At 45.5% G+C, this 257,897-nt stretch overlaps 2 protein-coding genes, 1 long non-coding RNA gene and 1 pseudogene across 9 annotated transcripts; 3 read left to right on the plus strand and 1 right to left on the minus strand.

The window, feature by feature from the left end:
* The first annotated feature begins 2,053 nt into the window (after positions 1-2,053).
* Dip2b (disco interacting protein 2 homolog B) lies at positions 2,054-193,577 on the plus strand. Of its 2 annotated transcripts, XM_075960651.1 has the most exons (38): positions 2,054-2,295; positions 70,000-70,071; positions 89,933-90,058; positions 99,794-99,919; positions 111,627-111,839; positions 113,659-113,805; positions 114,536-114,655; positions 117,444-117,641; positions 118,910-119,001; positions 120,845-120,955; positions 124,562-124,685; positions 125,544-125,653; positions 128,063-128,165; positions 129,707-129,771; positions 132,481-132,574; positions 132,952-133,071; positions 134,388-134,502; positions 135,231-135,370; positions 136,544-136,680; positions 145,448-145,528; positions 148,716-148,843; positions 150,499-150,613; positions 155,286-155,487; positions 161,908-162,017; positions 162,140-162,220; positions 162,652-162,775; positions 167,491-167,612; positions 169,839-169,950; positions 172,976-173,085; positions 173,505-173,635; positions 175,530-175,698; positions 176,419-176,589; positions 177,407-177,468; positions 178,956-179,013; positions 182,156-182,230; positions 183,503-183,680; positions 186,211-186,334; positions 189,320-193,577. In XM_075960651.1, exons 1-38 carry the CDS (start codon positions 2,196-2,198, stop codon positions 189,570-189,572), a joined length of 4,719 nt encoding a protein of 1,572 aa, XP_075816766.1. In that variant the 5' UTR covers positions 2,054-2,195; the 3' UTR covers positions 189,573-193,577. The 2 variants fall into 2 exon arrangements, with proteins under 2 accessions (XP_075816766.1, XP_075816767.1); XM_075960652.1 differs by lacking the exon at positions 111,627-111,839.
* Positions 47,980-50,925, minus strand: LOC142844758 (uncharacterized). The gene is made up of 3 exons (XR_012909770.1): positions 50,816-50,925; positions 48,747-48,930; positions 47,980-48,057 (listed from the first exon to the last, which is right to left on the minus strand). It is a non-coding gene; the product is annotated as an uncharacterized LOC142844758 (long non-coding RNA).
* A 6,957-nt stretch (positions 193,578-200,534) lies between the features above and the next one.
* Atf1 (activating transcription factor 1) lies at positions 200,535-234,300 on the plus strand. 6 transcript variants are annotated; one of them, XM_075960656.1, is made up of 8 exons: positions 200,535-200,820; positions 209,704-209,802; positions 213,767-213,886; positions 217,983-218,083; positions 227,209-227,339; positions 228,921-229,100; positions 229,180-229,339; positions 232,973-234,300. In XM_075960656.1, exons 3-8 carry the CDS (start codon positions 213,869-213,871, stop codon positions 233,115-233,117), a joined length of 735 nt encoding a protein of 244 aa, XP_075816771.1. In that variant the 5' UTR covers positions 200,535-200,820; positions 209,704-209,802; positions 213,767-213,868; the 3' UTR covers positions 233,118-234,300. The 6 variants fall into 6 exon arrangements, with proteins under 6 accessions (XP_075816771.1, XP_075816768.1, XP_075816773.1 ...); XM_075960653.1 differs by lacking the exon at positions 213,767-213,886; XM_075960655.1 differs by lacking the exons at positions 200,535-200,820; positions 213,767-213,886 and adding an exon at positions 200,987-201,224.
* LOC142844759 (ribosomal protein uL24-like pseudogene) lies at positions 222,580-224,994 on the plus strand (annotated as a pseudogene).
* Positions 234,301-257,897: the final 23,597 nt, after the last annotated feature.

The following is a 257,897-nucleotide window of genomic DNA, read 5'->3' on the forward strand; positions in this document are numbered from 1 at the left end:
ACACATAGGGAAATGATCTACAACTCTGAGATGCTATCTTACCCCTATCAAAAACACTGATGTCAGCTAATGCTGGAGAGGATGTGGAGTAAGGGCAACACTCTTGCATTGCTGGTGGGAGTGCAAACTGATACAGCCACTGTGGAAATCAGTATGGCGATTTCTCAGAAAATTAGGAATCAGTCAACCTTAAGACCCAGCAATACCATTTTTGGGCATATACCCAAAGGAGGCACACTCATACCACAAGGGCATGTACTCAACTATGTTCATAGCAGCATTATTCGTAATAACCAGAACCTGGAAACAACCTAGATGCCTCTCGACTGAAGAATGGATAAGGAGAATGTGGCACATTTACACAATGGAGTATTACTCAGCAGTAAAAAAAAAAAATGGCATCTTGAAATTTGCAGGACAAAACTAGAAAAAAAAACCCCATCATGAGTGAGGTAACCCAGATCCAGAAAGACAAATATAGTATGTACTCACTCATAAGTGGATATCAGACATAAAGCAAAGGTTAACCAGCCTTTCCACAACCCCAGAGAAACTAGAACCCTGTTCCAGAAACAGAAGCTGATGCCGAGACCCACCACTACCCACTGGGCAGAGCTCCCGGGGGACAATCGAAGGAGTGATAATATGAACAAAGGGGCGAAGACCATGATGGGGAAACCCACAGATCCAGCTGACCTGAGCTTCTGGGAGCTCACTGAGTCTGCAGTGACAACCGGACAACCTGCGCAGGACTGAACTAGGCCCCCTGAGTGCAGGTGACCCTGGTGTGGTGTGGGCAGTGTGTGGAGCCACTGGCAGTGGGACCAGGATCGAATCCAAATGCATGAACTGATTTTGTGGAGCCCGTTCTCTATGGAGAGATACCTTACTCAGCCTAAGTCGTGGGTGGGGATGGTGGGGGTGGGGAAGGCCTTGATCCTGCCTCAAGAAGATGATGGGACAGACTGAGTTGATTTCTCAGGGGAGGCCTTACCCCCTCTGAGGAGTGGATGAGGGGTGGGGTGGGGGGAAGAAGGGGGAACAAGAAGAAAAGAGGGACGGGGAACTGGGATTGGTATGTAATAAATAAATAATAATAAAATGAAAAGTTATTTTGGTGGGTGGTGGTGCTGGCATGCTTTGAGACCCAGCACTCACTGGGAGGTAGAAGCCAGTGGATCTCTGAGTTCGAGGCCAGCCTTGTCTACAAAATGAGTTCCAGGACACGGAGAAGCTGGGTCTCGAAAAACCAAACCAACCAACCAAAGAAGCAAATAAATAGAATTTTGTTTGTATGCGAATGTGGGGGTGTCTGCAGAGGTCACAGAAGGCTTCAGGTCCTGGAGCACGGGTGCTGAGAACTGGGCTTCAGTCCTTACCAAAAGCAGTTAGTGGTCTTAAGAACGGAACCATGCCTTCACTCCCCCTCCACTGCTAACTAAGGTTTTTTGTTTTTATTTTTTATAATTCTTTATGAATCAAGACAAGATGTAGCACATTCTACTGTAATCCTTTTTTCTCGTGTTTTGAGACAGGTCTCAGGTAACCCAGGCTGGCTCCCACTGAGGAAAGAAAATGACCTTGAATTCCAGACCCTCTGGTTTCCACCTTCGGAGTGCTGGGATTACATGCAGGAGACACTTAGCTTTCTCCTGTCTTAAAGCTTGTAACTGAAAAAGAAAAAAAAAGGGGGGGGCGGGTTTGCCAGGTGGAATTCAGTAACTGGTGGACATGGCATGGCCTGTTGCAGGTCCTCTTAGAGAGGTGGCCATTAGGCAAAGTGGGGGAAAGGACAGGACAGAGGCATGCTCTAAGGGATGAAAGGGGCTGGAAGAAGTAGGGCAAAAGCCTCGGAGGAAATTCTTTGCTTTAGAGTTTGGAACGTAAGTGCTGTGTGTCTCCTGTAGATTCCCCTGGCAGAGCCGAGACGACTCCATTCTGCGCTCCCGAAGCCAGGCGGCAGAGGGCGCCGTAGCCACGCCCGTCCTGCGCCTCCGGGGCGGGGCGTCCTCGGGGCGGGGGCGGGGCCGCGCGCTCACGTGACCCCAGCTCATGGCGGCGGCGGCGGCAGCAGCGGCAGCGCCGGCGGCTCTCAGCGGCTGGAGCCGGATCCTGTAACCGGGGTGTGGGCCCGCGTCAGTCCGTCCCTCCTTCGGCCCCCTCTCGTCTTCCGGAGTGTGGCTGGCGGAGCCGCTATGGCGGAGCGAGGCCTGGAGCCGTCGCCGGCCGCGGTGGCCGCGCTGCCCCCCGAGGTGCGGGCGCAGCTGGCTGAGCTGGAGCTGGAGCTGTCGGAGGGTAGGCGCGCGGCGGCCCGGGCGGGCGGGCGGCGGCCTGCGGGGAGGTTGGGCCGGGTGCTCGCCGCTCCCCACCCGCGAAGCGTGGCTGCGCTTTCATTGTTGTCCCTGGGGGCCCCAGCAGGACTTGGAGACTGGTCAGCTCGAGACAAAGCTGCGCCCTCCGGCTGACACCTTGCCCCTCTGCCCTGCCTTTCTCCTGAAGGGCCGCACGCCTGCACCCATCTCCTGCCTTTGGAAAGAGACCCAGGGCAACGCCACAGCTCCATCTCTTCCTGCTTCTCTAACAATGCGAGGTGCCTCACCAGTGACAGGCGTGAGAAAGGAGCGGGGGAGCCATTGAGGGTCCGAGGTTAGAGGCAGTGGCGCTAACCCAGAGAGACACCCGATGCTGCTGCTTTTAGACGGCTCCTCTCATGGGGGACAGCGGGGCTTTTTCTTGGCACCTGTATTCAGGCTGGGTTTCCGCATCTGATCATCTTTTGGAGTCTTTGAAGAGGTGGCTACCGGTTACGTGCAAATCCTGGCCAGCACCCTCTTTCTTTTGACAATGGATTAGTACAGGGAGGGTTGGGTTTATTTAGATAATTTCAAACATGGACTATATCTAGACACTGTTACTAGAAAAGTCACTTGGACAACAATGAGAAGCGCAATGCCGGCTGTGGGCATGTGATCAGGGAATGCGCCTTTGCCACCAGCTCTCTCTCTGTAAAGTTCCTGTTTTTATCGCAGGCGGCCTCTGAACAAAAGCAGCATTTTCTCCGCGCTGGGTGTCAGTACTTTGCTGATGTCTCCAGAGTTACATATTGTTGAATTCCTTGCCAAAGGCCTTCATTATTTTTCAAGTGCATTAGAAACTGTTGATGGGGTAGGGAGGAAAGAATGTGACCAAGTTCCCAGGAGAGTTCCAGTTCTGACTTTTGTTAACTTACCATGGCTTTTTAAAGGGCTTTTCCCCTTAAAAGTCACTTACAGTGAAAAACCAGGATGAATTTGAGTGTTACAAATCTTAAGCAATTGAAGGAAATAATTAATTTTAATAACACTTTAAGGCTTTCCCAATGTATAGGGTGGTGTGTTTTCACCTGCATGTAATTACCAACATATTATTTTTCAATTAATCAGTTGGGATGTGCTTAGGAAGATAGGAATCCTTTGGGCTGGTTGCCCGGTGATACCTTTGGTCAAAATATTCACCAGGTAAAAAAAAAAAAATCAGTTGAAGTAGTTTCTTAAAATATGTTTCCCTTAAGATTTTCCTTTGCCTTGTCATCCTTGTGTGAAAGTGTTGTCATTAAGTCTGATTAACTCCATTCAAATCTTTTTAAACAGTTACTATTATTTTTTTTTAAATAACAAATCAGCTGTGGCTTTCCTTAGCCAGAAAGGGAGGTTTGGCTGGATGTTTGCGTGAGAGGGAGATTAAAAATAGGTTCTGATTGCTTTCATCGGGAAAGGGAAGTCCCGGGCTCTCCTCTGGATGTGATCTGCTCTGCGTGACTGTTTACAACTCAGGGTGTTTCTAGACATCTGTGGAGAGAGCTGTTCTGAGGACCTATTTCGAGGATCTGCCGCTGATTAGCTCACCCTGCTCTCGGAGAAAGGTGTGAAAGTCTTAGAAACTGGAGACAGCAGCCTTTAGACATCTGAAGGTCAAGTGAATGGGTTATTTTCCCAGGCAGAATGTTTTGATTGGCACATGGCTTAGTTTAAATTTATTTCTTAAGGATTTGTACTGCATTAGCCTGCATTTTAGTCTTCGTACTCCAGAAGGAGATAACAGTTGAGAAACCTTGAGCCTGCAATGTCAGCGGATTGGCCATCTGTCTGTCTTGCTTCAAGTACACAGATGGTTGGTGCTATTTGGAGTTCAAGTGAAGTTAAAATAAGCCAGGGGTTCCCAAATCTTTGGTGGTGTTTGTGATATCAGCAAGGGTCCCCAAATCTGTGGTGGTGTTTGTGACATCAGCAGTATATTTTGACCTAGCCTTTTCAAAAAAATTTTTTCTCTATAATTACTGTTCTGACAAAAAAACTTTGCTTTTTTTTTTCTTTTAAAGACCTCTGTGTTTGTCACAACTTGCTGACATTGGCAGATTTGGTCTTTCCTTGTTTTTTTTTTTTCTTAGTTTTAGGCTATAGTTGGTCCTAAAGGTAGGAGAATCTGAGCAAACTACTGGCAGAGAATTTTCTTTGTGCGTGTATCAGTGTGTGTCCGTGTGTGTTGTGCTGCAGGCTTTGATCACACATCGGGTGAGATGTAGGTCGGTGCCTCCTTTGGACCATTTGCCGCAGAGCCAGTGCAGAGCCGTGGGATGGGTCAGCTTCTCCAGCCGCTCACCAGGGACTGCTTTTGCACTAACAGCCTGGGACTGTCTGGAGAACCATTTAGAAACTGAATTTATAAGTGAGCTTGATAGATGAGTTGGATATGGCTCTTAGCATAGTTCCTATTTCTATCTTTTCTCGGGATCTGCTTGCATCCTCCCTTGACAGTAAGCTCTGTTGGACTTCACCCCTTTGGTGGAATGGGCTTGATGAGCATTGTCTGTTTAAATCTGACCTAGTGTCTGTTGTGTGATGCTTTTCCTATGCACTGTCATCTGAACATCACTAACCTTCTCGATGGGGTAGAACAGGTATATTTACCCCCTCCTTGGTTTAACAGCAGGGAAAATTTGGACTCAGAAAGGTTAAAGGATTTTGTTTAACACTGCCCATTGAGTGGGCACCATTATCTCAAGCCGTGATATTATTATGGAATCTGGACGATTGCAGTATCTGAGTGGTGATTGCTCAGATTTCCCCCTAGGAAACACTGCATTCAGTGTTTATGCCACAGTTCTGCATAGCCTTGTCGGTTCTTAGATTCACGGTGTCTGCCTGCTGCTCAGCTGCCTTCCCTGTGCAGAGGATACAGAGGTGAACAGGATGCTGTGCCAGCCTGCTAGGGGACATCTCTAAAAAAGTCAACAAAACGTCACACAAGACCATGATAGAGCCATGCGCAGGGGCTGCCTTCTAAGAAAGAGGAAGCTTTCCCGTTGTGAAAAGCATCAGAGAGCTGTAAGTACAAGTTGTGTAGTTGGTAGCAAAGGCTGTGATTTGGCATGCGCACAGCACTGGGTGTTAGGCCAGCGCTGGTGGTGCAGGCTGGAGGGTGAGCAAGTCTTTCCGTGTCTGAGAACAGCCCAGAGATGGTGGCGGCTGGAAAGGTATTTAAGATAAAACAACACTTACCGGAAGGGAGCCTCCCTTTTCTTGTTTGGACACTTCTGGGCATGAACAGCATCACACCCCCTGTCCCTACATGTTTCATTCCCTGTCTCTGAGTCCTGAAAGTGGCACAGAGTCCACCTTGGAGGCGGAGACATAGAGGGCACCTTCTTAGGAGTTGTAGGAGGGTTGAAAAGAAAGGGGAAATATGGGCAGACTGAATTTTAATCTCAGAAATGAGCAGGTCAACTTTCATCAGCAGAAAATTTGTAAAGCCTTTCAGTTTACCTGCAGCAGGGACTCACTTCCCTCCAGATGTGTCACGAATTCATGGAGTTGTAGGCTATATACCCCACCCCCCCAGGCAACTGAAATACCTGATGTCAAGAGTTCAAGTCTGGAGTATAGATTATTTTTATTTATATTGCTGCATGCTAAAGAAGCATTCTACCACTGATTTCTACCCTCGCTCAGTCCTATAGACTTATTAAATTACATTAATTATTAATTACACACTATGTATGCACATGAGCTCATGTGTGTGTCTGTGTGTGCTCATGTGCGTGTTCGCACACACGTGTCATGGTGCGTGATGGAAATCAGGAGAACAGTGGGATCAGTTTTTTCCCTCCCACCATCCAGGTCTTGAATGGTGTACTAAGGTTGTTAGGTTTGTTGGCTGGTGCCTTTTTGCTGAACCATTGGGCCAGCCCCAGATCCATGTGTTTAAAATGTCTGATTTTCTTTATTGGAGTATTGAGGATTGAGTCAGGGCCTTACACATGCTAGGTGAGCGTCTACCATCACCCCCATGAGTGCTCTGCCATGGGGCTGTGTCACCATCACCCCGGTGAGCAGAGCACTCTCCTGCAAGGCTGTGTAGATTTTACTTATTTTTTCCCCTTCATTGCAAAGAGAGTCTAGGCTGGTTTAGAAGCCACTATGCCTGGCCCCCATAGATTGATTTGTTTTTGAGACAGGGTCTCTCTGTGTAGCTCTGGCTGCCCTGTAATTTACTGTATAGATCAGGCAGGCTGGCCTCAAACTCAGAGATCCTCTTTCTCTGCCTGCCAAGTCCTGGGATTAAATCTGCACCACCATACCTGAATCGTTTATTTATTTAAATAATTTAAAAGAATTTTCCCCAGGGTTTGTACGGTCATTATTGTAATTCTCCATTGCTCTCTTATGCCAAAATATGGAATAATGCCCCTTCTTGCCTGTTTATATTTTGTCAGTCACATGTTTTCTGACTAATTAAACTGCTTTTCATTTAATATAAACTGTAGAAGCCAGAGTTGTAAGGAAGTTTAATATGGGCTGGTATAATATGGCATGTAGGGGCAGTTAACACGTGTATGCTCAGTGACTTGGCTGTTCTTGTGAACAGGGTCCTTGTGAAGTGATGCATGAGGTCACTTGGTGGAGGTTTTTTTAATTTTATTTTTTTATTTTTCGAGACAGGGTTTCTCTGTAGCTTTTGGTTCCTGTCGTGGAACTAACTCTTGTAGACCAGGCTGGCCTCGAACTCACAGAGATCCGCCTGCCTCTGCCTCCCGAGTGCTGGTATTAAAGGCATGCGCCACCACCGCCCGGCTATTGGTGGAGGTTTTTTAAGCAAGGTTTCACTCTACTGTCATTTCTCTTGACAGCCTAGATCCTTGCTCTAACACACGCTGGTTCCTGCGGAAGGCTGGAGCAGAAAAGCTTTCGGTTTGTTTTCACTCATCGTCTGCCATATGCGTGATGAGAATGTACCTGAGCCTGAAGGATCAGGCACTTGGCTTGAGCATGAGTGTGGTTCTGAGATTCAGGCCTCTGTAGCCTTGGAGGGCTGGTGTGGGTGGCTCAGCCGTCCAGTAGGATGGACCTAAGCTCCCCTTGTGCCCAGTGAGCACTTCTTTTGCTTTTTCCTCCAACTGTTTTCTGGTATCTTTTCCTTTGAATTGACCTGCAGCCAGCCTTGTTGAAATCTAGCCCAGGCCCGCTGGCCTCTCTTTAGAATGACCTTTGGTCTTTTCAGAAGCTAGAGCTTTAGTTTGAAGTCTTTGCTAAGTCCAGGGTTTCGATGTTTATTTATAAGTTTGCATTATAAGTTTGCTGAAGGAACAGATAAGCTTGCATGTTGCTTACCTTGGGGTCAGTGCTAATGCTTCTGAACACATCAGTAACTCATTTTGTTGTTGTTGATTGCTGGTGGGAAGTTTCACGTGTTGATGGTAAATTAAGTGCAGTGTAGTGTGGATGCACTTCTGTGAACTGAAGGGTTTGTTTGTTTGTTTGTTTGTTTTGAGATAGGGTCTCACTATGTAGCTCTGGCTATCCTGAAACTCGCCATTGTAGACCAGGCTGGCTTCAAACTCAAAGAGATCTACCAGCCTCTGCCTCCCAAGTGTGGACTTGTTTTTTGTTTGTTTGTTTTTGCTGTTTTGCTATTTATGTGATGCCTGCATGTATGGCTGTACACCAGTGAAGTCAGAGGGCTTTGGGTGCCCTGGAACTGGAGTCAGGATGGTTGTAAGCCACCGTGTGTGTGCTGGGAATTAAACCCAGGTCCTCTGCAAGAACAGACAGGGCTCTTACTCCTGAACCATCTCTTCAGTTCCCTTTCTCTTAGTCCCTTTCCCTCATTTTCCAGAAGAAGAACCATGTCCTCCCTGTTCTGAAGTGCACACCCCTACTGTGTTCTCAGTCCCATCTACCCACCTGTCCTCCTCTGTGGGAGCTTGGGACCTGCCTTAAGTTTCTCTTCATTCCTAATCTTTTTACCTTTGTCTTTTCACTCAGCTTCTCATGTAACTTCTTGACTCTTGGTCTCTTCTCTTCAGCATTTATAGTTGTTCCAGTTTTTTTCTGGGGAAGATGGGAGAAAACACAACAAACACTTCTCAGAGTGGCTGCTTGCTGTCATGTGTCTAGAGTGGAGGAGATACCGACTGTGCCCCCCCCCCCCCCCCCCCCCCCCCCCCCCCCCCCCCCGGTTTCTCTGTAGCTTTGGAGCCTGTCCTGTGATGTGGGAGTGTCATATATCAATCTGTTGATTTCATTGGCTAAGCAATAAAGAAACTGCTAGGCCCATTGGATAGGCCCACCCTTAGGTGGGTGGAGTAAACAGAACAGAACGCTGGGAGGAAGAGGAAGTGAGGTCAGACTCGACAGCTCTCCTCTCCGGAGCAGACACCTCAGAGAGAGACGCCATGCTACCTGCTCCAGGGAAGACGCACGCTATGAAGCTCCGACCCAGGATGGACTTAGGCTAGAATCTTCCCGGTAAGTGCACCTAGGGGCGCTACACAGATGATTAGAAATGGGCTAGTCCAGGTGGGAGAGTTAGCCTAGAAGATGCTAGGTAGAAATGGGTCAAGCAGTGTTTAAAAGAATACAGTATCTGTGTAATTATTTCGGGGCATAAGCTAGCCGGGCAGGGCAGGTGGCTTGGGTGTTTGGGGACGCAGCCCCACCGCTCCCCATATTACTACAGTCCTGGAACTAGCTTTTGTAGACCAGGCTGACCTCAAACTCACAGAGATCCACCTGCCTCAGCCTCCCGAGTGCTGGGATTAAAGGTGTGCGCCACCACCCCCTGGCCCAACTGTGTCTCTTATTTTGCCTTTGCTTACTGCTCAGTCCACCACCAAAACAGCTGTTTCCATGACTGCTAGTTGCCTCGATTCAGACTGGGTACCTCTGGGTACTGCTGTAGTGCTGGGCACAGCCCTTTGCTGTTTTATTTTTTTAACCGTTTTCAGACAGGTCTCTGTAGTCCAGGGTAACTTTGAGTTTGTGGTAATCTTTTTGCTTTGGCCTCCTGAATGCTGGAATTACAAGTGTGAACACCATACCTGGCTCTGTGGATCATGGTCTCCACAATATTTTCTCTCTTCTTAATTTGATTCCTTGTAGTTTCCAGGCTGTTCTCATGCTTTGTCCCGGCTTCTCACTCCATCTTGCTTCTGATGCAGGTGTCTTCAGTAGCTTGTCATTATTCGTCATCTTACTTACACATAACGTACAGAGCAGTCTCACACATGCCCAGGGCGTCAGATGTCAGTGGCCCTCAGTTGACTCCCAGGTCTAGCACTGAGATCCTTTGCTGTGTGCACACCTCTGGTATCCCTCTGGACCACTTAGTAAACCCAAAGCTTCTTCTTGTCCCAGCTCCTCTACAGCTAGTTCTCTGTCCAAAGATGGCCATTGTTTCAGAGTGCCTGCTTTCTGTCTGTGGTGCTCAGTTTCATTGTCAGCGCTGTCTTAGTTAGGGTCCACTGCTGGGAAGGAAAATGGCCACGGCAACTCTAATAAAGGAAAACATTTCATTGAGGTGGCGGCTTCCGGTTCAGAGGTCCAGTCCATTGTCATCATGGCAGGGGCTTGGAGATGTGCAGGAGACATGGTGTGGAACAGGAACTGAGAGTCCTACACCTTGCAGGCAACAAGAAGTTGAACAAGTGTCACACAGAGGGAGAGACTTCAAAGCCCGCTCCCACAGTGACTATTTCCTCCAACAAGGCCACACTTGCTTCAACAAGGCCACACCTCCTAAGAGTGTCACTCCCTATGAGCTTATGGGGGCCAATAATATGCAAACTACAACCTGACTGGACCAAGAAACATCAGTGAATTACTGAGATGGACCTTTGGATGTATCGTCAAAGGCTTCTCCAGAGAGGGTTAGCTGAGGGGAAAGTAGGAAGATCGCTTTTAGTGTGGGTAGCCCATTACAGTCTGGAGTCCTGGACTGGATAAGAAAGGAAAGAAAGAAAACAGACACAAGTTCACACATCTTTCTGTGCTGTCTAGACTGCCAAGGCGTGAACCAGCGGTCGTCTGCCACCATATGCATGCCACGCCATGATGGACTGTGTACCCTAACTGTGAGCCGAATGAACCCTTCCTTTAAGGATTTAAATACCTCTGTCAGGTAGTCTGTCATAGCAACAAGACAGCAACCAATACATCATCTAAGACTTTCCGATGCTATAACAGAATTCTGTAGACTGGGTGATAGGTATATAATAGAAATTGATTGTTTACCATTTATAAGTTAAGAAGCCGGAGTTCGAGGTAGCCAGCACATTCTTTCTTGTGTGGGAAATGGTGCCATTGGGGCTCAGTGGAGTTTGGGCAGGTGACTATGGAGGAAGAGACTAGATTGTGACTCAGAATTGTGACAACATTTGTGACTAGAGTCCAGGACCCACAGTGTGTCTCTGTATGCAGGATGGCTGAAGGCTGATGGGGGTTGGGGCTGCCTTGTGGACCATGTATTCCCAGCTGGATGCAGGTGGTCATGACTTCTAATGGGGGTCTGTGTTGATGTCCTGCAGATATTCAGTTCTGTAGGATAAAATGGTTCATCTTGGAATGTTGATCTAATTAAAGTTTGGTAGAATATATTACTGTTTTAATAAAGATAAAAAAGATAAGGGCTGGGGCATGGCTCAGGAGTTTAGCATCAAACATGAGAACTGGCATTTGCACCCTAGAGAGCCTGGTAAGTACTGGGTGGATGTGGCAGCCCAGTCCAACCTCAGAAAGCAAAGCTGGGGATCCCCAGACCAAGTTGGCTAGGGAGACTAGCCACAACATCATTGAGCTCTGGGTTTGATTGAAAGACTCTGCCTCATTGAATAAAGGTGGAAGAGCCAACCAACTGAGGATGATTCCCAGCATCAGGTGTACCCACATGCATCTGCAGCTCTACACATGTGTGCCAACATGTGCATATCACACACACACAGTTGGAAGAAGGAAAAAGAAACTCTAAGAAAATGAATTCTTAATGTTTAAAGTTTGTAATGAATCCAGTTTGCTTTAGTGGCTGGCCACTTCATGAGTCCTGTGTCAGTCAGTCCCGTGTTCCTTTCTTAGGAAAGAATTGAAAAACTAAGTGCTGTCCTCAGACAGGATGGTTTTCGGCTCCTATGTCACGTGATAAAGGGCACCATTCACATAGGATACAGTTTGTAGTGGCCCTAACTGGTGAGGACTGAGACCAGAGAGCAAGGGCAGGAGGCTCCCCTAGAGGCTGCTAGAGCCACTTCCCCCACAGTGAGGTTAGGGCGTGGAGTGGAGACCTGTAATTAAGGAGGCAGAATTGTTGACTGGAGAAGCAGTCGGGCTGCAGACAGGAGATTTGGCAGAGGAATCTAGCGGACTACTATGCTCTGGGGCTTCAAGAGAGAGCTGGCCTGGCTGGTCCTGTTCCTAACTTAAGGAGGAGCCTCGCTCTGGGGAGAGGGGAGATAGAGCCAGGTTCACTGAAGGTGAGGACACAGAGCTGAAGGTCTGTAGCAGCCGGAGTTTCTGACCTGCAGGTGCGCTCAGGGTTCCTCAGTCTGCCCCTCTGTGATGGGTGTGATGGAGGTTGTCCTAGGAGAGTTTGCGCAGCAGGAAGAAAACAGCTCTGGGAAGTACCAACATTTGGAGCTGCAGAAGAGGAACCTGGAGAAGAAGGTGGCTGTGAGAGAAAGGGCAACGCAGTGGGGATTCCCTTAAGAGTCCAGTTGCTGAGGCCGCTTGACTGAGGTAGATTCATAAGATGCCACTGAACTTACAGGCGAAGGAGCCACTAGTGGTGGCTTTTGCCTGAGCTTCTTTTGTTGGTGGTGGTTGTGTTTCTTTTTTGGGAAGTGGTCTCACTACATAGCCCTGGTTGGACTGGTACTCCTGCTGTGATCTAAGCTGGCTCAAACTCAAGGCGGTCTTCATGCTGGAACTGCAGGCAGTTTTGGTGTCCCTGGGGACAGGGATTGTGTGTGGAGACTACAGCATGTTGCGTTACTCTCGGTGAAGCATGTAAAACCGAGAGAAGTGGAAGTGAGGCCGGCAGGAGCACAGCCTGGCTGTGAGGAGATGAAGTAGTAGGTTCTTCCTTGTCTGTCCCCACTAGAAAGAATGTTGCAGGACCCTTGTCCACCCCACAGGAACAGAGGAGCTTCTGGTGTGGTAGGCACTGTCACGTTTCTGCTGGCCAAACAGGAGAGACTTGAGCATGTTAGATTTGGAGTAGAGGGGCTGGGGGAGTTGGAACATGGTCCTTTTGAGTCAGCAAAGTGGAGTGACTGCATCAGGGAAAGAGGAAAGGGCAGATAGTTACAAGTGGTAGAGGAGGAAGTTGAGAGGCCTCTCTTTGATGGCCTTGTGATTACTCTGTCAGTCAGAAATAAAGAGCAAAGAGTGAGTATATATTTTTGGGAAAAGCTTTGTGAAGACAGAAAAAAGAAGAAAAAAAAAAGCCAGGTGGTGGTGGTGTTCGCTTTTAATCCCAGCACTTGGGAGGCAGAGGTAGGCGGGTCTCTGAGTTTGAGGCCAGCCTGGTCTACAGAGCTAGTTCTAGTACAGGCACCGTAGCTACACAGAGAAACTCTGTCTTTAAAAACCAGAAAACTACAATAACAACAACAAAACAACCCAGACAGCAACAAACAAACCAACTAAAATCAGAAACAAGCCAGCCCTTCTAAAATGACTGCACCAGGAGGCACGCATAGGTGATGATCTGCTACGTAAGGGCAGCCGAGGCCAGGCTGTGCCAGACAGGCTGAGTAAGAGCAGGTGAGACAAGAAGCCGTGTGTAGTCTCAGACTGCAGGTCGGGTGTGGCTGAGCACGGAGGATTAGCACACCTGTGTGCATGCTGGCTCATTGTGCCACACAAGCAGTGGAGACCATCCTTGGTGTCTTGGGAAGTTGGGGGAAAGTGGAGTACAGTGGTTCGCTGTCCCTCCTTGAGAAAACCAAAAGAAACCTGAGCTCTGAGTGCAACGGTAGCGTCTTGGTCCTCATCAGGCTCTTTCCTGTGATTTGTTTCTGATTCATTCAGCAGGAAACGACTTCCCCAACTGTAGCAAACCTGTTTCTCAGATAATGTAGAAGTAAAGGTGACAGTGAGAAGGAGGATGTGTGCTGTCATGGCTAGTCACAGGAGACGTGACTGTATTGGTCTATCAGGTTTATCTAGAGGTAGGGAATAGTACACTGCTTTTGCTTACAGTGCCTTTTTCTTTTTTGAGACAGGGTTTCTCTGTGGCTTTGGAGCCTGTCCTGGAACTCACTCAGTAGACCAGGCTGGCCTTGAACTCACAGAGATCCGCCTGCCTCTGCCTCCTGAGTACTGGGATGCCTCTGCCTCCTGAGTACTGGAATTAAAGGTGTGCGCCACCACTGCCTGGCCAATGCTCTATTTCAGTTAGTCAAGTTTAAGACTGCTTATTTCTCAGGATCTTTCTGGAAGGGAAAAGAATAGGAAGGACGAAGTTACAGCGTTTTAGACTTGGATTGGAGTGAAATAACCCAACCAAGCTCTTTGGTTTTTCTTTTGCTCTCAGTGAATAGGCTTCTGAGAGTGAGCTCTACAAGCAGGAAAGGTGGCTGAGCTGAACTCTTCTCATTTGCTAGGCCGTGTTCCCTGAGAAGGAGGGCGTCTTCCAGAAAGGACAGGCTCTGTGGGTCATTGGCTGACGGTAGCTCCAGATTCTTCACACCATGTTTAATTCTCTGTAGGGGAAAGCACCTGCTCCTTTTCAGAGATGGAAGGACATTTCCTTCAGATAGAAGTGCAATCAGAAGTGACTAAGGCATCGTGACTGGAACTTGGCATCATCGTAACTGGTTCTATGGGTGGTAGAAAACCATCTCCGCCTTCCTAGAATCTCAGTCTTCGCTGTTAGTTAAGCAGTACCACAGTTGACCACTCATTTTGCAGAAGAAAAATGACTTCATCACTTTGAGAAAACCTTGGGCTACAGATGATGTGTTCACTTGCCATTGGAAAGCTGAGGACCCATTTCCCATTTTACTGAGATTTATAAAAACATCTTTCAATAATTTTGAATCTGGACTGAGAGATGGTTCAGTGGTTAAGAGTACTGGCTGCTGATCTCATTCCCAGCACCCACACAAGGGCTCACAGCCATTTTAACTCCCATTTCCAGGTGATCTGACCTTGTCTTTTAGCTTCCACAGATGCTAAGAACATAATATGGTCCACAGACACATGTGCAGACAAAGCATCCATATGCAAAAAAAAAAAAGCCTTTTTTTTTCTTTTTAGAAAAAGAACTTGGAACCAGGCCTGGTGATTCACACCTTTAATCCTAGTACTTGGAAGCAGAGGCAGGTGGATCTCTGTGAGTTCTATGACAGTCAAGGCTACACAGAGACACTGTCTTAAAAAAAAAAAACCAAAAAATAACTTTGAATCTGTATGTGGTCATCCCTAGCTGTAGTTCCAGCTACTTAGGAGGCTGAGGATCATTTGTGCTCAGGAGTTTGAAGCCAGACTGGCAATTTAGTTTTTTTTTTTTTTAAGCCCTGACTGGCCTGGAATTCACTGTGTAGACCAGTTTTTTTTTAATAGGTTTTTTGTTTGTTTTTGTGTCCCCCCTCCTTCCCCCGAGACAGGGTTTCTCTGTGGCTTTGGAACCTGTCCTGGAACTCATTCTGTAGACCAGGCTGGCCTCAAACTCACAGAGATCCACCTGTCTCTGCCTCCCGAGTGCTGGGATTAAAGGTGTGCACCACCGCTGCCCAGTGGCCAGTTTTTTTTTTTAAGATTTATTTATTCTTTTTTTTTTTTTTTTTTTTGGCTTTTCGAGACAGGGTTTCTCTGCGGCTTTGGAGCCTGTCCTGGAACTAGCTCTGTAGATCAGGCTGGTCTCGAACTCACAGAGATCCGCCTGCCTCTGCCTCCCGAGTGCTGGGATTAAAGGCATGTACCACCACCGTCCGGCTAAGATTTATTTATTCTTATTTATGTGTTTGTGTGTATATGTGTACCACAGATACAACCATGGAGCCAGAGAGTGTTGGACCTTCTGGAGCTGGAGTTGCAGACAGTTGTGAGCCGCCTGATGTGAGAGCTCTGGAAGAACAGCTTGTGCTGCTAACCACTGAGCCATCTCTCCAGCTCCACCCCTCTGTTTTTTCCCTTTGTCTTTTTGAGGGGTCTCAGTATCCTCCCAGCACTGGGATGCAGGTGGCCTGGGAGCCTGTCACCTCCTGCCTGTGCTGTCCTGTGTGATTGTTCTGCCATCAGAGGAAGCAATGTTCATGTTTATTTTGTTTGTTAATTAGTCCTAATGCTACATGTGCAAATTATGCCTAAATATTTAGACCCCACAGCTTTTGTAGCGTCATTATTAAGTAAATATTGCTTTTGGAACCTAGAACTATTGTTGGGGTCATAGGAAAAGGAGTACAATCTCTTATCATCCAGTCCTCTGCACTCAGTGAGAATAGCTCTGACTCAAGGTCCGCTAACTCTTCTTACCCCACTGATGATGTTTCTTACAGCTAAATTTTCTTCTCCTTCTCCTTCTCCTTCTCCTTCTCCTTCTCCTTCTCCTTCTTCTTCTTCTTCTTCTTTGTGGAAATGATTCTGGGCAGTGACATCAAGTGTTCATCAAGCACAGCATATGGGAGGGCAGAAGCAGGCAGATCTCGGCGTTTAAGGCCATTCCAGTCTACCTAGTGAGTAGGGCCGCAGAGTGGGACTGGCTCAAGCAGCCACTGCCACTAAAACCCCAAACTGGGAATGAAGATAACATGAAGAACATACATGCTAAACTATAAAGTCCTTACCTTTCAAAAATTCTTTCTCCCCCCTCTTTAAAACAATTATTTTTATTTAATTTAAGCTTATGTGAATGAGTGTTTTGCCTGCATATTTGTGTACCACATACAGTGCTGGTGCTGAGGGAAGCCAGAAGAAGGCATTGGATTCCCTAGAACTGGGCTTACTGGTGGCTATGAGCCTTTGTGTGGGTGCTGGGAATCAAGCGTGGGTCCTTTGGAAGGGCAATAGCGACAATCCAGCCCCATCTGCCTTCCATATGGCCTCACTATGTGTTGTAGGAGCTGTGGGCCTGCTTTTCGTCCCGCCCGGCTCCCGTATGGCTAGCTTTACACCAGAAATAACAACACACAAACTGTATTCTTTTAAACACTGCTTGGCCCATTAACTCTAGCCCTTACAGGCTAATTCTCCTATCCCCATCAACCCATCTCTAATAATCTGTGTAGCATCAGTCTTACTGGGAAAGATTCAGCATGTCTGACCTGGCGGCTTGCTTCATTGTGGGCATCTGCCCGGGAGAGGGAGCATGGCCTCTGAGCTCACTTCCTCTTCCTCCCAGCAATTCTGTTCTGTTTACTCCTCCCACCTATGTTTTAACCTATAAGGGCCAAGCAGTTTCTTTATTATAATTAACCAATGACCTTCCTCCATCAACTATGTAGCTAAGGCTGCCATTAACTCTTGATTCTCTTACTTCAGTCTCTCCAATCTTGGGGTTACAAGTGGGTGTTTATTACCGCTGGTTTCTCTCTTTAGCACTGTGTTTGCTTCATTTTACTTTATACCAGGTGGGTGACAGACTGTAGTCCTTAACAAAGTTGACAATTGACTTAGCCCAGAAAGTCTTTTTCTCTCTCTCTCTGTCTGTCTGTCTGTCTGTCTGTCTGTCTGTCTGTCTGTCTGTCTGTCTGTCTTTCTTTCTTTCTTTCTTTCTTTCTTTCTTTCTTTCTTTCTTTCTTTCTTTCTTTCTTTCTTTCTTTCTTTCTTTCTTTCTTTCTGAGACAGGGTTTCTTTGTGTAGTCCTGGCTGTCCTGATACTCAGGCTGGCCTCGAACTCAGAAATTCATCTGCCTCTGCCTTTCTGCGTGCTGGGATTAAAGGTGTGTGTACCACTGCCTGCCTAATCAGAAAGTCTTTAATATGTCTATTTTTAGTGCTTCTCTTGGGTTGGGAATAAAAGTTCAGTAGCTACACATGCACAGAGTCCTGGGTTTGATTCTGAGTTTTCCAAAACAAAATAAACCAGAAACCTGTTTTGTTTTTTTTTAAAGATTTTTTTAATTTATTATGTATATAGGTTTCTTCCTTTGTGTATCCTGCAGTACAGAAGAGGACACCAGATCTCATTACAGATGGTTGTGAGCCACCATGTGGTTGCTGGGAATTGAACTCAGGACCTCTGGAAGAGCAGCCAGTGCTCTATTTCTCTGAGCCATCTCTCCAGCCCCCCAGAAACTTGTTTATTTTATCAATTTTTCTCCAATACAGATGTAAATTAGAAACAAAAATTATTATAAGGACCCACACTGGAGGAGCTGAAGCAGCAGAGGTGTTTTTAGACAGGGTCTCACTGGCCCTACGATGATGGCCTTGAAGTTGTGATCCTCCTGCCTCTGATTCCTGCAAACTGGGGTTACAGGTGTGAGCCACCATGGTTACCTCAAAGTAGCAGGTTTTTTTTTTTGTTTTGTTTTTCTTTTTTCTTTCTTTCTTTTTTTTTTATTTTACTGCATTATCATCACCAGAGTCCCTTTCTCCCACTGGTCCTGCTGTGGGGTTGAGGAAGCCCTGCTTCCCCCGTGTCCTAATCCCCTAATCTGCTCTCTTGCCTGGGGGGGGGGGACAGCACTAGACAATGCAGCTTTTGCCTCTGGGATTTTCTGGAGCCTGAGAGCCTTCAAGACCCAGGCCCTTGTAGTCAGGCCACAGCAGAGGACTGGCCTCTCTCCTCAGCAAGTCTCCTGCTCCTGATTTTATCAGCATTCTTCCTAGCTCTCTGAGCATGCCTAGTTAGAAGTTTTTAAAGATTTCTTCTAATTTCTGAAGGGCAGGGTTTTGACAGCCCATCTTGGTTTGTTGCTTCTTCACAGACCATATAAAATGTGGTTTTTCCAGGTCAGTGTGACTTCCCTGTGAACGTTTGTAGCTTGTGTGATTTTCTTCCGGAATTGAGTCGATTTTCCTAGATATTTACAGTATTATTGTGCAGTATTATATAGAACATAGATAATGTGTGTTCACAGTTTGAGAAGGTGTACACTAGACACTTCTATACATGTAATTTAGTTTTAGTATTGAAACTTTAAAATACCTTTTAGGGCCCATAGGCTTGTTTTTCTCCTTACACTCTGCATAGCCATCAACCTGATTTTTTTTTTTTTTTGAGGCAAAGTATCTCTGGATAGCCCTGTCTGTCCTTGAACTCCCTGTGTAGACCAGGCTGATCTCAGACTCACAGAGCTCTGCCTGCTTCTGCTTTCCCAGTGCTGAAATTAATGATGTGTACCACCATACCTGGCTCCTTAGAATTTATTTCTGGGTTTTCTGTTACTTTAAATATTACAACTGTGGGTTCTCTTATATATTTCCTTCATAGTTAAAAGTGTTCATCTACACTGTTAGTCTTGGATTTTTCCACATGTGTTGTACATAGCAGAAAATGTGAGCAAAATTTTTGGATAGGAAGTTGTAAATGATTTAAAATTATGGCATTTTTTTAATTTTTCCATAGTCCCTTAAATATACTGTTTTTTATTCTCAGATTTTTAAAAAATTGCTTAGCTGGGTAGTTGTGGCTCATGCCTTTAATCCCAGCACTTGGGAAGCAGAGGCAGGTGGATCTCTGTGAGTTCAAGGCCAGCTTGGTCTACAGAGCAAGTTTCAGCATTGTCGGGACTGTTATACAGAGAAACCCTGTCTTGAAAATTCCTTAACACTTACTCTCTTCCTTGAAGACTATAAAAAAATAAGGGACCAGAGGATTTTGAGTTAGGTACTAAAAATCATGCAGCTTTTGTTTGCTAGCTGTAATTTAGGCAAACGTGATGCTTTTGCAGAGACATTTCGGAGGTCATCTGCGTCACATGTCTGTTTCAGGTGCTTCTCTTCGGACTGGAATGGTGTGTTGCTGTGAGTTTCATAACTTTTATAATTTCTTCTTTCTATTTACCTCATCATTTTCTATCAGTAACTCAAGTTTTTTGTTTGCACTGTGTTGCAGGATATTTGTGTATGTGAAGATGTGTCTATGTTTTGTCTCACCTACCTAAGGCACCTGTTTTATTTAATAAAGAGCTGAATGGCCAATAGTTAGGCAGGACTTCCAGGCAGAGTGGGGAATTCAGGATGAATCTAGGTGTGCAAGAGGCACCAGCTTGACAGGGAACAAATCACACATACAAAATGGAAGAGTGGTTGCAAAAGCCACGTGGCAGAATGTAGATTAATAGAAATAGGCTAATTTAAGTTTTAAGAGCTAGTTGGAAAAAAGCCTGAGCTAAAGGCAAAGCTTTCATAATTAATAAGAAGTCTCCATGTCATTTGGGGGCTGACATCCCACAGGAAAGTTCAACTATAGTTGGCGCCCAGTGGGGGGTGCCAGATGAAGTATTTACTTATATTTTTCTGTTATTAAATAAAACTCAGAGTCAGACATCAGGGTAAGAACCTGATTGCTCAGAGAAGTGGCAGAGAAGCTACTTTCTCAATCAGAAAGGGCTTGTGAATCTTTCTAAGCCCCTTCCTGCTACTTCCTCTGTCTGTCTGTATTCTGGGTCCTCCAAAACCTTTATGACCAATTCTGGTCAGCTGGTCACTAACTCTGCCCTCTGATTCAAGATAAACTTTATTGACAGTCTCGGCATGTCTCTGCGAACAAATATTCCACAGCAGCACCGGAAAAACAAAAGTAAAAAACATCATAAAGCATTCAGAAGTGAAAAATTTAAATGAGAGGTGGTAGTGTGGCCCTTAATCCTAGCTCTGGGTATGGATGGGTCAGAAACAGGTAGATCTCTGTGATTTCCAGGCCAACCTGGTCTCAAAAAACAAAACAAAACAAAACAAAACAGCCTTAGGAGATCTCCTGAAGAGTAGTAAAGCACCCAGATTTTAAGTGTGTTCTGTTTGAGTGCTGAACGTTTGTCTCCAGGCTGAAGCACGCTCTACCTTTTTTTCCTTCCTGTTGGTGTTTGGGATTGACCCCAGGACGTTAGATACAGTAGACAGTGCTTTGCCATTTAGTTATGGCCACCCCTTACTAGGGCTAAACTACACACTATGCTTGGGATAATAGTTTTCTTATATCGTTCTGGGTTAAAGGTAGTGGCAGAGAGAGGCGTCTGTCAACATGGTGTGGCTTAGAAAAATTGTACTCAGTTTTGATCAGTGATGACAGGGCTGATAAACTATGGCACTCAGAGAAATCCATCAGAAATACCTTTAATAAGGAGTACCATGGCTGTGCTTAAGGTGTCTGCCAACAAGCCTGCAGACCTGGGTTCCTTCTCTTCAGGACCTGTGTGGTGGAGGGAGCAAACTGATTTCTGCAAGTTGTCCTCTGACCTACACAGACCAACTATGACAGTTACACTCTTCCTCCCCCAATCACACTCTCACAATCATGAATAAAATTTTAAAAGTTAACTGTTTCTAAGCTACAGGGAGCAGTTTGATTGGGTTGTCTCGAATGGTGTACACCCTCTGATAACTGTCACCTGCTGGCTTCTGGAATGTTCCTGAAACGTAATTGTAGGTGTGCATTCAATTAGACATGAGATAAGAATGGGTTGGAGATTTTCTGATGATCGCTGCAGCAGTTACATTTTGAGAGTGGAACTTGCTTGAACACGAGAGACAGTACGTAGTTTTCCACGGCTGGGCTTATGAAAGAGCCTAAGCCTTGGGTTTGGAGGGATCCCAGGTGTCCTCCGCACTTGCACCGTCTCCTTGCAGCAACATGTACTGTGAAATGTGAAAACAGTCTGGCCACGGTGCCAGGCTAGTTCAGGAAAGTCAAGTTTCAGAGTTAGGGTGGATGAAGAAAGTCTCATGGTAATAACTCAGTCTTAGAATGGCTCAAGAGATTAGAAAGTAGAGATTGAGATTGAGGTAGTAAAATTCTTAGTGCCCACAGTGATTTCTAAACTGTGAGCATTTCACTTCTGTGAAATGTTTTGTGTTTTACCAAACAAATGCCTGCTTCCGTGCCCTGCCATGGAAAAGCTTATGAGGAGCTAGATTTTAGTCCTGACAGATAGAGAAATATTTGTAAGTGTGTCATAGAGAATGTCAGCTTTCTCTCATTTGGTATGGAGTAAGAGATTAAAATGGAGACAAACTGACCAAATACCATGTCTAGTCTTTATTATTTTTAAAACTGAATTAATAAGTAAAGGGATCCTAATGTGCCTGGTTAGAATTAGAATCAAGGTCTCGTAGCAAGTGATATAGAGGTTTTGATTCGGATTTAAATCTGCATTATTAAAATAGAAGAACTCATATCCTTGAAGTTTAAGAGAGCTTTTACCCTACAAACTGGTGATGATGGCTTATGAATTCTCCATGCTGGGGGGAGAAGTCACCAACAGCTTCTGTTTGGGGAATAGAGAACTACAAATCCAGTTTGAGAGGGTTTAACTCTGTCATGGCTTACAGTGGCATCCCTGTGGACTGGACCACCCTCAGAAATCTCTAAGTCTAAAGGGTGTGTGACTGCAGACGGTCTCACACCTTTCTAGGTCTGGGACTTTCTGGAACCTGACTCCTCCTCTTGAATTTGTGACTCACAAAAGAAAGTGTCATACATATGCAGTGAGCCCAAGCTGGAACCTCATAAGACCCTGACTAGGCGCTGTGTTTATCTTGGGACTTCTTCCTCTTTTTTTTTCTTTTTTCTTTTTATATTTTGAGACAGTGTTTCTCTGTAGCTTTGGAGCCTATCCTGGAACTAGCTCTTGTAGACCAGGCTGGCCTCAAACTCACAGAGTTCCGCCTGCCTCTCCCTCCTGAGGGCTGGGATTAAAGGTGTGTACCACCACTGCTCGGCTTTATCTTGGACTTGTAACATGCTCCCCAGATCTTTTTGATATGTGTTAATGTGTATTTCGGTACTAGCTTTTCCTGTCTCCGTTTTTCCTTCTAAGAGGAAAACACAATTCTTTAGTTGCTACTGTCACACCTCCCTCTGTTTTATGCAGACCTGTCTACGTATAGTGTTAGTTACGCTCGTTCCTTGTGATGTGAGGTGTGCGAGGAGGGACGCAGACAGGAGAACGGGTGACTGACTCAGATGCGCGATCCATGACACTTGGGCAGCAACCACACCTAGAAACCTTGACAATAACAGAGCCTGTGTTTGATACACCTCACTTGTTAGGTCCTGTCTGGATTTTACCATGCTGTACATGTGTTGTTCATCAGCAAAACTGAACAGGTGCTAGAACATTCCAAAGCTTTAATCAGACCCATGACGACACTCTTCTGGCTTTGGCCTTACAAAGGAAAAGAACCACAATAGCCAGAACAAATTTTTGGTTGTTTCTTGTGGGGTGGTTGTGGTGAAGTGGTTTAGGGCTCTCGCCTCCATTAAGGTAGATTGTAATGGGTAAGTTAAGGTGAAGGCAGTCTCCCAGAGTCTTCCCCTCCTGTTAATGCCACCTGCTTAATGATAAAGAGGAAGAATATGCTCATCCAGGTAGTTATTAATTCCAGTTCCCAGCTGTAAACATGAATCCTGTACGTTCTTCTCCGTTACTTCTCCACTTAGGTATTTACTTAGAGACATCAATAGAAACGGGTGAGTTCTTGGCCTTGCTAGGAGCAGGTGTGAAAATGCAGTGTAGATACGAGTGGTGGTGCCTGCCTCTAATCATAGCGCTGGGCAGATTCTGCCTCAACAAGTCAACCAGCCAACAAGAACACAGCCAGACAACCAAGAAAAAAAGAGCCACACAGAATTCAGCGTTGTTTGTTCATTATTCATTTTTTTGAGACAGGGTCTTATAGCCATGACTAGACTGGAACTGGAGTTTTAGCGATTATAAGCCCCTAATGTGAGTGGGACCTGAACCCAGATCCTCTGAAAGAGCAGCCAGGCCTCTTAATCACTAAGCCACCTCCCTAGTACTCAGAATAGTTTTTCAAAGTTCATAAAACCGAGCTCTATAGTTCAGTGAATTTACATGGCAGTTTTACAAAAGGACTGTGCCTGTGAACCTACTGCAGTGGTCTTGAAGGAAAACAGTGGCTAGGAATGTGGCTTAGTATGTAGAGTGTCTGTCTGTCCCGCAGGAAACCTAAGATCCCCAACACCCATAAAACTGCCTGTGTTAGTTAGTGTACACCTGGGGCTGGAAACAGGAAGACCAGAAGTTCAAGGTCATCCTCTGTTACGAGTGAGTTGTAGGCCGGACTGGGTCACAAAACTAAATCCACAGCAAAAGAAGGAAAACACCTTCATTATCAAGAACTGTCCCCGGTAGCGGTAGCGTTTCCCCAGCATAGGTACAGACTTCTGGGAACACCGCCAGGTTTTGTCCCCTTTTGCATTTACTTCAGTGATATCTTAGGAATGTTTCCTTTTGTTCTGGCTTCCCTTGCAGGAGTTTGTTCTGTTTCATGTGAGTTTCAGGAGTGCTTTCTTTTTCATTGTACACAATACTAGATTTATAGCTGTGGTAATTCATTTGTTTTGTTGTTGATGGACAAGTAGATTCGTTTATAATTTTGATAGTGAATGTTCTTATCTTTCTTGGTGCCCATATGTTGGTTATAGTCAGTAGTAGAGCTGCTTGGCACAGGGTAGAATTTTTGTTGTTGTTGTTTGGTTTTGTTTTTTGAGACAGGGTTTCTCTGTGTAACAAGTTCCTTGCTGTCCTGGAACTTGCTTTGTAGACCAGGCTGACCTCTGCCTCCTGAGTGCTGGGATTAAAGGTGTGTGCCACCACTGCTTTGCTTTAATTTTATCTTTCAGTCCCTTTTTTTTTAATTTTTGAATATTTCATTCATTCATTCATTCATTCATTCATTCATTCATTTTTGGTTTTCGAGGCAGGGTTTCTCTGTGTAGCCCTAGCTGTCCTGGAACTTGCTTTCATTTCTCTTAGATAAGTATGTGTAGGTGGGCAGGGGTTGGTGTGATGGTTTGTAGATGAGGCTGGCCTCGAACTTAGGTAGATTCACCTGGCTCTGCGACACCAAACCTGGCCTTTTAAAAAATTTTTTTATTGATTTTTATTGAGCTCTACATTTTTCTCTGCTCCTCTCCCTTCCACTCTCCTCCCCTTCAACCCTCTCCCAAGGTCCCCATGCACCCAATTTGCTCAGGAGATCTTGTCTTTTTCTACTTCCCATGTACATTAGAACCTGACATGTTTGAAGTGCTTGTGTAAAATGGACATCCTAATCTAAACATCTAAGCTCTGAAAGCTAAGACAGCTAATCGTGGTGAGTGCTGACAGTGTCCACAGACGGAGAGTCCTCACCTGGCTCAGCGCAGTAGACCACACGAGAGCATGGTGCTGCCTTCCGTCTTTATGTGCAGGGCGTAGGTAAAGCAGTAATGTAAGGTTAGGTGTTTGGTGTGTCTGGTCGCACTGTGAAACTCCGAGACCATGTTAATAAAATTCACCTTGGACGGGGCATTGCCAGCGAGAAGTTGTCAGGCACACGAAGGAGTAAGGAGAATCTTAGTAATTCATGGTCTTTGGTTTGGGACTTAGATAAAAACAACAGTCACGCTTGTGTCTCAGCCTAAGACACCAGTATGCACTCGGCATCCTCAGGGTTAGACTGCAGAGCTCGGTCAGCAGTTTCCTCAGCACATGCTGGTCTTCCTTGCTGGGCTAGGGAGGACGGTCAGAAGAAACATCAGCCCAAACGCAGTGCCAGTGCTGGGAGCCTGGAACCTATCTGAGCCTCCTGGCAGCGTACACAGTGGGAAACGGTGGCTAGGCGGCACCGGCGTTGTTGGCAGCAGAGAATTTCTTTCTAGTCTTTTGTAGTTGCTGACATGAGATGCCAGCATAATGTAACTTATTACAGATTTTGTGACAGACACTGACCAGAAGTGAAAGCAGCAGCAGAGCTCAGCTGCCCTCTGTGACAGAGCTGGGGAAAGCACTGAGGCCTGTTCAAAGCACAGCCCTTTCACTTTGGACTTCGGAAGAAAGTGAGGTAGCTGACGTTAATGACTGGTACTTTGGTCAGTAATAGAGTTCAATTCAAATGTATATTATTTGAGTACCCATTAATAGGTTAGATGACTTGTTGGGTGTGGTCTAGCCTACAGTACGGGGATGAATTAGACGGCACCCTCACTGTCTACTTAGAAGTGTGACACAAAAGACACAATAGCAGCAGCCTGCAGTCTTTCTGAAGATGTCCCCAAGGAAGTGAAGGGGACAGAGGAGCTCCAGGTGAGAGCTGGAGGGAGAAGCTGGCCATGGTGTAAGTGTCATAAATTTCATTTCTCTTAGATAAGTATGTGTAGGTGGGCAGGGGTTGGTGTGATGTGCAGTATTGGAGTACCCGTGTATTTGCTCCATATGTGTGGGTGGCATCTTGGTTTAAGTACTAGGATAGCAAAGAAAATAAAGAGCTCACATTTTTTTTGTGAGCTTATTTATGTGGCTGCTCGTGCTTGGTTAGAAGTACGTGTGCTCCCTAATGTCGAAGAACATAGAACAGCGGACTGATCTTTTTCCCCAGATGAACTGGAGCAGTGTCTTGCTCAAGTACCAGGTTTTGTCTTTGAGAGAAAATTTTTGGTTTAATCAAGGCCTGAAGATCTTAGGGAAAGCAAAGGGAGAGTTTGACAAAGCATGGACTTCTGGCTTTAGATCTGAATTTCCGATCAGCTAGGTAGAGGGAGTGGCTGCAGGTGTACCTCAAGTGTCCTGTGTTCAGCCAGGTGGAATGGGACCCTTTAGTCCCAGCACTCAGAAGGCAGAGGCAGGCAGATATCTGTGAGTTCACGGCCGGCCTAGTCTACAAGAGCTCGTTCCAGGACAGGGCTTTTATACAGAGGAACCAGGTCTGGACACCCCCCCCCCCCCCCCCCCCCGCCACACACACACAAAAGTTCTACAGCAGTCACCGAGAACCATCAAGACTGTTATTATCTATTTTTCAGGATGAATTTGAACATTCAATCCTGCTGCCTCCACCTCCCAGTGCTGGGATTATAGGCATGTGCCATATGGCCAGATTTATCAAACTTTTTCTTTGGCCATGCATGGTGGCACACGCCTTTAATCCCAGCCAGCATTTGGGAGGCAGAGGCAGGTGGCTCTCTCTAAACTGGAGGCCTGTCTGATCTACAGAGTGAGTTCTAGGACAGCCAGGGATGTGTGTAGAGAGACCCCATCTCAAAATAAATACGTAAATAATAAAAAAGTAAAAAACAACAAAGAATTTTTGATCAAAAATAAATAGAAACTTTTATATTTATTTTTATAAATATAAAGTGATATTAATAAGGTTTCTACTTTGTCCTAGCTGTTGGGAAGACAAGTTTTAGTCCCAGGTTCAGTTCAGACTGATTTTTTTTTTTTTTTTTTTTGCTTTTTCGAGACAGGGTTTCTCTGTGGTTTTGGAGCCTGTCCTGGAACTAGTTCTTGTAGACCAGGCTGGTCTCGAACTCACAGAGATCCGCCTGCCTCTGCCTCCAGACTGATTATTTTGTGGGAAAAGAGGTGATGAGGTGACTTGTGCAGTAGTCATAATAATGTACTTTTAGTTTTCTAAACTTGCCAGGATGTCCCCTGTTTGTCAGGAGTAGCCATATGCCACTAAGCCTGAGCCTCCATCCGTCTATTTATCTAGCTGTCTCTTAATTTTTTTTCTTTATGGACAAGGTCTTATTGTGTAATCTAGGCCAGCCTTAAGCTTACCTCTGTCTTTGGAGTGCTTCAAGACCAGTGATTTTAAACAGTGCACACGCCAAAATCTTATCGTTTTAAAGCATGTATTCAGAGAGATGGGCCAGCAGTCAAGAGCACTGACTATGCTTCCAGAGGACCTGGGTTTGAGTCTTCACAGCTCTATGGTAGTTCACAACTATCTGTTCCAGGTTAGGCGCCCTCTTACAGTCTTTTTGGGTGCCAAGCACACACATGGCACACAGCACGCAAAGCACCCATACACAGAAAGTAAGAATTGTAAGAAGTGTGTATTTCAGTGACCCTCAGTCCGTGCAGTACTGTGCGGCTGCTGTCTAGTTTCACATCTCCCATTTGGGTCTGATAGAAGATAGCAAGCCATATGTGTACTTATACACAAAGATACAGTATTTCAGTGTCTTTGTTTGATATAAACCCGCGCCTGGTTTCATTGTCTTAAACCCTTACTGAAAATCAAGGGCAAGAAAGATGGTAGCACATAAAGGCTCTAGTCCAGACCTGATGACCCAAGTGGCCTCTGCGCTTGGGCGAGACTCAAAGGACAACTTTGTGCAGGGTTAGGTTCTAAGGATTGAACTGAGGTTGGCAAGCAGGCATCTTCATGCAGCAAGCAGCTTCACCTGCTGGGTCTGTGAGTTCAAACCCTATTCGTTCTCAGCTGCATAGTACCGAGGGGAGGGGAGGCAGGACCAAGGCAGAGTCGGCAGTCTTGTAGAAGGGAGCAGCGGGCTGCGTTCCTGCTGCCCTGCTCCTGCATGGATAGCTTATGCCCTGAAATAACCATACACAAATTGTATTCTTTTAAACACTGCTTGGCCCATTAATTTTAGCCTCTTATTGGCTAATTCTCACATCTTGTTTTAACCCATATTTAGTAATCTGTGTAGCACCATGAGGTGGTGTCTTACCGGGTAGGATCTTAACCTGTATCCATCTCGGAGAGGAGAGCTATGGTGTCTGATTGACTCAGCTTTCTTTCTCCCAGAAAGAAATTCTGTTCTGTCTACTCCGCCTACCTAATTTTTTGTCCTATCAAAAGCCAAGGCAGTTTCTTTATTAACCAATGAAAATAACACATAGACAGATGACCCTCCTCCATCACAGTCTTCACACTCTGAGCACCTGTTCGCAGTGCCTTTCCACAGAGCTAGCAAGCAGTCCCTGGAGTAAAGCAAAGCCACACCACTCTGGGGACATCAGGATGATGCGTGGCTAAGGGACAAGCCTGGCACTGACCTCAACCAATGAAGTTTTTAAATAGAATTTCAATTCGTTATAATGACTTGTGTTTTCAATGTTACATATACAAGTATGAGTTAAGTAGATTTCAGAATCTCTTTGTGCTTTAAAATATACCTACAGGATAGTCTTACAGATTTTTTTTTGTTGTTTTGAGAAGGGTCTTACTACATAGCTCAAGCTGGCCTTGAACTCTTTCCTCAGTCTCTTGAGTGCTGGGATTGTGAATTTAAGCCATTGCTCCCTGCACTTCCGTGTTTACTCCTGATAATGTGCCTCAGAGCTTACATGGAAGTGCATTTCCTGTGTAGTGCAGATACAGGGCCCCTGTGGCTATTTGTTCTCAAACTTGAGTACTTTAAGTCTTGGAATGATTTGCATTGTGGTCTTATGTCTCAAGTTTGATATACTGGGAACTTGGAGATTGGAGACAGTGAAACAAAAGGAAATAAATGAGATGTTTCCCTGAGGTTATAGCTGGTTTATGTGTAGATAATTTAAAAACACATTGTTTAAACAACAATTGAAAAATATGCTGTCCTTGCCAGGTGTGGAGGCTGAGGCCAAAGGATTGTGAGTTCTAGGCCAGCCTGAGCTACATAGTAGTGTGAGACCCTCTCTCAAACCAATAAGACAAAACCCACCAAAATCTATAGTATTTTATTAAATGAAAGGCTATATGACATGTGCAACAGAATTTCTTTTCTCTCTCTCTCTCTCTCTCTTTCTTTTTTTCCCAGACAGGGTTTCTCTGTGTAGCCCTGGCTGTCCTGGAACTCACTCAGGAGACCAGGCTGGTTTGACAAACACATTTATCTTAGTGCTGATTTCCTCAAGAATGAAATTAGAGGAGCAGAGTAATAAGTTCCCTTCTTACTCTATGTCCTCCCCCAAAGTGATAACTGGAGGTGATATGTATTTTGTATCTGCATTTATGGGATTCCTTCTCAAATAGAGCAGACTCAAGGAAAAACAAACAGAGCAGGAAGGGACCTCCTTTAAAAATGCACATGTGTCTTGTGTGTCTGAATTTATTTGCAGTTTATACAATTCCACCCTGCAGGTCAGTGCACTCACAGTAAAGCTACAGAGTGCATTTTATTGGCAGGCTTTTTCTCTACCTCTGGGGCTAGCCTAGGGCTTGAACCCAAAGCCTCGGGTCTGGTAGGCTCTACCCTGAACTGCAGCTTCGTTTGTATTGGCTTTCATTTTAAAATTCAAGACAAAAGATGGGATTTTCTTCTCTCCCATGTCCCAGGGTGCAATCATTCGCTAAGAACTGAAGTTCTTTAAGAAACTACAGGGTTTAGCCCATGTGAACTTTCCATGTACGGCAGCGCGTGTGAGCTTTCTGTGGTACAGGTTGCAGCTTGTTCGTGTCTCTTAGTAAAAGTTTAAATTTCATGGTAATTAGCTAAATTGCATGATCATTGAAACTAAAAATAGAAAGTATTTCAGACCAGTGAAGCTCTGAATACAGCTGCTTCGGGTTTAGACTGTAAATTGGAATTGCCTTCATTGAACAAGTCAGGGATGAGAGTGCAGGCTGATTTAGAAAATAGTCTGCTGGGGTCTCTGAGCTTTGGGTTAACTGGGGTGTTGGCAGCCCATTGAAACTCCTTTATAACTGTCCCTTATCAATATGCAGCTCGTGTCTCAGGGCTCTGAAGGATGTGTGTCTAAATACAGTGACTGTGCAGTGCTGGACACGGAACTAGGTCTCACCTATGCTAGGCAAGTGCTCTCCCTCAGGCGTACACTTCCTATACTGCAGAGTACACCTCCTGTACCACAGGGTACACCTCCTGTACCACAGGGTACACCTCCTGACCACAGGGTACACCTCCTTTACCACAGGGTACACCTCCTGACCACAGGGTACACCTCCTTTACCACAGGGTACACCTCCAGTACCACAGGGTACACCTCCTGTTCCCTAGGCATCCACCTCCTGTATCACAGAGTACACCTCCTGTATCACAAGGTACACCTCCTGTACCACAGGCATATACCTCCTGTTCCACAGGGTACACCTCCTTTACCACAGGGTACACCTCCTTTACCACAGGGTACACCTCCAGTACCACAGGGTACACCTCCTGTTCCACAGGGTACACCTCCTGTTCCACAGGGTACACCTCCTGTTCCACAGGCGTACACCTCCTTTACCACAGGGTACACCTCCAGTACCACAGGGTACACCTCCAGTACCACAGGGTACACCTCCTGTTCCACAGGGTACACCTCCTGTTCCACAGGCGTACACTTCCAGCCTTTGAGTAATGTTTATACTTGATTTTCGTCAAGGCTGAGAAGCATTTTGAGTAATTTTAAAGGACTGACTTGTTCCTTTTTTTAGATAGTGGTCAGTGATACAGTGTTGGATTTTCTAGAAACTTCCCAGTTTGCAAGTTACATTGGCCTTATGTCTTTCTTTCTTTAGCTGGTGGATAGCTGCCATTTTGTTTTGTATTTCTTGCTCAGTGAAACAGAATGAGGAGGGCCAGTGAAATGGATTCTAAAACCCCCTTGTGCTCTCTTGTTTTAAGTTAAGGTTTATAATAGCATGCAAACTCTAGGATGTTCTTTAATTTGCTCTGTAGCTGCTGGTCTTGACTGCTGCTGTTTCTCTGCCTCTGCCTGGATTACAGGTGTATGCCATACCTGGCTCCCAGATGATGATGATGATTTCTTCTTCTCCTCATCCTCCTCTTCCTCCTTCTCCTTCTTCTCCTTTTCCTTTTTGAGATAGGCTGATTTCTGAACTCTGCAGCTGAGGTGGGCCTTGAACTCTGGTTCTCTTGTCTCTTGAGTGCTGGGGTTGTACAGATTAATGCTACCATTGCTGGCAAAGAAGGAGCCTGCTTTCAGTTCAGCCCTTAGTAAAGTTTATTGGGTTATTTTTGTGAATTGAAGATTCCTGCTGTTGTGTTTTTTTTTTTAGTTTTAATTTTTGTTTGCTTTTATTTATTTTCAAAGGACAGGGTTTTACTGTGTAGCCCTGACCATCCTGGACTCACTTTGTAGACCAGGCTGGCCTTGAACTGGGTGTTGGGATCAAAGCTACCACACCCAGCTAGTTTTATTTATTTTTACTATTTGTGCAATTTATCCATCCATCTATCTGTCTATCTATCTGTCTGTCTGACTGTCTACCTATCAGCAAGGTCTCACAATGGTCTGAAATTTGGAGAGATCCACCTGTCTCTGTCTCCTAAATGCAGGGATTAAAGGCGTGTACTACCCTGGGCATTGCTGCTGATTTCTTGAACAGTTTCCTCATTATTTTTTTTTCCACTTATCTTCATGCAACTAGTACATTTTCAAGTGCATTGAAAAATTCAGCTGCTTAGAATCTAATTATGAATATTCATGAAAAACCCAACGTAAAAGAATGAAGCTGTCATTTATAGCCGTTACTTCTCTTGTAGCTACATAAAAGTTTCTCCTATAATGAGGCCCCTGGAGGATCATTGGGAACCTAACAGGCTTGCTGTTGTTTTGCATTTGAGACAGAATCTTATATAACCCAGCCTGACCTGGAGACCGTCCTGTTGCCAGAAGGAAACGTGAGCCCCTGACCCTCCCAAGTCCTGGGGTTATGGTGTGTGCTACCACGACTAGTCCCTGACAGGCTCTTCTGGACCTTATTGTTCATTTTTAGCTTATTGAAAATTATTAAAGCCAGGTGTCTGTGCATACCTGCAACCTTAGAATTTGAAAGACCGAGGCAGGAGGATTATGAGGTTGAGGGCGGCTTAGGTTTATAAAGTGAGACCCCATCTCAATAAGGGAAGGAGAAAGTAGGAAGGGGTTAGGAAGTGAATAGGCTTGCTAGAGCCAGATCACCAACCAACTTACTGCAGCGAGAGCCCTCTGTCAGTTAGCTCATGGTCACCATTCTCCACAGACAGTGCTCTGTGGGCTGGCCTCAAACTCAGAGATCCGCCTGCCTCTGCCTCCTGAGTACTGGGATTAAAGGTGTGCGCCACCGCCACCCAGCTCTATTTCTGTTATTAATTCTCCTCTTGCTTTTTTTAAAAAAGGTGTGGAAATAAATTCTTTAAATTCTTAGACTTTTATCAAATTTCTTTTTATTTTTTCACCTTTTAAAAGCTTGAGCTTTATTTTGGAGATGATGATTTGTATTCTGTTAATTTCAAACTTTTCAAGTAAGTGGAGGAATGTAGTAGAGTTGGTGTGTTCACGGAGTCGAGCAGACAGCAGGAGCATCGCATGTAAGGACACCCAGTCTATGAGCCATCCCTCCTGACCTCTCCCCAAGCTTCTGGCAGCACTCAGTTCCTTTTTGTTCCCTATGGCTTTGCTGTGTGGCTTCTTTGTGTATATGGGGCCACACAGTGACATGCATGCCTCTGTTTAGGGGACCAAACAGTGATATGTATGCTTCTGGTCGGGGTCCTTTCGTCTTCTCCTTTCTCTTAAGCTGTCCCAGGAACTTAATCAGAACTAAGCAATCATGTAAGAACTCTCTTATTGTTGAGTAGCACAGTACTGAAGATGGAGACTTCCCAGGTGACTGGTACGGTGCATTTTAAGCACCAAATTAGAGTGATGGTTGGTGCAAGTTTTTCTGAATTACATGGCCCATCGCTCTAGTGGTCTCCTAGGATTTATGATGAGTGGTGATAGCTGTGTACTCTGCTCCTGTGGAGGAATTGTGCACTAGCGGAAGACTAAACACAGGCGAGAGCAGCGTTTCTGTTCACCCAGTACTGCAGGGCTTCAGGGGCTGATGGTGTCTGAGGTCAGTTCTGCTTCAAATTAGAGTCTGATTTAAAAACTTCTTCTTATACATAGCATAACACACACAACATGTGTTCATTGTAGAAAAGGTAAGATTCGTAACTAAGTCAAAGCAAGATGACAAGCTGTCCACGTACCAAGATAGCTGTCCTTAGTGTCCCCCCTCGTTTTCCCTGGCGACTGTCAGTGAGCTAGCTCCTCAGTAGCTGTAGCTGTGACTAGAGCCCCAGGTCACTGTATTGCTGTATGTTTTTGAATCCTTTTTTATTTTTATTTTATTTTTAAGTGAAACATGGTTTCACTGGCTGGCTCAAACTCACGATTCTCCTGTCTCAGCCTTCTGTCCTCCAAAGCCATCTGGTTTCTTTCCTCAGTTCTCCTGTAGCCCTTCCCACAGCCCCTGTGCTGTCGTCAGCGTTGGGCAGCAGGGCACTTGTCTCCCTCCTGTGGAGACGGCACCTGACACGAGTTCCACGTCATTGTAGTTCGCTCACTGGGAGCCAAGTTCTGCCTTCTTTACTCTCGACAGCACCCAGTGCTCTCTGACTTGCTGAGCCTTCTTTCTACCCCAGCATCCTTAAGTTTGTTATGGGCTCACTTGTCTCATTCCTCTATTTATCTCTGTCTATCATATATCTATTATTCATCCATCCATCTGTCTCATACAAAAGTAGGGCCTTTCAGCCAGGCATAGTGGAGCATTCCTTTAATCCCAGCACTGGAGGCAGACAGACAAAGGCAGGCAGATCTCTGTGAGTTTGAGGCTAGCCTGGTCTACATAGAGACTTCCAGGACAGCTAGGGCTACAAAGAGAGATCTGTCTCAAAATAAAATAAAATAGGGCCTTCCTGTTTGGCTCAGGTTGCCCTTGAACGCACACTCCTCTTAACTTTAACCCTTAAAGTGCTGGGTCCAGCTTTAGGGCACCACACAGCTTCCTGGCTTCACTCAGTCTCAGCCACTGTCTTTGATGATGCCTCTCCCTTATCTCTTCCTGGAATTTCTTTCAGTCTAGTAGGTCCTGACTCCATTCTGAGTTAATTTTTATGCGGTGCACATTCTTCATATGGATATATCTAATTTTCCCAGCACTGTTGGTCAAAGACCATCTATTAAATGATTGTGAGATTTTTCACGAGCATTTAAAAAACTCATTTAAATGTGTAATTACTTGATTAAGCCTTTCTGCCCCTATACTGAAGTACTATGAGAAGGAATTGTGTTTGCTTTGCACACTCCTGTCTGCAGTCCCTCAAGCAAGGCCTGGCCCTTTGCAGCCTCACGTCCTTGTCATTTACTGCGGAAGTTCACGGCAATTCTGAATGTCACAGAGGCATTCTGTGCCTTGTCTGTCTGAGAACTGTTGCAGGGTGAGGTTGGTAGGCTGAACTAAAGAGTGTACTAGGTGGTTTGTTATTCCCATAACCAATATACAATGTCTCCATCAAAGAGGACTTGTGGCTCATTGCTGTATTATTTTTTTCAACTCATTGTTTTAATTAAAGTTTTATTTATTTTTCGTTTTTCGAGATAGTGTTTCTCAGTGTAGCTTTGGAGCCTGTCCTAGAACTCTCTCTGTACGCCAGGCTGGCCTTGAACTCACAGAGATCCACTTGTCTCTGCCTCCTGAGTGCTGGGATTAAAGGTGGCTTGATTTTATTTTATAAAATAAAATTTTGTGAACATATACTTAAACAGTTCAGTTCTGTAGGATAAACACAAACAGTTCTCCTCCTCAGCTCTTCGCTGGCCTCCTGCTCCGGAGGTTAGGGTTCCACTTTTCCGTCTGCTCCTTTGGGCTTTACCTTCACACCTTTAGATGGATGTGTGTGTTCGGGGTTTTCAGTTCTTTTACATTGTCCGTTCGCCTTCCTCTCCATAGAGTTGTAATTTTTGCTAAATGCTGGATTGATAGTCACTGTTTATATTATGATTGTAAATGCTGTTTACAACTAAGTTTTGTGGTGTACCATCATTTTTTTCTCTTCCCTTAAATGTGTTTTCTGGGAATTGTTAGATTTTTTTTTTTTTTTTTTTTTTTTTTGTTTTTCGTTTTTCGAGACAGGGTTTCTCTGTGGCTTTGGAGCCTGTCCTGGAACTAGCTCTGTAGACCAGGCTGGCCTCGAACTCCCAGAGATCCGCGCCTGCCTCTGCCTCCTGAGTGCTGGGATTAAAGGTGTGCACCACCACTGCCCGGCTTTCTAGATTTTATTTTCTTTATTGCTCGTTGATGTGGATCCAGACTTTTGCAGTTGTATGTTTCTTCCTGTGTGACCATCATACCATGGCTTTGTTCAATTTTAACTTACTTTTTCTCGATTTTTTTGAGACAGGGTTTCTATGTAGCTCTGGCTGTCCTGAAACTCACTTTGTAGACCAGGCTGACCTCAAACTCATAGGGATCTAACTGCCTCCCCAGTGCTGGGATTAAAGGCGTGTGGCACCGCCTCTACCGCCGGGCCTATCCTAGAGTCTTATATGGCTGATCACTGGGTGAATGGCACAACAGAATAAATCACATTTCTCTGGTTTTCTAGAGATTTCCTCTGTGAGTTTCCTTGATTACTTCAGCTTGGTGCATCTCTGAAAGAGATCTGTGTGAGTGTTGTGTTTCTAGTATACAGTCCCCTATTCCAGAAACTTTCTGTTTGTCCTCTGGAGACCAGTTCTTCTCTCTTCTGCCAGAGTAGAGAGGGCAGAACCATTATTTTGACTGCATGGAGGAGAGGGGAGGATCTGAAGTCTGGCTTTTCTTAGACTGAGAGTCTACCCATTGCAGTCACATTTGCTGAGGGATCTGGCCTCCCATTCCCGTGGGTTTTTGTAGTGTGGATCACTCTTGGCCACTTTAGAATTGGCTTCCTTGGGTCGTCTGGGAGACGTTTATCTCGTAATTCCCTGCTTCGCACATTTTAGAATTGCACAGCTGCGTGGTCTGAGAAGGAGCAGGCTGGGTACTTACTCTGCCTAGAAACTCCCAGCCACCTTATCTCCACTCTTCCTCTCGGGCTGGTCTTCTGGTCACCTGTTATCCAATGTCGCCCCTGGCTTCTGACTTTTACCCTCATTTGTTCCAGCCCCAGTCCTGTTCAGTACCTGCATTTTTTCCAGCTCACTGGGCCTTTCAGTGGTTTGTCACTCTTTATCCCCACTTGTCTGGAGCCTCCTGTTCTTGTCTTGGAGTCTAGACCCATCAGATAGTCTTCTCGTTGGTGTATTGTTGGTTTGCCTGGTTGTCTATGCTTCTTTGCTTCCCCAAATACGAAGCGCACTGCACTCACCGGAGGGCAGGTTCTAGCTGTGTTTGGTCAGCTGCTCAGGAGTCCTCGGAAGGAAGTGTGGGGCTGACAGAGCGCTGTGACTGCTGTGACAGCTGTGCTGTGCTGCACCGCCTCACCCCCTGCCTTTACGAACTACTCTTCAGGTGACACGCCATTTTCTTCACAGGGTTTTACCACTATGAGAACGAGTATTTATTTGCTTTTTAAAAGTAAAATAAACGTTGTGAGTAGAATAGCCCTTTTATTTAGAATTAGGCTGAGGTGGGAAGGGTCTAAATGATACATGTTGTTAAGCTTTCTTAATGGCTGAGATTTGGTTCTTCGTCTGTCTCGTGGGGCCAGTAATCTCTTCCTACTTTATAGGACCGCAGAAGCAAAGGCAAGAGATTAAGGGAAAGCATTTGGGAAGCTAAGGAATTACCTGTCATCTGTGTGCCATTTGCTTCTGCAGATGTCCCGGCTGAGGTGTGGGGCTATGGTCCTGACTGATAGCAGAGTCAGCAAGATGAAAATCCCCCACCCCTTGCATATCGGATGAATTTTTTTTCTTTTTTTCGAGACAGGGTTTCTCTGTGGTTTTGGAGCCTGTCCTGGAACTCTAGCTCTTGTAGACCAGGCTGGTCTTGAACTCACAGAGATCCACCTGCCTCTGCCTCCCGAGTGCTGGGATTAAAGGCGTGCACCACCACCGCCTGGCATATCGGATGATTTTTATTCTTGGGTAGTCACCATCCCTGCTCTGCCCCCTAGACCTGGCGTACCTGAAGCATTGACCTTGATGTTTGCATAACTGGGGCTTCCTAGATCCAGGGCATCTGCCAGGAGGGTGTGATTCATGGTTGATACCTGCTAAACTGTGGCTAGCTAGCAGGTTGCCTGAGGGAGGTAGTTCCTATAGTTCTGAGGGAATTCATGGTGGGCAAAAGTAGAGTGGAGAAAAGACTCTTAGATCCTCTCCCTTCCTTCACTTAGCCAAGAAAACATCTTTCCTCTAGGTTAGCAGGAAATTGCAGATTGATATTTTCATATTATCTTTCGTCCTTCTCCCTCCCTCTCTTCCCCACTGCTGTGATCTTGTGAGCCTCCGCCTTAGGCTCCTAAATGCTGGAATACTATGCCAGTCCAGATTTATTTATGCGTATTTATTTATTGACAAGGTCTCACTGTGTAGCCCTGGCTACTTGCTACATAGACCAGGCTGGTCTTTAACTCACAGTGATCTTCCTCCCTGTGCCTTACGCCTGCTACAGCTAGTATATTGTGTATATATGTAGTACACCGCCAGATTCAGTATTACGACTACTACTATATTTTCTTCTTTCTTAGATTATTATTTTTATTTTATTTTATGTGTATGGATGTTTTGCCTATGTATATCTGCACATCACATGTATGTAAGTAGCCATGGAGCCCAGAAGAGGACATCAGATACCTTTGAACTGGAATTTCGGGCAACTGCCATGTGGGATGCTGGGAATCAAACTCAGGTCCTCCAGAAGAGAAGCCACTAAAGCTATCTCTTCAGCTCCAGATTTACTTTTTAGAAAGGCAGAAAAGAAGAGTGTGTCTAGAATGGGGTGCAGCAGGCTTAGGAGAGGGCATGAGTAAGTTTGGTCAAGGTCTTCAGGCCTGTGTATAATTCTTCCCACTCCTAGCATTGTATGACAGGGTTGATATAGTTTACTGGACAGTAAATGGGGCGATCAGATGTCCTCCCTCACCTTTGCTCAAGGGACACATTTCATATTATTCTCCCATGAGTAAATAATCACATTCTTAAAAACTGTAATTTGGAAGTTAATCTTCATAGAAATGAATGTGATACTATTAAATTTAAAAGATTAAAGGTAATAATTTAGACTAATGATTTAGTCTTTTTTTTAGAAATCTTTTTTTTAGGATCTAGAGAAATGATGTAATGGCCAAGAGCATGTATTATTCTCGTAGAGAACCTGAGTCCCATTCCCAGCACCACATCGGTGGCTCACAACCACCTAATTCCCAGCACCATAGCGGGCGACTAGCAGTCTCCAATTCTAGGAGGTCCAGCACCGTCTTTGAGCCTCTGTGGGTACCCGAGATGTACATGGTACATAGATATGCATGCCGGCAACACACTCATATATATATACGCATATATATGTATATATATTATTTTGCACTTCTGCATAACCTCTGCAGCTTTTAGTGCAGAGGATTGACTCTAGGTTCTGACAATGCCCCTGAGGTGCATGTTTGACTATGTAGAGCCCCTCAGTGAGGTCCACGTTAGCATGTGGGGTTCTGATGGCAGTCCTCCTCCCGCCTTTGCTGGACTTACTGTGAGCATGCGTAGTCTGATGATAGTCCAGGTCTTGGCACTTTGTTGTTCTTCTTTGGAACAGTTCTGCATGTGTGAGCTTGAGGACCATGTGGAGATTGGCCTGGGTTGGTGTTCTTGTTCACATCTTGAGGTTCAGAGTCCCACGACTAACTCAGACCTAAGCCATGAGTGGAGAAATGACAGGAAGAGTGATTACCTTGTGTTTGTGGCTTGCGTGAGTTTTTCTCAGGCTTCTGGCCAGGATGAGGTCATTTCAGCAGTTTTAGTTTGTGTCCACTATGCTATTTTGTGAATTGGGGCACAAGGACGAGGCCATTCTTGGGTGAAAGCCAGGAACTGAAGGAGTTTTGTTTTGTAACGCAGCAGCCGCAGGAAGTGCACAGCACTGTGAGCCCCAGTTCACACTCCTGCTTGCCTTGCTATTTTTCTTATTTCTCTAAGAAAACCTGATGGTTGTGTTTAATTCAGAACTTTTGTGGCAGTCAGAGGCAAGAGAGATGATTATGGGCCTCTTTTTGTCTTGCTTAATACCAGAAATAGATTTTTCTATTTGTTTTGTTTTTTGCCTATAGAACTTTGATAAAATATTAATTCTAGGGCCAACAGGATGGCTCAATGGGTAAAAGTCCTTGTTAGAAAAACCCAATGGCCTGAGTTCAATCTCTGGAACCCACTGTGGAAGGAGAGAGCTGAGTCCTCAGAGTTGTTTTGTCTACCACATACATGCCATAGTATGTATTCTTACATACATGCATATATGCACACATACACACACACAACTATATTGTGTACATAATAATAAAAAAAAGATTCCTTCTAAATATCAGGGAATTAAGCCTTGGAGAATGACCTCCACACACACTTGCTTTTTGTGTCCATTTCTCCTGTAAGAGAATTCCCATCCCTCCTGTGATCAGGGCACCGCAGTGTGCAACAGTGGGCACATGGTCAGTGTGGTGGTGGACCCAGTAGCAGTTGGGTAGTATCACTTTGCCCTCAGTTGCATAATACTGTCTCTTAAGTGTAATTTGTTAATTTTAGGGTCAATAAAGTATCATAACAGAGAAACTAGTTAATGGCTAGGTAATTAGTAGGGTTAGAAACTAGTTAATGGCTAGAGTAGTTAGTAGGGTTATAAAATTGTTAATTAATATGGGATGCCCTTCTGTATGCTGTAAATATGTCTTGGTTAATAAAGAAGCTGATTTGGCCAATAGCCAGACAGAATAGAGCCAGGCAGAAAAGCTAGGCAGAGATAAAGGGAGAAAGAAGGTGGAGTTGTGGGACACCAGTAGCCACTGGAGAAGCAAGATGTGAGGTAACAAGCCACGAGCCTTGTGTAAAATATAGAATAATAGAAATGGGATAGTTTAAGTTGTAAGAGCTAGTTAATAATAAGCCTGAGCTAATAGGCCAAACAGTTGTAATTAATATTAAGCCTCAGAGTAGTTATTTGGGAACTGGCAGTGGGAGAGACACCTCCAGTTACAGTTAATGGCTGGAAAAAGTTAGTAGGGTTAGAAACTTGTTAATGCATGAGGTAGTTAGTAAGGTTAGAAACTAGCTAATGGTTAGGGTAGTTAGTTAGTAGGTTAAAAGCTAGTTAATGACCGAGGAAGTTAGTAGGGTTAGAAACTAGTTAATGGCTGAGGTATTTAGTAGTGTTAGAAACTGGTTAATGGCTAGAGTAGTTAGTAGGATTTGAGGGTTAGGCTAGGCATGAACCTTTCTAAAGATTCTAAGGTGCTTCGCTGCAATGTGATAAGTAACTTTCTCCATGGAAAGCCAAGGCTTAGTCCTCCCCTATCAGCCTACCTGACTTTTGCGATGAAAGGGAATGTTGGTGTGAATACCCTAAAGGTGGCATCCCTTCCAGTTATTTCAGGGATGTTGGCTGGGGTGAGGCGTTTCAGCACCTTCCTATGTGGCAGTTGGAGATTGTCCAGACCTACTGTTGGCCATTTACCAAGTTGAGTGGAGCTTTTTGTTCGTTTGTTTTTTTAAATAAAACATGCTCTATTTTAGATAAACTATTATTTTTAGGAACTATGTAAGTTCCTAAAACTGCACTTGAACTTCTTTTTCATTTCAGATCACTTCCTGACTATGCCTTCTTTGTGGGCAGGGGCTAGGTCACGGATGTTTTGCTACAACTCATTGTCTATTTAAGCTATCAACAAAAGTTTGGTTGAGAAAGTAAAACCAACACTTCTAATAAATAATCTTTTATCAAAAAAATGCTACTCTTAAACCTAGTGGTGATGGTGCATGCCTTTAATCCCAGCACTCAAGAGGCAGAAGCAGGAGATTCTCTGTCTCTTGTCTCTCTCTGACTCTCTCTGTCTCTCTCTCTCTCTGATTTTCTGAGATGGGCTTTCTCTATGTAGCCTTGGCTGTCCTGGAACTCTCTCTGTAGACCAGGCTGGCCTCAAACTCACAGAGAATCTCCTGCTTCTGCCTCTTGAGTGCTGGGATTAAAGGCATGCACCATCACCACTAGGTTTAAGAGTAGCATTTTTTTGATAAAAGATTATTTATTAGAAGTGTTGGTTTTACTTTCTCAACCAAACTTTTGTTGATAGCTTAAATAGACAATGAGTTGTAGCAAAACATCCGTGACCTAGCCCCTGCCCACAAAGAAGGCATAGTCAGGAAGTGATCTGAAATGAAAAAGAAGTTCAAGTGCAGTTGTGTGTGCTGAGGTAAGTGATAATAGGGCTGTCAAATTCAGTGACTGTGTGGGGAGGGAACAGGGAAGGGCGGGCTGCTGGCTCAGGCCCTACAGAGGGTTTGTTGTTGTTGGCAGCTTCTTGAACAATTGGTTGGTGGTAGGCAGGAGTCAAAACTGTGACCTTCAAAACCTAGGCCATTTCATTGTTTGTGTGGCTTTAACAGATATCCAGGATTTGGAATTGATTTAAAACTACATCTTTGTTTGTGTTTCAGCTTTTAGTTTTAGTGTTCCTGTAGGAAAACCCTTTATGGGTGCAGCTGTGAGCAGCCGTGAGGGTGCTGGTCCAGACGGTCCTGACAGTGCAGCTCTGGTGACACCGTCTCTGGGTCACTCCTTTGTCTTCAACACTGAGCAGCTTTTATTTGTTCTGCAAGTGGAAACCAAGACCCCGTTCCTGATTCGGATGTTTTGTCATCTTCATGTAGCTTCTCTTTCTCTAAGCTGAGGTGTCCATTTCATGCTGATGTAAAGAAATTGTTGGACCCAGCACTCAGGAGGCAGAGGCACGTAATCTCAGAGTTCGAGGCCAGCCTGGTCTACAGAGTGAGTTCCAGGACAGCCAGGGCTATGCTGAGAAAACGTCTTAAAAAACAAAAAACAAAACAACAACAAAAAAGAAAACGAACAAAAACCCAAGCAAAGACAAAAATGGCCATAGCCTTTTCTTAAACTTCACTGGATTTATACTCCTCCTTTAAAGGACAGTGTTTGAGTCAGTGACAGGGCTCACCAGGTGACAGCGCTTATCCTGAGGCTTATCCTTGGAGCCCACAATGGAAAAGAGAGGTCTTTTGACCTCTACATATGATCTTGCTTGCTCTTTCTCTCTCATTCTCACATTCTCTTTCTCATACACTAATAAACAAAAATTTGAAAATTGTGTTTGTACAAAGCTGATTTTGTTTTTTTGCGTTTACATTGTGAAGTTAAAATCTGTTTCCTAGAAAAATCCTTTGCAAGAGGAACTGAAAGCATTGCCTAGGGTGGGGGTAGAAGTTGCTAATCTGTGACTCTGAACTCAGGCTGTGTGGGAACAGTTTTGTAACATTTGACTCAAGCAAACATTTCCTGAGGGCTGCAGGCAAGGGACGCCTAGTTGATGTGATGGGTCAGGTTGAGCAGGAGAAGGCTGTGTCTAGAAGACACTGACGGGGCACTGTGCTGACTCTTGTGAATCACCTCCCTTCCATCCCATCTTGGCCACTTTCCAGATAATGAGAGAGTTCTAATATGTCATTCTTGTAAGATGAAGAGCCTATTAAATTCGTTTACTTAAAATATTGCTTTCAGATTCTCCATTATGGTAATGAAATTGAGAGTAACAGCAAACATGTTGCTGTCTTGATGCTTGTTTCCATAACTGAACATTCCCAGAGTGCTCGCTTTTCATGGTGCACAGTGATCTGGCCCCTCTCCTGCTGTGAGTCTTCCCGAGCAGCTCAGTGGTCCCGCCCTTGTGCTGTGAATCTTCACGAAGAGTATTAAATAAGATCCAAGCAGCTCCAGGAGGCGGCTGAGAGCTTGAGAATGTGCCCAGCACAGCATCTTGGCCAGGAGGCATGTTAAACAAAGGATGCTCTTTGGCATTCAGAAACTGATAGGCATGTGCCATTCTGCATATGAGTGCTCATAAAAAATGCTGCTTAGAGTCTTGTGTGCTGTCATTCAGGCTGAATTAAATAGTTAATATCCTTGTAGGTAGTGCAAACTGTTGGCACATTACCCCAATGAAGCAGATCTCAGCTGCTCACCCAGACACTGCCACCCTCTGTCCCCTTAAGCAGGTAATTGCTGGAATGCTCATTCAGAGCTCTGTGCTGAATGGTTTAGGGAGTGAAGCGATCACTAAAAATCAGTCCTGTCGATTGCTTTAGCCTATCACCCACAACTCAGTGTTGGGACACTCCATGTGCACTTCATGTTAGGGGATGTAGCAGAGATGTGCTGGAGGCCTAGACCAGGGGTTCTCGACCTGTGGGTCATGACCCTTTTGGGGTCAAACAACTTTTTCACAGGGGTCCCCTAAGACCATCAGAAAACACATATATTTACATTATGACTCATAATGGTAGCAAAATTACAGTTATGAAGTAGCAATGAAAATAATTTTATGGTTGGGTCACCACAGCATGAGGAACTGTATTAAAGGGTCACAGCATTAGGAAGGGTGAGAACCACTGCTCTAGACTGTGCTGCTAGAGACTGGGAGTAGCACCAGTTGCTCAAGGAGCTGTTCAGGGAAGTCTTATTTTCTCAGTGGAAACTCACACTTGTCACAGAGGAGACAGACAGAGTTAGACGGGAGATGTTTTCGAAATTTTCTTTCTCCAGAATGTGAACTTTCCCTTCCTCAGGTTAAGGATGGCAAAGTCTAATTATGGAGACAGCATGAAGGTATCTTACATGAAGGCAGAGGATTCATTCTTCCAATAAAATGGCTTCTCAAGTACTTTCAAAGCAACTAAAGATAAATATTTACGGATTATATTTCAGTAACTGGAGGGCATTTTGAAGATGTATTTTTCTTCTGACTAAATGTGTTTTCTTTTGACTATGTTTTTCTTGTGTTTAATGATCATAAGAATTCTTGGAACTCTTTCCCCAAATCTTACAATCTGAAAGTGGATGCAGCATGCAAAATTAATTTCAGTATGGAATCTTGACACTCCTTGCCAGTTTCATTTTATAAACAAATACGAAGGGCGACATTCTCTCTCAACATACCTTAGGAATGTTCATCTGTCAGGGTCGAGTCATGTCAACGTCGAGTGATACTTGTCCAAGACATTTCTCGTGGGGTTGATGAGCCCTTGGGTGTTATTGACCAAGTTCCTAAGTACGGAATGGACCTGTGCCAGGTCCTTCCCTGCTCCTCCAGCTCCTTCAGTCCTCTCAGCCTGGACTTGCTGGGGCCTGTGGTGGTGACTGTGCTCACAGGTCATAATGCCTGGCTCCTTTGCATGTTTTTTCTCCTACTCCTCTTCAATATTGTTATTACAATACTACTTCTAGTAATAATGGTCATGGTAAAGGAAGCCATTCAGTGTTACAGTTTGGCTTCCTAACTGAACAATTTGATTGGTGGAGATGTAAGCTGTTTAAATCCCCAACCTATCTCCAGCACATGGCTCACACACATGAGGTAGGAACAGCTCTTTTTTTATCCCCCCATGTTGCCAGCCAGATCAGCCACTTCCCTGTCTAGGGCAAGGCCACTGACTCTTCAAAGAAATGCTGGAGATGTTACCACTTGGCAAGCCTGGATTCACAGCAGAGGGAGACTTTAGAAACCAATGAGGAATGGACGTTCTCTCTTTGAAGTGCTTCCCTTTGCCGTGCATGGTTTTTATGAGGGTGGGCTGGTCCTGAGGTAGGAAACGGCAGTGTGAGTAGGCCAAGGAGCCAACCGTGTTTGTGGGAAGAACCTTATTTGGGCTTTTGGAAATTCATAGCAAGCATCTGTTTACGGGAATGATGGAAATTGTTAGTCCTTCAGTAGTTTTCTCTGACCTATTTCTTTCTCTCTCTCTCTCTTTTCTGTTTTTGGGTCTCTTTGAGACAGGGTTTCTTTGTGTAGCCCTGGCTGTCCTGCAACTCACCCTGTAGACTAGGCTGCCATCGAATTCAGAGTGCTGGGATTAAAGTCATGCTACCACCACTGCCTGGCTTCTCTGCCCTCTCAAACACGTGACTTAGTGTTTCTTTCTGAATAATGAGGCAAGGTTTATAATTGTTTTCTTCTGTTCGCTAAATTTTAAAATTACTCCCCCCCCCCCGTCCTCCTTCCCTCCATTTCTGTTCTCTCTCTCTCTCTCTCTCTCTCTCTCTCTCTCTCTCTCTCTCTCTCTCTCCCTCCCCCCTCCCTTCCCCCCCCTTAAGTTTTTTTTTTTTGGTTTTTTGAGACAGGGTTTCTCAGTAGTTTTTTGGTTCCTGTCCTGGAACTAGCTCTTGTAGACCAGGCTGGTCTCGAACTCACAGAGATCCGCCTGCCTCTGCCTCCCGAGTGCTGGGATTAAAGGCGGGCGCCACCACCGCCCGGCTCCCCCTTAAGTTTTTTGAGACAGAGTTTTTCTGTGTAACTTTAGTGCCTGTCCTGGAACTAGTTCTTGTAGACCAGGTTGTCCTCGAACTCAGAGATACGCCCGCCTCTGCCTCCCGAGTGCTGGGATTAAAGGTGTGCGCCACCACTACTGCCCAGCCCCCCATCTTCTCTTCTTAAAACAGGATCTCATTATGTAGCCCAGGCTGCCTTCAAAATTACAACCTCCCAAGTGCAGGATTGCAGACATTCGCCACTGTTCATGGCTGGGAAGACGGGATCTTGCTATATAGTTCAGGCTGGCTTTGAACTTGATTCTCCTGCTTCATCCTCTTTTCTCAAGTGTGAAATTACAAGTGTGTACAACCTGCCTGATTCTTCCTCTTTTTGGTTTTTCAAGGCAAGGCTTCTCTATGTAGCCCTGGCTGTCCCGTAACTTGCTTTTAGACCTGAGAACCTTTACCTATGGAGCGCTGGGATTAAAGGTGTGTGCCACCACCGTATGGCTTTTCCTCTTTTTAAGGCTTTCTTCACAAACTCTCTTGATCCATCTTTCCTTCATTCAATCCATCTGTCCTTCCTTCTATCTGTCTATTCTCCCTCCCTCCCTCCCTCCCTCCCTTCCTCCCTCCTTCCCTCTCTCTCTTCTTCCCTTCCTTCTTCCCTTCAATCCTTCCTCCTTCCCTCCCTCCATTCCACAGGATCTCACAAAACTGAGACTCAGCTAGCCTTGAACTCCCTACGTAGCCAAGGCTGGCCTTGAATTCCTGATTTTTTTATTACTGACTTCTGAATGTTAGGATTATAGGCTTGTGCTACCACATACAGCTTTAATGTCTGCTTTATTTTAAGAAAAATAGCTATTTGGAAAGCACTGAATTTATTGACTTATACATATTCTCCAAATTTAGAACGTTTCTTTAAACAGTATCAAAATCATGGGGACTGGAGATAGTTGTCAGCAAAGTGCTTTCTGCGCAATGAATGAGTTCTGACTTTAGATTTAGATTGTGTGAGATGCCAGCATGGCACACTTGGGGCCCAGATAGGCGGATCCTGAAGCTTCCTGACTGTTGCTTTTTGACTGGTATCAAAAGCCAAGTGGATGGCTTCAGCTCAGTCTCTGGCCCCCACACTGTTATGTAACACCTATGTACCCCAACCCCCTCCCCAACTATCAGGAGTTTGTTATGCTTAGCTTTTCAAAAATTGTGGGTTTTGCTTGAATCACTTTGAGTTCATGGACTACAAGGGTCACTTGGTTTATTTTGGAGAAAATAGCTTTCAGATAGGCATTTCTTCCCAGTGTTTTGAGAGTGGAGTCAGAGAAGAAAAGCAGCTGACTCAGCTCCTCACTGGACTGTACATGTGTTTGCCTTGAGCTATAACAAGTATGACAGTTGTTTCAAGTAGTCTTTCATATAGTCAACAAGGCAAGTAATGCCTTCCTGTCTTGATTAAAGTGCCTTTTACTTTGAAGACCCTCACTTAGTGCTGGAGGCTGGGGTGGCAGAGAGGTGGGCGTATCATTTTAGGGGACTGTGGAGGACTTGTTTTTCTCCTGTTTCTTCCTCTGCCCTCTGCCTTCCACTCTTTGCCTTTGCTGCTGCCCTGTAGGCTGCTGGTCGTAGTTGAATGCCACTCTGGTCAGACCCCCACTCCACTCCACTCATCAGACAGGCACCAGGCAAATGCTGGGACTATCCTAGGGCACAGAGAGAAAAACCGGTCCTGAGCCTCACCTCAGCCTTCAGGGGCAAAGGCAGCAGGGAAGGGCCACAAACCTGCTAACCGCGTTCGTTGGCTTGCTGATGTGTTCATCCAAAGAGAGCTCACATCACACAGAGGAGTCCACAGTGAGGCTTTAGGCTGTGAGTCATGTGTGATCCCAAGGTGGGAGCGACTCAGGCTACCTAGGGCCTCCAGAGCTCTCGGCTACAAAGGCTGTTTGCGCTCACCATCCCAGGAAAAGGCCATGGCAAGACTTCACGTCTACTTTTGTGACTGAAGCCTGTTCCCTTTAGTTTTTAACACAGATGTCTAACAGTGCCCTTGTGATTTTGTTATCTCCAAAGGTAGTTTCATTTCCTGTGTCTCCTCTCCCAGTCTCCTACAGTGTTGCTTACATTTGTGTTTAGCATGGTTCCTTTAGTCTGTCAGGTGTTCTGTGCTGGGCCGGTTCTTTCCCGGGAGCTACAGACATTGCTTTTATAAAAGGCGAGTGTCTGGCATCTAGGGATCTTGATTTCATTTTAACAAAGTCACTAATTGTGTTGTTATCTTAAGATGTGAGAGGGGTAGCCTGTAGTACACAAGGTAGCTCCCATCAACAAAACTGTCATACAGGCCTAAATGCCAGCCTCAAAAAAACCCAGTTTTATTTTAGTCCTCTCATAATCTGTTAGAGATTATGTATTTATTTAGAGGCTGGGACTCATCCGTAGATCAGACTCCACCCACCTCTGCCTCCCATATGCTGGGATCCAGGTACATGTCACCACACCTTGCTGTTAGCCCTTTAAAAACATTTTTTTTAATTAAAATTTTGATTGGGGCTGGAGAAATGGCAGTTCTGAGCAGTTGCTGTTCTTCCAGAGTACCTGGGTTCAATTCCCAGCATCCACATGGTGTCTCACAGCCATCCATAACTCAAGTTCCAGGGAGTCCCATGCCTTCTTCTGGCTTCCGTGGGCACCAGGCATATATACGGACAAATATGTACATAAAATAAAAATAACTTTAAAGGTTTTATTTTTACTTTTTAAAAAATCTATAATTGTCTTATTTTGGAGAAAGTGTTTTTAATTATGTTCAGTAGGAGTTGATTTTAGAGTGATAGGTTCCTCTTAGGAATGGAGGCTCGTATTTGTGCCTTAGGTCATCCTGGGTTATTAGTTTCTAAATCTAAGAACCACAGTATCTGATGATGTAAAAATACAGGTCCCAACTGAGTCTTAAAGTACTTCTCTAGGAATGCCTTTAAACTAGCCGGCTGCATCCCTGGAAGTGCTAGGAGTTCATGAGCTAAACGTCGGATATGCTCTGAAGACTCATTGTGTGAGAAGAAAATGCTCTTTGTTGCACTCAGAAATAACGTACACCCCTGGGACAACCAGTCCTGCCAGTAAAACCAGTCAGACCACCTGGGCTGAACCAGCTGGACTTTGAGGGCCAATGGAACCTGGCTCTCTGGTCCCTGTGCTGTGCAGTTCTTCTGGTTAGCCACCAGCTGCAGTAGGGAGGGTAGAAGGGAGCGTGGGAGGGATGAGGACGCGGTCAGTGGATCTGTGCCTACTACCACTCTTACGCCCAGGAGGGAATTACTCAGTGCTGACTTTCCCTCCCAAGCATCTGCTGCAGCCCACACTCACCACAGAGCTAAGCATCCTGCTGTAAATTCACCTGCCCAAGGCGGCAAGGCTAGGTGCTCCATTCTTCCCGTCAAGGGCGGTCCTGTGCTGTCTGCGTTGTCTTCTGGTTGGCAGAGAGGAAGGTGAATATGGGCGAGCTGTTTTGTTGCAGGGGTTCATGAGCTGTGAAGTTGTAGAACTCTATCTAGGATGGAAAGAAAGATAGAAATCTTTTATTTGCCATTTTTCTTTATAACTGAAATGTCACCTCTCTTAATGCTAATTAGGGCAGGGCTTAGTGGAGACAGGAGAGCCTCCCCAGTTAGAAAGGAGTGCCCCCTCCTTTTAGGTCCTTTGTGACTTAGATGCTATGATTGACCACAGTGGATCCGGAAGGAGGAAAGAAGGGTGTAGTGGCATTTCATTTTAATAAATGAAGCCTGCCTGAAGATCTGAGAGTAAAACAGCCCCACTGGTCAGCCTTGCAGACCAGGTAATGGTAACATACACCTTTAATCCCGGTGACCACAATGACATGCACCTTTAATCCCAGTAGCCACACTAGTTGCCATAGAAACCGGGCGGTGCATGCCTTTAATCACGGTGGTGCACACCTTTAGTCCCAAACCTAGAGAGGATTATAAAATGGGAGGAAACAGCTCTCAACACACAGTCAGGATCACCATTTCCGACTGAGGTCGAGGTAAGAGCCAGTGGCTGGCTGCTTTGCTTTTCAGATCTTCAGGTTGAATTCCAATTTCTCTCTCTGAGTTTTTTTATTAATCGTGCTTCAGAAGGGCACTCAGTTTTGAAGTGAAGTGGATTTTTTTTGGTAGCAGCTTTTCCCTTGAGTTGCTGTTAAGAATGCAAGGTAGAATTTATGAAACTATAGTATCTTATAAGAAGCAGAAAGGTAAATACTGGCTCCATTTTAGCCTTCTCGATTACTATTGTCTATCACTATATTCTGGACATTTTCAAATATAGAGAAAGTAGAGTACCAAGACTCCATGTACCCATCGCTCAGTGGTGATAATTACAAACATACACAGGACCAATGTAGCTTTATCTATTCCGTACCCACTTACCCATGTAATGTCATCTCTAGTAATTTTAAATATTTTTAAAATTTATTTTAATTTTATATATATGTTTGGGTGCCTACATACATATGTATACATATATACATACATGAAGTGCCTATAGTGGACAGGAAAGGGCATTAGATCCCCTGGAACTAAGTTACAAGTAGTTGTGAACGGTCAGATGTGGGTGCTAGGAACCAGCCTGAGTACTCTTAATCCTTAACCATTGAATCAGTAAAACGTAGGCATCTGTGTATTATTTCCCTCAGAAATAGAGAAAGTTTGTGGTTACATTTCTTCCCTCACATCCCCCTACCTAGTTTGTTGTCCATTTTAAAGGGTGACTGATAATCAGGCAGAAGAACCTGAGGATGTGTACTCCATTTGGGAGAGGGGATGTTTACTTGATTTGATTTCCAGGGAAGATGTTAAAAGGCATAATTACTGGACCTCGGGAGATTGTTCAGTGGACAAAGTGCTGGTGGTGCACTGTAAGGACCTGTGCTTGGATCCCCAGCACACAGATAAAAATTCAGGCACAGCAGCCCTTCTGTAACAGTGACCAGAGAGAGAGATGGGATTCCCGGGGCAAGCTCCAGGTTCAAGAGACCCTGCCTCAGTATATAACGTGACCAAGGAAAACTCCTCGTGTCAATCTATGGCTTCATTGCACATGTGCACACACGTTCTCATACCTGTGTCCACACAGATGAATAACCACATACATGTATATACATCCTAAATGCATGAAACACACAAAAATCTAATTCTTGGTATGAATCTGTCTAATAAAACTGAAGCGAAGACTATACACAAAGTTCTTTCTAGAATTCTGTGTAGTTGTAACTAGAATCGTGCCTTTAGAGCCAGGGTGATGCCCATCTGAGAACAGTGTCAGACCTGCTTCCTTCTCTTCTTCTCCCGGTAGCTAAGCCTCATGCTTATGAAAAATTAGCAGGCAGTCCCAAACATTGTTGGCTACTTCCCACCATGGTATCACGTTACCCTTGGCAGCCAGGCCACTGTCAGTCCCCCCTCATCCTGGTGGCTGGTTATAGTGTAGGAGGAGTGCTTGTCTCCCTACACCATGCCTCAGCTCCTCCACCTCCTTCACAGGATTCTGCTGTCTCTTTGTCCCTCTTCTGTTTCCTGTGTCTGCTGGCTCTTCCTGTCTGTGGGTGGAGTCTATTGCTATGTTCTGGGGCACTCTTTAACAGGAAGTGATCCTTGTGCAGTCACCTCTTCCTATAGTTATGGCCCACTCCCTTCTTCTCTTCACAAGAAAACCAATCTTCCCAGAGACTGGTCTGTTCTGGTCTTGGACTGTGCTAGGCAGGAGCTTGGTCTCCTAGCCAAGCATGGCTGGCTGGCTCTGCGGCTGAGCTGTGCCCCCGCTTGCACTTCCCTTTTTTGTTTTCTTCCATTGCTGTGTTAAGCCACTTGATGGTACCATTCGGTTCTCACTGCTTCACAGAGCTGATGTGATGAAATCCTGCGTCGTCTTTCTGTCTTAGAGAGCCTTCCTCGTTCTCTTGACTGTCCCTTGTTGCCTGTCTGGGGCTAGAGTGACTCTACCCTTTCCTCTCTCGGTTTCTTCTCTTTCTAGATCCTGTGGCTTTCACATGGTCTTTATGTTGTTGACTTTTAAGCTCATACCCGTAGTTGAAGCCAGTCGTGTGAGCTCTGTGTGGATGACAGTGGCCTATGGTCCTGACTTCCTGGGTGCATAGGAGGGTTGGGGCTCTCCCCAGTTCGTTTTCACTTCAGTAAACAGACCCTAATGCATACAGTTGGTGAAGTCAGAACCTTAGGTTGCCTTCCACCTGTCGCCGTTTCTGCAGTACTTGAGCACACCTGTGGTTCTCTCTGTGCCTCTCACATCCTCTTCCACCACTGACCATTGCTCCTCAGCTGGAAATTAGAATTTCGGAATTGGTCTCCTGCTTCCATTTTTGTCTCTTGTACACCGTTTTCCCAGGAGGCAGAGTGCTCTGTTACATCCTTTAACCGTTGGAGCTGCTTGCTTAGTCTTTCATGACTGTTTGATGTAGAATCAACTGCTTGCTCTCTCAGGGCTCTGCTCGATTTGCTTCATCTCTTCCACACTTCCTGTCCCTCACTGTGCTGGCCTCTAACCGGCCCTTCACACCAGCGCCTTTCATGTCCTAGAGCCTCAGGACTTGGGCTTCTGTGCACTCTTCTGTTCCTGGCCTCTGTCTGTATTCTTGAGGATGCAGCTTCAATGTTGCCTCTCCCCTTTTTGTTTTTTGTTTTATCAAGACTGTTCATCTGTGTAGTCTTGGCTGTCCTGGAACTCTCTGTAAATCTGGCCTCAAACTCACGGACATCCTTCTGCCTCTGCCTCCCAAGTGCTGCGATTAAATGTTTGGCTACCATGCCTATCTGGGAAGCAATCTTACCCTCTCATGTGGCTGATGTTTAGGCCAGATTTAGAATTTAGCAGACCTTTCCTTAGTTTTAGAAAGTAAAGCCCCAGCCGAGCGGTGGTGGCACACACTTTTAATCCCAGCACTCGGGAGGCAGGGACAGGCAGATCTCTGTGAGTTCGAGGCCAGCCTGCTCTACAGAGCTAGTTCTAGGACAGGCTTAAAAAGCTACAAAGAAACCCAGTCTTGAAAAAAAGGAAAGAAAAGAAAAAAAGTGAAGAAAGTGAAGTCTAGAGTAGAATGGTGCGTGTCTTGTAAAGATGTAGACGAGCAGGGCAGACTCAGTATCTAATGCTGAATAATGGGGAGAGCTCAGCATTGTCAGGCTCGGAGAGTCATAAACATGTTTACAAATGTGTTTTTTAAGTGTGAGTCAATTCAGAAATGCAGTTTGGCTCCTGACAAAATGAACTTCCCTAGCTTTGTTACACATCAGCTTAGATATGCTCTAGTTCCCTTTCTGTTGCTGCTGTGAGATATGTGACAAGCAACTGAAGGGAAAGTCAAGACCATGGCAGCCGAGGTCACCGACCACACTGCACCTGCCTAGGGAAGCAGAGAGCAGTGAATGTTCTTGCTTAGCTCCCTCCTTATATTCCTCAGGACTGAAGCCCGGGGAATGGGGCTACCCACCTTGATTTGAAGCTAGTCAGGATTAGCCCTCACAGGCATGTACACACATGTACACATGCACACACATACACAAAGTAGGTGATCTTCATATTTTGTTAGTTAAATTGCCTCTGTAGGTTCCACAGAGAACAGAGAGGACTAGACAGGATTTGTAACTCTGCCTTTGATGAGAGAAGACAGACTCTGATGCTGTCTGTCAGTGCATATGTGACTGATGGCTTCTCTGGCCCTGTCTGTGCTGGTGAATCTGTTTAGAATGGGTGAGTTAACTGGTTTTATGTCCTGAACACTTCTGGGACATCAAGGTTATACCCAGTATGGTTGTTGGAGAGACTACATCTGTGAACAGCTGGTCACGTACATTTTTATTCACTCATTTATGTGTTTATTCATTATTTTGAGGGTCTCACTATGTAGCTCTAATTGACTTGGGGCTCATTCTACAGACCAGGCTGGCCTTGAACTCACAGAGATCTGCCTCTGCCTCCCGAGTGCTACCACTCCCAGCCTACTGATGTAGTTTTCGAATTAAGCTAGCTTTTCACTAACTACATTGGTGGTTAAAAACACACCCATTGTCCGGGCGGTGGTGGCACAGGCCTTTAATCACAACACTTAGAGGCAGAGGCAGGTGAATCCCTGAGTTCGAGGCCAGCCTGGTCTACAAAGTGTCAGCCAGGACTGTCACACACAGAAACCCTGTCTCAAAAAACCAAACAAAACCAAGACAAATAAACAAGCAAACAAAAAACCCACCAATTTCTTCTTCTTGTTGTGAGTCCTGTTTATTTCTTCTAGCTACACTTGAAGCGTACTTTCTGTCTCCAAGCCCCGAGTGTTGGTGTGGGAACAAGAGCACTGCCACCTCCACTTAATGAGTTTGCTTCACTTACAGATGCCTTTGAGTTTAAGCGAAGACATTTGAAAGTTGATGTCTGATATTCAAGTGTTTAGACTCTTTTGTCAGCATTATGGCACTTCATGTAAATGATTCTTGATTTATCCATTGTGCGTATAATTAGAATGTGTGGGCAGCACTCCAGTGTTCTGATTAGCAAGGGAAAAGGTTAAGAATGAGCCCCTGATGTAATAGAGGCAGGTGGTGGTGTGTGTAGCTTCTCATATGTGCTGCATCTTGTCATTCCAGTGGACCAGAGGGTGGGATGGAGCTGTCTGTCTGCATCTGAGGGAGCTTCAGGGCAGAGTATTGGGAGAGATGAACGCATAGCAGGACAACACAGGCCTGCATGTGTGTAATGAGAACTGACTCTAATTTTGTCTAAACAACGAATGTTTTAATATTTGAGCTCTTTTATAATTATCTTTTAAATCTGTGTTACAGAAAAATGAATTGTCGTAGGAAAATGTGGGAAACTGAATGTTAGGTCTCAAAGAAACCCACGACAATCTCATTCATACCTGTGGCTCCTCCCAGCACTCCTCACCTCTCCCCTCCCAGGGGCTGGGCTTCCCTTTCCCCAGCCTGATCCCTATAAAACTCAGCCATTTTGCCTTGGTCTCTTGGCTGGGAGGTCCCCTCTTGATCCTTTGCTGTCCCTTCCTCTCTCTCCTCTTATAGTCTGCCTCCTGTTCAGCCGGGACTCTCCCTCTGCCCGTTCTCGCATCTACAGCGAGAGTCCTCCCCATCCTTTAGGAGCAGTCATGTCCTCCCCTTGTATCTTGTTTTCTCGTTCACTGAACAGTAATGTCCTTTGGATAGTTTTAGCCAATGACTTAATTGTTTTTGGTATTTCAGCTTCCTTTTGTTCTGATTTGTTTTAGTTTTTGAGTCATGCTATGGCCCCATCTCAGGGAGCCCAGCCTGTTCTTGAATACACCACTCTACTACCTTCACCTCGCTGTCGCTTAGTTTTTCTGCTTCTTCGCATTGGGCAGGTGTGTTCTTCTGTGTCCCAGTGGATGGCATGGAGTGAGTGTTCTTCCAGGAAATGGCTTCACTCAAGCGATTTCTCATGAGCTTTCCTTTCCCTCCTTCTCCTTCTGCCTTTCCCATTTCCACGACCTTGAACGTGCTGGATGAGCTGCTCTGCCACTGCCACTGAGCTACCTGCTCCCCAGCTTCTTCTATGTCCAGGTGTGTACATAACTATAAACCCGGAGGCTGAAGTGGAACTGTGAGTTGAAGGTCAGTCTGACTGTGGAAAGACTGCTTCAAATAACATCTACAAAACAATCAAACAAACAGAAAACCAAACCTAAACACATATAAACATTTTAAAGATCCTTGGGCAGTACCCAGTTGCTTGACCTGAGGGCACGTTCTGATTTTATTTCTTGGTCATTTCACTAGATGTCCAATAGAGTATGGGATATAACTACCTCTTTCCCTCTCAGAGGTGGAGCTGCTGGACGTATTTGTTAGTAAGACAGTAATGGTCAGTACCATCTCTCCATGTCTCTGTGATGCAGGAGCTTTGAGAGTACAGACTTCTGTAGTCTGTCTGTGACCACTGTCCTGGAAGGAGAGTTCGCATCCATCCCTTGCTGCTTCCACTCAGCCGAGCTGAGCAGCAAAAGGAGACCCTAACTCAGATGTCTGGGAGTCTGGGAAGTGCTGTTTTCATGATGGCTAGGAATGAACATTTATGCATTTAGGGTATTAGGCAAGTACATTCAGGAATCATGTATTTGAATAAATGTACCTCTGTCCCTCACTTTTATAAATAAAGTTAAAATCAGGCACCTTTTGATGTCTCAAATGATTTTCAGAACCAGCCCTTGGCTCCTTCAGTGAGTAGCAGATGAAGAGAAAATATTTTCTGCAAATTTAGTGTTTAATTATTAACATTATTGATTGACTCTAGAATTAGTTGGCTTCTAGTCTTCACAGAAATGTCATTTTTATAGTGTGTATGATTGTGGATTAAATAGCATTTTACAAATGAGAAAAATACGCTACCCTTGCCATGTAGCACTGTGGGGTTACTGTGTGGAAGCTGCAGGTTGTAACAGGCCTTACAAGAGGCGGGAGGCTGGGCTCTGCCAACCTGGCCAAGGCTAGCCTCCTCTTGCTTGGGAGTTCAGAGGACATTCTTCTCCCTCATCCAGATAACCATTTTAATTGATTAGTTCATACACAGATGACCGTTTTTAGAAATATTTTTGTGTAACGTGGGCGCTCCTATTTATCATTTGTTTATCTGAAAATTGTTTTTTAAAGACAAGAACTGTTTGGGAGCAGCTGGCATTTACCTGGCATTTCCGGATTTGATTATGTTTCTCAATTTACTGATTTGCATAGCCAATTCTTCTTTTTGACGGTTTTGCCCAGTAAACTGTTCCCAAGATATCTGTATGGCTAATGCCTTCAGATTTTGTATCTTATTCTCAAAAGAGTTCTCATTGCCTTCTGTGCTCCAGCACGGCTCCTCCTCAGTGCTCCAGCTCTGCTTCCCCTGGCTCTAGCCTGGCTCTCTGATGCCCCACCCCCCTAGTTTTCCAGCACTCCTCACCTTCCGTTCTACACAGTTCACCGATTGCACCTCTCGTTCTTTGTCCATCTTTTCCCTGAAATGTTTCTGCAGGAATGAAGTATTTTATGATTTTTATCATATTTTGGCCAGTTAAGTGACTGCTTCTCCCCTTTAACTTACTCTTGGTGACCTTCCCAGTGTTCATCCTCTATCTTGATGCCCCGTTGCATTTATGTCTACTCTAGGCTCTCCGGCTGGTGTCCCTTCTCTGAAGATCCCAGTCTGTGTGCACCCCTGTGCTCCTGCTCTAGTATGCTGTAGATGTCACTGTCTTCTGGTACAGTTCAGCTTCTGATCCTTAACCAGAGAGCAAAAGTCCTCTCTCTTGGCTGCATCACAAAGGGGAGATTGGAATTGTGGGAATTCCTGTTGTCAGCCCTGCTTCAGTCACGTGGTTGAACTTCCCAGCTGCTGTGTTAGTGTGCCGAGGGAGCCCTCGCAGGTTCTCCTTATGAGTCGAGTCTGTTAGTGGAAAGAAGTGGGGTACAAACCCATCAGTGCTTGTGTACTCCCAACATGCACTGCAACATGATGCAGCCCTGAAGACACTGAGAACAGAGCTGGTAGAGAGGGTGGCCAAGGTTGGGTTGATCACTCTTTTTTACATGTTAACTCACTTAATCATGTGTTAGCAGTCTGTGAGACAGGGAAAGGTTTTCTTTCCAGAAACAGAAGCACAGCTCAGGGCTGGAGATATCAGCCAGTGTTAGAACATTCGCCTAGAGTGCAAGGCCCCGATTCACTCGCTGGTACCACAGGGAAGGAAAAAACGTTGTTAAAGTAGCTGCTAGAGAGACAGCTAGTGAGTGATCTGTGAGCATCAGAACCTGGATCATCTCAGTCCCGAGCAGTGGTACCAGCCTCTTATCTACCCAGAGAGGCTGAGCAGGACTACCAGGAGTCCAAGGCCAGCTTGAGTACATGAAACCTGTCTCAGAGTTAAAAGGAGAAAACCCTAATCTCTGCATTTCGTAAAACCAGTCTTTTTGACAAGCACTCTCTGATTATAAGCCATAAACTCAGTAGGGTCTTTTTTTTTTTTTTTGGTTTTTCAAGACAGGGTTTCTCTGTGGCTTTGGAGCCTGTCCTGGAACTAGCTCTGTAGACCAGGCTGGTCTCGAACTCACAGAGATCCGCCTGCCTCTGCCTCCCGAGTGCTGGGATTAAAGGTGTGCGCCACCAAGTAGGGTCTTTTTTTAAGCTTTTAAAATTTTCTGTGTTTGAGAGTTTTGTCTGTGTGCCGTTGCATGTGGTACCCAAGAAGCCCAGAAGAGGGCGCTGGGTCCCTAGAACTCAAGTTAGAAGGTTGTTAGCTCCCAGGAATCGAACCCAGGTCCTCGGCAAGAGTAGACAGGCTTTTAACCACTGAGCCAGCTGTCTAGCCCTACCTTAGTAGTTTTAAGAACTTTCAGCCAAGAGCAGGGTGGTTAGTGAAAACGTCTTGTGTTGACAGTGTGACCAAGCATAAGCCTCTACTAGCAGAGTTGATTTGGCTCAAATTTGGGGGGTTTCCTGGAATTACCAATTGTCTGGTATGGTATGACAGGCTCTTAATCTGAACATGGGAAAAGCATGGCACCTTGCTTATTTTCAGGTACACCCTCCAGTGTGTAACAGATCAGAAGTTAGGAACTGTGTCACCTCTCTGTTTTTACTACAGTTTATTTTGATGATATTTTGAGGCAGGAACAGCATATCGTGTGCTTGCTGGTTTTACTTTAATAGTGAAAATAACAAATGCAGTTTAGAAAAGCCATTTTGATGGGCTGTGAGGTGGCTCAGCAGGTGCCTCGCAAGCCTGACAACCTGAGTTTGAGTCCTGGAACCCAAATAAAGGTGGAGGGAGCAAACCATCCACACAAAATTGCTTTCCCTCCTCTACGTGCCTGCTGTGGCCCATGTGCTTGTCAGCCTCTCTAGAATAGCATCGGTCTGAAATTAGCAACATACTTTATTGATCCACTAACTCAAAGGCTCTTTTGAAAATCTTTACTATATGGGGCTGGAGAGATGCCTCAAAGGTTAAGAACACTGATTGTTCTTCCAGAGGTCCTGAGTTCAAGTCCCAGCAACCACATGGTGGCTCACAACCATCTGTAATGAAATCTGGTGCCCTCTTCTGGCCTGCAGGCATACATGCAGACAGAACACTGCAAACAAAAATAAATAAATAAATAAATCTTAAAAAAAAAAGAAAATCTTTACTATATACCTTATCTATCTATCTATCTATCTATCTATCTATCTATCTATCTATCTATCTATCTATCTATCTATCTATCTATCTATCTGTTGGGAGTGTGTTTGTGTTTGCATGCATGCATGTGTTGTGGGATCCTGTGGAAGGTCTCTCCACCATGTAGATTCCAAAGGTTGAATCCAGGTCAACCGCTTGGCAACAAGTCCTTTACCTTCTGACCGTTTCACTGGTCCTCGCTCAAAACTCAGAGTTAGGCGTGTGTTGTGTGTCCCCCCCCTCCATGCTCTGGTTACAAGTAAGTAAACCATATTTACCTTGTGAAATTTCAGAAATTTCATGATTCCACTTCTTTTTAAGTGATTTATTTTTTATGTGTACAGTGTTCTGTCTGCACATATGTCTGCAGGCCAGAAGAGGGCACCAAATCTCATTACAGGTGGTTGTGTGATGTGGGATTTCCCTATGTATGCTGTGATTACCTTTTAATGAATAAAGAACTGCTTTGAGCCTATAGAAGAGGGGGTGGGGCAGAGCAGAGCTAGGCAGGGAGGACCAGACTGAATGCTGAGAGAAAGGAGGGCAGAGTCAGGGAGAAGCCATGGGGCCGCCTCCAGAGTCAAACATGCTGAAACTTTGCCGGTAAGCCACTGCCATGTGGTGATACACAGATTAATAGAAATGGGTTAAATTAGTATGTGAGAGTTAGCCAATAAGAATCTGGAACTAATGGGCCAAGTTGTGATTTAATTAATACAGTTTCTGTGTGATTATTTCAAGTCTAAGCTAGCCAGGCAGCCGGGAACCAACAAGCGGCCTCCCACTACAGTTGTGAGCCACCATGTGGTTCTGGGAATTGAATTCAGAACCCCTGGAATAGCAGCCAGTGCTCTCAGCCTCTGAGCCATTTCTCCAGCCCTCATGATTCCATTTGTATGCACTGATTAGCTGTGAAGATTGTTAGAGGTGTGTCTTAAATAGTAGTTAAAATGTCCTTTAAGTGTTTTAGTAACAGTTTGTGGCTCTGCTGGTGACACCCTGTGGCAACAGTTACTTGCCATTGACTGAGAATCATCTTAGTTCTAAGCAGTTACTGGATTATGGGTGTGATGCGTGTGACAGCCAACAGGCACTTAAGATAGTCTGAACTAGTGGAGTGTCCTTCATGAGGTGCCAGGTGCTAGGTCTCGACTGTCTTTTTCCTTCCCAGTCCTTGTATCTGGCTCACAACGGCAGTCCAAGGTGGCTGATCACCACGGTTCTCTTTCAGCCACCCGCAAGAAGGAGGGGGGTGGAGGACACGGCCTTTCTATTTGGGCCCAGTACCTGAAAGATGGACCCTCTTTAGTGGTACTTAAATCGCCCCTCAGTAAGTAGCTGAAAGGCATGTGGCTGCTAGCACCATGTTAAGTTCCATGATGCTGCCTTTGCTATGGTTAGGGTTGGATTTGTTCCTGATCATACATCTCCAAGCCCCAAGGATGTATAGTACAGGCATCACACCCCACTGGGAGCATTTCCTGAGTTAACTTCCTTCGCCCTTAGAATAGGAGGCTGATGGCTAGGAGTCTGTGAGGGCCTCTCCATGTATTAACTCTTTTCATAGTGCGTGGATTCTCTTAATACATCTTGCAGTTGAGAAAACTGGATCTCAGAAAGGCTGAGACACACACAAGGCATGGGATGTGTGTGCACCTGCACTCCTGTTTCTCATGTACACACGCACACACAATTCAGAATCAATCAAAATGTCCCACTTGTTGTTCTCTCCGTCTTAACGGAGTCTTAGTGTAGACCCCGAAGGCAGCCACGGCGGCTCTCCTACAGGCCGTGTGCGGGTGACAGGTGATCTCCATTACCTGTGCTACTCCCCACACCTGGCCTTTGTCACTGGTTAGAGGAGGAGGTGTCGTTAATGTTCCTCAGTGTTCTGCCTTTTAAAAGTCTGACAAACACAGAGAAGTACATTTGTTTCATACAGTGGGAGAAAAAGACTGTGGCTTCTCAAAGTGACCGGCCCAAGGCTGCCAGCTCCCTTAGGATATTTCCACACCAGTAAGGACTCACATATACCACCAACACAGCAGAGGCTGGGAGGCCCTTGAACTAACCATTGAACCATCTAGTTCATTGCAGACTCTACCGGAGTCTCAGTTCTTAGCACACCTCATCCAATGTGTAATTACACGATTAATTATAGTATTTCTTGGATGTCTCTATTCTGGAAGAGAGTAAGCTTCGTGAGTGTGACTAAATTCTGGGGCAATGTCCCCAGCTAAAGTAATACCTGGCACTTATGAAGTTCCTAGTGTTTGCAGCCTGCATCATCAGCCAGCATCTCCACCTCTGTATCATAGTGCTTTCCAGTTAGATATGCCCTGGTCCGTCTTTACAGACCCCCACCCCTCCTCCAGCCTGTAGACTCCTCACTCCTGTGGAGACATGCTCACCCTTCCTTCTGAGCAGCCTGCCTCTCCCTCCCCTAAACTGTTAACCGAGCCACTGGCAATTGAGCTGCCAATGGCTTTTCAGGGCTTGCTTTACATTTGTGGCTGTGGCTGTCGTTCTTTCTCTTCTCCTTTCCTTCCTGTCTGTCCTGGATTCCCTGCTTCTTGGTGCCATCTTTCCCACTCTGTCTGTTCCCCAAATGTCAGTTTCTCCCAGGATTTCTTCCCTTCCTCTCTCCTCACACAGAATTCTTTGTGGGTGATATCATTCTCATCACCACTTCAGCTGCCACCTCCTACGCTGATGGTTGCCGAAGTCTGTAGCTTCACGCTGGCTCTGTCTGCTGCCCACTGGATATCCTCTTTTGCTTTTGACTTGATACATGCTACATGCAAGCAATGCCAGACAGTGATCATGAACAGGAGCTCATGTGATCTTCCTCCCTACCAACGAGGAAACTGAGGCCAGAAAGTAGCGTAGGATCAAAGAACGAGTATATATCAAAATGAATGAAAAACTTAGACTCCTGATGCCTGGAACCCCAGACTACAAATCCCTGCCAAACACTGAGATGTGTGTCCTGTGCCATTGGCAAGCCTTCCCCACCCCGAGACAGCCCTTGTCTCAGCTCTCACTTGTGCTGACTCTGTGTGTGTGTGTGTGTGTGTGTGTGTGCGCGCGCACACACGTACACGGTGCTCTCTCTGCTCAGTAGTGCCTTCCCTTTCTCTGCACCTTGGTCTACAGAGAGTATGAATTGGCTGCCACCAAAATTCCTCAGCTCTTTACCAAAGCTCCTCCTATTTTTCTGAACTTCCAGAGGACATGCTAGTTTCATCTAGCCTGTTGATGAAGCATGCCTGACTCATGCATTGCTTAATGTGGCTTTGTTGGTTAGTTCAGGTCTTTAAAAAATTATCCAGTGGGTGAAGAATAAAAGCGGAGCACTCGGCTACACTTGTGGGTCCCTGCTGGAAATAGTTTCCACCGTTGTGAGCAAATTAAAGATGACAGTCTGAGCGATGAAGCAGCCATAGAGAAAATGACCCTTTATCTTGACATTCTGGCGCTGGGCATCATCCCTGCTCTGAGCATTTAGTCCTCTGTCCATGCACGATGGCACCGTCTCCACTCGTGTGTGTGCTGACTGGTCTCCTTCACTTCCTTCCGTGAGAAGCTGCTTTTCCTCTCCTGTCTGCCACATCTAAAGCTACTAGATTTTGTTGACTTTGCTGACCAGAGTTCAGCACCTCACAGAGACCCCAGTGCCCTCTTTCCTCTTCTGATGTTATAATTTTAAAGCTTTTTACTGTTGTCCTTGGGGGATGGGGTGTGCCAACAGCAGTGCTTGGTGGTCAGTTGGGGTCCGTTCTCTCCTTCCACACCGGAGTGCAGGCTTGGAGCTCAGGGTGCTTGTGCACGAGGCACTTCTGCCTGCTGAGCCATCTCACCAGCTCCTCTTCTTTTCAAAAGATGGAGCCAGAGAATTGTGCGGAACTGTAAAGCAGGTGTCTGGAAAGAGCCAATCAACCTAGAACTTTCTAAATGAACCTGTTAAATATAAAGGTACATTAGGACCTGTGGGTTGGGTAGGGATGGGGTGTGTCAGCTAAACCTAGTTGAGTGTATGCTTAAGCGCCAGGGTTTATTTTTTATTTTTATTTTTTTGCTTTGGAGCCTATCCTGGAATTAGCTCTTGTAGACCAGGCTGGCCTCGAACTCACAAAGATCTGCCTGCCTCTGCCTCTCGAGTGCTGGGATTAAAGGCGTGCGCCACCACCGCCTAGCCTTTTTATTCATTCTTTTGAAGTCCCACCAGAAGCATCCTGGAAGGAGGTAACCAGCTTGCTCTGTAGCTTCAGTAGCAAGAATCAGTCTAAACCAGGCTCTGCTTCTCTGTGGCTTGTGCTTTCTCCAGTGCCCACGTCTGTGGGAAACTCGCCGTTTCTTGACTCCTCCTGCTTCTTTTTAACATTCAGCCATTTGTAGAACCCAGCTCTTTGCAGGCAGCTTTTCTAAGTGAATAAAGGAACATTCCCTTTGCACCAGTGAGATTAATTTGGCCAGCTGCATAATGATGGGGCCACACTTAAGAGTTCAGCTTCTTAGTGTCTTCAGTGTTTCACTTTGTTGCTTTTTATTTGTTTGAACTTGTATGATGTCTTTAGTAAAATACCATTTGTAAGAAGTCATATATTTGACCTAGAAAGCTGAGTGGTGTAAGCAGAGCAAGCCCATGATTGGAGTTTTCGGAGTGTGCAGTCGGGGTTAAACATTCTCACACAGAAGTGGCAGTCGCTGTTCTCAGAGGCCCCTACTGAGGATGGAAAGTTGAACGTCCTAATTTCTTTCAAAAATTGCTTTGCGAAATTAACAAGGTTGATTTTTTTAAAAAAAAAATTAGTTACCATGAGTTGTAAGGACATCTATCAATGTTGCACAGAGAAACCCTTTCTCAACAAAACAAAACAAAAAACAAGCAAAACTCAAAAATCCCAAACTGATTTTAAAACTATCAGGTATGTGAAGATTCTCATTTTCTAACTTGTGTTGTTTTAAGACAGTGTCTCACTCTGGCTAAGGCTGGCCTGGAATTCACTATAAATTGTAATAGCTTAACAGAACTTCATTTCTTTTTTAACTATTAAAACTTTGCCTTTTCAATACAAAATTTATTTCACCTATATGTAGAAAGAAACACAAAGAGTGTTAGAAATAAGTCATTAATTTCAAGGTTTTAAAAAAATTTTGTGTGTGTGTGGACACAGCCATGCCTGGCCTGCTGAGCCACCACTGTGCTGGCCCAAAACAGTGTATTTAGTTATTGGAATCTTCGTAGACACTTAAGTTATATGTGCCAAGAAAGAGCAGGGAAAGGCTGTTCGTTTGAGGGATAAGGCCAGACTTGTTTCGTGTTCTTGTGAAGCTGTCTCAGGAAAGAGCATGTTTGAAGCCGTATGGCTGCTGTATGTAATATACTGAACATCTGTTTTCTTTTTAGGGCTAGTGAGATGGATGTGTGGTAAAGGTGACTGCCACATGCTTGAGGACCCAAGTTTGATTCCCAGAAGGAGAGAACTGTCCCCAGTCTTGATGTACTTGCCATGGTGCACACACTTCCCCTTTAAGCTCTTACATGTGTGCATGTCGCGTACAAGCACACACACACTAAATGCATGTAAAAAGAATTTCTTAAGTACTACGTAGCTTTTGTGCCCTTTCAGGTCAGCTTTCTAGATGGGCTCGTTGACACTCTCAGCTGTGTGCCTTTCTCTTCCTCTCTGTGGGTCTGTGGACATTTCTTGTGTCTGAGTTGTTACAGCTTTTGTTGTACTACCTTCCCTGTGACGGGTTGAATAAGTGGGTGACAGGCATCAATTTGAAGACAGTGGGGACCCTTTATAACTTTTCTTTTTTAGATTTGGCAGTAAGTAGACATGAAACTCACACAGGCTGAGTTTTGCCCCAGCTACTGAACTTGTAGTAGCTGCTGCCATCTTTGCCACCACCTCTAGCAATTTTTTATTTTTATATTTTAATGGTTTATTTTTATCTTGTGCGCATTTCGTGTCTTGCCTGCACATGTATCTGTGTGAGGGTGTAGACCCAACTTAAGAGCAGCGTCAGTTGCGTCTTCTCTACCATGCTGAAGCAGAATTTTGAAGGTGACTAGACAGATTCAAGTTTCACGGGTCCCACCCTGCTCCTGGCTGGCTGGTTGTTTTTATGACTATGTACTCCGTCCACAGCCAGCTGCTGCAGACCTTTGGACAGGTGTTCTCCGATAGCATATGTGTGGGTGGAAACACATTCTCTTACTGGTAGGGAAAATCAATCCCCGTATTTAGTTCTCAAAAAACTGAACGCTGAAGAGACGGCTCAGTGAGAAAAGGTGCTTGCCTCCAAGCCTGCTGGCCTGAGCTCGGTCCCTGGCGCCCACTTGAGGGTGGAGAACTGACTCCCAACCACCTTTCCCCCTCCCACTGGGGAGGGCAGGAAGAGGATTAAAAATAAAACAAATCTTTAATAAAAACCCAGATGACCAGGGGCTGGGATTGTAGGCCAATGGTAGAGTGCTTGTATAGCTTGCATGAAGTCCTTCCTTCATTTCCAGCAGCACCAGCTTCCTCCGTAAGGAAGTAAACAGATGGGGTCAAGTCTGGAAAGCTTTGCCCTAGTGAAGCGAAACCTGCTCACCTTCAGGGCTGAGGATGACTTCTGAGTTCTGAGTCCTGGTGGCTGTGACGCAGACAGGGAACGGCAGACATGATGGAGCAGCGCGTGCATCTGTGTCTGCATGACTTCCTCTGGCTTTGAGGCTCTGGGGTGTGCTTCTGTTCCTTCCTCTCCAGGTCCTGCAAGCGCTCTTCTGGACACTTTTATTGTTTGCTTTTTTGAGACAAGATTTCACTTGGATGGACCAGGCTGACCTCAAACTCACAGACCTCCGCCTGCTTCTGCCTCCCTGTGCTGGGATTACAGCCATGGTCGCCATGCCCTGCCCTTTGTTCTGATCACGCTTAAGGTCTGCTGTCAAATACCAGTAACCTTCCTTAGGGTCCTTTCCCGAGGCCTGTCAGCTCCTGCTGAAGTAAAGACTTTCTTCCATTCCAGTTTTCACCCAGCTACACCTGTCTCATTGATTTACTGTTCCTTACTGCTTCCATTTTACCAATTGTCCAGTCTCCCCTTCGACAAGTGTGTATTGTACCAGGATGTGGGCGGGCCACTGAGTTGAACAAGACAGTCCCTGCCCTCAAGTGCACAGTGTAGTCGGGAGCCAGAGGTGTAAACAGATGATTAAAATACCACGGAGTGTGCTCAGAGTTACGGGAGAGGAGCCCTAGGAGGAATGGCAAACAGTGGAGAAGACACGTCTTGGAGGAGCCCATGGTAGAGAACTTTACTGTCAGAAAGAGATTTTTAGGAGCCCACATCCGAGTCTCCACATTCCTGTGGCTCTCGTTTCTTCCTGGTCTCCTTAATGTCTGTGCTCAGTTCTGAATCTAACCCAGCTAATTGGCATGGCAGAGTTAGACTCTCTTAATTGACTCTCTTGAGAACCTGAGACATACTGACAATGAGTGATGGAAACCGTGCGCACCGAAGAAAGCCCTTGAGAGGCCTTTCACTAGCAGTATTGGCCCTAGGGAGGAGTTTGTGAGTGGGCAGGAGCTGAGTGCTCTGTCCTTTACAGTGGAAATCAGCTTTCTGTTTGCAGTGAAGGTTCCCTGTGCAGTAGAGTCCTCTTCCTCTGTTCATTGTGCATATTCTTGGAGATTACCCGAATTCTTGAATTGACCTATGGGAAGAGTTTTGATTTTTACTATTTTATTAGAGAAGGGTTAGAGAAGCAGATGAATCTTGTGATTTAGTTTGTACAGTATGTAATCCAAATGAAAATTTAAAATTTCCTGAAATAGTGGGAAACTAAACTGATGCATTAGTCAAGGCAGAGAACTAGCTATCGTGAATGAGGTTCTGGGGTCCAGCGCAGCTCTGCAAAGATGAAGAGATAAATACAGAAGAAAAAGTCACATTTTAAATGCACTGTACAAAGTGTGGTACATCTTGTTCTTTCCCCATTATTTAATTTGGATGTCTTATGCTAGCAAATATACATGTATGATTATTCCTTTTAGTAATGTGAGTGTGTATGTGTGGGCTCACATGCGCATGTCAGAGAGCAACTTGTGGGTGTTTGTTCTCTCCTCCCTGTGAGTAGCAGGGATTGAACTGGGGTCATCCAGTTTGGCAGCAAGTGCTTTCATCCATGGAGCCATCTCACTAGTCCTCACTCTGTCTTCAAAAATATAAATAGGGGGCTGGAGAGATGGCTCAGAGGTTAAGAGCATTGCCTGCTCTTCCAAAGGTCCTGAGTTCAATTCCCAGCAACCACATGGTGCCTCACAACCATCTGTAATGGGGTCTGGTGCCCTCTTCTGGCCTGCAGGCATACACACAGACAGAATATTGTATACATAATAAATAAATAAATAAATATTTAAAAAAAAAACAAAAATATAAATAAAGCCAGGCGGTGGTGGCGCACGCCTTTAATCCCAGCACTTGGGAGGCAGAGGCAGGCGGATCTCTGGGAGTTCGAGGCCAGCCTGGTCTAACTAAGTTCCAGGACAGGAACCAAAAAATAGCTACGGAAAAACCCTGTCTCTAAAGTCCAATATATATAAATGCCGGGTAGTGGTGGTGCAGGACTTTAATCCCAGCACTAGGGAGGCAGAGACAGGAGGAGCTCTGTGAGTTTAAGGCCAGTCTGGTCTACAGAGTGAGTTCTAGGACAGACTCCAAGGATACAGAGAAACCCTGTCTTGAAAAACCAAATATATATAGACTTGTAAAAAAGTTATGTGTATGCGTGTCTGTGTGATATGCACACATGTGCACACATACCCATAGAGGCCAGAAGTGTAGGATTCCCCTGGAGTTGGAGTTACATGTATGTGGGTTTTGAGAACTCTACAATTATCTACAGGAATAGAGAACTTAACCATTGAGCCATCTTTCCAGCCTCCCTCATTCTTTCTTAATGGAAAAAAAAGTTTTGTTTGTTTTTGAGATAGGAACTTAATGTGTTGCCCTTGCCAGCTTAGAACTTAGCCCTGGCTGGCTTTGACCTTGCAGGAATCCTTTCCCTCTGCCTCCCAAGTGCTTAGATAATAGGTGTGCATCGCTCTATCTGGCTTATTGGGAAAAATAAGATAGTATAAATCAAGCCTATTTTGTCAAAATCAAACTTGGTCAGAGTGAGTGAATGAAGTAAAGCTTCTCCTTAGGTCCGCTCTGTAAGAGGAACTCACTTGGTTCCTGATCTTCTAGATTTACATGTCTCTGTGTGCAGATGTGCCTAGGTCTGTGTTTTATAAGACTAGGTCACATGTTCCCGCTGTTCTGCTCTTGCTGTTTGCATGGAACAAATTTTAGACATTGTTCTTTCCCACTGTGTTTAGAATACCTATGTCTTCCCTAGATCAGGGCCTTTTAGCCTCAGCGTTGTTGCTATTTGTGCTAGATGGTCTGTGTTGTGTGGCGTCCTGTTCATTGCAGAGTGTACACACACACACACACACACACACACACACACACACACACACACACACACACAGACTTTGTGCTCACAACCTCTCATTCTCCATCTGAGACAAAAATGTTCCTAGACATTTGCCACACGCCCCCACTCCACTTCAGGACCTCACTGTTGCTAACTTAAAGTCACTGGTAAGCACCTGGCTTCTTTCCAGGATTCTCATCCCAATAATGGGGCATTCTTTTACTGTTTTTTTGTTTGTACACATATAAATACAGTATTGTAAATATTCTCACCACAAGAATGGGGCATTCTTTCACTGTTTTTTGTTTGTACACATATAAATACAATATTGTAAATATAATATTGGGTACATTCATAGAAGTGAAGTTGTTAAATCAGAATTTTTATAGAAGTTGTTAGATAACTTAGATAATGTAACTTATTTTTATCAGTATCCTGATGATTCCAAATTCATATGGTTTTGAGTTCTAGGTCTATATGCCCCCCACTGTTGATGGGGCATCTCCATGTGTTCCACAGATCCATACACAGTTCATCTCTTGTGTCTTTATCCCATCAGTAACATAGCTCATCTATTTCCCTATCAGCAGGTAGCACTATCTTTCATCTCAAGCCATGACCAGTCAAGGAGTCTAACCCAGTCTTCCTCCTCTCTCTTGGTTCATGCTCACAGTCTCTTTCGTTCATTTTTTCTTTTCCTACTTGTGTCTCTGCAGCAGGCTGGTACATCAAGACTGCCTGTCCTTGCTGTCTGTCTTCACTGTGCTTCCTGCAGTCTGCATTTGTCTGGTATGGTAGGCTGAAGCTAGCCAGCTGCAGCAGACATGTATCACCCTGGATTTCAGCTTTCTATTGTCAGATTCTCCCCTAGCTGTTGGCGTATAAATAGTAAATGTTACCAACGTGAGTGCTTAGAGTCAGGTATGGTGGTGCAGTCTCAGCACTTGGGCTGAGACTGGAAGATTGTGACTTTGTAACTAACCCATGTTATCTAGCAAGCTTCTGTCTCAAAATTACACATGCAGGGGTTAGAGAGATTGCTTTGTGGTTAGGAGTACTTGCTATGTAACATGAGGACTGGGGTTCAGATCCTGGTACCCATTCCTGTGAATGCCCAGAACCTTTGGGATCCGACAGCCTCCTGCCTTCTACACACACACACACACACACACACACACACACACACACTATCTTTTATGCTACTTAAAACCTTTTTCTGTTTTTATGCATTGAGTTTTATATAAAACTTTATTTTTCTCTGCTTAAAAAATTTCATTATTTATTTATTTTTTAGAAAAATGCTCTTGTGCTGTGTGTATTTCACTACCTGCGTTTCTTGCCACAGCTCTGAAGCATTTTTCTTCTCTTGAAGGCCTTTTGGGCCTGTGAGGTTCCTCTTCTCCTACTCAGCCTGCTCACTGCCCGTCCACCTGCTTCTTGGCGTGCGGGCAGCTCAGTGGATTGTCTGTGTGTGCACTTCACTTTGTTGTGAGGAACAGCCGTGTATATGAACGATACAGGCCAGTGAATCAAGGAGAGGATGTGGCAGCTCCAGCCTCAGGTTCCGACCTGGGTGTTAGCAAAAGGGCCTTGGAAAGTCGCTTTCACAGATCAGGTATCGCGTGCCATTCCGTTTTTGGAGCATCTTAAATACCAAGGAGGTGAGGATGCTGAGGGATGCCAAGGAGTCTCTGTTGCTGTATGTAGCGAGTTTCTGTGCAAGGCTGATGAGGGACAAGTCTGTGGGAAACCACACTTTACAAAGTCTTGTCAAAGAACCAATTTAAATACTCTATTCTATATGTGGTACTTCTGTAACACTGTAATTATTATTTTTTTTACAGTGATTAACCACAAAATAAGGATAATGCATAACCTATTTCTGTTTCTTGCTATTTTAGGGGACATCACACAGAAAGGATATGAAAAGAAGAGGTCCAAACTTCTGTCTCCTTACAGCCCACAGACCCAAGGTATGGGGTGAGAAATCTTTAAGTGTTCTTACACTAAAGAGATACTGTCTTAGCAGACCTGTCATTCGTTTGTCCCGCCTCCGCCTTCTCTTAAGGGAAGAGAAACAGGCAAGATAAGAGGAAAAGAGTCTCAGCTGGGCATTTTTTTAAAATAAAAACTATTTATTTATTTATTGTGTATACGGTGTTCTGACTGCAGGCTAGAAGAGGGCACCAGATTTCGTTATGGATGGTTGTGAGTTACCATGTGGTGGCTGGGAACCGAACTCAGGACCTCTGGAAGATCAGGCAGTGCTCTTAACCACTGAGCCATCTCTCCAGCCCCTATGCTGGGCATTTTAAAGATACCTGAGGTCACTACATAATTTACTTAGAGCTTGGGTAGTAGTGTGTGAAAGATGGAAAATTTCAGGCTGTGGAGAACCGCATTTTATATATATGCAACTTGAGCATATGACAATTTTAGCAGTGATAGAGAGAAAGAAGGAGAGCAAGGAGGGAGAGAAGACAGATGCCTGTTATAGGGTGTGCCGATGCTGGGAGGCAGGAAGATGTAGAGTCAGGACCCCCAAATGCCTGAGAGTCAATCTACATCCTAGATACTACTTCTGTGAAGAAATTGCCAAGTTTCTTATATGTGTGGAAGTCCAGAGTGCCCTTTGTGCTTAGCTCCAGTTGCTCTTCCCTGCCTCCGAGGTGTGGGACATACGACTGTATATGGTGGCCAGAGAACAGTTGTGGGAGTTGGTGCCCTCCGTCCTGAGGACTGAACTCGGGTTTTCAGTTTTGGTGGCAAGTACTTTCGCTTGGGGAGCCATCATGCCAGCCCACTATAGGGTTATAATTTTATTTTTAAAAATGATTTACTTACATTTAGTTATTTTATGTATATGAATGTTTTCATGCCTGAGTGTATGTGTACCATCAAGTGTGCCTGGTGCCCACAGAAATCAGAAGAGGACTTCAGATCCCCGAGTTACAAACCCTTGTGAACCGCCATATAGGTGCTGGAAATCATACCCAGGTCCTCTGTAGGTGCACAAGATCAACATGATCTCTTAGCCCCAGAGCCTCCAGCCCCAAGAGGTTTTTATTTTTTTTTAAGACAAGGTTTCATTAAGTAGCCTTGGCTGGCCTGAACTCAATGTGTAGGCCAGCAGTCTGGCCGCCTAGAGACCTGCTGTCTCTGCCTCCTAAGTGCTAGGACTAAAGGTGTGTACCGCCACACCCAGCTTAAAGTCACTTGTACTCTGGCATTTCTTTTGATAGCTATGTGCCGCTTTAATCATAACTTACTAAAAAACATTTTTATTTTTAGTTTCCCTTTATAATCAAAATTGGTTTCTGTAAGTTTGTTCTTTGTAAAGCTAATGGCTCAGTTATAAATGCCATGAAGTTTTGTATCTCCCATGGTTGTCAACTAAATGTAGTATATGGTTAGAGTCTGTGAATATTTGTTGAATGAATAATAAACAAGGATTTCCTTCATTGTCCCACAGTATCTGCAGGGGGCTGGCTCTAGGATCCCATTAGTTACTAAAATCTGCATATGCTAAGGTTCTCCTGGACAATGGCATATTCTGTTTGTGTTTGGCTGTAATCTGTGCTCATCTTGCCGTGTTTTAAATCATTTCTCGCTCACTTCTGATGCCGACCATGATGTGAATGCTGGCTAAATCGCTGCTGCACTGTGTTGCTTAGACAGCGATGGCAGGAGGGAAAAGTCTGCACGGACAGCCTCTTCCCCAAAATATTTGCAGTCCAAGGCTAGTTGACTTCATGGATGTGGAATGTACAGACACAGAGGCCGATGGTCCCTTCCTATAAACCTCTAGTCAATTTTAAAATACTTTATGAACATATGGGCATGGAAATAAATTGAGAGAAGAGAGGTGGAAATCAATCAGTGACAGCTAAGGAAAAGTCGGTGTTTGCTACGGCGTCTGATGAGTGGAAGGTGGAAGTGTTATGTGACTGCTGCTTAGCCGAGAACCTCGCCTATCCTCGGAAAGCCCAGAGACATGGAAAGAGAGGCTGGGGAACGGCTCAGTGGACAGAGTGCTCGGCGTGCAGGCTTGAGAGCAGGGGTCTAGATTCCTTCACATTCACTGTAAACCAGCAACACAGGGGATCCTGAGTCACAGTGTGAAACCAGTATATGAATTCACAGTGAGAACTCTGTAGTGCCCTATGGGCAGACCTCTGTGCAGAGCCCAATCCTAAGTAGGTGATTACTTGGTGAGTTTTTTATCTGCAGTACACCGGGAGTGTGCACACATCTTTCAGAGACTTGCCCTTACAGATGGCCTCCATTCCCTTACACCTCTGTTAGCTTCCTGACAAGAGATTTCTGTTTCCTACGTCTGGCCCACCCATTCTTAGTCCTCCATTTTGCCTAACAAGGCTATCTGTCCAGGTAGAAGGGCTGTGCTTTGGATTCCAAATATTCCTTCCTCCCTTTCTGAAGCTGGGGGAGTGTGTGTCCTTGTCACCTTGGATAAGGCATTGTGACTGGTGCACACGGAGTCCACACAGTGGGGGAGAGATGGCTCAGCAGTTAAGTGGAGGCTCTTCCACAGGACTCAGGTTCAATTCCCAGCACCCACGTGACCATTAACAGTGGTCTGTGACTCCACTTCCAGGGGATCCAACACTCTTCTGGCCTCTGAATGAACATGGTATGCAAACATACAAGCAGGCCAAAGACCTCTACACACACACACACAAACACACACACACAAAATAATTTATTTGTTTTTTTTTTTAATTGGTTTTTCGAGACAGGGTTTCTCTGTGGCTTTGGAGCCTGTCCTGGAACTAGCTCTGTAGACCAGGCTGGTCTCGAACTCACAGAGATCCGCCTGCCTCTGCCTCCCGAGTGCTGGGATTAAAGGCGTGCGCCACCACCGCCCGGCCACACAAAATAATTTAAAGAAGAGACATCAAAAGGCAGTAATACTGAGGAAAATGGGCCTGCTTGCTTCTTCCTACCACCATGTGGAGCAGTTTTGACTGTCAGTAATAAAATTCTGCTCCTGCTGAAACCAGCAGCTGAGCTTCTCTTGTGCCTCTGCCGGCAAGGCCCTTCCAGCCAGTTCTTGTGTTTCTTCCTTTGCTGTAGCCACGCCCCCTCCATCCTCTGGCTAACTGCTCAGACTGTTTCTGCTCACCCCTCAGCCCACTCCAGCACCTGAAGCTGGCACCACTAGATTCGTTAGTGTTCACACTTGCCTCACAGTCACTCTTTTTTTGGGGGGGGGAAGGGCAGGATTTTTCTGTGTAGCCCTGGCTGTCCTAGAATTTGCTCTGTAGACCAGGCTGGCCTCAAACTTAGAAAGATCTACCTGCCTCTAGAGTGCTGGAATTAAAGGTGTACTCTGAGTCACTTCTGAATTCTTCTTATTGACACAGTCTAGAATCACCTGGGATTATCTAGATCAGGCTGGCCCGTGGGCATGTCATATCTGTGGTGGATTGATTATTTAAGCATATTAATTTCTTGTTCCTCATATTGTTTTTGGTTTTGTTCGTTTGGATTTTGTTTTGTTTTCTTTTCTCCCTTTTGAGACGAGATCTCTCTGTGTAGCTGGCTGTCCTGGAATTTGATATGTAGACTGAGCTGGCTTTAAACTCACATGATGCCTCTGCCTCCCATGTGCTGGGATTCAAGTTGTACACCATCACACCTGGGAAATGTTGGAATTTTTACAACAAGGCTCACGCTTTTTAACTTCTCACAGTCTCTTGGTTATAGGCACATTGATTGCAGGCCCAGTCTGGATTCTGATTTACTAAGTTTAGGGTGGAACCTGAAAACGTGCATTTCTGTTAGATTTCCAGATACTACTTAGGGTGCTGGTCTGCTGACCAGATTTTCAGAACTAATGGACTGTCTCTCCAGATTATTTGAGCCAAACCTGTGGCTTTATCATTTGAATATTGGCAACTCACAAATGTGAGTCTACAAGCCAGATCCTTTCTAGAGCCCCATCCATAGATCCACTGTGTGCTCTGCTCTTTTTTGAGACTGAGTCTCACTATGTAGACCAGGCCAGCCTCAAACTCGTAGAGATCCACCTGCCTCTGCCTTCTTATATAATCCATTGAAAGTCACTTCTATTTCAACCTTTTCAAACTAATTATATTGATGACTTTCGAGTGCTGCCCTTGCTATATCTCCAATCTGACCTCTACACCACGTGTGCACACGTATACACACACACACATACACAATTTTGTTAATGTGATAGAGAGATCATCTTACATCAGGCTGGCCTGTGGGCGTGTCTGGGGATTATCTTGTTGTGTCATTTGATGTGGGAGGAGCCAGCTCACTGTGAGTGACACCATTCTTTGGGTTTGGGTCCTGGATTATATAGAAAACTTGAGCTAAGTATTAGGGGCATTTATGCATTCATTCTCTCTATGCTCTTAACTTTGGACATTGATTAGCTATTTTAAGTTCCTGCCTTCATTTCCCCACAGTGATGACTGTACCCTGGACTTGTAAGTTTACTTACAAGTTTTTACTGTTTTCCTCTGAGTTTGTCAGGGTGTTATGTCACAGGACAGAAAATGAATCTAGGTCCCCCTTCCCTCAAGTCCCAGCTACAGCAGAGTTCAACAGATTACCCTTAGCAGCTTTGTCTACGGTTATCAGGATGGCTCAGGAGTAGAGGACTCGCCCTCAAGGCAGCCAGTCTGAGCCTGAGTCCTGGGCCCACGTGCTGGAGAACTGACTGGTTCTGACCATGTCCTTGGTTCTAGGTTTCTCTTTAAGCCCATTTTGGTAGACTCAATTTTTCAAGGAAACTACTTGTGTTGTAAGTTTTCTGATTTATTGCGCTATTTACTGCGTTCTTGGGTGTCTCCAATTGTCTGTATTGTTGCCTCTTTGGAGACTATGCTTTACTTTCTGATTTATTGTTTTCAGGTTCTTTTTGTAATTTTTTGTTTGTGTTAAGTTGGTTCATGAACTTTTACAGAATTTCCTTGATTGTTCACCTAGATTGTCTGCCTTCTTTCCTAAGAGAAGTGGTTCTTAGTGTCACTGTGCTCAGAGAACATGCCTGTACAAGGGAAGCTGTTAAGACGTGCCTAGCCCTTAGTTGGTCTCTGAAGCTCATCTGTTAGTGTTCCGTGTGTGACGGTCCCTTGGTCAGGCTATGGCATTGTGTGCAGGGCTTTCAGCTCTCACTCACGTTGGTAGAAAGCGTGTCTCACAGAGTCTGCAGGGAAGCCCTTTGCTGTCCTCCCCTCAGGCTCTGACCTTACAGTTTTAAAGGCTGTTACTGTCTTCTGAGGCTAGGAGGCCGCTCCTGTTAGAGCACTTGCCTACCTCAGCAAGACCTGACTTGGGGAGTTAAATTTATATATTTATAAATATATAATATATATTATATATATAAACATAATTTTTAAGTATCGGAACTTTCCTCATATAAGAACTTTAGAATACTTTAATGTTGGTTACTACCAATTTCCTTGTTACATTTTAGTATTTGCCTGCCTCTCTGTTTTATGGACTTACTAATTATTTATTCTCCGTTCCTTTCGATACTTACTCCTCTCAAGTCGTCTTTCTTCCTATGAGCACAGTTAGTATTAGGTACTTTAATGAGGATATTGCTAGTAAATTCTCTCAATTTCTTTTGATCTTCCTTTTGTTGTTAACTCTTTCTCAGAAGGAATAGCTTGAGGGTTGGACAGACTGTATACAGTACTGTATATTCTATATCATAAGAAGACATTACCTCTTTGTGTATTATACCCCATAGAGCTGTAGATTTTGAAAACGACATTTAGCTCTATTTTTTAAAAGTGACACTAGAATGTGTCCACTTCTTCCAGACTTTTTATTGCCTTCTTTTTATTCACCCCTAGAATGATGTTGATGCTGCTTTTCTTGTTGCTGTTAAATTTATTTTATTCTATGTTTATGTGAGTTTTGCCTGTGTTTATATGTTTGTGCATCTTGTGTGTGCAGTGTCATATATGCAGAGGGCATCACATCCCCCTCGAAGTTGAGTTACAGATGGTTGTGAGCTGCCATGTTTGTGCAGGGAATCAAACCTACCACAAATGCTTTGTTTTTTTTTTTTTTTGAGGCAGGGTTTCTCTGTGGCTTTGGAGCCTGTCCTGGAACTAGCTCTGTAGACCAGGCTGGTCTCGAACTCACAGAGATCCGCCTGCCTCTGACTCCCTAGTGCTGGGATTAAAGGCATGCGCCACCATCGCCCGGCCCACAAATGCTCTTAACCGTTGAGCCATCTCCGTGCCCAGAGACTTGTTATAAAGGTGGCTGCTTCAGTACAAGTGCCTTTTATAATAGGAAGTTAGCACTGCGGCATGGTATTGTTAGAACTTACGTGCCTGTGCTCACTATCTGAGTTCAGTTCCCAGGCTCTCAGCCATCCTTCTGCACACTTCACCAGCAAGTTACACCCAGCCATTGTGTGTGTGTGTGTTTGTGTGTGTGTGATATGTGTACATATATGTGATCTTTTCTCAAATGCTACATGATCTTTAAAATTGGAAAATTCAATATATAGCAGGTCACAGAAGACTGAAGAACATGTTTAGAAGATAAGTCATGGAAATCAAGTGCTGACAGTTTGGGTTAATATTAAGCTTGATTTTAATTCAGTAGCATCTTGGGAATTAGTTTGTACAGTCACCATGTGGCAAGAAGGTGACCTGTCCAAATTATCCTGGCAAATCATTTTTGAGTCCCCAACAACACACTAACTGCTATTCCTTATAACAAACCCAACCGCCGGGCGATGGTGGCGCACGCCTTTAATCCCAGCACTCGGGAGGCAGAGGTAGGCGGATCTCTGTGAGTTCGAGACCAGCCTGGTCTACAGAGCTAGTTCCAGGACAGGCTCCAAAGCCACAGAGAAACCCTGTCTCAAAAAACCAAAAAAAAAAAACAACAACAACAACAACAACAACAACAACAAAAAACCCAACCTCTACCTGATATTTAGGTGTCATACTGTCTTCGAGCCAGGTCCATCTTTATGAAGATACAGTCTCATCCAAAGCCCTGAACACTTTGACTTTGAGCAGCAGGAGAAATGTGGACATGGCCCCTGGCTCTCAGCTCCTACCTGGATGGAGCCATACGCTCTAGCCACCAGTGCCTACTCCAGTGGCCTACAGAACACCTCGCCGTGCTCAGAGCTTCCAAAGTCCAGAGCACAGCTCCTGGGGTGCCTCGGTTAACACTTCCAGGAGGGCCAGGAGCCTAGCTCTCCTTCTGGTGTGAACTGGAGAACTGACTTCAAACCGTGTGTGTGTGTGTGTGTGTGTGTGCGCGTGCGTGTGTTCTGACTCCTGAATCATTCTCTCTTTGCCAAGAGTGACTGACTGTCTTTGGAGTGACAAGACAATGAAAGGTTTTGTGTGGGATGCTTCACTCTGCTGACCTATGGTCTAATCTTTGAGTTGAGGGATTTTTCCATACAAGTATCTATAGTCCAGACAGCTTTAAGAGGAGAGCATTTGTTGCAGCTACACAGGCAGTCCTGGCAAACAGCAGTGCATATTTACTGCGTAATGACAGTGCCCTGGGTGCTGTTGGGGCCCCAAGGCGGCAGTGCTGGACAAGGCCAGCATGCCCTCCCTGTCTTTGTGAGTCTCTTGCTGCTCTTAGAGCCCACTGGCTTGCTCTGACAGAGGCTCACTCTACACAGGAGTTCTAGACAGTCTGTTGGCCTTGTCTGAATTGTATTCCTCTAGACTTAATATACTGTTACTACGTGTATGAGAGTGGGTGCGTGTGCCTCGGCATACATGTAGAGGTCAGAGGACAACTTCATGGAGTTCTCATCTCCTTCCACCTTTATGTGGGTTTCAAGGCCCAAACCCAGGTCACCAGGTTAATACAGTAGATAGACACCTTTACCACGGAGCCATCTCACCAGCCCCGTGAGCTACATTTTGAGAACATTCTCTGCACTGTGTGTCTGATTGAACTGCTGGGCTCTTAAGGTCTCTCAGAAACACTTTTGAAACTGCTTATCTCTCTCGAGTCCCCCCCCCCCCCCCCTTATTTATGGTAATGCTAAGGGTGAAACCAAAGTCATGGGACATGCCATGCAGGTGCCCTCTACTGAGATACTACCCATCAAGTTTTATTTTATTTATTTTTTATTTTTTTAAATATTTTTTTTTTATTTATTATGTATACAATATTGTCTGTGTGTATGCCTGCGGGCCAGAAGAGGGCACCAGACCCCATTACAGATGGTTGTGAGCCACCATGTGGTTGCTGGGAATTGAACTCAGGACCTTTGGAAGAGCAGGCAATGCTCTTAACCTCTGAGCCATCTCTCCAGCCCCAAGTTTTATTTTTAAATGGAATTAATTCATATGTTTTAAATAATCGATATTAAGCCGGGCGGTGGTGGCGCACGCCTTTAATCCCAGCACTCGGGAGGCAGAGGCAGGCGGATCTCTGTGAGTTCGAGACCAGCCTGGTCTACAGAGCTAGTTCCAGGACAGGTTCCAAAGCCACAGAGAAACCCTGTCTCGAAAAACCAAAAAAAAAAAAAAAAAAAAAAATGATTAAATAATCGATATTACACGCCTCCAGCAACAAAGATGCCCTGCCTCTCCTTCTATAGGGACCAGTGTCTTCCAGACTTTTATTGTTTTAACAGTTACTCTGTATTCTAAATAGTATTCTTTTTTTTTAAACTTTCCCTCAGCTTTAATCAGCTTGAGGATTATTTATTCATTTCCTTCTATAAAAGATTAGTTTCAGCCTGGTAATACAAACCTGGAGTCCCAGATACCTACTCAGCAGGCAGAGGCAGGAGGGCTACAAGTTCAAAGCCAATGTGGGCAGTTTACCAAGATCCTGTTTTAAAATAGTGTTAAAAAGAAAGAAAGAGAGCTAGAGATACAGCTCAGTAACAGCAAAGCTGAGGTCAGTCTCCAGTGCTAGAGAAACAAAGATCAGTGTCTGTCACCTCTCCTCCTGACCACAGGCATACCACACCCCTCCACTTCCCTTTCCCCTCCCCTTTCCCCTTTTCCTTTCCTTCACAGTTCACACCTCCCAACTCATACCCTATGCTATGCTTAGTATTAAGGAAGGGAATGTGTGCGCGCACGTGTGTGTATACATGTGCGTATGTCTTTCTGTTGGTTAGCGAGGTGTTTGTAATTATGGAACCAGCACAGCTAAACCATGTGGTTTACTGTGATTACATGCCCTTTCTTACACAGCTTTTGCTTTCGCTCAGGTCAGTACGTCAGTTCTGTCTGTATTTTTGTAGTCAGCTCTTGTCTGCTCTCTTTCTGTGACCTCCCTGTCCACTGAACTAAGTTGATCCCTTGTCCTGTAATAGGCATTTTGGAAGGAGGAGGCATAAATGGGAGTGTTCATTCTGCCATATTGAGTCTGAATTCTTCATTCCAAAATTTTCTTTCTTTCTTTTTAAAAATATATTTAATTTTTAATTTTTATTATTTATGCATTTTTCTGTATGTATATTGTGTGTCCAAGAGGGTGTGTGTGAGAAAAAAGTATCAGAGGAGGGTGTCAGGCCCCCTAGAACTGGAGTCACAGGCAGTAGTGAAACACTGGACATGGGTGTTGGGAACCAAACTTGGGTTAGACAGAGGTCCAGTGCAGCGCCTGTGCTCTTAACCTCTGAGCCACTCCAGCCTTTCACCCAATACTTCTGTTAGGATTGTTGCGGATTTTCACAAAGATTTTCACTTGTTTCCGAAGATCTCTTTGAAAGATCTGGGGCTGTTCTGGCGCATGCCAGTAATCTCGGCATGTGAGGTAGGGACAGGTGAAGCCGGAGTCTGAGGTGGTCTGAGTATGAGGTCCTTACAGCAGAAGACAGACAACGCACATAGTCTCCTCTCTTGGCTCCTCAACTGAGCTGTTCACTACCAAGCTGACAACCTCCCTCAACTCATTGCTGTTTAAAATTGCTCCTGAGACCAAGTCTAGTCTGGTGAAATAGTCCTGTAATTCCCTCTTGAGAACTTGAGGCAGGTATAACCTCCCTGGGCTATAGAGTGAGTTCAAGAACAGTCTGGGCAACTTAGGCAACTTTGCCTTGAAATAAAAGGCTGCTGGGGTGTGGTCTAGTAGTGGAGTGCTTTCTTCTTGTGTGGGGCTGGGCTTCAGTTCCCAGCACTGTCAAAGGCAGTGAATTAATTAGAACTGTGTTTGCAGTGTGACTGTGGTTCCCCTAGGTCCCAGACCCGTGTTTGTGTCACCACAGCTGCTTTTGATGGCTTTGTTCAAGAGGATCCTGTCTGCTGTGTTGATGCTGGTTTGTATTTGCTTTCTCTTTACTGATTTCTTCTCCCGTCAGCTCCATTTCATTGTGTCTGTGTCCCAGTCAGGATGGGAGTTCTTCCTTCCTTCCTTCCTTCCTTCCTTCCTTCCTTCCTTCCTTCCTTCCTTCCTTCCTTCCTTCCTTCCTTCCCTCCCTCCCTCCCTCCCTCCCTCCCTCCCTCCCTCCCTCCTTCCTTCCTTCCTTCCTTCCAACGTTTTACTAGATAGCCCTGGCTGTCTTAGAACTTACTATGTAGACCAGGCTGACTCACATTGTACACATTCCTTGGCCTGTAGATCACACACACACACACACACACACACACACACACACACACACACACACACACACACACCACACTGCCTTCTTAGGGAAAAGACATACTTGTTTGTGAATGTGGTTGTGTGGTGACCCAGGAATAAGCTACAGTGAACAGAGTTCCCTTGTCAAGCTCAGGTGGGTGCTGTTGTTCTGTCGGGGTTCAGTTGCTCCCGAACACCCCGTTCACAAGCAGCTGTACTGCAGTGCTTGCTTTACAGGCCTTTCCTCAAAGATCTTCTACATTGGGTCTTGCCTCAAGGCTGTGCAAGTGTTTATGGACTGTTATGGAGACAAAGGAGAAGTTCCAGGTTAGCCCCTACCGCCCCGACTGCCAAGAGTCAGGACTACTATTTTCCCCAACAGCTTCCTGTAAGAATATGAAAACAGAATCACAGTTCATTTTTCATAAAACATTTAACTTTGTGGACATTGGTAGACAGTATTGCTTTGGGGGTGTATGTAAAATACATACCCACACACACACATCTACCCTTCCCACCCACACAGATACATGTACATGCCTGTGAGTGGATGCCTACATAAGAAGATCAAAGAACAGCCTTGGGTGTCACCTTCCACCTCCAGACAGCACCTCCCATTGTTGTCATTTGCCACAGCTTACACTAAGCTAGTTGGCCCACAGGTTCTAAGGATTTCTTTCCCCAGTGCCTGCCACTGCCCATCTCTCTGTGGGAGTGCACTGGGGTCACAGACGGGAGCGTCACCCACTGAAGCGCCGTTATCTCCATTAAGTAGGAGTTCTAGTCATAACCTTTAATCTGTGTCCTAAGCTTTAAATTGATATCTTCATTTTTTTCTCCCAACCACCAGCTATTGTTGGTAGATGTGAAGAGACCAGCAAATTTGTTTTAAACAAATTGTTAGGAACCTTGCTATAAAAGACCAAAGACAGTTACTTTATGCACTGTGTGAATTTTCTTAGTGGGTGCTAGAGAAACTCAGAGGCTGCTGGGATGCAGTCACCGCCCAGGAGCAGTGTTTTGGAGTGTGAGGAAGTAGGCTTGCGAATGAATGCCTGAGAGGTGGGAGCTACCTGCTGTGGAATCATTCTGTCCTGTGTCTTGTTTTGACTTACAAGCCCCTTTGCAGGTAAGGCCTCCTGCATAGTGGAGACACTGCAGCTTCAGATCCCAGCCTGGGCCTGTGCTCTTTGTGAGGGCGTGGGTAGGATGGGAGTTGCCATGACTGGGCACACATCATTGTATCTGCCCCATATATCTTATCAGAAGGAAGTCTAGTCCCTTCCTCTCAGGGCTTCTTTTTCCTTCTGAATTGTCCAAGAGCCCCAGGGACTTAGGCGGCAGTAGAAGTGGTCCAGCCTCTACATCTGAAAGTGAAGAGCCTCACTGGGTGCTACTGAAAGCCAGTCTCACTGTGGCCTGTGATGCCAAGCTGCTTCTCATCTGCCCTCTGATGCATCCTGAAGGTGGTGCCCATTCTTCTTGACTCATGGTGGAGTTCCCGGAAGTGTTCCCTTAGTCTCTGGCACAGCCACTTTCCTAGTGTCCTGTGGCCCAGAAAATCTGTGGGTCAGGATCAGTTCAGGCACTTAACTCTCGGTAGATCAGGACTGCTGACCCTCTTCTTGCCCAGAATCCACTCACTTCCTGTGCTTGGAACCCACCACTCACAGGCCTTTCTCCAGATGTGAGGCTCTCAGTAAGCCCCGGTGCCTTAGCACCTCAGCATATGCCCTGAAGGACTTGGGCACCTTCATCCATCTTGAGCAGGGCAAGAAAGAGACCAGTGACCCTTCATAAGGGCTTGGGTGACAGCTGGTCATTCAGTAGGCAGCTCTGTGACGGACCTCCTGATTTGTTAATAGCATCTGCCAGGTGCCGTTCCTTTGGAGATAAAGTGGTGTGTGCTAAGGAGCCTGTGATGCCTGTACTTGGAAGGCTGAGGCAGGAGGATCCTGAGTTGGAGGCCTGTGTGTGATCAAGGCTAACCTGCTCTGTGTATAGCCTTTTGATCCTGTCTCATTACAGAGAAAAAGGAGGGAGTGAGAAGGAAAGAAAAGGAAGCTGAAGAGCTGCCCGCTGTCAGCCAGCCCACTGGACTTGGATGACTGAGCCCACTTTTCTTTCCCAGCGTCATCTTGTTTCCTGTGCCATGCTGGGTTTGCTCCACCAGTCTTCTTGTCTGTTTCAGGGCCCCCTCCCTGGGCTGCTGCAAACATCACACTGTGGGAAGAAGGTGGCTTTCCCTTCTCTGCACCCAGCCAGGTCCTGCAACAGTGTCCCGTTTTAATTGTCATTCGTCTTTCCTGAAGCTCATAGAAGTTTAATTCCCCATTATGTGGGTCCAGAGGTCTTTGTTCTTTTCCTTTTAGCACATACCACGGTGTGAAAGCTTGAGGTGGGGTTGGCAGGGGTGGGTAAGGGGAGACAGGAGCCGGAACGCATCGTGTACGTGTGTGAAGTTAGTAAGTGTGCCAGGTTAACCCATGCGCATTAGCTGTGGCTCCTGGATGCCAGCACCACAAGACTGGAGCACAGTCACTCTGGCCACCTTGCAAAGCAAGTGTTTGTCCCTTGGTTCCTCTCAGAACTGTCTGTGTCTACTCCCAGAACTGTGACTAGTTCTGAAACCATAGCAGAGCCAAAGGGTAAGAACCAAACTGCCTTTCCCAAGTTTTTCTGGGTGGGAAAGCTGTGTGCTGTTTTCTACTAGTAAATGCCGTTCCTTTCTGAGCTCTCCTTGCCACTGTGTTCAGACAGCAGACAGATAGAAGACACAGCACCTTTCTGAAAGAGTGGTACATTATATGCATGCTGATTGTCTAAAAGGAATACTTCGAAGAACTTGTTTTAAAAACAAAACAAAAAAACACATGTAACTAAACCTACCATCACCATTTAAATTTAATGGTGACCCCTAGTGGCTACTCCGCATAACTGAAGCGTCACAGTGTTCACAGTGAAGCTACATTTTGTTCCAGCATTTCTATAGACTTTGATTTTTATAAATACCTTTGTTTTCTATAAACTAAACAGTGAAAGGGTAAAGAATTCTCATGTATATCATTTGTGCTTCATCCAGTATACAGGGGACTTTTAAGTCCCATCTAATTCTTAATATATAAAGTGATTTTTTTTTTGGACTGAAGGGCCTGAAGTTTTTCCTTTTAACTTATAGATTATCTGATTATGTTGCGACATGTAATGAATTCTGCCTTTGCTTTTTCTTTACCATGGCAGTAAAATTACACACTTATCCCAAACATGGAAACTTGTATCTCCCCACGTCATTTCTGAGATCTGATTAGACAGGAGATGGTTCACCTTTGGTCAGCATCTTGCCTGCACATTCGAGGCTTCAGAGTGTTAGCTTATGCTCTCTGCCCTCCTGTGCAGTGTTAGCTTATGCTCTCTGTCCTCCTGTGCAGTGTTAGCTTATGCTCTCTGTCCTCCTGTGCAGTGTTAGCTTATGCTCTCTGCCCTCCCTGTGCAGTGTTAGCTTATGCTCTCTGTCCTCCTGTGCAGTGTTAGCTTATGCTCTCTGTCCTCCTGTGCAGTGTTAGCTTATGCTCTCTGTCCTCCTGTGCAGTGTTAGCTTATGCTCTCTGCCCTCCCTGTGCAGTGTTAGCTTATGCTCTCTGTCCTCCTGTGCAGTGTTAGCTTATGCTCTCTGTCCTCCTGTGCAGTGTTAGCTTATGCTCTCTGTCCTCCATGTGCAGTGTTAGCTTATGCTCTCTGTCCTCCTGTGCAGTGTTAGCTTATGCTCTCTGTCCTCCTGTGCAGTGTTAGCTTATGCTCTCTGCCCTCCTGTGCAGTGTTAGTGCAGTGTTAGCTTATGCTCTCTGTCCTCCATGTGCAGTGTTAGCTTATGCTCTCTGTCCTCCCTGTGCAGTGTTAGTGCAGTGTTAGCTTATGCTCTCTGTCCTCCTGTGCAGTGTTAGCTTATGCTCTCTGCCCTCCTGTGCAGTGTTAGTGCAGTGTTAGCTTATGCTCTCTGCCCTCCTGTGCAGTGTTAGCTTATGCTCTCTGCCCTCCTGTGCAGTGTTAGCTTATGCTCTCTGCCCTCCTGTGCAGTGTTAGCTTATGCTCTCTGTCTTCCCTGTGCAGTGTTAGCTTATGCTCTCTGCCCTCCTGTGCAGTGTTAGCTTATGCTCTCTGTCTTCCCTGTGCAGTGTTAGCTTATGCTCTCTGCCCTCCTGTGCAGTGTTAGCTTATGCTCTCTGCCCTCCTGTGCAGTGTTAGCTTATGCTTTCTGCCCTCCCTGTGCAGTGTTAGCTTATGCTCTCTGCCCTCCTGTGCAGTGTTAGCTTATGCTCTCTGTCTTCCCTGTGCAGTGTTAGCTTATGCTCTCTGTCCTCCTGTGCAGTGTTAGCTTATGCTCTCTGTCCTCCTGTGCAGTGTTAGCTTATGCTCTCTGCCCTCCTGTGCAGTGTTAGCTTATGCTCTCTGTCCTCCTGTGCAGTGTTAGCTTATGCTCTCTGCCCTCCCTGTGCAGTGTTAGCTTATGCTCTCTGCCCTCCTGTGCAGTGTTAGCTTATGCTCTCTGCCCTCCCTGTGCAGTGTTAGCTTATGCTCTCTGTCCTCCTGTGCAGTATTAGCTTATGCTCTCTGTCCTCCCTGTGCAGTGTTAGCTTATGCTCTCTGCCCTCCCTGTGCAGTGTTAGTGCAGTGTTAGCTTATGCTCTCTGCCCTCCCTGTGCAGTGTTAGTGCAGTGTTAGCTTATGCTCTCTGTCCTCCTGTGCAGTGTTAGCTTATGCTCTCTGCCCTCCTGTGCAGTGTTAGCTTATGCTCTCTGCCCTCCCTGTGCAGTGTTAGTGCAGTGTTAGCTTATGCTCTCTGCCCTCCCGTTCCCTCAGACCCCTCCATCCTTGATATGGCCAGTGGCGTATAGTTCCAGTTTCATTCATAAACCAGTGCACCTGCAAGTGACTTGCACTGACCCCCAGCATCCCTGTAACCTCCCCGGATACTGTTGTGCCCTCTCACTCCCAAGGACACACTGATCTGTTAGTTCCTATAGCGAAAGAGCAATAACTCAGCTTAGTGCTGGAGAATTTTGCTCCAAGAGTCACTTTTTATCCAGGAGCATGAAACTGAATATTGTTTGATTTTGATAGGTCATAAATTTTTATTTTAAGAGAATCAATATAACTTTTATCTTCTTCCTTACACTTAGGTAATCCCTAAATGTTCTATAATGAACATCTGATTTTATGTTCAGCAAAAGTGCTTTATCTATACATAGTTTTGTACAGCTCTCCGCAGCCAGCCTGTCTCAAAGCAGTATCTAGAAATAAAAGTTGATAAAAAACAAACAAACAAACAAACAAACAAACAAAAGTTCATAGTGAGTGATGTTTCCATTTCATCAAGATGAGCTGCCAAACTTTTATATTCCTCTGGTGGACTTGGTGCTTCCAGGGAGTCTGCTTGGCTCTATTTTCATTTTACAATTTCTTTTTATATTTATTTGTTCGTTCGTTCATTTATTCATTCATTCAATGTATGCTCGTGTCTTGTTCGTGTCCGTCCGCGTTCCTGACTGTCTGCACCCTGGAGTATGTGGAGGTCAGAGGACAACATGCAGGGGTCAGTTCTTTCTCCGCCATGTGGGTCTTGGGGATTGAGCTCTAGTCATGCAGTTGTGAGGCTTGATGGCAGCACCGTTGGCCATGGAACTTTCTTGCTCGCTTTGTTTGTTGTCTTTGAGACAGTCTCACAGTGTAGCCCAGGGTGACCTCAAACTGACAGCAGTCCCCCTGCCTCAGACTCCTGAGTGCCGAAATGATGGACTTGGGTCAACATACCTGGCTTCTGTTCCCCCTTTTACTACAGCCTTTTGTCAGGTTGAAGCAGGTGTGTTACACATTTGAGCCAAGTTTGTTCTACCATAAATCCATGTTTCTATGGCATGATGTGTTGGGCATACTTATTGAAATTGTAAATAAAACTTTTAGCTTTATTTCTGACAAATTATAACAAAATAATTGCCATGGTTTTAGAGCCCAGAGAAAATGGGTTGGCTTAGATGAATGGTTCTTGAGGGGACAGAGACAAACGTCACAGTCCCATTACTTGGTTGCTTGGTAGAGATCTGTGTGGGCTTTGTTTTCAGTGTCCGTTGGGCTGTGCTCTTGGCTGTGTGTCAACTGGCCCCATTTCGTTGGAAGACTTGCTCTATGTTGTGTGCCCTTGATTGACCATGATAACCTGTAGCTCATGCTGAGTGGAAATGTGTGCTCTCTCCAGGTTCTTCCTAGATGCATGCCTGGCATTTCTCCGTGGCAGATTTATTTATTTATTTTAAAGAGGACACCAGATTTCATTATAGATGGTTGTGAGCCACCAGCCATGTGGTTGCTGGGAATTGAACTCAGAACCTTTGGAAGAACAGCCAGTGTTCTTAACCTCTGAGCTACCTCTCCTGCCCCCAGATTTTATTCTTTAGCTTACATTATCTTTCTCTATAATTGGCTACATTGAAAAACATAAAGCAGAGCCGGGCAGTGGTGGCACAAGTCTTTAATCCCCGCATTTGGGAGTCAGAGGCAAGCAGATCTCTGTGAGTTCGAGGCCAGCCTGGTCTACAAGAGCTAGCTCCAGCGCAGGCTCCAAAATTATAGAGAAACCCTGTCTCAAAAAACAAAAAAAAGAAAAAGGAAAAATATAAAGCAGAAACATGTCCGAGAAAGACAGTAAAAATACTTAAATCTTTGTGCCTCCCCTTGTAAGTAAGAATTTACATTCATTCTTTTTAACATTTGAATTATTAACAATACAGTTTGGAAACATTATGTGTCTTAGAGTGATTTATGCTGTTTGTTTAATTAGTAAAATAACCAGTGGTAGATAATAACAATTGTAGTTGTATATGGCCCCTGTTACAATAAATAAATAAATACATATCCTACTTCAACAAACAAACAAAAAAGTCCCTCAAACCAATAGGATCATGTTTTGAGGATCAGTGTGCCACCTCAGACCATTTTCCCTGTGCATATTTACAAAGTAGCTCATGTGTGCTAATGTGATTTCCTTCCTGCCTATATCATCTGACTGTAGAAGTAAAAATAGCTCCTTTCTATTTTTTGTTCTCTATTTAAAGTTGGTTGGACTGTATTTCAAGTACTTTCTCTAACAAGTGGCTTTTTGCAGAATCTTTTCCATGGTGGGCAGTAAGGAGTGTAGCGGTTGTGGGGTTTTTGTTGGGGCAGGAGCAGGTGTGTGTGTGGATGCTTTTCCCTCTTTACCTAGCTGCTGACTCTGAATCCCAAAGCATAGATGCTCCTAGCCTAGGTAGTTAAGCCTTCTTAAAAGTTCTGGGATGTTTTCTGTAGTCTCTTTTTAGAGCCTTTTGTTTGAGAACCAGCAGCGGTAGACCAGCCAGGGTCTGTGCTCTGGCTCTACAACTTCCAGCAGCTAACCCATGTCTGCCCTCCCTGTTAAAGGGAATGGCGGGAGGACCGGCTTTGCAGGCTTACCGTGCAGAATGAAAAATAAGATGAGACTACTTCCAGGCACAAGCAAATATTTAAATGTTGGTTTAGTTATTGTAGCTTGGGTTGGTAGAGGCTTTCTACGAAGGACCAGATGGTATTTCAGGCTTTATAGACCCGACCCCGGAGTGTCTGTCAGAGCTACTCAGTTCTGCTTGGACAGCATGGACACGGCCACAGACACTATGGGACTGCTCCTGGCTGTGTCCCAATAAGTGTATTTGTGGAAACAGACTGTCAGTCAGCATGGTGCACTCAGGAGGACCAGGAGTTCAAGGCCAGCTTCACCTGCATAGCAGGTTCCCACCTGGCCAGGAAGACATGATACCCTGCCTCACAAAGCAAAAGAAAAGAAAAATCAGTGTACCTTGGTTTGGTGGTGCACACTTTTAATCTCAGCACTGACAAGACTGAGACAAGCTTCCAGGTTCTAGGTGAGCCTGAGATACATAAAGACCCTGTTTCAAAATGAAACAAACATCCAGGAGATGGGCCATAATAGGTCAGGAACTCTAGTCTGTTGACTGTTGGTTTTTTTTTTTTGTTTTTTGAGGCAGGGTTTCTCTGTGGTTTTCGAGCCTGTCCTGGAACTAGCTCTTGTAGACCAGGCTGGTCTCGAACTCACAGAGATCCGCCTGCCTCTGCCTCCCGAGTGCTGGGATTAAAGGCGTGCGCCACCACCGCCCAGCGACTGTTGTTCAAGACTAATAAAAGTAACATATGAAGAAGATAATGAGAATATGAGAATCCTGTGCAGCTCTTATTTGAAGTGGGCTGTTGAGAATTTGGGTTCACTTAAACACTAGTTTACAGACTCAGACATTACAAAGGCTGTGTCTGCATGAGATGTTAAAGGGAGTGGAAAGGCAGCTGGGTGTTAGGAAGGGAGATCAGAGCGAGCCAGAGCGGGACTGCAGCACACCTGACCCGGATTGACGGTTGTCTTGTCTTCCCTGCTCAGTGCTGTCTAATGTAGTACTCACATTGTATCCGACAGGGCAGGTTTAAGACCTCCGCCTGTGTCAGTTAATGAGCTTTGGGTGAGAATTCCAGCAACAGGAACCAGGAAAGAGCATCGCTAGATCTATGGTGCACACAGACAGAGAGCATCCTAAAACGTATCCCTCCTTGTTCTCTCAAGTACAGTCAGTGTACTAAAAGATAATCTAGACGTGGGGGTGTGGCTCAGTGGTGGAACCGTACCTGGCTCTTGTGAGGCCCAAGTTTGATCAGCACTGTAAAAATCTCAAACCAAGTGGCAGAACCACGACCTTATTGGAAGTTTTATTTCGCCATCTTAATGGGCCAGTCTCTAGGATGACTTTTACACAACATTTATTGTCTAGCTATTTCTTTCCTATCAGACATTGATGGTTATAGCTGTGAGGGAATTTTTTAGCTTGAGGCTTTTTTAAAAAAAAAAAGATTTATTTATTATGTATACAGCATTCTGCCTGTAGGCCAGAAGAGAGCACCAGATTTCATCATAGATGGTTGTGAGCCACCATGTGGTTGCTGGGAATTGAACTTGGGACCTCTGGAAGAGCAGACAGTGCTCTTAACCTCTGAGCCATCTCTTTAGCCCTAGCTTGAGGCTTTCATATTGAATTTATGTGCTTACCTTAACCTTTAGCCCTTTACTATGAAGGGATAACTACCTTCAGCTGTGACAGGAATGAGTGTCATGCTTAGAACACAACCACCCACCCACTGGTGCTGTTGGATAACCATCTTCCAAACTTTCTTTCTTAGAAACTGATTCAACAGGACAAAAAGACAGAAACCAGACTCCTGCTCCCACTCCGGCTCAGACTTCTGCTCCTTCCAAATATCACCGATCTCGATCTGGAGGGGCCAGAGATGAGCGATACCGATCAGGTGAGAAGGAATTGCAGACGTTTTTCTGCCTGAAGTGTGAACTGTGTTCTGAGCAGTGTGAACTGTGTGTCCCGGGAAGTGTGAGCTGTGTGTCCTAGGTAGTGTGAGCTGTGTGTCCTGGGAAGTGTGAGCTGTGTGTCCCGGGAAGTGTGAGCTGTGTGTCCTGGGTAGTGTGAGCTGTGTGTCCTGGGTAGTGTGAGCTGTGTGTCCTGGGAAGTGTGAGCTGTGTGTCCTAGGTAGTGTGAGCTGTGTCCTGAGCACCCCTCATGGTTGGTGTGCTGCTTTCCCTTGAGCCAGGAGGTACGTACTGAGTATTAGCTGTAGATACTCAAGTTTCTGACCAGACAGCAGCAAATAAGACCATTCTACCCTCTAGAAATTTCAGTTTCAGAAAAGGAGCAAGACAAGCGCAACAAACATCATTGTGAATAAATAAGTAAAAGGAAGGTAGGGGTTAGGTCACGTGTGAGGCGGCAGCTCCTGTGCTTGCAGAGTTGTAACTAGCCCATGGCTCACAGACCTAGACACACAGTGAACTTCCCATAGCGAGCGCATCCGTTTGGTGATGTCCTCTAACCCAGAAGGCCCTGCTGGCAAAGGGAAGGGCATCGCGCTGTACTTGGCAGTGGAACAAATCCTAGAGCAGGTCTTTCTGATACCATGGAGCATATGTGTAGCATATCCTATGATTTAAGTAACAGAACTAGGCTGAAGAACTTAATAGGAATATTATTTTACTTCCTCTAGACTTTGTCCCCCTCTTACCAGCTAAAGGTACCATGACCCTTTCTCGAATTGAAAATATCCTCTCAGAAACATCATTTAAAAGGACATGGTTACAGAGCTGACCAATCCATTCTGAGTGGGTATTACTAGACACATTTTCACATACAGATGATGAAGGGTGAGAGATATTCAGTCACCGCCACAGTCATGCAGCATACCAGTTTCCCCTGGAATCCACCTTGTCCTGAGGGATCAGGTAGGTAGTAGATAGAAGCATGGCTGCCAGACAAGAACCAGATAGTAGGTCCAAAACTAGTTCATTTAGCCAGAACTTCAGGCTGAATTCAGGGCTGGCAGGGAGTGAAGACAGGCTAGGGAAGGTTAGAGGCCAAATCTTGAACATTCTCAAGTGCTAAGTGTTTTAGCAGAGTGGAAATCGATTGAGATTTCCATTTGTTCTAGTAGCTCATTCCAGTGCGCACTGCTCTCGATGTACACTGCTGTACTCCAGTGGGCACTGCTCGCTGTACACTGCTGTATTCCAGTGCACACTGCTCGCTGTACACTGCTGTACTCCAGTGGGCACTGCTTGCTGTACACTGCTGTATTCCAGTGCACACTGCTCGCTGTACACTGCTGTATTCCAGTGCACACTGCTCGCTGTACACTGCTGTATTCCAGTGCACACTGCTCGCTGTACACTGTTGTATTCCAGTGCACACTGCTCACTATATACTGCTGTATTTCAGTGCACAGTGCTCGCTGTACACTGCTGTATTCCAGTGCACACTGCTCACTGTACACTGCTCTCCTCCAGTATGTGCTGCTCGCTGTACACTGCTGTATTCCAGTGCACACTGCTCGCTGTACACTGCTGTATTCCAGTGCACACTGCTCGCTGTACGCTGCTGTACTCCAGTGCACACTGCTCGCTGTACACTGCTGTATTCCAGTGCACACTGCTCGCTATACACTGCTGTATTCCAGTGCACACTGCTCGCTGTACACTGCTGTATTCCAGTGCACACTGCTCGCTGTACACTGCTGTATTCCAGTGCACACTGCTCGCTGTACACTGCTGTATTCCAGTGCACACTGCTCGCTGTACACTGCTGTATTCCAGTGCACACTGCTCGCTGTACGCTGCTGTATTCCAGTGCACACTGCTCGCTATACACTGCTGTATTCCAGTGCACACTGCTCGCTGTACACTGCTGTATTCCAGTGCGCACTGCTCGCTGTACATTGTTGTGTTCCAGTGCTAAAGAGGTACTTTGAGGAAACAAAGAAAGTAAAGTAGGATTGCTTGTTTTGCTATTGGGTTGTGACCTGGGCTGCCCTTAGATGTATGAGTCCCCCTTCCTCAGCTTCCCAAATGCTTAGATTACAGGTGTGCACTGCCACTCCCAGCTAAAAGCAGCTGCGGTTAAAGGTGGGTCAGAGGGAGGTAAAAGGTGGAAGCAGCAGAGCATATCCAGACTTCCTGGTTGTTGCCAAGCATCCAGCCTGGTTTCCTAGGTACTGCTATCACCTTTAGAGGCCAACTCAGTCAGCAGTGTGCTCTAAGCAGAGCAGAAGGGGTTGGGCACTTAGAATTCTCATTTCTAGACTTCTGGGAGATTTTGTTTTCTCTCCTGGTTTATCTTTCTTTCTTGACATGTTCATTAATGGATTATGATAAAAGACCTAGTTTAAGGGACAGTGTGTCCAAAATAATTGTAGATCAAAAAGTCTTTATGAGCTCACTGGATGATGTGAAGTTTGTGACTCTCTCTTGCAGAAACACAGTCACTATCTCCAGCCCCTGCCATTTAAAACCATTTCTTTTAGAATTCCCCAACTGATAGAAAATGTAGTCTGTGAAGCGGGTATTTGGAAAACGCAAGGGCAGTGATGAGGAGTCAGTGAGTGGTCAGGCTGGTCTTCGTCTCACTGGGGTTTTGTGAGAGAGGAAGCTAGCAGGAGATAGGCTGGGCAGGAGCAATGGGGAGGAAGGAAAGGTGGTTCCCAAACATCACTTCTGTGGCTCAGTGGCAAAGAGCACTTGCCACTCTGACAGAGAACCTAGTTTGGTTCTCGGCACTCACATCGAGTGGCTCGCAACAGCCTGTAAGTCCAGCACCAGCGGATCTGACCCATTTACTGGCCTCCAAGGGCACACACACACATGTATGCAAACACACAACACATAAACACAATAAAAATAATATGTATTAATCTCTGAAGGGCTAGAGAGAAGGCTCAGTGGTTAAGAGCACTGGCTGCTCTTCCAAAGGACCCGATTTCAATCCCCAGCACCCACACGGCAGCTCACAACCATCAGTAGCTCCAGTTTCAAGGGATCCAATGCCCTCATTTGGCCTCTAATGGTGCACACATGAATGTGGTAAAGCACCCATACACATAAAATGAATAATAATAAAACTTTTTTGAAAAGTGCTTCCCTAACATTAAAAAGAAATCTCCAAAAGTATGACAAGCTGTGAGAGTTGCAGCATTGTCATATGCGGAACATAAAAAGGCAGGGAAGCATAGATTATAGACCAACATGGTAGCTTTCGGTATACTGGGACCTGTTCAGCTGAATAGCCATGGGAACTCTCAGCACACTGGAGAATGGAATGCTCTCAGAATTCTGGCATTCCTGAAACCAAAAGCAACTGTGTCTCGTGTCATGAGGTGGGCTGTACAGCATGCCACACGCAAAATAGCTCAAGAGCTTAAGGAATGATTTGTAAAGTTTGTGCTTCAGAGTGAAGAAGTGGGTGCACAGAAAGGCCTGGTAATCTAATGCTGGTGAGTGTGGCTTGAAATGTCCTTACTTGGCACAGGTTTATTGGCACCTGTCGTATTTCAAACAGTCATAATCAACTCTAAATAACCTTTGTGCTTAATGTTTAAGATATAATTGTAAGAGCTGTTTTCGGAGATTATTTATTTCATGTGTGTGGGTGTTTTGCCCGCATGTCTACATGTATGTCTGTGCATTGTGTGTGGCTACTGTGCATGGAGATCAGAAGAAAGTTGGATCCCCTGAACTGGAGTTACAGACTTGTGAGTTGGCACGTGGATGCTGGGAATGGAACCTGGGTCCCCTGCAAAAGCAATGTCTCTCCAGCCCCTGCTCTTAGGAGTTTAGATCCTGTGTCCTGTTCTTGGTGTGCTTTGCCAGAGGACCGTCAACACGCTGCTGCAGCAGTGCCTCTTCCTCCTGACTACTTGTGTGGTTTATTCCTAAGTGCAGCAAACACAGTTAATGCTTACAGTGCAAAGGAAATCCATCTTAGAATGCCTTAGATGTTGATCTTTGGAGAAATTAGCCACCCCAAATAAAACAATAAAATGAGAAAGGACATTCAGGGTGTGTTAGCATCACCCTGTTAAGCTGAAAAATGATACTCAGCTTCGATGGCTTCTGGGAGAGAAATCCATAGTCAGCTTTGTCCAGGGAATGAACTGCAGAAGTGATTTCCTTATAAGAGATCAAGATGAATCCTGTGCCGTTGAACCCGTCGCATTCTGTTAGGAGGGCTGCTGTGTTCTGACCAGTAGGAATCTTGGCTGGAGTAACTGGGTCTGTTCCCTTTGACACCAATGTCTGGGCCAGCATTTTCATGTAGGGACAGTTGGGTGGCCCGGTGTTCTTGGACCTGATGCTGTGACTTCTACTGTGTGGTTCTTAGTCATACAGATGGTGTGAGCCTCCCATCATCAGCGGGATGATGCCTGACTTTGGCAGCTTTGCCTCACATTCCTATCACAGGTAAAAATACCTAGGGAGGTAAAGAACCAAGTGAGAGCACTGGCTTTGCTACTGTTCTGTCATTGAGAAACACCTTATTTCATTGGAACTGCGTACTTACTTTCCAAGGCAGTGATGAATCATATTTCTTCTAATATAAGGACCCTTTTAAAAATATTTTAATTTGGGGGCTGGAGAGTCAATGGTTAAGAGCACTGACTGCTTTTCTAGAGGTCCTGAGTTCAATTCCCAGTAATCACATGGTGGCTCACAACCATCTATAGTGAGATCTGGTGCCCTCTTCTGGCCTAAAGGTGTACATGCAGATAGAGCACTCAATACATAAATAAATAAAATGTAAAAAAATGCTTTAATTTGTCTCTTTTGTAAGATAGTGTGAAAATTTCAATAAGATATGGAATTCTTGATTTGAGTGGACTTAGGGAACACTAAAATAATATGAAATAAATATACATGCTACATAAAAGTATCCTATTTCAGAACCCAAAGTAAGTAAGTTGGTATTATGCTTTTAAAAGTAATAGCCTAAACTGGACTTGGTAGGTAGTATACTCCATAATCCTAGTATGGAGGAGACTGAGCATTAGTTAGTGCTCATAGGTATAGAAATTTGAGACAAAAATGTACCCTACTATTGAGCTGGTGTTTCTTGCAACATTCTTAATTAGTGCTTTATGTGTTTAGATTGTTTTTGTAATATATGATTACTTCTTTGTTTCTTTTGGTGATTCTAGGGATTGAAGTAGGATTGGACTAGAGACCTCACACATCCCAGACAAGTGCTTGGCCATTGAGCAATTCCCTCTGCTCAGTTTTCTTATTGTTGACAAAATGATCCATAAAACCTCTGAGTGGTATAATTGTAACAGGACAGCAAGCTCAGCTGTGACAGTCATGTCTTACCATGGGTCCTCACCATCAGTGTGGCTTCTTCTGAGTTGATGCTGTGGAAATGCAGCATGCCTCCCTCTTTCATCTAGAGGAGAGCTTCTCTATCTTTGTCCAAATCTGTTCTGTTTGCGTAAAGTGACTGACACAGGGGCTCCAGGTCATGTCTTTCTGTATTAATACCCCTGAGTTCAGCCAGGAGCGATGGAACTCTCCTGGCAGCACTTTCTGTGGTCTGAGCACAGCATGACATCCTGGGGAAGCATAGATGGAAACACAAGAGTCCTTCACACAGTCCAGGGTACAAAGGCAGCATCTGAAAGAAGCGGGAGGTGCCTGTTGCTGAGGCAGGCTTCATGCTGATGCTGTCCAAGCCATTCTGAAGGATAAATATCCGTTTACTCTGTGCAAAAGAAAATGACAGATAATGTGAAAAATGTAAAAGCAGATAATGTGAAATACAGGACTGAAATTCTATCTCCTGCCCCTCTTAGTACATAGAGCTGGTGTTTGCAAAGGGTTTGCAGGCCCAGAGAATTTACTTTTGAGATTTATTTGGGAATGCAAAGAATGGCTTAGAAAACACAGAAAAATGTGAGAAATAGGTAGATATTAGCTATGTGATAATAATTATAGTAGTTTGTATGGCACACATGCCTGTTGGCAGACTATTACAATAAGACAGCAAGTTCAGCTCTCCACCATTGTGCTTCTGAGAGTCTTTTTTGTGTGCTGTGCAGCTGGTGTTGCAGCTCACCAGGACACGCAGGTTCTGTTGAAATACTGGCGTTCACACAGCTGGGAGATAGCCTGGAGCATACGCTACCTCCCACTTCACCTCTCTGGATTAGAGATTTGAACCATAGAAGGGTACACATACCAAAGGAAACCAGCCAACACTTTTATCACTTGGACTTTATATATAGAAAGACTTTCTGATGCAATAAAAGGCACATAAGGTTTTTTTTTTGTGTGGTGGTAGGAAAGCAGTATAAATTTGCCTCTTGGCAATTTGTATCTCATATCCCTAATATATGAAAAAAAATAGGGAAAATAAAACTGGAAGTTGGTGGGGAAGATGAACAAATGACTTGAAGGTTTATTTTACCTCAGTGGGTTAAAGGCACTTGCTGCCCAGCCTGATGGCTTGAGTTCACTTCCTGAGACTCACATGGTGGAAAGAATGGACAGGTTCTGATCTCTACATGATTACTTAGAGAAGAAAACATTTGACAGGACTTGCAGTTTCGGGGGATGAGTTCCCCACCCCCATGGCGTTGGAGCAGAAGTTGAGGGCTCACATCTTGAGGTAAAACCCCAAGACAGAGAGCTAACTGGGAATGGCATGGGCTTTTGAAACATGAATAAAGCTGTGCTCAGCAGGCGTGCAGCCTGAGAACTGGCCTGAACAGATTTGATTACAGTGCTTTCTTCACATAAACGCTCCCAGTCTAAAGACCAGACAACTAGAAACAGGTACTGAACTCAAGTTAGTAGATTTGTTACAATTGATATAACAATTTTGAAGTAGCTGTTTATGTAGCATAATATAGATTCAGTGAGTGAATAAAATATTGGGGACATTGTTAAAAGGAAGTTACAAATGGAAAGGGGGACATTAGAAGGAATTTTTTGGGCTGAATGAAATCAAAGTATCAGGGACTCATTTTTAATGCACATATAGATAGAAATAGATATGTGCACAGATACTTGTGTTTGTGTTCCGTCGACCCTGAAAGGCCCAGTAATACCAAGAGCCGCTAGTTCAGGATCCTGGTTCCTGAAGGCTGCATATCTGCCATTGACAGGAGCTCCTGAGAGAGCTGTGCAGGACCAGGCCTGGACAGGGAAGGTACTAGGTGACACACTGTGTCAGGAAACCATAACTACCAAAATGAAAAGTATCCAAGAGCCAGGATGCCAGTAATTTGCCAACAAACGCTGACACCAGGAGAGTCCCAGAGTAGATGGGGAACCAGTGAATGTGTTGATTCCCTAAGTAATAAATATCTCACCCAGGGTCATGCATGATGCAGTTAAGACTCATCAGTGGTCAGGCCTTAATCCCAGCACTTGCGAGGCAGAGACAGGTGGATTTTTGTTCAAGGTCAGCTTGGTCTGCAGAGCAAGTAGAGTGTGTGTCGGGGAAGAAACAAACAGACAAAAAACAAAGAAGACGAACCACGTGGATTAATTTAACAGACAACATTTAACTGAATATTCGAAGGTACTGTCACCAATAATAGACAGGTATATCTTGATACCATGTTTTTAGAATGGCGCATTCTTTGTGGTGTCCCTGTAGAGTATATACCTGGATCTAATAAGAACATATCAAAGCCGCAAACATTGGGGACGTTTTATACAAATAGGCTGTGCGACACTGTTGTGACAGACAGGAAGACTAAGACACTGTCCCAGACTATCAGAGGCTAAAGGATCAGGATACCCAAAAGGAATATGTGTCTAGATCAGGAAAAGCTGGTGAGAAACTACGGCATTATTGGGACAGCTAGGTTGTGAGTCAGACAGCAGGATGGGCGCATCAATGTTAAAGTTACAGATTTTAAAAAACAAAACAAAAAAACCAAGGTCTCACTGTGTAGCCCTGCCTGACTTCTAGTTTACTTCTAATTTAAGATCCATTTGCTGCTGCCTCCTGAGTGCTGGAATTTAAAGGTTTCCTAGAGCACACCTGGCTACACGTCCAGATTTTGATAACTGAACAGTGGCTATGTAAGAGAAAAATTATTATTCTAAGGAAGTATTAATAAGAAGTGGATATTCGTTGATTTCACCCCTTTGCTTGGAGCTAATGCTAAGGAGATAATTAGATGTGTTCTAAAGCGAAATGTTGAATTATTCTTATTGTGGACAGTAGTAAGAAAAATAGAAACAACCTAATATTTGATATTAAAGGGTTGCCGAAGTTGTAACCTGTTAACTCCGCGAAGTGCTGTGGAGCCCTTTAAAGTCAGGATGCAGAGCCGTTTATTTGTGTCAGTCAGGGCTGTTTTGGTTGCAGGAGCAGCTGCCAACTCAGGTTCCCTTAAGTAGCTGGTACAGGTCACAGAAGGAAATGGCTGAGAAACCCCTAGGAAGGGAGTGAATTCTAGGGATCTGACTTGAAGTTCAGACTCCCCTTTCTGGGTCATTGTCCTTAGCTCCCATCAGCCCTGGGACCTACACTTTCTGACTCTGAGTTAGATTTCCTCAGACATGGATATGACTGGACGAGCTCATCTGAGGTCACACTTAAGAGCAGAGAAGCTGGGCAATGGTGGTGCATGCACCCTTTAATCCAAGCACTTAAGAGTCAGAGGCAGGTAGATCTCTGTGAGATCAAGGCCAGCCTGGTCTACAGGAACTGGTTCCAGGACAGGCTCCAAAGCTACAGAGAAACCCTGTCTCAAAACAACAACAAAAAATGACAGAGAAGCGAGAGGATGTGTGTGGAGCCATTCCTGGGCAGGAGAAACTGTCAAGTGGGGAAACCTTGGATTTGCTCCACCTCAGCAGGATCTGTAAGAGCATCTTTATTTCCCTTCAGTCCTGTGTGTGTGAGGGGGCCGTATACATGTTTGTATACACATGTTTGTGTTGGTGTGAGTGGGTGTGTGCTTGTGTGTGTGTACGTATGCAGGCCAGAGGTCCAAGTTCAATGCCTTGTAAAGAGGCTCGTTTACAAAGCAGTGACAGAATGCATCATGCTGTGTGCAGAACAATCGGGTTTTTTTTGTTGTTGCTTTTTATTTATTTATATATTTACTTATTTATTTTGTAGTGGGGTGAAGAAGCCAGAATTCTGTTTGGAATATGCTAATTTTGAGGTTCCTACGACAAGTGCAAGAGGCCAGAGCCATGTGCAGGCTGCAAAATGAGTAACATGTGCCCTTGTGACCTTTAGACCAGAATCATCCCTTCTGTGCCTGTGGCATAGACCTGAGGGAGTTCTTTTTGACAGCTAAGAGTACCCTAGGCTACTTTTGTTGGAAGTGCTCTAATTCAAAATTTTCCTTGTAGAACACTAATTATTTCCTTAGAATTAACTCCAGTCCACGTAGAGGCTGGACTCCCTCTGGGCACAGGTGCTTGCTGGACTCATGCCCCCTCTAGTCAGCCCTTTGCTGCTTCCAAAGTTGTGCACTCAGTCTTCACTGTGCTCTATGAAATTGCCCTTGACTCCTTTTGTTTCTAGCTTTGATTTTTTATCTTAATTGATCTGAATCAAAAGATAAATAAAACCACCTAAACCTCCCCCTTGGCATTTTTAACAATCTAAATACCGGTCAATAGTTCATTCCTCAGATGTTATCATCCAGCACAAGTGCAAATAAATCCATATGTTATCTTTTCAGATATCCACACAGAAGCGGTTCAGGCTGCTCTGGCAAAGCACAAAGAACAAAAAATGGCTTTGCCCATGCCCACCAAAAGGCGGTCCACATTTGTCCAGTCTCCTGCGGATGCTTGCACTCCTCCCGGTAGGTTTATCGGAACCTTTCTCTGACAGTTACTCTCTGGATGTTTGGACATGTACCTTTTTCTCTCTGAGGTGGACCTGGAGCTCAGCACACATCATCCCGTGAACCTGTGCAGTGCTCTCTGTTGCCACTTTCTGCACAGCACAGCTTCCTTCTGAATCCCAGCGTTGACTGGCCTGCGACGCCCACACTCATGTCACCAGCAGCACGGGCCAGGCCCTTCTGTGAGGACGATATGGCTGCTTTGTGTCACAGATATTAACCCATCCTCAGTTGATGCTTCATCTTAGTTCAACAGCCAACATAGGAGTAGACGTGGAATAGAGTTTTGTTTCACTAAAAATTTTAGGAGGTCATTAATACAAATTTGAAATAGATCTGAAAAAAATAAATATCCTTTAATATGTTTGTATCTTTAAAGTTTTCCTTTTTAACAGTGAGGTCTTTTTCCATTGTGAATTTAGGAGTTAGAACTTTAGATCCTAGGACCAACTAGACAGTTCTCAAATTTCTTTCCTGTTCAGAATGTTTCATCAAATTTATGAAAACCTTATTTTTTCTTAGATCAAATACCAGATAATATTCTTTAATGATTTGTTTATTTTATGTATATTAGTGTTTTGCTTACATGTATGTATGCACACTGTGTATGTGCCTTGTGCTCTTGGAGGCCAGAAGAAGGTAACAGGTACCCTAGAACCAGAGTCACAAACTGTTGCAGGTGCTGGGAACTAAACCTGGGTCCTGTAAGAGCAGCAAGTGCTCTTAGCCCTCCCCTCAACACCATGGATTTGGATAGCCTCCCTGAAGGGCTGCACTGTGTGGTTGGTTTCTCGTTCACAGCTGCCACGCTGAGCTATGCTTATGGATTCAGGCTCACGTCAACAGTTTTCTCCTAGGTTTTGACTAATTTCTCAGAGCACTTGGGTTTGCTGTGGGCTCATTAGCTGTGTGTGCTTTTTTTCCCTTCACATTTGTGGTGTCAATATGTTTGAAAGAGAAATAGCTCTGTGGCTTCAAGTGTTTCTCAAAATGTAACTGTAACACAGGATGCCTCAGCAGACTAACACAGTGCGGCACTTTGTGTCCATTGTGGTGCACACTTCAGACCCACGCATTCGGAATCTTGGATGGGTTCCCTTCCACGTTTGTATGGTGTTCAAGTTGGGTCCTCGGGCACAAAGGGGGCTCTCAGTCTCGAAGCCATCCATGTTGGCAGATCCCCTGCAGCATGGCTGAAGGTTCAGTTTCAGTAAATGGCAAAGGGTGGGGAACAACACAACATACACTTGTTAGAAGCAGCCCTCTCCTGGCCCCGTCAAGGCGGTGTGGGTCCAGAGTAAATGGCTACTCTCATGGCTGTGGGTTAAAAGTGAGAGTGCCCCACAGGATCAGGGAGGGCCTTTTATCAACCCTTTCTTAAGCATCACTGCCAGAAGGGAGCTCAGTGGCCCTCGAAAGAAGTCACAGCTGTCCACTGCTGAATGGAACCATAGTCCTTCGCCATCGGCCCACTGCAAGCCTCTGAACTCTAAACATGCATTCTCTCTCTCTGTGGAACCTTCAAGATGAAGCATAATGTTCTTGACCACGTTACACATGTTAATAATTTCATAACAACGACATGGTTCTCTCTCCTAAGGCCCAAAATCAGCAGAGGGGGTGAATAGGCTTTTTCTCCATTTACCTTCTGTTCTAGAGGTTTCTGAGTAGGAATTGAAACACTTCCATATGCTATTAGGGACATCTATGTTGCAAGTAGGAAATTTTTCCCAAGAGGAGATGTTGAGGCTCCTCTCGAGCAGCCTCACACAGCCCCGGGAGGTAGACCCTGGTGTTTTCATCCAGCGATTCTGCACATACTAAGTACAAGTACTCTGCTCCAGAGAGGGCAGGCAGGAGGCCGTGTCATTAGGAATCTGCCAGCATCTTTCATGTTAGCAGTGGAGTTTGCCATTCTTGCTGGGTGGTGGTAGTCCAGGCCCAGCACTTGGCGGGGGTCAGGGGCAGGTTAATCTCTGAGTTCGAGACCAGCTTGCTACAGGGAAAGTTCCAGGATGGCCAGGGTTACCAGAGAAACCCTGTCTCAAAAAACAAAACTAAAGAGCATCGGCTAATCTTGCCATGTTGCAGTTTAAGACACTGACAGCGTGTCCCAGGACCTGTGACCTCTAATTCAGATATCAGTTTTATATGACTTATCTACTTTTGCTAGCCCCAAGTACCCAAGTTAAGAGGCTGTATTCTAGGAGTGGGAAGGAGGAAGAGAGATTACAGGATTGCTCATCATCACTCAGTGTTTTTGAAATCAGCTTCTGGCCAGTTATAATAAAAATGATCAAAAGGTGGGCAGCTGGAGAGATGGCTCCGTGGAGTTTGGATCATCCAGCCCCGTCATATCCACCCCAGCAGTGCATGGGGAGGATGCAGGTGGTTACTGGAGTTCACTGACCAGCCGGTCAGCTAGCTGAAACAGCCCTGCCTGAAAAATGCTGTGGAAATGTATTGAGGAAGACTTCTGGTGTCGGCCTCTGGCCTCCCAGGCTCACCCTGCAAGGGCACCACTCCACGTACACCCCACCTCATGCACACACACAAAAAACCAATTTACCCCACAGTGTGCCACATGAGCCCGTTTCACAATAGTTTGGCCTTTGCTCTTTGTACACTGAGCTGTCACTGCACACTCAGGTTTGAAGGTTCTTCCTCTTCATGAGCTGTGTTGTGTGGATCTCACTCTGGGACACTGACCACTCTGCTGCTTTCCCTTTGGGAGGTGTCCAGCCGCCTGGATTCCCAACCTGATGAAAATTAGAGCTACCTGATCCAGAGGGCTTAAGGAGGAAACCTGAGATTTTTATTTCTCTTACGGCAGCATTTAGTTCGGAAGCAGTGGTAAATGGTGTGGGAAATGATCTGTCTTCTTTCATGAATAGCTCTCAGGTAAAGATGTCAGCCAGCATACACTAACCTGCCGTGGGTTTGAAAGTCTAGGTTCTCTAAGTGTGTCATGAATCCTAGTTTGAATGCTGTGCCCTTCCCCATCTTTTAGGCTGCTTGAGTTACTATTGCCCAGTTCTCTTACGTGCTGAAATCATTTACTGATGTCATGCAGCAATGGCCTCAGCTTTCTCTGTGGAGGTTCTTGGTGTAGCACCATTGCCCACTCATATAGGAAAGCAATGCCAGCCACAGTAATTTATTTACTCGTTCCTGCTTCTGAGCTTTTTCTGTGGCGGTGGGAGCTTATTGTTTGCTCCTGCAAGAGTGGCCAGGTGACCAGATAAACTCCAGCACCGTGACCCCAGGACTGGCTCTAGTGGAGGCATGTTTTGTGTAGATGTGTGGGGTCTGAATAGGGTCTTGCTTGGCAGTGATAATTATCTCGGGGTGGAAGACAAGGGTAATTTCCTCTCCCTAGTTCTGTTTTCAAGCCTTTACACACTGTTAGTCTCTCTCCCTATATGTCTGTATATTGAAATGATGTCTTGGAACACATTTGGGATATTGTTAGTTTTCCATCTACCTCAAGGATGCTTTATAGAATTATTTTTTCTTATACTGTGCCAAGAACTTTCACATGACAAAGACTGCCCTGCCCGACTTGTGTTTCTCCTAAGTAAGTAGGAAGAGCAGATGTTCTATAGCCATGTGACAACCAACGTTCACAGTCGCTGAGTGACTTGCTCATTGTAAAATAGTAGCGATCAGACTCAGTTTAGTTCCTGAGTGTCACAGGTAGGAAATCCCTTTACTTAACAGCTGCCCACGTATGCACAGTACTAGAATAGTATACATTAAATAGCCATTGCCTCTGGAGAGCTACAGACCAAAATACCTTCCAGTCAGTTAAATGTTACTTGAAAGGGAATACAGAGGCTGGGGATGAGGCTCAGCATACAGGAAGTCCTGGGTTCAATCCCTAGAACCACACGACAGGTTTGGTAGCACAAACCTATAATCCCATATGCAGAAGGTGCAAGGTCCTCTTTAGTTACATTCTAAGTCAGCTTGGGGTACATAGACCCTACCCGCACCCCAAATGAAAAAGATTGGTGAAAAAGAGAAGTCTTAAAGACTACCAGCTTGCAGAATTGCCCAAGGATTATAACTAACTTAAAACCACGCAGTTAACAGTGGTTAGACTCCAGCCCAGTGCTGGGTCTGGCTTGTTTGGCAGCGTCCTTTCATTGTCCACAGGCGGTAAGCTGTAGTCACATGTGCTTGAGGAGCTCCTTTAGGAGCATTTGGTGTTTCTTAGGCCAACGTGGAATACAAAACCACCATGCCATCAGGTTACATGTGTGTTCTTCAATAGCTTTTTGTAAAATTATGATTTGCTAATGAAAGCAATCTCATACTTAGTGCTATTTATACATTTCATGTACTGTTCAGAGGGAAGTAGAGATAGAGGGCATGCGGGCACAGGACTGAACTAGGAAAATTAACTTAGGGGCTGGAGAGATGGCTCAGTAGTTAAGAGCACTGACTGCTCTTCCAGAGGACCTGAATTCAAGTTCTAGCACCCGCATGGCAGCTCACAACTGTCTAAGATCTGACATCCTCATGAGGACATACATGTAGCAAAACACCAATGCAAATAAAATAAAAATAAATTTTTAAAAAAAGAAAGAAAAAAGGAAAATGAACTTATCCATAGATGGTGTCAAGGTCGATTGTCTTTGGGAGCTGGTAAAGAAGAGACACTTGAGGAGACACGAGCTGACTTCATATGCAGTTTGTACAAGGCCCTGGTTTTGGTCCCTGGAGCCCTTCCCACATAGAAGAATAAAAAGGAAGCAACAAGTAGGTTGAAGACGTCTAAGATCTGATTGTTGTGTCATAACTAGAGCCAAGTGCAGAACAGTTGATTAGTTCACTAGTTAGTATGGGCACACTCACGCACGTACGCGCGTGTGTGCGTGTGTGTATGTTCCTTCACACCTTCTACCATGTGGGCTCGGGGTTGAATTTGAGTTGTCAGGCTTGGTGACAAGCACCCTTACCCATTAAGTCATATAGCAGTTCCCAGAGTGAACTGATTCAAAAGGTCATTCCTTAAGCTACTTAACATATTTGCCTCTTCTTCTGGATTGTTTTGTGTTGAATATCTGCTTTCCTGAAAACTCAGAGCACTAAGGGTTGTTAGATATTCAATCTAGTATTCAAATGGGCTGTAACCTGGGTGTCACAATGCAGGCCTGTAATTCCAGCACCTGGGAAGTAGAGGTGTGGGGATCAGAGGAGTTCAAGGTCTTTCTGATTTACTTAGCCAGTTAAGGCCAGTCTGGCCTGCATGAGTCCCTGTCTCAAAGAACCAAAACAAAACAACATAAATGGTATCTTGTCTCCCAGGATATATATAGCATTTGTTTTCTAAGCAGACTTTCAATAGATGTGGGAAGTTCCCAGAAAAACTCTTTAGTGATGTGTGTGTGTGTGGGGGGGAGTTCGAGGCCAGCCTGTGCTGCAACGTGAGTTCCAGGACAGTTAGGACTTCATAGAGAAACCCTGTCTTGAAAAATAAAAAATAATAAAATTAAAAATTAAGCCGGGTGGTGGTGGCGCACGCCTTTAATCCCAGCACTCGGGAGGCAGAGGCAGGCGGATCTCTGGGAGTTCGAGGCTAGCCTGGTCTACAAGAGCTAGTTCCAGGACAGGAACCAAAGCTACAGAGAAACCCTGTCTTGAAAAACCAAAATAAATAAATAAATAAATAAATAAATAAATAAATAAATAAATAAATAAATAAATAAATTCTCTTGTAGTTTTCGGTCTCTCTAAGAGCTGCATAGCGAATGAATGTCCACGCTTATGGGCTTAGTGTTAGTTTAAATAGTTCAGAAATTGTAACCTAAAATAGACTCAGCCCCTATCTTCAGAACGAATCTTTTTTAAAAAAATAAAAATTGCATTTATTTGTTGATTTGTGTGTGGAAGGTATGTGTTGAGGTCTGAGAACAGCCTGCAGGAGCCAGTTCTCTCCTTGCTCCATGTGAGTCCAGGGAGTCAAACACTCAGCTTGTCTGGTGAGCAGCAAGCACCTTGAAACTCTGAGCTCTCTGGATGCCCAGAACTAACCAGCCTTTCCTATGCTGTACACTGCCTCCTCCTAGACCCCCTTCTTATTCTGTAAAGATTCGTCTTCTCAAGTTTTAAATCTCCCCTTGCCTATGTAAAGCCATCTCTCCTCAAAGTATTCTTGTACGTGCTGAAGTTGCCGGTCATCCAGGCAGGAGAAACGACTTTTCTGTGTGGCAGAGCCCCATCCACTTTCTCCTCCGCCAGATCAAGCCTTAACTGTTCCATTGGCAAGTTTGTTCCTCTGTTCTCGGAAGCACTTGCTCTTCCATGCCCAGTTGAGGTGACGTGTTATTCTGAGTGGTTGTAGGGTTGTGGGTGTCACCTGTAGCCTCGGGGGATTGTTACTCTCTTGTCTAAGCCAGTGTCTAGACCTAAGCTTGGCATATTGCTGAATGGCAGAATGTGTTTTCCTTTGTTTTTCTTTTTTTAAAAAGATTTTTTATTTTGTGCACCTGAAGGTTTTACCTGTATGTATATGTATACACCATGTGATCTTCTGGAACTGGAGTTACAGACAGTTGTGAGCTGCCATGTGGGTGCTGGGAACTGAACCAGGGTCCTCTGGAAGAGCAGCCAGTGCTCTCAACTGCCGAGCCATCTCCAGCTCTGATAGTAACTATTCTCCAGGAACTGGTCAGCTCATATTGCTGTTCCTCAGTGTGTGTCGTTGACTTTCAGGTGTCAGGTGCTTTAGGTGTCATTGTCATCTTTATAAGTCTTTTAAAATTAGTTTTTTTTAACCAGGTGGTGGTGTACACCTTTAATCTCAGCATTCAGGAGGCAGAGACAGGCAGATCTCTGTGAGTTTGAGGCCAGCCTGGTCTACAAGAGCTAGTTCCAGGACAACCAGGGCTACAACAGAGAAACCCTGTCTTGAAAAAACAAACCAAACCCCAAAAAACCCAAATAGAGCAGTGGTTCTCAACTTTCTCAATGCTGCAACTATTTAATACAGTTCTTTATGTCGTGGTGACCCCCAACCATAAAATCCTCTTGTTGCTACTTCATAACTATAATTTTGCTAACTGTTATGAATCATAATTGAGTCTGATATTCACTACTGGGGTTGTGACCCCATGTGAAAACCACTGAAATAAATGATAGGCTTCTGGTGAACAGTATCAAATGGTGCTGTGTTAAATCACAGCACAAAGAGAAAGCCAGGCTTTAAAGATTGTTTTCTGGCCTGGGGGTATAATTTAGCAGTAGTGTATTGGCCTAGCATGAATGAAGTCTTAGGTTCAGCCCCTAGAACCAAACAACAGCAGCAAAACGTTTTGAGCTCTAGGTAGTAACTCATGACTGTAATCCCAGCGCTCATGAGGCAAAATGGCTGATTGTTACGAGTTAAAGGCCAAGCTTTCCAGGACTACAAAACAAGACCCTGTCTCAAAAACCTCAGTCAAACAAAATGGTTTTAGCAGATAACCACAGTACGCCAAGCCTGACGACCTGAATTCCATACCCAGGACCCATAGCGGAAAGAGAGGACTAACTCCTGCACATTGTTCTCCATGGTACACTCTCCAACAAATACATACATTTTACAAAAACTTCCCCAACCCCCCCCCCCTTTTTTTTAAATCTTGCCAGTTTTTTTTTTTTTTACAAATATTCCTGGTAGACATTTTTTTTAACACTACAAAATAATAATATTTAAAAGAGCCCTTTCTCTTCCTCTCTTTTTTGTGAAGTTGTAGGCTCAGGCAAGTGAGGAGGCCACTGCCTATGGACCCACCCCCAAGAGACAGGCTTGGGGAGACTCTAGTACAGATCCAGCTGCAGCTGCATAGCAAAGCTTGGCTCAAAAAGGAGAAAAGAAAGAAAGTGCAGCTGTCCCAGAGCAGCACTAAGCATTGCACATCCCTGGGAGTTAATTCCCCGTGCACGTAACCTGCAGCAGCCACGCCCTTGGGTGCTGTGACCCTCAGAGCAGAAGGTTTTCTTTTTTTCTACCAACCCTCAGGGGTCTGTTCTCTTGGCTCTCATTTATTAGTTTTATTTTATGTGTATAGGTGTTTTGTCTGCATGTATATCTATGCATTCACAGAAGCCAGAGAAGGGCACTAAAGTCCCGGGAATGGGAGTTACCAGCATTTGTGAGCTACCAGATTGGTACTGGGATCAAACTGGTTCCGCTGGAGGAGTTGAGAACAAGTGCTCTTGACTGCTGAGCCCTTTCTCTGTTCCCTGCTTTCATCCTAAAGGAACAGGTTGTTTAAGTTATTCTGTCTTTAAAAAGAAAAGATTTATTTTTTTACCTTGGGTATGCTGTTGTGTTGAATGCCCAGGGGTCAGATAGTGCGGTCTCCCTTGGAGTTGGAGCTGCAGGTGTTTGTAACCCACTTGACAAGGCTGCTGTGATCTGAGCTCAGGTCCTCTGACACAGAAGTAAGTGCTCTTGACTGAGCCGTGTCTTAGTGCCTCATTTAAACTGTTACTAAGGGAAAATATCAGACACTGTGGCAGAGCAGAGACAAAGACACCTTTTCATCAGTCCTCTAGGGCCTGAGAGGGCCGTGTGCTGGCCCACAGTGGCCTCAGGTAGGCATATTTCCTCTCATGTCCTTAGGCTCCCTGGTTGTGCCCTCACCTCTTTCGGTTTCTTTGTGTGCTTCAGCTGGGTTCTGTTGTGTTAATTTCTTCAAATATGCTTGTTTTCTGTACCTACTGTCCTTTCTCACTTGCTGTACCTGATGTTATTGCTGTGCCTCTCTGCCAATCCCTGCTTCCCCTGCAGGGCAAAGGAGTATGAGCTCCACAAGGCTCCAAGCCCTCCTCACCCAGCATCTCATTCTCCCTCACAGGTACAGTGCTCATGAAGCAAGATTAATAAAAACTTAGAGACAGAAATTGGGGTTCAACCTGAAGGTCAGAAAAGCAAAACAGCCAGCCACTGACTCTTACCTGATCTCAGTCCGAAATGGCAATTCTGTCTCCAGGAATCTCAGAATGAGACTGTAACTGAGAGCTGCCTCCTCCCGTTTTCTAGTGTCTTTAAAGGCATGTAGTGGCCGGTTTTTATGGCAACTAGTGTGGCTCCTGGGATTAAAGGTGTGTGTTACCACTGCCTGGTCTGTAAGGCTGACCAGTGGGGCTGCTTTACTCTCTGATCTTCAGGCAGTCTTTGTTTGTTTGTTTGTTTTTTCGAGACAAGATTTCTCTGTAGCTTTGGAGCCTGTCCTGGAACTAGCTCTTGTAGACCAGCCTGGCCTCGAACTCACAGAGATCCACCTGTCTCTGTCTCCTAAGTGCTGGGATTAAAGGCGTGCGCCACTACTGCCCAGCCAGTCTCTTTATTAAAATACAAAAGAAACTCCACCACATGCTTAGGCATATTTATTTGTTGAATGGGTGAGGCTTCACAATGAATCATTTAACCTCGAGTTACAAGTAAACTTGTGAGTCCTCAGAGTTCACATGGAAGACAGACCCCAAAGCCATCCACATTTTGCCCTAGCCTAAGCTGTTCCATAGCTAATAGCCATTAAACACCCTGAGGAGGGCTGACAGGCACAGCAGGTAATTGAATTGAAACACTACACCTAATTACATAATTGATCAAATACAGAAACATAATGCAGTCAGTTTTCCACAAATCCAATAATGAAAATATGGGTTTTACTACCAATAAAAATTGATTGATTCTGGTTTTTGACTTACACAAATTAAAACGGCACAGTAGGGGCAGCTTATAAATCCAGAGGCCTTTGTGGGATTCTGAGATGTTACCCCAAAACGCTAAATTCTCATGGTGAGGGTCACAAGTCTCACTGCCTCCCTGCCCCCCCACTTTCTGCTTGTTTACAGAATGTTTTCCTTTCAAGATAGAGTTGAAATTTTCAAGTATTTTCTAGAAATTATGAGGAACTGCTTTTGTTAAGCACCATTGTCCTTGTGTTTTCCTTTGACACCCTGTTATATTGTGTACCTTTTCCCTGCAGGGAGCCCTTGCTGTATCACTGAATTCTCTGGGGTCTCCATCTGTCTGTCCCCCCATGTCTCCATCTTCTACCTCCTTATAACCCACTCCACTTAACACTGAGGCACTCAAAATCCAGTCCTGGGCCAGTACCATACCGTAGGTCCTATCTCACAGGCATTCATATGTCTCAGCATCCCTAGGACCTGACATAGATTTCAGCATAGAGTACATTAAAACCATTACAGTTCTTGGACTGTGCGTCTCCTTTAATGTGAGGTAATGCATCGCTGGTAGTCTCAACAAGAAGCAAAGGTAGTGGCCATTGCTTTATTTGGGCTCTCTGGTTTATAGATTAGGTTTCTGAATTCTGGATTACCATGGTTTGGTTTGGTTTTCTTTTTTTTTTTAAGCTGAAATTCCCATTGTGGAGTGTTAGTTGTTTTTTTGTTGTTGTTGTTGTTGTTTTGTTTTTTTTTTTTTCCTACCCTCTTGTTTATTTCTCTGGCTCTTTGAATCACTGCATGTCCTGGACCCACTGATTCATCTGAATTAGACAAAAAATTTCTGCAGAACTGAGCGTAACACTTTTTTATTAAAAAAAAACAAAACAAAACAAAAATGACTGGGCAGTGGTGGTGCCTTTAATCCCAGCACTGGAGAAGCAGAGGTAGGTGGATCTCTGAGTTTGAGGTCAGCTTGGTCTACAGAGTGAGAAACCTGTCTCAAACCCCAAAAAAACTGAATGATACTGGGGCTCTGCTAGTTAGCTCATACAGCATGTGTGGGTTCCATTGTTAGTCCTGCAAAAACAAGAGCAAAGTGAAGGAGTCCATTCAACCCACAGGTCACTAATTAGAGCCACCCAGTGTCATTTAGAAGTTTTCCCTGGGTCTGCACTTTGAGTTTTTAGCAAACTGTTCTAATTTAGGCCTGCTTCCTGAAGTTAGAACCCAGCTCAGTCAAGGGAATTCTCATGGCTCTGTTATGTTTGAAAACCTCACCTAACCCTGTGACCAGCCAGCTTGTCCAGTAGAGCAGGCAGTGCCTCCAGGCTAAGACAGTTTCTTGCCCCCACTTGAGATCTCATCCCCCTGCTCTCTTCCTACTTTTCAGCAGAAGTAGTATCCATGTCTCCTATAGCCCTCTCCTTTTATTTTATTTAATTAATTAATTTATTTATTTATTTGGATTTTCGAGACAGGGTTTCTCTGTAGCTTTTGGTTCCTGTCCTGGAACTAGCTCTTGTAGACCAGGCTGGCCTCGAACTCACAGAGATCCGCCTGCCCCTGCCTCCCGAGTGCTGGGATTAAAGGCGTGCGCCACTAGCCCTCTCCTTTTAAGCAGAGACAGATACCCAGAAAAACCCATGTGACCACCCCTTATAAGGTCTCTAATGAGTGAGCAAACCAGAAGAATGTAAACACTGATTAAATTATTAAAATTACTTAAATTATCAAATTAATTAAATTATTAAATTTTTTTTTAAAGTTTCCCGTGGTCTTCCGAGGTCAGCATTCTGTTTTGTGAGTTGTGTCCCCTAGATCTCTCTTCCACATCTAAGAAATGTCACCTGATCATCTAACTTGAGAATGCTGGTGTTTTACTGGTGTCAACATCGGTTGTGCAGTCAATGAACAAGAACTGAACAGTCTGTGCTCAAGGCAGGATCGAGACCTCTTTTTCTCTAATTCCACACAGACACGTCTTCGGCCTCTGAGGATGAGGGCTCTCTGAGACGCCAGGCTGCGCTCTCTGCTGCCCTGCAACAAAGCTTGCAGAATGCCGAGTCCTGGATCAACCGCTCAGTGCAGGGATCGTCCACCTCTTCATCCGCATCTTCTACGCTGTCCCACGGAGAGGTCAAAGGAACCAGTGGGTCTCTAGCTGATGTATTTGCCAATACCCGAATAGGTAGGAGTTGATCTACCCAAGAAGCCCACGCAATGTTTCATATGGCACCCCAGTATCCTGGAAACAGTTTATGATTGTGTTAGGTTTTCAATGTGGCCTGAAATATATGATCACAGAAAACAGTTGATGAGGCAGAGAAAGAAGCACCAGCTATATATTGTTGTAGGGGTAATAGGTATCATCAACATTATTGATACAAATATTGCTCACCTGAAGCCATATCTATTTCTGTAAGCAATACTGAAACTGCAAAATATAACCCCAGTCTTAGTATGGGTTTATGCCAGAGCTGCTAAACCTCAGAGTTCTCAGAAATATCATCTATATTCCATAAAACATAGCATATTTAATCTGAGTAAATTCACACTAAGCCATTGTCGGCAAGGCCTTTTGTCTCTGGCTAAAGACTGGGTTTATGTTGCTCGCTGCGGTGATGTTGCTGCATGAGACGTGCGCAGGCTGCGGGGAGGTGTCTAGCTGTTGCTTGGCTCTGCTTTATGTATCTGTGATTTTGTCCCCACCAGGTCTCTGCTCTACTTCTTGGCAGTACCAGTTGCACTGTCGTGGCCTAATGCTCGTCTGCGGTCGTACTCCTTTGCCTGGACGACCCGTCACTTTCCATTGTCCACTTGTCGTCTCAGTGACCGTCCTGTGTCACTTTAGATAATATTCCAATTTGATTTTTGAAAAGGCTGGATATTCATAGATTAAGATTATACTTTTTAATGATGATAGTTACCTTGTGGATATGATTGCCACATTAAAAAGCCACACGTCACTGTTGTGACCCGCCCTGCACTCCTTGCTCCCCTCTGTATCCCTGAGCCTCCCAGTGCAGCCACACACAGATAGGCATTTCCCCACTACCCTGCCACAGGCAGCAAGCAGCTTTGATTATTTTATGTCCTATGGTTGTGTCCTCTAATTTCTTTCTTCAGAAGATGTTGTCTAGTTTTTGTGGGGGGTTAGCTTCATTCAGTAGCTTTTTCCCAGCCCACAGCACTCCTGTTCTCACCCCAGCTCACTTTCCACGGACACTGAGCCAGATCGTGTGCACCTGTAGTCCCAGCACTTGGAAAGCAGAGGCAGCGGGTCAGCTGACCTGGCTAAGGAGACCCTGTCTCAAAAAATTCAAAAGAACTTTTCCATGAAGTATCATATGTGGGGAACCTTGCTGGATAGTGGATCCAGCTTAACTCTGGGCTGTCTCATCAAAATTAGAAGTAGGCTATCTCGTTTTCCTTCCTTTGAGAATATGGGTCTCTGACCCACTCTCGTTTGGTAAAACTGGAAACATCCCAGATAAAACATGGCATACAGAAGTGTTCAAGGACCTAGAGAACTAATAGAATGGGACCTTACTCACTTTGATTCCGTTTTTGAGTGACTTTTACAAACATTGAATTCCTGTTATCCACTCTGTAAGGAAATAATGTTTTTGAGAAACATTGGCTATGTGATTTGATCTAATGACCAAATCTACTCAGATCTTGAGAATTATGTTTTAGAAAGCTGATATGCTCTGGTTTACCTTCATTTTCCTCCAGTAAGTCCTAGTAGACTTTGATGGAAATGTTTGTTTTAGGCGGGTGAGATAGCTTAGCCGGCAGAAGCACTCAGGCAACTCAGGACTCGTTCATCCTTGGGACCTCCAATGGAAGGAGAGAACTAGCTCACAGTACATGATAATAATAATAATAAGTAAATACGAGAATAAATATTTTTTAAAGTTTGTTTTAAAAGAGCTAAAACAAAAGATTTAGAGTGTTATTTTTACTGTTAATACCATATGATTCTAAATTTTGTCTTTTCCCTTCAGAGAATGTCTCAGCTCCTCCTGATGTCACTGCAACTACCTCTTCCTCTTCCTCACTTCGCCCAGCAAACATTGACCTGCCACCTTCTGGCATAGTTAAAGGCATGCACAAAGGATCCAACAGATCCAGCCTTATGGACACGGCTGATGGTATGGAGTCCCTTGGTAGGGTTAGGGAGTATACGTTCAACTGGGAAAATGCAGCTTGTGGCCAGCAGCTCTTCTCAGCTGCACCAGCTGCAGAGACACCTGCTGCCGCCTCACTCGTCATCACCATGCGCAGTCCCTCTTGTCGCTGTCCGTGCTGGTGTTTGTAGAAAGCACCGTGAGTTGAGTGTGGAAGAAAAACAAATGCTATACGAGGAACAGAAGCCTGGGGAGGCCTTTAGCTGCACACTCAGCGCTGGGTTTGTCTCCTGTTGTTAGAAAGTTTGTCAAGTGTATATTTGGTCCTTTTTGAATAGAATAAGATGGCAAAGGCCAAACAAGCATAGCTGGAAGTAAAATTTGGATCAAGCAGTGGTGGCGCACGCCTTTAATCCTAGTACTCGCGAGACAGAGGCAGGTGGATCTCTGAGTTTGAGGCCAGCCTGGTCTACAGAGTGAGTTCTACGACAGCTAGGCCTACACAGAGAAACCTTGTCTTGAAGGAACAAAAAAAAGAAAATGATCTGGGAGGAAGGAGGAAAGGAAATAAGGGTAAGAAAGAGAAATCACAGTTTCAATAAATAAGGCATTTAAATCCTTAAAAGTCTCATTGGTAATAAAAAGCTTAATAGGTAAGTTTTTTAAAGAGAAGAATGAGGTAATTGAGGTAATAAAATGTATTATTGAGCTCAATGAATTTTAACTGAATTTACCATTGCTTTTCCCCTTACAGGTGTTCCTGTCAGTAGCAGAGTATCCACGAAAATCCAGCAGCTTCTCAGCACACTGAAACGACCCAAAAGACCCCCCTTAAAGGAATTTTTTGTGGATGACTCTGAAGAAATTGTGGAAGGTAATAGTGAACGTGCCAGAAGCACACACTTACGGCTGAACGTGGCATGGTTCTTACTCAAGGAGTTCACGCGGCTGCGGTGTTTCCCTCAGGATCATTTGTGTTAGGTCTCGGAGAAGGGATGGGGACAAGGAGGACCGGGAGCTAAGAGCTATCCTCGTTAGTGTGGTCTTTGTACTCAGTCATTGAGTCAGAAGGCGCATGGTGTGTGTGCCTGTGAGAGAGAGCGAGCAAGCATGTGTGGAGACCAGAGCACCACTTCCGAAAGCTGCTTCTCTCCCATCATGCAGGTTCTGGGCCAGCAGGTTTGATGGCAAACACCTTTATTTGCTGAACCCTCTCACTCACCTAGAAGAAATACATGATTTCTATAATTATTTGTAATTTGTATTTTTTGAGCGTGTCAATAACAAATCCAGCCTCAAAGGTTTGGTTTCTTTCTTGTAATACAGATGGGCCTTTTATTGACTCTGCCAGTCAGTGCACACACATTCACTTTCCAGAAGACAGAGTGGTAGATAGTAAAGACATTTAAAGACATGAAAATGCACATCCTTCCTTCATGCTGATTGTGAGTTCTAAAATGAGTCAGTGTAGAAACAGGTTAGCCAGGATGTTCATGTTAGAGAAGATGCGAGAGGTAAGAAGTTAGTCCTGTGTGTGTGGTTGTGCAATAATTAAAAACCATTCACTGGTGAAATCATGATATCCTGGATTTCATAAGAGAACTTGAGAAGGGAGAGGGTGTGAGTGTGGGTGAAGAGCAGCCATTCTGTGTGATAGAAGCTCATGGCAGACTCACAAAGAGTGGAGGGGACCAAGGAGACTGCACACAGGGAGAGAGACTGACGGACTCTCCTGCATAAAGAACTATCAGGAAGCCCTGTCAGTTTGTTTGCTTGTCCTGAGACTAGAAGTAATCTACAATCGTATCAGAATAGTAATGGGATGTGGCATATTGGAGACTAGTTCTGATCTTTGCCGGCTTCTAACAGTGTTTTACTAATTATAAATAGATTTCTTTGACTAATGGTTGTTTTTGGAAAAGGAAAACACCTGTATCTTTTGGAAGCATGAAGAAGTGTGCACGCAGCTCTAGTGGAAAACTCTACCTCCCAGATGCACAGTCTCTGTAGAGATGAAGTGGCTTATAACAGTTACTCCTCGGTATTCCTGTTAAATTTAGATTAAATATAAGGGTCTTAATGGTCTGAAAATATTATGCAAAATAAGGGGTGAAATGAGTATTTTATTAGGAGAAGAATGAATTCAGAGAAATGGATGCAAATAGGGAACATTACACTATGTAAATAAGCCAGACTCAGAAACGTGCAGACAGCATGTCTTTTCCCTGCAGAATCTAGATGTGTGTGTGTGCAGGTCCTGAAAAGGGGGCACTGCGAAAGGGGAGAAGGGAGTCTTAGCAGAGGTGGGGCTAAGAGAGAAATGGAATTCACATGAAGTCTGCTTGGGAAGAGGGAGGCTAGCAGGAGCGGGTAGGAGAGGTGGGATGGGGATGAGCAAGAATGAAATGTAATGATACAGATGTATAAAATGCTGTTTGGAAGCCCCCTGCTTTATGTGCTAACTCTAAAAAAAGAATGAGTCAAACACATCCATCATAATAGTGAATTACAAAGAACAGTTTTTTCTTATTATTATTTTTAGTTGTCTATACTGATTGATTTTGTATGGATAGGTGTTTTCCCTGCATGTGTGTATGTGTACTACCTTCATGCTTGCTGACCGAAGAGGCTAGAATAGGGTATCAGATCTCCTGGAGCTGGAAATACAGACAGCTATAAGCTGTCATGTGGGTGCTGGGAATTGAACCTGGGTCCTCTGGAAGGGAGACCAGTGCTCTTAACCACTGAGCCATCTCTTCAGCCCATATATAGCTGCAGTATGCACTAGGGCGTGCACACAGCAAAACCAGGCTAACATGGGCAGTGGGTGACTGCACACTCAGAGTACAGGAGAGAGAACGTCACCAGCTGTTGAGTCACATCGGAGCTGTCTGTGTGCCCCTATGCACTCTGTAGCTGAAAGTGCAGTGTTTGTTTTCTCTAAGTGTTTTGTTGAGACAAGAGTCTTGGCAGTATTCCTTGGCAAGCCTTAAATTTGATCTTGTTCTTGCTTTAGCCTCCTGAACTTTGAGACTATGGGGATGGGCTCCCATACCCAGCTTGTTCACATTTCCAGTTTACTATAGTCTGTGCACTTGGTTGGTACACAGTAATTACTTGAGTATTTAGCCTATATGTAAATTATCTTTTCTTCTATGAGAATATAGAGTTTAAGACTGAGCACAGTGGGAGATAGAGGTGGGTGGCTCTCTATGAGGTCAAGGTCAGCCTGGTCTATATATCAAGTTCAAAGCCAACCAAGCCTAGATAGGGAGACCCTGTCTTAAAAACAAAAGCAAACAACCAAAACCAACAATAAACAAAAGAAATGTAGGATTTGAATAATTATTTGAATAATACTTGTTCACTGTAGAAAAACCTACAGTGTATATTTTGAGTATAAACAGTCTCTCTGATTCCTGGTGTAGGTGTTCCTCTCTGTGCACTCAACTGACACCGTTAAGCAGCCCTTGCATTTGGGGCACTGTAAGCTGTGATGGGAGTAAGCCATCCCTTCCCTGGAAGCTGTGACTCCTTGGGAGGATGATGGAAGCCCTAAGGCCTCACTGCGAGAATGAGCCAGAGAGAGACAGAGGAAAATGTGTTCTAGTTGGAGTTAGAAACACGTGAACTTATTTCATCTTCTTGCCTGTTTGCTGCAGTACCTCGGCCAGATCCCAACCAACCAAAGCCTGAGGGCCGACAAATGATGCCAGTGAAGGGAGAGCCCCTTGGAGTCATCTGTAACTGGCCCCCTGCTCTGGAGTCTGCCCTGCAGCGCTGGGGCTCCACCCAAGCCAAGTGCCCCTGCCTGACTGGGCTGGACATGTCTGGGAAACCAGTATATACGCTCACATACGGTGGGTCCCCACTGCGCTAAGATTTCTCAAGGACTCTGGGCAGCGCTTCTTTGGGTAGTTCTTGGTTGCATGTGTCTCTGTTATTTCATTAGACCCTGTGTTCCAAGTGGAGCTATTGCCAAACACTTTCATTTGCTAAAGTGATGTGGGTAAGCAGCTAGGTTTAAGGACAGCAAAAGAAGATTCGTTTTTGTTTTTACATTAGAAGATTTGTTTTTGTTTTGTTTTATGTGTCTGAGACAAAGTTCATGTAGCCCGGGATGGCCTTGACTCTTAGTTCTCCTAGTCTCCTGATTTCTGAGTTGCAGGCATAAATCGTGGCACTGACTAGCCCCCCCTCCAACGTTCATCTGACACTATGAGTACAGCCATATGGCTACTAGAACCAGCTTCTCTTTTGATCTTAGTTCTCTAAGACAAAATTTCACTATGTAACCCAGTCTGGCCTTGAAGCAGAAGAAATCTTCCTGCCTCAGCCTCTGCAGGGTAGCATTATTGTTATGAACCCACACTCAGCTTACTCCATTTATAGTATTTTTTTTAATCATTTGAGTTAAACCTTCCAGAAAACCCTAGGACATAGCCAACTGTCTTTTAGTCTTGTGTTGTAAAACAGACAAACAAGGGCGGTGGTGGTGGCTCACGCCTTTAATCCCAGCACTCAGGAGGCAGAGGCAGGCAGATCTCTGGGAGTTCGAGGCCAGCCTGGTCTACAAGGGCTAGTTCCAGGACAGGCTCCAAAGCCACAGAGAAACCCTGTCTCGAAAAACCAAAAAAAAAAAAAAAAAAAAAAAAAAAAAGAAAATAAAAAAACCAGACAAACAAAAAATGTTGTCCCCTCTTTAAAGGTATTAAGTATGCTCTTGTTACATTATTTTAAAAAAAATTGAAATGAGCCATATATCAGTGGCACTCACCTTAATCCCAGTACTTGGGAGGCAGAAGTGGACAGATGTCTGTGGGCTTGAAGCCAGCCTGGTCTACGTAGCAAGTCCCAGGATAGTAAGACCCTGTCTCAAAAAGAAAAAGAGAAAATCAAATGACAGGAAAGAACTTAAACTCTTAAGTAAGGCAGGGTGTGCTTCATTTGTCCTGGGCAAGAGTGACTCTTTAGAGTGCCCGAGAGGCTGCTTGAGGGGAGACTTCTGTGTTGGGGAGGGTGGTACCAGCTCATCGCAGCCGCTGGTGACTGTCAGCATGCTAAACCCAGTGCTCTCTGGCTGAAATAGGCCTATAATCTCTTCTGTCTGATTGTTTTCTTTTTTCAGGGAAGTTGTGGAGCAGAAGTTTAAAGTTGGCTTACACGCTGCTTAATAAACTGGGGACCAAAAATGAGCCTGTGTTAAAGCCTGGAGACAGGGTAACTTATTTTGTTTGTTAGAAAGGTGGTATTTGTTTCTGATACATGCCCCGGGCTTTGTTGTACAATGATAAGACTTACATTATTCCTTTTTAAAATGCTTACTTGTTTTATGTGTATGGGTGTGTGGCCTGTATGTGTGTCTATGTATACCACGTGTCTGGTGCCTAAGGACATCAGATTCCTAGAACTGGAGCTGTGAAGTGGTTGTGAGCTCCCACTGGAAAGGCCCCTGGTCCCTGTAAGACCAGCCAGTGCATTTCCATCAATCTGAGACTGTCGGCCTTGCTCAGCAAGCACTTCTTCTCACTGAGCCATCTCACTGACCCTAGTTTTCTTTTTAGTAGACTAATAAGCAGACTTTCTTAATGTAACCTTTTTAAGAAAATATTTTTTACATTTATGTGTGTGTGTCTGTGTGTGAACATGAGTGTTCTTGTGGAGGTCAGAGGACAGTTTATGGGAGCTGACTCTCTCCACCACATAAGTCCTTGGAGGATTAAACTCAGGTCATCAGACTTGGTAGCAAGCACTCTCAGGCTATCTCATGGATCCTCAGTAACTATTTAAAAATGCTTTTATAATGTCCCAGAAATCCTTAAAGTATGGCTTTACATGTACAGACAGATACTGAGGACTTCCCGTGAGTCACTGAACCTAAGCAGGCGATGCTGTGCCTACCCAAGTGTCAAGAAGGCCATTTCGTTCTGTGGAATTATTTTTAGACCTCTAGGACAGTTTAAAGGTTTAGATTGACCTCAGCTTTGGAGTGAGTTTAAGCAGTTTGATTGCAAATTGAGAAGAAACAGGAACACAGTGATTAAGGGGCTGGAGGAGTGGCTCATGGGATGAAGGGCTTGCTGTAGAAGCCTCGCGTCTGTGTCCCATCTCTGGAACTCACAGACCTGACAGTTGTCCCCTAAGCACACACACTATGGCACGCACCCGGCACCCACACGCATATTTTATCCAAACAGTAATAATAAATAAAAGAAACTTAAAAGAATCTAGTGATATGGTCAGATTTCAAACGTGAATCTGTGAATATTCCAGCCAGAGAACAAGAGCGACAGTGTAGCAAGATGAGTGGTTTTGCATCCTTGAGTAAAGTTACTCCTGTGACTTAGCAGAAGCAATCACAGGCTTGCACACTTAGGGCTTTCAGTGTTCTCCTGGCTTACCTCTTGCTAATGAGCCAACTGTACTTGCACTTGTTCATATGTTACCAGATGCCTTCATGCTGGACCACTTGCATGTTGAGTGACTAGGGACTGGTGCGGTGAAATGGTTAAGAACAGGCCTGTGTGGTCCCAGTGTGGTGACTGAGCTGATTAACACTTGTAGGCGCCCCCTGAGACATACACAGCTCTAAATTACATTGTTCTGTCGTGAGATGTCCACCACATTTATGCTATTAACCCTGCACTAAGGTAAATTGCGTTAAGCTTCCTAAGTAATTAACATACTAGACAAGCTGTCTGCTACTGAATCATAAATAAGATTAAATTAAACATTTTACAATAATGATAATGAATTGCATTTTTATGTCTCAAAATGTGTATGTTTTAGGTTTTAGCTTTGCTTTTTGGTGTTCCTAGGAATGTAAATGGGGTCTTATATGAGGCAAATACTCTCTGAGGAACCTCTACCCCAGAATCTATGGTATAACCATGGGGATGATGGTACCCCTACCAGATGTTTTTGTCCTTCAAAGTCACTTAATTTCCTTCAGAATGAGTAACTGTTAAATTGTTTGACTTATTGTGTCCATGGAAAATGTTCTATGTGTATAGAGTTAATCAGTCTGCGCTCCACTGTTGTTTAATGTCTTTGGGAATTTTAGGTTGCCTTGGTTTACCCCAACAATGATCCAGTCATGTTTATGGTGGCTTTTTATGGATGTCTTCTGGCAGAAGTGATTCCAGTACCTATAGAAGTACCACTGACCAGAAAGGTAACATCTCTGTGCTAAAATGTCTTTCACTGTGATACAGTAGGCACTGGACTGACTCAGTGACACTAGAAGCAATGTAATCGTTAGGCATAGTGGCCTCTGCTGTTAATCCCAGCACTTGAGAAGCAGAGGCAGGTGAATTTCTTGTGAGTTTGAGGCCAGCCTGGTCTATATAGTGAGTTCTAGGACAACTATAAAGAGATACTGTCAAGAAAGAAAGAAGGAAGGAAGGAAAGAAAGAAAGTCATGGGAGACATATTTGAGTGTGCAGTGGTTGCCATTCATAGAGTACCATTCCTTCAGACTTACTTCATCAAGTGGAGGAGGCCAGGGAGGTGATGATGCAGTGGAGGAGGCGAGGGAAGTCATGATTCAGTGGAGGAGGCCAGGTTGGTGATGATGCAGTGGAGGAGGCCAGGGAGGTCATGATGCAGTGGAGGAGGCGAGGGAGGTCATGATGCAGTGGAGGAGGTGAGGTAGGTCATGATGCAGTGGAGGAGGCGAGGGAGGTGATGATGCAGTGGAGGAGACCAGGGAGGTCATGATGCAGTGGAGGAGGCCAGGGAGGTGATGATGCAGTGGAGGAGACCAGGGAGGTGATGATGCAGTGGAGGAGGTGAGGGAGGTCATAATGCAGTGGAGGAGGCGAGGGAGGTCATGATTCAGTGGAGGAGACCAGGGAGGTGATGATGCAGTGGAGGAGACCAAGGAGGTGATGATGCAGTGGAGGAGGCCAGGGAGGTGATGATGCAGTGGAGGAGGCCAGGGAGGTCATGATGCAGTGGAGGAGGTGAGGGAGGTGATGATGCAGTGGAGGAGGTGAGGGAGGTGATGATGCAGTGGAGGAGGCGAGGGAGGTCATGATGCAGTGGAGGAGGCGAGGGAGGTCATGATGCAGTGGAGGAGGCGAGGGAGGTCATGATGCAGTGGAGGAGGCCAGGGAGGTCATGATGCGGTGGAGGAGGTGACTGCTCCACAATGGAGATTGTGTTCAGACCATGTCAGCCCTGATAGTAAAGATGACAGGGCAGATTTCCATTCTAGTTTGAATGGTTTCTCCCTGAGCTTTTCACACTGGCCATTTCATGCTGTTTATTTCTGAGAATTGATGTTAGAGACTAATATAGTAGAGAATGTTGATTCATAATAAAGAGCTTTTTAAGTAATAATAAACAGATTGGTGACATTGCTAAAGTTTTAGTTGATGGATAAATCATAAGGCTCCCCTTAAGCTGACAGTCCTTGTGCGTTTCCCTAGTGATACTTCGAAGACGGCAGGTAAGTACTTTAGACTTTGCCTTTGGTTGCTTTTGCTGCTATTTAAGGTTAAAATCTATTTCCTCTAAAGTAGAAGAATAAAGGAAGATAAGATTTGGTGTAATTGAATGGAAATATGGGCTTTGATATCTGTGTTATTTATGTTGTTCTGGCCTGGGTAGCTGCTACTCTTGATTTGGGGATAGGGCTGGGAGTAGAAAACTGTTAGAATTTGTTCCACTGGCCTCAAGAGTCACAGAAGGTTACACTGGCTTAGGGTGCATACTTTGTAATGTCAAGTTGAAACAGTGTTTGGTTGTACTTAGGGAACAACCACAGAAATTGTTTGAACCATGTTTTCTCGAGCTGTGACATTTGAAAGCTGTCTGGGCTCCATGGCACAGTGGGTAGTGATGGGTGTCTCTGGGTGCCATTGCCAAGCGTGGTGTACTCACGCTCAAACTCACACCCTCACTGTGCTCACTCACGCTCACGCTCACACCCTCACTGTGCTCACTCACGCTCACGCTCACACCCTCACTGTGCTCACTCACGCTCAAACTCACACCCTCACTGTGCTCACTCACGCTCACGCTCACACCCTCACTGTGCTCACTCACGCTCAAACTCACACCCTCACTGTGCTCACTCACGCTCACGCTCACACCCTCACTGTGCTCACTCACGCTCACGCTCACACCCTCACTGTGCTCGCTCACGCTCACGCCCTCACTGTGCTCGCTCACGCTCACACCCTCACTGTGCTCGCTCACGCTCACACCCTCACAGTGCTCGCTCACGCTCACGCTCACACCCTCACTGTGCTCGCTCACGCTCACACCCTCACTGTGCTCGCTCACGCTCACACCCTCACTGTGCTCGATCACGCTCACGCTCTAACTGTGCTCGCTCACGCTCACACCCTCACTGTGCTCGCTCACGCTCACACCCTCACTGTGCTCACTCACACTCACGCTCACACCCTCACTGTGCTCGCTCACGCTCACACCCTCACTGTGCTCACTCACGCTCACACCCTCACAGTGTTCACTCACACTCACGCTCACACTCTCACTGTGCTCGCTCACGCTCACGCCCTCACTGTGCTCACTCACGCTCACGCTCACACCCTCACTGTGCTCACTCACACACACGCTCACACCCTCACTGTGCTCGCTCACGCTCACGCCCTCACTGTGCTCGCTCACGCTCACACCCTCACTGTGCTCACTCACGCTCACACCCTCACAGTGCTCGCTCACACTCACGCTCACGCCCTCACTGTGCTCACTCACACTCACGCTCACACCCTCACTGTGCTCACTCACACTCACGCTCACACCCTCACAGTGCTCACTCACACTCACGCTCACACCCTCACTGTGCTCACTCACACTCACGCTCACGCCCTCACTGTGCTCACTCACACTCACGCTCACACCCTCACTGTGCTCGCTCACGCTCACGCTCACGCCCTCACTGTGCTCGCTCACGCTCACGCTCACACCCTCACTGTGCTCGCTCACGCTCACACCCTCACTGTGCTCACTCACACTCACGCTCACACCCTCACAGTGCTCACTCACACTCACGCTCACACCCTCACTGTGCTCGCTCACGCTCACGCCCTCACTGTGCTCACTCACGCTCACGCTCACGCCCTCACTGTGCTCACTCACACTCACGCTCACACCCTCACTGTGCTCGCTCACGCTCACGCCCTCACTGTGCTCGCTCACGCTCACACCCTCACTGTGCTCGCTCACGCTCACGCTCACACCCTCACTGTGCTCACTCACACTCACGCTCACACCTTCACTGTGCTCACTCACGCTCACGCCCTCACTGTGCTCACTCACGCTCACGCTCACACCCTCACTGTGCTCGCTCACGTTCACACCCTCACTGTGCTCACTCACGCTCACACCCTCACTGTGCTCGCTCACGCCCACGCCCTCACTGTGCTCACTCACGCTCACACCCTCACTGTGCTCGCTCACGCTCACACCCTCACTGTGCTCGCTCACGCTCACACCCTCACTGTGCTCGCTCACGCTCACGCCCTCACTGTGCTCGCTCACGCTCACGCTCACACTGTGCTCGCTCATGCTCACGCCCTCACTGTGCTCGCTCATGCTCACGCCCTCACTGTGCTCGCTCACGCTCACGCCCTCACTGTGCTCGCTCATGCTCACGCCCTCACTGTGCTCACTCACGCTCACGCTCACGCCCTCACTGTGCTCACTCACGCTCAAACTCACACCCTCACTGTGCTCGCTCACGCTCACACCCTCACTGTGCTCGCTCACACTCACACACTCACTGTGCTCATTATTTTTTTCTCCACAGGATGCTGGAGGTCAGCAGATTGGCTTCTTGCTAGGGAGCTGTGGGATTGCCTTAGCTCTCACCAGTGAAATTTGTCTGAAGGGCCTGCCAAAAACCCAGAATGGAGAAATTGTACAGTTTAAAGGTGAGTAATATTCATCCCCAAATTACCCATTGAAAGTCAGGTCTGGGGGCTGGAGAGATGGCTCAGAGGTTAAGAGCATTGCCTGCTCTTCCAAAGGTTCTGAGTTCAATTCTCAGCAACCACATGGTGGCTCACAACCATCTGTAATGGGGTCTGGTGCCCTCTTCTGGACTGCAGACATACAGACAAACAGAATATTGCATACATAGTAAATAAATATTAAAAAAAAAAAAAGAAACTCAGGTCTGAGTCTTTTAGATTTTTGTTTGATTTTTGCTTTTTTCAAGACAGATTTTCTCTGTGTAGCTCAAGCTGTCCTCGAACCCACAGAGATACAAGCTGCCTCTGCTGCCTGAGTCCTGGCTAGTTAGAATTTTAGTAGAGTAACAACTAAGGACTTCATGTGTATGTTTTTTGTTTGTTTGTTTTTTATTCTTAGTCACGAGATCGGTATAGTAATTATCCCTATTTTTCATGTAGGAAATTGAGAAACAGAATCCTTAAATTCCAGCTAATACAGGCAGAGCGGTGATTTGAACCCAATGTGTCAGGTTCTGTAGTCACACTCCTAACCTGTGTACGTTAAGGCTGGGGGATGGTGGGACACACGGCTCTGCAGGCTCCCCTGACGGATGAGTCTCCCGTTGTGGAGGAGTCCAGCCCGCATTTCTCATATGGACAAATGCTCTTTTGAAAGAAGTTATAATTAGCGACTTTTCACGAAACCTAGTAAAATTTAAGTATTTTATTGATGATGAAATGATCTTAATATGCTCATTTGACATTTAAGATGACTAGTTCAGTGTGAAGTCCTTCACTGGTGGCTTAAGCAGTTCAATTTTCACTCTGGGTTGACAGGTTGGCCTCGGCTCAAGTGGGTTGTAACAGATTCCAAGTATCTTTCAAAGCCTCCCAAAGACTGGCAGCCCCACATCTCACCCGCTGGTACAGAACCAGCATACATCGAGGTAAGTCTGGAGACAGTGTGTGTTTCTTGGCTTTTTTTTTTACGCTTTAGATGCATGTTAGTGACTGCTAAGAGGTAATTTTTTTGTAATAACAAGGATAGGTAAAACTTGAAGTAGCTTTGGCCACGAAAGAAGAGGGTGGGCATACTGCTGACGCAAAGACAGAGAGTGGGGCCTGTTTGAAGCCATCCCCTCCTGGGAACTGCTGCTGGGGCTGGCCCTTATCATGCAGCCCTCCTCAGCACCCTGGCCTCAGGGGAAATGTCCTTGCTCTGTACTGCGAGGCCCTGCTCCTTGAATCCCCTTGCTTGAGAGCCTCACGTTACCCACAGGTTCTCTACTGAGGGGGGAACTTTTAAAGGGCTGTTAGTAGGCGAGAAATAAGATTGACTTTATTGTGTAAAAAGATTTGTTTAGGCCAGCTGGGTGCTCAGCAGGCCCGCACTCACCACTCAAGCTTGACAGGTTTGACCACAAAACCTCACACAAAGGTGGAAGGAGAGAACCAGCTCCACTGCCTCCACACATGTGCTATGGCATGTGCACCATACATGCAAATAATAATGAAGTTTTTGAAAAGATTTATCTAGATTGGCTGGGCTAGAAAGGGAACACTGGGTTTTAGGGTTGGGTTTGTTGGGTGTTTTTGTTTGTTTGTTTGTTTGGTTTTGTTTTTTTCCCCTAAATTTTATACGTATGAGTGTTTTGCCTGTGTATCCATGAGTGGACCATGTACATGCAGTTCCCATAGAGGCCAGAAGATGGCATTAGCTCTCCTAGAACCGAAGTTCTAGACAGTTGTGAGCTGCTATGTGAGTACTGAGAACTGAACTGAGTCCTCTGAAAGAGCAGCCAGTGCTCTTAGCTTCTGATCTATCTCTCCAGCCCTAGCCTGCATTTTTTTTTTTTTGGTTTTTTCGAGACAGGGTTTCTCTGTGGCTTTGGAGCCTGTCCTGGAACTAGCTCTGTAGACCAGGCTGGTCTCGAACTCACAGAGATCCGCCTGCCTCTGCCTCCCTAGTGCTGGGATTAAAGGCGTGAGCCACCATCGCCCGGCCCCTAGCCTGCATTTAAAAAAAGCTTTTGAGCTGGAGAGGTGGCACTGGCTGCTCTTCCAGAGGAAGAGTTCAATTCCCAGCATTCACATGACAGTTTACAGTTGGAACACCAGCTCTAGGGGATCTGGCACCCTCACACAGACATACAGTCAGGCAAAACACCAGTGCAAAGAAAATAAAAATAAGTATTTTTTTTTTAAAGTTACTGAAGTGAGCCAAAGCTCGTAGAGATGGCTAAGAGAAGTGGATAGGGTTGAGAGACAGTAGGGAGTAGAGCCAGCCAGAGTGGTGACTGGTTCTGAAGGGAGAAAACGCATCTGAATGGATGGCAGAATCCTTCAGTTAAATAGAAAATATAGAAAGAGTCAGGCAGTATGTGGTACCCACCTTTAATCTCAGCACTCAGGAGGAAGAGGAAAGTAGATCTCTGTGAGTTCAAGGCTAGCCTGGCCACATAGTGAATTCCAGGACAACCTGGTCTACCTAGTGAGTTCCAGAACAGCCGGGACTTCGTAGTGAGACCATGCCTCAGAAAAACAAGAAAACATGGAGAGAGTTCTCATGGATGGAGGTGGGGATGGGACGGAAACTTGGTAGCATGCTTTCCCGTGACAAGCGGGATCCTGTGAGTCTAGGCCTCTGAAGGAGAGGCTAGTGGACACAGAGCCAGCAGTCAAGCAAAGATACCACACCCTGATGGCATAGGGTAGGAAGGAGGGGGATTCTCAGGTGTGCCAGCATTTAAGGCATAGTCAGAGATAGATCAATGAGAGGGAGAAACCAGGAGACACAAAAGCTAAACAAGGAACTCAGATGGGCAGAGATCTGTTGGGTAAATTGTGGAAAATATCTTTGATCTGACACAGAGGAAGGCTGCACCCTGGATGAAACACTGATGATAAATGCGAAGACACCGCCTGCAGGAGTGGATGGGGCCCTGCTACCAGCTGAGGCCCTGCTGCTTCTTGCCTTTAGTGTTTCTGTGGTATTAGGGAATCAAACCAGTGTCTCACACAGCTCGGCAAGCATTCTACCATTGAGCAGCTACTGAGGAATGGCTATATTTGGCATTTTGCTTCTGTTCATACAGCTCAAATCTCTTGGCATTAGTCTTTTTGGTGACCACATCACGTCAACGAGCGACTAAACTTTGAGGTCATTTTGCACATGCTCCAGTTGGGCTTCATTGTCATCCGGGCTGGGCTCTGTTTGACTAGAGTTCTGGATCCAACTGCAAATAATAAATAAAAAATGGTTTATCTGGGTTTAGGTTTGGGCTCTGAATTTTGTCATTTATAATAACCCATCTTATTGTGCTTCTTAAAGTTTTGTTTTTGTTTTATTTTTCTAGTATAAAACAAGCAAAGAAGGGAGTGTAATGGGAGTCACAGTGTCCCGACTTGCAATGCTGTCCCACTGCCAAGCTCTGTCACAGGCCTGCAATTATTCTGAAGGTCAGACCTCATCCCGTGACTGCTCTCATTGTTAACTTCAGATACTTGTGGCTATGAGCGCCCACTTGGTGATTGGACTCCATTTAATGACCAAATTCAGAGGGAAACGTTCCAGGGCACATTCTTGGCTTGCTTTTGCCTTCTTTTTCTTTTAAAAAAAAAAATCCTGTAATTTAAATAAACTTCTAGACAAACCAGGTATGTAAAATCTGATTTCTAGAGTACAGAGATAGAAAACTGTATTTTTAGGCTGCGGGGGGGGGGGGGGGGGAGTGGGTCTCAGGTGTCTCCATCTTCCCATGGAAAACTTCCAACTAAGTAGGAGCTATGCTGCTCCAAAGGTTCAGATTAAAACAGAAAGCACTATGAGGCAGGTACTGTGGCCCACAGCTGTAGTGCTGGCGTACTAACACAGTGAGGAGCAGGGTCACTTTGAGGCCAGCCTGGAATACATAGCTACAATATGAGATGAGAACCTCTCTCAAAAAAATAAACAGAAACAAAAATGCACGGACACAAATTTAAATCTTTTGCTTATAGAAATATATATTGCATAATTACAGTTCAGACTGGCCTCCACCTTAAGCTCCTTTGTGCCAAAATCCCAGGTATGGCCTCCAGACCTGACTAAAGTTTTACTTCCCAGTGTTCCATTTTCTTTGCTTTCAGAGAAACATGTTTGTCTGATTTTAAATACAGGCATAGGCATGTGTGAGAACAATCATAGGATTTAATACGTGCACAGGCATATGTGAGAACAATCATAGGATTTAATACGTGCACAGGCATGTGTGAGAACAATCATATGCCACAACTGTGTCCTGTTAAGTTCCAGGGCTTCATTCAAAGATTCTGACCTAGGGAGCTGAAACTCAAGCTCCTGAATATATTAGAAACATAGAGAAATCTGTCATTGAGTGAAAACAATTAGATGCAGGCTTATGTATGCCTGTTTTATCTTGTTGATAATCTGTCTATAGATATACCTAGAAAGGGGCATCTGTATACACAGGGTTTTATGTAGAATAATATTTCATGCTTTTCAAAGAAATATAATTTTTACATATATTTGTGAAAATTCCAGAGTTTCTTTTTTTAAAAAGACTTATTTATTAATTATATATACAGGATTCTTCCTACATGTTGCCAGAAGAGGTAACCAGATCTCATTACTGATGGTTGTGAGCCACCATGTGGTTGCTGGGAATTGAACTCAGAACCTCTGGAAGAGCAGGCAGTGCTCTTCACCTCTGAGCCATCTCTCCAGCCCTAGAGTTTCTAAAACAAATAGATGTTCCTTATTTTACTAAGAAAAAACTTTTAAATAATACCTCTAAATACTACCCAGTTTCTACCTTAGTGTTCCTGCAGTGACCATATCCCTGTCACTCTCCTCCAGACAATTTGTAGGGGTCTCAGTGACTAGAGACTCTGATCCCCTAGTGCTTTTCCAGAAGCACAAAATGCTTGGTAGGGGCATGAATGCGACTGTCACTTTCTGCTTACCATGACCTCTTCCTGTTTCCCTCCATCTTTTCTAGGAGAAGCTGTAGTAAATGTTTTAGACTTTAAGAAGGATGCTGGACTGTGGCATGGCATGTTTGCGGTAAGCTGTTAGAGTTGGTGCCTTTGTATAAGATATGTCTGAGGCTGGGGCTTTGTAACAAGTGTATCTCTTGGGACTTGCAACTGGAGCTCTCAAAATAACATTTTTTAGAGGACACACAAACATGAGGACCTGAGTTTAGATCCTCAGGATCCATAGAAAGCCAGATGCAATAGTGCACATCTGTAATTCCAGTGTGAGATTGGAGGCAGAGACAAGAGAATCCCCTAAAGCTGTGCCCAGCTACCTTGGTGTAGCAGCAATGAACTGTGAGCCGTCTCTGCCTTGGGCTGCAGAGATGGCTCAGTGTTAAAACTCTTACTGCTTTTGCAGAAGATCCGAGTTCAGTTTCTAGTGCCTATGTCAGGTACATTACAGCTACCTGTAATTTCAGAGAAGGAGGGGAGGACAGTAAATTAATTTAAGTAAAAGAGGCCCTGTCTTAAAGCAGGATGCAAGGACCAACACCCAAGGTTGTCATCTGACCTTTACACTCACACCATGGCACCATGGTCCACAGTCATACATGAACATTCAGGGACACACATCATGTATACATACAGTAAGAAAAAGACAAAACTACATGCTTGGAGCACAGAATAGAGTAACAAGGAAAAGAGGACTTCCTGTAGTAGGATGGGGAGCACAAGGAAGAGGACTTCCTGTAATAGGATGGGGAGCACAAGGAAGAGGACTTCCTGTAATAGGATGGGGAGCACAAGCAAGAGGACTTCCTGTAGTAGGATGGGGAGCACAAGGAAGAGGACTTCCTGTAATAGGATGGGGAGCACAAGGAAGAGGACTTCCTGTAATAGGATGGGGAGCACAAGCAAGAGGACTTCCTGTAGTAGGATGGGGAGCACAAGCAAGAGGACTTCCTGTAGTAGGATGGGGAGCACAAGCAAGAGGACTTCCTATAATAGGATGGGGAGCACAAGCAAGAGGACTTCCTGTAGTAGGATGGGGAGCTTGCCGTGGGTACCAGAGAAGGGTGACTTCTCACTCATCCAGTCACCTGGGAATTTCTATGAGAGATGACAGCCAAGTTGGACTTTAGAAATAACTAAGTTTATCTAGGTAGAGATTTTTGGTGGGCAGAGTTGGAAAGGGTTTGTTTCTTTGGGAAAACTATGTATAACCTGAAGTTAAGTGGAAAGAAAACATATGGGATCATGAAGTTGGAAAGGCCTTTAGAGAGCTAAGCATCCAGTCCAGGATCTAGAGAGATGGCTCAGCGCTTCTAGGAGCACTTGCTGTCTTCAGGGAACCCGAATTCTATTCCCAGCACCCATAGCAGGCAGCTCATGAACACCTAGGGATCACACACACACACATACACACATGCACACACACATGCACACTCTCCCCTCTGTCTCTCTCTGTCTTTCTCAGCAAAAAAATTAATAAAGGAGAGGGCATCTAGTCCCAGCTCACCAGGGAAATCCTTCCACCCAGGACCACTCCACCCCCATTTTGGAAGAGCTGTATCTCTTGCAAATCTATTTCCTTTATTTAAAACCAGAAGTTAATGAATGAACGCTGTGTGAGGAGGGTCTTCCAGGATGGACAGAACATTTTCCCTGAAGCTCACTTAGCACCAGCACTAGGACTTGATGGCGCGGGGATGGTACCTTGTATATAAGGCCCTGTAAATGGTGAGGAGTGTAGCCAATCTCAGGTTTAATTGGGGATTGTGGCTGATATTTAAAATTCTAGTACTTAGGAGTCTGAGGCAGAAGAATCACCATGAGTTCAAGGCTAGCTTGACACACACACACATGCTAGCTTGAATATCAAATTCCAAACGAGGTAGGATGATCTCTCTCTCTCTCTCTCTCTCTCTCTCTCTCTCTCTCTCTCTCTCTCTCTCTCTCTCTCTCTCTCTCACACACACACACACACACACACACACACACACACACACCAATAGAATCACCACAGGCTTGATTACTTTGTCTCACTAGGTCTCTGGGGATTGCACATCCTTGATAGGGATGGCAGAAGGGACACCAAGCTGCCTGACCCTCAGTTCTCTCAGCTGTATTATCTTTACAAACACTTACCCTAGGGAACGGGAAAATGAGTCTTTTCCTTTGTGGTGCTGTCCCATTTCCATTCCTTTCCCCTCAGCCTGTAGTGTGTGGCAAGCAGGAGCACCATGGAGCACTGGGGAGGCTGGGAACAGTTTAGTATACCTACTGACTCTGTAAAAGCAGCAACTCGGTGACTCAGCAGGGCTTCTCTTCTCTATCTACCCTAAAGAAACAGCCGTGTGCGTGCCAGGGGATGTGAGGGCGGATGCATTGCTTCCACACTTGCTATGACAAAGGGGACTAGAGCCCTCTGATTCTAAGGTGCCTAGATTTATCTATGAAACAGTCAAAGTGAAAAGCAGCAAGTGGGAGGTACATGTATACTGTGGTGGCTTTCATTTAAAGACTCCGTGTTTCTAAAGTCACATATATATGTATGTGCGTGGACAAAGGGCCGGAGGGATAGATATTCATTGCTGTGATGCCTGGGAGAGAGGAGCAAACCAGGGTTCGAGCAGCTCTCAGAGGTGCTGCAGTGCTCCTGCTAGAACTCCAGTATTTTTCGAAAGGGTGGGCTTGAGTAATGCCTGTAACATCGTTAGAAGAGTGTCAGCACCACTCTAAGGTGCTAACTGCATGCTGTATTGACTGCTTTGTATGTTTCTTTGCTTTTCAGAATGTCATGAATAAGATGCATACAATTAGCGTACCCTACTCTGTTATGAAGACCTGTCCTCTCTCGTGGGTCCAGAGAGTCCATGCCCACAAAGGTAATCACACACATCGACATGCTAGTTATGAGCCTGGTGCGGTGTGCCCTGGAGAGAACAGTCTGGCTGTGGTGGCTTCCCACAGTCTGGAGTTATAATGTGGGTATGCTGTCTGTGTTAGCTCACTTTGCTCTTCCTTACAAACTGGACTCTGGAATTTGAGCTGTTGTTAGCTCCACTGAATGCTGTGTTGTCAGAATTCCTGTGACTATGACCTGTGAACTGAATAGGGTCACACAGGCTTTCTTAAACTTTTAAAATTGTTCTTCAAGTGAGAACTTTTACAAACTAAGTAAAAATATTGTTATTGTAATACATTGAATCTGGACCCAAATTTAGCATGTGTGTGTCATGACTCTTTCCCTTTGCACTTGTAGCCAAAGTAGCTCTTGTGAAGTGTCGAGACTTACACTGGGCCATGATGGCACACCGGGACCAAAGGGACGTAAGCCTGAGTTCTCTGAGGATGCTGATTGTCACTGACGGCGCCAATCCCTGTGAGTGCGGGGTAGCGATCCCAGAACATCTGACAGCTCCCAACATCTATACTGAGGGTCACTTATGAGCCGTGCTTATCCGTTTCAAGGGTCTGACTCGGTGTTGTGGTGTTTGTATCTGCGCATCTGTTACCATGACTCAAGTTTGAAAACACCTGTTAGCCTAAGAGAAACCACACGCTGACTCTTTGTCACTCTTGATCGTCTCCAGTGTCCCTCACTTCAGACTCTCATGAATTTCCTCCCTCTAGAACAAAACAAAACAAAAAACAACAACAAAAAAACTGATTTAAAAAATTTGTGTGTGTGTGTGTCTGTATGAGTATATGTGTGCAGGTTCCCCAAGTGCCCAGAAGAGGGTGTCCGGCCCTCTGGAACTATGAACTGCCTGGCATTGGGGCTGGCAGCAGAACTTGGGTCCTGTGGAGGAGCAGCAGGCTATCCTCAGCTGCTCTCACTCTGCAGTGTCTCCACCCCCATTCTGTCTGTAGCTTGGCCTGCTCTGCACACTTGGTGTGAAGCTGCCTTGTGTTTAGTAATAGGCTTCTCTCGGCTGGCATGTTTTCTTCTCTGTAGCCTTTTCGTTGGCATGTTGGAGTCCATCACAGATACGTCACATTTGTTCATCCGGTCACCTCTTGATGGACGTAAAGGCTCCAGGAAACCATGCCTTGCTCATTTAAATCCTCCATGTGAGACTCTTGAGTGAAAGGAGAGGTTTGGATGTAACTTAATATGTATCTTATGAACTTGGTGTGAATTCTTCCAAGCAGCAAATAGAGGGAATTTGTGAAGAAACTTCTAGAGATCTTACTGTGCTGTCTGCTTTTCTGGGTGAGCACAACAGTGCTGGTCCTTCACTCTGGGGACTCAGTGAAGCATTGGCAGCTGTGCTCTGTTTCTTATGTGAACTTCCTCATCATCCTGCCTTAGTACACACATGGAGAACTTAGGAAGGGTCAGAGACCATCACTGAGAGCAGGTGGGACTGCCATGGCCGCGCTGCCATGGCTACGGTAGATACTTCAGGGGCTGCTCGAGTCCCACCTGGCTACATATTGCCTGCATTGTTGTCTCTGAACTTGCTCTGTCTCCTTGGCAGGTGTAGCCTTTCCAGATTGTAACTGTAAGTACTGTCAGGATCTTTCATGGGTCGGATGAGCACGTGTGCAGCCCTCACAGGCACAGTAAACTGTGCACGGAATGACTGGTGTACAGTGGAAGTTCTGACAGACAACTATGTCACACACACCCATTAGTTCCCAGTGAGGAAATGCTCGTTTCAGCTTTCAAGTTGATCTGTTCCCACTCCTTAGGGTCTGTGTCGTCCTGTGATGCTTTCCTGAGTCTATTCCAAAGCCACGGACTGAAGCCTGAAGCCATCTGTCCATGTGCCACGTCTGCTGAGGCCATGACTGTAGCCATCCGCAGGTACTGCTTAGGATGCCAGATTCTCTTGGTGGCTGTCACAGCCTGGATGAGATATGTGGGGTTTTTTCCCAGTGATGAGAATAGAATTTTAAGTGATTATCTGCTTCATAAACCTAAAAGTTAGGGCTGGAGATGGCTTAGCAGTCAAGAGTACTGGCTGCTCTTCTAGAAGACCCAGCACCCACATGGCAGCTCACAACTGTCTGTAACTCCAGTTCCAGGGCTTCGGACAGACTCACACAGACTTACATACAGGCAAAACACCAATGCACATAAAATAAAAAATAAATTATTTTTAAAAATGCTAAAAGTAAAATTTACCTAGTAAAGTCATTTCAGGCATCTCATTATTTTTCTTCTTGTCAGAGTATACCTTGAAACTGAAATTGAACTTTTAATTATTCTTATTTTGTGAGTTATTTTTCTATGTTGCTTACACCTCAGAATCCTTTGCATCTTAAATTAGAAGTAGGCTGTTCTTTTTGTTTTCTGTTTTTCTTTTATTATATACATATGTGTATATGTATATATGTATATATATATAATTTATTTTTATTTTATGTGCATTGATGTTTTGCCTGCATATATGTCTGTGTGAGGGTATCAGATACCCTGGAATTGAAGTTACAGACAAGTGTGAGCTTGTAGGTGCTGGGAATTGAACCCAGGTCTTCTGTATTTGTATAGATCTGGTTTGATGGTTTGTTTTTTGTTTTTTCACATTTTAGGCCTGGGATTCCAGGGGCTCCCTTACCAGGAAGAGCCATTCTCTCAATGAATGGATTGAGCTATGGGGTAATACGGGTCAATACTGAAGATAAAAATTCAGCTCTGACAGTCCAGGATGTGGGACACGTGATGCCTGGAGGTGAGTTGTGAGGCTGTCATTGGGATTTCATGAGACATAGTGGTGCTGCACTAGAAAGGTAGCTGGTGGTGGATTTCCCTCCAGGCATGCCCAGAGCCCCGGCTTCCATCCCTAGTACCTCGTAAAGAGGGAAATGCTAGAGGAGGTGTAACATGAAGGGCCTGCTTTTTGGGGTTTATGTCTTGCCCAGTTCCCACAGCCAGTAAGTCCCAAAGAAAACACACAGAGGTTCTGCATTAGTTATAACTGATTGACCCATTAGCTCAGGCTTCTTATTAGCTCTTGTAGCTTATATTAACCCATTATTCTTATCTATGTTAGCCACATGGCTCAGTACCTTTTTCAGCGGGCAGATCATATCCTGCTTCTTCGGTGCTCTAGGCAGGACTGGGGAGGAAAGGGCTTCCTCCTTCTCAGCATTCTACTGTTTTTATTGCCCAACTTTTACTTCCTGTCTGGGTGTCCCTCCTATACTTCCTGCCTGGCCAATCAGCATTTATTTAAAACATGATTGACAGAATACAGACAATTCTCCAGCACCAGGAGGAACAGAAGACTGGTAAACCAGAGGGTTAAACTCAGACATCCAGTTTCACTGCTTAGTCACATCATTCTGTGAGTCACTCCAGTGACGAGTGGGTGTCGTCATGCTGGCCCTGTGCTTGCTGTATGAGGTCAGAATCTCAAAGGCACGTGTAATTACACTCTTTACGTGGGTGCCAGCCATTGTTTTCACTGGAGTTACCAATCCAGGAAGACAGAGAGTGCTGCTCTCGTGGGTGCTGTCCTGACCCTGCAGAAGGCCAGCACCCGCTTCATCGGGAGGCTGATACAGTCCTTCCTCGGTGCACCCATGTCTAAGAGCTGTAGGTGCCGAGTAAACTTCGCAGGTTCACAGCTCTCTGTTCTGTTGGCTGTTCTTTTGTTAGTTTTTGTTTTTGGTTTTTCAAGACAGGGTTTCTCTGTAGCTTTGGAGCCTGTCCTGGAACTCTCTCTGTAGAACACGCTGGCTCATGCTCACAGAAATCCACCTGCCTCTGCCTCCCGAGTGCTGGGGTTACAGCTGTTGGCTGTTCTTAATGCTACTTCAATAAGTGTGCAGCTCTCTGGGTTTGTAAGCGAGGTTGTTGCTTTGCAGTTTTCTAGACTGTCTTGTTGTTTTCTGTGCACTAGGCATGATGTGCATTGTGAAACCGGACGGACCTCCTCAGCTCTGCAAGACAGATGAAATCGGAGAGATCTGTGTTAGCTCCAGGACTGGAGGGATGACATACTTTGGACTTGCTGGTGTGACCAAAAATACATTTGAGGTACATGATGTTATTTCTCAGGGACATGTTGGGTGAAGTCATATGTTATATGGAGACCTACTGGCTTCACATCACAGCACAGCGTAGTGGTTGAGCTCAGGGCTTCAGGAGCCCGGTGCCTAGCATCAGATTCTACTCCTACACTCACTGGCTGCTGTGGGAGCCGCTTTGCCTTACTGAACGCCCAGTTCCTTTATCTTAAGATGTGAGTGGTAGGCAGACATGGTGGCCAGTGCTTGCAGTCACAGCACTTGGGAGCCTGGGGGCGGGGGACTACACCTGGGCTGCAAAACAGGACCTTGTCTCCAGAAACGCAGAAGCAGAACAAAAAGTGAATGGTAACAGTGCCTATCTTACCTCGTGGGCTGTTTTGAACACTAAGTCAATTAATGTTTCCTCATGGACTCGGTCAGCCTCTGGCATAGGACGTGGTGTGGAATCTGTTGAATATTAAAGGAATGAGGCCTCATGAAGGTTTACTCCAGCAGATTTGCCACTGGTAGAGCTTTCTGGGTTGAAGATTTTGACTTTGAGAGCCCTGTGCTTGCTGCGTTAGATCGCCGATAAAGGCGTGGGACTGGGAGATGCACAGTGCTTGCTGTGTGAGCATGAAAGCCCGAGTTGAAATTCCCCAGAGCTAGGTGTGCATCACAGCTGCCCTGGGCCCAGGCAAACCACTCAGCCGCACTAACGGACTTGGCAGGCTCTGCATTCAGCAGACAGTGCACCTCAGTGAAGAAGACCCCAGCATCAGATTTGAGCTTCGCACATGTGCGTTCTCGTGCACACACACACATGTACACGTATAAAAAGACTCAACCTGTTGTAGGGATCAGATTCCTCCTCATGCAAGTACTCACTGACTCCTCTCTCTACCTGTTCTGTTCTGGGTGCTGGGGACACCTGGATCAGGGCACGTGGAGCTTCTGGTAAAGCTGTCGTTCTAGAGGAGGCCACATTTTCTAAGAAGACAATGCATGGCCTTCCTGTAGGCATTCTCCTTGCAAAGCTGAATTGTAATGAGAAGTTGCCCTGCTGAGCCTGCACATTGGAATAGGTGGTTAACTGTCTGGGTTACCTTTTAGGGGCCAGAGAAATTTTGTTGATAGATTATGACTCCCTTACACTACTTGATGGGACTAGCAAGAATGCTGCTGACTTTCAGCGCTGTGAATTGGTTTTTCTGCAACAGCTTCACTCAGGTTTCTCAAGAAGATAGGACAGTGTAGAGTAAGTCTACAAACATCGGAAGCTACATTTCAAGCACTGTTTGGAAATGCGATTGTACAGTAGCTGTCTCTGGTGACAGCATGGCTTCTGTGTGACAGTGCATCTATGTTATCTGTCATGTGCTCCTGGAAGGGGACTAAGAACAGGGATGAAGCAGCATGGTATGAACCTGTCCTGTCATCAGCACCATCGCGTCAGTGCCCTCAGTGCTGTTCCCATTCACTGCGGGAGTGGAACATACAGGTGCCCAGGGTGTGCTCAACACCAGGCTCTCGGTTGCCATGCGGCTGTGTTTCAGTCTGTGCACATTTTGTTGTCCTACGTCTGTCCCTCTGCCCATGGACAGTCAGCACAAGTCCTTGTGCACGCTAAGCATACACTCCACTACCGAGCCGCCTTCTCGGTCCTTATTTTTCCTTCTTTAAAATTTGTTTTTAGACAGTATCTCCCCTGCAGCCCAGATTAGCCCCAAATTCTTTGTAATTCTTCTGCCGCAGCCTTCTGAGTTGCTGGGATTATAGGGGTGAACCACCATACCCAGTTTCTGTTTCTAAAGAGATTTTTAAATATTTGTTTGTTTATTGTGTGTCTGTCTGTGTGCGTGCATGAGCACATGCGTGTGGAGGTCAGAGAACAGCTTGCAGGAGTTTATTCTTTTCTACCATGTTGTTTCTGGTGATTAAACTCAGGTCATTAGACGTGGTAGCAAGTGCTACAACCCCTGAATCCCTTGGTGGGCCCCAACTTGTTTTTAAGTACTTGAAATATATATATCCAGTGCTTGTCATTGAGTCTTTCTTACTGAAAATAAGGTTCTCACTGTTGGAGACTGTCTCACTGAGTAGTCTGACTAGCCTCAGGTTTATCATCCTCATTCCTCAGTCTCTTGAGAAGCTGGCGTTATAGGCACACACCACTGCACCTAGCTTCAAGCGGAATTGTATTATCACGTGTGTATATGATAGGAAGGAAGAGAAATGAGTATGAGAGAGAGGAAAGGTGGGGAAGGGGAGGGGATAAGAGATTGTTACAGCTGCAAGTATGTAGAGGTCAGAGGACAACTTGGGAATCAGTTCTCCCCTTCCACTTGGTTTTTAATTAAAAAAATTATTTATATGTATAGGCAGTTTGCCTGCATGTATGTCCATGTACCAAGTACATGCCTGGTGCCCTTGGAGGCCAGACGAGAGAGTTGGAACCCCAGGATTGGAGTTAGAGATTATTGTGAGCCACCTTGTAGGTGCTGGGAATCAAACCAGGTCCTCTGGAAGATGAACCGGTGCTCTTAACCATTGAGCCATCTCTCCAGACCCTGTTCCCACTTGGTTTAGCAGGGCCTCTCTTGTTCTGCTGCAATGTGTATTTCAGGCTAGTTGGCCGTGTGGACTGTGTGGTCCCGTCTCTATTTCCTAGCAGCAGTGCTGGGAGTATAGATGTGTGAGGCTGTGTCTAGCTTGTTATCTAGGGTCCAGAGATGACTCAGGTCCTCAGGCTTGCAGGGCAAGCTCTTTCGCCTACTGAGCTATCTGCAGGCCTTCAAGCAGTATTTGCAGATAATGGCGGGAGCTGCATGCTTTCTTGGTGGTGCTTGCAGTAGTGGCCAAGCGCAGTAATGCTGAGCTGCATCCCCAGCCCACGGGAGCATTTCTGATCTCCAGTATACACAGTTAGAGCAAAGTGGAATGGATCCTCACCTAAGAAGGGAGAAACAGCCAGGCAGTGGTGGCCCACGCCATTAATCCCAGCACTTGGAAGACAGAAGCAGGAGAATCTGTGAGTTTGAGGTCAGCCTGGTCTATAGAGTGAGTTCCAGGACAGCCAGGGCTGCACAGAGAAACTGTTTTGACGAAAATAAAGAGGGGGAGGAGTAGCCAGGTGAGATGGCTCAGCAAATCTCTGTGAGTATGAAGTCAGCCTGGTCTACAGAGTGAGTTCTAGGACAGCCAGGGCTGCACAGAGAAGCCCGGTGGTGGTGGTGGTGGTGGTGGTGGTGGTGGTGGTGGTGGTGGTGGTGGGAGCTGGAGATGGCTTGGTGGTTAAGAACACTGCTGCATTTGCAGAGGGCCTGAGGTCCAGGAGATTTTGTACTCTCTTGACTTCTGTGGTGTGGTGCACGTAGTGCATGCCAATACACAATACCTAAGACGTCAAATAAAAATAAAATTAAAAAATTAAAAACAAAATAGCTACTGAGAGAAAAGAGGAAAAACAGCTATAAACAGCTATACAGACCCCAGTAAGTGAACACATGAATAAATGATTGAAGCACGCTATCAGGGATGTAGTTAAGTGGGAGAGTATGTATGTGCCCTGGGTTTTGTGCAAGACCCTGGGCTCCATCCCCACACCATAACACCCGAGGGAAAAAGTGAACAAGAACAGCTGGAGAGAGACCTCTAGCGTGCATGGAAACAAAGTTCCCATCACTGCTCTGGGTTACCTGTTTGATTTTAAACAAACTTAAGTCTGTCCCTCACCTTCTCATATGTAAAATGGATATAATCCCATTTTGAGGACTTGACATTATGACTAACTGTAAAGCAAATTAACCGGTTAACAAATATTAACTCTTGTTACAAATATCTTAAAAATTAAAGGAAGGAGGCTGGCAAGAAAGCTTAGCTGGTAAAGACGCTCACTGCTCAGTCAGACAATTTGCTGACCTGAGTTCAGCCTCAGGTACACATGGTACAAGAGGAGAATTGACTTCTGCATGCTGTCCTCTGGTCTCTATATGAGCACTGTGACACACAGACACACACACACACACACACACTAAGATAGATAGATAGATAGATAGATAGATAGATAGATAGATAGATAGATAGATAGGTAGGTAGGTAGGTAGGTAGGTAGGTAGATAGATAGATAGATAGATAGATAGATAGATAGATAGATAGATAGAGTGAGTGAGTGTAAAAATATAAAGGGAGGTAGGAATGGAGAAATGAGTTAAGTTTCAGGCTGTTCTTCCAGAGGACTCAGGTTCAGTTCCTACCACCCACATGGCAACTCCCAACCATCTAAAACTCTGGTTCCAGGAGATCCTGTGCCCTCTTCTGGCTTCTAAGTGCACCAGGTATGCATATTGTGCGCAGACATACATATAGGCAAAACACCTGTACACATAAATTTTTTTTAAAAAAAAATTAAAAGTTAAAGGGAGGAAAAAAATCAAGTAGGAGTAAAGAAACTCAAGAGACACATGTGAACCAGCTCTTTCCTATGCATGCTCATAAATGCACACACAGGTGGACAGTAAATAGCCATCACTAATAAAGAAAAACAGTCCCCCCCTTTCCCCCCCCTTTTTCAAGACAAGGTTTCCCTGTGTAGCTTTTAAGCCTTTCTTGGAACTTGCTCTTGTAGACCAAGCTGGCCTCAAATCTACAGAGATCCACCTGCCTCTGCCATCTGAGTGCTGGGTGCACCACCACCGCCTGGCAGGAAAAATAGTTTTTGTTTTTTTAAAGAGAACAAACTATCTTTTTTTCATTATGCATACAGGAAAAGTAGTTTTAATCATAATGGAATGTCTGCCCCCTCCATGAGATTAATTTAACATAGTGTTAGCTGTAACATGGGGAAAATGGACATTCAGTGTGACAGACGTTCTGTGTGACATTGGTGGAGTTGGTGTTGAAATAGCAGTTGTGTGGGAAACTATTACAGTTGAAGACTCATAGCTTTTACACAAATTATGTAAATATATATGATAGTATTCATCAAAGCTGTTTGACTTAATAAGCTATCAGATCACTTGTGCAGACCACACCCTAATCAGTGTGTCCTTCACCTGTGCATGTACTGCACCCAAACCAGTGTGTCCTTAAAACTGGCCCTGGGCGGGCTGGAGAGGTAACTCATGGGTTAAGAACACTGGCTGCTCTTCCAGAGGTTCTAAGTTCAATTCCCAACAACCACATGGTGGCTCACAACCATCTGTAATGAAATCTGGTGCCCTCTTCTAGCCTGCAGGCATACATGCAGACAGAACACTGTATACATAATAAATTAATAAGTAAAAAGGTAAATAAATTAACAAGTAAATCTTTTTTTTTAAAAAAAAGATAGTCATTAAAAAAAAAAACTGGCCCTGGGACCTGGGCAGAGGTTGGCGTATATCTTTAAATCTTTAATCCCAGCACTCAGGAGGCAGAGGTAGTTAGATCTTTGTGAATTTGAGGTCAGCCTGGTCTAGAGAACAAGGTCTAGGACAACCAAGGACTGTACACAGAAACCTGTCTTGCAAAATAAAAATTAATTATTAATTAAAATTAACTGGCCCTGTGTCAGGCACTGTACATGTTTCTCTAAATCTGTGTGTACTACTTTTATCTTTACACAAGCTCAGAGGAGGATCTGAGAGCATTCTTTTCTAGCTGAGAAGAACGTGAGGCTCAGTGCTATCACGACTTGACCAAAGTCTACTTTACCAGTAAACTGACTCCCAAAGATTTGCTGTCTTATCCCTATGAAATGCTCTATTATACAACTGTCCTACACCATGGGCTAGATGAGTTACTACCAGATGGGAATATTTATCTCAGGTATATTGTGATAGTTCTGTTAGACACACACACACATCCTTTTTATTTTTTAATAGTTTTTTTTATTTGTGTATATGTTATATGTCTTTCTGTGTGTACATACCCATGTCTTTGTGTTGACTGAGGTTTTTGTCTCGCCCGGTCCCGCAGCTGTTTAGTCTCAAAGAAACACATAGAGGCCAACATTAATTATAAACCGGTTGGCCTATTAGCTCAGGCTTCTTATTAACTAATTCTTACATCTTACATTAACCCATAATTTTGTCTGTGTTAGCCATGGTGGCTTGGTATCTTTTATCAGTGAAGCATTCTCATCTTGCTTCCTCCTCATCTGGGTGACGACTGCAAACTGAGCCTTCCCTCTTCCCAGAATTCTCCTGTTCTCATTGCCCCACCTATACTTCCTGCCTGGCTACGGGCCAGTCCGCATTTTATTAAAATACAAGTAACATCTTTACAGGGTACAAGACCATTTTCCCACAGCAATTCTTTCCCTCCCTCCATTTTTTTAAACAAGAACTCTGAATCTGATCTCCCTTGTTTAACTTTCTTCCTGACCATTATCCATAACAACTTGTAACCAACACTCTAAACAAAGAAAAACATCCATAATCCATTTTTTTTGGTAATGTGGACATAATTTCTAGGCTACTTCCTACTGACCGGAGCGCTGATAATCTATGGGCACCTAAAAATATTTAGAATTATGATCAAGTCTCGACTGGAATACTCTGTGAGGCTTTATCATCTCAGCCAGCAGTCTTGAATCTGTTCTAGATGTAGAACTCAGACATCTGGGCCATCCACTCCTACCAGAGATTTTTTCAGGGGGATTCTTCCTTGATCAAACCTGATTTTTCTTAACCCACAGTCTCTTATTTCCTGTGGAAACAAAAGCAAAACCTCTTCTCTAAAGTAACATATCTTTTGATTTCAGTTTTTAAGTCGAGGTATTTTCAAAGTACCTATCTTGGATTAATCCAGCAGCATTTATAATCAAATATCTTTTAGCAGCTGTTGTTTCTTCCTTAGTCATCAAACCATTCAAAAACAACACAATAACATACAGTATCCAGACTCTGTGTATTTTCCATCTTTATGTGGCTTCATTTTTATTTTATTTATTTATTTCATTTTTTTTTTGAGGTCTCTCTGTATATCTTTGTCTGTCCTGGCACTCACTCTGTAGACCAGGTTGTCCTTGAACTGTTGGGATTAAAGGTGTGTGCCACACCCAACTACTCTCTTTCTTTTTTTAAAAGACTTTATCCTTTTTCTTTTTTCTTCCAAGCTTACATATATTTTTAAACACACTGTAAACAATTTAAATTTTTTTATTTTGAATCTATCTTTACTATATATCTCTCTTTTTCTGACCACATGAGTCTTTAATTTGCTAAGCAATATGGCTAAAATTAAAGCCGTGGCTTAATCCACCCCATTCCTTAGCTTTCTGAGAGTCTGGCATCATGACGGAGGTACTGGCCAGAGCCATGTTTATTGCCACAATTCTGTGGAGTTTCAATGTCCCTGCCACCACCAAGAAGTATGCTGTTGGCTACTCATAAACACTATGTGTTTGGCGGCAGGGCCTCTTAAAAGATTTGCAAGGTTTTTGCAGCTAAAGTTGAGTCAGGAAGCCTCACTTAAATGAGACATACTTGCCTATAGCAAACAGAGCCCACACGAGTAAATGCTGCTACCAAGAAGCTGTGCTTATCTCTGTTCTTTTGTGCCTAGAATTACTTCCCAAGCTCTCTCAGGTTTTAAGTGGATTCAGTTGTCCACGTTAGCGCCATTTGTTGACTGAGGTTTCTGTTCCACCAGGTCCCACAGGCGTTCAGTCCCAGAGAAACACATCATCTACTGGTTGGCCTGTTAGCTCAGGATTTCTTATTAACTAATTCTTATATCTTACATTAACCAATAATTCTTGTCTGTGTTAGCCATGTGGCTTGGTACCTTTTATGGGTGAGGTATTCTCATCTTGCTTTCTCCTCATCTGGGTGACGACTGGAGACTCAGCCTTTTGTCTTCCCAGAATTCTCCTGTTCTCGTTGTCCCTCCTATACTTCCTGCCTAGCTACTGGCTAATCTGCATTTTATTAAAATACAAGTAACAGATCTTTTCAGGGTGCAAGATCTTTGTCCCATAGCATGTGTGTGTGTGTTCACGTGCTCTGTATATGCGTGTACATGTGAAACAGTTCACATGGGGTGTCCTCCATTGGCCATACTTTACCTTGTTTATGTTTGTTTGTCATTTAGGTTTTAGTAGCTGACCAGGAAACCTCTAGCTTCTGCAGTTTACACCTTCCCCCAACTTTCTCCACAGGCGCTGAGATCAGAACTGTGGTCCTCATGTTTGTTCAGCGTGTACTTTACCCACTGAACTGTCTCCCCAACCCTGCAGCCCCTGTTTTGACATATTTGGTTGTTATGTCAATCTGTGTATCTTGTGTGCTCGTGAGGTGACACATTTGTTAAGGTATTTCACATACAGCCTGATGTGTTATGCCCACAGTTCACTCCCCACAGTTATCCTCTGCCACACATGTGTGCAGTGGCACGTGGGTATGAGCACAGACATAAAAAATAATAAGGTAGTAAAACATGCATGTACATGTATCTTTTTATAAGTACAGGGGAGAATAACAAACATTGAAATGGTTGAGAGTCCTGGATTTGTTGCAGAATTTGGCTTCTAATAAGCATGGTGTACACACACACACACACACACTAGGGATGTTCTTTGTTTGTTTTTAGAGATGGGGGGTCTTATTATGCAGCCTTGGTAGCCTGAAGATTGCTCACTGAGACCCATCCGTCTGTCTCCGGGTGCAGGGTTACTAAAGGCGTGCACTGACCATGCCCTGCTCAGTTAGCATGTGTTACTTGCAGCTTTTCTTTTGTAAGACTTTTTTAAAAATCCGGTGAATTTTCAGAAAAACTAACCAAGCTTTTCACCCTTTCCTTTTGTCTTTTAGGTGATTCCTGTGGCCTCTTCAGGCTCTCCTGTGGGAGATGTGCCCTTCATCCGGTCGGGACTGCTCGGCTTCGTAGGACCGGTAGGTAACGGTTTCCTGTTGACTTTGCTACATACGATCTAAACATTTGAACCTTAATTCACAGAACTGCACAAGTCTGTGTAACTGAAGGTGCCACAGTGCCTCTTCTAAGTCACAAGTCTGTGTAACTGAAGGTGCCACAGTGCCTCTTCTAAGCAGTCACAAGTCTGTGTAACTGAAGGTGCCTCAGTGCCTCTTCTAAGCAGTCACAAGTCTGTGTAACTGAAGGTGCCTCAGTACCTCTTCTAAGCAGTCACAAGTCTGTGTAACTGAAGGTGCCTCAGTACCTCTTCTAAGCAGTCACAAGTCTGTGTAACTGAAGGTGCCTCAGTACCTCTTCTAAGTCACAAGTCTGTGTAACTGAAGGTGCCTCAGTACCTCTTCTAAGTCACAAGTCTGTGTAACTGAAGGTGCCTCAGTACCTCTTCTAAGTCACAAGTCTGTGTAACTGAAGGTGCCACAGTGCCTCTTCTAAGCAGTCACAGTCGTCCCTCTCCTCTCTTCAGCCAATCTTGCTCCATGGTCCCGGCTGGCTTGCAGAGACCCTGCCTCCGCCACCACACCAGGCACTTGACTTCTATTTAGATGATTGCTTAAGGCTGTCATAGAAACTGGACAGTGTCCACTTTTTGTCCCAGCACTCGGGAGGAGAGGCAGGAGGGTCTCTGAGCTTGAGTCCAGCCTGGTCTACAGAGTGGGTTCCAGGACAGCTAGGGCTACATAAGAAACCATGTCTTGAAAAACCAGAGAGAGAGAGAGAGAGAGAGAGAGAGAGAGAGAGAGACAGACAGACAGACAGACAGAGAGAGACAGAGAGAGAGAGAGACAGAGAGAGAGAGAGAGAGAGAGAGAGAGAGAGAGAGAGAGAGAGAGATATGAATAATTTGTTACTTGGTAAATGGTATTTACAGGTACTGGATCTAGAGCTGACTAGGACCCGAAGTCTTTCTCAAAGGGTACATGATGAGCCCAAGGAATTCACGAGGATGGCAGAGGGCCAGACCACGGGAAGTGATGGGTGGTCACTATCTTATAAACTCATCTGTTGGTGTCTCCCTCCTACCCGCTTTCCTGCTCAACTGTTCAACTCCTCTGAGACTGTGTAGAATTGACTTTTGCTTCTCTTTCCACCTGGGATTTGGGTGCCAAGAGTCACCCTCTTAGACACTGTATACACCGAGTGTAACCTCAGCTGTCCTGACCTCCAGCCAGCACCAGAATAGTCTCAGATGCCCAGCTCTTCAGCTTGCGACACTGCTGGGGTCTGGGACGGAGCTTCAGCCATCTCTGAAATAGACAGACTGTAGTCCTGCTCTCTAGGATGACCCCCTAAACCCTGACCTAGCTGCCAGAAAGCTGTGCCAGCTGAACAACCTCACTGGAAAAGATTTGGAGAAACAGGCATCTCTATTTTAAGATTGTTTTTATTATTTAATTGTACATGTGTGTACTTGCATAGAGGAGTTTAATGCCTTGGAGTTGGAGTTACAGAACTTGTGAGCCACATGACATGGATGCTGGAAACCACACTCAGCTCCTTCATAAGGCCAGTGTATTCCTAACCACCAGCCTAATCTCTAGCCCCTCTTCTCTGACTGACACCAGCTCTTAACACAGTTGGAAGTGACTGGCTCCCCACTGGCATTGTAGGTGGACCAAAGTTTCATATGCATAGAGATTCTGCCTTTCTGTTGTAGCCCAGTCACTCTAGGCCACTGCACTGTGCTTAGAAAGTTAATGAGTGACATCCACATGGAGATAATACTGGCTCATTGAGTACATGTCAATAGTCCAAGCCTTCAGACTAACTAGGAGGGAGGCCATGGAATGTTCCCACAGTAATTGCTGCTCTGTTGTCCTGGGAAGAAGACCTGCAGCAGTCTTGGGCCTTTTTCTCCATCTACTCCTGCTCTTGCCTGATGGAAACAGTGGCACCCTTCCATGCTCGACGCAACTTTTTACAGATTAAAATTGCTTGACTTCCCTCTAATTCCAGTAGTCAGTGAACATGAACTAACCCATATACCCATGGCTAGAAAAGTAAATGACACGTGGTTGTAGTTTCTTCCCTGTGAAATTCCCCTCTAAGAATATAAATGAGTTCATCACAGACTGTAAGACCTCAGTGCGTACTAACTAGTGGCTCAGCTAAACCTGATGACTTGAGTTCAATCCCTAGGATATTGACAGAAGTTTCTGTCCCTCCAGGTCCCACAGCCATTTGGTCCCATATAAACACACAGAGATCTACATTAATCATAAACTAGTTGGCCTAGTAGCTCAGGCTTCTTATTAATTAATTCTTACATCTTACATTAACCCATTATTCTTGTCTGTGTCAGCCACATGGCTTGGTACCTTTCATCAGCAAGGCATTCTCATCTTGCTTCCTCTGTGTCTGGGTGACAACTGCAGACTGAGCTTTCCTCTTCCCAGAGTTCTCCTGTTCTCATTGCCCGACCTCTACTTCCTGTCTGGCTACTGGCCAATCAGCATTTTATTAAACAAGTATAAGAAACATATCTTTACAGGTTAAATCCATTGTCCCACATCAAGGACACACATGGTGGAGGAGAGACCTGGTGCCTTTGAGTTGTCTTCTGACTCCATGAGCATGCCTGTGCCCACTCACACATGCACACACAAGAGAAATGGTGTGACTTTTAAACAGACTTCATTGACTCAAAAATGCCACTTCCTCACTGATTCCAGAGGGTTTCTTTTAAAAAAATCCAATTGAGGTGAATTTAATCCACATTCAATTCCACATACCTTTAATCCCAGCATTCAGATGGCAGAGGTAGGCAGATCTCAGTGAGTTTGAGGCCAGCCTGATCCATCTAGTGATTTACAGGACAGCCATGACTACACAGTGAGACCCTGTCTTGGGGGAATATAAATAAATGAATAAGGATTTGCTGAAGGAGGCAGAGGTAGGAGGATCACGAGTTCAAGGCCACAGTCTGGGTTACACATTTTATATATATCATGACATTGTTTTCTTTGATGTAAACACACAGGGTTTTTTTGTAGTGTTGGGGATTGAACTGTGTACATGCCTTACAGGTATTTTTCTTAGCCGTGTTTTTTTTTTTTTTTAATGAGATTTACTTCAAAGCTGGAAATGTAAAGTGTCTTACCCATTAACCATGGAAATGAGAGTAAACAAATCGTTGTTAACTTTCAGGGTAGCTTGGTGTTTGTGGTTGGGAAGATGGATGGATTGCTCATGGTTAGTGGTCGGAGACACAACGCTGACGACATTGTTGCTACGGGACTGGCTGTCGAGTCCATCAAGACCGTCTATCGAGGGAGGTAGGTGCTGCATGAGACGACGTCATCACTTTGGGGTCGTCTGCAGTGCTTTCTCTAGACGCTTCTTCCAGTTTCTTAGGTTGGCTTGGGTTCAAACGACAGAAGCCTGGCTTTCAGTATCTGGCCTACAGTGTTTGGCTCTTTGAGTGACTGAGAAGAATAAATGTGTATCAGAGTCTGTTTCTCTCTGAGTTCTGAAGATACAGGAGAATTGAAGAAGAAACATTGCCCCTCCCATACTCTGTAGAAATGCAGGCCTAAGAATTCTTCCTCTCACTTCTTACCCAATTGCTGTATTGTCCATGTGCAGATTGACATGTCAGCTTAGTGTTGAGAATCCAGGTTCTGTGGACAAGGCCAGGCCTTTCCTTCTGCTTACTAATGCAAGAAGAGGTATTCCAGCAGTTCAGTCTCCTCCAGGGGTCTGGTAGGGTTATTTTTGTTTTGTTTTTGCACAAGAACATTTTGATAAACATGTATGATGTGCTTGGAGCATGTGTCTCCTTATCCCTCCTTTCCTGACCTGAGTTGCATAAGAAGTAAGAAAATATGAAGAAATCACAAAGAACCAGTTCCTGAATTATGTGGTTTTCTGTAACTGTGTGGCTCTTAGGAATGGAGGAGCTCCTGGGCCCTAGACCCACTGTGTGTGGTTACAGTTGTATCCTTGGGCACAACACAGTGGCAGGCAGGTAGTTAATATCCCTATCCCATAACTGCTGTGAAGGGAGGGCGGGACTCAGGCTGGCAAGCAGCGTCTTTGCTCCCCAGTCCTTTCCCAGCCTTCCTGTATTCACTCAGCAAACACTCCCTGGCGGCAGCTATACGCTGCTTTTCTGGGTGCTCTGACAGGGAAGGAAACAGGTTATGTGTGTACCCTCATATTCTCATGACAAACACAGGAGCCAGGCAAATGGCCACATAGACGGCACCGAGAGGGTCATGAGTGCTGTGGGGTGACCACTTGCAGTGGCCTGGGGACGCCTCACTAGTAAGGGGACATTTGAGCGCAGACCTCCCCTAGATCCGACTCCATCCACCCCCTCTTGGCCTCAGTCTTCCTCACTCCCTTGCCCATGTCTGACTTCCGCTCCACTCTCTGCTTCACCACTCTGCTCCAGGCACACTGGCCTTCTTGCTGTTCCTCAAACCTGCCAAGCTCGTCCCTACCTCAGAACCTTTCCGCTTTCCGTTCCTTCTGCCCGGAATCCTCTTCCTCCAGATCTCCGCGTGGCTCGCGTCCTCACCTCATTCAGGTCTCTGCTCCAGTGTCCCCTCCCCAGGGAGGCGCTCCCCCAAGCATCCATATCCCACTCTGCTGAGCACCCCACTCCACTGGCCCTGCCCCAGGTGCTTCCTGGTGCACATCACAACATGGCTTCATTATCTGTGTGTCGATTGGTTCTGTCTGTGACACGTGAGCATCACAAAGACAGGAACTGTGTCTTCTTTACCATTCTGTGGGGCTTAATTCGTGTTGTCTTCATTTTTGTTTCAAGTGAACCATTCGACCCTGGTTTGGTGATGATGGCACCTTTCTCTCTACTGCTCATGTGTGGGTGGTATGTCGGGACGGCTCCTCTTCACTTCCAACTCAGGAAAGCAAACAGGATGGTTTTGAAGGGAGACTGATGTGTCTGATCTGTCTCTCTTAGAATTGCTGTGTTTTCTGTGTCTGTATTTTATGACGAGCGCATTGTGGTGGTGGCAGAGCAAAGGCCCGATGCGTCTGAGGAAGACAGCTTCCAGTGGATGAGCCGTGTGCTGCAGGTGAGTACCGGGTCTGTGCCGGGTCACAGGTGGCTGTGACTGCCGCCTACCAGATATTCTGTCTTTCAAAATTATGTTTGAGGGCTAGAGAGATGGCTCAGTCGATAACAGTTGCTTTTCCAGAGGACCTGAGTTCAAATCCCAGCACCCATACAATGATTTACTGGGTAGTAGTGGCACACACCTTTAATCCCAGCACTGGGGAGGCAGAGGCAGGCAGATCTCTGTGAGTTCGAGACCAGTCTTATGTACACAGTAAGTTCCAGGACAGCCAGTGCTACACAGAGAAACCCCGTCTCAACAAAACAAAAAAAAAAAAAAACCAGAATAAAACAAAAAGACCAAAAATAAAAGTTGTGTTTCAGATTTTGATGTGCAGGCAGTGAAATGTGTTCATACCCACTCTCCTTCCTGCCTCTCCCACTTTCTCCGTATCTCCCAAACACCTTATTTCTTTCATGCCCGCGTGTTTACTACCCATGAGGCTTTTGGCTGCCCTCTGTGGCATGCATCTCTGAAAGTAATCGTTGTAAGTAGGTAACCTCAGTCTTGCCATACCATGTGTGTAGAGGGTTCGAGCACATGTAAGTGAGAGAGCTTTTCTGTGGAGTTGGCGGAGGTGGGTAGATGGACCAGTGTTGTGCCTGTCTTGCGAGGCTCCCAAACAAGACCACCACAGAGCTGGTATCCGAGGTAGGGGTTTACTGAATACAAGCTCAAGCCAGGACTTTCATCCCGCACTCAGAGTGGAGGAAAATGGCCCTGAGCCTCTGGGTTTGTTTTTGTTTGTTTGTTTGTTTGTTTTTTCAAGACAGGGTTTTGCAGCTTTGGAGCCTGTCCTGGAACCAGTAGACCAGGCTGACCTCAAACTCACAGAGATCCATCCACCTGTCTCTGCCTCCCTAGTGCTGGGATTAAAGGCGTGCACACCACTACCCAGCTGGGTTTGGGGGTTTTTAAAGGGAAAAACTGCAAGCAGGGTAGCCCAGCCTTGGCAGTTCAGGATTGGTAAGGGTATGCAATGAACCTTTGAGTTTATTGGCTGGGGTCTTGGGGAATTTCAAACAATGGTTATCAACAAAATTACAAGGACATCTATAGCCTGGCGAGTGTTGTTTACCCAAATTTCTTGCTGGCTATCTTACCCAGGTGGGGTCGCCCTGACCAGGGTCCTGGCAGTTAGTAGCCTTTTTTTGGAATGTTTATGCCTTTGTTGGAGCTGAGTTCTTCCCCTGGTTAGGTCCTGAGTTCTTCCTCAAAATGGAGTTTGTTCTGCTCCTTCACCTTGAGGGTAGGAAGAAGACTTGTGCTCAGTGTTGAGAACGTGTTTTTAGTGGAAACTGGCTATGAGAGTGTAAGGAGCCAAGTCTCCATCTGTTGGCACCGTGGGTGGAGGTTGGTGACTTCAGAACTCGTCCCCTGACCTGTAGAGATGGAGCAGGGTCTCTCTTTCAGGATGAGTGGATTGAGTGAGGTCACCAATGGAAGTGCCTGGTCTGCCCTCACTAGACAGTGGTGATCTTATTAATATAAAATGCTGATAATATTACCCACTGTGAGTCCCATGCAGGCTGAGACTTCTCTGTCTTTTTTGTTCTCCACTCAGCCCCCGGAGCTTGAGGGCGATGCTAGCATGCAGCATAGTACCATTCAAAAGTATTTGTTGCCTAAATGTACAGTCCAGAGCAAGCTGGCCCGCCCTCCCAGTGAACTCTGATGTGCTGGACGTGTTTCCAGGGCTGTGACTTCTCTGCCTAGGGCGCTTAGCCTTCTGAACAGTCCCTTAATAACATAGAAATGATGCAGACACAAAATGAGAATGAGCACCGGACAATTTCATATTTCTTTCTCTTCTCAGAATACATTATTCTGAATTATTAGCTAGTCTACAGGCAGGCTGTTTGTAGTACAGAAATGAAAAGAACTGCTGGGTACGGCGCACGCCTTTAATCTCAGCACTCAGGAAGCAGAGGCAAGCAGATCTCTCTGAGTTCAAGGCCAGCCTGGTCTACAAAGTTCCAGAACAGCCAGGGCTGTTAAAACAGGGAAACCCTGTCTCAAAAAACAGAAGACAACAAAACAGAAAGAAAGGAACTAGGTATGGTATACATGTCTTTATCCCAGCACTCTGGAGGCAGAGACAGGTGGAGCTCTGAGAGCTGAGTTCCAGGACAGCAAGGGCTACATAAAGAGACCCTGTCTCAAAAACAAGCAAACAAATCAGAGGACATAATCTGAGTATAAACCAGGCTAAAATACTGTGAAGACTGTAGGATTGGGCTGATACCTGGTTATCTGAAAGGTGGTGGCAGACATGCAAAGATTGATTTTAGTCAGGTGTGACAGTATGTCCTGTAACCCAGCACTTGGAAGGTGAGGTGAGAATTTAGAGTTTAAATCCACATTAAACACTGTCACCAAGGAACAATAGTAAGGCCTAGAGAGAGATCTTATGGGGTCTTCCAGAGGACCTGGGTTGGAGTCTGAGCCCCCAGGCTAACAACCATCTGTGACTCCGGTGCGGCCATGGGCACCATTCATACACGTGGTACACAGGCATAGATATAGGCAAACATTCACATACATAAAATAAAGAATTAATTAAATGAAAAAGAGTGAGAAGGGCTCTGCTGGTAAAGGCAGTTGCAGTGCAAGCCTGATGACCTCAGGTCAGTCCTGGGGACCCATTTAAAGGGGGGAAGAGAAAATGGACTCCTCTAAGCTGCCCTCTGCCCTCCTCAGAAACGCTGCGCTGCGTCATTCTCATGTGCATGCACACACACACACACACACTATCACAGCGGCACCACCATACCCATCCACACACACACACTATCACAGCGGCACCACCATACCCATCCACACACACACACACACACACCATCACAGCGGCACCACCACACCCATCCACACACACACCATCACAGCGGCACCACCATACCCATCCACACACACACACACACACACCATCACAGCGGCACCACCATACCCATCCACACACACACCATCACAGCGGCACCACCATACCCATCCACACACACCATCACAGCGGCACCACCACACCCATCCACACACACCATCACAGCGGCACCACCATACCCATCCACACACACCATCACAGCGGCACCACCATACCCATCCACACACACCATCACAGCGGCACCACCATACCCATCCACACACACACACCATCACAGCGGCACCACCATACCCATCCACACACACACCATCACAGCGGCACCACCATACCCATCTACACACACACACCATCACAGCGGCACCACCATACCCATCCACACACACACACACACACACCATCACAGCGGCACCACCACACCCATCCACACACACCATCACAGCGGCACCACCATACCCATCCACACACACCATCACAGCGGCACCACCATACCCATCTACACACACACACCATCACAGCGGCACCACCATACCCATCCACACACACACACACACACACACCATCACAGCGGCACCACCACACCCATCCACACACACCATCACAGCGGCACCACCATACCCATCCACACACACCATCACAGCGGCACCACCATACCCATCCACACACACCATCACAGCGGCACCACCATACCCATCTACACACACACACCATCACAGCGGCACCACCATACCCATCCACACACACACACACACACCATCACAGCGGCACCACCACACCCATCCACACACACCATCACAGCGGCACCACCATACCCATCCACACACACCATCACAGCGGCACCACCATACCCATCCACACACACACACACACACCATCACAGCGGCACCACCATACCCATCCACACACACACACACACACCATCACAGCGGCACCACCATACCCATCCACACACACACACACACCATCACAGCGGCACCACCATACCCATCCACACACACACACACCATCACAGTGGCACCACCATACCCATCCACACACACCATCACAGCGGCACCACCATACCCATCCACACACACCATCACAGCGGCACCACCATACCCATCCACACACACACACACACACACCATCACAGCGGCACCACCACACCCATCTACACAGGAGATTTTTTTCTAATCCTGTAACTTTATTTGATATTCATTGAGTTAGTTCTCATCCCAGGTCACTGTAGAGGTTTTAATGTGGTCGTAGGACACAAGTTGCTGACATAAAGAGCTTGTCTGGTGAGTCCTCATCCTCATTTTGTTTTTCTGGACAAACATACGGGATACAGTGTGGACCATTTTTTATTCTTCGAGACCAGATGAGCCTGGTGTCAGTGTGCACCCCTGAAGTTCCCTTTGCTTCATCGCACATTTCTGGATTTCTTGGAGGGCCTGAGGGGCATGTTTCTTGAAGCCCTACCGTGGGTGTGCTCATGAATGTTGATGGTGTGTTCTCGGGTTACCTCTTTGTTGATGGAAGAATGGCCCATTTTCTTGCTGCCCTCCTGCCAGACCCAAGTTGGAAAGGAAGGGCTCGAAGGATTATAGGAAGGAAAACCAGATCACAGGGAGGTGGAGAGTGGAGGTGTAAACAGGCATATTTGGGGACTTAGTGATCTACCAGACTCCCGTCCTGCCGAAAAATTATGGGCTCTGTCAGGATATATCAGATGTTCTCAAAGTAATCTCCCTGTTTTTCTTTGTGTTTTCCCAGGCAATTGATAGCATCCATCAAGTAGGCGTTTACTGCCTTGCTCTGGTGCCTGCCAACACATTACCAAAAACTCCACTAGGAGGAATCCATATATCTCAGACAAAACAGCTCTTTCTGGAGGGATCTCTGCACCCGTGTAATATCCTCATGTGTCCACATACATGTGTGACGAACTTGCCCAAACCCCGACAAAAGCAGCCAGGTAATAATCTAGCTTCTAGCTGTGACATTACGATGCAGCTTTTTGAAGGCAGACTCTTTCAGCGCGTGGTGCATCGGTTTAGGCTCTATGCAGAGATAACAAGAACAGCATACGCTGCCCAGCAGCCAGGAAGACGGCTGCCTGTGGGAACGCTGCCCTGGCTGAATGTTTCTCCTCTTCTGAGTTTGCCACGATGGTCAGCATCCCCCTAGGAGAAAGGGGTAAAACGCGTCCTCTGGTGACAAGAGCAGCTGGTTTTCCATGGGTGCTCACTAAATGCCATGCACTGGCTATGCATGTTACGTGTGTGATCCTGAGTGTGAGCCGTGTGCTCACTCTCAGTATCATTGTATCATACTGGCCTTCTGCGGGAATCTCATGCCTAGACCTACTCCTTCTCTCATAGCTGCTGAGGTGTGGTGTAGGCCTGTCTTACCTTTGGGGAATAGGCATCTTCTGAGTAATAACCAGAACATAAACAGCATGCTTTGTGTTGGCCATTTTCAAGGTACAAACCAAAAGAATATGAATTGCCACATGGAAAAGAGAAGAAACACAAATCAGTTTCACCTTCTTGCCTCATTTCTCAGCAGACAAATGTCACGGGGCTGGGTGGAAAGCTAAGGTACTGATGTGACCCATTGATAGGCAGTCCTCTTTAAACATATGTCAAATTGAGTTGATGTCCTGTCTCAAAAAATTAAGAAGTTATGGCGTGGTGGCATACACCAAGACAGTGGGATCTCTGAGTTCAAAACCAGTCTGGTCTACATAGTAAGTTCCAGGCCATCCAGGGCTACACAGTGAGGCCTTGTCTCAATGAAAGAGATGAGGAGGGGACTTAAAACTGGCATGGCTTTGCTGGATGTGCTGACACCTTTTAGCTTCCTGTCTGCTTAGAAACATCAAAGCCCAAACCAGGCCTCTCCAGTGCCCCCTCCACCCCCGGCCCATACCCTGCATGGTGAGTAGAGGAAAAGCAGACAGTGGGAGGACTGGAAAGGAAGGTGTGGCATTTGAGTCTATTTTATGAGGTGGCCGTTACTGACAGGGGAGCAGCAGGTGTGGTGATGAGGTATGGGATGCTTGCATGACCCTGCACTGCTCTAAAGTGGAGAAGTTGGTCACCATGCTCGCTGTGGTCCACCGTCCCAAAGTCCTATCCCACCCTTGGCCAGACCGTTAGAACTACCCTATCTTAGTGACAGTGGGCTCTGCTAGTGGAAATGAAGGGGTTAGGAGGCTAGCATTCTAGTTCTTGTGTTTGTTCATTGGTCTTATGTTGGTTGGGACTACTGTTGTAATACGAGAAAGTCTGGATCAAGAAGGTTGTGTGGTTAATTAAGAAATGTAATAGGAGCTGGAGAGATGCCTGAATGCTAAGAGTCTTTGCTGCTTCTCTAGAGGATCTGTGTCCAGATTGGAGCGTCCGTACAGGCAACTCACAACTGCCTGTAACTCCAGCCTCTAGGATTAGACACCGTCTTCTGGCCTCTATTAGGTACCCACACATATGACACATGTGTGCACTCACACACATAAAAATGAAACAACAGAAATGGAGTATCTTGACACACATTTCCTGCGTAGGCATATAGTAACCACATAAAATGTACCTCCTGCAGCAGTGTGGCTTACTGGCAGAGTGTGTTCAACATGTGCAAGCTCCTGGATTCGATTCCCAGCACTGAAGAAACACAGACCTGTGCAATCCCTTCTTCATCTTAAATCTTATTGCTTTATTATGAATAGAATCCTATTTTAAGTAGCAGTATAAGATGATTTATTTATTTGTTTGTTTGTTTATTTATTTTTGAGATAGAATTTAGATGTGGTAGGCCTTAAATTCACGGTCATTATGCCTCAGCCTCCCAAGTGCTGGATTACATGTATGCTCACCCTGATAAACATATGATTTTTTAATGAAAACAATCGCCGGGCGGTGGTGGCGCACGCCTTTAATCCCAGCACTCGGGAGGCAGAGGCAGGCGGATCTCTGTGAGTTCGAGACCAGCCTGGTCTACAAGAGCTGGTTCCAGGACAGGCTCCAAAAACCACAGAGAAACCCTGTCTCGAAAAACCAAAAAAAAAAAAAAAAAAAAAAAAAGAAAACAATCATGTTTGAGTAGATGCTTTTAAAATGTTCTTAGAGGTACAGTAGACTTTAAATTTTTCTTTTTTTCTTTTTTTTTTTTGGTTTTTTTTTATATGTTTTGAGACAGGGTTTCTCTGTGTAGTAGCCTGAAGTCCCAGCAACCTTGCCTCAACCTCCTTACTACTGGATTTGCTAGTATAAGCCACATGCCCAGTATGGGCAGTACTTTCCACAGGAAACATGACTGAAACGGGATGTCCAGCCAACCCACACAAATGTGGTTAGGGTGTCTATTTCTGTCACCACCTCCTACTGTTTCTTGTCTAGAGCAAGTCAGACCATGTCCAACAAGTCAGTGTAGCCAAGTAGCGTCCAGCGTGAGTGCAGCTAAGAAAAGAAGGAAGGTTCTGACAGAAACAACTGTGGCCATGAGTCTCCTTAGCAGCCTGCCTGACCTCTAGCAGTGTTCTGCATCCTGACCAGCAGAGAGGAGAAAGCTGTAGAGAGAATTCCTTCTCCAAACAGATCTCACAGAAGTCAGAATTCAGGGGTGACCTTTTCTCCCTTGTCTCAAACTAAAGAATATAGTCTGTTTCAGGGTGTGTACAGACAATCTGGGTTATCAGCAACTCTGAGGTCAAGACCAACGTGGTCTACTGAGAGTTCTGGGTTGTCATTGTAAGAACTTGTTTAGGAAAAAGAAGAAGCAGAAAAGAAAACTGTGTTGTGTTATGGGGGGGGGGGGGGATAGTAGGTAAAGTACGGTGTTGGCCTCAGGGAACTTTGAAAGCTTTGTGGGAAAGGTGAGGGAATGTTCCAGGTGGGGCAGTGTGCAGTGTCCTGGGAACTGCCTCCTGCTTCTCCATTTTCACTCTGACCCGTGTGCTCAAGAACTGCACCTAGAAGACCCTTGTTCATGTGCTGCTGCTGTGAAGAGACACGTGACTACGGCAGCTCTTATAAAGGGAAACCTTTAATTGGGCTCACTTACAGTTCAGAGATTTAGTGCATTATCATTATGGCAGGAAACATGGTGACATGTGACAGACATGGTGCTGGAGAAGGAGCTGAGAGTTCTACATCTTGATCTCAGGCAACAGGAAGTGAACTATGTACCACACTGGGTGTAGCTTGAGCAAATGAGACCTCAAACCCACCCCCACAGTGACACACCTCTTCAACAAAGTCACACCTCCTGATAGTGACACTCCCTATGGGCTAAGCATTCAAACACTTGAGTCTGTGTGTCCAAACCTATTCATACCACCACAGTCTTATACCACAGTCTTTCAGGTGTTACTACTTAGTGTCCACTTTTTTTTTTCTTTTGGTTTTACGAGACAGGGTTTCTCTGTAGCTTTGGAGCCTGTCCTGGAACTAGCTCTTGTAGACCAGGCTGGCCTCGAACTCACAGAGATCCTCCTGCCTCTGTCTCCCGAGTGCTGGGATTAAAGGTGTGCGCCACCATCGCCCGGCCTAGTGTCGACTTTTTAAATGTCACTCCTGGGGCTGGAGAGGCACTGAGAGGCTGAGGGCAGTTTGTGCTCTTACAGAGAACCCGAGTTCAAATCTCTGCGCCCACATTGGGTAGCTCACAACTACCTAGTTCCAGGGGATCTGATCTCCTCTTCTGGCTTCTGCAAACGTGTACACACATATACATACACATAAATAATAAAATAAATCTTTAGAAACAGAAACAGCAGTTTTGTTTATTTCACACTGTAAAGATAGTTCAGATCATTTTCACAGGTATATGCTGGGTCCTTAATATGGAAAGGACTGTTTGGAGAGTGGCGTATCTCATTTATTATGCAATTTCATAAGAAAGGATGGTGTCTCAAGATTATTTTGAACACTTTGCAGGCAAGCTGTTCTCCCATCAGAGTGTGGAAACAATCTCCCATCCTCAACTTTTTTATCTTTTATGGCAAACAGTTTAAAATTGCATTTTGTGTGTGTGTGTGTGTGTGTGTGTGTGTGTGTGTGTGTGTGTGTGTGTGTATCAAAGGACAATTTGTGAATTTGTGCAAGTAAATTTTTTCTTTCATTAATCCTTTTTTTTTTTTTTTTTAAATGTGTAGCCCAGGCTGGCCTCGAACTCGTGATCCTCCTGCCTCTGCCTCCTTCAGCAAATCCTACCGGTGTGCGCCACCACAACCGGCTCATTAATCCTTAAGCTGCTGAAAAATAAATTTTCCCTTCAACCATGTTGATCCTGGAGATTAAACTTAGATCATTAGGCTTATTGAATCTTCTTGCTGGTCCCTTTTCTTTGCTTTTCTTTTCTTTTCCTTTTCTTCTCCTCTCCTCTCCCTTCTCCTCCCTTCCCCTCCCCTCCCTCTCTCTCTCTCAGGTTTTTTGAGACGCGGTTTCTCTGTAGCTTTGAGGCCTGTCCTGGAACTAGATCTTGTAGACCAGGCTGGCCTCAAACTCACAGAGATCCACCTGCCTCTGCCTCCTGAGTACTGGGATTAAAGGCGTGCACCACCACCGCCCAGCTTTATTTTTATTTGTTTGTTTGTTTATTTATTTATTTATTATGTATTCAGTGTTCTGCCATTATAGATGGTTGTGACCACTTGTGGTTGCTGGGAATTGAACTCAGGACCTTTGGAAGAGCAGACAAAGCTCTTAACCACTGAGCCATCTCCAGCCCCTTATTTTTTTTAATTCATTTTGAAGTAATTGTAGACTTATAAAAAATTGTCTACTACTATGAAGTTATGGCATATTCTTTATTCAGTTTCCCTAAATATTCACACACACATATACTTTTTTTTTGAGTTCTCACTGTATAGCATACAAGTGCTGAGAATAAAAGACATTGCATATTAAGCATCATTATTCAGAACCTAATGGCAATGATGGTTTTGTGGTTTGTTCTCCATTGACTCTAGATTGCAAACATCATGACCTTTTACCTGTACTGTTTGAACACTTTTACCAAAGAAGCACAGAACTTTCTCTACTTGTTTTATTATAACAGATTTTTCATTTAAGTAGTGTGTAAACGTAGATGAGGCTGGCTGCTTGTTTGTTTTCCAATCACTCAGACCCGAATAATCACGCAGAAATTATTATATTAATTACTACACTGTTTGGTCTGTTAGCTCAGGCTTCTTGTTAACTGACATATCTCAAACCCATTTCTATTAATCTGTGTGTCGCCATGAGGCTGTGGCTTATCGGGTAAGGTTCTATTCTGGCATCTTTCTCCTTTGGCAGCTACATGGTGCCACTGACTCTGCCTACTCTCTATATTTTTCCAGCCTGGCTATATTCTGTCCTGCCATAGGCCGAAGCAGCTACTTTATTAAGCAATGTTAATAAAAGGCACTCATAGCATAAAAGGGGAATCCCACATCATGTCAAGGTTATGTGTTGCATTTGGCTGTCTTATTTTATCTTTAATACATAGACTGTTTTGGGTGTGCTGGTGCCAGTGACAGGAAGCTAAGAGATGTCTGTGAGTTTGAAGCTTGTGATTTGGATTTCCTCATTTACTTTTTTTTTTTTTTTTTTTTTTGGTTTTTCGAGACAGGGTTTCTCTGTGGCTTTGGAGCCTGTCCTGGAACTAGCTCTGTAGACCAGGCTGGTCTCGAACTCACAGAGATCCGCCTGCCTCTGCCTCCCGAGTGCTGGGATTAAAGGCGTGCGCCACCATCGCCCGGCTCCTCATTTACTTTTAATAAAAAACTTCTCATTTCCTCTTTTAAAAAATTATATATGCATGTGTGTGTATGTAGAGTATGTGCACATGCATGCACTATGGCACACATGTGGAAGTCAAAGGACATATGGTTCTAGAGATGGAACTGCTATCAGACCTGGTGGCAAACACCTTTACCCACTAAGCCATCTCACTGGCCTAGCACTACTCAGATTTCTAATGATCTCGGGCCACATCCTGATAGGTGATCAGTTTCTTGCAGACCAGATATCAGTTACTGTAAGCACTCTTTTTTAGGGTTGTGGTGGTCATAGCAAATAAAGCTGTTTGTAGGAACCGGTAGAACTGTGGACTCTGGAGTACAATTGTCCCCATAGAACCAAGCTCAGTGGCCACCTGTGCCCCTTGTTCCCTCACCCTGAGTCTCCTGTGTCTGTTCTGTTTGTCTCCAGCACTTCCCAGCTTTGTTCACAGCATGTATACCTTTTGGTTGCCTTTGCACTGGAATACAGGCTCTTCGTCCCATGTCTGAAAGACCACATAATCCCTGACATTGCTGAATGAACTTCTGAACCAGTTTGGGCCAGTGCAAAAACGCTTGGAAGTGTGTAACTTGAGTCTTCACAGGCTTGGTGTCTGCTTCTGTTCACAGGTGTCGGCCCTGCTTCTGTGATGGTTGGGAATCTGGTTGCAGGTAAACGCATAGCACAAGCTGCAGGAAGGGACCTGGGGCAAATTGAAGAGAATGATCTTGTGAGGAAGGTAAGTTCCAGACATGCCAAGTGTCTGCCAGTGAGCTCAGGATAGAGTGCAGATCTGGGTTCATTCCATGAGTCTTTGAGACTTGCTGACCTCAAGTCCTTCTCTCTGCTTTGTGATTTTAGCACCAGTTCCTGGCAGAGATTTTGCAGTGGCGAGCCCAGGCAACTCCTGACCATGTACTCTTCATGCTGCTAAATGCCAAGGTATTGCACTTGCAGGACTGGGGAGAGTTTGCATAGCATGGACAAGGCCCTGGGTTCAGTGATGATGCATGCCTATAATCCCAGCACTGGAGTTAAACTCATCATCCTCAAACTACGTATATAGGTTACAAGAGACACTGTCTCAACGCAAGCAAACACATGAATAAGAAAGTAAGAAAACATTAAGAAAGAAAGACTCTAAGTATGTTTGGTTTAAGTCAATGCTAACATACCCTAAGTACCTGGAACACTGGGAGAGAAAAAGAAATCCATACCTGTCTTTAGTTACCAGGGAGTTTTCTCAAGAGAATCCTTGGCCTGAGGTGATGTTCCAGAGGCCAAGCCTGTGGAGTGTGATGTCTGCTTGACTGTGCTTGTTTGTGCTTGTTTCTCTCTGAATGTCAGCCCACTCATCCTTCTTCTCTTGAAAGGGAACTACTGTGTGCACAGCCAGCTGCCTTCAGCTTCATAAGCGAGCTGAGAGGATTGCATCAGTACTTGGTGACAAGGGACATCTAAATGCAGGGGACAATGTGGTATTGCTCTACCCACCTGGTAAGTGTTGGACTGGTAAACTGGACTCTGCACTGTTCTGAGGTGACACATACCAGGAGAGGAGAGGATGGGAACTCGGGGCCACTCTCTGCTACCACAGAGGCCTGGTGCTTTGCACCACCACAGCTCTGCGTGTGCACTTGTTAGAACTGAGCAGTGAGACGGCTCGGCTGAGAATGTCTAGTTTGCAGTCCCTCTGTTTCCATCAGTGCCTGCTTCATACAAGGTCCTCAGGCCACATGTGGTAGCACACTGCTGTGATTCCAGGCCTCAGGCAGTAGCAGGGGAATTAGTTACATAACAAGTTATAGACATATCTAGCCTGAGGTGTTTAACAAGACTTACAAGTAGCCAACATTGTCCTAGCCCTCAGGAGGCTGAAGTAGGTAGACCTCTGTGAGTTTATATGATAAGTTCCAGGCCAGCCAGAGCTACGTGGTGAGACCTGTCTCAAAACAAACAACAAATAGCCAGGCAAGGAAGCACACACCTAATAATCCCACCCTTGGGAAGTAGAGGTGAAAGGATAAGGTTCATGGCCAGCCTCAGCTACACAGCAAGGAGAAAGCTCAGTAGGTTAAGTGATTGCTACAAAAGCATAAGGGCCTGGGTTTAGAGCCCCAGCATCCATATCCAAAGCCAGGCTTGGGTCATTGAAGGAGCTCGGTGGGTAAAAGTGCTTGTCATGCCTGATGACCTGATGTTGATCCCAGGAACTCAAGGTAGTAAGAGAGAACCAATTCCCAAAGTTGGCCTCTGACCTCCACATGTACACATACATATCACACATACACATACACTAAATAAGTAAGTTTATATTAAAAAAAAATCTGGCATGGGGGTATGCACCAGCAGTCCTAACCTTGCAGAGGTAGAGACAGGTGGGTCCCTCAAGCTCCGTGACCATCTCATCTAGGCAAATTGTGAGTTCCAGGTCCAGTGAAAGAACTTATCTCAAAATATAAGGTAAAGAAGCCAGAGAGATGGATCATCAGTTGAGTTCTTGCTACTTTTCCAGGGGACCAGAGTCAGTTCCCAACTTAGTGCCTCACAACCACCTGTAATTCCAGGTTCGGTGCTCTGTTCTGGCTTCTGCAGACATCCACACACATAGGTACCTGCTTAGACACAGACACTCACATGCACAGGTACATGCTTAAACACAGACACACACATGCACAGGTACATGCTTAGACACAGATACTCACATACACAGGTACATGCTTAGACACACACATGCACAGGTACATGCTTAGACACAGACATCCACATACACAGGTACATGCTTAGACACAAACACACGTGCACAGGTACATGCTTAGACACAGACACACATGCACAAGTACATGCTTAGACATAGACACTCACATACACAGGCACATGCTTAGACACAGACACACACGCACAAGTACATGCTTAGACACAGACATACACAAGCTTAGACACAGACATACACATACACAGGCACATGCTTAGACACAGACACACACGCACAAGTACATGCTTAGACACAGACATCCACATATACAGGTACATGCTTAGATACAGACACACACATGCACAAGTACATGCTTAGACACAGACACACATCTTGTGAATAATCATTTTGTACAATGTGAAGATGTGTCTTTTCCAAGACACCTTCTAATTGGTTTAATAAATAGCCGAATTGTTGGATGGTAGTGGTACACTCCTTTAATCTCAGCACTCAGGAGGCAGAGGCAGGTGGATCTCTGTGAGTTCGAGGTCAGCCTGGTCTACAAGAACTAGTTCCAGGACAGGCTACAAAGCTACAGAGAAACCCTGTCTCGAAAAATTAAAAAAGAAAGAAGAAATAGCTGAATGGCTGATAGCTAGACAGAAGAGAATAGGCGGGACTTGTGGGCAGAGAGAGGAAGAGAAGGTGAATTGAAGTGTGGGAGAGACACGAGAACCCAGAGTGGAAAGTAAAAGTCACGAGCCACATGGCAGCACGTAGATTAGTAGAAATTGGTTAATTTAAGTTATAAGAGCTAGTTAGAAACAAGCCTAAGCTAAGGCTGAGTTTTCATAATTAATAATAAGTCTCTGGGTCATGATTTGGGGGCTGGCAGTCCAAGAAAGCCTGCTACATATGGTGCAAAATGGAATGCCAGATGTTGTGATTCTTTTTATTGTTTTATTAAAAAATAAAACTTGGGGGTGAATATTAGGGACTAAACGAGAGATCTACGGAACAACTGAAGCACTATTTTCCTCCTCTCCGCTTCCCACTCCTATTCCTCCCCTTGTGCCCTTCTATCTCCCTCTGAGTCTTCCAGGAAACTCTTTGGTCCATCTCAGCCAGCTGAATGTGGACTCCGCTCTCTGAACCGAGGTCGGACTCTATTGGTCATCTCGGAGCATTCAACACAAACAGCTCTCCCCAACACACATGCACACACAAAAGCTTTTTTTTTTATATATATATATTTATTTATTTATTTATTATGTATACAATATTCTGTATGTATGTATGTATGTGTGCAGGCCAGAAGAGGGCACCAGACCTCATTCCAGATGGTCGTGAGCCACCATGTGGTTGCTGGGAATTGAACTCAGGACCTTTGGAAGAGCAGGCAATGCTCTTAACCACTGAGCCATCTCACCAGCCCACACACAAAAGCAATGCTCTTAACCACTGAGCCATCTCACCAGCCCACACACAAAAGTTTTGAAAAGGTAGAGCACAATGGAGGAGGACAGCCATCTCCAGTCTCTGACCTCTCCCTGCGTGTGCACATACTAGTGTCAGCCCAGGACAGAGGTGTGCATAGCATGCGCTCTTGCCCGCTGAGCCGTCTCACTAGCCCAAATAGTCAGAATCCTAAGGGAAAAAAATTTTGGGGAGGGGTGGGGTATGTTCACAGACTGGGGTTCTCTCTGTAGCTCTGGAGTCTCCTGGAACTGTAGACCATGCTGGCCTTGAACTCACAGAGATCCGCCTTTCTCTAACTCCTGACTGCTGAGAAAGGCTCCACCACTGCCGGGCTCTAAGTGAAATATTTGAATTGAAAGATTAACACAAGAAAAACAAAGATATTTGCATTCCCCTTCTGTGTCCCTTCTGTCCCCTCACCTAGGCTTCATCGGGACTCTGTTCCCAGTGCTCCATTTCACCGTGTCCTGGTCTTTTCTCCCTCTCCTCCACTTTTTCTGTTCTTTCTACGCTGTTCATTTGTGTGAACACTAATAAGAATGCCTAGAAGACCGTCTGCTCTAGGAGGGATGTGTCCTGTGTGTTTGCATGAAGTTCTCTTCCATCCATCTGTCCTTAACGAGGTGGCAGGTCCCCAGCACTTCCTGAGGCCCCCAGGCTGCAGGCGGTGGTGGCGCACGCCTTTAAGCCCAGCACTCAGGAGGCAGAGGCAGGCGGATCTCTGGGAGTTCAAGGCCAGCCAGGTCTACAAGAGCTAGTTCCAGGACAGGCTCCAAAGCTACAGAGAAACCCTGTCTCGAAAAAATTAAAAAAACAAAAAAGGCCTTCCAGTTGCTTTTCTTGCAACAGCCTTTGTGCAAGGAAAGCTTGACAGTTCCTCCCTGTCCTTATTTCCTTAGTTAAAATCCTTGATTTCTGCAGCCATTTTTCCCAAGTAATAGAAAATAAACATCTTCTAAGAGCTCACGTCTCACCTTGAGGATGTACTCAGAGGCATGACACTTGTTAGCCCTGTCACAGCTCTGGGTTCCATTGCTGGACCACCCAAATATATTTGTGTGTGTGTGTGTGTGTGTATATATATATATATATATATATATATATATATATATATATATATATATATATATATATATATATATATTCCTTCCTTGTTTCCTGGGCCTCTTTATATAGTTTAAATTGTTTCCTATGCTTCCTTCTTTATTTATTTATTTATTGTTGTGTTGTTGTTGTTTTAAAGATAATCAGATTGGCCTTTAACTATCACTATGTAGTCCAGGCTGATCTTGAACCCTTGGCAATATGCCTGCCTCAACCTCTCAAATACCAAGTGTGAGCCACCATGCCAGACTTTTTAGTCAGCAAGAGACCTTGTCACACAGGAATAACATGGTGACTTCCAGTGGCCTCTGCAAGTGCACACATACAGAGGGCAAATGTAGATGTGTTCTCTGGTCCCCAATCTTTCTCACTGCTTTTTTTGTTTGTTTGAATTTTTTTTCAAGACAGGTTTCTCTGTAGCTTTGGAGCCTGTCCTGGAACTCACTCTGTAGACCAGGCTGGCTTTGAACTCACAGAGATCTACCTGCCTCTATCTCCAGGAGTGCTGGCATTAAAAGTGTGCGCCACCATTGCCCAGCAATGCCGACTTACTATTTTTCTTAATTATTGGAATTTATTCTGTCAGGGTTTTGTTTGAATTGTGGTCAAATAATGCACATGAGCCAGGTATGGTGATGCTCGCCTGTAATTTCAGTGTTTGAGAGACTGTGTCAACACCAAATGAAGCTGAGTAGCGGTGGCCTTTAATCCCACTAGTTGTGAGGCAGAGGCAGGCGGATCTACAGAGAGAGTTCTAGAACATTCAGGACTGTTATACAAAGAAACCCTGTCTTGAAAAAACAAAAACAAAACAAACTCAACACCAGATGAAGAACTAGCTCTCACACCTGTCACATGACTGGAGACTCTGGATTCAGTTTCTTGCGGTAGCAGTGGCTAAATGATTCCCCTGACAGTGCCCCCTGTCTTGCAGGCATCGAGTTAATAGCTGCATTCTATGGCTGCCTGTACGCGGGGTGTGTACCTGTGACTGTGCGCCCCCCCCATGCTCAGAACCTCACCGCCACATTGCCCACGGTGCGCATGATCGTTGACGTAAGTTCCTTCTGTTTCTGTGTCTGCCCCATTTCATAGAGTCACTTTCAGACAGCTAAGAACCCCGGTAACTTCCTGCTATGTAGTGCCAAGTTGTCACATTTTTCTCCTAAGAAGTCTCCCAGCTTGGTGTGGTGTGGTGTGGTGTGTGTCTGTGGTCCCAGCACTCAGGAGGTAGATGTACAAATGAGAGTTGTAGGCTAACCTGGGCTTTGTAGAGAGTCTATGTCCAAAACAAAGAAATAAACAGGCAAACAAAACCAGACTAACAGCTGTTCCCTTTTCTGGCCAAAGTGGCGATGATCGTTCAGTGAATGGGAGAGCGATGGGCGAGGGTTGGGATGGTGCCTGTCGGTAGAGTAGAGCAGGGCTGAGTGATTTCCCATAAAGCTCGCCCTCCTCCCTTCTCAAAACAAGGGATGATCTGGCTGACTTGTTTTTACTGCACAAGAACCAGTGTAATTTTGCATGTCAAGTCCTCCCAGTCAGGTCACTTTGGGTTAATTTTGTATATTTAGCCTTAAAAGGTACGTCGGGGGAAGGGCTCCCTGGGCTCCACCCCAGCTGAGAAGTTGACAGCTGCTAGAGGAATGGAAGTTGCTTTTCCTTAGGGGTGTGGCCACTGATAGGTTCCCCCGTCCCAGTGCTTTTCCTTAGGAGTGTGGCCACTGATAGGTTCCCGCGTCCCAGTGCTTTTCCTTGTTTTTTTGTTTTTCGAGACAGGGTTTCTCTGTGGCTTTGGAGCCTGTCCTGGAACTAGCTTTGTAGACCAGGCTGGTCTCGAACTCACAGAGATCCGCCTGCCTCTGCCTCCCAAGTGCTGGGATTAAAGGCGTGCGCCACCACCGCCCGGCTCCCAGTGCTTTTCCTTAGGAGTGTGGCCACTGATAGGTTCCCGCATCCCAGTGGTTTTCCTTAGGAGTGTGGCCACTGATAGGTTCCCGCGTCCCAGTGGTTTTCCTTAGGGGTGTGGCCACTGATAGGTTCCCGCGTCCCAGCGCTTTTCCTTAGGAGTGTGGCCACTGATAGGTTCCCCTGTCCCAGGGGTTTTCCTTAGGGGTGTGGCCACTGATAGGTTCCTGCGTCCCAGGGGTTTTCCTTAGGGGTGTGGCCACTGGTAGGTTCCCGCGTCCCGTGCTGTGTGCAGAAGGGCAGCGCTAGCTGGACCCAGTAGCTTAGAAGGAAGTTAATCAGCCGGGCGCTGGTGGCGCACGCCTTTAATCCCAGCACTCGGGAGGCAGAGGAAGGCGGGTCTCTGTGAGATCAAGGCCAGCTACAAGAGCTAATTGCAGGACAGGCTCCAAAGCTGTAGAGAAACCCTGTCTTGGGGGGGGGGGATAATTAATTAATGAGAAATTATAGAAAGGGCATGAAACTGGGAGGGAGATTAGATACAGGGAATATGGAGTTTCAAGAAAAAAAATAAAGATGGAACTTTTAAAAAGCTGTGCAGGGCCAGGATATGGCTCAGTGGTTGAGAGCTTGTTAAGCCTTAGCAACACCAGAACAAACAATGCCCTGAATTTTGTCCTAGGGTTGATAGAAAGTTTTACAATATATGAGAATTGAAATTGAATAAATCTCTATTGTGTCATATTCTGAGACCTTTAACAGAAGGCAGCCTGGGCCAGCGCACTGACTGGCATTTGTTTCTCCAAGAGCTGCTGCTGTGTCAGCAGCTTCAGCCACAGCATAGAGCCACGCTCATCACAGATGATTTCATTACATTTTAATTCAGCAAAAATGTCCTTGTTAGCTCATACAGAGAGGCCCGGGGAAGCGCTGGGAGTTTCTTTCTGCTGACGCACTTTGTGGGTGAAAGTAGGTCGTTTTGCTCTTCCTGCATAGCTGAACAGAGCCCGTTTGTCTGGGCACTTCAGTCTGGATCCATGGCCAGATTGGTGTGCACCGTAGGTCTAGATGGCACACACCAGTTCCGGGGGTGCCCACTATCTCCTCCCATTCCCTAAGCACTACAGAGTCCATGTCTTGGTTTATTAGGTCTTTACGAAGATTAGGATTGCAGCGTCCTTCCTGAGAGTATGGCCAGTGTAGGCAGCAGCCCCTGTTAAAAATGCCTGGGAGAATTAAGCATGCCACATTTTCAGAAATAAAAACACAAGAGGAAAAGAATGAAACAACCCTGGCTGATATGGTGAGCAAGCCACTTCCAGCAGCGGCCAGCGCTAAGCCTTCTGGTATTTACTGCTGTCGCTTTGTTTCTAGGTCAGCAAAGCAGCGTGTATTCTCACCACTCAGACTCTGATGAGGTTGCTGAAGTCTCGAGAGGCAGCCGCAGCTGTGGATGTGAAAACCTGGCCAACTATCATTGACACAGGTGAAAGGAGTTGTCCAGAGCTGCTACCATTCACTACCAGAGGTTTCCTAGAATCTCACACGTTTGCACAGCTTTGGTGTTGTGACACCTTCATTGTCTGCTCACGGAGCAAAGCCAGATACCCCGTGTGTACTACCAACATGGTGGACACCACGTAAAGCCACGTCCAAGAACCAGCCCATCATATGCTAAGTGCTCGCCAAACAAAGTATCTTGTTGGATGTGATTGCTATGTCTATAATCTCAGGACTCTACAGACTGAGGCAGGGGGATTATTAATTCAAGCCCAGGCCTTGCCACAGCATAAGACCCTGTCTCGGGGTGGGTAGGGGGAAGGCAAATGGTGTTTCGGCATTGCATTGGCACCCTCCGAAGGTATCTGTATCTGGTTATATTTTCTCTCCAGATACATGAGACGGGCTGGAGAGGTAGTTCAGTTGGTAGTTGTGGAAGAGTGATGAGCTCCCTTTGATGTCCAGGAACCACATAAACAGCTGGGCACAGAGGTCTGGAGACAGGACCCTAGAGCTTGCTGGCCAGTCTAGCCTAAGTGGGAAGCCCCAGGTCCTAGTGAGAGAGAGAGAGAGAGACCCTGTCTCAGAAAAACAAGGGAGAGGACTCCTGAGAAATGACACCCAAGGTTGACCTCTGGCCTCCAGTGGCACATAGACAGACAGACAGACAGACAGACAGACAGACACACACACACACACACACACACACTATTAAGACAGTCTGACCCTTGACTTGTAGATGTGTTGTAATTTAAACAAGGGACTAGAAGTTAGAAGACCTGGGCTCTATCTTGAGCTTCATAAATTGCTATGTAACCCCATTCTAAAATACTGTTGCTGTACCCCAAAATATCAAATTATCCAATGTGTTATGATATGAAAACCAGAATGTTAGCCAGGCATTGGTGGCACATGCCTTTAATCCCAGCACTCGGGAGGCAGTGGCAGGCAGATCTCTGTGAGTTCAAGGCCAGCCTGGTCTACAAGAACTAGTTCCAGGACAACCAGGACTATTACACACAGAGACTTTATTTAATTGGGCAGTGGTGGCAGATGCCTTTAATCCAAGCACTTGGGAGGTGGAGACAGGAGGATTTCTGTGAGTTTGAGGCCAACAAGTGAGTTCCAGGACAGCCAGGGCTGTTATACAGAGAAACTCTGTCTTGAAAAATGGGGGAAAAAAAGATTGTACATGAATTTTAGTGATATTCAATCAGATTCAGATATGGGAATAGCTGGAGGACTGGTGGAACAGGAAGAGTGGGGATTCTACACTTAGACAGGGCTTAAATACTGCTGCTGCTCTTGAGAGTCCTCTCCAGGTTGGACAATAATATAAAGTGAGGCACGTAGAGCTTGGTATAATGTCCAGCAGTAGTGTGGGGCCCTAGTGGTAACACATAACCAGAGATAGCCACCCAGTGACGTGGAGATTTAAAATTCACCATGGTTTCTTAATCCAGAAACCAAAGGACCACCAAGGGGCATAGTTGAGCTAGGGACATCTTGATATTCTTGGTTTTGACTTTAAAATCTGGGATAAGGGCAAGCTATCCTACCATATCTAGTTTTCTGGAGTCCCGGAAGTGAGCCCTGCTCGGGGCTCTGTGCATGTCAGGCAATTGTAGGTGTTTTAAATGAGTGGAAGAAAAGAATTCCAAATTCTAGAGGAGGGAGCTGTCTGACTTCTTAAGTAGCTGTGGTAAAATATTATGCAGAAACAACGTAAGGAATGAAAGGGTGGTTCTGCTCACAGCTCAAGGTGCAGTGTGTCTTGGTGGGGAGTCCAGGCAGCAGGGGCTTGGGAGGAAGAGAGCAACAAATGATCGCCTATGCCTAGCCTTTTCCTTTTTATGTGGTTCAGGAACCAAACTCACATACGGTGTCATTCTCCAATAGGCACCATATCTGAGCTCAGTTACCCTAATCAAGATTATCCTATGCCCAGCAGTGGTGGCCACACACACCTTTAATCACAGCACTTGGGATGCAGAGACTGGCAGAACTCTGCGAGTTCGAGGCCAAGGTTAATCTGATACAAATAATGCCCCCATGTATGTGCCTAGAGGCTGTCTCCAGGTGATTCCAGCTCCTGTCAGGTTAACAGTCAACACCGTCACACTGTGCATGACTAATGTGACACACTAATCTGTGATACGCTTTAATGGGAAAAAGCATACAAATAATTAATGCATCTTGAGTATATACACAATTGTTATTTTAGTGCTTCATGTGGGAGTTAAATGGCTCAGAGGTTAGAGTACTGGCTGCTCTTGCAGAGGTCCCAGGTTCAATTCCCAGCTGACGTGGCAGCTCACAGCCACCTGTTCCGGTGGGATCCTTGTCTCTTCCGACTTCTTCAAGAGGCTCCTGCATGCATATGTTACTCCTACATACACTTAGGGTCACACACATACACATAAAATAAATAAACATAAAATTTTAAGGCTGGAGAGATGGCTCAGTGGTTAAAAGCACTGACTGCTCTTCCTGAGTTCAATTCCCAGCAACCACTTGGTAGCTCACAACTGTCTGTAATGAGGTCTAGTGCCCTCTTCTGGCCTGCAGAAATGCATGCAGGCAGAACACTGTATACATAAACAAATCTTTAAAAAAAAATTTACATGGTTGATGTGAGTTAAATTTCCAGTAACCATTGAAGGTAGATATTTGGAGATCTGTTTTAAAGAAAAGGAAAAAGAGATGTCAGGTAAGCCCAGGGACACAGAGCTGGTGACATAGTTGACCTCTGGGATGGAACACCAGCACTCTGCCTTTTCCAAGATGTTACCATTGGGACATCTGCAATTGAATTTGATGGCTGTGGCATTGCAGGTAACCTTTACCTAGTGGCCTCACGGCTCCTGCTTGCATTTGAGGGTGACAATAGTGAGCTGCTGGGTTAGACGCAGGAGGTTGAGACCTTCACACGTCTTAGAAGCAGTGAAAGAGCGATGGTTTCTGTGTTCGGGCACGTCTGCTGTACATCAGCTTTCTTCTTTGCATTGCAGATGACTTACCCAGGAAACGGTTACCTCAGCTGTATAAACCACCCACTCCTGAGATGTTGGCATATCTTGATTTTAGTGTCTCCACAACTGGCATGCTTACAGGCGTAAAGGTAACGCGGTCTCACTCTGCTGGTGAGATGCCAGGCCACAGTGAGCTGATCTCTGCTGTGGAGGCCAGCCGGCTGCACCAGAGGCCAGTGGGTGGAGGGTCAAGTGTCCCGGCTATATTTACATCTGAGCACTGGCTCTTCCTGAGAAAGGATTTGCACTGTGAAGTGTTGTGGCGGAGTACACGTGCTATAGATAGTAAGAGCTCTAGGTAAAGTCTATGTGCAGCCATCGGTTCAGGTCCCGTGAGGCTGTGTCAGCTGCAGAGTAGAAACCCATCTTCTTAGTTTGTACTTAGGCTAGGCTATGAAGCAGTGGAATCCATACGTCACATGGAGAGTTTGGGGGCTAAAGCTGGTCAGGGCAGTTCCTGTGCCTGTGGGGTGCCAACTGCATCCCGTGTGTGTCCCTTGCTTTGCAGATGTCCCACTCTGCTGTCAATGCTCTCTGTAGAGCCATCAAACTCCAGTGTGAGCTGTACTCCTCTCGGCAGATCGCCATCTGTCTTGACCCGTACTGTGGACTTGGCTTTGCACTCTGGTGTCTCTGCAGGTAGGATGGAGAAGCCTGCCTGTGGGTTTGGGGCTGTGGTCATCTCCTCCTCCCTTTCCTTTTCTCGGTTTAGTTAACTTTAGTAAAATGCTGCTGTTTCTGAAATATGAGCACCTTTTGTATTTCTGGTGTTTGTTTAGTTTTGTGTGATTGCTTGTTTATTCTCCCTACCTATTTTTCTGCCTCCTGGAACATGGCACTGTTCTGTTGCCTGCTTTCTGTCCCATCCTGTAATCCTAGTTGTCGAAGCCATGCCAGATAGCAGGATGATTTCCAGGTGACGTCTGACATTTGACAGCAGGACGTGCCCTAGGCTGGGCAGGAGGGCATGGTGGGATGCAGTGACAACAGCAGGACGTGCTCTAGGCTGGGCAGGAAGAGCATAGAGGGATGCAGTGACATCATGTGGCTGGAACGCAGCAGTTTGCCTTGACCAGATTACTTCCTGAGGACTGGCAAGTCTCTGCTCTTTTCACTGCCTGCCAGAAAACCGTATCTCAGGCCTGAATTTTCACTTCCTGTAGAGATGCCAAGAATGTTTCCAAGTGCCTGTCTCTCCTGTGTCCCTGTCTTCATTGGGGGTGTGGCTGTCCACGGGGCCAGAGTAGAATGTGGGTGTCATATTCAGCTTCCTCTGCCAGTTACATGCAATGCACATTGGTTCAGTTGTCCTATTACCCAGCTATGCCGTAAAGTCACTGTTGGGTCTTGGAACATTTCAACAAGACCAAGAATGTCTACCTGTATTTCTAGGGGCTAAGGCAGGAGAATCATAAGGCAAGCATGGTTTATAACAAGACCACACCTCTAAAAGGAAAAGAAGTGGCTGGGGAGGATGGCTCCATGGCTAAAAGCCCTTGCTACTCTTGTAAAAGACTCTGTGGCTCCAGTTCTCAGAGAGCTGCGCCACTTCTGACTCCCACAGCACACACATGATACACTTATGTACATTCAAACAAAGTACTCATGCACATAAAATAAAATAGCCAGGTAGTGGTGGCACACACCTTTAATCCTGGCACTCAGGAGGCAGATGTAGGTGGATCTCTGTGAGTTTGAGAGTAGCCTAGTCTACAAGAGCTAGTTCCAGGACAGCCAGGGCTACCCAGAGAAACTGTCCTGAAGCAAAACAACAACAGAACGAGGTATGATGGCTTGATCCTGTGAGTCTAGCAGGAGATTAAAATGGAAGGTTGACCATGAGATCAAGGTCTCCTTTTGTGGGCTAGAGGGATTATTGTATTTTTATACCCTGGCAAATTACCCATTGTACATGGAAGAAAAAGCTGATGAGGTCTTCTAGACTGGATTGATCCAGACCCCAATTCTGGTGTTGCTGGACTCTTGGTGGTACTGAGTTTAGAGGTTAGAGGTCGTGGCTGTAGATCTTCTCCGCGACTCCACATTCCTTTCGTTTTCTCTTGCTGCACTGTTGGGATTCATCTGTTGCCATCCCTTGCCCAGACTCCGCAGCCCGTCTAACCGTCTCCCAGTCTTCAGTGGCTCCAGCTCCAAAACCTATGCCATGGTGGTTTCATAGCAGCTTAGAGCTGCACTTGGTGTGAGACCTTTCACGACTGCTTCAGCCTTCCTGGCCTCATCCTGTGCGTCTGTTCCAGGAATGTTACGCACACCCTACATGCTTTTCCTCTGCCTTCCCACTTGTAGACACTCATCTGGAGTGCTCCCCACTTTCTCAGTTTGAGTGGTTGTCTTTATCCTGTGCTCTTGGATCGTCCTACCGTAGCGTACTTTGTTTTTGTGGTCACATGTCTTGTAAGTCGTGCAGAAACGGGATGAATGGTCAGCCTTGTCCCTAATGTGGTCCTCTGCTGCCTCTGCCCTGCTGGTGCAGAGAGTAAGCGCAAGTCAGCTCTCCACTTATTCTTTGCAGTGTCTACTCCGGGCACCAGTCCGTCTTGATTCCTCCTCTGGAGCTGGAGAACAACCTTTTCCTCTGGCTCGCCACTGTCAACCAGTACAAGATAAGGGACACTTTCTGCTCCTACTCCGTGATGGAGCTCTGCACTAAAGGGCTGGGGAACCAAGTGGAGGTGCTAAAGGTGAGGAGCAGCCCCAGCAAGTGATGTCCCAAGAGGCTTGATGAAGGCCAGGGCTTATAATGCTGGCGCAGAGGGAGGTAGACAGACCAGCTTGTCTGCCCTTTGTCTTCTTTCTAGCCAGATGACTGGGAAGCTATTTTGTAAAGATCAGAGAGTTTAACTTTACTTTTCCTTAATTTAATGCATTCTTTCAAAGCCTAATTTTATTCTTTGTGGAGGGGTGGGGATTGATTTATATAATAGTATGGGAAACTTACCTCCGATAGTTTTTTTTCTTCCTAGTAAAATGAAAACCTCAGAATACTGAAGTTGGGTACTCCCTAAAGAAAAGGGCTTATGTGTGTTTCCAGTGACCATGTGTGAGGAAGTCAAGTACTAAATTCTCTTTAACAGAGAAACAGGACCCCAAGAACTAAAACAAGAGGTAGAAAGTTAGTGTCCAAGGTCCTAATAAATGAGGAGAAACGTGAGGGAAAGTGGGCAGGACCAGAAACACACTACCATAGAAAGAAAAACTTGAGTGTGGGGTTTTGGCAATGACTAGTGCTTTTCTACCCAACCCTGGCCCTATCACAGCAGGCACAGAGCACATCAGATGTCCGGGGGTAATTGACTGTGGAAGGTGTTTTAGCATTTCCTTTCTGAAGCTGCCTTTCTCCATTTCTGGGCTCTTGGCTTTTCCTGAGCAAAAAGGAATCTTCTTAACCATGTTTTTTCCAGACCAGAGGGATCAACCTCTCCTGCATCAGGACCTGTGTGGTGGTCGCAGAGGAGCGACCACGCATCACCCTGCAACAGTCCTTCTCCAAACTCTTTAAAGACATCGGTCTGTCCCCTCGAGCTGTCAGCACCACGTTCGGCTCCAGAGTCAACGTAGCAATATGTTTACAGGTGACTCCGTGAGCTCATTCTTGCTGTTAGTGAAGCAGGCCAGCAGGCTCCAGAGTGATGCTTTCTCCTGGAGTGAAGAGCTCCAGGACTTCTCCAAGTCCTGCCTGCATTTTAGTAATTAAGATACAGTATACATACAGAATACAGCCTCTTTTTTTTTTTTTCCCGAGACAGGGTTTCTCTGTGTAGCCCTGGCTGCCCTGGAACTCTCTGTGTAGGCCAGGCCAGCCTTGAACTCAGCGATCTAGTTTCACATGTCTCTGCCTCTTGAGTGCAGATTAAAGGTGTATGCCACCAAGCCCAGCTAATACATAGCAGCCTTCTTTTTTTTCCTGTCTCCTACATGTTTTGCCTTTTAAAAATCAACCTGCATCTATTCTTTTGCCCTGTTGTTCTTGGTGGGTCTAGAGCAGTCTGATTTCATGCTGCTTGGAGGCTCCTGATGTCGGTGAGTGCAAGGATAAGAGAGAAAGAAGGCGGCCAAGACTTGGAGCGCTCCTGTGACCATGGTCAAGTGGCTTGCAGGAAGTGTCACGATACTTTGCTGTGGAATCTCATTGTGTCCCTTGCTCCCATCTGTTTTGGCATGGTGGCTTCTCTCGTCCCTACTCTGAGTCCTGCACCTGCACAGGAAAGCCCCCTGCATTTGCTATTGTTCCATTGCTTCAGAGACATCTAAGGATGCCAGGGCCAAGATTCCCCATCTTCTGGCTTTGCCAGAGTGAAGGTTTTAGGGGCCTCCTTGCTTCTGTGAGATGTGGTACAGAGGCTGCTCACTTAGCCTTAAATAAACATGTGCTGGTTTGTTCTTCTTTAGGGAACCTCGGGGCCTGATCCGACTACTGTGTATGTAGACCTGAAGTCACTGAGACATGACAGGTACAGTGAGCAGAGGGCTCGGCCTCAGGGTCAGCACCCCATCTTCCTCGTGTCTGGATTTCCAGGGCTGGTGGAGGAAGGGAAAGTATTCATGTCTATTATTAATAAATGGTAGAATTTTTCTTATAAAATGAAAGCTTCATTGGCATTTGGTGGGTTTTTGTTTTCATTTTTATTTTGTTTGTTTCCATTCAAAGGGGTAGGATAGGGTTTGAAATGCCAGTTTCTTAGGTAGCCTAAGATGGCCTCAGATTTACAGTCATCTTCCTGCCTCTCATTCTGCTAGATTTTTACAGGCATGGCTTGTTGCTTTGTTCTGTAATTAAAATGTAATCTTCGTTCCTAGCTATATAAAAATACTTTTGTGGAACTGGGCATGGTGGTGCATGCCTTGAATCAGAGGCAGGCAGATCTCTGAGAGTTTCATGCCAGCCTGGTCTACATAGAGAGTTCCAGGACAGCCAGAGCTATACAGAAAGTCTCTGTCTACATTTTAAAAAAAAATGTCTTTGCTCTGCAGTTTAAAAATAAAAATGAGAGCGATGATAAATGTAGCAGGACAGGGTCTCTGAAACAGCACCGCGTCTAACTCCAGGGTTGTAAAGCCAGCTCCTCCCTAGCTCAGAAGATTTTAACTCTGTCTCACAGTGCACACTGCTAAGATACTGAGTCCACTGCACTCCAGGCTGGTGGCTGGTCCCTAGTGTACCCAGGTATAAATTAGGCTGCACCATGGTGATTAGGCATGTGTGTCTGTATGTCCGTGTGTCTGTATGTCTGTGCAGGCCAGAAGACAACCCCAGGTCTTGTTACTCATTTACTCAAGGAACATGCACCTTGTTTTGTGAGATAAGGCTCTCTCTCTGAGACCTGTGGCTTACCAATCCTGCTAAGCGGGCTAGCCCCATGGAGGCACTGGTCTCCACTTCCCAGCACACTCGGCTTCTTACATGATGCTGAGGCTGATACTCACGTTCTCATGCTTATGCAGCATTCTTGCACTGGAGAGATTTGCCTCTCTTCTCCAAAGACTTCACCATGCCTGAAACTCTTGTGGTTGTCGCGATGGGAGCTGTTACTGAAATGTAGCAAATAGGGCCAGGATGTTGTTAATACCCTCACCAAAATCTGTCTGACATATAGCATCAAGAATGCAGAGTGAGTCGGGCGGTGGTGGTGCACACCTTTAATTCTAAAACTCGGGAGGCAGAGGCAGGTGGAGCTCAGTGAGTTCGAGGCCAGCCTGGTCTACAGAGCTAGTTCCAGGCAGGACTGTTACACAGAGAAACCCTGTCTCAAAAAAACAAAAAACAAAAACAAAACAACACCACCAAAAAAAAAAAACCCAACAACAAAAAAGTGCAGAGTGTAAGCAAGCCCTGCTTTGCTGGGAACAGATGGTACCACTTAGAGGCCTTGCAGAGGCAACCATAGTGATGAACCCAGTTTTAGAAAGACTGCATACATTAACTGCTGTTTCTCTGCAGGGTCCGACTTGTGGAACGGGGTGCCCCCCAGAGCCTCCTGCTCTCCGAGTCTGGAAAGGTACTCTATTCTGCCAGCTGCTGGGGGGAGAGGGGGTAGGCTGAAGCTTGAGGGAGAGCCTAAGGTTAATTCCACAGTCTCATCTAAGTGAATGGCTTCATTCAGTGTACATGGTCATGAAAACAGATGTGTACTCATCTCCATATTGTTTAAACCCCATGGCCTGCCATTCTTACTGATAAACCAGCGAAATGTGTTCGTTGTGTACAAGTGCATAGATAAGCAGCACCTAAAAAAAAGTCAGTTCTATATAAACATCAAAGTTGAAAGGCAAGTCAGGAGGTGCCGACTGTGGGGGAGCAGAGCAGCTGTGCCAGTGCAGGGAACATACTTCATCACTTCATCCCCATCCTCTCCTTCCTCATCATTTCATCCCTGTCCTCTCCGTCCTCATCACTTCATCCCTGTCCTCTCCGTCCTCACCACTTCATCCCTGTCCTCTCCATCCTCATCCTCTCTGTCCTCTCCGTCCTCATCACTTCATCCCTGTCCTCTCCATCCTCATCCTCTCTGTCCTCTCCGTCCTCATCACTTCATCCCTGTCCTCTCCATCCTCATCCTCTCTGTCCTCTCCGTCCTCATCACTTCATCCCTGTCCTCTCCATCCTCATCCTCTCTGTCCTCTCCGTCCTCATCACTTCATCCCTGTCCTCTCCATCCTCATCCTCTCTGTCCTCTCCGTCCTCATCACTTCATCCCTGTCCTCTCCATCCTCATCCTCTCTGTCCTCTCCGTCCTCATCACTTCATCCCTGTCCTCTCCATCCTCATCCTCTCTGTCCTCTCCGTCCTCATCACTTCATCCCTGTCTTCTCCATCCCCATCCTCTCCGTCCTCATCACTTCATCCCTGTCCTCTCCATCCCCATCCTCTCCGTCCTCATCACTTCATCCCTGTCCTCTCCATCCCCATCCTCTCCGTCCTCATCACTTCATCCCTGTCCTCTCCGTCCTCATCACTTCATCCCTGTCCTCTCCATCCCCATCCTCTCCGTCCTCATCACTTCATCCCTGTCCTCTCCATCCCCATCCTCTCCGTCCTCATCACTTCATCCCTGTCCTCTCCATCCCCATCCTCTCCGTCCTCATCACTTCATCCCTGTCTTCTCCGTCCTCATCCTCTCTGTCCTCATCACTTCATCCCCGTCCTCTCCGTCCTCATCACTTCATCCCTGTCCTCTCCATCCTCATCCTCTCTGTCCTCTCCATCCTCATCCTCTCTGTCCTCATCACTTCATCCCTGTCCTCTCCGTCCTCATCCTCTCTGTCCTCTCCATCCTCATCCTCTCTGTCCTCTCCGTCCTCATCACTTCATCCCCGTCCTCTCTGTCCTCACCACTTCATCCCTGTCCTCTCCATCCCCATCCTCTCTGTCCTCACCACTTCATCCTCATCCTCTCTGTCCTCATCACTTCATCCCTGTCCTCTCCATCCCCATCCTCTCTGTCCTCACCACTTCATCCCCATCCTCTCTGTCCTCACCACTTCATCCCCATCCTCTCTGTTCTCATCACTTCATCCCCATCCTCTCCGTCCTCATCACTTCATCCCTGTCCTCTCCGTCCTCACCACTTCATCCCTGTCCTCTCCATCCCCATCACTTCATCCCTGTCCTCTCCATCCCCATCCTCTCCGTCCTCACCACTTCATCCCTGTCCTCTCCATCCCCATCACTTCATCCCTGTCCTCTCCATCCCCATCCTCTCCGTCCTCACCACTTCATCCCTGTCCTCTCCATCCCCATCACTTCATCCCTGTCCTCTCCATCCCCATCACTTCATCCCTGTCCTCTCCATCCCCATCACTTCATCCCTGTCCTCTCCATCCCCATCACTTCATCCCTGTCCTCTCCATCCCCATCCTCTCCGTCCTCACCACTTCATCCCTGTCCTCTCCATCCCCATCACTTCATCCCTGTCCTCTCCATCCCCATCCTCTCCATCCCCATCACTTCATCCCTGTCCTCTCCATCCCCATCACTTCATCCCTGTCCTCTCCATCCCCATCCTCTCTGTCCTCACCACTTCATCCCCATCCTCTCTGTTCTCATCTCTTCATCCCCACCCTCAGCATCTCCACCACCCACATTGTCCCTCTGTCCTGCACTGTCCAGACAGAGAACAGGATTGTGATAACCTCTCAAGCTTCCTCCTAGACATTGTGAGGCACAGATAGAAGAGAAAGTCAAAGGAGATCTTACTTAATCTATCCAGCAGATGTCACCCCAGAGGAAGCCGACTTTAGTTTTTCTGCTGTGTGAACTGCTTGTGTGGACTGTGCCATTAACTGCCCCATGTCTGCAGTTGGGTGCACAGTCTTCAGGAATGTCATGTCATGAGGGCAGGCTGAGGCTCAGGGAACTGTCCTTTCATTCCCTTCCTCCTGGCTTTAGATATTTACGCCCTGGTAGCCAGTCTCAGACTTCAGAGACCCAACCCAACAATTTCAACAAGGTGAGACGGGTGACCAGAACGGCTGGCCAGCCCACCTGTCTTTTTGCCCAGCTAGGTCCTTGTACATACTAAGCAAGCAGCTCACTGCTGAGCCACAGTCCTGATCCCAGATAAACCTTCTGGAAAGCCTGAGCCTTTTGCTCATCAGCACTTAGTTTCTTTTCCTTCCTGAAGATAGAAGTGTGACGTCTCTTGAGATGCGAGGGCATGGGGTCCTTCTCTATGTTCTCGCTTCTGCAGCTCCCCAGCCTGTAGCCCCCATTGACTATGGTGTGGTCTCCAATTGGGCTCCCCTGCTGTTTTAACTTTGGAGAAGATTTACCCAGAAGGGTACCAGTCTCACTGTTGTGACCCTGGGCAGAAGTTTTTCATCCTCTGAAGAGATGGCAGTCTGCGTCTGCTTAAGTTGGAGAGTGGAACTTATTGGTCCTTAGGTCTCAACCAAAATGAGGAATATTGACCAGGGACAAACAGAAAAGCACATCAGGGCACCCTGAGTAATGGCGGCTCCTGCCATTTTAGTCCCAGAGGTAAAGGCTCAGGTCCTAGAGGTCATTAGTTATTTTGCGGGGCTGGTGGTTGAAGCCAGTCCTCAGGCATGCTAGATAGGCTTTTGACAGTAAGTGAAGGCACAGTCAGAGCTGGGAGCTTTGACTGAACTGAGCATTTGTCTTTCTCCTTTGATTCTTAGATCTTACCTGGAGTAAAAGTTGTTATTGTTAATCCTGAGACCAAAGGACCTGTGGGAGACTCTCACCTGGGGGAGGTAGGTGTGAATCTCATGTTCACTCTGAAGTTAGGACTCTCACCTGGGAGAGGGAGGTGTGAATCTCATGTTCACCCTCATATCGGTAGCCAAGATTTTAAAGATTTTAGGAACCACACACTACAAGCAAACAGAACTAGACTGAATGAACTCTACTCCCTCCATTGGGAATATCTATTTTTCCTGGAAGGGGCAAAAGGAAGAGGCTGATGATCAAGACTGGGTAGAAATAGTCTCAGGTTTGTTCACTACCATCCCCTTAGCTAAAAGCAAACCAGCCAAATGCTACCTGTTCCCACCTGTGAAGGGTTGGAACCAACAGGAGCCATGTGTATACATTTTTTTTATAATTTATTTATTATGTATACAATGTTTTGTCTGAAGACCAGAAGAGGGCACCAGATCTGTTACAGATGGTTGTGAGCCACCATGTGGTTGCTGGGAATTGAACTCAGGACCTCTGGAAGAGCAGCCAGTACTCTTAACCTCTGAGCCATCTCTCCAGCCCTGTATACATTTTGTTGTTGTTGTTGTTTTGTTTTTTTGAGACAGGGTTTCTCTGTAGCTTTTGGTGCCTGTCCTGCAATTAGCTCTTGTAGACCAGGCTGGCCTTGAACTCACAGAGATCCACCTGCCTCTGCCTCTCGAGTGCTGGGATTAAAGGCGTGTGCCACCACTGCTCATCTTCGGTTTTGTTTTTTGGGTTTTTGTTTTGTTTTGTTATTTCAATTACAGACGTTTTTTAGACTTTTCTTTCTCCCTGTATGGTGAGAAAGATAACGATGTGACTGTCTCAGAGCTGACAGAGTCTGGCAGGAAGTACATGCTGGCAGATATCAGCTACTCACTGTTGTGCTTGCATTGTTAATATGAAAATGAGATTTAAAAAGAAAATCTGAGGCCTGGAGAGATGGTTCAGAGGTTAAAAGCACTAACTGCTCTTCCAGAGGTCCTGAGTTCAATTCCCAGCAACCACATGGTGGCTCACCACCATCTGTAATGAGATCTGCCCTTCAGCATATAGGCAGACAGAACACTGTATACATAATTAATAAATGAATCTTTAAAAAAAAAAGCATGCTGGTTGCTGTTTCAGAGGACCCGGATTCAATTCCCAGCACCCACATGGCAGCTCACAACTGTCTATAATTCCAGTTTAGGTCCAGGGGACCTGACACCCGTGGCAAAACACCAATGCTTATAAAATAAAAAATTAAAAAAATAAGTCCCACAAGAATTGAACTGATGTCATCATCTTTCCTCTTCTTGTAGATCTGGGTGAATAGCCCCCATACAGCTAGTGGCTACTATACCATCTACGATAGTGAGACTCTTCAAGCTGACCATTTCAACACCCGCCTGAGCTTCGGTGATGCTGCGCAGACCCTCTGGGCCCGGACAGGATACCTTGGGTTTGTCCGCAGGACGGAGCTCACAGCAGCCACTGGAGGTAACTTCCACCCCTGTTCTCTTCCCAACTTCCTTGTTTGCCTAACACTGGCCAGGCTGTTCCACCCACCTGTGGAGTATAGAGTGCCCCTCTGCGCCCTGAGCACATAATGGAGTCACATAGCCCTCTGAGGACTGTCAGGAAGAGAAGCCCTCTAGACTGTGGCAGGAGCGCCCTAGAACAGGGTACTGGAGCAGCTTGTAACTCCAGGCACAGCGGAACTCTCTCAGGGCTGACACCAGTGCTGAGCAAGCCTGGGATAACTAGCTCTTCCTCGTCTCTTCTCCCCTGGCACGCCATTGAGTCCTGGAGAAACAGAAACATCCTTTATCACTGAGAGCGAGTTGGTTCTTTTTTTTAATGGTCTTACTACATAGCATGACTGGCCTCCAACTCACAGAGCTCCGCCTGCCTCTGCCTCTAGAGTGCTGGGATTAAAGGCATGCATTACCCTGCTTGGCCTGGGAATTGTTTTGGATGTGGGTCAAACCTGCTTTTTGGCAACACTCAGAGGAGTCTCTAATGTTGTCCTCTGCCCACCCAATCATCCTGGCTCCTCCTCACTGGCACTGGGAGCCACTGCAGAATTCTCAACACTAGCTGTATTTGTACACTGAAAACATCATGAGCTGTAAGGCCTCAGCCAGACCACACCATTTCTCCTGATCTGAGCAGTGTGTATCGTTTCTTCGTAGTTCTTGGGGAGATGAGGGCTGTAGTCCTTGACCAGGTGACCGTGAGCGGCCACTCCACTCTAGTAAACGTCAACATGGTGTCCTCTGCCTCACGGAAATGATGTGCAATTCAGTGCTGTGTGTGGTGCATTCAGTGCTGTGTGTGGTGCATTCAGTGCTGTGTGTGGTGCATTCAGTGCTGTGTGTGGTGCATTCAGTGCTGTGTGTGGTGCATTCAGTGCTGTGTGTGGTGCATTCAGTGCTGTGGTACATTCAGTGCCAGCATGGAGGGCAGATCATTCCTCAACGGTTGCCATGTTTCTGCTGTTATTTCCTCATCAGAAATCTACTCTCATCAGGAAAGTATTGCAAACGCTACCTTCCTTCTGTGTGCTTGCTGGGTTGGACCTGGCTGGTCTCTGTGCCCTGCAGTCTAGAAACTGTGGTGCATGACCACTGCCCTTTGTCTCAGGCCCTCCACTTCCCCTCCTCTTCCCCTCCCCTCTCCCAGCCATATCTGGCTAATTCTTGTTCATTTGTCAAAACTCAACCATGGCGTCAACATTCTAGAAGCTCTCTTTAAATCCTTGATTAGATTAGGGCTAATGGGTCTCCCCAGCTCCTCAGATTTTATGCCTACGCCTGCCTTTGTTGTTGTTGTTTGTTTGTTTTTCAAGACAGGGTTTCTTTATAGCTTTGGAGCCTGTCCTGAAACTCACTCTGTAGACCAGGCTGTACTCCAACTCACAGAGATCCACCTGTCTCTGCCTCTCAAGTGCTGGAATTAAAGGTGAACACCACCACCATCTGGCGTTATACCTCTGCCCTTCTTACCCTTAACTTGCTATAGGGATATTCCTGTTTGTATCTCCCCCAGTTAGATCTTTTCAAAAAATATTTTTAGTTGCTAAGCTAATTATTGTATGTATATGTGCTTGAGCATGAGACGGGAGGGGTGAGAGAATATGTGTGTGATTGGAGGACAGTTTGCAGGGTTGGGTATTCCTTCCCCGTGTGTATCCTGTTGGCAGGTACCTCCATCTGCTGAGCCGTCTCACTGGCCCCTATTTAGGTCTTCAGAGCAAGACCCATGTTTTGTCATTTGTGTCTCCCTAGCATTAGCACAATTGCCATCACATAATAGTATTAACAATGGCTATTTTTAGCACCTAACAATTTCCACACACCATATCAACTACCTTGCAAAATCATTTAATTTATTTTTAATTTTTATACTAGTGAAATGGCTCCGCTGTTAGAGGATTTGCAGCTCTTCCAGAGGACCCAGGTTCAGTTCCCAGCACCCACATCAAGTGGTTTTCAACCACCTGTAATTCCACCTCTTCTTCTGGACTCTTAGGGCACATAAACACACAGAGACACTTATTCACACAATAGGAAACTAAAATCATGCTGGGTAGTGGTGGCACACGACTTTAATCCCAAGGGTGGCAGAGGCAGGTGGATCTCATGAGTTTGGGGCCAGCTGGATCTACAAAGCAAGTTCTAGGACAGCCGTGTCTGTTACATAGAGAAATCCTGTCTCAAAAACCAAAAAAACTTTAAAAAATTGTGTGTTCACGCATACAACCACACAGATGTGGAGGTCAGAGGCCAGCTCTGTGGAGTCAGTTCTTTCCTTGCACCGTTGTGTGGACTCTTATGTGGAACGTACTTACCAAGCCGACTCCATTGCAAACTAAACAATATATCCCTTATAGCAGCTATTTAACCTCATCTCTGTCCACAGAGGTCCAGAATCATAGCCAGCTGACTGGCATCAACCCTGTGCTCTTAAGGCTGACACTTTATGGTATTTAGTGGGCGTCTTAAGCATGTTCTCTTCTTTCTTTCAGAGCGCCATGATGCCTTGTATGTTGTGGGTGCACTGGATGAGACACTGGAACTGAGAGGATTGCGGTACCACCCGATTGACATCGAGACCTCCGTGTCCCGAGTCCACAGGAGCATTGCTGAATGGTAATCCCACACCTTTTTCTCACTGTGACTTTAGTTATCAGCCATTTAGTCCAGTTCTACCTAACCAGAGAGGGAAACATGTGAACCACTTCCCATCGTGCTCCCACGGTCCACTGTGGCCACCAGAGCCTGCTCACCAGAACCCAAAACATGGAGGGAAGCTGCGGGCTGAGTCTGTTTGTAAGGGTAGACTCTCAGAGGTAGAAGAATTAGCAGGTCTCCTGCCTCCAGGAAGTCAGTATAATGTGGCAGGAAATAACTTTAGGCTCAAAAGACCCAGTTTAGAGACTCACCTTGAAATTGCTAGGTGGCCCAGAAGGTCAGGTGTTTAGCACTAAGTCTGGTGACTTGAGTATAGTTTCCAGAACCCCCTCTAGTTGTCCTCTGACCTCTACATGTGAGCTGTAGTAAACACATGCTTCCTCTCTCATGAATAATAATGATAAAAATGACTGATAATAAAGGCTCACCTTCCCATACTTCCTTGTTCTTCCCAATCACCAAAAGGCTCAAATCAGCCTGTGCTTTTTTAAACCATCAGTGGGAAGCAGGTGAAATCGCTGGGGTTGCCATCTCAGCTGGTTTTCTCATTGCAGGAACATACCTGCATTTCCCTTATCAGGGATTAGCCAACCTCATACTGACAGAAAATTCATTAGAATTAACACTGAGTTTCACCTACTCGTTGTCATTCTGGGTTTTTGTTTATTTTTGTTTTTAACTTGGGTGTCTGTGTGAGTATATGCCACATGTACAAAGGTACCCGTGAAGTCCAGAAAAGATGTTAAATGGCCTGCAGCTGACCTCGCGGGTGATTATGAGTCACCCGAAATAGGCTCTGGAGCCAGAGCTCTCATCTTTTCAAGCGCAGCTAGTACGCTTAGCCACTGAGCCATCTCTCTAGCACCTCATTTTTGGTTTTGTTTATTTGTTTTGAAACAGGGTCTCTCTCTATTGCCCTAGATATCCTGGAATTATCTTTGTTCTCTTTGTAGACCAGGCTAGCCTCAAAATTAGGTGATCCACCTGCCTTTGCCTCCCAAGTATTATTCTGAGTTACTCTTTTTTGGGGGAGGGTGGTTTCGAGACAAGGTTTCTTTCTCTGTGTAGTCCTGGCTGTCCTGGAACTCGCTCTGTAGACCAGGCTAGCCTTGAATTCACAAAGATCCACCTGCCTCTGCCTCCCAAGTACTGGAATTAAAGGCATGCACCACCATGGGCCGGCTTATTCTGTGTTTTTAATGTGTGGTGTTTCTTCCCTGTTGAACTCCTTTGTCCTTGTCCAGCTTGTTCCTTGTTGCGTAATCACATTTTCTATGATAGCGGCTCATACTTTCCAAATACTCCTTTGTCTAAAGATGTCCTTGCTGGGCATGCCAGCCTGTATTTGTATGCCAGCACTAAGGAGGCTGACACAGGAACATTTGGAGCTGTTCTGTGCTACCCAAGGAAGAGATCCTGCCTCAAAACAAACACACAAAAAAAGGGTCTTCATGTTGCCTGGGTCAGAATCTTTCTCTAGACCTAAACCAGACTGATCAAGGCAAGAACGTCTTTAAATGAAAAGACTTCTGTAAAACATGTAGGGAAGCTGGTGTCAGAACTGATTTTATATATTTGACTTTATTACAACTAATTATTACTTCTAGCTATCTTTACTATGGGATCATTTAAAAAATCTGTTTAGCATTGTAAATGGAAAGCCAGCCCATCCCTTCTGACTGAGTCGTCTGCTCAGTGGGAAGTGTGTCCCTCACAGTACTTTCACACAGTGGTGACGTTGCAAGCAACAGAAACTGTGTTCAAGAAGGTTTAAGTAAACCAGGCGTTGGCAGTGCACACTTTTAATCCCAGCACTCAGGAGGCAGAGGCAGGTGGATCTCTGTGAGTTTGAGGCCAGCAAGGTCTACAAGAGCTAGTTCCAAGACAGCCAGAGCTACACAGAAAGTCTATCTTATGGGGCAGTAATATCAGACATACTGGCTCACGTTCGCTAGAGAGACCCTATCCCAGACAGAGAAACCACATTTAAGCTCAAGAGTAAATGGGAGGGACACCTGGCTCTTTTTACCTCTGTAAAGATTGAGTCAGGACAAGGGACAGGTGGACAACGAGGGACCGCTGCCTCCTCTTTCTGAAGCTGTAAGCACTTGTATTGATTCCTTCTTTCCTGAACAGCTGCTGTGCCCTTCTACCCAGTCCCAAACTATCAGACATGTGTGTTCTCAGTTCAGGCAGTGCTACACTTAGAAACTGCTGGAAGGCTCGGCTAGTCGGCTGTTCACATACATTGCTGCTGGCCTCTGACATTCAGGAGAAAAGATAGTTCATGGGGGATGGGCATCAATCTCCAAAGACCAGGCAGGGCTGGCTAGCCGTAAAGGCACTTGCCAAGCCCGATGACCTGAGGGGGATCCTCAGAACCCGGGAAGGAGCCAACTGAGCTCTCCACCTCCATGCGCATGTGCACTGCCCACAGTGAATGCCGAAGAAGTGTTTTAAAGATGAAGAGGCTGGGGGCTGGAGAGATGGCTCAGTGGTTAAGAGCATTGCCTGCTCTTCCAAAGGTCCTGAGTTCAATTCCCGGCAACCACTTGGTGGCTCACAACCATCTGTAATGAGGTCTGGTGCCCTCTTTTGGCCTGCAGACATGCACACAGACAGAATATTGTACACATAATAAATAAATAAATATTAAAAAAAATGTCTAAAAAAAATAAATAAATAAAGATGAAGAGGCTGGATTGATGGCCCATCAGTTAGGAGCACTTCTGCTCTTGCAGGGGATGTGGGTTCTCTTCTCAGCACCCGTGTGGTAGCTCACACGGAACCAGCTGGAACTCTAGTTCCAGGGGATCAGACAGTCTCTTCTGACTGCCTCAGGCTCTGTATGTATGTGTATGTAGGCCAGCAGCCATACTTGTAAAATCAAGATCCTAAGGATTTTTAAAGGATGAATGTTAACTGGGTGTCATTGGATTTCAGTGCTGTGTTCACGTGGACCAACTTGCTCGTGGTGGTGGTGGAACTGTGTGGCTCTGAGCAGGAAGCACTGGACCTGGTTCCTCTGGTGACCAATGTGGTTCTAGAAGAACATTACCTCATCGTTGGAGTTGTGGTTGTTGTGGACCCTGGGGTCATCCCCATCAACTCCAGAGGAGAGAAGCAGAGGATGCACCTCCGAGACAGCTTCCTGGCTGACCAGTTAGACCCTATATATGTGGCTTATAACATGTAGCCAACCCGTAGGGGCCGTCCTGAGTGTCAGACAGACTGAAGACCCGTGGCTGGGGGAAGGCTTGCCGCTAACATGAAGATGGCTCCAGTGTAGCCTTCATCTCATCTTGTGGGATTCTGCAGTCACAGAACACCCAGGAAAGGGGAATTCTGTGGTTGCAATGAAAACATGTTAGCAGTGCGTCAGACCTGACTCTGGCATCCGCGACAGCACGTTACTAAAGCAGTTACATGCATGTTGCATTTTCCTCAACTGGTATACATAGCTGTATTTTTACCTAATGTTTTAGACTTTTATAAGGGAGTTTAATGAATTCATATGAAGGGGTAATCTGTGCACAGGTCCCCACTCTGTACTGTATTTTGCCATTTTCCTGTAGTCAGGTGTTCTGCGAGCTTTCTTCAAACGAAACCGCCAAGCTTGAGTCAGCCCATAGCAAATCAGACGATCACGTGAGAGCTGCTCTGTACGGCTAGTTGTCAGTCACGAGCATCTGACCCGTGTTTAAACGTGTAAATAAGAGTGCGCATAACTCGGCTAAGGAGCTGAGCAGTCGGCTCGCCTAACTGCAGCTGGTGTAGCCCGAGCTTTCACTGCCCGGTGTGGTAGGACCGCCTGGCCCAGCAGGGCAGCGCCTCCTGTCTGCACGAGAGCTGCCTGCATTGGTTTTCAAAACTTGTATTCCCAGAATTAGCTTAAGCTTCTAAGGATTCTTTAACCCATTCCTCTGAGCTGAGAAAAAAAAAATCTCATTTCGGGATTTTAGAGGTAGCTAAGATTCATCAATTCCTAACCTACTCTACGGAACCATGGTCGTTCACTCGGGCCAGTGTTGAAACTCTCCGCATTCAGAGTGACTGTGGAGAACTGTGAGTTGTGCTCTTTCCATGCTCGGTGTCTGCAGATTGCATGTAGAGCTTCCCCTACCCAGGAAAACTGAGGAGCGAGCTCATGGACTCTAGGCCACATGTGCACATCTTAACACTAACTAGTCTGGGCTGCCAGGATAGCCAGCCGGCTCCTCGGAAACAGGAAAGTCTGATGTATGCAAGAAACTCTTTTGAAATAACTGGTGCCTGGGCCACACTCAGTGTGGGACTGAGTTTGACCTTAGGCTCAGTTCCCTTTCTTTGGTCTGAAACTTCATGTATTTGAATATAGTTAAATTTTATTATTTTTTTCTTACAGAAATATTTTTAAAAATTAAAGAAAACTTCAAGTAAAAGAATTAACCTGTTAAGTCAGAACGGTTCTCTTTGATCCGTTCCGGTCTATTGTGTAAATATTTATTTAGACTATTTTGATAATACATGTTATTTACCCCACTGTAACATCCTGTAAACTAAATGTGTTTTTAAGCAATTTGTAAGACTTGTAATTACCCTAAAAATAAGGTTTATTAAGCAAAGACCAGATTCTTCATCAGGGCAGTACTCCTGGGTTGCCTTCAAGCTCATGACTCAGCCGCTATGGCCCCTTCTCCATATCCTCATCCTCCCGGCTCCTGCTCCACAGAAGGAGGACCTCCAGAGAGAGCTTCTGCTTCAGGACCTTTGCATTCTGGGTAGGACTGGTTTGCATGTGATGAGGGAGGTCTTGGGGTGTACAGGAAAGAGGTGTCTCCTGGGAAGGGTGATATCCCATCCAGAGACCCCTTCATCTACAAAGAAAACAGCCTGCTTATTTTGGAAGTCTTAAACTGTTTTGCTTTGTTTATTTTTTTTGAGACAGGTCTTTCTACATAGCCCAGGCTAACCCTGAACACCGTCCCTGTGCTGGGATTGCAGTCATAAGTAAACTCTTAAACCAGTTTGTGATGATTTATTAAGCAAAGCAGGGGCCTGGTCAACAGTTCTATGCCAATAATCTGCAAATTCTAAGAGGAAAAAAAATGTAGACCAGTCTATCTTGAATGATAACTTTTTTTTAATTTTGATTTTTTTGAGACGGGGTTTCTATGTATAACAGTCCTAGCTGGCCTGGAACTGGCTCTGTAGAGCAGGCTGGCCTTGAACTCACGGAGATCCACCTGTTTCCCAAGTGCTGGGTTTAAGGGTGTGAACCACCACAGGCGGCTCTTGAATGGTAACTCTTACAAATGCACATTATTAACTTGGTATCACCAGTCAGGAACACATTGCAGTAAATGTAATGTGAGCCACATCTCTATTTTCAACTTCCCTAATAACCACGCTTTAAAAAGAGCTTTCATTGTGTAACGCTAGCTGCCTCCTCCCTCTGTGGACCAGGTTGGTGACAAATTCACAAAGATCTTCCTGCCTCTGCTTCCTGAGTGCTGGGATTAAATATGTGCGCCACTGTACTACCCAGTTGAACACATCTTCTAAACATTTCTTAAAGAATATGGCATTGATTTTAATATATTTACTAAAAGTACTATTTCTTTGATATAAATTATTGAATTTTTTTTAATTTTGGAAATCTTACATGTAGTAAACATGTTTTAGTTCAGACTAGCCACTTCAGGCCTCAGTGACCAAATGTGACTAGTGGCTGTCATCATTCCTTCACGCACAGGACTGTAGCCAGTTCATCTCACTGTGACCAGCTCTCAGTACTTAGGGTGATTGTCAAGTTGTCATTGCCAGGTCATCTTTTTAAAAACGATGCTGGGGTGGAACATAGGACCTGTGGTGAGCTCACCCTTCCTAGCCCAGGCTGGCCTGGAACCCCTGCTCTTCTTTCCTGTCCAGAGTGCTAAGATTGCAGCAGACCCTTTCTGACCATGACTAGTCTCCCCCGCCCTCCCTTGCTTTGGGCCTATCCCCTGTACCCAGATTGTACTAGCAGAGAACAACTGAGCGCTTCCCCTGGGAGCCTCATCACTGCTCCCTCCTCGATGGGCTGTGCTAGACCCTGCAGTAGACCTTAACAAGAGTTTCTCCTTATACAGCACTGGAAACTTCCTGGCTGAACTGACAGTGAAAGCAGCCTTGAAATGAAGTCTGTCATTAACAAATCAAAAACAGCCTGCAGCCCTGCCTGACCACTGGACATGGGGGCTAGGCTGAGCCTAGTTACACAAAGGAAAACTCTTTTTTTTTTTCTAGTTTTTATTTTGTGTTTGTGTGTGTATAATAGGATTTTACTGTATAGCCCGTGCTGGCCTCAAACTTGAGGCTCTTGCCGCAGCCTTCCAGTGGTGAAATTACAGGCTTGTGCAACCAACCACACTTGACAAGAGCAATCTTCTCATCTGGAAATCTGTGAGCTTTTGTCTGGCCCTCAGGAGAGTGACTGAGATGGAGCAGCTGCACACATGCCATCCTGTGCATCTGAGCTTTCAGAATGCCCACCATGCCCACAGAGACCCTGTTCTCCCCAGTACAAGTCCTTCAGTGTGCGGTCGTACAGATTCGGCTGCTGGGAACCAAGCCTGTCTCCTCACTGTAGTTCTTTGGCAGTGCTTGCTTAACGCTCTCCTGGAATCCCAAGGGCCTGAGGCCTTAGGCTCCTGTTAAGGTCTCTGCCCCAAGCATGGTGCTCAGTATCTTGGCCAAATAAGTTACTTTCCTTGAATATCCGAGAATTTTAAAGTAAAGCAATGGGGACTTATTCCTCTTACCCTGGAACTCCAATATAACTAACTGCCTTAGAGTGGTCCATGTCATGTTTTCATGTGAAACCCAGCGTGCCTAGAGCCGGTGGCTGCAGTCCTCCATATGCACAGTAGGCCTTGGCTTTCACTCAACAGTCCTGACTTAGACGTGTGTAGGATGGGCAGTAAGATTTGTCCTGAGGAAGAGACTGCAAAGACATGAAGTTTTTAGTCATAAATGCTGTTTTGTTTACTTTCTGTCAAGGTGATATTTACCCCTGTCAAATTCAAACTATAGTACTGTGTAATTATGTATAAAGGTTTTTTTTATTTATTTGAAATTAGATTAGATATACATTTTTAAATTTAACATCTGGCTGGACAGTGTTCTATTAACTCATTGAATGTGTTTCCTTTGTCTTGTGTTAATAAATATTGATGCTTGATTGTGTTTAATCCTTCACACATTTATGTGTGCTTATGTGTGTGTGGTGTGGGGACTGAACCCAGGTCTCCTGAAGGCTACATATTCGCATTCACTCTAGCGTTTAGCCACACCCCTTTGGGGGACCTACAGAAGGTGACTGCGGTGGCCCAGCAGAGAGCTCCAGAGCTGTGCCCTGAAGGCGGCTGGGGCAGGGCACAGTAGTGCTGCTTTGTAAACCAGTTGGGTTTCTTTTTCTTTCTCTCTCTTCTCTTACTTCATTTTGTCTTTCTTTTTTTTTAATATTTATTTATTTATTATGTATACAATATTCTGTCTGTGTATATGCCTGCAGGCCAGAAGAGGCCACCAGACCCCATTACAGATGGTTGTGAGCCACCATGTGGTTGCTGGGAATTGAACTCAGGACCTTTGGAAGAGCAGGCAATGCTCTTAACCTCTGAGCCATCTCTCCAGCCCCTCATTTTGTCTTTCTTGGTTTTCTTAAGAAAGGGTTTCTTTGTTTAACAGTTCTGGCAGTCTTGGAACTCGCTTTGTATTCTAGGCTGGCCTCGAACTCAAAGAGATTCGCCTGCCTCTGCCTCCTGAGTGCTGGGTTCCGACGTGTGTGCCACCACTGCCAAGCTTGGATTTTGTTCTTAAATATTATTTTACTATTTCTGATCTTTGTATAAGTGTTTTGCCTGGTTTATGTATGTGCACTGAGTGCATGCCTGAGAAGGCCAGAAGGTACTGAGCCCCATGAAACTGGAGTTAAAGATGATTGTGAGCCGCCATGTGGGTGCTGGGAACCAAACCTGAGTCCTCTCTGCAAGAGCAATAGTGCTCTTAACTGACAAGCTGTTTGCAGCCCCTTGCTTTTTTTTCCCCCTTAGGGTTATTACATTTTAACTTATTTTGTTGGGATGAGGGGAGCTCACTGTGGTGCCTGTGTGGATGGCAGGAGTCAATTCTCTTTATACTGTGGGATCCCAGGTACCCAACACAGGTCCTCAGGTTTGGCTGTAAACATCCTTAACCACTTGACCCAGTTCTTAGGATTTCTCAGAGTAAAATGCTTAGTTTCTGCCCTCTGAGCCTGTGGCATGTCTCGGTTGCAGGCCGTTCTTCTTCCTTGAGCTGGGCTGAGTTCCGGCCTTCCTGGATGTGAGGATGCCTTTGCTCTAGCATTTCCTGGTCTCAGGAAACCTGAAGGGAGTTCTTTCAGTATGGACCAAGCTATTTTGGCATTGAGGCCCTGCCTCCCCAGCTTGACAAACTGTTACCAAGTGATACCCACCAAGAACAGTGTGTTTGAGAAAACACAAGGTGTGCCTTCAGGGCGATGCAGGAACCAGTCATGATGTATAGGAAGTGTGCCTTCAGGGCGATGCAGGAACCAGTCATGATGTATAGGGCAGTTAGGAGCAGCGGGTGAGAGGACAATAAGGACCAGCTGGAGGCCATCATCTGAACTGAAGTTGGATTTTTACTTTTTTTAAGTCATGATCTCTAGCCTAGGCTGGCCCCAAAACCCATCATGATCCTCCTGCCTCAGCCTTTGGAGTTCTGGGATTAGAGATGAGAGTTACTATGTCTGACCTGAACTTAAGTTTTGAAAGATGACATAGGTAAGATAAAGCAAGTAGGAAAAGCAGGCATGGTGATGTACACTTGTAATCCCAGCCCAGGGAAGCAGAGCAGGAGTTCAGACTTGTTCCCAGCTACATGGGCAGTTCAAAGCCAGCCTGGACCACATGAGACTCTGTTTCAACAAGCTATGAGTCATTAGAATTGCCATGATGTAGGACTGGAGATGGCTCAGCGGTTAAGAGCACTGGCTGTTTTTCCAGAGGACCTGGGTTCAGTTCCCAGCACCCACATGGCAGCTTACAACTGTCAGTAACTACCTCCAGGGGTCTGATACCTTCACACAGACATGCATGCAGGTGTTGTAAGAGCGGCGGGGCTGCGTCCCCAGCACCCGTCCTCCCGCACAGCTAGCTTTACCCGAAATAATTACACGGAAACTGTATTCTTTTAAACATCGCTTGGCCCATTTCTATCTAGCCTCTTCTAGGCTAGCTCTTGCACCTGGACTAGCCCATTTCTAATAATCTGCTGTAGCCCACGAGCTGGCTTACCAGGAATGATCTTAACCTGCATCTGCCTGGAGTGGAAGAATCATGGCGAATCTCTGACTCAGCTTCTTTCTCCCAGCATTCTGTTCTGTTTACTCCTCCCACCTATGTTTTAACCTATGAGGGCCAAAGCAGTTTCTTTATTGCTTAACCAATGAAATCAACAGATTGATATATGACACTCCTACATCATGCAGGCAAAATACCAACACACATAAATGTAGCTCAGAATTGAGAATAATTGACGTGATTTATTTAGGGGTAGATTCACAAATTAGAATCCTCTGCTGGAACAGAGAACAGAAATGAAATCCCGCAGCCGGAAAAATAGACTAGACTCATACTTTACATTGGCATAAATAGTTTAAGAGTCTACGCCCCAGTGGGCTGGTAACTTAAAGGGCTGGCTGGAGGATTTCCTTTAGTACCTCCCCCTTTGTTTAAATAAGAGAGTTCTAAGCCTAATACAAAATTATATACAATAAGAACAAATATCTTTTATCATAACTAAGGAAAACTATAATTATAAATTCTTCAACTTCATCAAAGACTGCAGAAGGATATAATATTACTGAAGTAAACAGGAAGTGCATTGTAAGCAACTTCCAAAACTCTAGAATTGACAGAGATATCTCGCTACCTGGACAGTCACCCAAAGTATACACCCAAAGATGTATCGTTGAGGCATCTATCTTCAGCCTACAGGCCCATAGTATCTGGCAGACTTTTCCATGAAGCAGGAAATTTCAAAGACAGTTCCACCTATATTTGCAGTTTATCGTCACTTTCTTCTGTGTCCTGCAGAATGTCTCGCAGATTCTTTTATGAAGCAGGAACCCCGAAGGACCGTCTCACCTTTAGACAAGTTCAGCAGTCATTTCTCTGTGGGTCTGCATGTCCATTTCAGCAGTCCAGGCAGGAACAGTTTCTTGCCCACATGGCTAGCAAACTCCATAAGGAGCCTCTTCGGTGCCTATCTTCCTTTTGAAGTAATTGGTGCTGCCAGGATTGGCATGAAAAGTCTTAAGTTATTAAAATATTTTAAATGCCATATTCTGAAGGTCTCTGAAAGATTTGAAGAATACCCATCTAACTATTTCTATACATCTAGAAAATCTAAGCAACATGATTACAAGCTTGACTATTATAGATGATTATCTATTAACCTATATTTTTAAATTATACATTACTTTTTTTTTTTTTGGTTTTTTCGAGACAGGGTTTCTCTGTAGCTTTGGTGCCTGTCCCGGAACTAGCTCTTGTAGACCAGGCTGGCCTCGAACTTCCAGAGATCCGCCTGCCTCTGCCTCCCAAGTGCTGGGATTAAAGGCATGTACCACCACCGCCTGACTATACATTACATTTTTAAATGAGCTGCCTAAACACAATAATACCTTAATCAAGAGGAGAAATATACACATAACAAAATTCACCTTAAATTTGTATAAGTAAACCAAGATCCATACCAATGCAAATCTCCATAGCATATTCCCCTTTAAATGCATGAAGGCAAAATATCAACACACATAAATGTAGCACAATTAATAAAAACCCAGAGACACATTGGGGTTCAACCTGAAGGTCACTGGCTCTTACCTATACCAAAATGGTAATGGTGACCCCGCCTCCAGGAATCAGAATGAGACTGTGTATAAGACTGTCTCCTCCAACTGGGTTTTATCTTCCCTCCCTCCCTCCCTCCCTCCCTCCCTCCCTCCCTCCCTCCCTCCCTCCCTCCCTCCCTCTCTCTCTCTCTCTCCAGGGTTTTGGAGCCTGTCCTGGAACTAGCTCTTGTAGATCCCGTCTCGAGTGCTGGGCCACTATCACCTGGCTCCTCCCATTTTATATTCATCTCTACTGCTGGGATTAAGGTGTGCACCACTACTGCCCAGTTTCTATGCAACTAGTGTAGCTGCTAGGATCAAAGGTGTATGTCAGCTGGGTGGTGATGGCGCACGCCTTTAATCCCAGCATTCAGGAGGCAGAGGCAGGCGGATCTCTGTGAGTTTGAGGCCAGCCTGGTCTACAGAGTGAGTTCCAGGACAGGCTCTAAAGCTACAGAGAAACCCTGTCTCCAACCCCCCCCCCAAAAAAAAGTGTGTATCACCACTGTCTGATCTGTTAAGGCTGATCAGTGTGGCTGTTTTACTCTCTGATCTTCAGGCAAGGTTTATTTATTAAAATACAAATGAAATATCACTGCACATAAAAATAAATCATTTTTTTTAAAAAAATGCTATGATGTGGAGGATATGTGAACCTTTAAATTTTATATGTTGGCCGGGCGATGGTGGCGCACGCCTTTAATCCCAGCACTCGGGAGGCAGAGGCAGGCGGATCTCTGTGAGTTCGAGACCAGCCTGGTCTACAGAGCTAGTTCCAGGACAGGCTCCAAAGCCACAGAGAAACCCTGTCTCGAAAAACCAAAAAAAAAAAAAAAAAAAAAAAAAAAAAAAAAAAAAATTTTATATGTTGGCTGGTTGATGCCACCAGCTACTGACCATCTCAGAACTGTCACATGGACACATGGACTCCTACTTAGAGGTTGATTTTAGTCTGTGCTATTTCTGAATGGACATCTAAACATTGAAAGTTTCCAACAATAAGTTCCAGAGGTTGTGTTCCTCCAGAAGATTTTGTTCTGGTGGAAGCTCCATACCGACCCCTGGTATCCATACGTCCAAAACGCCTAGAATGTTCTGGTGAAAGCTCCACCTCAGTCCCCCTCCCCCGCCTCATCTCAGAAAGCCTGCCAAACATGGCTCCTCCCCCAGAGGTGCTCAAGATCACTCCCACATGATATTTAAACTGCCCCCCCCCCCGAGAAAACAGATGTGTTTGGGGGCCTGAAAATCATCCCGGAGCATTTTATTCATTAAATCTGGGCTTTTTCCAGTTTGGTTTGATGTGGTCTGATTTAGATTGATGCATGGCCAATAGGCTTATTGGGGTGCAGAAACTTTTCAGATTTATCAGGCACTTGGTGGCCAGGTGACAATGGCTCTATAATGGCCAGCGATGTGTTCTCATGTAAATTCTCACGTAAACAGGCTTACCTGTTCAGGACGTGAGGCTTCTTCTGTCCTCAGAGCTTCAGTCGTCATACCTGGGAGCTTCTGTGGGCATGTGACTCATAATCACAAACACAGTAACCAATAGCTGTCTCCATTCGGTGATTAGTAGTAGAGGCAGAAAGTAAGCTACTAAGATTACAGTGTGAGAAAGGATGATGGCTTGCAGTATAGAAAAGGAGTCGGAGCACTGGCTGCTCTTCCAGAGGACCGGGGTTCAATTCCCAGCATCCACATGGCAGCTCACAACTGTCTGAAGATCCAGTTCCAGGGGATCTGACACCTTCACACCAATGCACATAAAATAAAGTTAAATAGAAAAAAGAAAAGGAGTCAGATGGCTCAAAGGTTAAGAGCACTGGGTATTCTTCCGGAGGTCCTGAGTTCAATTCCCAGCAACCACATGGTAGCTCACAACCATCTGTAATGAGATCTGGTGCCCTCTTCTGGCCTTCTTACAGACAGAACACTGTATACCTAATAAATAAATAACCTTTTTTTTTTTAAAAAAAAGGAGTTATGGAGCTGAAGAGATGGCTCAGTAGTTAAGAGCCCTGATTGCTCTTTCAAAGGACCCGGGTTCAATTCCCAGCACCCACATGGAGGCTAACAACTGTCTGTAACTTAAATGATATTCACACAGACATACGCAGGCAAAACACTAATGCCCATAAAGGGGGGGGGGTGTCACAAGCAGAAAATTTCCCCCTCTATTCCAACAGCAGAAGTAAGCTAAGGAGGCCGGGCGATGGTGGCACGCGCCTTTAATCCCAGCACTCGGGAGGCAGAGGCAGGCGGATCTCTGTGAGTTCGAGACCAGCCTGGTCTACAAGAGCTAGTTCCAGGACAGGCTCCAAAGCCCCAGAGAAACCCTGTCTCGAAAAACCAAAAAAAAAAAAAAAAAGAAGCTAAGGAGCTAGCTACTCCAGCTGGGCGTGGTAGTACATGGCTTTTATCCTTTGTAACCTGGAAGGCTGAAGCCAGACAGGAGTTCAAGGCTAGCCCGGGGTAACGTAGTGAAACCCTATTTAAAAAAGGCTGACAGTAGTGTAGTGGTGGCAGTGGGGACGTACTTATTACTAGAACAGGTGAGAGCAGTGTATGAAACGTTAGGCAACCGTGTTTAAAGCAGGATCCTAGTGTGTCACAGGGTCAAATTGGTTTGTTTTTTTTTGCGGGGGTGGGGGGTGATGCGGGTTGAGACAGGGTTTCTCTGCACAACAGCCCTAGCTGTCCTGGACTAGTTCTGTTGGCCACACTGGCCTTGAGCTCAGAGACCCACCTGCTTCTGCTGGGATTAAAGGCCTGCGCTACCACCGGCCAACACCGCCTACTCTAAGGCAGTGTCATATAGGACAACTTTAAACTTTTCGTTAGGGAACCAAACCAAGGCCTTCATCTATACGAGGTAAGTGCTCTCCTATTGATCTTCCCTAGCCCAACCTTTACTTTCTGCTCCCTCTGCCTCCACCTCCTGGGATTGGAGGTAACACCCAGCTCGTGCGATGCTATCCCGAGGCCAGACACTGAAAAAACGAATAAAAGCCTTCCAACATCCTTTCGCCTCGCAGCGCACAGAGCGGTACCGGTCAAGGTCAGGGATCTCAACGCTGCAGAACACTTAGAGCAAATAGCTCAGCCTGGCGTCGGAGAGCAGCCTGAGCGAAAGTTAGGAAGCGAACCCCGGGACTTGCCCAAAACGCGCGCACCCGGCTAGCCGCGGCGACGGCGTGCCACGTGAGCACGCGGTGACGCAGCACGCAGGCCCCGCCCCTCACGCTCCGTGCTCTGTTTGGCCCCCGTCCCGGCCCCCGTCCCAACCCCCGGCCTGCCGCGGATCATGCCGCCAAAGACGCCCCTCGCGGCCGGGAAACGGTAGCCCCAGACGGTTGGCTCTCGAGTTACACTGGTTCTCCCCGCCCCGCCGACCCCAGGGAGGAGCGCCATCCCGTCGCGGTGTGCGGCTGGGACGTGAGCGAGCGGCGAAGTCGGCGCCGCCTGGGACGGGGGAGTGGAAGTTCCCGCCCCGGGCAGCGGCCAGGCGGCTCTGCAGGTACGTGGGGGCGGCGGGGCGGCCCGGACGGGGACGCGGCGCCGGCGACTACGCAATGGCGGCCACGCGCCGGCTGGGGGTCGCGCGCGGCTTGCCGGTGGGGGAGGGGCGCGGGGGTGGGACCGGCCGCGCGCTTCCGGCCGCGCGCCTCCCTGGCGAGCTCACGGGCGTTGGGCTCCGGTCCGGTGGCCCCGCGCTCCCGACGCCGCGGTCCCGCGGCCCACGCGAGTCTCCATGCTTGGAGGCGGGAATAGCCGTGACGGCTCGCCCTCAGGCTGCAGGCACCCAGTTCTCGGGCTCCCACCTGCGCGACGGGGGAGAACCCCCGCCTTACGGCGGGGTGCGGTGCTTTGCTCTTCCGGGTGTCTCCCTGCTTAAGTTCCAGTAGAAAACTCAGTGTCTCGGTAGCCGCTCTTTCTTTCTGAGGCGGGATTTGTTAAGTAGAATTTCTGCTGCAGGGCGTCTAGATGTGGTCGCCTTTAGTTTTACGGTAGCCTTTTTAGTTTTGCCTGAGACAGGGCCTCCCAGGCTGATCTTTACAGTCTAGGCTGACTTTTGTTGTTTTTTATTTGTTTATTTGGTTTGGTTTTTCTAGACAGGATTTCTCTGTATAGCCTTGGCTGTCCTGAAACTTTGTTAGTTTTTTGATAGTCTATTGCCATGCGGTGTGGTGGTGCACGCATTTGATCCCAGCTTTTGGGAGGCAGAGGCAGGTGGATCTCTGAATTCGAGGCCAGAGCTAGTTCTAGGACAGCCAAGCTAAGAGAAACCCGTCTTGAGGGGAGAGGGAAAAAAGAACAAAAAGTTTATTTATTGCGGGACATGGTAGCACAGGCCTTTAAGCCCAGCTACTCCCTCGGGAGGCAGAAACTGGTTCTCTCTCTCTCTGTGTGTCTCCCTCTCCCTCTCTCTATCCTCTCTTTCTCTCTGCGGTCTACACAGCGAGTTCCTGGCCAGTAGGTCCCAATAGTAAGACGTTATTGTTTTTTGTATGTACGCGCCTGCCTGCATAAAATTATGTTCACCTCCTGTGTATCTGGTCTGAAGAGGCCAGTGGGTGCCATGAACTGGCCTTAGGTCCTATGGGCTCTTAACCCCTCAGCCATCTCTCTAGCCTAGTGTTAGTTTTGGGGGGTGTTTGCTTGTTTGAGAAAGGTCTCATGCTGTATTCCCAACTGACCTTAAACTCTATATGGCTCAGTTTGGCCTAGAACTCACAGCCTTGAAAAGCATCGTGCCTAAAGTCTTCAAGGGCCTCTTGACACCTGCGGTCATTTCAGCATAGGTGTGGTAGGAACCTTTGTGAAAGTGGCGTCACCTGTGTTAAGAGTTTGTATCGTATTTATGTTCGCAAAATACATTTATCCCAAGATTTTGTTGCCAGTAGATATTTTGTTTAAAATTCTAGTTGTCCCCACCCCCACTTTACAGTGACCACTTAAGGTTTATCTCCTATATTATGACGCTAAATGGGGGTGTTTGCCTAGTGTGCTTCGCACTCACTAGGAAACAAAACAGGAAACTGGACAGTCTAAAGTTGAATGAGACATCTCTTAAATAGTGTTTGTAGTTCTTGATTGTTGATCTGCAGGACTGTGATAGTACATATCACCAGTAGATGGTACTCAGGTCAAAAAAACATGATCTCACTGAATTTCCTTTTTTGTTTGTTTGGGTTTTTTTTTGTTTTGTTTTTTGAGACAGGGTTTCTCTGTGTAACAGTCCTAGCTGTTCTGGAACTAGCTCTTGTAGACCAGGCTGGCCTCGAACTCACAGAGATCCCCCTGCCTCTGCCTCCCTAGTGCTGGGATTAAAGGCGTGTGCCACCACTGCCTGACTTGAATTTCCAGTTTTCACATAGGATGTTATTTCAAGTTTTCCTGTGCCTCGGTTGCCCTGTTTCTATTCCTGAGCTGGAGTGATTCTCTGAGGATATGTCTTTAGCCGTTATTTCATCAGTTCTAATTAGATCTATCTAAGTAAACAGGTGGTTTTGTTAGTGTTAAATGTGAAGACATTGGTTCTGTGTAGGAAAAGGGACTTATATTACTATATTATATTATATTACTATGGTAGGTGCCATAAGAAAAGCCAGCCAGCATGATCTACAGGGAGAATTCCAGGACAGCCAGAGCTACACAGAGAAACCCTGTCTTGAAAAACAAAAAACAGAGGGAGAGAGGGAGAGGGAGAGGGAGAGGGAGAGGGAGAGGGAGAGAGAGAGAGAGAGAGAGAGAGAGAGAGAGAGAGAGAGAGAGAGAAACAGAAACAGAAACATAAAGGGCCAGGGTATATGGTCAGCTTCTAAACTAGTCTTATAGGTTTACCTGGAAGAGGAAATCTTAGACGCCTCAGGTATAGGAAGCGGAATAGTGTTTGTAGCGTAGGAAATAGCATGTATGAGGTGAAGCAAGCCAGGCACATTTGAACATCTGGAAGAGATTCAATGTGACTCATAGTTGTGGAAATGGTAAGGGGCTCCCTGACCCCAGGCTTAACACAGCTCAATGTTGTTAGAAGAGAATGCTGTATTTGGTATTTCCTGTTCACTCTGCTGTCCACTGAGCACACGTTAGGGTAGCTTAGAGCTGGGAGAGATTTGCCAGACAAGGGAGCCCCATCAAGATGGAGAGGTGGTGATGTGAGTCTGTGGTTGGCACAGGGACATGTGAAATAAAAGAACAAGGCTTTGGGGAAGCCCTAGCTTTCAGTCTTTTGCATGGTAATGTAAGATCCGCAGTAAGCACAGGTTTTGAGTGAAATAGGTAGTGTGTGATGTTTCCTAGGAGCTGGGGGAGCTCAGTGGAGGGTGCTTGGTAAGACCCTAGCTTTGGCTTCCAGCAACAGCCTTGAAACAAAACTCTTATCATGGAATTTCACTTAGGAAGCCCCTGGCTACAGAATTTGTTTAAAGCATCTTGCTTTGGACTAGAGGGTGTAACTTAGATAGTTATCTGCTCTGAATAGGCCCTGGGTGTGATGATAAATTCTCCATAAAGCGGCTGTGTAGGTAGGTGCATTGAGAGGTGGAGACAAGGCCATCAGAAGTTCCAGAAAGGTCATCCTCTGTTATATAGCAAGTTTGATGCTAACCTGAGCTACCGGAGATCTTGTCCTATGGGAAAGTACCTTGCCTTTACTGTGCCAGCAATGCTTAGCCTGCTGTGACTTCTCACTATCCAGAATCCTTCTAATTGGTATGTGCATGCTATGTATTGCTTTGGTTCTTTTGTTGTTTTTATTTTGGGTTTTGTTTTTTTGTTTGTTTGTTTTTCCAGACAGGGTTTTCCTGTGGCTTTGGAGCCTTCCTGGAACCAGGCTGGCCTTGAATTGAGATCTGCCTGCCTCTGCCTCCCAAGTGCTGGGATTAAAGGCGTGCGCCATCACCGCCCGGCAGTTCTTTGTTTTTAATAGTAGTAATTTTATTTTGTAGGTATTGGTGTTTTGCCTGCATGTTTATCAGTGTGAGGGGTTCAGGTCCCCTGGAACTGTTAGAGACAGTTGTGAGCAACCATGTGGGTGCTGGGAATTGAACCCACAGTTACGAGCAGGCGGTGCTCTTAGCTGCTGAGCCAGTTAACTCTCCAGCTGCTCACTTTGGTTCTTATTTATTTGAAGCTGAGTTCCATCGATCCTTTGTGAGTCTGCCCAACTTGCTATTACCTCATGACAGATACTGCTTGGAACTTAATTTATTTTTATAAAAAATGTACATATGACATTTATTGTGTTTTTAAAAATGTTATTTTAAAAAACAGAATTTTAGCCAAGCACGGTAGGGTACACCTGTTGCCTTGCTTAGCACTTGGGAGATGGATGTCTTGTTAGCCAGCCTGGGTTTTAGGACTCTGTCTCAAAAACAAAGATAAAACAAAGCAACTACAACAACAAAAGCCAATCAGATTTAAAATTTTTAGGAACAGCCAAGAAAGGGTGAGCAAAGTATTGCTGGGCCTGGAGAGATGGCTCAGCAGTTAAGAACCAGGTTAAGCCTGGCACCCACATGGCAGTTCATAACCATCTGTAGTTTCTGGGAATCTGATGTCCTCATACAGGCAAAACACCAATACACATAAAATAAAAATAAATCTCTTTTTTTTTTAAGAGTATATTTGCAGTTGATGATGTCAGTAAAGCAGAACAGGTGCTGTTATTGCTTACAATGAGCTAAAACTATAAACTTACTTGGGAAAAGGCTTGATTTGATTCTTTAAAAAAAATTTGTAAAATTTTATTTTTAATTTATGAGTGTGTTGCCTGCATGTATTGCTTTTATTGTTTATTTGCTTGCTTGCTGAGACAGTGTCTTCTGTGCAGGCCTGGAAGGCCAACTCACTGGGTGGCCTCAAACTAAAAGAGATCCAATTGCCTCTGCATGGACCAAAGGCATATACCTCCCTGCCTGGCCTTTTTAACAACAACAACAAAAAAATATTTTTAAAATTTTATGTACATGGATGCTTTGCCTGTATGTGTGCCTGTGGAGGCCAGAAGAGAGCCTCAGTCAGATCCCTTGAGACTGAAGTTTCATATGGGTGTTAGAAAGTAAATTCAGATCTCCTGAAAGAGCTGCCAGTGTTCTTAACCCACTGAGCCATCCTCTAGCCTGTGATTACGGTTTCTTAAAGTTTTTTTTTCCTTCTATATTTTCGGTGTTGGGGAAAGGGCTAGTGTCATCCGTAAGAGGAGGAGCACTTTGTATAGGAGGTGAGTTTTCACTGTTTTTCAGTGACCAACGATAGTTTCCATCTGGAGAGTAAATGAATTTGTTTTCTAAGACAGGCATGGTGGTGTATTTCTGTAATTTTAGCACTCAGCATGCTGGGGACCAGACTAAAGGCAAAAAAGGGAAAAGCTGGCTAGCACAAAGATGGAGAAATGTTCAACATTATTCCTCAGTGGGGGATGAAAACCAAAACCACAGTAAGGCACCACCTTGTTCTTACTGTACCTTAAATTGTAATGTGCTGGTAGGACTGGGGGACCGCATTGCTAAACTGGGCGGAGGTGTTGCACGCCTTTAATCCCAGCACTTGGGAGGCAGAGACTGGTAGGTCTCTGAGTTCAAGGCCAGCCTGAACTCAGGACAGCCAGGCCTTGTCTTAAAGAAAAACAAACAAACAAATGGTAAAATACGCTGGGCCTGGTGACACGTTCCTTTAATTCCAGCACTCTGGAGGCAGAGACAGGCCGATCAGTGAGTTCCTTGGACAAGTAGGGCTAGATAGACCCTGTCTCAAAACTACCAGAATATGAAAAATAAAATAAATGATTTAGATGAGAAAATTTTCTCTGTATTTTATACATCTAAAGTTTTTTTTTCTAAAGACTTTTTATGTATACAGTGTTCTGCCTGTATACATGCCTGCACACCAGAAAAGGGCACCAGATCTCATTATAGATGGTTGTGAGCCACCTTGTGGTTGCTGAAAATTGAACTCAGGACATCTGGAAGAGCAGCAAGTGCTCTTACCTCTGAGCCATCTCTCCAGCCCCACAAAGTTTGTAAAGAATGGAGAGGCTGGGTGGTGGTGCACGCCTTTAATCCTAGCACTTGGGAGGCCGAGGCAGGTAGAGTCTGTGAGTTTAAGGCCACCCTGGCCTACGGAGAAACTGTCTCAATAAACAAACAACAACAAAAAACGACTAGAGAGATGGATTGGTGCTTAAAAGCACTGACTATTCTTTACACAGGACCTGGTTTAATTCCCAGCACCCACATGATAGCTCACAACCATTTGTTCCTAGGGAATCCAGTACCCTCTTCTGCCGTTCCGAGACACCAGACAAACACATGGCATACAGATATACACGCAAGCAAAGCACCCATGCTCATAAAATAAAAATTAAAAACCTGTTTAGAAAGCAGGGACAACTAGGTACCCACTTTTTAGCATCACTGACATTCAGCAGAAGTTTCAGCCTCTCTCTTTCTCTGTGCGTGTGTGTATGTGTGTGTCTATCTACATTCATTCTCAAAGGAAATTTTCCCCCCTGCTTTTTCCCTTTCTTTTGCCCCTTCCCCTTTTTCTTTCGTTTCCTCTTTTTTTTAAATTTATTTATTATGTATACAATGTTCTGTCTGTAAGTCTGCCTGCAGGCCAGAAGAGGGCTCCAGATCTCATTACAGATGTTTGTGAGCCACCATATGGTTGCTGGGAAATGAACTCAGGACCTCAGGAAGAAGGAGCAGTGCTTTTAACCGCTGTGCCATCTCTCCAGCTACCCCTTTACTCTCTCTTTTTTTTTTTAGAAACCATTGTGCCTCTTTTTTTTTTTTAAGATTTATTTATTTTGTTTACAGTGTTTACAGTGCATGTATGCCTGCAGGGCAGAAGAGGGCACCAGATTTTATTACAGATGGTTGTAGGCCACCACGTTGGTTGCTGGGAATCGAACTCAAGGCCTCTGGAAGAACAATCAGTGCTCTTAACCTCTGAGCCATCTCTCCAGCCCTCCTTTATTTTTGAGATAAGGTCTTGACTATGTAGCCCTGGCTAACCTGGAACTCTATATAGACCTTGTTGTTCTTTCTGCGGGGTTGGAGAGAAAACATGAGACACACGGCGGTCCCACGTGGGTGAACTTTAATGGGGGTGGGGTGACGACAGGTGAGGGACGGGGGTGAAGAGACGAAAGGGAAAAGGGGAAAAAGGGGCGAGTTATGGCGTTCCCCGTGTTTTAAAGGGGGATCCAGGTGCGTCTGGGAGAAAATGTCCTGCACATGCATGGCTTTTTGTCGTGGGAATTGTAGTTCGGTGGGATGCTGGGAATTGTAGTCCAATTAGGATGCTGTCTCCTCTACTGCTTCATTCTGTGCATGTGCGGCCTTGTCTCCAAAAGGAACAGTAGACCTACTTAGCACCACAAGACTATTTTCTTTCTTTCTCTTTCTTTCTTTCTTTCTTTCTTTCTTTCTTTCTTTCTTTCTTTCTTTCTTTCTTTCTTTCTTTCTTTCGTGTGTGTGTGTGTGTGTGTTTTGAGACAGGGTTTCTCTGTTGTTTTGGGGCCTGTCCCGGAACAAGCACTTGTAGACCAGGCTCGCAGAGATCCACCTGCCTCTGCCTCCCGAATGCTGGGATTAAAGGCATGTGCCACCACTGCCCAGCAAGACTAGTTTGTTTTCGATGGTGCTAAGATTAGTGCCGAGACCTCAAGCATACTAGATAAACTCACTCTCTTCCTGTATCTATCCGTAAATGCAGGTTTTTTTTTATGACAGTGAGACATACCCTCCTGGCAGCACCAGTCTACTTCAGAGAAGATAATGAGCATCGAAGAAACTCCACATGGAGTTTACTTTTGGGGGACAAAAGTAAACCACTGAGCTTAAAAATGTCCTTGTCTCAACTGCTGGCAGTATTCTGTCCCAATTGGACAGGCAGGACCCAAATGAAAGTGACTGTCAAACACTGTCAGGGTGAGGATGGACAGCCTTTCAGAATATCCTGCTTCATAGAAGTCTGTTGGATATGCTAGGCCTCTAGGTCAAAGATAGGTGCCCCCATGTTGGAGAGGAACCTTGGGTGACTGTGGAGGCAGGTAGCTGTTTCTATCATTGCTCACATTTTTTGGAAGTCATTTGCTTACTCAGTTATTATTTCCTTCTTGTGACTCTGAGGGTTGAAAATCAGATAGTTATAGTTTTCCTTGTTTACCAGATGCAGAAAGCAAGTTATGATAGAAAGTAAATTAGGTACAAGACTTCGGACTCACCAAGATAGGACAGATATGAATTTGTCAAATGCAAATGGACTAAACATTGTTGATGTATTTATTACCTGTATATATTGTATATAGTCACTGTACTTATTTTATATAGTTTTCTTATATTAGTTACCACCTTTTTTATTTTAGACAAATAGGGAAAATATAGTGATATTTTATTTGTATTTTAACAAGTAAAGCTGCCCGAAGATCAGAGAGTAAAACATCTGCCCTGGTCAGCCTTACAGACCAGGTAGTGGTGACACACCCCTTTATTCCCCATAGCCACACTAGTTTGCCACAGAAACCAGGAGGTAGTAGTGGAGGTAGTAGTGCACGCCTTTAATCCCTGCACTGGAGAGAGGAATATAAGACGGGAGGAGACAGCTCTCAGGATCAGATTTATTCTGAGCATTCCTGGAGGCAGGATCTCCTTGTTGGCTTGAGGCTGAGGTAAGAGCCAGTGGCTGGCTGTTTATTTTTCTGATTTTGAGGTTGAACCCCAATATCTGTCACTGGGTTTTTATTACTTGTACTCCACGTACAGACCTAAATCCTATCTAAATCTTCTATCAGTCTTTCTCTTTGTGGTTCTCCCTGTCACGTTCTATCACAGTTCTCATTTTTCTCAGCCTACATATCCTGTGAGTTAATATTTAGATAACCTGGTCCTTAGAATAAGAGACAGTCTCACTGTGTAGCCCGGCTGGCGCCTGAGACAATCACCTCCTGAGGTCTGGGATTACAGTTGAGCGTCATCACCTGGTGGCTCCCACCTTTAACCCTAGCACTCAGGAGGCAGAGTCAGGTGAATATCTATGTTCGAGACCAGTCTGGTCTACAGAGCAAGTTCCAGAAGGGCCGGGGCTACACAGAGAAACTACATTAAAAACAAAACAAAAAAGTTGAGTACCAGCCCTGCCCTTTATTTTTGTTAACCTGTTAGTAAATTCTCTTTATGAAGCCATGCATGCAATTAGAGACTCAACTCTAGATTGGTAAAGATCTGTTGATAGGAAAACTCAAGTATCTAACATTCTGGCTTTTCCAAATTTTAAAATGTCAAAGAATACTCTCTGAACTGGTTCTCTTCTGGGTTTTTATTACTAACCAAGTGTTATGTGACTGTAGTAGTTGCTGATTCTGAAGCATTTTAACTGCCTTTTTCCCTTTCAGTTGATTATGGAAGATTCCCACAAGAGTAACTCTTCAGAGACTGCACCTCAGCCTGGTTCAGCAGTTCAGGGGACTCACATTTCTCAGATAGCTCATCCGGTAAGTCAAGAGCTAGCCAGCATGCTGAGCTGGCTAGTAGTGTTCACAGATGCACCTGTTGTCGCTCTATATGCTCAGAAAACCCAGCACAGAGAGACTGGGAGATGATGCTGCAAAGTTGGGGGGGGGGGGGACTGAAGCACCTTTAGAAGGAAGTGTTCCCCCTCCATTTGTTTTTTTTTGGGGGGGGGGCGCAGACTGTCCTGAAACTTGCTATATAGACTAAGCTGGCCTCAAACTCACAGAGATCTGCCTGCCTCTCTCTCTGTGCTAAAAATAAAAGTGTGCATCACTATGCCTAATGTGGCCTGGAATTCTTGATCATCATCTTCTAGCCTAGTACCAGAGTACTAACATTATGGTACTGGAGTAATAGGTGTATGCCCAGCTTGGACCGTTCTCATTTTAACAAGTTCATTATGGATATATTGAAATATTTTTGTGATAAACATATTCATTAGAGAATTTAGCTTAATTGACTGACATGTGCTCAGACTAGAAATGTCAACTTAGGAATTGTAAATATAAATTTTAATATAATTAAAATCATGGAGCATCTTCTGGCTTTTCCCTAGGGCATAGAAAGCTGAAGACAGTCTTATTCCTACCTAACACAAGAGTAAGTTCCATAATCTATAGGCCACTGGCTTTTGAGACTTACAGAAGTTGAAGGTGGGATGTCATATGAGGAGGGAAGGATAAGTCATCTACCTCTTTTTTTTCTATTGGTGTTTTGAGACGGGTTTCTCTGTGTAGCCGTTGCTGTCCTGGATCTACCTCTGTAGACCAGGCTGGCCTTGAACTCACAGAGATCCTCCTGCCTATGCCTCCCAAGTGGCAGACAAGTCAACTACATTTTAAGACAAGGTCTCACATAGCTCAGGCTAGCCTCAAATTCACTGTATAGTGAAAGGTGGTCTTGAACTCTGATCTTTCTACCTCTGCTTTAGCGGCACTTGCTTGGATTACAGGTGTCTGTTATTCCTAGCTATCAGCTACATTTTAAAGTTACTTATTATCATTTTGAGTGGTGGTATGCACATGCCATGACACATGATTTGGGGTAGATAACATGCATAAACAGAGGGATTGCAGAAGAGGGAATTGGATGTCACATAGGATTACTAGAAATAAAAATAGCATAAGTTAGTAGGTGGTGTCAGGGTTTATTAGACTCGACACGATTGAAGAGTCAGTAACTTGAAGATAGACAAGTCGAAATCACCCAGATGGAAAACAGAAAGGAAAGGGGGAAGAACAGAGCATCCAGGAACTACAGGGGAGGTGTCTGTTACATAGTCACGCTGCAGATGAGATTGCTGAGATGTGAATCTAGTTGGGGAAGACTTCACTGGATGTGTCTTGGGGTTCCACTGTTCATATGGAAGCATTTGGTGCTACTGATAAAGGCTGACCTGTCTTCTAAGTCCAGGAAGGCCATGGTGTGCCTTATGGAGAATGTAGATATGTCAGGTACCAGGGTGAAGTAGAATGCTGTTTACTGCCAGTCAATGGTAATAAATTAACTAGATATCAAGTAAGGTATCTTGATACCTGTTTGTTTTTGTTTTTCAAGACAGGGTTTCTGACGGGCGGTGGTGGCGCATGCCTTTAATCCCAGCACTCGGGAGGCAGAGGCAGGCGGATCTCTGTGAGTTCGAGGCCAGCCTGGTCTAGAAGAGCTAGTTCCAGGACAGGAACCAAAAAAAGCTATGGAGAAACCCGTCTCGAAAAATCAAAAAAAAAAAAAAAAAAGACAGGGTGTCTCTGTGGCTCAGGCTATCCTGGAACTCACTCTGTAGACCAGGCTGGCCTCAAACTCACAGAGATCCGCCCATTTCTGCCTTCCAAGTGCTGGGATTAAAGGCATGTGCCACCACCCAGTGGTATCTTAAATCTTAAAATCAAAATGTATATTGATGAGTGGACCACATATTTCCCTAGGACATTGGTTCATGGTGTGTGATAACGTTACAGCACCTGCAGACAAGAACCATCTGTGTGTTTCTCAGCAGCTTCACAGAAGGCTTTGACAAGGACTGTTTTAGTGGATGTCAGGATAAAAAGGAAGAGAAGAAAAATGAATGGACAAATTGTAGAATGAATCAACAGCTCCCTCCAGCTTACTTTTAAAGATTGTTTATGTGTATGAGTGCATGCACACCTTTGTGAATTAATGTTCTCTGTGTGTGTAGGTGCCCTAGGAGACCAGAGGACATTGAATCCCTTGGAACTGTAGTTACAGGTGATTGTAAGCTACCAAGTAGGCTCTAGAAACTGAACCTACATCCTCTGTGAGAGGCGTGAGCACTTTCGATCTCTGAGCCATTTCTCTATTCCTGAGAAGTTGCTTTGTTTCTTTTGGTTTTTCAAGAGAAGGTCACTCTGGTTGTCCTGGAACCCACCCTGTAGACCATGCTAGCCTGTAACTCACAAAATTGGAGTTTGGTTTTGTTTTTAAGGAGGAATTGGCTGGGCAGTGGTGGCACACACCTGTAATCCCAGCACTTGGGAGGCAGAGGTAGGTGGATCTCTTTGAGTTTGAGGCCAGCCTGGTCTACAAGAGCTAGTTCCAGAATAGGCTCCAAAGCTACAGAGAAACCCTGCCAAAAAGGGGGGGGGGGGGAATTGGAATCTTTTATTCACAAATGCATTTTTTTTTATAATTAAAATTTGTGTTTGTTTTTTGTGTGCTTTTTGTCATGACTCATTGTGTAGCTCTTGCTGCCCTGTAATCTGCATTTGGACAGGCTTCTGCCTCTGAGCCATCTCTCCAGCCCCCTAATGTAGGTTTTCTTATGTGAGTCAATGTTTTTTTTATTAGAGATTTTAATTTTTTTTTCTCGAGTCTACTATTTTACTATGTGTTATTAAAAGGCCTTTTCTGGTCATGTGACTAACCCCCTCTTGTGCTTCATGTCCTCTGCCTGAGTTTGATAAGGTTTGTGTCATAATTATATTGAATATGTTTTCTGTACCTTTAACTTTCACCTAAGTTCTTAGCTTTTCTCTTTTCTTCTCCTTCTCTCCCTCCTCTTTACATTTTTGAGACAAGTTTCATGTTGAGCAGAGGGCCCCTGGCAGCTTTACAGTCAGGCAGAAGTCTAGACAGGTGCCCACTGTAACAGGTCCTCACCTGAGGTATGTACATTCAGCTCTTTCAGCTGGTTTGTTGCTGTTTTAATATTTTTATTAATATAATCATCTGAGAAAGAACTGTCTTGATGTCAGTAACCGACACAACAATATTAACTGCTGGAATCCTAAGTCTCAGCTGGTAGAGTTCCAGAGTCAGGGCTCCCTTCCTCCCCTTGTCCCTGTAATTTCCTTTTAGAGCTCTTCCTTCTGGTTCCCTTTGTCCCCTCTTCCTGGGCCCTCCTTGCCCCTTAACCCCTTGTGGTTATTATTTTAAATAAGGCGATCTTTTCTTATTTTACATAACAATTCCACTCCCTTCTCTCCTCAGCTCCCCCACCTACCTCCTACCCTGCCCACCAGCCAGTCCTCAGGGCAAGGCTTTTTGTGGGGAGTCAACAAAGTCTGGTATGTCACTCTGAGGTGGGACCAAGGCCCTCCCCTCAATATTTAGGCCAAGCAAGGTGGCCTTCCAAAAATGAATAGGCTCCAAAAACCCAGCTCAAGCAGTAGGGATAAATCCTGGTCCCACTGCCAGTGACCACAAAGACTTCTCCAACCACACATCTGTCAGCCACATTCAGAGGGCCTACTTTTGTCCTATGCAGGTTCCCCGCTGTCAGTCCAGAGTCAGTGAGCTCTCACTAGCTCAGGTCAGTATCCCCATTATGGTCATGACCCCTTTGCTCATATCATCGCTCCTCCCTCTCTTGAGCTGATCTCTGGAAGCTCATCCAGTGCTTAGCTGTGAATCTCTGCACCTGCTTCCATCAGTTGCTGGATGAAGGTTCTATGATGAAAATTAAGGTAGTCATCAATCTGATTACAGGGAAAGGCCAGTTCAGGAATCCTCTCCATTACTGCTTAGCTGGGCTCATCCTTGTGGATTCCTGGGAAGTTCCCCGGTGCCAGATTTCATGCTAGCTCCATAATGGCTCCCACAATCAAGGTATCTCTTTTCTTGATCTCCTCCTCTGCCCCCCCCCATCTCAGCTGTCCTGTTTCCTCCCCTTCTCCCCTCCCCTTCCTCTTACATCCCCTCCCCCTTGCTCCCATATTTCCCCTTCCCTGGAGGATCCATTTATGTCCCTCCTTGTTCTCCTTGTTCCCCAGCTTCTCTGGGATTGTGGACTGCAGGGTATCCCCTTCTGAGTGAGTACACACTGTGTTTGTCTTTCTGGGTCTAGGTTACTTCACTCAGGACGTTGTTTTTTCTGGTACCATCCATTTGCATGCAAAGTCTGTCTTTTTGTTCTTTAGCTCTGAGAACTCTCATCTTTTAATTCACCACTGCTTTATCGTGCCTGCAGGTGCACAGGCAGAAATTATATACATAATAAAGAAATCTTGAAAAAAAGGGCTCAGTAAAAACTATATTATAACAAATTATAGTATAATAGATACTGTATTAATTAACAAATCTCTATTCCTGAAAAGTTCTAGGTGTGTCAGGTATCAGGATAGGATTGCATTTTTCCTTCCTTTGGGGGGTACAGGGGTTGGGTTTGAGACAGGATTTCTCTTTGTAGCCCTGACTGTCCTGGAACTCACTTTGTAGACCTAGTTGGCTTCAAACTCAGAGATCTACCCACCTCTGTCTCCTGAGTTCTAGGATTAAAGGCATTTGGCACCATCGCCTGGCTAGCATTGCATTTTTCAGTATATATCCAGAAGCCAGCATGTTTAAGGTTATTCCTTCAAGCTGTACGTAGTGTTGCATATCTTAATCACAGCACTTGGGAAGCAGAGGCAGGTGGACCTTTGTGAGGATTCATTTGTTTGTTTATTTATTGGTTTTCAAGACCGGGCTTCTCTGTGGCCCTGACTCCTGGAATTCTGTAGACCAAGGCTGGCCTTGAACTCAGAGATCAGCTTTTGCCTTCCCTAGTGCTGGAATTGAAGCTGTGTGCCACCACTGCCTGGCTAGTCTTTAATTTCTGTATCCTCATTTTGGGGTACCATTGAAAAACACAGAACTGAGTCACGTGGGGGTGCACTCCTTTAATCCCAGCACTTGAGAGGCAGGGGCAATTGCAAGCCAGCCTGCTCAGTGGAGCAGTTCCATGACAGCCAAGGTTACACAGAGAAACCTTGTCTCAAAACAAACAAAAAAATCAAATGAACATCTATTAAGTGAAGGACAGATTTTAGACTACTGCAGTATGGTAGACTAGCATCAGCTGAACCATACTCTGTTACGACAAAAGGAGAAAGAGGTGTGTGTGGGTGTAGATGTATAAGTACCACACGTGGAGTGCCCTGTGCCTTGTGAGTCATGTGGAGGCCAGATGTTGGCCATGGTGTCTTTCTCAGTCCTTCTACATTTTAATTTCTGAGGAGGTTTGCTCACTGGTGTGGCTGTAGAAATTGGTCAGCAAGCTCCAGGAATCCTCCGCCTCTACCGTTGCAACACTGGGACCCCAGATGTGCACTGCTGTGCCAGGAACTCAGTTCCTGTGCCCGTGCGGCAAGCATTCCAACCAGTGAACCATTTCCCCAGCGTTGGAGCTTTGTAAGCACTGGGGTGTACTAACTAAGAGTTTGGAGGACCTTAGTGTGTGTCGGCCACCTGTGATTGCTAAGTGGCATTTGTCACAGTTAGGCTTCTTCCACAGAGCAGGAGCCCCATTTTGAAGGGGATATACTCGGGTTTTTGAAAGACATTTCTGTGTTGCGGATGATTTATGTCTCAAGGGGCAGAAAATAATTTGTTTTCCTGAAGAGTGAAGATGGACCTAAGAGTCACACCCTAGCTAGCACAGACAGTGATTTAAATTCTTTTGGCAGAGGTGTGCTGCTGAGGCCTTTCTAAGGGGCTGAGGAAACTGGGGGTGTTCCATTGTGGAGCAAGCCTTGAAAGGTCTGGGGTGGACTTGAGTTTACCATCAGATTTCCACAGAAATTGCCGTTGTGTTGTTGAAATTTCACTTGAAATACTTGACGTTTTAGAGAAAATAGTGCCCAAAGTTGGATGTTCTGGTCCTTTGCTCTTGATTACTTGAATTTTTTTCAGTCAAGTCTTCTTAGAAGAGCATGAAACTGTGTTGGGATTTAGCCCAGTAGTGGAATGCTTGCTAGGCCCCTTGTTTGGTTGGTCCTCTGGGTGCACAGTCGGTTCCTCAACTGGGAGATCCCTTTTGTCTTTACCTTCCCACTGCCCTTCTCCGGGCTTTGGGGTGGTCCTTTAGGATTGCCTTAGGACCTCTGATCCCGTGTCGTCTTTCCAGGAGGAAAGAGCCAGTCATACTTTCTTCCTGACCACACAGTGATGGCAAGGTTGTCTGATGAGTGTTTTGTCAGTTCGAGTACAGTCTGATCTGTGTAGTGGGTTCCAGAACAGCCAGGGGCACATAGTGAGGCCCTGGGGTGGGGGTGGGGGTGACATCTGTGACACCTCGATCAGTGAAAGCACTGTTACTGGAGGGCCACTTGTTCCTTTTTCGTGTCAGATGCACATTGGTTGTGAACTCTGCAGAACTCTGAGGGTTTGCTTTGTTTTTTGAGACAGGGTGTCACTGTTTAGTCCTGACTGGCCTCAAAACATGGTCTTCCAGCTTCCTGAGCTCCGGGCTCACCGTAATGAGCTGCCATATCAGGCTGGAACTCATTCATTGAAGATGATGATTAAAATGTACAGCAAGCTTTCCCACACTAGCATGGCCTCTGTGATAGTGAAGGGAAGGATTTGGATTGAGGCTAGCTGTGCAGAGGGCTGGCTTCCAGAGCCTGTTTGCATTGTTTTATGTTTAATCTTGAAAAACAAACAAACAAACAAAAAATGAAGCCAGGTATCCTAATCCAGTTTTAGGCAAATGTTTGGTTTTTAGTTCATTTGAAGAGTTAAAAATGGCTGAGCTGTGTTGGCACACCTTTAATCCAGCCCGCTTTACAGAGTGAGCTCCAGTCCAACAAGAGCTACATAGAGAAACATCTCTACTTAAAGCTTGGTTTCAAAATGTTCAAGAATAGTTAATGTTTACTGTGTATCTGCCACACATATTGGTTCATTTAATCATGAGATGAGACAGCGCTGATGCCGACCACTACAGTTCTTGAAATACCTACCCCCACCATCTCTTCCTCTAAAACTGGCCGGGCCTTCGCTGGTTTCCCAGGGCAGCTCACTCCCTTGTCTCATTTCTATCTCTTCCTACTCTTACCAGTCTATTAATGGTAAAGGATTCTTGAGTTAAGTGTGATTGCCTGTTTTAATTTTATGGCTTTAAGGACTCCAAAAAGCTTTGCCTTCCCAGTTGTAAGTATTTACTCTTACTATCTTAAATTATGTGTACTTGTGAGTACCTGCACATATGTGCAGGTGCCTGTGGAGGCCAGAGGTATCAGTCCTTCCAAGGCAGCATGGCATGGCTGCTAGGAATTGACCTCCGTCTTCTGGAAGAACAGAACAGCTCATAATCACTGAACCATCTTAATTCCCAGCCTCCCACACGCATCCATCTAGCACAGACCTTGATCCAGCAGTCTCCTTAGGACAGTTATCTACAGGCAAAGTACATGTCTAAATATGGTGCAGGGTGCGATCAGAAGTAGATTTATTTTTAACCAGCAGAATATCATTTAAAGGTTTATTTACATATGTATTTTATTTATGAGTGCTTTGTCTACATGCTGGGAATTGAACTTCAAACCTCTAGAAGAGCAGCCAGTGTTCCTAACGGCTGAACCATCTTTCCAGTCCCCAGCTAGTATCATTTTATTTGCGACATAAGCTTTATTGTTAGCTCTGTGCTGTATTGTATGTTCTGATTTCTTTTCTTTCTTGGTTTCTTAGGACAGGGTTTCTCTGTCCTAGAACTTGCTCTATGGACCCACCTGCCTGTGCGTCCTGAGTGTTGGGATTAGAGGTGGCAGCTTGTCCAGTCTAAGTGTTTGTTGAGTTGCTGTCCTTCCCCTTTCCTCCTCTTAGATCTTAGGAGTGATGTGCAGGGAATTTGGGTGATGGAAGACAGATCATTTTGAAAGTAACAACTTCATTCTTTGCCCATCTGTATTCTTCAGCATATTAAATCAGTTCTGATTTTTAGGTATCATCTTTATCAGAAAGTGAGGAGTCTCAGGACTCATCTGACAGCATAGGCTCCTCACAGAAAGCTCACGGGATCCTGGCCCGGCGACCATCGTACAGGTTGGTACTTTGTTTTCAAATGTGTTCAGATAGTTCTGTGAAATCTAAAGAGGGCAAGCATGGTTAGGCAAAGTCACAGATCTTAAGAGAAGTAGGTTGGAGCCTGGCGTGGTGGTGCACACCTTTAATCCCAGCACTTGGGAGGTCTGCAGGTAGTACAACCAGCTGACAGAAAGCCTTTGGGGTTAGGTGTCTGTAGTTTTATATGGATAGTAGTAGGGATATATTTCGAGTAAATGAATTTATTACAAGTTCATGGTCGAATTGACCAACAATAGAGGCTGTGTGGTAGGAGGACTCAGAGACAGTATGGCAGAGCACGTAAACAGTGTAGTAAGATTTCAGGAGGTGTGAGAGAAGTATGTGAAATGTCTGATGTGAGTGAGAAGACACGAGACACAAACCCACTTAGGAGTTTATTAGAGGAGGAAGGTGCTTGCAGGCCTGAGGAAACAGTGTATGGAGAGGGAGGGGGAGGGAGGGAGGTGCATGCGTGCGCCCAGCTTTTAAAGGCTGCCTGGCACATGCGTATAGGGGAAGACGTGCCTACATCACACACTGAGAACATGCGTAGAGGGAAGACGTGCCTACATCACACACTGAGAACATGCGTAGAGGGAAGACGTGCCTACATCACACACTGAGAACATGCGTAGAGGGAAGACGTGCCTACATCACACACTGAGAACATGCGTAGAGGGGAAGACGTGCCTACATCACACACTGAGAACGGTGAGCGCTCACACACTGGCGCAGGTGACAGCCACCCACGCATGCGCTCAAGGATTTAGTTGAGCCGCACGTGGGTCACGCAGGCCCTTTGTTCCCAAGGGTCCACCCACATGTGCCTGCCTTTAGGACCCAAAAATGCAGCCTTATGGGTGGCTGAATAATTACAGTATGTGTAGGGTCAATCTATATAGTATAAATAGACAAGAATCCCTAAGATTGTATATCTGAAGCGCCATGCCTAATTGAGATAACCAGCTTTATTAATTCTTTAAATTAATTTCCTTACATAGAAAAGATTGATTTATTACTGGTTTTGACTCATGATTGGCTCCATTGTTTTGGAGCCTGTCACGGTTAGAAGCACAGATAAGAACTTGATAGTGCATAGGCAGCAAAGGCGGATGGGTCCCAGCACCCTCCCTATTCGAGGACACATTCCCTGCCACTTGGCCCACTGTCTCAGCAAAGCACAAATTCAAAATCAAACTTTTAACACGTGATACTTCAGAGGACACTTCCCCAAAACAAAGTGACAAATTGGGTGGTAGGGAAAATTGTTAAGAATGTAATTAAAAACTATAAAAAGCTAAAAGAAATAATATATTAGCACATAGAACCTCAGGTCATGAAATTACCAGGGATTCCATGTCTGATTTAAATCAAAAAAGACATCAAGAGGAATTAAACCCTAACACTAGAACAGGAGACTGGGAAGACCTTGAAAATAAAGAAAACTGAGAAAGATAGTCCTGCAGTCTACTGGGAAGTCAAAAACAAGCATTACAGCAGTTAGGTGTGACTGAAGAATTGGGTAGTTGGAGGTAAAGGAAAGCTGAGTAGATTACCTAGGATGAGCACAGAAAGTAAATAGGAGTGAGGAAGCAGGTGATAGACTTGCAAGGCGCAACCTACGGCTATCTAACTTACTCCCAAAGAAGACAATGGGCACTTGTAGCTACTCTTAGTTGAGGATGGGTTTCTACAGCCTGGGCTATTAGCTTCAGAAAGCCAGATTCCAGAGGGGAAATGCATGCAGAGTCTTCAGGAGAGAAAATTGGAGAATACCAAATTTAAACATGATTTTGTTTCTCTAGGCTGGCAAACATGCTAGGCAAGCTATCACTGAGCTGTGTTCCCAGCCCAGATAAATGTTTGATCTTAAAAAGCTTCCAAAAAGAGAAAGATTAGAGAGGAATGACCATTAAGCTAATAAACAACAGGCATTTTGAACAGCATCATTAAACAGTAATGGGATAATGTCTACCTTTTGGCCTAGAATTCTGTACTCGGGGATGTAGTCCAGTGGTTGCATCTTGCTTACACGTGCCTGAGTTTGTCCTTGTGCTACCCCAAAGATGAGTGTTTCCTTACTTGTTACTGTTGGCTTCTTAGAAGACTACCTGTGACTCATTTGGTAGCTTGGTAACACAATAGGGAACTGGAAATGTTTGTCAAAGGTAGATGGTCATTTACCTATATGTGCAAGGCCCTGGGTTTGGTTCCTAATACCACAGGAAGGAATTGGAAGGAGGGAAATTATGGAGACACTCCAGGCAGGAATAGTCTCTTGGAATTTTATATTGATTCCTGTTAACCAATCTCAAACTCTTAAAAGTAGTCACTAAAAGAACCAAAAGGTTGGATCTTTAAACTTGCACAGAACTTCTTGAATCAAATACTTTCTTGCACCCACTTCAGTAAGCAGAAAACCACCTGCGTAGAAGTATAAATGGTGAAACCATGAGGGGCGGTGGTGGCGCACACCTTTAATCCCAGCACTAGGGAGGCAGAGGTAGGCGGATCTCTGTGAGTTCGAGGCCATCCTGGTCTACAGAGCAAGTTCCAGGACAGCCAGGACTGTTGAACAGAGAAACCCTGTCTTGAAGGGGGGGGGGGGGGGGAACAAAGGTGGGGAGGACGACCTGATGGAGGATGGAAGCATGAAGAGCAAGTCCGGAGTACTTGACTGCCTTATGTGCGGTAGGAAGGGACTCGACTGGGTTTTGTTCACTAAGCTGAGCCCCGAAGGAGCCTAGAATCTGAGAAGCTTCCCAAGGTAAGACTTGTAGGTGTCTGTAGATTACTCAAAGATGAATACAACTGAGAATTCTAAAATATACATGGAGGTGAACTACCTGAAAAATCAGAAAAGGAATTTGTGGTAGTTGTCATCCAACCTTGCACACACACACACACACACACACACACACACACACACACACAAAATAAATAAATATAAAAAAATAAATCAGTAAATGACAAAGAATCCACAGAAGAAAATACTTGGCAGAAAAACTTTATGACATTCACCACCCAAAGCCTAGAAATGACTTCATAAGCACATGTGGACTTGGAACTGAAGGATGCACAGGAGAAGCTGTGGCTCAGATCCTAGCTGCTGTCCTCGGGATAGATCCAATCAGCACTGCAGAAGCTCTGAGAATTAAATTAATACTGGAACCACAGTGGACAGATGGCTGATCAGAACTTGTAGCTTGGACATAACTAGATTGATAATAACCTAAAACAGTAAGAAATTCTCTTTAAGGATTCGGGCAAGACTCAGAAGTTGATAAAAGAATACCGAAAATGTCGAAATCACTTAGCATATAACCTGAAAACGTCCTTCCTTGGGTTTGCAGGGGAGGGCTGTCTGCAGATTCTAATACCTAGATATTAATACCTAGATGATGGAATTATGTGGTAGAAACTTAGGACTGTTAACAAAAATGTTCTAGCAAGTAAAGAAATAAATGGAGACAGACCCTCTGGGCAGACTTAAAGAGAAATGTAACAGAAGTAGAACTCATGTGTTCAATAGGAGAATGGGGTGAAAAGAAAAAAAATTCATCAATTTTGGAGAATAGTGAAAAGAGGCAGGAAGGTTCTCTGGCACCCATGAGATATAAGGCTACTTAGCACTGGGGGCAGAAGAAGGGTGTGACATTGAGAAGAGAGCATACACCCTAAAGTTGAAGAGTAGTGACGGCTGCACACCCCTGAGGATAGACACACTGCAAATGGACTAACTGCATGGTAGTTGAATTGTCTTCAAACCTCTTATTTTAAAAGGCAAAGATGATTAGAACAGATTAATAAGAGACTCACTTCATATATAGTGCTGTACCTGGGCTAAAATTGGATAGCTGAAGACAAAGGCAAACTCTTAATACAGAGACTGGGATGACTACATCAGTATCACAAAGGAATATCAGAAATACAGAGGTGCAACTTGAGAATATTCAGGAAGATAGAGCAATCCAGATGTGTATGAATGTTAGAGAAGAACTTCACAGTATATGTGTCAAAGCTAACAATTGAAAAGTGACTCGGAGGGCTGGAGAGATGACTCAGAGGTTAAAGCATTGTCTGCTCTTCCAAAGGTCCTGAGTTCAATTCCCAGCAACCACATGGTGGCTCACAGACATCTGTAATGGGGTCTGGTGCCCTCTTCTGGCCTTCGGGCATACACACAGACAGAATATTGTATACATAATAAATAAATATTTTTAAAAAAAAGTAACTTGGAAAAACAGCTTGATATTAAAGTTAACATTAGCAACCAGCAAGATCAAATGGTTTTGGGAGACATCACCAAACAACTGTTCAAAGCACATTCATGTACCACACTGAGTGTAGTAGCTCATCCCTGTAAACCTAGGCTTGCAAAGCTGAAGCAGGAGGATTACTTCTAAATTTGAGTCCAGCCTATACTACAGAGTTTCAGGCCAACCTGATGTATAGAGTAAGACCTTGTTTCAAAGACAAAAGTGCTGTCTGGTGACATAGGAAGGTCTCTACCTTGAAGTCATCCTGTTCTGCACAGCTACAGATCAGTCAGGGTAAGGCCCTGTTTCAGAGGAAGAAAAAAGGAAATGACACATCTGGGTTACTGGCAAACCTAACTTTTTTTTTTTTTTTTTTTTTTTTTTTACCTTTTAGCAGATTCAACATGTATTTATTTATTAAGGAAAAGAGTGCTTTCAAAAAAAGAGATTCCAAGATAGAAGTGCCCCTAGCAGTCTAAAAGAACTGAAATCATGTATGCTCTACTCCTAGAATTAGACTAGAAACCAATGATAGAAATGTAATGGAAAATATCCCAATAATTGGAAATTAAACTAAGAAACCATTCACTTGCCAAGCAAAGTTTTTTCGGTTTTTCGAGACAGGGTTTCTCTATGTAGCCCTGTGTAGGTGGAGTTTTTCACCTAGACAACTGGCTCCCCAATAAACACACGGAGACTTCTTACTGATTATAAATGCTTGACTAATAGCCTAGACTTGTTACTCACTAGCTCTTACAACTTAAATGAACCCATTTCTACTAATTTACGTGCTACCACATGGCTTATGGCTTGTTAGCTCATTTTCTACAAGTCCTGCTTCCTTTGCATCTGGCTGGCAACTCTGCCTTTCTTCCCAGCATTCTCTCAGTCTCGCTCACCTGCCTAATCTCTTCCTGCCTAGGTATTGGCCATTGGCCCTTTATTAAACCAGTGAGAAAAACACATCTTCACAGTGTACAAAAGGATTATTCCACAGCACCCTGGATGCCCTAGAACTTGTTCTGTAGACCAGACTGGCCTTGTGGGTGCTAGAATAAAGGTGTGCACCAGCACTGCCTGACTACAGACAGGAAGTCTTGAAGTCAGAATTCTGTTGTTGCTGTTTTTTGAGACGCGATCTCTTCGTTTAGCTCTGACTGGTCTAGAACTTGGAGCAATCCTCCTGATGGAGCCACTGGGGTGCTAAGATTAAAAGTGAGCTGGGCTACCATGCCCAGCTTGCATTTTAGTTTTCATCAATTAAAAGTACTTTTTAATGCTAAGAATATACTTCGGTTGGTAGAATTCTTGCCTGTTATACTTATTTCCCAACACTGCATAAACCACACAGTAGTCTCAGCACTTGAGAGGCAGAAGATCAGAAGGTCTTGGTCTGGCTAGCGTGACTCAACATGTAAAGTGACCTGTTTCCAAGCCTGCTAACCTTAGTTCAGCCCCTCGGACCTTTGTTGTGAGAAAGGAACCGATTGCCCTCTGGCACACACACACACACTCACACACATAAAATCTAATAAAAATGCTTTCTAGAGCCAGACTGCTGGCACACGTTTCTAATCTGAGCTCTTAAGAGGAGACAGGAAGATGAGGAGTTAAAGATCATCCTTAGCTAGGAAGAGAGTTCTGTACTAAACGAGATTGTCTAGGGTTTTGTCTGCAAAATACCAAATTTTGTGGGATGTAACTCAAAACATCAATTACTGGAAGATGGACAGCATTAAAGCCACCTGGCTAGGGTATATAACTTTAATCTCAGCACTCAAGAGGCAGAGGAATTCTGAGTTGGAAGGCAACCTTCCAGCTGGTACGTTCCAGTACAGCAGGTGCTGTGTAGAAAAGACCCTGTCTCAGGATACCAAGATAAGGGAGTATTCAGCGTGTTATGATCAAAATGAAGTTCAGTCCCTTCATGACTTCTGACCTAAGCAAGAACCACAAAGAGCATTTCAAAACACCGTTTCACATTCAGAGGAAGGTTATGTCTTCCCCTCTTTCCAAAGACCTGAGACAGAAGTACAGCCGTTGATCTGTGCCCATTCAAGAGGATGAAGTTCAGGTTGTCTGAGGACACTACAAAGGCCAGCAGATTGGCAAAGTCGTCCAAGTGTACAGGAAGAAATGCATCATCTATATTGATTGATTGCAGTGAGAAAAGGCTGTTGACACAAGTGTCCACGTGGGCATCCACCCCAGCAAGGCTATCACCAGCTAAAGCTGGACCATGACTACAAAAACATCCCGAAAAGTGAAGTCAAGTCTCCACATGTAGGAGAGGAGAAGGACAGATACAAGGAAGACATGATTGTGACAATGCAGGAGAGAGCCATCAGCCCCTGGGTCGTCCTCTGATGGCCACATGCACACCATGCAATTCAGTGTTCGTTTTATTTTCAGTGTTAAACTATTAAATATTTAGAACATTAGTAAACATTAGAATATAACATAAGCCGTCTATGCACCGTATACCAGGTAACATTATAACATACTGCTTCAGGTTAGTATATTTTCTGCAGAGTGCTCTTCCCTAAGCTAGTGTGTGCCAGTCCCGTGTGTAGTCTCTTAGGTTTTTGACAGGAGTTAATATTCTTCCCAACGTAACCTTGATAACATTGGAGAGCCCGTGGGAATGCAGTGTCTGCGTTTTTATGGTAGTAGGTCTACTCTTGTTTCTGAGTACTGTGGGCTTTTCTTCCACTACAGATGATTTGAAGTTGAAAAGGCCACTTGAGGACAGAACCTTCTTTCCTGGAGAGAAGGAAGTAGTACAGCTATACAGAGCCTTTGCACCTAGAGAGGTGCTCTCTGTTCTTTGTTCAGTGTGTAACAGACCTCGAGTACATCACTGTAATGAGAAATGCTAAGCATAAGAATTCCTTAATCCCCTAGGACCTCTTCCTTTTGTTTGTTTGTTTGGTATGGTTTATCAAGACAAGTTTTCTCTGTAACAGCTCTGGCTGTCCTAGGACTTGCTCTGTACACCAGCTGGCCTCTAACTCACAGAGATCTGCCTGCCTCTGCCTCCTTAGTGCTGAGGTGAATGGTGGGTGCCACTTTTTTTTTTTTTAATGTGCATTGGTGTTCTGTCTGCATGTCTGTGTGAGGACGTTAGATCCCCTGGAACTAGGGTTATAAACAGTTGTGAGCTGCTTTGTAGGTGCTGTGAGTTGAACCAGGATTCGCCAGTGCTCTTAACCACTGAACCACCTCCCCGCAAGACTTCTTAACACTGGCTTGGGGCTCTACTAGAGTCGTGCTGTTTATTTTTTAATTTTTGGGGGGTTAATCTTACTATGTATCTCTGACTGACCTGGGACTCACAGATCTGCCTGCCTCTGCCTTTGGGATTAAAAGTGTGTACCACTAAGCTCAACTTGATTATTGTATTTTTTAAAAATTCAACAGTTATTTATTGAGCCCAACACACCCAGCTTTATATGTGCTCATGCACTTAAAAAATGAAAAGAAAAGGAGGCTGGAGAGTGGTGGCACATGCCTTTAGCCCCAGTGCTTGGATTGCTTAGAGAGTGATCTCTTGAGTTCGAGGCCAACCTGGAACAGAGTGAGTTCCAGAACAGGCAGGGGTACACAGAATTCTCGCATAAGGAACACTGCCCTCATCAGGCCAGTCCCTTATCTGGATGAGTAGGGAAGCTACTTGATTTCCTTGCTTGTAAGTCACTCACTTGTAGTTTTCTAGGAGTCCCACGTGCTGTCCCTGTGTTGGGCTCTTGTTTCCAAGGACATGTCTGGGAAGGTCTCCCTTTGTTCTCTCCTTTTGGAGTGTCTGCTGGCAGCTGTCTTTGTAGATCTGGGATAAGACTAGCTTAGTAGGGTTGAATCAGACCCGCTTTTCCTTTCTCTGGGACCCTGCCCCTTGATTCCCACTTCTCTCTCAAAGCAGGCTCCTCCTGGCAGTGTCAGCTACAGCAAACTGCTTCACAACAATGAGGCACAATTCCTTCCCTGTTGAGCTTGGAAATCTGGGGGGAAGGGGGTATTGCCATGTTGGACTAAGCTGAGGTGAGTGCTGGAGCAGAGGTCTGTCCCATCCAGACAGTTGAACCTTAGGTAAAACTCTAGAATTCCTGAGTCAAGGTCCCTGAGGATATTCACAGGGAAAAGAGTTTCTGAGTTTTAGAGCCATTCTTAGCAACAGCTCTTAGAAAGACTGCATTGTGGTGACGCAGACTCCGCTCTTTTGTGACTCTGGGATCTGTGTCAGCAGCTGGCTGAGTCTAAAGACTTCATGCTCTCCAGGAGCTCCTGGAGAATTCAAATGCAGTGGTTTGATAAAGCACACTGAGCTGATTTGTGGCTGGCTTCTGCTTTTGGTTAATTTCTTTCTTTTTTTTTTTTTTAAAGTATTTATTTATTTTTATGTATACAATATTCTTTCTGCATGTACGCCTGAAGGCCAGAAGAGGGCACCAGACCTCATTACAGATGGTTGTGAGCCACCATGTGGTTGCTGGGAATTGAGCTCAGGACCTTTGGAAGAGCAGGCAATGCTCTTAACTGCTGAGCCATGTCACCAGCCCCTCTTTTTTGTCTTTGAGATAGGTCCATTACTATGTGGCCCTTACTCATTTTAAATTCCTGATTCAAGTAATCCTCCTGCCTCAGCCTGCCAAACTGAAACAGAGGGCATACACTACCACACCTGATTACACCTGCACTTGTAATCTGAACAGGTGTGGTGGCTCCTCCTGTTAGGCCAGCACTTGGGAAACTGGGTCAGATAGGAGGGTCTCAAGTTTGAGGCTACGCAGTCATGAAGAGAGTGTCTTTGTAAGGCACTATCATTAACAGAGTTCTTTTCTTTTACAGAAAAATATTGAAAGACCTTTCTTCTGAAGATACACGGGGAAGAAAAGGAGACGGAGAAAATCCAGGCATTTCTGCTGTTACTTCTATGTCTGTTCCAACCCCCGTCTATCAGACCAGCAGTGGACAGTACAGTATGTATAGGAGTCGTTCCCGTATATATGCAAGCACAGAGGACAATACAGTGTGTACTTAAGAGAGCAGGAACGTAGTATAATTCAGTGACAATGTCTGAAGTCTAAATTATGGTCCGCAGGTGGCAGGCATTCTGATGGTTGTTTCGCTCGGTAGTAAATGAATACGTTACATTCTTTACCTTCTATTGTTGTTTGGTTGATTTTGATTTTTTTTTTCTTCACTGTTCTGGAACTCCCTCTGTAGGCCAGGTTGCCTTGAACTCAGAGATCTGCCTCTGCCTCCTAAGTGCTGGGATTAAAGGTGTGTGCCACCAAAGACAATGTAATTCTTTTTAACGTTTTAGTTAGTGTGTGTGCATAGGATGTGCGAAAATATCAGATGAACTCAGGTCCTCAGGCAAACAACCTTTACTCACTAAGCCATTTCCCTAATCTTTAAAATATAATTTTGTTTGTTTGTTTATTTGTTTGTTTTGGTTCAGTTTGGTTTTTCGAGACAGGGTTTCTTTGTGCAGCTTTGAAACCTGTCCTGGAACTGGCTCTGTAAGACCAGGCTGGCCTTGAACTCACAGAGATCCACCTGCCTCTGCCTCCCAAGTGCTGGGATTAAAGGCATGTGCCACCACTGCCAGCCAAATGTAATATTCTTAATTCTCCGTTTTTTAAAAAATACCCATGCTAGCCTGTTCTGGTCTTAAACTCTTGGTTGTACCTCCTAGGTGCTAGGATTATAGGTGTGTGACCATGCCCACGTTCAGATAAAGCCCTAACATGTTTGTATTTCTTTGCCTTCACCCCCAAGGGGGAAAGTTAGCCATTAGAACAAGCATAGTGATATAACATGCCTTCTTGGTTCAATAGAGTCTGAGCACAGCCTAGACTACATGAGATAAGTATTTTAAAAAAGAAATAGTCGGGCTGGAAAGATGGCTCAGAGGTTAAGGGCTCTGGCTGCTCTTCCAGAGGTCCTGAGTTCAATTCCCAGTAACCACATCATGGCTCACAACCATCTGTAATGAGATCCGGCACCCTCTTCTGTCATGTAGGCATACCTACAGACAGAACACTGTATACATAATAAATCTTAAAAAAAAAAAAAAAAAGAAATAGTCATTAGCCATTGGATCTCTCATTAATGCCCCAGAAATTTCTTTGACAACATTAGCAATTAACGTGAAATGTCCATAAATTTCAAATTTTATGATTCATTGTGTATTAGCTTGAGACTAAATCTTGGGTAGTATGTCTAAACTTTATAAAGACATTGCTATTCTCAAGAGTGGTCAGTGATTTTGCCAAGTAGAATTACACTCAAACCTATTTTTTATCTACCTATCCATCCATCCACCCATCTGCGTATGTTGGTTTTTCAAGACAGGGTTTTTCTGTTTAGCCCTGGCTATCCTGGAACTGGACCAGGCTGGCCTCAAATTCAAAAGAGATCGCCTGCATCTGCCGGGATTAAAGGCGTGTGTCACCACACCTTGCCTTCAAACTTACTTAAATGTTCCTTTTTTATGCCTTTCTTTGAATTTGTATTATATAGCCTTATAACTATTTTTTTCTCTTTGGTTTAAGTTGCCATTGCCCCAAATGGAGCCTTACAGTTGGCCAGTCCAGGAGCAGATGGAGTTCAGGGACTGCAGACATTAACTATGACAAATTCCAGCAATGCTCAACAAGGTACAATCCTTCAGTATGCACAGACTTCTGATGGACAGCAAATACTCGTCCCCAGCAACCAAGTGGTTGTGCAGAGTAAGTGTGCTCCTTATCTACAGACATGTCCAGTCCTTTCTGAGGCAGTGATGAGTAACTCACCTCTTTGGCCCTGCAGCTGCATCAGGAGATATGCAGACCTATCAGATCCGTACTACACCGTCTGCTACTTCTCTGCCACAGACTGTGGTGATGACTTCTCCTGTGACCCTTACATCTCAGGCAACAAAGACAGATGACCCCCAGCTGAAAAGGGAAATACGGCTGATGAAAAACAGGTGGGTATAATGAGCTGTGCATATCTCAGTCACACATCACCTGGTTAGGAGATTAGAAAGGAGGTTTGGCTCGGCTTTATTTTACCATATGCTGGGAAATATCGGGTTCATTCCCAGTGCATCAGTGAGCTCATGTGTAAGTCTTTACTAAATAGCCTATCACCAGAGTTCAGTATTACTGTAGCCTTTGAAATCACATTGTTTAGTGACAGGACAGATGGTTCTGTGATTAAGAGCACTGGCTACTCTTCCAGAAAACCCAGATTCAATTCTCAGCACCCACATGTTAGCTTAAAACTCCAATTCTAGGGGACCTTAAATCTGATGTAGCCTATTTGGGCATTGCACACATGTGATGTACAGACATACACACAAGCAAAGCACCTATATACGTAAAATAAGAATATATTTTACAAATTGAAGAAGCATTGCTAGGCAAAGCTTTTTGAACAGCATCTCCTGTTAGGCACACCCTAGAGGTTCTGGGCACGGTCCCACAACAGGAGCACAGAAATGCCACAGTAAGCAAGCCTTGCCAGGTACAACAGTCTGTGTGTGCTGTACTTGAGCCATCGATTGCACTGAAAAGATAAGATACATATTGTAATCTGCAATGGTCACATCTTGCTAAACAGTACCAGCATCATCGGAGCTTTTATTTACTTATGTATACAACGTTCTGTCTGCGTGTGTGCCTGCAGGCCAGAAGAGGGCACCAGATCTCATTACAGATGGTTGTGAGCCACCATGTGGTTGCTGGGAATTGAACTCAGGACCTTTGGAAGAGCAGGCAGTGCTCTTAACTGCTGAGTCATCTCTCCAGCCCCTCATCTGAGCTTTTTTAAGGTGTAGTGGCGGCGGCAGCCCCCTCCTCCTCCATGGGGTTGTTAGTGGCTGCTGTTGATGGTGCTGCTGTTTGCTGAAAGCTAGTGTGGACAGCAGTGAAATTTGCCGCATGGGGTGACATTTCCTTTCTCTAAGTTCTCTGAACCATGTTATGCTGGTGGCAGCATTTTACCCAGAGCAGGGTATTTTCCAAAATACCCTCAATCTCTGCCTCCATCCTATGTAAAGCTAAATCCATGTAGTATCTATCTTTATGGCTGTTTGATCTGGTCACACCACAAAAACTTTCCTTGTTTGTAATGAGGCAGCTTCATCTTCTGGCTTCCGGACTCCCTGGAGTCATCCTTTCCATGCAGTTTGGCCGGCTGGGAGGGCTTGCTCTGGCCTGACTTAGCTTTCACCAGCCTCTCACCGAGCTGAGTCATTTGTAGCTTTTCACTTAAACATTTGAAGGCCACTGTCGGGTTATAGAAGAGGATTGACTTCATGCACATCCTGAATACTAGAGAGCTTCGAGGAGAAAGCCATTTGAACAGTCAGAACATACGCTACATTTCCCAGAACTCACCATCTTAGGTGAGCAGTTTATGACTCCAGGCCACAGTTAAAATGCTAATATCAAGGGCTGGAGAGATGTCTCTGCGGTTAAGAGCACTGACTGCTCTTCTAGAAAGATCCTAAGTTCAATTCTCAGCAACCACATGACCTGACATGACAGAACACTGTATACATAATAAAAAATTTTTTATGGTAACATGAGGATCACAGATGAAGATGATTCAGTAGGTACGGGTTCTAGTCTGGAAGCCTAGTGGCCTGAAGTCAATCCTTGGGACCCACACAAAGATGGAAGGAAAGAGTCAGCTCCATAGTTGTCCTTTGACCCGAGTGTGTGTGCGTGTGCATGCACATTCAGGCACTATGGCAATGTGTCACCTTCCATACACAGTTAAATTTTTTTAAAAGGTATTTTACGTCAACAATCACCATGAAACATTTATGTCCTTCTTAAATATACATATATATATATTTTCCATTGCCTTGTATAGCACTGGCCCGTAGCCAACAATGGCTTTGATTGTGATCTTGCTCCCACTTTCTGAGTACCAGGAAGATCAGATCTTCAGCAAGTAGGGTCTTGTGTAGTGCTGGGCTTCGTACATGCCAGATAATCGCTCCACCAATTGAGCCATACCGTCATCCCCTTAAATAGATTTTAGTCATATTCACTTTAATATATCAGGCATGAAAACTTGCTTCTTTGAGAAAATGCATATCTAATGGTACTTTATGTACTGTGTTCAAGAGGAGTAAGAAAAGGTGCCAAGAAACTTGGAATGACAACAAAAGATCACAGATGGAGGAGTTGAAAGATTACGGTATGACTGGGCTTTTCAGCTACACACACAATCATAAATCATTTTATTTATTTATTTTTAATATTTATTTATTTATTATGTATACAATATTCTGTCTGTGTGTATGTCTGCAGGCCAGAAGAGGGCACCAGACCTCATTACAGATGGTTGTGAGCCACCATGTGGTTGCTGGGAATTGAACTCAGGACCTTTGGAAGAGCAGGCAATGCTCTTAACCTCTGAGCCATCTCTCCAGCCCAGGATAATGTTTTTAAAGCAATAAAATTAGCATAAAATAATTATGTGGGTACATACAAGTTTAATTGAAAATAAAACTTCTCTTTATTAAAAGGTGACAAGGATTACTATCCTTTATCTGTTCATGTCTCTATGAATGCGTTTGTTAGATAAACAGATGATTGTTTTAGAGGGTTCAAGGGATGACATAAGATACTTATGTAACTAGAAGAAAACTGAGAAGCTCTTGTACCTATATATATGAAAAAATTTAAGCCGGGCAGTGGAGGCGCAAACCTTTAATCCCAGCACTCGGAAGGCAGAGGTAGGCGGATCTCTGTGAGTTCGAGGCCAGCCTGGTCTATAAGAGCTAGTTCCAGGACAGGCTCCAAAACCACAGAGAAAACCTGTCTGGGAAAAAAAAAAAGTAAACCGTGTGTGTGGAGGAGCCACGAATGATAGTACCTACCTCAGCACTTGGAAGACTGGCAGGAAGATTGCACATTCCTGACCAGCCTCAAGTACATAACGAGTCTGTCTCTGAAAATGGGGCAAGGAGTGACATGTGTCTGCTGCAGTCAAGATGCTGAGACAGGAGGCCAGGCTCCAGAGCGAGAACTTGTCTAGAAAAAGCACTACTTGGGAGCTGACTGGATGACAGAAGAGCAGTTGTCTGGTAGAGAGCTGACCAGGAGGGTGTGGGGGCTTCTAGGACAGTATGTGTGTTTGCCAGGACAGATAGAATTCTATACTCCATATCTGTGTATTGACACCTGGAATCCCAGCAAGGCTGAGGGTGTAGGCATCTAGACCATCTTTGCCTAAAGAAAAAAAATTGTCTTTTTAAATTGTTCTCTGTGCCTGTGAAAGCCAGAGGTATCTGATAGCCCCCCACCCCCAGGGAGTTACAGCTGCCCAGCATGGGTGTTGGAACTGAGCAAGTCTTTGGAAGAGCAGCAAGTGAGTCGCCTATCTCCTCCAACTCCATAGATGATATCTTAATTTTTCAAATGGTTCAGCATTGTGAAGAGGAGGGTGAGGCAGGAGGATAACAGATTTGAGGCCAGCTTGGGCTGCACAACAAGACTGTGTCAGGAAATAGTCTGGAAAAGATGACCGGGGAAGATTCCTTAGGTGTATTTTCCACGTGAAGGGTGTGGCATTTTCCTGATGTTTCCATGCTTGTGTTTAGGGAAGCTGCGCGAGAATGCCGCAGGAAGAAGAAGGAGTACGTGAAATGCCTGGAGAACCGCGTTGCTGTTCTGGAAAACCAAAATAAAACTCTAATAGAAGAGCTGAAAACTTTGAAGGATCTTTATTCTCATAAAAGTGTTTGACTCTTTAAAGAGAAAGTATTTTTATGGACTTGCTTAAAAATTAGATTTCTTTTTAGTGAAGTTTTATAAATTCAAAGGTCAAAGAAGCTACTTTGTATTAGGTTTTTACAATGCAAAGGTGACGGGGTGAGTGGAGATGACCGTAACAAAGCTGCTGGTACAACTGGAAGCTCCGGGGGAAATGTACTCAAGGAAATGGACTTTGGCAATTTAATTTTAAATAACAGTCCAACCAAAAGTGGCAGATGCATTGATAAAGCAATCAGTTCCAAGTTTGTATTTCTGTTTCCTAAGATTGCCTTTTTCTGTGTGAATGTGTGATTCCTACCAATAAATTCTAAATGACAAATGTAAAAGAACCATAATACGTTACTAAGTATGTAAATTATGTGGTCTGATTGCTACTTGTCACAGTGTCGGGTGTGTTAAATGAGTTTTGACAGTTGGTTTTGTTGGACTTGAGGGTTTTTGAGAAGTGTTCTAACAGGCGCAGGGCACACTATCTGAGTGTGGTGATTTGTAACATTTTTATAAGAATGGAAAGAGAACTGTCTTGAAAATTTGACATTTTTAAATAGCTTGTTTTTTGCTTCCGGTAAGGGCAATTTTTCACAAGGATATAATAATTTTTTTGATTCTCTAATCCTGTATGCAGTTGAAGAGCATTACTCTTTGTGCTTTAACAGAATGAAGTGTTTACAGAAGCCCTTAAAATATTTTAAATAACCTAAAGATGCACGCCAAAGCTTCCCGAAGGTTTGTAATCATCTTCCGTAGGTTTGTCAGGTTCTAAAATAGTTATTGAGGCAATTCTACGTTGACCTATTTTGTAATGTAGCCAATGGTACCTTTATAAGAGAGTGACTGCCGATATATTTTTATAGTGAATCTTTATAAATTCTAATGTTGAGTTTTTAATGATTATTTTAAATGTTTATATAGTTTTAGTAAAAAAATTTGTATCTCAAATTATCATTTTTATATTATGAGAAGAGTAAAGTTTTCAATTGGCTGATATTTGAATTGTACTTTTTCTATGAAGTTTATCTAAAGTTGAAGCTGTGGTCAGGACACCAGTGTTTAACCTCTGTATTCTAATCTGTATACACTTTGAAACTGTTGTGTGCCTATGTGGTATGTTTCATATTGTCTATGGAATTAAAAAAACATTTGATAAGATTAAGTTTGTGGAATACAAAATACAGTGTTCAACATAACAAGTGCCAAGCCCACTGCCAGCCACTGTGCATGGCACTCGTGTGGTGGACTTGTAGCCTAAGGTCCCAGTAGCTCTGCAGTCTGGTCTAGATTCCTGGGAATGGTGCTTTGATTCAGCCAGAACCAGCTATGATATGCTCAGGAAAGCTGTCTGCGGGTACATTAATCGACCGCCACTTCCTGTTGATCCTCCAAAGGGATTGTTCATTAGTAGAACTTGGCCACAAAGGCTGTTTATTCCTTACTTTTTTTCCTTTCTTCAACCTGGAGTGCTAGAGGTGCAGCATGACTTGGAATTGGCCATCAGTAGTGATGACGGCAGTATGCATGCATTCCCGGGAAAAGATGTGCCTAAGCTCCGTCTGGAAAAGGCTTGATGGATGAAGAATGCCTTGTTAGTCAAGAGGGCACAGTCTTCAAAAAGCATATCCAAGCTAATCAGTAATACTGATTTGTTTGGTTTTGTTTTCTCAAGACAGGGTTTCTCTGTGTAGACCAGACTGGCCTTGAACTCCCAGAGGTCCCCCTGCCTCTACCTCCCAAGTGCTGGGATTAAAGGTGTGCATCATCACATCAAATCAGTAATACTGTTACAGATTTTTTTGTTTTTGGTTTTTGTTTTTGTTTTTCGAGACAGGGTTTCTCTGTGGTTTTGATTCCTGTCCTAGAACTAGCTCTTGTAGACCAGGCTGGTCTCGAACTCACAGAGATCCTCCTGCCTGAGTGCTGGGATTAAAGGCGTGCGCCACCACCGCCCGGCTTATTACAGATTTCTTGTCTTTTTCACTATAAGTCACAGGGAAAGGCCATTCTAGATTGCCCCTGTCCCCAGATCTTAGGGACTTGTATAGGAGAGGTTTAGGGCACATTATCCACTGTCCCTTTTCTCATTCTTAGAGGTAGACTGCCCTTTGACTAGTATAGTTTGTTGCAGTCATAATTATTAGAAATTAAATCTTTCCTGCCATTTCATGATTGAGGTCCTTTTTCTCCAAGTTGTTGGCATTTTATGTAATCATTTGCTGTCTTCAACTTAGCTTGTACCATATATAACATGTCATATAGAACATGTAGCAACGTAAACAAGTCAGGGTGACTACATACATGTGTTCTCAAGAGTATTCCGTGTAGATGTATGGCACTCGACTAGTGAGGTCATGGTATGCCTTTTATATACAGTGGCAGAAGAGACCAGGAAAGTCCCCTTTCCACCCCTGTGGAACTCAAGCCCTTGAGGTTCTTGTTTGCTAGGTCACATCAGTGTAAGTGGCTGGGATTCAGACTTCTAAACCCGATGTGGTGCACACCTGTAATCTCAGCAGAAACCACGGGGCTGGAGCAGGAGGATCAAGAACACCTTTAACCCCAGTACTGGGGGTTGGGGGAAGGCAGAGGCAAGGTGATCTCTGGGAGTTTAAGGCCACCCCAGTCTACAGAGTAAATTCTGGGGCAGAGAAACCCTGCCTTTGGAGGGAGGGAGTTTGGGACCAGCCTGTTTGAGGCAATGTCTCAAACAGATCAGTTTTACTTCCCACTCAGTAAACCCATGAACTCCATCAGTGTCAAAGGAGAACACTAACTCCAAAAGTTGTCCAGTGACCGCCTGGGCGATATGGCATTCACCTGTATCCACACATCTTAAACACAGGTAGTAATACATTTATTAAAAAAAAAATAGCAATCTGGGAACACTGTCTTGTAGCTCCATCATGAGGGTGCCTCATACATAATATTTGATCTGAGTTCAAGCAGGCACAGAAAAATTTGATATTCTGCCCAGAATCACACAGTAAATAAGAAAATTAATGTTAAATTGTAGGTCTAGTCAACACTAAAATGTATGGTCTTGGTCATGAGAATGTGTCCCCTTATGGATTTTTTTTTTTTTGAGGCAAAGAAGTTTCCCCCTCCTTTGGCTTAAAAATAGCTTAAAGCCCTGTTTAAACTGTCCACTAGAGGGCAACCTCCTTTAAACACAAGTTTGTAGAAAAGTCTGGCAAAGGGCTAACAAGATAACTCAGCCGGTGAAGGTACTTGCTGCCAGGCCTGATGCTCAGTCCCCATGTAGTGAAAGAAGCAAATGGCTTCACAACGCACTGTGGCATGCATGTACACACAGGAACACACATGGGAATGTCATAAAACAGCAAACTTGTACAACATCCAGGACAAATAACTTGGTTGTCTTGAGATCTGAAGGGAGAATGCACACGGGGCCCCCCCACAATTCCTGTCCACTCCTGGTTTCCCTACAGGGAGGCAGCTGCTTGAGTTCAGTGTGTGGTCACTACATGGATTCATAGGTATTCAGGCTGAGACGAGAGTCCTGTCTGAAAAACATACAGGAGGTTGAGAATGAAGGCAGGTGCCTTTAATCCCAACCTGGTCTACAAAGTGAGTTCCAGGATAGCCAGAAAACCCAGTCTTGGGGGGGGGGTGGAGGCTGAAAATGAAGCTCAGCTATGCTGGCCTAGGAGGTACAGTGCTCGGGGTTCAATTGCCAGCACCAATGAGCCAAGATGGTGGCTTTGTACAAGTTTGTACCCACATTCAGCTCATAGCTCCAGGGGAGCTCACACTTCTGGCCCTCTGAAGGCACCTATACTCAAGTGCACACACACACACACACATCTTTAAAAGTAAACATCTTTATTTTTAAAGAAAATCTTTAAAAGTAAACATTAAAAAACAAAAAGCATGATTTAGTGGATTTTTTTAGTTCATAAATGTTTTTCAGCATTCTACCAGTCTAAAAATAAAAAGACAAATATGACAAAGTGCAGTGGAAGCCAGGAGCCGAGCCCCAGCTAGAGCACTGGCCCAGCATGCACAAGGCCTAGGGTGCGGTTCACAGCACTAAACTAATGCAGTGCAATTCGTGTTTTGGACTAAAACTGAACATCAGGCTTGCAAACGATTCAGTGGGCAGAAGTGCTTGACCCAATAACCAGTTCCCACAATCCTGGCGCATACACAGCTCCCCGCACTTACATCACGCACACGTGACTATTTCTGAATTGAAATCAGGCTGCAGAGTAGGCTCAGTAGTTGACAGCATTTGCACTTGCAAAGGACCCTTCTTCCGTTCTAGGCGCCCACATGGCAGTTCATAACATTCCCCAGAACTCTAAACTCCATGACCAACGGGCCTAGGTGTGCTGCACAGACACAAACAGGAGAAACAGGTGGAGGAGTGCACACCTTTAATCCCAGCGCTTGGAGGCAGAGACAGACCTGTGACTTTAAAGCTAGGCTTGTCTGTAGTGGCATTTCATTTGTATTTTAATAAATAAAGCTTGCCTGAAGATCAGAGAGTAAAGCAGCCCCACTGGTCAGCCTTTCAGACCAGGCAGTGGTGACACACCTTTAATCCCAGCTTTAGGATTATAAAACAGGAGACAGCTCTCAGACACAGTCTCATTCTGAGATTCCTGGAGGCAGGATCGCCATTTCAGACTGAGGTAGAGGTAAGAGCCAGTGGCTGGCTGGCTTGCTTTTCTGACCTTCAGGTTGAACCCCAATTTCTCTCAGTTTTATTAATCACACATCACTGGTCTACATAAGAAGTTCCAGGACAATCATGGCTACCTTTAAAAAAAAATTAAAAACATAGACCGGACCAAATCATAAAGACTATCAGGTTGAAGTGGGAAGCAAAATTCTACTACATGTTTATAAATGCTAAATTTAAAATGTAAGGAAACGGCAAGACTGAGATGGAGCATTCCAAAAGCCAGTCAAATTCTAGCCCCAGAAAGCTGGAGTGGCTGTATATGTGTGTTGAAGAAAATAGACTGGACATCATCCTTGGTTCACAACTGCACTCTTGCTGCCGTGATGAATCGTAATGAAGACATCTGTGTTTTCTGATGCTCAGCCGACTCCCGAGAAAGGGTTATTCGCCTCCCAAAGGGGTCGCAACCACAGCGTGAGAACTGCTAGTCTAGATCAAATACGGTTAATGCTTTTTCTCACCTTCCCGCCTTCTTGAGGACGGGGTAGCTTGTGCTACCACACTCGGCCCACCTCTGACCTTGAGTTCACTAGAACAAGGTGAGGGCATTAAAACGAAGAAAAAAAGGAAAAATTCTAGAGACAAAAGCAGGAAAATAGCAAAACAGGTTTGAAGAATTAACAATCCCAGTTGATGCAGAACACAGCCCTTTGTGGGCAACACCATTTCCTGGGCAGGTAGGTATAGTCTAATAACAAAGCTAGCAAGGCCTAGGTCTGCAAGTGAGCCAGAAGCAAGCTGCATTCTTGCACGGTTTCTGCTGCCCTCTGTGCTGAGAGGTAGCGTCAAATAGACCAGCAGGCTGGCCTTTGACTTCCTGCCCTGATGCCTCAGTGATGGACTGTAAACTACTGAGATGAGATAAGCCTTTTCCTTTAAATCGGTTGTGGTCGTGGTATTTGTACAGCAGCAGAATGGAACTAGAGTGGGCGACCTCATCTTACATCCGAAAAAGAAAAGCCAGGGTGAAGTTAGCATGCCGGGCAAACAGGATGCGTGCCAGCCTCAGACACCAACTGCGATTCAATGCAGAACACACAACACACAGCTCCTGCGCATGGGGTAATGAAGTCAGGCTCAACACGTTTTGAGAACTGATTCAGAAGGACTGTTTCTTTGGCCTACGTGCATCTACCCTTTCATCAGGACTCGAGCGCACGCTGGGCACTGCTCTAGAAGACTAGTGAACAACACACTAGAACAGGAGTTTAGAAACTGCTTTCTGGTAAGAAGCACAGACTGATGGAAGTCTGGACTCCGCCCCCCTTTTCTTTGGATCAACTCCCTGCTTTGCTCTGCCCAGACGCATGCTAATTTCTTAGGGTCCTCCAAAGCCTGAGGGTCGGGCCTGACCTGCCTCCCACCCCTTCAGGCCTGACAGGAAGATGAGAGCCAACTAAGGCATTCTCCACCCTGCCCCAGACCCCTAGAAGTCTCCAGTTATTTCCCCAAAAGCTCAGTCACCTCGAAGTCCAGAACAGTGAACTGTACGACACAGAGCACCCCATGATAAAACCACCTCCACATGGGGGCGGTGACCCCATGAGAAATCTGAGCCTGTCTTCAAGGAGAGCAGTCATAGGAACCAGCTGTGGACTGACATTCCAGAATCAGCTTGTAAATCAACCCCTCCCGCAAAGTGCTAAGGTTTCAACTGAGATTGTTTTAAATCTCTGGGTAGGTGAGCTGCAGAAGCCACACACCTCAGCGATGGTGACTTTTCCAGCCCATGAGTGCAGTAGATTTGTCCATCCAGTCCGGGGCGTGCAGATGGCACCAGCCGCCTTCTTTCCTACTGTTTGTAAGGCGCAGGCCATCTAACTGCCACCTTCTGTTTTCCTTAGACACTTTACTTATTTTACTGAGGTCGGGTGGTGGTGTTGGCGGCACACACCTTTAATTCCTTGAAGAAAAAAAAAAAGGTTTTTTTATTCTCCTTCAGTTCCAGCCTCCTGCAGGTGGTCACATGCCAGGAGCAGACACTGCCCAGTGCCAAGATTTCCAAAGGACTCAGAGATCAGACCCTCAGCTTCTGCTCTGCCGGGTTCCTGTGGCTTCAGGAAGGAAGACTGAGTCATCTTCCTGGGTTGGCTGAATGGATTAATCTCATTTCCCTCATACTCCTAAGATGAGTAGCCAAACAGACCCAATGGTTGGGGTCCCAGGGTCAGCCTCTAGCTGGCACAGGCAGGCAGGCTTGTGTCACAGGTCACAGCAAACTTGGCCAGTTAACAGATAAAGTCATGGGGGTTATCATATTAAATGTGGTCACATTAGGAAGAGGAACCGGCTAAGCAGCCTTGGTTGTCGTGTGTCCCTGATGTGAGGGTAAGCAGCCCTGGCTTATTATCCCCACTGAATCAGGACAAAGACAACCTGGGTGTCAAGGGTCTCTCCTGCCGTGGATCTGACAGGTTGGAATCATGTGAAATCCCTTCTTGGGAGACAAGCTCCCTCCTGACTGAACCAGGCCTCACTCAGCTTTCTTCTTCCCCAGCTGTGACTCCTGAGAAAATTCAGATTTCCTGGAGAACAGTTTAAAGGTCGAGTAGCCAAAGAAAAGGACACAAGTATCTTTAGATCCTCCTGCCAGGAGGGACAGAGCAGTGATGTCTGCTTACATTTCAGCTCCGCCTGCTCCTTGTTGGTGCGCATGCGGCACTGTGTCCACAGTAGCCCCGTGAATGCTTGCTGGGGATTTCGCTAAGGAGATTATAACACTAGCAACACTGATAGCTCTACGGCTGTGCCTGGCTGTCCTTGCCCTCACTGTCCTGACCACGAGACCACAGCTTGACTATGGTGTTAAATAGGATTGTTGAGAACAGAATTTCATAAAGTTATCCTAGTCACACAGTCTTTTACCAGGGAGTATACAGTTCGCTGTAGTTAGTTTACCTTAGCTCTTCGGCAGTCTGGAGGAGGTGCCTTCTAGTCCCGTTTTAATTGTTTTTGATGTGTATGGTGTTTTGCTCACATGTATGTTTTAATTGTTTTCTCACATGTATGTTTTAATTGTTTTGATGTGTGTGGGTGTTTTGCTCACGTGTCTGTATCACATGTGTACCTGGTACTCACAGAGTCAGAAGAGCGTGTCAGATCCCCTAGAACTGCAGTTAGAGACAGGTCTGAGCTGCCATGTGGGTGCTGGGGACTGAACATGAGTTCAGGGCCCAGCACCAGGACAGACAGCATGTGGGGGAGGGCTGAAGAAGGGCATCGGGTCTATGTGGTGGCGGAAGTGGGGTCTGCTCTTAACAGCTCTGGGAAGGGAGGGTTGCGTAGCACAAACTGCAGTAGGGCTCTCTGATTTCTGGGCAGGAGGCAGGGACGCAGTGGGAAGCCAGGACATGTGGCCGCCAGTACCCGCTTTGATATCAACTCCCATGCCCAAGTGAGAGACCTCGCACCTGGAAATCATGGTACTCACAGGGGACATGCTTAGCACGACACCGGTTAGGACCCGTCAGGGAGCGGGGTCGGCTGCTGCAGGGACTGCGGCCTCAGCAGCAGCCAGTCTAGATTCTAGCATTACAGTCTTACAAAAAGGTCTTTTGTTTTTTGAATAAATACTACACTGTTTCCAGATTAAAGTTAGACAGTGTGCCATCAGTGGGGGAATTTTCAGAAGAGGGCGTCTGAGTCGGTCCTACTCCAGTCCTGCAGGAAGGCCTCAGCCAGTCTGGCGAGGGGGAGAACAAGAGTCCTGAAGAGAACCCCCCCTTCCAGCCACCTCCACTGTGCAGATGCTGGAATGTCACAGGTTCAGGGCCTGAGGACACTTGGGCTCTTTTGCCATCCCATGGCCACCTCTGTCTGAGCTAACACCCTGCGACCAACAGGGAGAGCCTTTGTGATGCATGCATTGTTATATTAATTAGCTTCTACCTAATTAATGGAAAGCAATGGGCAGAGTCTGAGACCCATAGCAGTGATTTCTCCTCACTGTAACCCGCTTGCCTAATGTTTCCACCAATATATTTTTAAAGTGCCTTAATTTAGGCCTTTCTTTATTCTGTACTACACGTGCCTTAGGGTTTCTGTTGCTGTGATAAGACACTCGGCGAGGAAAGGGTGATTTCAGTTCACAAGTCTCGGGTCACAGAAAGTCAGGACAGGAGACACACAGACCATGGATGAATGCTGCCTGCTGGCTTGCTCTCCAGGGCTTGCTCTCCAGGGCTTGCTCAGGACCATCCAGGACCACTTGCCTAGGAGTGGCACTAACCACAGTGGGCAGGGTCCTCTCACATCAGTCATTAATCAAGAAAATGCTCCACATGTCTGTCCACTGGCCAGTCTGGTGGGGGCATTTTCTCAGTTTGGGTTACCTCTTCCCCAAACGACTCTACCTTGTGTCAGGCTGATAAAGAAAACTAACCTGGACACCAACTTGGAATGCATTATCAATCCTCCTGCCTCAGTCTTCCAAATCCTGGGCTTATAGCATAAACCACTGACTAGTCCTGAAAGTCTTTGTACTAAAGCCACGGATTGGGTTTTACCATAATGGCATGGTGGAATTCACAGAGATCCACCTGTCTCTGCTTCTCCAGTCCTGGGAGTGCTGGAACTAAGGGCACATGCCACCACGAGCCCCTGAGAAGTTCTGAAGTAGCCTTCCTGCCAACGTGACTGGACACAGAATCCATGTGATGCCATACCCCTCGAGGGTTTCAACTAACCGAGAGTAAACAAGTAAAAGAAGAGGCTGCTGAGGCGGCTCAGCAGGTGTAGGCGTTTGCATGCTGGCCTGAGACCTGAGTTCAGTTCCCAAACAAGGTGCCAGGAGAGAGCTGACTCCTAGAGTTGTTCTCTCATCTATATACACACACACACACACACACACACACACACACTGTACCAAGCAGGAGTCCATATTCACACCTTCATACTCTCTCACACATAGTAAGTAAACATTTAAGTTGGGGTTTCAGGACATGCCAGACCCTACAAAGGGTAATGCCCAGGGTCTGGGCAAGCTGATGTTACTCAGCTGTAGTAGGTACGGAACCAGGTCATTACATCTTGTCAAGAGAGAAACAACTAGTGCCTTGCACTTAGAGTGTATCTTAATGCTCAAACATTTCTAAACTGTTTCTGATCCCAGGCAAAATGAGAGTGTGAATGAACTGTTTTCATTTGAGACAAGGTCTCACTCTGTAGCCCTGGATGGCCTGGAACTTCCAGAGATCCGCCTGTCTCTGCCTCAAAAGTGCTGGAATCAAAGGCGTGCGCTGCCACCAGGGCCTGGCTTTAAGAAGTGAAGAGAGGATACACAGAACCGAGAGGACCAGCCCTGATGCATAGTCCTCTTCTAACCCAGATAACACACGCATGCATTTTGTGATGCTGAGGTATTGCTGCTACCGGCATGGTGAGGTTTTCACACAGCATTGGCTCAGGGTTAGCAGATAATAAATTCTGTTTTACCAGACTCGCTGATCATAGCAGACAATGAGGACTACTGAGAACTCAAGAACAATGGCAATAGGTTTTTTTTTTAATTTATTTATTTATTATGTATACAATATTCTGTCTTGTGTGTATGCCTGAAGGCCAGAAGAGGGCACCAGACCCCATTATAGATGGTTGTGAGCCACCATGTGGTTGCTGGGAATTGAACTCAGGACCTTTGGAAGAGCAGGCAATGCTCTTAACCTCTGAGCCATCTCTCCAGCCCCCGGCAATAGGTTTTTGATCCTCCTGCACGTACTGGCTTTGTGGGAGCCTAGGCAGTTTGGATGCTCACCTTACTAGACCTGGATGGAGGGGGGAGGTCCTTGGACTTCCCACAGGGTAGGGAACCCAGATTGCTCTTCAGGCTGACGAGGGAGGGGGACTTGATCGGGGGGGAGGGGGAGGGAAATGGGAGGCGGTGGCGGGGAAGAGGCAGAAATCTTTAATAAATAAATAAAATAAAATAAAATTCTGTTTTATGCAGTGCATGAAATTAGGTATTGGAATGTGTGTGCGAAGATATGGCAGTCAAACCAGTACTGCTCTCAAAAAGACAACACTGGGTTTAGGGTAAGTTCACATCCTGTGGTATGTGACATAGCCATCAGCTAAGAACATTTCCTAGTGCTGTATCGGTCTCTGACAAATGCGGTACCATGGGAACACCACCTTTAATCCCAGCACTCAGGAGGCACAGCGGTGTTTTGTCATCAAAATATGTTACAAGAGGCGTAGAAAAAATATCTTACACGAAAAGATTCATACGTAATTGGGTGGATACAATAAAATATACTTATATTGTTTTCTAGTGCCTTATATTCAAATGAATTTTTAAAAATAAAATATTGGTCTACTTCAAGTAAAGTTTTTTAAAAGGCTAACTTTAAAGATTTTACTTTAGATCATGTATATAAAGGGCCCCATATGCACGAGTTTGCACATGACAATGCCACCAGAAGCCACAAGAGGGCAGCAGATCCCAAGGAGCTGGAATTAAGTTGGCGTGAGCCCTGACAGGAGTCCTAGCAACCAAACTGAGCCCTCTGCAGGAGCAGTACATGCTCTTAACTGCTGAGCCATCGCTCATGAGTAAATAGTCTTAGTTCTCTATTGCTGCAATGAAACACCATGACAAAAAGCAAGCTGGGGAATAAGGGGTTAATCCCACATGCTGTCCATCACTGGAGGAGGTCAGGACAGGGACTCCTGGAGGCAGGGGCTGATGCAGAAGCCATGGAGAGGTGCTGCTTACTGGCTTGCTCCCCACAGTTTGCTCAGCCTGCTTTCTTATAGAACCCAAGACCACTAGCCCAGAGATGGCCCCACCCACAATGGACTGGGCCCTCCCACATTGATCACTAATTGAGAAAATGTCTTATAGCTGGATCTCAAGAAGGCATTTCCTCAACTGAGACTCCCTCCTCTCTGATTCTAGTTGACACACGAAACTAGCCAGTAAGTTAAATAAATAAATACAGTAAGTTAAATAAATAAATACAGTAAGTTAAATAAACAAATCTGGGGGTTGGGGTTGTGGCTCAGTTGGCATAGTGTTTGCTTGGTTGTTCTAGCCCTGTGCTCCATGCCCAGTACAGAATAGACTTGGTGGGCCAGGTGGTGGTGGCACACGCCTTTAATCCCAGCACTTGGGAGGCAGAGGCAGGCGGATCTCTGTGAGTTCGAGACCAGCCTGGTCTACAGAGCTAGTTCCAGGACAGGCTCCAAAGCCACAGAGAAACCCTGTCTCGAAAAACCAAAAAAAAAAAAAAAAAAAAAAAGAATAGATTTGGTGGCACACATCTGCAATCCTAGCACATGGAGGCAGGAGGATCAGAAGTTCAAGATCATCCGCATTTACTTCACAGTTTTCAAGAGTAGCCTGGGCTACATAAGACCCTGTCTCACAACAGCAGGGAAGGGCTGAAGAGATGGCTCAGTGGTTAAGAACACATACAGCTTCTGCAGAGGATCCAAGTTCAGTTCCTAGCATTCACATTGGGTGACTCCGGACTGCCTCTAGCTCCAGCTCCAGGGGATTCAATGCCTCTGGCCCCAGAACAGCACACTTAAGTGCACACACTCACATGCAGGCACATACGCCTACGTATGCCCATGCATACTACATTAAAAATAACGAAAACGATCTCTTGACATTTTGTTACAGACCTTTTTTTCAATTAAGAAGTCTGTTGTTTAACAGGCACCACAGGGGCTAAACTTAATGCTGACCTTCAGAGAAAGAAAAGAGAAAAAGCTTCCACCACCCTACAACCTGTCAAAGAAAAGGAGCAAGTGGATCCAGGACAAAGGATTCCTACCAAATTCAGAGATCAAAGGAACTCTCTCCTCCTGAGACTTTAAGTGTTAGAATCTAAGGCTCCAGCCCATCTTCCCTCTACCCCTCTCAGTTGCTCACACTTGGCCTCGGTCTCCCTTTCTGCCTGCCCCTCCCAGCACAAAGTAAGATCCCCGATTGGGTCAGACCAACTAGAAAAAGCCACGTCCCAGCAATGGGGGACAGTTAACAACTGCCACGAGAGACATTAATCCCAACAACTGAGGCAGAAGCAGGTGGATTTCTGGCCAGCTTGGGCTACATAGCAAGTTCCAGAGCTAGACCCTGAGACCCTGTCTCAGAAACCCAAACAAACCAACTGGTATCAGATGGGCTATCAGCATTGACAGCTTGAGTACCTGCCAAAGACAAGTAGATCCCCACACTTCAGCCACTGGACCCTGACTGCACGGCGCTGAGTCTAGGGGCCTGTGGTATCTTCTTATCCTGTTTACTGTGTACATAGAAGACAGAGGACGACTCTGAATCGAGGTGGTTCCCTCCTGCCTTTTCTGGGGTTCCCAGGTTTGTCAGAAGCACCTCCAGCTGCTGAGCCACACTGGTGTAACCTGACACAAGCGCTGAAGTCGCACTCAGAACCACTTGCTGAGCCTTAGCCCGGTGAGCAGCCTGCTGTCCCACACAGGTGGCACATGGAGTAGACCAGACCACTTCCCCTTAACTGTTTCCAAGGAAGCCCAGCCCTCCTAGGACACAACTGTCTCTTCCTTTGAGATTATGTTTGATGACTCTCTCAACAGTGCGTTTTCTCTCTATTGTGTATATAGGGGAATGTTTGTGTAGGTGGACACGTGTGTAGATGCACATGTATGCACACGCATGTGGGGCCAGGAGTCAATCTAGTGGCTGTCCTGTCCTCTGAGTCAGGGTGTCTCACTGACCCGGAGCCCTAGGCTTGCCTCCTTGGGACTGGGCTTACAGGATGGGCCACCACCTGGCTGAGTGTGTGTCTCTGTAGCCCCAGCACATCTTACGTCCTCTTTGTGCTAGTCTGTGTAAAATTCTGAAATTCTTTCCTTTAGCTTGTTGCAGCAGAGCCCTCATGTCAGGCTGTGTGACTCTTTTCAGACACAGATGCAGGAATTTTCACAAGTCCGCACATCACTGGAGAGCCCTCAAGACTGAGGTAAAACGGAAGAGCACTCCAAGGCGGCTCTGGGGAGGAGGAAGGCCTCTGGAGAAGCAGTGGGGCTTCCCCCTCTGGCTAGCAGGCCCCTGACAGATTTGGGGAACCACAGATACATAAATAATTTTGTAGTCTGGGAACTACAAATGAGAGAAAACATGATATTTTTCTGAGAACAGCTCAATTCATTTAATATGATTATTTCCAGTTACGCTCATTTTCCTGCCAACAACATAACTTCATTATTTTTTATGGATGAAAAAAAATTGCTACTCAAGGGGACCAGGTTCACACTCCGTCATGACAGGGAAATCAAGCTGGCAGGGACCTGAAGCAGGGTCACATACATCCACAATGAGGACGCAGAGAGATGGATGGATGCTGATGCCCAGCTCTATAGGTAGGTGGGGAAACTAAACTGAATGCAGGGAGAAGAAGGAGGAGTCAGAGAGATGCTATTTTGATGTAGGAAATTCTTCAGCCAGTAGCCTTTAAGTTACCCGCCCGTGTGGGCATGGCCTTAGACTATACACACGCTCTCTCTTCTGGCTGTGGGATTCAGTTGCTGTTCCCCACATGAGCAGAGGACTGTGAGTCTACCCCTAAATAAACCTTTATTATACTCAATTCTGTGATCTGTGAGTCTACCCCTAAATAAACCTTTATTATACTCCATTCTGTGATCTGTGAGTCTACCCCTAAATAAACCTTTATTATACTCAATTCTGTGATCTGTGAGTCTACCCCTAAATAAACCTTTATTATACTCAATTCTGTGATCTGTGAGTCTACCCCTAAATAAACCTTTATTATACTCCATTCTGTGATCTGTGAGTCTACCCCTAAGTAAACCTTTATTATACTCAATTCTGTGATCTGTGAGTCTACCCCTAAATAAACCTTTATTATACTCAATTCTGTGATCTGTGAGTCTACCCCTAAGTAAACCTTTATTATACTCAATTCTGTGATCTGTGAGTCTACCCCTAAATAAACCTTTATTATACTCAATTCTGTGATCTGTGAGTCTACCCCTAAATAAACCTTTATTATACTCAATTCTGTGATCTGTGAGTCTACCCCTAAGTAAACCTTTATTATACTCCATTCTGTGATCTGTGAGTCTACCCCTAAATAAACCTTTATTATACTCAATTCTGTGATCTGTGAGTCTACCCCTAAGTAAACCTTTATTATACTCAATTCTGTGATCTGTGAGTCTACCCCTAAGTAAACCTTTATTATACTCAATTCTGTGATCTGTGAGTCTACCCCCAAATAAACCTTTATTATACTCAATTCTGTGATCTGTGAGTCTACCCCTAAATAAACCTTTATTATACTCAATTCTGTGATCTGTGAGTCTACCCCTAAGTAAACCTTTATTATACTCAATTCTGTGATCTGTGAGTCTACCCCTAAGTAAACCTTTATTATACTCAATTCTGTGATCTGTGAGTCTACCCCTAAGTAAACCTTTATTATACTCAATTCTGTGATCTGTGAGTCTACCCCTAAGTAAACCTTTATTATACTCAATTCTGTGATCTGTGAGTCTACCCCTAAATAAACCTTTATTATACTCAATTCTGTGATCTGTGAGTCTACCCCTAAGTAAACCTTTATTATACTCAATTCTGTGATCTGTGAGTCTACCCCTAAGTAAACCTTTATTATACTCCATTCTGAGCTGGTGTGGGATTTCCTTTTGATGTCTATCTTCATCTGGCACCCAACATGGGGCCCTTCTCCACACCTACCAGGTAGACCGGTCTAAAAGCCCCAAACGGTCCACAACCCAGAAGGTCTCCCACTCCTGCCCACCTGGCTTGCTTTCACCTACTGGTTTTTGTTTTTTGTTTTTTTTTTTTTTTTTTTTGTAAACCCCTGCCACAGCGGAGCTAAGTTGCGGCAACTTGGAAATATCTCAAGCTTGTGCACCTTTTCCCAATCCCCATGGCATCCAACGTGGGGCCACGGTGTCATGATGCTGATAGCACTACTATAAGACCTGTTTTGGGTACCAGCTGCTCAAGACGGTTCCAACTTGGTTAGCTGAAATGGTGGTGCACCTTTTTACAAGCTTCTGGACAAACTCCAAATAGGAACCTCAGAAAAACCCTACTGAATACTCAGATACTATTTGTAATACCAGACAGCAATCATGAAACTTAACCATCATTTTACTTTCACAGGATCCCATAGAAAGAATATTGCCCCCATGACAGCTGGAAGTAATTCTAGAAGACAATGTCCACTCTGCCAACAAAGTTTGTCCTCAGGGTTGATTATAATTGGTGTAGAGCTGGGAGAAATTATGTAAGCTAAGGGATCTCTTTGGGAAAAAAAAGGGGGAAATTGGATGGGATAATAGATTAGTGTGAGCTTACTCACACTAATAATAATAGTAATGGGGGCTGGAGAAATGGCTCAGTGATTAAGAGCACTGCCTGCTCTTCCAGAGGTCCTGAGTTCAATTCCCAGCAACCACACGGTGGCTCACAACCATCTGTAATGAGATCTGGCGCCCTCTTCTGGCGTACAGGCATACGCGGAGGCAGAATGTTGTATAATAAAAAAAAAAAGACTGGTGTTCTCTAAGTACCAAGGAGAGGATTTGGGGTTTCCTGCAAAGTTAAAAAAGCTCATTAAAAAAAAAGTGAGTAATGGAGTGAATACTTGTGAGCTATTATTTATAGGCAATTTACATTGGTATATGTTCTTTTATAGCGATACAAACTTAAATTATATTGAATATGCTCCTATTTTTGTCTACAATGTTTGTATACCTAGGCAAAGTTATTTTGTCATATTGTATGCATGCATGCTTCTACCTCTGCTTAAGACATTTTGTATACTGATACAATTTTAGGATATATTTATCATATTGCAATATACATTTCTACCTCTGATCAAGATACTTGTACATGGTTTACATTTTGAGGTCAGTGTTTGTACAGACCACTTGTATCGTACCACCTGTCTACCACATAACAGGTTGCGAGTCGGGCAAGGGGCTGGAGATTGAAACACACGAGGGGGGGGGGGGGAGGAGAGAGAGAGAGAGAGAGAGAGAGAGAGAGAGAGAGAGAGAGAGAGACGGGTCATCCTTGAAACAAGAATGCCCCTTTATTGTGTTCCAAGGCAGCTTATATAGGGCTCTATATAAGCCACACCCTAGCTCTCGGTATTTTTCAGCTGCAAGTTCACCAGAAACCACTCCCCTGCCATCAGGAACGCATGAGGGTCTCATGTCCAGAGCAGCTGCAAGCATAGGAAAACAAGTTGTGGGGCTAGAGAGATGGCTCAGTGATTAAGAGCACTGGCTGCTCTTCCAGAGGTCCTGAGTTCAATTCCCAGCAACTACATGGTGGCTCACAACCATCTGTAATGAAATCTGGAGCCCTTTTCTGGCATGTGGGCATATTTGGAGGCAGAATGTTGTATACATAATAAATAAACAAATTCTTTTTTTTAAAAAAAAAAGGAAAACAAGTTGTTTACTCCGGCAGGCAAGGGGTCACAGAAAATTCAGGGTCTGAGGGTCTGCAGTCCCCAACAATTGCCCTTGTTTGTTGCACAGTTGTTTAAAGATTGTTGAATATTGTTTAATATTCTAATATGAAGTCTTAGTCTTTAAGTTATACAGGTATTAAGAATTATAGGTCAATAGTCATCCAAGTTTGTCATACTTATTCTTGTTCTTAAAAAAATATCCCTGGGGTCCCCCCGCCCGGCAGCAAACTCCGGCGGGTCCCAGCAGTCTACAGTCGGCGACGGTGGCGGCGGGTCAGACATATAAACACAGGAAATAGCCATATAAGAATTTATTAACAAGGAGAGAAAGAAATAAAGGGAAAGAGAGAGAGGGAGACAGAGAGAGAGAGAGAAAGAGAGAGAGAGGGGGGGGTGGGAGAGAGAGAGAGAGAGGAGAGAGGCAAAAGCCCCGTGTGAGAGGAAAAGCAGGAAGAGAGCTGGCGGGGCGGGGTCAGGAGTTAAAAGGAGTGGGCGTGGCTAGGGCAGGGACCAAAAGAACAACATTCCCACATCTTGCTTTTAATAAAAATCAAATTAGACACTCCAGTTTGAAGGAATTGGGGCGGCGAATTCTCAAGACTGCTTCCGGCTGATTGTGGGCGTTGTCTTGGGGGAGGCGTGAGAGAAGGCTGGGTGCTGGGAACATCTTGGCATAGCTGGTCTCTTTGCTTTTGACCGATGTCTGTGGCATGGAAATGTCTGGTATCTCTTACCCTGTTTAAGGTATTGGCAGAACAAAGAACAAAGTTAAATTAAGGGAAAAAAATTTTTAGGACCAGGGGATTGAGGGAGTATCTGACCTGTTTAAGATGGATTCTTTAATTCGGCTCCCTGGAACTCACGAGAACTCCTTGGATTTGTGAAAACAGAAGTTTTAGACACATAATGACTGTAGCATAAGAGATAAATTTGGTTTGAAATTTGTTTGGTGAGGTCACCTTGCAAAACCTCTCAGCTGTCAAACTGTCAGAGATCTTTGAGAAGGATAAGATTTTACTTGAGTTACTGATTATAAAATAACAGAGAACTTACTTGGTTGGCACCCAGAGCTACTCTTTTTGGGTCCTCCATGGTCGCTGAAGGTTGCACTTGAACTTTGCTGTTTAGCGCAGGACCTGCCAGGCTCCAGAATATCCTGTGGGCTAAGAAATCTGTAGGAAGACAGGCCTACCTTGACCTGAGCAGCTAGGCTGTCGATTCCAGTGATTCCATCCACGTCTAGAGGTCTTTACTTTAGATGAAAGGCAGGTTTTCCCAATGGTCAGCGCTCTGCAGTCGAAGTGAAATGCAGAAGGACGTTGTTCTGCGTGTGTCTGTCTTCTGTCTTCTTTGGAGGGAGCAGAGAGCTGCTGCTAGGAGCCAACCTGTCTCTTTTTATTGTTGTGAAAAGTTTTTAAAAATTAAATACTTAAATATCACATTCCCCAGATCTCTGAGCAGTTGAGGGCTGTTTATCAGGTATAACTATAGTATAGAATTCGTTTGGAAAGTTGGGTCTGAGCTTGACCGCACTGGCTCTCAACAGGTAAGATTTACATTTGTAAAAAGGCAGATAGAGGGAAAAAACTGCTTGTAATATAAGGTTAGTGGCAGAACTGACAATGGTAGAGAACAGCTTAAGAGACTTAAAGGTACATAGCAGTTTAAAATATATGTATTATTATGTATAGAAAGAGTGTACAGGAATTGGGCAAGTGGACAACTCTGATGGGCCCTATCAGAGACATGCCATTGCTCAAAACACATGTAACAGAGTTAACAGGAGGATTTTAGTGAAAACCAGGTGAGAAGGCAGGGTAAAACTGGGAGTAAAACCGGGAGAGTGTGGTCACGTGGTCTGGCCCTCAGCCAAGATGGCGGAAAAGGTCACCTGAGCCATCTGGCCTTTAGCCAAGATGGCGACTGCCACGTGTTGTCTGCTCTGTTGGTGAGCCGCCATGCCATAACAAAAAGCCGCAGAGGGGAGGGGCAAAAGGCTGGAACCGAAAAAACGGCTGTGTAAGTGTAAGGCATTAAAGCATGAGGCCGGAGTGATAGGTCTGGATGGCTTGGCTTCCATGGTCAAGGCCGTGAAAACACCCGCAAAAACCGTGGCACCTCAAGCCTACAACGAGAACGGCTCCCCGTTAAGGCGAGATGCAGATGGCACGAACACCCAGGCCCTATGAAAAGGCGTCCGATTCCATAGGGGGGGTGCTATAACCTGGCTGAATCGACTCGAGCCTCCGACAGGAGAGGGATTCCTGGGCAGGAGGGATTGCCAAGGTCAGGCCGCACCGTAGCGGCGTGCTGCACCGTAGCAGCAGTTACGACGAAAAGAAGGAAGAAAAGGAATGAAAAAAGAAAAAGAGGGAGAACTGGAGACCCCGGGCCTCCAGGTGCAGGTGAGCTGAGGGGCTGGCTAAGGCCAGCCGTCTCAGGCACAGGCTTAGCACAGGAGACAAGCCGAATTGAATGCCAGCGAAGGGAACAACCGAGGCCCTGAAAGCCCGCGGTTGGAGGTTCCCCCATCCCTAGAAACCACGAAGGGTTGCTGGGAGCTCAATGGTCAATCCCTTGGGTTAAAAGAGATGGTTAAGCTGGCCGAGATGGGGACACTCACGATTAGTTGATTTGTTGTTTGGAGGAGTTGCATCCAGGCGGATGGAACACCTGGGTCATTGTAGAGAAGGTCCTCGAGTCCTGATTCTGCCCCAGGAGGGAGCTCAGAGTCCCGGACGGTGCCACAGCCAGAACTTTGGCCCCAGGTGAAAGTCTGGGGCGGGCGAATCATCCGAGTCACGGCACCAATCTTGTTCTTAAAAAAATATCCCTGGGGTCCCCCCCGCCCGGCAGCAAACTCCGGCGGGTCCCAGCAGTCTACCTACAGTCAGCGGCGGTGGCGGCGGTGGCGGCGGTGGCGGCGGGTCAGACATATAAACACAGGAAATAGCCATATAAGAATTTATTAATAAGGAGAGAAAGAAATAAAGGGAAAGAGAGAGAGGGAGACAGAGAGAGAGAGAAAGAGAGAGAGAGAGAGAGAGAGAGAGAGAGAGAGAGAGAGAGAGAGAGAAAGGGGGTGGGAGAGAGAGAGAGAGGAGAGAGGAAAAGCAGGAAGAGAGCTGGCGGGGCGGAGGTCAGGAGTTAAAAGGAGTGGGCGTGGCTAGGGCAGGGACCAAAAGAACAACACTTATAGCTAGACTAATCAGGTTCTTTAGATATATAGAGATTGTATTCTGCATAAATAGGCAATCTTCAACTACTTCAAAGAGCTGTAGAATATGGCATTTAAATAATTTAGGGTTCTGTTGACGTGAGACACGATTGCTCCTGGCAGCATGGATCTATTTCCGAGAGAATGTTGAGCACAGAAGACACTCCACTTGGAGCTTGTTTTATTCTTGGTAAAACTGGCCTTTGGGCAAGGAACTGCCCATGCATTGACCACTGACAAAATGCATGATGTCCAGACAGGACAAGCAGGATACAAGAAAAAAGACTGTCAAACCTTGCCAAGACAGGGTAAGATGGTTTTGAAAAATTCCCTGCCTCTGAAAATGGTCTGTCAGTTACTCTAGGCCTTAGCCAAAGTTGGTTGTTCCAATGTTGCAAATGAGACTTTGGGTGACTGCTGAGGTAGCCAGTTGTCTCTGTTATTTGTTGCACATTTTGGAAGTTGTTTGATTGCAATTCCTGCTTACTCATGTAATATTATTTTCCCTTCTTGGGTCCTTGATGGGTTGAAGACTAGATAGTCATAATTACTTTCCTCTCGTGACTTGGCCAAGTTATTTATAATACAAGACCTTAGACTCCTAAGGATAGGATAATTATTGAAACAATTATCACATGTTTCTTGCTTGATATTGTTTATGTTGGTTGTACTTCTATTTTTTTTTTTTGAGACAGGATTTCTCTGTAGCTTTGGAGCCTGTCCTGGAACTAGCTCTTTTGACCAGGATTGCCTTGAACTCACAGAGATCTGTCTGCCTCTGCCTTCCAAGTGCTGGGATTAAAGACGTGTGCCACCACCACCGCCCGGCTGTTTGGGGAATTTTAACAGACAGGCCTAAGAGATAATTTTATCTGGGTGTCCATTTGGTTTTGGCCAGGCATCCTCCCACACAGTTAATGCACTTGGCATCTGAGTTCCTTCATTGGCATGTACTATTCACACACACCCCTCTCCAAACGGAGCATCTAGCAACCTCGGAACCTCTAAACCCCCCTTCACCTGCAAACAATGGTCCGTTTCCCTGCTCCTGGTAACAACTGCACAAGACAATTTCTGTTCAATGTAAACCAATGTATCCTGATATGAAGACTACAAGGCCAATCCTGTATGAACTTGTTCTGCATACATATGCAGTAAGACAAAATTGTGCCCTGTGTAGCTTTGGAGCCTGTCCTGAAACTCACTCTGTAGACCAGGCTGGCCTCGAACTCACAGAGATCCCACCTGCCTCTGCCTCCCTAGTGCTGGGATTAAAAGCGTGCACCTGGCCCTCTGGTCACCTTTTAGGGACCATCTTAAGCCTGTTTGAAACTGGACACCATCTTAGCCTATGTGAAATTGGACATGATATAATTAAGATCAGACATGTTACGGGAAGAGGGAGGAGCAGAAGGAAAGCGCATGTGTGATCTAATCTATCCATGAAAATAGTAATCAGCCCTTCCTCCTCCTGAACTCCAGGAAAGAAGCCCAGCATTGGCGTGCTGTCATTCATGTGGCCCCTGTCTGAACGGCGGGGCCTCCCCAGCCTGCACTACCCTTTCAGTTGAACAAAGCTATCCTGCAAATCTGTGTGAGCTGTGGGATCCAGAAACACCCAAAAGACCATGGCTAACAGTAGGCTAGCTCTGGACAAACAAGGTGATGACCCAAGTCCTGCTCTGGTCCCTAAAAACAAACAAAGCAGACGAAAACCCTTAAAGAACACACAGGATTGAAAGTAAGGAATTTGAGATGGAAAAGTGGCTCCCAGTGCAGAGCCACCTGCCACCACCCCAAGTCCCTGTGCTTGGCCCCCGGTGTCAGGTACAATTGCTGTTCTGCTTCTAACCCCACTCACCCAGTGTTCCCTTGTTTTTTAGAAGCCTCTCCAAAAGGTCACAGAGCAGCTCACACCGTGGAAGCCAGCTGATGTCGGAGGAACAGCTGTGGACAATGCCCCAAACAGAAGTCACAATCTCTTACAACTTTAATCTCACCGTGCTGACCTCCTGCACTAATCCACCCTGCTACAACACAATACCAGATAGAAGGCACTTTGTAAAGAAGAGATTTACAAGCTCTGACTTAGCTGAATCTGGCACACGCCTACATTTGGCTACATAGGGAGATCTGGACAGCCTGATCAACCTGAGACCTTGTCTCCAGACAATAAAACAAACTCAGTCTCGGTCTAAAGGTTCAGAATCTGATGTCCCCCAAGCCCAACTCAGGCCCTCCTTCTTTAATTTCCCACACATCCGTGTCATCCACTAGAGACCAAGCCTCCAGTCCATGAGCCTTTGGAGGACACATTCAAACCTCGGCGTCTAGAACTCAGAGGAGCACCCTGCCAGAAAGAAGATGCTGCAGCATCAGTGTCTGTCTGTGGATGGGTGTGGTCCCACGGAGAAGGGATAATGCAGATTGGAAGGAAGGGCAGAGGGAAGCCAGGCACTCACCAGCCCCCTATGGTGCTGTTTCTTACCTTGAAAGCATGCCCCCACTTTTGAACCCTTATTCTCTATCATAGCTAGACTCCTTATTTTGCCCTGATTCCAAAACCATATCCAATTCAATTGTACACAGACCTCCCACAGAAACATGCCTGTCCCAGCTGTTTCTCTTCCACCTCTCTGATGATGCTGAGTGAGGAGGGACTGCCCCTTGCCACTGTCAAGGCAGGAACCACTTGGATTGCTTATACAAGTGCCTACTTCCCACTCATTGACTCAAGCTTAGCACCTAACCCAAAGGATTTGCTCCCTTTAGCCGCTGCGCCACCCACCTCTGCCTGGATAGGATGCTTCCTTGCACTGGCCCCTCCCATCTCTCTGCCAAAAGGCCACGCCCTCAGACTATCACCGCCCACAGCACTCCTTTATTCCTGACTGCACGGGGCGAACACGGCATGGCTCAGCACAGTTCAAGACAGGAATGACAAAATCCTGGAAAACTGAATGTCAGACACCGATGGTTAAAACGCTGGAAACTAGTCAGCGATGTTTACTAAGGCGGGGCAAGGCTGTCTTCACGCAAGACTGTTTTTTTTTAACTGATTTTTTTTTTGTTTTGTTTTTATTGAGCTATATATTTTTCTCCACTCCCCTCTCCCCTCCTATGCTCTCCTGTAACTCCCATTTTGCTCAGGAGAGCTTGCCTTTTTCTCCTTCCTAGGGAGATCTATGTGTGTCCCTCTTAGGATCATCATTGTTGTCTAGGTTCTCTGGGCTGTGAGCTGTAGGCTGGTTTTTCTTTGCTTTATGTCTAAAAACCACTTATGAGTGAGTACATATGATATTTGTCTTTCTGGTCTCGGTTACTTCACTTGTTTTATTTTTCCTAGAACCACCCATTTGCCCGCAAATTAAACCAATCTTTTAAAAACCTTTAACTCTGTTTTACGTGCACTAGTGTGTCTGTGTCAGATCCCCTGGAACTGGAGTGACAGACAGTAGTGAGCTGCCATGTGGGTGCTGGGAATTGAACCCAAGTCCTCTGAAAGAGCAGCCAGTGTTCTTAACCACTGAATTATCTCCTCATCCCCCACTCAGGTTAAGTTAGGAGCATGAGAGGCTGGAGAGGTAGCTCAGCAGTTAAGAGCAATGGCAGCACTTCCAGAGGACCTGGGTTCGATTCCCAGCACCTACATGGTAGCTCACAACTGTCTATTCCCCGTTCCATGGGATCTGAAGCCCTCTTCTGGCCTCCATGGGCCATAGACATGAAAGCAGTACATAGATACACATGCAGGCAAAATATCTGTGCACATGAAATAAAACAAAAATTTAAGAACTAAGCTAGGTGCATGAGTCCTGGGGCTGTGACTCAGTTGGCATAGCACTGGCTTCCCTTGTTTGTACAAAGCCCTGGGCTGCATCACCAGCACAGATAGGCAGAGAGCTCTCATGCCTGAAATTGGTGGAGGAACTCAAAGCCAGTCTGGTGGGCACATGAGACTCCGTTTTAACAAAAAAGGAAGGAAGAGAAAGAAAGAGGACAGGAAGGAAAAGAAAAGAAAGCCAGCTTATATTGATAAGGTAGTACTAACTTGTTGAGTGGGTTAGCCAGGGCTATTTAAAGGCCTTCCCTAAGGTGACTGGAATGTCGAGGAATGTGTCCAAAGCCTCTCAGAGAGGCTTGTGGGGAGAGAGGCCCTTAAATGTGATTCTATCAGTTCAGCCTTCTCACCAGCAACACAGCAGGAGACAAAGACTCAGTACAAGTGGGCCAGCTGAGGTCCCTATCCTTCAGGGGACACAGCCCAGCATGCAGCTGGCTGACTGAGATCACCATCCTTCAGGGGCCTCTACTAACAGAAAGCTGCTTCCTTGAATTTGCCCCAGGCAAGAACTTTGCGCTCAGCCAGTATC

This window comes from Microtus pennsylvanicus, chromosome 2 (assembly GCF_037038515.1).
Source record: "Microtus pennsylvanicus isolate mMicPen1 chromosome 2, mMicPen1.hap1, whole genome shotgun sequence".
NCBI classification, from domain to species: domain Eukaryota; kingdom Metazoa; phylum Chordata; class Mammalia; order Rodentia; family Cricetidae; genus Microtus; species Microtus pennsylvanicus.

What these genes read in the sequence shown, in the direction of transcription:
- Dip2b (XM_075960651.1), top strand. Translation starts at nt 2,196, where the DNA reads ATGGCGGAGCGAGGCCTGGAGCCGTCGCCGGCCGCGGTGGCCGCGCTG. An exon ending in GGCCTGCAATTATTCTGAAG is followed by an intron (nt 128,166 to 129,706) that starts GTCAGACCTCAT and finishes CATCTTTTCTAG; the next exon opens with GAGAAGCTGTAGTAAATGTT. An exon ending in TGTGGCATGGCATGTTTGCG is followed by an intron (nt 129,772 to 132,480) that starts GTAAGCTGTTAG and finishes TTTGCTTTTCAG; the next exon opens with AATGTCATGAATAAGATGCA.
- Atf1 (XM_075960653.1), top strand. Translation starts at nt 209,710, where the DNA reads ATGGAAGATTCCCACAAGAGTAACTCTTCAGAGACTGCACCTCAGCCT. An exon ending in GACCAGCAGTGGACAGTACA is followed by an intron (nt 227,340 to 228,920) that starts GTATGTATAGGA and finishes CTTTGGTTTAAG; the next exon opens with TTGCCATTGCCCCAAATGGA. An exon ending in ATACGGCTGATGAAAAACAG is followed by an intron (nt 229,340 to 232,972) that starts GTGGGTATAATG and finishes GCTTGTGTTTAG; the next exon opens with GGAAGCTGCGCGAGAATGCC.